This window comes from Neoarius graeffei, chromosome 1 (genome assembly GCF_027579695.1).
Source record: "Neoarius graeffei isolate fNeoGra1 chromosome 1, fNeoGra1.pri, whole genome shotgun sequence".
NCBI lineage: Eukaryota > Metazoa > Chordata > Actinopteri > Siluriformes > Ariidae > Neoarius > Neoarius graeffei.
The window spans coordinates 103,088,701-103,332,493 of record NC_083569.1 but is presented as its reverse complement, the minus strand read 5'-3'; the positions used below and the strand labels follow the sequence as shown (position 1 = coordinate 103,332,493).

General features: G+C 43.2%; 1 protein-coding gene and 1 pseudogene across 1 annotated transcript; both read right to left on the bottom strand.

Moving 5' to 3' along the window:
- Positions 1 to 6,470: 6,470 nt before the first annotated feature.
- On the bottom strand, positions 6,471 to 123,262 carry LOC132879620 (desmoglein-2-like protein). Its single transcript, XM_060913731.1, has 14 exons — positions 123,184 to 123,262; positions 122,751 to 122,876; positions 102,170 to 102,316; positions 87,561 to 87,702; positions 85,854 to 86,020; positions 83,631 to 83,780; positions 75,939 to 76,133; positions 67,894 to 68,159; positions 66,553 to 66,695; positions 15,639 to 15,860; positions 15,295 to 15,525; positions 10,361 to 10,488; positions 8,399 to 8,656; positions 6,471 to 7,355 (listed from the first exon to the last, which is right to left on the bottom strand). The coding sequence occupies exons 1-14, from the start codon at positions 123,229 to 123,231 to the stop codon at positions 6,489 to 6,491; spliced, it is 3,090 nt and encodes a 1,029-aa protein (XP_060769714.1). The 5' UTR covers positions 123,232 to 123,262; the 3' UTR covers positions 6,471 to 6,488.
- A 29,315-nt stretch (positions 123,263 to 152,577) lies between these two features.
- Positions 152,578 to 243,793, bottom strand: part of LOC132885731 (desmoglein-2-like protein) — a 119,462-nt pseudogene continuing 28,246 nt past the window's right edge.

Below are 243,793 nucleotides of genomic sequence, written 5' to 3'. Positions count from 1 at the left end.
AAATCATCGATATCCTCAAGAGTGAAGATGTTGGAAAATATGTTACTCAGGTCTGGGATGTATTTTGTATGAAAAATACAAGTTTTTCAATATGACACGATAAACTTCATATCTTCAAGCCAACATGTGATTTTCTTTTAATTACATAGACGCATTCACAAACAAAAAGTACCCAAATTTATCAAAACAATTAATCAATTTCCTCATGAGTGAGGATATTGGAAAATATGTGACTCCAGTCCCAGATGTAGTTCATATGAAAAATACGAGTGTCTATATCCCAGTAAATCACTCTTCTCTGGATGATAAAAACTAATCTGACATAAACTTGTTCTGATACCATCGCACTGTTGAATTCCTAAATCTGATTATTCAAAAGGTGATTAATTTTCTCAATCAACAATGCTTGCTGAAATAATAAATTGATTAAATTTGTCATTATTTGACAAAGAAAACCATATACTCATTGATATGGTGAAGGAAGCTTTTGTTTAACATTTGATAATATGAAAAGCTGTTTGTGTTTTACTAACTTCAAGAAAGGATGCTAAATGGAACAGCTGTATATAGCTGCTATAACATGAGTGATAACAGGAACTAACTTTGTCCCAAGGATGTTCTACTCGGGTTGACCTGATGCATAAGCAAGCGATGTGCCTGTTTAGGACCCCTGTGGCCACCAGAGGGCCCCAAGAGCACTTGAAATGTCTCACAAGAGAACATGAAATGTTTTTGTGTGTGTGACATATGATGTCAATGGTAATCATACAACACGCAATATTATATTAACAGGCTGGCTAGCTAATACTTCTGGTTTAATTGACTCCTGCTGCCTCAGTTAGAGCTGGTGTCATGTTCATGTGCATGCACACTGGAATGGACATTGCATTTTGATGCAAGCACAGTCAGTCAGACTTATGTCAGGTAACAGTCCTCTCCTCTGAATTGATGGAAAAAGCAGTAAAAAAGTAATATTGTAAAAAACGACATATACATGTCGAGAAGCGAAAAGAAGGAAGAAGAATGTTCAGCTATCATTCATTTTAAGCTAATTTTTAATTAGTTAGCAAAATATAACAGTAGCGAGATTCTCCCTCATTTCTCTGGCTAGCTAGTTAAAATTAACTTGTTGCTGGGTATATATTTCTGTAATGAAAATAACCTTCTGTTCCAGACACGTGTGAATGATCAAGCATTGACAATAATCGATATTATTAGCAGCACCAAGGCAGTGGGGGATTGATCGGTTTTGATGTGTCTGTACTGAAGGAGGTTGAATTGACAAAGTATGATTTAGGAATGTAGACATCTGCCACCCAGGCGATTCTTCCTTATGGATCCAGGAACAACAGTCACTGACGCAGACACAGCTGTTCAGAGATGTTTCTCAGTTTATTGTAGGACAAACATGAGTATATATCCAAATTCAAGAGTGTTGTAGCTAAATGATTGGAAGATGGGATTTATGAAGCCAGGTTATCTGTGTATGACAAAGTAAGATCAATGGATGATGGAACATTACATCACTGGCCAGAATAACCTCATGGAAACAGAGAGCAGATGTGTGAGCGAAGTTCAATCTCAAGGATTTAACTAGCCAAAACAAGTACCAATCAGAACAGCCTGTACCAGTTTCAAGCATGCCAAACATGTTTCTCTGTCAGGGGCCCCCAATTCAAACTCTGCTTTGGACCCTAGCTTGGGCTGGTACTGCATTGTGCAACATTTAGATGTAACTATAAACAGATAAATGTTAACTTAAAAGGTGTAATCATTGGAAATAGGATAGTAAGAATAACTCTACTTTGCATCAGGCTGCATCATATCATAGCTGGATACAGTGGTGCTTGAAAGTATGCGAACCCTTTAGAATTTTCTACATTTCTGCATAAATATGAGCTAAAACATCATGAGATTTTCACACAAGTCCTAAAAGTAGATAAAGAGAACCCAGTTAAACAAATGAGACAAAAATATTATACTCGGTCATTTATTTATTGAGGAAAATGATCCAATATTACATATCTGTGAGTGGCAAAAGTATGTGAACCTTTGCTTTCAGTATCTGGTGTGACCCCCTTATGCAGCAATAATTGCAACTAAACGTTTCCGGTAACTGTTGATCAGTCCTGCACACCGGCTTGGAGGAATTTTAGCCCGTTCCTCCGTACAGAACAGCTTCAACTCTGGGATGTTGGTGGGTTTCCTCACATGAACTGCTCGCTTCAGGTCCTTCCACAACATTTCGATTGGGTTAAAGTCAGGACTTTGACTTGGCCATTCCAAAACATTAATTTTATTCTTCTTTAACCATTCTTAGGTAAAACGACTTGTGTACTGAGGGTCGTTGTCTTCCTGAATGACCCACCTTCTCTTGAGATTCAGTTCATGGACAGATGTCCTGACATTTTCCTTTAGAATTTGCTGGTATAATTCAGAATTCATTGTTCCATCAATCATGGCAAGCCGTCCTGGCCTAGTTCCAGCAAAACAGGCCTGAACCATGATACTACCACCACCATGTCTCACAGGTGGGATAAGGTTCTTATGCTGGAATGCAATGCTTTCCTTTCTCCAAACATAACGCTTCTCCTTTAAATCAAAAAGTTCTATTTTGTTCTCATCCGTCCACAAAACATTTTTCCAATAGCCTTCTGGCTTGCACATGTGATCTTTAGCAAACTGCAGATGAGCAGCAATGTTCTTTTTGTAGAGCAGTGGCTTTCTCCTTGCAACCCTGCCATGCACACCATTGTTGTTCTGTGTGTTCTCCTGATGGTGAACTCATGAACATTAACATTAGCCAATGTGAGAGAGGCCTTCAGTTGCTTAGAAGTTACCCTGGGGTCCTTTGTGACCTTGCTGACTACTGTATTACATGCCTTGCTCTTGGAGTGATCTTTGTTGGTTGACCACTCCTTGGGAGGGTAACAATGGTCTTGAATTTCCTCCATTTGTACACAATCTGTCGCACTGTGGATTGGTGGAGTCCACACTCTTTCGAGATGGTTTTGTAACCTTTTCCAGCCTGATGAGCATCAGCAATGCTTTTTCTGAGGTCCTCAGCAATCTCCTTTGTTCGTCAGCTGGATGAGCTAAAAATTCTAGCACATTTCCAGTTCTCAGGTTAAAATGGTTCAGAAATTTAATAATTTAACACAATTATGAAGTCATACGTGACACGAACAATGCTTTCATATGTTCAACAAGTCACATATATCTGTCACCATCACACACCTTCATACCTTGGAATTCTTTAAAATGACTGTGGTGTTTTCATATGCCGTGATGAAAGCTAAGGCAACTATCCATCCATCCATTATCTGTAGCCGCTCATCCTGTTCTACAGGGTTGCAGGCAAGCTGGAGCCTATCCCAGATGACTATGGGCGAGAGGGAGGGTACACCCTGGACAAGTCGCCAGGTCATCGCAGGGCTGACACACAGACACAAACAACCATTCACATTCAAACCTATGGTCAATTTAGAGCCACCAGTTAGCCTAACCTGCGTGCCTTTGGACTGTGGGGAAAACCGGAGCACCCAGTGGAAACCCACACAGACACGAGGAGAGCATGCCAACTCCACACAGAAAGGCCCTTCTCAGCCGCTGGGCTCGAACCCAGGACCTTCTTGCCGTGAGGTGACAGTGCTAACCACTACACCACCGTGCTAAAGCAACTACTGTGTCTCGCTACTTGTGTTGCTTGACCTTAGTGCAGCATTTGATACCATTGATCATTCCATTCTTCTGGATAGACTAGAAAATGTTGTGGGAGTTAAGGGAATGGCCCTCTCCTGGCTCAGGTCTTATCTAACTGATCGTTATCAGTATGTTGATATAAATGGTGATATTTCTAGACGTACCGAGGTAAAGTTTGGTGTTCCACAAGGTTCTGTCTTGGGTCCACTGCTTTTTTCTCTATATATGTTACCTCTGGGCGATATTATTCGTAAACATTGTATTAGTTTCCACTGCTATGCTGATGACACACAGTTGTATGTCTCTGCAAAACCTGATGAGAGACACCAGCTTAATAGAATTGAGGAATGTGTTAAGGACATTAGACACTGGATGCTTATTAATTTCCTTCTGCTTAACTCTGACAAGACTGAAGTACTTGTACTAGGACCACATACAGCTAGAAGTAAGTTTTCTGATTACACAGTAACTCTGGATGGCCTTTCTGTTTCTTCACGTGCAGCAGTAAAAGACCTCGGAGTGATTATTGACCCCAGTCTTTCATTAGAAACTCACATTGATAACATCACCCAGATAGCTTTCTTTCATCTCAGAAATATTGCAAAGATAAGAAATTTAATGTCATTGCATGATGCAGAAAAACTAGTCCATGCTTTCGTTACCTCCAGGTTGGATTATTGTAATGCCTTACTGTCTGGATGTTCCAATAAGTGCATAAACAAGCTCCAGTTAGTTCAAAATGCAGCAGCAAGAGTCCTTACTAGAACTAGAAAATATGACCACATCACGCCTGTCTTATCCACACTGCATTGGCTCCCAATCAAATTTCGTATTGATTATAAAATACTACTATTGACCTTTAAAGCACTAAATGGTCTCGCACCACAGTACCTGAGTGAACTTCTGCTCCTCTATGACCCGCCACGCCTACTTAGATCAAAAGGTGCAGGCTATCTGCTGGTACCTCGTATAGTGAAGGCTACATCAGGGGGCAGAGCCTTTTCTTACAAAGCCCCACTGTTATGGAACAGCCTTCCAAGTAATGTTCGGGAATCAGACACAGTCTCAGCATTTAAGTCTAGGCTGAAAACATATCTGTTTAGTCAAGCCTTTTGTTAATGGTGTTTATGAGGTAAAGGAGTAGATCTGGAGGGTCCTCAGACATAGAGTGTTTTGGTAAACTGGGATGTATGGATGCTGTCAGTCCCCACTCGCTTGCTCACTCGAGTTTGTTGACGGTGTAGTGGCTGGCTGCTTTATGTCCCGGGGCTCCCTCATGCCTGTGTTACCTTCTGGCTCTCTCCTTTTAGTTATGCTGTCATAGTTAGTTGCCGGAGTCCCTGCTTGTACTCGGTGCAATATGTATACTGTTCCTACTTATTCAGGTGACATTGGGCATACCTAACCACCTGTGTTTTCTTTCCCTCCCCCCCACCCCAAATCTGTCCCTCTGAGTTACAGGGAGTCAACAGGAAATCTTTTGGTGGAGAGGGTGGAGACCTCGACTGGCTATCGTAGCCTGCAGGGAATCGGCCATCAGACATTCTGTCGCATGTCCCAGACCCGGTGAAATGTAACTGAATTGTCTTGGCCAGCCCTAAGGGTCCCATCTGCATCTCATCATTGCTGAGGAGTGTGCTCCCATCACCCAATCAAGCATCCAGCCAGAGCAGGTCATGATATATTTATCATATTAACATGCCATTGTTGTGTGTTATGCCTGATGTAAAGACTCTCGTCTCTGCGAGCCTACCACACAGATTTAATACTTGTCATTTTTAGGGCATACCTAACAACGTGTTTTCTTTCTCTCTCTCTCTCCCCCCCCCCCCCCCCCCCAATCTGTCCCTCTGAGTTACATGTTGATCCTGGGATTGAGATGCTGGCCTCTTCTGCCCCTCGGACCTGCTTGATCCATCCTGGTGCCCTGTGTCTGGTCGGAGTTTTATCGCACCGCTCCTGTGAAAGACGGCCCCATGAGGACAGTTGAGGGTTATACCTGTTAAAACTGTTAATATTATAGTCAGGCTGTCTTGAACATTCTTATCTTTCGTAGAAAAACTGTTTTCAAATTCGAAAGAAGACACAGAGCATGGCTTCCTGTTTATTCTGGCACATGAAGAGATATTTAGCACGCTTACAGCACAAATTTACCCAGGTCAGATACAAAAGCACACAATCTTGCAATCTATTTTCATTACTGGGTAAGAAATATAAAAGTAACAGAGAAACAATCAATCAAATAATCAAAACTCACTATCTGTTATCTGAAGTGAGAAATAAACTGATGATACATGTAATGGTTGATACACATCTAAGTTACAGGAAATACACATCAGGATATCAAAACCTCCTAAAAAGCCTGTCCTGATCATTATTAGTGATGGATATTCAAGCTGAATACTCGAACACACTGCCACTACAAACAATTTCCCAATTACTCAATCCTGATTAAACTTTTATAACAAACAGCCTCACAGATATGTGACATTATTTGACTAATTATGCCCATCTCTCTCAATTAAATCATGGATCTTGAAAAATTGTTCATGTTTCTCTTTATTAAGTGTAAATTTGATCTTCTGGTTAATCAGGTTTGTGGGATGTTCTTCACAGAACAAACGGCTGAATCATGAAAATATGGGTCTGCACGTAGAATGTTGAGCATCTTTGTCAAGGCATTAGGAGGTGGAGCTTGACTGGAAACTTTTCTCGACAACTGAAACCCTTTCCTCTGTCATCTATTTGTGAGTGCTACCATTTGACACAATAAACAGGGACACATCTTACTGTGACATTGAAAGGGCACTTGGGATAACTGATGCATTTCCAAAAGCCATGATCCCTCCACTTTCCCCTTGGGCCTTCATACTCTGTTTCTTGTTGATGCTGGAGTGCGAGAAGCTCTGCACCACATGTAGAGGCTCCATGCTGTCTATAACCTGAAGGGTACCAGAAATAGTGCCCTGAGGCTCAGGGTGGCCTGAGAACCCATGCACCACTGTGCCTCCAATACCTGGATCCACCAGCACTTTAGTATGTGCTTGCTGCAATCCCAGCCTGGGAAGGGTGTACTGGGCAGCCATTACCATGTTGGTACCCTCTTTCTCCACCAGCACCACATTGCTTTCTTGAACACCTGGTACTGGACCAGAAGCCAAAAAAAGGGTGGGATGTTGTTGTTCCACCACATACATAGGGGTAAGGGAAACATAGACAGGTGGCTGCTGTACGAGCAGCGTTTGGCCTATGGTGGTTGCTGATGTGGTGCCTCCACTGATAATACTCTCTCTATAATTTGTAGTTTGGGCATTTTGCATAGTAGAGGAGTAGCTGGATGCAGAGACAGAGGGTGCCTTACTGTGGACACCACCAACAGCTTCTTCTACTTTGAAACCCACTTGTGAACTGGATGAGACCATTTTGGGAGGCATGGAAGTGGAGCTGGCCTTGAATTCAATGGCTGAGCCACAGCAAATCTCAGCAAGCCTTTTGAACTGAGGTCCGAGGTCATCAAGGAAATCCAGATCATCTTCATCATCTATATAGTCACAGAGGTCCTCTAAGGAGCCTGTGACTGAGTTGCAGGTTTCATCATGAAACCTCAGCAGCTGGTATTCAGTAGCATCCTGCTTCACTATATCCAGTGTTTTCTGCAACAACACACAGGACATCAGAACTCAACACTGCTAAACTATGTCTCATTCACACAGCAGATAACAACTACATTTACACTCGAAATAAGATCAGATTGGTCCAGCTGGAGAGTAAAAAAGAAAATACAACACAACACCAACTTCATCAGTCAACCTGTCAGACCAAACAAATTCTTTGTAGGCTTCAATCAAATATCAGGATATGAAAAGAAACCCTTAAAAAGTTTTTGGAGGTTCTTTTCATGGAATTTAATTCTTTTTTTGCATCTTTTGTAGATGTAAAAAGACACCTTCAGAGAATTTTTTTTTAATGTATTCACAGCGTTTGTGTATATGTGAAAACTAATATTCCACCTAAATCCTTTGCCATAAAGTGAAATTAAATGTTATGAAGGCATAGTCTTATCTCTAAAAGAACACATTTCGAGAGACAACCTTTCAAAAACTTGGCAGTGAATTATGGTGAGATTGAGCACAAACAGCGTAGCACTGTAATAGAGTAGGTAGCATTGGGCCCTCACAGCTCCTGAGATTCCCACTGAGTTTTCCATGTTCTTGCCCATGTAGCTGTCCTGCTGGTTCTCTCTTTTTTTTCCCTCCTACCTCTTTAAACACATGCTGGTAGGTGGAATGTCTATTCTAAATTGTTCCTAGGTGTGAATAAGTATGTGATTTGAGTGTGTGCATGGTGGCCTCAGATGGAATGGTGTTCCGTTCAGGGTGTATTTACGCCTCACACCCAGGCTCCAAATCCACTGTGATCCATACCAGGATGGAGTGCTGATTGAAGATGAATGAATGAATGAATGAATGAATGAGTGTGAACAACACACTGTGCCAACAGGCACTCTCTAAATCTCAACTCAATTTCCAATCAAGACACAATTTCTCAGCCATCTTGGATTACAGTGTGTATGTTTGTGGTTATACACTGCCACTACTTTGAGATCATGTCTGCACCGTGAGACTAATTAATGCATAACATGCAGTTATTCTGTATTAAGGTTCTGTTCTCTTTTGGGTTGTGAAAAAATACTAACCTTTCCAAAGTAGTTGCCTAAGAAGGTCTCGGTTAAAGCCATGCTTTCAAGGGTGTCCACTGTAACATTTTCAGAATGTCTTCCATTTACAATTGCATTTTCAACATAGGCACCCTCAGACTTGTTGACATGCCACTGGTGATTTATGTATTGCTCTTCAGATTCCCGTCTATACTTTCTCCAGTTTTCAGTTGTTTGCCATTGAGCTTTGAATTTCCCGCTGCTGTCAATGGGTATCTGAGATAGCAGTGGTAGTTCCTGAGGAAAGAGGGAGATAGAACACTGCAGTTTACCATGTAATTTTGGTTGGATTTCAACAACACTTACACAGCTAGAATTAAAACATAATAATAATCTACATTGTAAACATAGTCAGTTCTTTCAAGAGCAATTACACTCTCCTGGACTCCCAGTGATGGATGTCTTTGGCACGGTTGATATCCAAAAACTTTTAACCATGAGGCAAGTTGCATCACTTACAGCACTTTGCCCCTGGGTGGTGTGGTCTGTGAATTAGCAATAATCCTCCAGACAAGCTTCTTGTCCTGAATTTGGTTACTTTGTTTGTCTAGATCCCATGTGAGTCGAGCATGGATATGTGGGTGGTGCTAAAGATAGTATACAACATCAAACTGTCTAATGCAGCCACAGACATATTGATTAATGTCTCTGTCTGAAAATCACATATCTACCATCACAAAAAAAAGTAGAAAGCTACTGTAGTAGTGACTGAAACTTTCTTCCTCTTTTCAACAGTCTTTTTTTCTGGTTAAGTCAAGAAGCAACATCTTAGTTTTAAGAAGCCATTTAATGTTTTGTTTTTATCGCTTGACACATAGTAATGTTTACCTTTTGCTATGTAGCTTGAACATATTGATCTTCCTTGTGATCCAAATAAAATCTGCCATCTTCAAGGGCAAATACTGTTTGGCTTCCTATTCATTGTTTGTGATCTTAAAGAATGCCCACAGCAAAAAATAAACATTTTACACAAATGCATTTTGACTACCCTGTATTGTCACAGTGCGTTGCATAAAGCAGTGCTTTAAAATTCTTTTGTGTTCCTGCGCACTCAAGGGTGCAGCCATATTGCCAGTGTCAAAGGTCAGCTTGACGTAGTACTGTTGATCAGTTTCTTGTATCTTAGTTGGATTGCTGCTTCTGACACCGCAATATAGCCGGATGTACAAAACATTTTTAAAAAACAGCAGAGTGTAAAGCTTCTGGTTGCAAAAATAACAAACATCATAAGGGAAAGCATTTTTTCTGTCTTCTCTTGCTGACAACCGAGCAACATTGTCGACTTGCTAAACAGTGGCGACACAATTTGGGAACAGGCCACACTTTAGAAACCCTCTTCTTTGGGAGAAATTCTGTTGGTTGCGAGGAGCATTTTGAGCCTGATCGCTTTGAAAAGAATCTACAGGCCGAGTTCTTGGGCTACGCAGGACGTGCTAGACTCAAACCTGATGCTGTGCCAACAATATTCTGACACTATCCACAGAAAAAGGGTTCAGGCCATGCAAGCCAATAAACTAGAATAGTATAGACATTCAATGTATGTATGTATGTATGTATGTATGTATGTATGTATGTATTTATTTATTTAGGCACTGGCTAAAAGTGGAGCTCCCAGTATGGACCCCAGGAATGTAAAATGTGTTAATAATAATTAACAATTAGTTCAACTTATATAGCACCGTTCTCACACCCAAGGTCTCTTAACAATTACAAAAAAAAAAAAGTCCACCAAAAAAGGGTCAGGGTGCAGTTCCAATGGTGTAGCTACCCACAGTCCCACCAGAAGGTGCAACAAAAGTAAATCCCACATGGCCTGCATAGCCGCTGCGACGCTACCAGGCAACATTGCCCGGAACACCATGCCATGGATCCACAAAGTGAGCACAGAAGCACCGCCACACAGAGCACTTAAAAAACCTGAAAATGCATAACATACACTACCTTAAGCTCTCCTTTGCCTTCAATGCAATCAACGACAAGTTGCTGGCTTTGCTCATAGGGGAAGGCCTTGAAACCATCAAGAATTGTAGCATCTCCACACTCACAAAACAGCAAAAGCACTGGAATCACTGCAAACACATTTTACAATTTTCACTGCTTCAGGCAGCTCAAGCCATTACCCAACTTCTCTTACTCTCATAGTATTCAGAATATGACAGCAAATTATAAGACAGTAAATTTAATAATTTTTATGTCTAATACATTAAACATGCAATAGATCATAAATGTTCCATTACCTTCCCTATTTCAGTTTAACTCATTGTAACTAGATATAATTTTTAAATGCCCAACTTCTCTTGGATAGCTCATTCCAATGACACAGACTGGTGTTTAGTTCAAATATGTAAAAATTCCCATTTTTAAATTTAAAACAGAGACCGTAGTATTGTTTAAAAAAAAGAAGATTGATTTTAAAAATCTTGGTTCTTAAAGTACATTTTGACTACTGTTACATAAATAAAATGAGAACTCAGCAACTGATATACCATTTGTTTCACCTTGTGACAAATATGGGCAAGTTTAGAGATCTGCTAAATGGTTAGCGACCTAATGAGAGAGATGAACTTTAATTGTTAGAGTCTAAAAATCCTAGTTGTTGTGGTATATTAAAAAAATCAAAATCAAATAAACAAACACAAAAAAAATCCAATGAGAATATGAGACACATCCACATTCAGATACTGAAAATTAAATGCATGCTTTTTTCTCTATATATGTTACCTCTGAGCGATATTATTCGTAAACATTGTATTAGTTTCCACTGCTATGCTGATGACACACAGTTGTATGTCTCTGCAAAACCTGATGAGAGACACCAGCTTAATAGAATTGAGGAATGTGTTGAGGACATTAGACACTGGATGCTTATTAATTTCCTTCTGCTTAACTCTGACAAGACTGAAGTACTTGTACTAGGACCACATACAGCTAGAAGTAAGTTTTCTGATTACACAGTAACTCTGGATGGCCTTTCTGTTTCTTCACGTGCAGCAGTAAAAGACCTTGGAGTGATTATTGACCCCAGTCTTTCATTCGAAACTCACATTGATAACATCACCCAGATAGCTTTCTTTCATCTCAGAAATATTGCAAAGATAAGAAATTTAATGTCATTGCATGATGCAGAAAAACTAGTCCATGCTTTTGTTACCTCCAGGTTGGATTATTGTAATGCCTTACTGTCTGGATGTTCCAATAAGTGCATAAACAAGCTCCAGTTAGTTCAAAATGCAGCAGCAAGAGTCCTTACTAGAACTAGAAAATATGACCACATCACGCCTGTCTTATCCACACTGCATTGGCTCCCAATCAAATTTCGTATTGATTATAAAATACTACTATTGACCTTTAAAGCACTAAATGGTCTCGCACCACAGTACCTGAGTGAACTTCTGCTCCTCTATGACCCGCCACACCTACTTAGATCAAAAGGTGCAGGCTATCTGCTGGTACCTCGTATAGTGAAGGCTACATCAGGGGGCAGAGCCTTTTCTTACAAAGCCCCACTGTTATGGAACAGTCTTCCAAGTAATGTTCGGGAATCAGACACAGTCTCAGCATTTAAGTCTAGGCTGAAAACATATCTGTTTAGTCAAGCCTTTTGTTAATGGTGTTTATGAGGTAAAGGAGTAGATCTGGAGGGTCCTCAGACATAGAGTGTTTTGGTAAACTGGGATGTATGGATGCTGTCAGTCCCCACTCGCTTGCTCACTCGAGTTTGTTGACAGTGTAGTGGCTGGCTGCTTTATGTCCCGGGGCTCCCTCATGCCTGTGTTACCTTCTGGCTCTCTCCTTTTAGTTATGCTGTCATAGTTAGTTGCCGGAGTCCCTGCTTGTACTCGGTGCAATATGTATACTGTTCCTACTTATTCAGGTGACATTGGGCATACCTAACCACCTGTGTTTTCTTTCCCTCCCCCCCACCCCAAATCTGTCCCTCTGAGTTACATGGAGTCAACAGAAAATCTTTTGGTGGAGAGGGTGGAGACCTCAACTGGCTATCGTAGCCTGCAGGGAATCGGCCGTCAGACATTCTGTCGCATGTCCCAGACCCGGTGAAATGTAACTGAATTGTCTTGGCCAGCCCTAAGGGTCCCATCTGCATCTCATCATTGCTGAGGAGTGTGCTCCCATCACCCAATCAAGCATCCAGCCAGAGCAGGTCATGATATATTTTACCATATTAACATGCCATTGTTGTGTGTTATGCCTGATGTAAAGACTCTCGTCTCTGCGAGCCTACCACACAGATTTAATACTTGTCATTTTTAGGGCATACCTAACAACGTGTTTTCTTTCTCTCTCTCTCCCCCCCCCAATCTGTCCCTCTGAGTTACATGTTGATCCTGGGATTGAGATGCTGGCCTCTTCTGCCCCTCGGACCTGCTTGATCCATCCTGGTGCCCTGTGTCTGGTCGGAGTTTTATCGCACCGCTCCTGTGAAGGACGGCCCCATGAGGACAGTTGAGGGTTATACCTGTTAAAACTGTTAATATTATAGTCAGGCTGTCTGTTGTTGCCCAAATGAGGATGGGTTCCCTTTTGAGTCTGGTTCCTCTCGAGGTTTCTTCCTCATGTCGTCTGAGGGAGTTTTTCCTTGCCACCGTCGCCACAGGCTTGCTCATTGGGGATAGATTTGGGATAAAATTAGCTCATGTTTTAAGTCGTTCAAATTCTGTAAAGCTGCTTTGCGACAATGTTTATTGTTAAAAGCGCTATACAAATAAACTTGATTTGATTTGATTTTGAAATGCAACCTAGTTTACGAGCAGTTAAGTCGCTGGTTAGCTGGAGCTTGTTTCCATTCATGCATATTTGCAGATTCTTCCATTTTATTTTAAACAAGGGTAAAGGTGAAAACAGGGCAGAATGCTGGTGTGGCTCTCAGTGTGGTGCACTGATGCCACTAGGTGTGCCATGAAAATGTTGAGAATGCCTTCTGAGTCAAATACGTTCTTCCAACAAGTAACATGCAACAACCTCCACATGGTGACCCTGGTAACAAAGAGTAGCAGTAGGAAAGAGTGGCCAGCCAGTGCCTTTGATAATTTGAATCTGTGGCTTGGAGAAGATAATGCAAACAGCAAATTCATGCTATCTGTCAGGCATTGGTTGGAAAAGATGCCAGTCATGTCTTGCTTGAAGAATACCACTACAACAAGTGACACCACTCAGAGATGTGAATATGTGATCTGCAGAATCCCAGATGATGAATACTTCCACTGGGAAATGAAGGCACCTGGGGAAAGTCTACAAGAAGCCAGAGGACACAAGGAGTCACAAAAAGCATTCTTGAGCACACCAAAAACACTGTAATAAGATGCTGGAACGTGAAGACAATGTCCCAGGTGGGAAAGACCACAAATGTTGTGAAACAATTTAGCTGATACAGGTTAAGCATTCTGGGGCTGAGTGAGATCAGAGGGATAGGGTTCAGAAAGGCTTTGGACATGAGAGAGAACACCACAGAGGTTTTGGACTAGTCCTGGATGATGAAGTGAGACTACTGAAGTAGAACCCAGTAGGCAATAGAACCATCAGTACCAGTTTCTACAGGGTATGTCTTGACTAATGAGGCAGAGAATGAAGGGAAGGATGATTTCTATAAGCAGCTGCAACCAAAGACTGAGGAAACACAACAGTACGACATCCTCATCCCAGAGGGCCAGCAAATCTACATGTGCAACCATGGTGTTAACATACAGATGAGCATAAAGGTGGAAAAATCCTTCAAGAAACTGAAGAGCAGGAATCAACAATTTCACACCCTAGATGTTTAAAGTGAGCCTAGAGAAAGCTCTACCTGAACTCCATACATTGTTCAGTGACATCCTGAAAGAGCAGAAAGTGCTTGATGATTGGAAGAGATCCCTCATTGTTAAGATGCCAAAGAAAGGACATCTAAACATCCAAAGGAGACTGACAATACCAGGTACTGCTTTCTATGCCCTACAGGCAGCATGGAGCTCAAGCTCTTTAGCATCAATCTAGTATCCATTTAACTTTCTGGTGCTGAAACATGGAGGGTTACTGTAGCAGATAGCAAAAGGCTGGGTGTGTTCCACAGGAAGTGCCTTAGGAGGATCCTGAGAATCCACTGGCCAGACAATGGAGGCACACAGGACACATCTTCAGGAGCAATAACAACAAAACAAAGGTCACACTCACATGGACACCGGAGGGGCAAAGGAGAATAGAAAGACCACCTGAAAGAGGAGTGTTGAGAAAGAGAGGCAAGGACTCAAGTAGGTCTTTTGTAAAAGCCTGAGGTGGCAGCTAAAGACAGAAGGGATGGAAGAGGGCACTTAATGGCCTTATGCAGCTGAAAGGGCCTAAAGAGAATAAGGGAAAAATAAAGGTGTAAAGATTTTCCAAGGCATTTGTAATAATTTATTTGGCATTAAAATGTCATATTAAATAATTATTAGTTCTATCCAGGTTGTTTTTCTGGTTCAGAGAAATCTATCCAAAGGTGACAGCTACTGAAAGTAAATATTCAGCATGCGTGCTGTCACATATTCCCCCTTTGTGCTCCAGTTGTCATGGTGCCAAGCATCATGTGCTTGTTTTTGCACATGTCCTTTCATTGGTTTGCTATCCAGCTGTGTCTACCTGTTTTGTGTTAGTTCTTGATTAGTTTGTCTATGTATACCCTAATGTTTCTTTGTTTTGTCACAAAGGCTTATCATGGATATTTCTAACTTTATGTCCAAGCTTCATTTTCTTGCTTTATTACACATTTACATCCTGCCTCTTATTGCATGTTACTCGGACTCAGAACATTATTTCCATCTGAACATCAGAATCAGTAGATACATTAAGAGAAAAACACAGAACAGTGGTGAACATGAAAATACTGAGGTGATGGTACTCACACAAAAGAAGTAGGATTCCTAGCAGTGCTACCAGAATTCCACCTGTTCCCAGTCTATTGCCTGATCTGGTCTGTGCCCTATGTTGGCACACTTGTGCCTCAGTGCAAGTGCACACGGCTACCTGAAGCTTTTGAACCTCACAGGACTTTCCCTCCTGGTCTTGGACATCCAGTGCCACTGTGTAATGTCCTGGCCACAGGATCTCCTGACTGCGCAGAGTGACTGTTGTTTCTGGAAAAGGAATTCATCAGAAAAACAAGTATGAGTTATTAAATTGATCATTTACATAATGAAAGTGTTACAGCATTAACATTAAACTGCTTTAAAAGAGCTTTAAACTTAACCGTTGAGACGCTCAATGCTCCAGTTCTCTTTTGTGCCCTTGGTAACCAAACTGAATTGGAAACGTTCAGCATTGGAGTGTTTATCCTTATCCATGGCTGTGACTTTCAGTTCCCTATTGCTGTAACACAGCGTTTCAACTGAGCTGATCAGAACTGGACAGTGGTCATTGAAATCCTCCACCTGAATTGCAAGAGTACCTGTCGCAGTTTTGGGTGGAAAATCTATGGAAAAAATTTGAGACATTAGAATATTTAGGACATTATATTTTTACAACTGCTACATCAATACATGGTTTTACAGTTGTATAATATAACTCAGTATATATATATATATATATATATATATATATATATATATATATATATAGTGGGATAGGTGATGAATGGGCTGTCACATCCCAGCTGTTGGAGTGTAATGGAAGAATTGCAGACTTATTCCAATTGATTGAGTATTCAGAAATATTAGAGAATGTAATGGTTTCTTTTACTGATACTGTGGGGTCTTGAAGAAAAAGTAGGATGTCGTCGGCATAGAGGCTGATTTTATGATGCATATTTAGAGTCTGAACTCCCTTAATGTGGGGGTTCTGATGGATGGCAGCAGCTAGAGGTTCAATGAAGATGGTAAATTATAAAGAGGAGAGTGGGCATCCCTGTCTAGTTCCCCGGTCCAGAGTGAAACTGTGTGATGTTAGTCCATTGGTGATCACTGTGGCTGAGGGTGAAGTGTAGAGAATCTTAATCCAATTAATGAACGATTCCCAGAAAACAAACCGCCCTAATGTGGAAAACAGGAAATTCCAGTTGACCCTATCAAAAGCTTTTTCCACATCAAGAGTTGCTATAATGTTTTTTTCTTGTAAAGTTGAGGAGTGATACATTATGTTAAACAATCTGCGGGTGTTGGAGGGAGAAATTCTGCCTTAGATGAAGCCAGTCTGATCTGGGTGGATAATGGATGGGGAGACCTCTTCTAATCTGTGCGCTAACGTTTTGGTGATTATTTTATTGTCAACACTGACTACGTTTACATGCACATCCAAATCGAGCTGCTGTCGGTAATCGAGCGGAAGGTCCCAGCAGGGTGCCAGAGAAATCCAATCCTACATGCACAGTGTTTAAATCGAGCTATTGTTATGAGGTGCATTGTGCACCCGAGCCACAGGTGGCGCTACATGCCCCATCGTGTTGGTACACTTCCGGTTGTCGTCATGAAGAAGAGCTATTCAAGAGTATAAACAAAGTGACTACAGGCGGAAATTAGCATGCACTGCTATAATCTGGGACAGACATCTGTCCTTACCACAAGGATAATGTTTAATTTGTACACTGTCCCTTTTAAAAATAAAATAAACTCTAAGAAGAGTGTTTGTAGTTTGTATGTACGAACAGAAGTGTTCCTAATAAAGTGGGCGGCTAAGGTGAAGTGTCATGCCGACCGAGGCTGTTTTTTCGACACAATTCACAGCTATGCAACAGCTGTACAGATGTATTTGGTGATACAGCAAGTGAGCTAAATTTTAACAGTGCAAACAATGCCACAAAAAGAAAAGATTCATGCCGTTGTCATGATTCGTTGTCATGCCGACCGAGGCTGTTGTGTTTCCCTTGTGGTCTTGTCACTTCCGGAAGGGGCAGTGCTGAAGTAAGTAGCTCGAATACGTAGCTCAATAGGGTATACATGCACTAACTAGCTCGGCAGAAATCGCATAATCTAGGTCGTGTAGCTCGATTCTAAGAAATCAAGTTCGGTTCAATTTCAGCCGAATTAAGGTGTATACATGGCATTTTGAACTTCGATTTCAGTCGAGCAACGGCAGAAATTCGATTCTCTCTATGTGCATGTAAACGTAGTGATTGAGTAGGGAGATTGGCCGGTAGCTGGATGGCATTGTTGGTTCCTTATTGGGCTTAAGGAGAAGTGACATTGAAGCTGTGGTGATACTAGCTGGAAGTCTTTTTGTTTGTTTGTTTTGATTCATTGATCATCCTGATAAAAAGTGGAGCCAAAATGGACCAAAATTGTTTGTGGAACTCAGCAGGGAAGCCATCCGGACCTGGTGCTTTGTTATTAGGCATACGTTTAAGAGCCTCAAACAGTTCTTGTTGAGTTATAGGTGACTAGTTTATTTGTTTGGTTTTCATTAAGTTGTGGTAAGTTGATGCTGTTAAGAAATGAGTCAATGGCGTCCTGGTTGGGGTTTATTTCTGAAGAGTATAGTTTATTGTAAAAATTGTAGAAAAACTGATTTATTTCTTCAGGTAAGCTGGTTAGCTTCCCTGCTGAGTTCTTTATGACTGGGATTGTTGCTTTTTCTATGTTCCGTTTGATTTGATTTTTTTTTATTTTTTTCCTCTCCTTTCCTCCTTTCTCTTTCTCTCTGTCTCTCGCTACTTCACTCATCCCTGTTCTGCCTGGGCCCCATGGGTGGCTCGGGCAGCCCGGTCCTGTCCGGTTGCCACGTGGGACCGGTGTTGGTCGGTGCCGTGGGGTATTCGTGGGTTCTGGGCCCCCGCCGCGCACTCGCCCTTTGCGCGTACACACATACCTCTTCCTGGCAATACGCAACACACCTTATTCTCTTTTAAATGCACTACATATTAGTTTGCATACATCATACATCTACCAATAACAAGATCAACAAATAGACTAGGGCAAGTGAGGCATGCATGCAGATGCCTCTGCAGGTGTTTCACTGCATGCCTTGCTTCTTTTAATGCTTACACAATTTAGAGGAGGCATATATCCATGAGTACACAGGGTTGTTGTGGCGTGCAGGGCGAAATCTGGGCAGAGACTCGCCCTGAGCGCACACTTCTTTTAATGCAATACATTAGAGAAAGCCCACAATATAGCCATTTACATTCTTATATAGGACAAATACGGCATGTTGCGTGATGGTCTGGAGTTGAGGTGTGGTGGGTCGTGGGACGGAGGGGCTGGGGGCCCTGGGCCAAGGGCCGTGGGCTGGTTAGCATGCAGGGCCTTCCCTCTGCTGTCTCATTGTGGTATATCTTGTGCGGGGGCGGGACGACACCGTGGTCATACTTGGGTGCCCAGGAAATCCTTATAATCAGTCAGTTAATCAAATTTTTTCTTATTCTTATCCCTATTCTTATTTCTCTTATTATTATCCTACATAAAGATAATATTACTCATTTCCTTTGTAACCCTCCTTCTCTGCGATCTAGCTTCCATCTCCCCGGTCCAACAGTAAGTCAGTACTACTCCTTATATACACTCACACACACACACACGGACATCTCCATATACCGTACACATTATTCCTCACTGTAAATTTTGTTTTTTCACTCAACTTTAAATTTGGTGTTGTGTTTGAATTCTGTTTTCTGTTATCAGACTGTCGTACTGATAAGCTGACAGTAATAAAGCCCATTTCTGTAGGCGGGCAGCAGCTAACGCTGGCACTCACATATTTGGCCCCAAAATCTTCACCAGTGGCTTATGGTCTGTTACCAATACAAATTTCCTGCCATAGAGATAATCCCTAAATTTCTGTACACCAAAAATGATGCCTAATGCTTCCTTCTCAATTTGTGAGTAATTTACCTCAGTCTTGCTCAAAGTGCGTGAAGCGTATGCTATAGGTCTTTCACTACTATCAGTCATTTGGTGGGATATCACAGTTCCAAGACCATATGCACAAGCATCACAAGCCAACAAAATTGGCAATTCAGGATCAAAATGAGTTAGAACGGTTGAAGACGACAACTGTGCTTTAGCCTTCTCAAAAGCTGCTTGACAATTGGTGGACCAGTTCCATGGACTGTCTTTCTGTAGCAACACTGTCATTGGCTTAATGACTGTTAAAAGGCTCTCAAGGAACTTCCCATAGTATGCCAATAATGCTAAAAATGCCCTAAGCTCTGTGACATTCTTAGGAACTGGCGTGTTGGCTATCTCTTCCACATTCTCGGGTACTGGATGTAATCCTTCACTGTCAATTTTGTGTCCCAAGTAGGTTACACTTAGTTGACAGAAGCTACATTTGTCTCGATTTACCCTAATGCCTCTATCTTGTAGTCGTTTTAACACCTGTTCAACATTTTCCCAGTGTTTGATTTCTGTTTTGCCCATTATTAAAATGTTGTCAAGGTAGCACACAACACTTGGTAAGCCTTGAAGTATCTGATCCATAATACATTGGAATATTGCCGGTGAACTAGCTATTCCATCGGGTAACCTATTCATTTGGTAGAGCCACTTTTGTGTATTGATTGTCAAGTACTGCTGAGATTCATCATCTAGCTCCACCTGTTGGTAAGCCTGTGTGAGATCTAGCTTTGTGAAGTATTTGCCCCCAACTAACTTGGCAAAAAGATCCTGTGTTTTAGGAAGAGGGTATTTGTCCACCTCTAACCAGGGATTTATGGTTACTTTATAGTCACCACAAATTCTGACCTCACCATTGTTTTTTGGTATGCATACAACTGGAGTTGCCCATTCACTATATTCCACTGGAGTGCAAACTCCTATTTTTTGCAACTTTGCTAACTGCTTGTCAATGGCTGAGCTCAAGGCATAAGGCACTGATCTAGCCTTGCAGAATATTGGGATTGCATTCTCCATTACCCTTAGCTTTGCTTTTACCCCAGAAATGACTCCACGATCTGCATTGAACACATGAGAGTATTTCTTGTATATCTCTGAAAGAGGATCTGCTACTGGTACATGATTCACTCTAGACCAGTCTAAGCGCAGGTACTGAATCCAATTCCTACCCATTAGTGTTGGACCACTTCCCTTTCACACTAATAAAGTCAGCTGTTCTGTCTGATCTCCACACTGCACCTTCACTTGGATTTTACCCATCAGTACAATTGGCTCTGCAGAGTATGTTTGAAGATGCACATCACATGGCTGCAGTTTACACTTCTTAAAACTCTGTTCGTACAGTTTCTCTGAAATTATGCTCATAGCTGCACCTGTGTCTACTTCAATTTTTATCTTAATACCATCACATCTCACCATGACCACGGAGGGCTTTACATACTCATTGTCACCTTTCACTGTAAACAGTTCAAAGTCCTTTGTGACCCCTGGCAATTCCATGTCCGCACAGTTCTCAGGCCCTGGAGGCTGTCCTAGTGTGTTCACCATTCCACCCAAGGGCAATGCTGACCGTTGACTCAGCGTCACAGTACTTGGTCCCTGGTCTGGTGGTTCCCTCATGACATAGTGGGTGTCTCGCTCTGTTTGGGCGCTTCTCATGGCTGCTCATGGGCTGCCGCCCTGGTTGACGAATTCTTTGGTCAATGCATTTCTACATGCTCGCTCAAGATGTCCTTTCTTGTTGCACGCTCGGCACCGAAAGTCTTTGTATTTGCACTTTGCAGGTGGCTGTCCTCCTCTTTGGCATCGGTAGCACACGCTCTCACCGCTGGCATTTGGCTTTTGTTTCCTATCCGGCTCCTTTTGGCATGCATGAGCCTTTCCTTTGTAGCTGCTCACACTATCTGTTCTTAGCAGGGTTTGTTGAAACGTTTTCAGACTGCTAGTGGTGGACTTGAAATTATTCACAATGTCCGTTACTTTAGCCCATTTCAACTGTTCTCCATAAGCAGCACTTAACAGCTTAGTTCATAGCTCTTTACTGCTAATTCCATAAACTAACTGGTCCCTTAGCTGCTCTTCCTGCTTTTCGCCGAACTCACATGTAGTCGACAGTCCTTTTAGCGCGGCAACATATTCCGTCAGTGACTCTCCACTTTGCTGCTTTCGTGCACAGAATGCGTAACGTTCACTTACGATGTTTTTCTCTGGCACATAAAATTCTCTCAGTGCTTTTAGAATATCCTCTAATGTGCAATCAGACAGCTTTTTCGGTGCTAGCAAGTCTGTGAGCAATGAGAAAGTCTTTGCACCTACCACAGATAAGAAAACAGCCCTTTGTTTCTCATGCTGTATTCCGTTGGCTTCCACAAACTGCAAAATGTTGCTCATAGGTCTTGAAACTTTCACTGCCTTCATTGAAGCACAAGCCCATCTCACTGCTGAAAACTGCCATCTTTATGCTAGTGTCTTGCTAGCTTCAATACAGTTCTAGCATCTTCATTCCACTTCCAAAAAAATTTCGTGGTTAACAAATCCCATCCTCAATGCCAGTTTTGTAGTATCCAAGTGGAGCACGCATCCTACAAAACATTAATGGAGGCGGAGGCAGAAGTGCTATAAAACATTTAACTTTATTTATCACTAGGCTACTACATAACATAACATGTAGACTTTCTACAATCCCCTTGCAGTATTGAAGAGAACGAAAGTGGGGAGCTTTGTCTTCTTTTATAGCCCCCCCACGACTCTAAGTATCATGGGAGGTGAAGTTGAAATACCCATACACAACAAAAAGGGTTGAAGAAAATCGGCATGCAAGTTCACTGCAATTATCTAAAGAACTAGAAAGCCAAACTGGGGTGACTATTTTCCGTGACACAATACGGCGTACACTGCAGAGGAATGGCATGCATGGATGCCGTCCACGAAAGAAGCCTCTCCTAAAGCCCAGGCACAAAAAAGCCCACCTAGAGTTTGCCAGGGCCCATGCTGACACAGATGAAGTCTACTGGGACTCTATACTCTGGAGTGATGAGACCAAGATTAATGTTTTTGGAACTGATGGCTTCAAAACTGTATGGCATCGCAAAGGTGAGGAATGCAAAGAAAAATGCATACTAAATGTACTGCCCTCGCAATGCATGTGCTTATACAAAGCTAGACAGTCAGATAACGGGTAGAAGTCTTTCAAAAAAACCCACAAGGCTTGACTTTTCTTGTCCTTTAATGAAGTCTTCTATTTTTCCAATTTCTCCCCCCGTAAAACTGAAATTATTACAGAGATAGAAACACAATTTAAAACACTGTACAAGTAACATTGTATAAGTACATTTCAATTAGCATCCATTGATCCACAAAATGAAAAAGCTAGCATTTACTGAAAGCTAGCAAAGTATATTCACCAAAAACATAACTAATCAAATCTTAATCACAAAAATACACAATCATATAACCCTGTTCACACATAATACTTACAGATAAATATTCTCCAAGGCAAAAGCGTAGGAAAACTCCAACAATATGATTTCAGCAGTCTATTTAGCTGTCTGTGCTCACTTTTCTCACCTGAGCATGAGTACTGAGCATGCAACAGAAAAAACACAGCACAGCCGGACTTACCGAGCCGAACGCTCACTCCGACGCAGTTTCTCTGAACCAAAGAAAAGACCACTCACTCTGACGCGTTTTCTCTGGACCAATGAAAAGACCACTCACTCTGACATGGTTTCTCTGGACCAATGAAAAGACCACTCAGTCTGACGCGGTTTCTCTGGACCAATGAAAATATACTTTTTTTAAGCCTACTTAATTATTAACTTATGAACTTTAACTTAACATTTTAACTTTTTAACCCTTAGACAGTACACTCCCTGCTTGATAAGATTACATTATATCACTCCAAATACACACAAATTTAAAGAGGAATGCCTTCTGGAAACAATACACATTAAGTCTCTGAAAGAAGGACTACGATCTCTGTGACCGGCCTTAAGAACACTTTAGCTGTCCCATCCTTTACAATCCGCACCTCTACTTTGCGGACTCTGTTGTCACTGCTTGGGAAAGTTTGAACAACCAGTCCCATTGGCCACTCATGCCTGTGGGCTTGGCTGTCTTTCAGCAAGATGACATCTCCTTCTTTGACATTCGGCTTGTCTTTTGTCCACTTCCTGTGGCTCTGTAGTGTAGATAGATACTCTCCCTTCCATCTCTTCAAAAATGTGTCAGCAAGACACTGAACTTGCTTCAACTGCTTGCCATACAATTGAGCCGTGTCAAATTTTCCACAAGGGGCTGAAACTGCACTCATCTTTTGAGTAAGGAGCATCGCTGGGGTGAGCACCATAGTCATATCTGGGTCAGTGGTTATGGTCACAAGAGGTCTCGCGTTCATGATCACCATGACTTCCGCCATGAAAGTGCTCAAGACTTCATGTGTGAGACATGTTGGTACCGTCTGAAGCAACATTGCATCCAGGATGCGCCTGGCAACTCTGATGAGCCTTTCCCAGGAACCACCCATGTGGGAAGCATGAGGGGGATTAAACACCCAGGAGCAGCCTTTCTCCTGGAGGTACTTCCTGACTGTTGTGTCTTCTGTGTTCATATTCAATTCTTTACAAGCTCCCACAAAATTGGTCCCTCTGTCAGACTGCAGAAGTTTGGCTGGACCACAAAGTGCAAAAAACCTCCGGAGAGCGTTGATAAAGCTGTCTGTTGACATAGTTTCTATCAGCTCGATATGCACTGCTCTGGTTGACATGCACGTAAACACAGCCCAGCGTTTGCTGTCCGCAAATCCTTCTCTTGTCTGACGTGTCATGACAGACCATGGCCCAAAGACATCAAGGCCAACAGTGGTAAACGGAGGCTCAGGTGTGAGTCGGTCGTCAGGAAGGTCAGCCATCTTCTGGTCCTCCAAACTTCCTCGCAGTCTGCGGCAGGTAACACACTTGTGAATGACAGAAGACACCAGACGCTTGCTCCCAATTATCCAGTATCCAGTTGATCTAATGGCTCCTTCTGTAATGTGTCACCCTTGGTGAGCTACTTGTTCATGAAAGTGTCTCACAAGTAGTGTAGCAATGTGATGTGTGTGTGTGGAATGATCAGTGGGTATTTTTCTTCTTTTGTCAGATCAACACAAGAAAGACGTCCTTCGATATGAAGCAGACCATCTTCATCCACAATCGGATTGAGCTTTTTGAGTGTGCTTTGCTTAGGGAAGGTCTGTCCGCCTTCAAGACATTTAAATTCCTCCTTAAAGGCACTGCGCTGCACAGAGCGGATGATCACAGCTTTGGCTTTTAAAAGCTCACTTATGCTGGATGCACCTCAAAAACACTTCCAACCTTTCCTTTCAGCCTTATCTGACTTTCCTTTGAAGGATGCCGCAACGTGAATGAGTTTGGCTATGGTGTGATAGAGCGTTCTCCAGCTTGAGCATCGCACGAAGTGTTGGGAGCCCAACTGAGACTCCGATGCCTTGGTTGCCAGAGTAGTAACCTCTGGACGAATCTCATCATCAACTTCAGGTTCAATAAGGGCGAAAATATTAGATTCAGATATCTCCGCTACATTGTCCTGATGGAGAAAAGCTGGACCTGACAACCAGCTGCTGTGTTGGAGTTGGCATGCTGGCATAAATCTGGTCACACAATCAGTGGGATTCAGATCTGTCGGCACGTAGTACCACTGGTTGGGGTGTGTAGATCATCTAATCCGAGTTACCCGGTTGGAGACATAGAGGTAAAACCTTCTTGTAGAGTTATGAATGTAGCCAAGAACGATCTTACTGTCAGTGAAGAAATTGACAGTGGCTATCTCGATGTCCATCTCATCGCTTATCAGCTCGTATAGCTCAACAACCAACACTGCTGCACAGAGCTCCAAATGCGGAATGGTGTGAGCGGGGCGAGGAGCTAATTTTGACTTCCCCATGACAAATCCAACATGATACTGTCCCTCAGTGTCTACAGCTCTCAGATAGGCCACCGCTCCTATCGCTACTGTGGAAGCATCTGAGAAAATACACAGTTCTTTTGTCTGTGTTGAGGACAGCGAAACTGGTATGTAGCACCTCTTTATATGCAAGTCTTCCAAAGCCTTTAAAGCAGGGGTGTCAAACCTGATCCATAAAGGGCCTTGTGGCTGCAGGTTTTCATTCCAGCCATGCAGCAGCACACCTGACTTGGCTCATTCAATCAACTGAACTGTCTTCACACAGTCAAATACTTGCAGCCACACCCACCCTTGATTAAAGGGTGGGTGTGTCAGTTGATTGAATAAGCCAAATCAGGGTGCTGCTGCATGGCTGGAATGAAAACCTGCAGCCACACGGCCCTTTATGGATCAGGTTTGACACCCCTGCTTTAAAGAGTCTCTCCATGAATTCCATTCTGCCTCCTTTTGTGGGAGGAGAGGAGCATCCCACTCGCTCTGTTCAGATGACAACTCCAAGAGAAGTGCTTTCCCTTGCATTGTTATAGGAGCTACAAAGCCCAAAGGGTTGTACAAACTGTTGACCGTTGACAACACGCTTCTCTGTGTGTACGATTTTTCTTCACAGGACACCAAGTAGGTAAAGCTGTCTGTTTCCAAATTCCAGGAGAGACCCAGGCTCCTCTGAAGGGGGAGAGGATCCACTCCAAGGTCCAGATCCTTCAGATCCTTGGCACGGTCCTCTACTGGAAATGCTTCCATTACCTGACTACTGTTTGATGCCACTTTGTGCAGTCACAGGTTAGATTCTGCCAACATTTCTCTGGTTCATGAGAGGAGATCTATTGCCTCTTCAGGTGTGGCAACTGAAGTGAGACCGTCGTCTACCTAAAACTGCCTCTAAACAAACTGTCTTGCATCCGAACCATGTTCCTGTTCACCTTTTTGTGCTGCTCGTCTCATGCAGTAGATGGCCACAGAAGGTGAAGGACTGTTTCCAAACACATGGACCTTCATCCTGTACTCGGTCACATTCACTGTCACATATCATTATCCTCATACCAGAGGTACCGAAGATAATCCCTGTCCTCTTCTCGGACAACAAAGCAATAAAACATTTGCTCCATGTCTGCTGTAAGAGTGACGGGTTCTTTACGGAACCGCAAAAGAACTCCCAGCAGAGTGTTATTCAAGTCTGGTCCACTAAGGAGGACATCATTAAGTGAAGTTCCATCACATTCAGCAATTGAGTCAAAAACAACACATACCTGTTTGGGCTTTTTTGGGTGATACACACCAAAGGTTGGCAAATACCAGTGCTCTTTCCCTTTGTCCAAAGACGGAGCAAGCTCGGCTTGGTCACTGTCCACCATCTTCTGCATGAACTTGATATAATGTTCTCTCATTTCAGGCTTTTTCTCCAGGGTTCTCTGAAGTGAGCAGAGGTGTTTCAAAGCTTGCTCCCTGTTGCTTGAAAGGTGTCATCTAGGAACCCGAAAAGGTAAAGGAGCCACCCAGCTATTCTCCTCATTTTGGTAGACTTCTGAATCCATGAGAGCTAGGAAGGCTTTATCTTCTATGGACAGTGCTAGTTTGTTATCATCCTTGGACCTGTCAAACACAGAACACCCTAGGTTGTCTGTACTCACATCGAGACTTGTATTCACGTCGCATGCAGGGAAGATTACACTGTGATGCTGTGTCATACCACCATAGTCTTCCTTCACGTGGATGTTGTTTGGACATGGCCTAAGGAAGGATATGCGGCCATTGTTCAGAACATTTGCTTTGTAAACATTCACCTCTGATGGCTTATGAACTGTGCCCAAGCACACATCTCTCACAATGACCCAACCTAGGTCTAACCACTGTGCATAAGGCATGCTGTGGGGCCCATTGATTTGCTCACGTACTTTATGTACCCTTAGGATGTCCCTCCCTAAGAGCAGGAGGATTGATGTATCTTGGTCCACAGGTGGAATTTTACTAGCAACTGACCGTAGATGAGGGTGATGGTATGCAACCTCTGGGGAGGGGATTTCTGTCCTATCATCTGGCACCATGTTGCACTCTATCAAGGGGGGTAAGGCAAGCTTTACTTTCCCATCCACGGACTCAATGGTGAAATTAGCAGCTCTCCTACCGGAAGTCTCCAATTTCCCACCACAGGTTTTCAGGGTGTAAGTAAGTAAGTAAGTAAGTTTAATTTGTATAGCACATTTAAACACAGCATACACTGACCAAAGTGCTGTACAGAGTCAGTATTAAAAGACAAATGATCAAAAAGAAAATAAAAAAGAAATAAATAAAATAAAATATAATAATAACAACAATAACAATAAGCTGATGATTAGGGAAAGGCCAAGGAGTAGAGGTGGGTTTTTAGCCTAGATTTAAAGGCAGAGATGGAGGGAGCAGATCTGATATCCGGTGGGAGCTGATTCCAGAGACGTGGCGCAGCAACAGAAAAAGCTCTGTCACCTCTCTGCTTCAGCCGCAAGCGAGGTACATGAAGAAGCCCTGTGTTAGAGGATCTTAGAGACCTTTGGACTGAGTGGGGCTGTAAAAGGTCATTGATGTAGGCTGGGGCCAGCCCACTGAGTGCTTTAAAAACAAATAATAAGACTTTAAATTGTATTCTGAAAAAGACTGGGAGCCAGTGCAAGGAGGCCAGAATGGGAGTGATGCGCTCACGTCTCCTGGTGCCAGTTAAAAGACGTGCAGCTGCGTTTTGGACCAGGTGTAAACGTCTAAGTGAGGTTTGAGGGAGGCCAAGATAAAGGGAATTGCAGTAATCCAATCGTGATGTGATAAAAGCATGGATGACTATTTCAAGATCGTTATGAGATAGGAAGGATTTGAGGTGGGAAATCACTCTGAGTTGGTAAAAACTATTTTTGACCACAGTGCTAATCTGTTTGTCAAAACAGAGATCGGAGTCAAGGAAGACACCCAGGTTTCTGGCAGAGGGTGTGACATGAGGAGTGAGGTGACCTAAATCGTTCACTGTAGTGCATCTTGCCTTGAGGGACCAAAAATAATGACTTCAGTCTTGTCACCATTTAGCTGGAGGAAGTTCTTAGCCATCCAATTTCTGATGTCTTCAAGACAGACAAGGAGAGATTGGATGGAGTCCCTAGATTTTAAGGGCAAATACAATTGAGAGTCATCTGCATAAAGGTGAAAGGAAATGTTGTGCTTTCTAATGATGTCACCAAGTGGGAGCATGTAGAGACTGAAAAGCATGGGACCCAAGATGGACCCCATAGGAGACAGAGGCAGTTGATGAGGAGAAATGGCCAATGGAAACAGAGAAGGTCCTATGTTTAAGGTACGACCTGAACCAGAGAAGAGCAGTGTCCCTGATGGTGTAAGGTGTAAGGGGCGGAGCTAGTTTTTACTTCAAAAAGAGTGAAAAACTCTGTATTGGCGAGAGACTTATTACTTTGTTCATCTAACACAGCATACATCTTGATTGCCTTCTCCTTTATCCCTTCAGGATATACTTTCACCAAGCAGATCTTGGAACAAGACCATGCACCGTCTGCACTTCCACAAACCTCTGTACATTTGGAGGTGACTGAAGATGGTGGGCTTTCATTTTGCTCCCCGCTCTCATCACTGTCATCCACCACACTCTGTGTGGTCAGAAGAGGAGGACCCGGGTGCAGAGCTGCAATGTGTTGGTCACTGTTACACTCAAAACATTTGACAGTCATTTTACAATCTTTTGCCATGTGTTGAGTAGACCCACAACATCTATAACAGATGTGATTCTCTCTGAGGTATGATTTATGCTCTTCTAGAGTTTTGTTTCTAAAGAGCTTGCACTTTTTCAGCGGGTGAGGCTTTTTATGTATCGGACACTGACGGTCCGGTTCTTCCATTTTCTTCAGCGCAGAACTGGCTTGGATGCCTGATGACTCTGAAGGGATGTCAGTTTTATGTACAGCCACAAACCCTTTACCACTGTACCTTGTAGGCTTTTTGATCCTGGAAATGACATGACTGCTGTTGGGAGTTATTGTGAAGCTTGGATCATTTTTTTATCTTTGCCTGTTGTTCAATGAACCTTGAGAAGACAGAGAAGGGAGGAAAAGCCACTCTATAATCCTCCTTAAACTTGCTTCCAAAGCTGATCCATTTCTCTTGGAGGTTAAAAGGGAGCTTTTCCACTATTTGTTTCACCCCACGAGCTGTATCCAAATATGAGAGCCCAGACAGTGTGCCATCTTGCTTAGCGCACTCCAATTCATGGAGAATGTCACTTAACTCTCTCAGCTTAACAGTATCTCTATTGGTCAGCCTCGGAAAGTTCTCACTCTTTTTGAGCAATACGTCTTCGATGACCTCGGGAGTCCCATAACACTCTTCAAGACGTTGCCAAACCATGGCAACACCTGCAGCGGAATTGAGGACGTGCACTGCACAAATTCTCTTTGCCTGTTCTGACGATTCAGCTCCCAGCCATTTGGTTAACAGGTCTAATTCTTCCCTGGCTGAAAGGTTCAAGTCTTTCGTGGAACTCAGAAAAGAGGCCTTCCATGCCCAGTAATTTTCTGGTTTGTCATCAAATTGCAGAAGACCAGCACTAACCATCTCTCTTCTGATAAGATATCTCGCGAAGTCTTGTGCACCTTTAGACTCAGGTAAGTACTCTCTTTCATGGTTAGCTGTGTGCTGAGTACCATAAGGGTAAGTGTCACTCAGACCTATACTCCTTGTTGGTTCTTTTTTCATATCTCTGTAAACTGGCTGTGTGTTTCTTTGGATTTCATGAGAAACTCTATGCTTAGTGTCCAGTATTTCCTGTTTATCCATTTTTCTTTCATGTGTCTCCACGACTACAGGTTCCAAAGGCTGTTCCTGGATGAACATATTAGAATGTTGTTGGATGTATTCACTAATATGTTGAATTGTGCTGAAGGGCTCTTCTTTGACATCTGGAAGTTGGCTGCATGCCCCGCTTTCAACCTCTGCCTCCTGAAAGGCTGTAGCCTCAGCTTCAGCAGCAGCAGCAGCTCTTTGACACCGTAGGAGATGTAGATCAGCGTCAAAGCTAGCCTTTTGCTTCAGCAGGTTTGCTTCCAGCTCAGCTTTCTGCCTCGTCATCTCAGCCTCTCGTTCAGCGAAAGCTAATTCAGCCTTCACAGCTTTCGCCTTAGCATAGACTTTTGTAGCTGAAGAGGATGATGATGAGTATCTAGGAGATGGTTTGGATGACTGGGACTTAGCATCACATGCTTTATGAGTCACCTTCTTCTTTGTTGCTTGATCTACAACCTTTGTTTGCTGTTCTCCACCAGCTTTTTCTAGCTGTGTAGTGGTATCTTCTTTAAGATAATTTTTTCCTGAGTGTAGACTCATGTTTGCTGAATATTGTGTTTTAATGCTTGAGCCCGCCGTGTAGTATCTTTTTACTGTACTGCCCTCGCAATGCGTGTGCTTATACAAAGCTAGAGGTCATTGTTGAAGAATGGAAAAAGATTGATGTTGCAAATGTCACCAACTTGTTCATTCCATGCCTAGAAGTATGTAGTAGTTTTAGTAGTCGTTTTTGTAGTAGTTTTAGTAGTGGTTTTTGTTGTGGGGTGTACTCATTTTTGCACCACCCTAATTTGAGTAAAACTGAAAAATGTGTAATCTACGTAAGTTTATATTATTAACCTTACTTTCACGTTATAAGTTAAACAGATGCTATATTAAACTTTGTCTTTTCAACATTTTGGAAATTGTTTGCGTTCATTGAGATATTGTTTAAAATGTTACTTTTCAAAGGGGGTGTACTCATTTATGCTGAGCACTGTATAAGTGTATATAATGGACAGCATATAGACATTACATGATATTAAGATATATGCAAGCTACAATATCGACAATGTAGGCCATAAAAGATATGCAGACAATATGCAGGTTATTTTCAGATTAGACACAATATGCAAAAATATACAGTACACATACTGCTCCTATGTCTGGAAGCTTTGCTGTGCAATGCTCTATGGCACCTGCTGGAGGGGAGGAGTTGGAAAAGGTTATGTCCTGCAGTCTGTTCCTCTCCTGTTTTGTAACTGCTCCGAACCAGAATGTGATGGATGTGCACAGGACCGATTCAGTGACTGTGGTGTAGAACTGTTAGCAGCTCCTGTGGTAGACTATACTTTGAGTTACCACAAATAATACATCCTGTGCTGGGTTTTTTTTGAGAATTTTTTTCTCCTCCTAGAACTGCCACCTTATTGTGGTGGAGGGGTTTGTGTGCTTGAATGATCCTAGGAGCTATGTTGTCGGGGGCATTACGCCCCTGTAAGGGGTTCCCAAGGCAGACAGGTCCTAGGTGACAGGCCAGACTAAGGGCAGTTCACCAAACCCCTTATGGAAATAAAAAGAACAAGGACCGTGATGTCGCCCGGTATGGCACAGCTGGGGCCCCACCCTGGAGCCAAGCCCAGGGTTGGGGCTCGTATGTGAGTGCCTGCTGGCTGGGCCTTTGCCCATGGGGCCTGGCTGGGTTTAGCCTGAAGTGGTGACGTGGGCCCAACCTCCTGTGGGTTCACCACCCACAAAGGGAGCCGTAGGGGGCCAGTGCAGTGTGGATTGGCCGACAGTCGAAGGCAGGGGCCTCGACGACCTGATCCCCAACCACAGCGGCTAGCTGTTGGGACATGGAATATCACTTCGCTGGGGGGCAAAGAGCCTGAGCTTGTGTGGGAGGTTGAGAGGTACTGGCTAGAGATAGTCGGGCTCACCTCCACGCACAGCTTGGGCTCCAGAACCCAGCTCCTCGAGAGGGGCTGGACTCTCCACTTCTCTGGAGTCACCCACTGTGAGCAGCGGCTGGCTGGTGTGGGCTTGCTTATAGCTCCCCAGCTCAGCCACAATGTGTTGGAGTTTACCCCAGTGAACGAGAGGGTTGCCTCTCTGTGCCTTCGGGTCGGGGAGAGGGCTCTTGCTGTTGTTTGTGCCTATGAGCCGAATAGCAGTATAGAGTGTCCGGCCTTCTTGGAGTCCCTGGGAGAGGTACTGAGAGGTGCTCAGACTGGCAGGGATGAAAGTCTTCTGGATTTACCTGGAAATCCGGATATTTGACAAAACTCTTGAAAATCTCTGGTTTTCCGAATGGAGAAATTTATTTTTTGGATTTTTCACGTTCCTAGATGCAGCGTAATACTTTGCATCGTCCTTGCATGGGCGCGGTCCTTAAATAGCCCAAACATAGTTCATTGATTAAAGACAGGTGTTCTTTGTTAACGGCACGCATGCCGGAGCTCATTAGGCACGTGCGCCCAAGGCGCGCCTTCAGGTGCACGTGCTAAGGCGCGCAGGACTGACACCGTTCTGCACAAGCACAACACAATTGCACTAGAAAGCATGTTCAAGCTGCCAGTGAAGCTGCAGTCTTTTTAGTTGCAAATTACAAGTATTTCCTCGTGTTAATAATTCGCCATGTCAAAACAAGCAAAACTTTCCTCCTTCTTTCAACGTGAAGAGAGGTAAGCAATTTTATTATATATTGTTTTTCCATCAAAGTTGCATTTTGTCAGGGCTGCCAACTTTTCAAAATTCCTTGGAGTGAGATTATTTTTTTTTGGGGGGGGGGTCGACGGCAAAATTTTTCCGCACACCACGCAATAAGTGGGAATTTTGTATTCAGTTTGATATTCATTTGTCCCCCTGCATTCTGGTGTTTTGTTTGTGGGTCGTCCAGCTGGAGATGGACAATGGGGGGAGGGTTGAGATTTTGGATTTAGTAGATGTTCCTGCATTCTGGTGGATTTTTGGAGTGGCCTGCTGTGCCATACCTACATTCTTACACACCCTGACTTGCCAGGCCTTCAGCTTGTGGCCAACAAAAGCACCAAGTTTTGGCTTAAAAGCCCCCACACTAGAAAACTACAGATGACTGCCAATGTTCCTGTAGCCCTATAGACCTGTGTTTCAGATTTAAAGTTAAGTTCATGTTTGAAAATATTACATCAGCTAAGCCTAAAACACCTTCTGAATTGAAACTAAATGTTAAGTTTTTAATAACTGTTGCAAAAATAAGATTGTCTCTCACTGACTATTCATTATGCATTTAAGGGCTTTCCCCACCACTGGGTTCAGCAGAAGATTGGCATGGGGAAAAATATCAACAGCAAAAAAACAAATAAAATGCTTTAACAGTAAGCAAAATGTGCATGTGCTACAAGAAACATTAAAATGATTAAGTTTGAACAGTATTGAAACACAAAAAGCTGAACCTTGGCCATAGGTGGGAATGTGCATACAAAGTTGGGCTTAAAAATTCTGGTCCTACTTAAATAAGCTATATTAATATATTTCTTATTAATTTATTTCTTATCTATGTTTCTTATTAGTAATAGAACATTCATCAGGGCCTGTTATCTGACAAATATTCTCTACCTGTCTTGCCCTCTTTGAAACCCTGTTTCCTCAGTATATTGTTCTCTCTTTTTTTTTAATTATTCACAACAAGTTCAAGTTCTTTGATATTACAGGTGACCATGCTTTATTTACTTTAACTGAGCAATTACATACATCATAAATAATTAAAAATAAATACCCTGTAAATAAACAATAGGTATGGTGGCTAATGGCTCTTCTTGCATTTGTAATATTATCTCTTACTTGCTTTATTTTACAACAGGGGTTTTCAAAGTGTGGGAGAGTCAGCCCCCCCTCAGAGAGCAAATAAACAACAGTGCACCCCCCCTTACAATTTTTGTTGTTGCTTTTTGTTGTTACTATAATTAATGTTCCATTCGTATTTAAAAAAATGGTTGATGTACACATTTTTATGTTTTTCTTTGACACATTTTAAACATATGGGCTTTTTTAAAACATCTTTTTTTTTACACATTTTAAACAAATGTGCTTTTTAAAACCTCTTTTTTACACATTTTAAACATCTGTGCTTTTTAAAACCTCTTTTTTATACATTTTAAACATCTGTGCTTTTTAAAACCTCTTTTTTACACATTTTAAACATCTGTGCTTTTTAAAACCTCTTTTTTACACATTTTAAACATCTGTGCTTTTTAAAACCTCTTTTTTACACATTTTAAACATCTGTCCTTTTTTAAAACATCTTTTTTACACATTTTAAACATCTGTGCTTTTTAAAACCTCTTTTTTTTGTCATAGTCCTACCTGTGGGCTTCTCTCTTCAGGTAACATCTCCACTCAGCATTACCGGCCACACCCGCACTCACTTCCTCTTATTATCTTTCAGTGCCTGTCTACTCGATCGATTTCTGGACCTTGGCCTGGTGCAGCAAGTGGAACATGCAGGCGCTGGTGGACGCCTTTCTGCACAGCCTGGCCGACAACATGAAGGACGAATTGGTCTCGTACGAGCAACCGTTGACACTCGACAAGGCCATCGCCCTGGCCGTCCGCATTGACCACCGGGTCCAGACCCGTCGACGAGAGAGGGCCCGCCGGACTCAGCCAGTCATCACCGCACGGAGAAGCCAGAGCTTACCGGACATAGGAGGGGCCCGGTTGGGTTCAATGATCCTCCAATCCTCCACCAGCCAGAAACCTATGCTCCAAGTTTACCTTCGTCTGTCGGATTCCACCCACACCCTGGCTGCCCTGGTTGACTCTGGTACTGAGGCTAACTATGGACACTGAGCTTGCACGCCAGTTGGGCCTGCGAAGCCACCACCTATCCTCTCCCGTTCCAGCCAGGGCGCTGGATGGCCATCTCCTTGGCACCGTCACCCGCCTCACTGCCCCTGTTCCAATAACTCTGTCAGGCAACCACCATGAAACCATCCAATTTCACCTGCTCCGTTCCCCCGGCCAACCTCTCATCCTGGGCTATCCATGGCTCCGCCAGCACAGTCCTCACCTCGACTGGGCCACTGGAGAGATAAGAGAATGGGGCAAGGACTGCCATCGGACCTGCTTACGAGCCGCCATCCTAAACACCCGTACTCCATCTGCCAGCTCTGCCCCCGACCTCACTAATGTCCCAGCGTGTTATCACAGCCTTCGGGAGGTATTCAGTAAAACCAAGGCCACTTCCTTGCCTCCTCACCGGCCCTACGACTGCGCCATTGATCTCCTCCCAGGCACTGCACCACCCAAGGGTCGTCTCTACTCTCTGTCCGCCCCGGAAAGGAAGGCTATGGAGACCTACATCAGTGACTCTCTGGCTGCCGGCCTTATCTGTCCATCCTCTTCTCCTGCCGGCACTGGGTTCTTCTTCGTGGAAAAGAAGGATGGATCCCTGTGCCCCTGCATCGATTACAGGGGTCTCAACGACATCACCGTCAAGAACCGATACCCTCTCCCACTGCTTACCTCCGCCTTCGAGCTGCTCCAGGGAGCCACGGTCTTCACCAAACTCGATCTCTGGAATGCCTACCACCTGGTTCGGATAAGGGAGGGAGACGAGTGGAAGACCACGTTCAACACCCCCACCGGTCACTACGAATACCGGGTGATGCCGTTTGGCCTTACCAACGCACCAGCGGTATTCCAGGCTCTGGTGAATGATGTCCTGCGAGATATGTTGAACAAGTTCGTGTTCGTTTACCTCGACGACATCCTGATCTTTTCTAAAACCCTGTCCGAACACACCCAGCATGTCCAGCAAGTGGTCCGTCATCTCCTGGAAACCTCCCTCTTTGTCAAGGCAGAGAAGTGTGAGTTTCACGCCAAGTCTGTGGGGTTCCTGGGGTACATCGTAGCAGAAGGGAGCATCCAGATGGACCCTGCCAAAGTCTCTGCAGTTACTTCACGGCCAGTACCAGAGAGCAGGAAGCAGCCTCAGCAGTTCCTGGGCTTCGCAAATTTCTACAGGAAATTCATTCGTAATTACAGCACCATTGCGTCACCCCTCACCACCTTTACCAGCACCAAATAGTCCTTCACCTGGACTTCGGCCACCAACGAAGCCTTTGCCACCCTCAAGGCTCGGTTCACCACTGCTCCCGTCCTCCTGCTGCCTGATGAGGAGCGGCAATTCATCGTTGAGGTGGACGCCTCGGATGTGGGAGTTGGGGCAGTGCTCTCACAGAGGTCTGTGGATGACAACAAGCTCCACCCTTGTGCGTTCTTCTCCCGCTGGCTGTTGCCGGCCGAACGCAATTATGATGTAGGCAATCGGGAACTGCTGGCGGTCAAGCTCGCCCTGGAGGAATGGCGCCACTGGCTGGAGGGATGCGTAGTCCCATTCCTGGTCTGGACAGACCATAAGAATCTTGAATACATCCGGACCGCCAAACGACTCAACCCCAGACAGGCCCGCTGGGCTCTCTTTTTCACTCGATTCAATTTCACCCTTTCGTACTGGCCTGGATCTCGCAACACCAAGCCTGACGCGCTCTCCCACCAGTTCCAGAAGGGTGATGCCCCCTCCAAGGACCTGGCTCCCATCCTGCCTGACCCCTGTATTGTTGCTGCGCTGACCTGGGACATCGAAGAACGAGTGTGGGAAGCCCTCCGTGACCAACCCAGCCCCAGTGCATGCCCCGCAAGTCATCTCTTCGTTCCTGCAGACCTGCGATCCCAGGTTATACAATGGGGACACGACTCCCATCTAGCCTGCCACCCTGGTTCCACTCGCACCTACCACCTGCTCACCCAATGGTTCTAGTGGCCTACTATGGGCAGGGATGTGCAAGACTTCATCCAAGCCTGCCCTACCTGTAACCAAAATAAGTCCTCCAGCCAGCCTCCTGCCGGTTTGCTCCAGCCTCTGCCCGTGCCAATGCGACCCTGGTCCCACATCTCCCTGGATTTTGTTATGGGTCTACCCCCTTCTAACGGGATGATGGTCATACTCACCATCATGGACCGCTTTAGCAAAATGGCTCACTTTGTTCCCCTCCCTAAACTACCGTCAGCCAAGGAGACTGCCCAGATCATCTTGCAACATGTCTTTCGCATCCATGGGCTGCCCAAGGACATCGTTTCGGACCGGGGGCCGCAATTTGCCTCTTCTTTTTGGAAGGAGTTCTGTCACCTACTCGGGGCCACCGCCAGCCTCACCTCCGGATTCCGACCCCAGTCCAACGGCCAGTCAGAATGGATGAACCAGGAGTTGGAGAAGGCACTTTGGTGCATGGCGTCATGCAACCCTAGGGCCTGGTGCGAGCACCTGCTGTGGGTGAAATACTCCCACAACTCCCTCACCAGCTCAGCCACCGGGCTGTCCCCATTCCACTGCGTGTATGGCTACCAACCACCCCTATTCCCCAGCCAGGAGGGAGAGGTCACCTGCCCAGCTGCCCTCACCTATGCACGCTGATGCTGCCGCACCTGGTCTCAAGCCCGCGCTGCACTCCTCAGGTCAGTCACCAGCTACTCTACTGGCGCCAACCGGCGGAGGACGCCTGCGCCCACCTACCGGGTGGGCCAGAAGGTGTGGCTATCTGCCAAGGACTTGTCCCTCCAGGTGGAGTCTCGTAAGCTAGAACCTTGGTTCGTCAGACCATTCCCTATCCAGAGGATAATCAGCCAGTCTGCTGTCCGGCTTCAACTGCCCAAGTCCATGAGAGTGCACCCCACCTTCCACGTCTCTAAGATCAAGCCAGTACATGAGATCCCGCTGGTCCCAGCTGCTCCTCCTCCTCCTCCTCATCTCATCGATGGTGGCCCGGTCTACTCCATCCGGCGACTGCTGAAGTCATGACGCAGGGGCAGGGGCCTCCAATACCCGGTGGATTGGGAGGGCTATGGCCCTGAGGAGAGGATGTGGGTTCCCGCTGGAAGGATTCTGGATCCAGCCCTCATCGCCGACTTCCATCGGCTACACCCCGACCAGCCCTTCATCCGACGGGGCCGATGTAGGGGTTCTCACCATGCGGATCCACTTCCGGACCCTGCTCCAGCACCTGAGCCTGACACCGAACCGAATCCTGGGCGGGGGTCCTTGGATGACGATTCTTCTGATGGTGAAGAGGGTGCGGAGGCTATGGACACTGACCGGTCTGAGGAGTTCTAACCCTCCACCGGTATTCCCCCTCCTCCCGCCCATCTTTGGTGATCTGTGGCTAGGGACTTCTGGAGTCATCCCTTAAGGGGGGGGGGGGTTCTGTCACGGTCCTACCTGTGGGCTTCTCTCTTCAGGTAACATCTCCACTCAGCATTACCGGCCACACCCGCACTCACTTCCTCTTATTATCTTTCAGTGACTGTCATTGGCTTTTGCCGATCACCTGCTCTCCCCCTGTGTGTATTTAAGCTGCAGTTCTCCCTAGCCCCTGTGTCAGATCGTCTGCAACTCTCAGCCTGATAATCTGCTCTGTGTTCCTACTACTCTGACTCCTGAAGATTTCCTGTTCTGTCTGACTCCGTCTGCTCTCCAGCCCCGGTAAACTGATCTGCCTTCTGTTCTGTCGACTCTGCCTCTTGCCTGCCTCTCCTGTACCTTCACCTGATGTCCAGTTCGCTCAGCCCTACAGCCACACCTCTCTGACTATGCCTGGTCCTGTCTCATCTCTGAAGCTAAGCAGGGTCGGGCCTGGTCGGTACTTGGATGGGAGACCTCAGATGTCACCACGAGCCATCCCTGCCTCTCAGTTCTCCTGCCACTGGACTTCATCCACACTCATCGTTCCTACTCCCCTTTCCCCTATTATTAATAAACTGTGGTTTGAGCGCATTTGATCTCCTCTCCTGTTTGGTCCCTGACATTTTAAACATCTGTGCTTTTTTAAAACCTCTTTTTTTTTACACATTTTAAACATCTATGCTTTTTAAAACCTCTTTTTTACACATTTTAAACATCTGTGCTTTTTTAAAACCTCTTTTTTACACATTTTAAACATCTGTGCTTTTAAAAAACATCTTTTTCTTTTGCACATTTTAAACATGAGCTTTTTTAAAACATCTTTTTTACACATTTTAAACATCTGTGCTTTTTAAAACCCCTTTTAACACATTTTAAACATCTGTGCTGTTTTAAAACGTCTTTTTTTTTACACATTTTAAACATCTGTGCTTTTATAAAACCTCTTTTTTTTTACACATTTTAAACATCTGTGCTTTTTAAAACCTCTTTTTTTACACATTTTAAACATCTGTGCTTTTTAAAAACATCTTTTTCTACACATTTTAAACATCTGTGCTTTTAAAAAAAAGCTTCTTGTTTTACACATTTTAAACATCTCATAGCATCGTTAGCTAGCACCTCTTGGCAGACAACGCACTGTGGCAGTGGAGCATCATCAGATCCAGTCCATGAAAATCCAAACTTTAAATAATCGTGGTCATACTTCCTTCTTTTTTTGCTTGGCCCAGACTCTGTCTCCTCACTCAGCTTTAGGTAGCTTTAGGTACTAAAAATTGATCCATTTTGTCTCTGGCAAAGGCTAGCTGAAGTTTGCTAAATGTCCGCAATAGTAACTTCTCATCTCATTATCTCTAGCCGCTTTATCCTTCTACAGGGTCACAGGCAAGCTGGAGCCTATCCCAGCTGACTACGGGCGAAAGGCGGGGTACACCCTGGACAAGTCGCCAGGTCATCACAGGGCTGACACATAGACACAGACAACCATTCACACTCACATCTATGGTCAATTTAGAGTCACCAGTTAACCTAACCTGCATGTCTTTGGACTGTGGGGGAAACCGGAGCACCCGGAGGAAACCCACACAGACACGGGGAGAACATGCAAACTCCGCACAGAAAAGCCCTCGCCGGCCACGGGGATCAAACCCAGGACCTTCTTGCTGTGAGGCGACAGCGCTAACCACTACACCACCGTGCCACCCGCAATAGTAACTTATTCTGGTTTATTTTTCCTCACGTTGCGCCCCCCCTGAAGAACTCTGGCACCCCCTAGCACTAGAAGTCCCAGAGAGGGGCCATTTGGCCTTTTTACCTAGAAAACCCACAAGAGGGCCAATTGGCCCCAAGTCCTCCCTGTAGACATTCATTTTGTTATGGAAATGTGGCTGTTAGTTACCTTACAGCTTAGAAATGAAATCTTACAATGCCTGTTGAATGTTGAATCTCTGCATCTTCGTTCCTTGGAGAGGAGCTTCTTTCACCACAAAATTCTTGAGGGAACTTAAGCGATAGTCCATGTGCACTGAGGTATTTATCCATCAAACAATTGTCTGGTTGAAGTCACATGAGTTGTTATGGTCACATGGGACATTCACATGTTCACATTTTAGAATAGAATGTGTTTTTATTCCTCATTCTCACATTCACACAGAAGTAGCCAACATGACTTCACCACTGAAGTGTGAAGTGTGTGAAATGTGACCCCCTCACCCCACACACTGCCACTAACAGCCTCATTACCAGAACAAAATGAGTGATTAGTGTATTGGGGAAAAGCGGTCGGGCCAAATGGCCCCTATGTGGGTCTTCTAGGTAGACAGAAAAATGCTGGGACTGCTAGTGCTAGGGGAGGCGCGCCCCACACTTTGAAAAGCCCTGTTTTACAACATTTCCAGTATGGCTTCAAATAAAGTCATAAAGTATGATAATATACAGTAAACAAACTAAAAATGCGCTTAATAAACGTGTGCTAAGGAGGTGCTCTCCCGTGCTGCTTGTTGGGGAAGATAGAGGCTTTGGCACGGCAGTAGGCCTATAATGATTTAGCATGCCTAGTACACAGCTCTTGATATGGCATTAAATATTCTCACAACACCAATTAAGAAACTTTATATAAGTTCATAATTATGCCAGTAACGCCACACATCGGCATACATATGTACAAACCTGTCTGAGACACCCGTCTTCAACTCGGATACCTTCTTCTCCCTCCTCTTCCTCTAAATTGACAGTAGGCAATTATCCAACTTCCGGCGAGTGCAGCATCATTAGGTGCACCACCTACCATAGGGGAGTGTGTACCGATGGAACACCTCTCTGCCTGTTTAGCCATGCGTAAGGCATAATTAATCAATCGCAAGTGGTTGGCACGATGCAATGGGTAGCCTAGATCAGATAGATAAACTAGATTTTTTTTCTAGTGTGAGAAATTGGAGGTATGGCGTGTGAGCGTGTGAAGACAGTCAAATGCGTGTGTCTCACGCTCATTGCGTGAGAGTTGGCAGCCCAGATTTTGTGGTTTCGAAGCTAAGTTTTAGTGCCATTTCTAGAACACAACATCAAGAAAACGTGGAAGAAACAGCAATAATGGAAGAGCCGGTTTCTAAGCTACCTAAAACTAGCAATGGTAATTATTTTTTGTTACATAATGTACTCAGGCTGCCAGTCAGTGTGTGACCCCCCCCTTGAAAAATCCTAGCTACGCCCCTGATTTACATGAGCAATTTGGTATTCAGTGGTGTGTTTAAATTTACAGACAATATGAACTAATGTAAACAATTTGCTTCAACTCGCATAAATATGAATTGGAAAATTTTAGTTCACTTTAGCTTATGGAAATGCACAACTCTACTAAAAGACTGATAAACGAGGCTCAATGTCCCCAACATTGAAACCTGAAAGCTTTAGAAACTCTAACAGGCCTTTACTTTTTAACAGTACTGTTTTTGGGATTTTGCTGAGTTTACCTTCAACTTTATGATTTTTTACAAAGTTATTAACTGTGTAGCCAGGAAAATCACCATGTTTTCTAAATGCACTGCTGAAAAGTACTCATTAACTAGGGGAATTAAATTTGATATTTTTGACATGTTAATCATTAATGTACATGATAGAAAAAGGCTTAAAAGTTATAACTTGTTTTAGTGAAAATAAGTACTAAAATGCACTAGAATGCAGGGTTTTGCATGTTATGTTATTAAAATATTTTCGGGGGAAGTTGCCCCCCCAATCTTAGTTTGACTTTCAAAAGTTCAAGGTTTTTTTCTTTGCTCCACTTTCATCTCTAGACCGGGGACTCCACTGTTCTACTGGGGGACTTCAATGCTCATGTGGGCGACGACAGTGACACCTGGAGGGGCGTGATTGGGAGGAACGGCCTCCCCGATCTGAACCTGAGTGGTGCTTTGTTATTGGACTTCTGTGCTAGTCACGGTTTGTCCAAAACAAACACCATGTTCGAGCATAGGGGTGTCCATAATTGCACGTGACACCAGGACACCTTAGATTGGAGGTCGATGATCGATTTTGTTGTCGTTTCATCTGATCTCCGGCCCTATGTCTTGGACACTCGGGTGAAGAGAGGGGCTGAGCTGTCAATTGATCACCACCTGGTGGTGAGTTGGATCCACTGGCAGAGGAGGAAGCCGGACAGACCTGGCAGGCCCAAACGTATGGTGAGGGTCTGCTGGGAATGTCTGGCTGAGCACTCTGTCGGGGAGGTCTTTAACTCCCACCTCTGGGAGAGCTTCTCTCAGCTTCTGAGGGAGGCAGGGGACATTGAGTCTGAGTGGACCATGTTCTCTGCCTCCATTGTCGATGCGGCTGTTCGGAGCTGTGGCCGCAAGGTCTCTGGTGCCTGTCGTGGTGGCAATCCCCAAACCCGGTGGTGGACGCTGGAAGTAAGGGATGCTGTCAAGCTGAAGAAGAAGTCCTATTGGGCCATGTTGGCCTCTGGGACTCCTGAGGCAGCTGACAGGTATCGGCAGGCCAGGCGTGCCGCAGCTCGGGCAGTTGCGGAGGCAAAAACTCGGAATTAGGAGGAGTTCGGTGAGGCCATGGAGGAGGACTATCGGTCGGCCTCGAAGAAATTCTGGCAAACCATCCGGCACCTCAGGAGGGGGAAGCAGTACTCTGCCAACACTGTTTACAGTGCGCGTGGGGAGCTGTTGACCTCAACTGGGGATATTGTCGGGTGGTGGACGGAATACTTCAAGGATCTCCTCAATCCCACCATCACGTCTTCCATTGAGGTAGTGGAGGCTGATGACTCAGAGGTGGACTCATCCATTACACAAGCTGAAGTCATTGAGGTGGTTTGCAAGCTCCTCGGTGGCAAGGCACCGGGGGTGGATGAGATTCACCCTGAGTATCTCAAGTCTCTGGATGTTGTGGGGCTGTCTTGGCTGACATGCCTCTGCATCATCACGTGGCAGTTGGGGATAGTGCCCATGGAGTGGCAGACCGGGGTGGTAGTCCCTCTTTTTAAAAAAGGGGACAGAGAGTGTGGTCCAATTATAGGGGAATCACACTTCTCAGCCTCCCCGGGAAGGTTTACTCCAGGATACTGGAGAGGAGAATTCGGCCAATAGTCAAACCTCGGATCCGGGAGGAACAATATGGTTTTTGTCCTGGTCGTGGAACACGGGACCAGCTCTATACCCTTCATAGGGTGCTTGAGGGTTCATGGGAGTTTGCCCAACCAGTCCACATGTGTTTTGTGGATCTGGAGAAGGCATTCGACCGTGTCCCTCATGGTATTCTGTGGGGGGGTGCTTCAGGAGTATGGGGTTCGGGGCTCTTTGCTAAGGGCTGTCCAGTCCCTGTATGAACAGAGCAGGAGTCTGGTTCGCATTGCCGGCAGTAAGTCAGACCTGTTCCCAGTGCATGTTGGACTCCGGCAGGGCTGCCCTTTGTCACCGGTTCTGTTCATAATTTTTATGGACAGAATTTCTAGGCGCAGCAAGGGGCCAGAGGGAATCCTGTTTGGGAACCACAGGATTTCATCTCTGCTTTTTGCGGATGATGTTGTCCTGTTGGCTTCTTCAAACCAGGACCTTCAGCATGCACTGGGGCAGTTTGCAGTCAAGTGTGAAGAGGCTGGGATGAGAATCAGCACCTCCAAGTCCGAGGCCATGGTTCTCGACCGGAAAAGGGTGGCTTGCCCTCTCCAGGTTGATGGAGAAGTCCTGCCTCAAGTGGAGGAGTTTAAGTATCTCGGGGTCTTGTTCACAAGTAAGGGAAGGATGGAGCGTGAGATCAACTGGTGGATCAATGCAGCCTTCACAGTGATGCGGTCACTTTACCGGTCTGTCGTGGTGAAGAAGGAGCTGAGCCAAAAGGAAAAGCTCTCAATTTACCAGTCGATCTAGATTCCGACTCTCACCTATGGTCATGAGCTTTGGGTAATGACCAAAAGAACAAGATCACGGATACAAGCAGCCAAAATGAGTTTCCGTCGCAGGGTGGCTGGGCACTCCCTTAGAGATAGGGTAAGAAGCACAGTCACTCGGGAGGAGCTTGGAGTAGAGCTGCTGCTCCTCCACATCGAGAGGAATCAGCTGAGGTGGCTTGGGCATCTTTTTCAGATGCCTCCTGGATGCCACCCTGGGGAGGTGTTCCAGGTATGTCCCCCCGGGAGGAGGCCCCAGGGAAGACCCAGGACACGCTGGAGGGACTATGTCTCTTGGCTGGCCTGGGAACGCCTCGGTGTTCTTCCCGAGGAGCTGGCCGAGGTGTCTGGGGAGAGGGAAGTTTGGGCTTCCATGCTCAGACTGCTTCCTCCTCGACCCGGCCCCGGATAAGCAGATGAAGACGAGACGAGACGAGAATGGAGTTGATGTTTGATTCCCATTTCAAGTCTTGTGAAATGGCAGTTCCCAGGAGCTTAAAGATTTCCACCTTCCAGGTATCATGCCTGAAACCTGCCGTCCCTGGTCTCTTAGCCACCAGTGTTTCCTCCACTTCACCTTCTGCACTCCTCACCCTTGACAGTCAACCGGCTTATATTGTTCATGACATCCTCAACTCTCACTGCAAAGGAGGCAACCTAGAATACCTGGTTGAGTGGCAGGGCTATGGCCCCAAGGAGCACTGCTGGGTCCCAGCCAAGGACGTCTTAGACCCATACCTTTGCCAAGAATTCCAGGCCAAGCACCCTGATAAATCAGGCCCTCATCACTCAAGAAAAAGTATTATTCCCAGAATGAACTGGGATGGCTGTGTGTGTTACTGTATCATGATGTCACCTTGCACCCCAATAATTAAGGTATTAATGTTAATGGGGTGCTACGTGACATCATGTCATTAAAATATTTACTGGATAATTTCTCTAAAACTATTTGAGCACTTTTTTTTTTATTTTGCATGCATGTGAAAGAAAGAAAGGGCAACTTTATTCATCACACACTTGTGAAATTTCCTCTCTGCATTTAACCCATCTGAAGCAGTGAACACACACACACACACGTGAGCAATGAGCACACACACATACCCAGAGCAGTGAGCAGCCATGCTAACAGCACCCGGGGAGCAGTTGGGAGTTAGGTGCCTCACTCAAGGGCACCTCAGCCCAAGGATCTCCCATATTAACCTAACCACATGTCTTTGGACTGTGGGGGAAACCGGAGCACCCAGAGGAAACCCACGCAGACACGGGGAGAACATGCAAATGCCACACAGAAAGGCCCTCGCCAGCTGCTGGGCTCAAACCCAGAACCTTCTTGCTGTGAGGCGACCGTGCTAACCACTTACACCACCCTGCCGCCCCAGTGAGCATGTGTGGAGTGAGTGTAATCACTGTAGCTTGTTTCTGATTGGAGGACAATCACAATTATTACAGTTGGAAAATTTTATAACTCTCCTGTCATGTTGTAACCTGCTTGCACTCAAAACTCCACTTCCCAGAATTCACAGTGGCCTTCAAATATAGCTGTCACAGACTACAATACCCATACTTTACCTCACCACTCACAGTCTCCTGAGTTCTTATCATCATCTCCCACTTGGCTCAGTAGTGGCCTTGGGGCACTCCTGTCTGAATCGCTGATCCAGCAGTCGCAAGTAGTCCGTTCTCCTGAACATCGTCCTCCTGGCCCGCTGGACATCAATATCCAGCAACCTCTCAATTCTATGCCAAATCTTTTTAGGAGTTCTCAGTTCAAATAAAACCTGTTTCTGAAGTTCACAATTGTCAAGCCTACATATGTGACCTACATGATTTAGATGTTGTAAGTAACAGAAGTCATGAATTGGGAAAGTGTTTGTTATGCAATGTAGCTGTTTGTTAAAAATCTTAAAGCTCCAGTCCAGGTCACCCTCAACTTGTGTTTTAGGGTCCATATTCTTTCTTTAATCTCTCCAAATGGGAGCATTCTTATGTTCAAATCCTCAGACCATTTTCCTTAGGAAACCATGCCGTGTCACTTCAAATTTAAGTTCATATTCTGAAAGTTCCCATGCTTGAACACTATATAGAAGGTGTGACCATACACACACACAAATTTCACTTGAGTCACGAGTCATATACACTTATCGGTCAGGACTTGTTTTAACTCCTTCCATTTCTGGAATGCAGCACCAATTCTTGTGTGAGGGGGAGATAAAGTGTTTTCAAAATTAGTGATGGTATATCCAAGGTACTTGAAGGTTCTGATGTTTACTCTAAGAGTTATTATACTCACCTGTTTCATTAATCTTTCATCAACATTGAATACCATTGTTTCAGTCTTATCATATGACATCTGCACTCCAAATTATTTAAATGTATCATCATAAATTGTAAGTACACTCTGCAGTTCTTGTAATGAGTTAGCAAATACAACTTGATCGGCATAAAGTTCAGTGATTTGATTGTGACCAGATGCTGGCACTTGATGACAGAGTTCCCTGGGAGATACTTCATTGGGGATACAGTACTCCAATCTGAATCCTGACTCAGGGAACCTTTTCAGTATTTCATGTTGGGCCACTCTCACAACAAATTCCATATAGATGTGAAAAAGAAGAGGGCCTTGAGAAGAGGGCAAAGCACATTGACGGCATCCCTCCAGGGTTTCAAAGAAACTAGGCATTCCTTTAAGATAAGCCTTCAGACCAGTGTACAGAGCACACAGTATAGCTATCAAGTGTGGACATCTGAGTCGAATGTTGAGACAGCGGAATAAGGCATCTCGTGGGACCCAGTCATATGCAGCTTTAAGGTTGATGAAGGTGAGGAAAATTGGGGTTCTTTATTTTTCTCAAGTTTCAAGTATCCGGCATAAGATGAATATCACATTACTTGTCATCTATTTGCCCAAAATCCAAACTGCATTGAGAGTAAAATTTGTTCATGTGTTTCTCAGAACCTATCTGTAATAATCCCTTATATTTTGGGCTATGCAGTTTCCCCACTATCCCCGCATTTCCGGTTGAGTGAACGCTGTGCGTGTCTGGCTGCCGCTACTCTCCGGTGTTTTTCGCAACTGTTTTTCATTTTGGGGAACTCCTAGAACACTATTGGATTACTTTCACCTTTACTATCTGGTGTTTTGTGGAAACTTTGGACTAAATTGCTGCTATTGCTGATGCTTGCTGAACTGTACACTCGCTTTGCCAGTTTACTAGTTTCTGTCTCCTAGCACACCTGCTTCTCACCTGTATGAGCCTTCTTCCTTCTGCTTCACAGTGACTACATCTGTGGTGAGTGTGTCTTTACCCTCTTGCCTCGTTGTTGTCGCCAGTGTGTTTCTGTGGTAAGTGTATTAAACTTGCATTGATCATAGTTCTTGCTGGGTTGTGTTGGGAGTTTGGTTGGCTAACATGCAGCATTAGCATAGTGGTATTATGTATGTGACAGTTCTACTGTCTGGTGTTTGCTGGTGTTTGGATTAAAGCCTTCTCAGTCCACCTTTTCATGCTCTAGTGTTGTGCTGTGCATGTGTACTTTTTTACCGTCTGGCAATGCAGCCTTTATACACCTCGGCAGATCTCAAACTACTCCATCGTCATGCCCCTCTGGACTCGGCATCTTATAACCTATGCTACTCACTTGGAATAACTCGTCGCCCACGTTATATACACTACTCCAAAAGAGGACTGTCGCTTATCTACAGATGTGATGCCCAAATTCCAACTGTATGTACTTATGCTTGTCGACTCCTGAAAAAATCCAGTAGAGGAAGAAATCATGACCATCTTCGTCATATTCCTATACTGACTGCTCTTTCCTCTCCAATTCGTTGTTACTTTAACATCGCCTACTTGAATGCACGATCCATTGCCAATAAAACCTCATTAAATCAATGACCTCATCCTCCAGAAGAAAATGGACATATTTTGTGCCTCTGAAACCTGACAACATCCTGGTGAATGCATGCACTTAAACTTGCTGACTCCCCCTGGTTATTCCTACTTATCTAAATCCAGATCAGTAGGGAGCGGGGGTGGGTTGGCTATTGTGTATCGCTCGAATCTGACTGTTAATGAACTAACACTATTCAGTATGACATCTTTTGAAAACATTGCTTGAAAGATTGTTTCAACATCTCCACTAATGCTGTTGTTAGTTTATTGGCCCCCTAAGCCATCTGCCAATTTTTTGTCTGAATTGAATGAACTCCTTACAGTTATCTCACCTTTCTGTCCTGCTGTAATTATGCTTGGTGACTTTAACATCCATGTTGATACCAAATGTTCTTACACCTCTGAGCTCATTTCTGTTTTGGATTGTTTTAACTTGACACAGCATGTTGACTTCCCCACCCACAATCAAGGTCACACTCTTGACCTGCTTTGTTCCACTGGTCTAAATGACATCTCTGTCTCTGGTGACTCCGATCACAAGCTCATTGTTTGCAGCTTCCATACTACCATTCCTCCTCCCACCTTTAAGAAAACATCTGTCACCTACCAGAATATGAGGTCTATTAACCACAACCTCTTTGCTGCTTCTATACAAGCATCACCCTTGTTTGATCTACATGATGAGCTCTCCTCCCCTGACAATTTGGTTATCATTTACAATGACACTCTTTCGAGCTTGTTGGATGACTTAGCCCCTGTAAAGAATAGGCTTGTCCCTGCCCACCCGCACCTGTCCCTGGTTCACCCCTGAGCTCAGAGTAATGAAGGCCACTGGCTGACGTTTTGAGCACTTACATAAGAAAACTGGTCTTACTGTCCACTCATTGCTCTACACTGAGCACATTTATAAGTATAGGGATGCCTTAAATGCTGCCCGTTCTAACTACTACTCATTAATCATAAGTGGTTCTAAGTTTAGGCCAAAAACACTGTTTAGGACTGCTGATAAACTTCTCAAACAACCTGTGGCAGCCTGCCCCAAGACAGCTGAACAGTGTCAGGCTTTCTTAAATTTTGAAGACAAAATTAATCAAATTTATCAGTGCTTTCAACTTACTGCTCTATTTTTCTCACCCTATTCTCTTCCTCTGGGCCCTAAACTCACCCATTTCACAACTGTTGACTCCCTTTCTGTCTCTAATATCATTGCTAAGTCTGACTCCTCCTCATGTCAGCTTGACCCTGCCCCAGTTGCTGTACTCAAGGCATGCTCCACAATCATTGTAAACCAATTGCATTGTTGGTAAATTCGTGCCTCAGCTCTGGTGTTGTTCCCACTGCCCTCAAAATGGCTGTAGTTACTCCCATTTTATAGAAGCCTGATTCAGATCCAACCTCTCTGTCTAATTATCAACTGATCTCCAACCTCCCCTTCTCATCTCATCTCATTATCTCTAGCTGCTTTATCCTGTTCTACAGGGTCGCAGGCAAGCTGGAGCCTATCCCAGCTGACTACGGGCAAAAGGCAGGGTAAACCCTGGACAAGTCACCAGGTCATCACAGGGCTGACACATAGACACAGACAACCATTCACACTCACATTCACACCTACGGTCAATTTAGAGTCATCAGTTAACCTAACCTGCATGTCTTTGAACTGTGGGGGAAACCGGAGCACCCGGAGGAAACCCATGTGGACACGGGGAGAACATGCAAACTCCACACAGAAAGGCCCTCATCGACCACAGGGCTCGAACCTGGACCTTCCTGCTGTGAGGCGACAGCACTAACCACTACACCACCATGCCACCCTTTCTAAAACTTAACACAGATAAAACAGAAATCATGCTTATCAGCCCCAAATCTTCATTGTCCAAATTCTCCAGTTTCAGTCTTAACTTCGACAGTGCACTTGTTAAATCTTCACCTTTTGTTAGAAACCTTGGAATATTGCTTGACCCTTCACTCAACTTTGATCCCCACATTAAATCCCTCACCAAGACTGCTTTCTTCCACCTCCAGAACATTGCCCGCCTTCGCCCCTTTCTTTCCATTATTGATGTTCAAATGTTGGTCCACTCCTTCATTATGTCCCGCCAAGATTATTGTAATTTTCTTCTCATTGGCCTCCCTACTAAATCCCTTCAAAGATGACAATACATTCAGAACTCTGCAGTGAGACTTCTCACCCATACCAAACCATCTGCTCATATCACCCCCATTCTTTCTCAGCTTCACTGGCTACCTGTTTTGTCCAGAATTAAATATAAAATCATACTATTCACCTTCAAAGCTCTCCATAACCTTGCTCCTTCTTACATCTGTGATCTCCTGACCCCTTATACTCCATCCCGCTCGCTCAGATCTTCTAGCTATAAACTCCTTGCTGTTCCTCACACTAGACTCTCTACCCTGCCTGGGTGGCAGGCCCTTCATTGCCCTGGCCCCCAAGCTCTGGGATTCCCTTCCTCAACCCCTCCGTGACTGCTCTTCTCTTCCTTTCTTGTAATCTCCTCTAAAAACCTTTCTGTTTCATGAATATTTCTCCACCAGTGTATAAACTCACCACTCTTTAGCAACTCTTTTTTTTTGTGGTGTTTTCTCTGACCTATGTAAAGCGACCTTGAGTTTGAGAAAGGTGCAATATAAATGTAACTTATTAGGGCCCGAGCCCTATGGGCGAAGGCCCTATTGTTCTTGTAAGAGTTCACTATTATTATTCTTCCGTCTTCTTCTTCTTCTTCTTCTTTATTTTTCTCCGCTGTTGGGCCATTTTCGGGGCGCTTGCCATGGGCGAAAACGCACGAAATTTGGCACCAGTTCCGAGAATTGCCACCGCTACTCAGAACCAGAAGCCCAAACTTGGCCGGGGCTCAGGGCCTCCATAGCGCCCCCTAAGTTGTTGTGATTTTGGCCTCCCGCATTAAGGTGCCTGGTTGCCATATAGTTTGTAGTAGTGGCATGCAATTTGGTACGCCTATGTATCTCACTAAGCCGGACAAAAATGTAATGCCAATGCATTAGCCACGCCCAACAGGAAGTGAGGTAATTTCACTTTTGTGCGAAATGCATGGCCACGAAGACGGCGCAACTCCTCCTAGACCGTTCATAGGAATGTCACCAAAATTGATACACATCGTCTACAGACATGGCTGACAAAAGTTACTAAATAGGTTTCACGTAGGATTAACCGTTCAGAAGTTATACGTCAGTCAATTTTCGATGCAAAATTTTACATGCTTAAAAATTCATAACAAATCTTCTGATTGCTCAAAACTGCTCATACTTCACACGCAAATCACTCATTGGGCTTCTGACATGTTACCCAATTTCTGTGATATTTCGCCACTGGGGGCGCTATTTTTGGGCAAAAATTCCAATCTTTCCTCAATTTTGGTCAAACTTCACGGCCACCCTCTTACTACCTCCCATGTCATGTACACCACGTTTTGGAAATTTTCGTCCATGGGGGGCGCTGTTTTTGGCCGACGCAATTGCTCCAAAACGGGTTTTTGGTAAATAATTCCATAATGCTTTTCCTTCACACCACTTCCTTGTGATAGTACGTTGCTGTTGTAGACACTTATTTTTCCAACTCATAATCGCTCATGTACAGCATAGCGCCACCTATTGACATGGGAAAAACCAAAAAATTTATTCTTCAAAAATCTATATCTCATCTTCTATTTACTCAATTGTCATCAAACTTCATACGCAAACTCTTCATAGCTCACCTGACGTCTAAGCCAAATTTTGTGCACTTTCACCCCTAGGGGTGCTGGTTATGGCAAAAATGATATTGCAGCTTCTGATTTGTCAGACTTGCCAAGCAAACTCTTTACAAGACCCTTATTGGGGCGCTTGCCATGGTCGACAACGCACGAAATTTGGCTCCTTTTTCTTAGACTGCCACCGCTACTGAGAACCAGAAGCCCAGATCCAGGCGGGCCTCAGGGCCTCTATAGCGCCCCCTAACTCGTTGTGATTTTGGCCTCCCGCATTAAGGTGCCTGGTTGCCATATAGTTTGTAGTAGTGGCATGCCATTTGGTACGCATATGTTTCTCACTAAGCCGGACAAAAATGTAATGCCAATGCATTAGCCACGCCCAACAGGAAGTGAGGTAATTTCACTTTTGTGCGAAATGCATGGCCACGAAGATGGCGCAACTCCTCCTAGACCGTTCATAGGAATGTCCCCAAAATTGATACACATCATCTACAGACATGGCTGACAAAAGTTACTAAATGGGTTTCACGTTGCATAAACCGTTCAGAAGTTATACGTCAATCAATTTTCAATGCATCATTTTACATGCTTAAAAATTCATAACAAATCTTCTACTTGCTCAAAACTGCTCATACTTCACACGCAGATCACTCATTGGGCTTCTGACATGTTACCCACTTTCTGTGATATTTCGCCACTGGGGGCGCTATTTTTGGGCAAAAATTCCAGTCTTTCCTCAAATTTGGTCAAACTTCACGGCCACCCTCTTCCTACCTCCCATGTCATGTATACCACATTTTGGGAATTTTTGTCCATGGGGGGCGCTGTTTTTGGCCGACGCAATTGCTCCAAAACGGGTTTTTGGTAAATAATTCCATAATGCTTTTCCTTCACACCACTACCTTGTGATAGTGCGTTGCTGTTGTAGACACTTATTTTTCCAACTCATAATCGCTCATGTACAGCATAGCGCCACCTACTGACATGGGAAAAACCAAAAATTTTATTCTTCAGAAATCTATATCTCATCTTCTATTTACTCAATTGTCATCAAACTTCATACGCAAACTCTTCATAGCTCACCTGACATGTTCGCCTAATTTTGTGCACTTTCGCCCCTGGGGGTGCTGGTTATGGCAAAAATGATATTGCAGCTTCTGATTTGTCAAACTTGGCAAGCAAACTCTTTACAAGACCCTTATTAGGGCGCTATTATTATTAGGGCCCGAGCACCGTACAGTGCGAGACCCTATCGTTGCCATGTGTCCAATTCTGTTCTTTGTCGCCATTGCGGGAGTAATGTCTCTTGCCGAAGAAGCTGTGGAAGGTTTTTCGCGGGGACGCATGCCCCTGCCCCCGTTGGCCGCTGGCGCGAGGGCCCGTCGAGGCCGCTTGCGGCTTTAATTATTATTATAATTATTATTATTATCATCTCATCTCTCATCTCATTATATCTAGCTACTTTATCCTGTTCTACAGGGTCACAGGCAAGCTGGAGCCTATCCCAGCTGACTAAGGGCGAGAGGCGGGGTACACCCTGGAGAAGTTGCCAGGTCAATTATTATTATTATTATTATTATGGGCCGGACGTCCCGCACACTCAAGGGAGGTAGCGCATCTCAAATAGCCTCTTCCTCCAGGTGTCGTGATCACCACTGAGCCACTGTGCAGAACTTCTGTGCAGCTGGTTACTTGCACATGGCCTCTCCTACATTACTGTGCCCATAGCAACACCTACAGTACTCATGGTGTCCCTGTTCTCACAATGTTTGCTATGTTCTGGAGTGACTGAGTGTCCAGTGGTATAACTGGGTTGGGCAGACTGGGCTCGTCAGCCTTGGATGGCAGCCAGTCTAGGAGAAGGAAAACTCTGACTCCAAACCCTTGAAGTGCCTAGGCATGCATGACAGTTTTGGCACGTGAAGACCCTGGGTATAAGGATGTGCCTCGAGCTTCCTGGAGTCATGTCCCACCACAGGTCATGGCCCTCTGCCTTGAGGGACATCTCCAGGAGGAGAAAAGGCTATGGGAGTAAACCCAGACAGAAAATCCGCAGTGGAGCCCCTAAAGCAGCTGGTGGTCAACACTGACTTCCCTCTGGCAGCTCCTACAGCCAACCTGGTGCCAAATGTACTGCTCTGCTTTCCTTTGGACCTCACCAGTGAGGCCAAGAGAGGGATCCTGATGTTTGGGCAGCCCAGGTTCTCCATACATCCCGCCCAGGCTTGCACCCTGGAGAGGTCACTCCAGTGCTGCTGACCACAGTGACAGAACAACACGGGAGTCAGCAGTTACAAGTGATAAGCCCCACATCGACTGGTGTAGGAAGGGGTGCGATGGGCTGACTCCGATGGTGGGAGGGATAATCATGTCCCACTGCTTCACTGGGTGCATGGAGCTAAGAGGCAACTGGACAAGCAGACTGTAAAACACTGCACCAGGCAAACAACAAAAGAAAAACTACAAGGGGATGCCACACTCCCAAGCCCTATGGCTAGCAACATGGAATGTCAGGACCATGTGCTCTGGCCTTTCCGACAATCTGCTCCAGGTCTCCGACATGGAAGATGGCAATCATCGACCATGAGCTGAACAAGCTGAATGTCAACATAGCTGCACTGCAAGAGACGAGGCTGTCATCACAGAGTAGCCTCAGGGAGCAGAATTACACCTTCTTCTGGCAAGGAAAGGAGCCCAAGGAACCTCAACAACATGGCATCAGGTTTGCAGTGCGCAGCAACTTGCTATCTGCCACAGAACCTCCATCCGGTGGATCAAAGCGAATCCTCTCCCTCAGGCTATCAACCAACTCAGGGACCGTCAACATACTGAGTGTATATGCCCCAACTCTCTGCTCCAGTATGGAGACCAAGGATCAGTTTTATGAAATCCTTGACGCAACCATAAGAGGTACTCCCACAGCTGAACACCTGTGACTAAACCTCTTATTTAACTGATCGCTATCAGTACGTTGATATAAGTGGTGATATTTCTAGACATACTGAGGTAAAGTTTGGTGTTCCACAAGGTTCTGTCTTGGGTCCACTGCTTTTTTCTTTATATGTTCCCTCTGGGTGATATTATTTGTAAACATTGTATTCATTTCCACTGTTATGCTGATGACACACAGCTGTATGTTTCTGCAAAACCTGATGACAGACACCGGCTTAATAGAATTGAGGAATGTGTAAAGGACATTAGACACTGGATGCTTATTAATTTCCTTCTGCTTAACTCTGACAAGACTGAAGTACTTGTACTAGGACCACATGCAGCTAGAAGTAAGTTTTCTGATTGCACAGTAACTCTGGATGGCCTTTCTGTTTCTTCACATGCAGCAGTAAAAGACCTCGGAGTGATTATTGACCCCAGTCTTTCATTCAAAACTCACATTGATAACATTACCCGGACAGCTTTCTTTCATCTCAGAAATATTGCTAAGATAAGCAATTTAATGTCACTACGTGATGTGGAAAAACTAGTTCATGCTTTTGTTACCTCCAGGTTGGATTATTGCAATGCATTACTCTGGATGTTCCAATAAGTGCATAAACAAGCTCCAGTTAGTTCAAAATGCAGCAGCAAGAGTCCTTACTAGAACTAGAAAATATGACCACATCATGCCTGTCTTATCCACACTGCATTGGCTCCCAATCAAATTTCGTATTGATTATAAAGTACTACTATTGACCTTTAAAGCACTCAATGGTCTCGCACCACAGTACCTGAGTGAACTTCTGCTCCTCTATGACCCGTCACGCCTACTTAGATCTTAAGGTGCAGGCTATCTGCTGGTACATCATATAGTGAAGGCTACATCAGGGGGCAGAGCCTTTTCTTACAAAGCCCCACAGTTATGGAACAGCCTTCCAAGTAGTGTTCAGGAATCAGACACAGTCTCAGTGTTTAAGTCTAGGCTGAAAACATCTGTTTAGTCAAGCCTTTTGTGAATGGTGTTTCTGAGGTAAAGGTGTAGATCTGGAGGGTCCTCAGACATAGTGTTTTGGTAAACTGGGATGTATGGATGCTGTCAGTCCCCACTCGCTTGCTCACTCGAGTTTGTTGATGGTGTAGTGGCTGGCTGCTTTATGTCCTGGGGCTCCCTCATGCCTGTGTTACTTTCTGGCTCTCCCCTTTTAGTTATGCTGTCATGGTTAGTTGCCGGAGTCCCTGCTTGTACTCAGTGCAATATGTATACTGTTCCTACTTATTCAGGTGACATTGGGCATACCTAACAACCTGTGTTTTCTGTCCTTCTCTCTCTCCCCCTCCTCCCCCCAAATCTGTCCCTCTGATTTACAACCCCGATTCCAAAAAAGTTGGGACAAAGTACAAATAGTAAATAAAAACGGAATGCAATAATTTACAAATCTCAAAAACTGATATTGTATTCTCAATAGAAGATAGACAACATATCAAATGTCGAAAGTGAGACATTTTGAAATTTCATGCCAAATATTGGCTCATTTGAAATTTCATGACAGCAACACAACTCAAAAAAAGTTGGGACAGGGGCAATAAGAGGCTGGAAAAGTTAAAGGTACAAAATAGGAACAGCTGGAGGACCAAATTGCAACTCATTAGGTCAATTGGCAATAGGTCATTAACATGACTGGGTATAAAAAGAGCATCTTGGAGTGGCAGCGGCTCTCAGAAGTAAAGATGGGAAGAGGATCATCAATCCCCCTAATTCTGCGCCGACAAATAGTGGAGCAATATCAGAAAGGAGTTCGACAGTGTAAAATTGCAAAGAGTTTGAACATATCATCATCTAGAGTGTATCACATCATCAAAAGATTCAGAGAATCTGAAAGAATCTCTGTGTGTAAAGGTCAAGGCCAGAATACCATACTGGGTGCCCGTGATCTTTGGGCCCTTAGACGGCACTGCATCACATACAGGCATGCTTCTGTATTGGAAATCACAAAATGGGCTCAGGAATATTTCCAGAGAACATTATCTGTGAACACAATTCACCGTGCCATCTGCCGTTGCCAGCTAAAACTCTATAGTTCAAAGAAGAAGCCGTATCTAAACACGATCCAGAAGCGCAGACGTCTTCTCTGGGCCAAGGCTCATTTAAAATGGACTGTGGCAAAGTGGAAAACTGTTCTGTGGTCAGATGAATCAAAATTTGAAGTTCTTTATGGAAATCAGGGACGCCGTGTCATTCGGACTAAAGAGGAGAAGGACGACCCAAGTTGTTATCAGTGCTCAGTTCAGAAGCCTGCATCTCTGATGGTATGGGGTTGCATTAGTGTGTGTGGCATGGGCAGCTTACACATCTGGAAAGACACCATCAATGCTGAAAGGTATATCCAGGTTCTAGAGCAACATGTGCTCCCATCCAGATGACGTCTCTTTCAGGGAAGACCTTGCATTTGCCAACATGACAATGCCAAACCACATACTGCATCAATTACAGCATCATGGCTGCGTAGAAGAAGGGTCCAGGTACTGAACTGGCCAACCTGCAGTCCAGATCTTTCACCCATAGAAAACATTTGGCGCATCATAAAACAGACAAAAAAGACCTAAGACAGTTGAGCAACTAGAATCCTACATTAGACATGAATGGGTTAACATTCCTGTGTTGTATTGTAGTTGTAGTTTATCTCCTTACCTGTTGGTGGTGTCTTTGTTAGTTTGAACCTAAGTCAACTACAACAGAACTACACAATATGTAATGTGTTGAAGACCCAAGTAAACATATTGGTCAGGCAAAATCGGTCTCCTTGATTTATTAATGTTTTCATCCCTTGGTACAATACCAAAATATCACATGGTGTCAGAAGTGAACAAGAAGTGAACTATGGAGCAACTGAAACCTCCGAATAGTCTCAGCTTCGAGGGAAATGTTGCGGAAAACTGGCGAACATGGGTTCAGAAGTTCGACCTCTATCTCCTCGCATCTGGTTTGGTGGAGAAGAGTGAAGAAAGACGGTGTGCAACGTTTCTACATGTGGCGGGAGATGAAGCCTTGAAGGTATATAATACTATGGAATTTGGTGAGGGAGAACTGGACTTGAATGTGCTGAAAGAAAGCTTTAGGAAATACTGTGAGCCACGAAAGAATGTAACTTACCTGAGACATATCTTTTTCACGAGAGTGCAAGGACAAAACGAAACCATTGACGCATACGTGACTGATCTGAAAAATAAGGCTAAGGATTGTGGATTTGGAACCTTAACTGATGAACTGATAAAAGATCGCGTAGTGTGTGGAGTTAACAATGACGTAGTGAGGGCAAGACTCTTAAGAGAAGAGGATTTGGATTTGAAAAGGGCATTAGACATTTGTTGAGCTAATGAAGTTACACAAAGCCACATGAAAGCTTTGCTAGAGGAATCAGACATTGTAGTGAATAAAATAACGAAAACAAAGCCCAGAGCTAAGCAAGATAACACGAATGCTAAAAGTGCAAGGAAAGAAAGTGAGGAATGCACAAGATGTGGATACACACGAGCCAAAGAAATGTCCAGCATACGGAAAAGTTTGCAACGAGTGTTCAAGAAAGAATCACTTCGGCCATATGTGCAAAACACCGAAACAAAAAGGCAATGCAAAGAAAACAGAGAGAAAAGTTAATGAATTAGAACAGGAAGAAAATGCTGAAATGTTTCTAGGTTGCATTGAAATGAAAGAAAATGTGCCAATCAAGCGTCTGGATGTAGTCTCTGCAAATGAAAAGGAAAATCAGAAATGGGCACAAGCACTGAAAATAAATAACCATGCATTGGCATTTAAACTAGACACTGGAGCAGAGTGCAATGTATTGCCGTTCAAAGAATTTGAGAAAGTAGCGAACAAGAAAGCACTACTGAAATCCAATTGCAGGCTTGTTACATATTCTGGCCAAACGATGGTGCCAAAGGGCAAGGCAAAGCTCAAGTGCTACCACAAAGACAAGGAATATGAGCTTGAATTCCAAGTTGTTGATAGTAATTCACCAGCAATTATTGGCAGAGATGCATGCACAGAGATAGGTCTGATCAAAAGAGTGTTCAAAATAGGAAATGAAGACGATGTCTTGGGTGAATATGAAGATTTATTCACAGGCTTAGGATGTGTTCCAGGATTACACCATATTCAGCTGGACAAAGATGTTCCACCAGTCATTCATCCACCGCGCAAAGTACCTGTAGCATTGAAAAACAGAGTTAAAGAAGAACTAAACAGAATGGAAGACATTGGAGTCATTGCGAGACAAACAGAGCCTACAGACTGGGTGAATAGCATGGCGACTGTAGTCAAACCGAACAAACTTAGGATTTGTATTGACCCACAAGATCTGAACAAAGCAATATGCCGAGAGCATTATCCACTACGCACAGTTGAAGAGATAGTCGCTGAAATGCCAAATGCCAAAGTGTTCTCTGTACTGGATGCCAACCATGGCTTCTGGCAAGTGCAACTCGACGATGAAAGCTCCAAGCTGTGTACTTTCAACACTCCGTTTGGAAGGTATCGGTTCCTGAGATTACCTTTCGGTATCTCATCCGCTCCAGAGGTGTTTCAAAAGTGCCAAGATCCTTCGTCATCAAAACACCTGATGGAAACACCTACAGAAGAAACAGGCGACACCTGCTGAAAACCAGAGAAAAGACTTTCACAACACAGAGTCCTCCACATCTGGAAGACTATGATCCAGGAGAAAGACAACCTGCAGAAAGTGACGCATCATTCCAGACACCTGCATCGTCACCTGTGAAAACATCTGCAACACCTACCGTGAATGAAGACGTGGTCAAGAGGTCACGAGTGGGCAGAGTGATCAAACCACCATCACGTTACTCTCCAAGAACTTGAGTATTGAAGAAAAAAAAAGTTTTTGCAATTTTCTGTTTCTGTAAGGCATTGTTTAAGTTGTGAATTTTAAGTAATAGAAAAAAGTAATACTGCCAAGGAACATTTAGTTGTAAGGTTAAACAGTGAAGTAAGAGAGTTTTATTTAGTACAAGAAATAATATGTTTTGGTTTGCAAAGACAAGTCATTAATTAACAGAAGTTACAGGATAGAACTGTTAAGGGAATATCTATCTTAAGGAGAGAGATGTGATGTATTGTAGTTGTAGTTTACCTCTTTACCTGTTGGTGGCATCCTTGTTAGTTTGGACCTAAGTCAAGTACAACAGAACTACACAATATGTAATGTGTTGAAGGCCCAAGTAAACATATTGGTCATGCGAAATCGGTCTCCTTGATTTATTAATGTTTTCATCCCTTGGTACAATACCAAAATATCACAATTCCTATCCCTAAACTTGAGCAACTTGTCTCCTCAGTCCCCAGATGTTTACAGACTGTTGTAAAGAGAAAAGGGGATGTCTCACAGTGGTAAACATGGCCTTGTCCCAACGTTTTTGAGATGTGTTGTTGTCATGAAATTTAAAATCACCTAATTTTTCTCTTTAAATGATACATTTTCTCAGTTTAAACATTTGATACGTCATCTATGTTCTATTCTGAATAAAATATGGAAATTTGAAACTTCCAGATAATTGCATTCCATTTTTATTTACAATTTGGACTTTGTCCCAACTTTTTTGGACTTGGGGTTGTACATGTTGGTCCTGGGATCGAGATGCTGACCTCTTCTGCTCCTCAGACCTGCCTAATCCATCCTGGTGCCCTGCGTCTGGTTGGAGTCTCATTGCATCGCTCCTGTGGAGGACGGCCCCATGAGGACAGTTGAAAGTCACACCTGGAGGACACTCTGGACTCTTACAGTAATGCTTTTATGGCTGAGGACTACAGTTGACTTGCTAACTTTAGGACTGCAGTTGTCATGAACAGTTTTACACTCAAGCTTCCATCAATGAAGAGCTTATAACATCAACGAAACTGACTTCATGTTAAAACTGTTAATATTATAGTCATGCTGTCTGTTGTTGCCCAAATGAGGATGGGTTCCCTTTTGAGTCTGGTTCCTCTCGAGGTTTCTTCCTTATGTCGTCTGAGGGAGTTTTTCCTTGCCACCGTTGCCACAGGCTTGCTCATTGGGGATAGATTAGGGATAAAATTAGCTCATGTTTTAAGTCGTTCAAATTCTGTAAAGCTGCTTTGCGACAATGTTTATTGTTAAAAGCGCTATACAAATAAGCTTGACTTGACTTGACTTGACTTGACTTGACTTGACTGTTCCTCCTGGGTGATTCAATGCAAGAGTAGGAACTGACCATGAATCCTGGCCGATCTGCTTCGGGCACTCAGGTGTTGGCAAACTCAACGAGAATGGGCAGAGACTTCTGGAACTTTGCTCCTACCACAATCTCTGCATCACCAACACATTCTTCATCACCAAGCCCCAACACAGAGTCTCCTGGCATCACCCCAGATCTAGGCACTGGCACCAGCTGGACCTTGCCATCAACAGATGGCCTGCGTTGAACAACGTGCTTGTCACCCACAGCTATCACAGTACAGACTGTGATACTGACCACTCCTTGGTCATGAGTATAGTGCATATCCAGCCCAAGAGGATCCATCGCTCCAACCAGAAAGGCCACCCACGCATCAACACCACCAGAACCTTTAACCCTGACCTGCTTGGCTGCTTTGCCAACTTAGTCAGCCAGGCTCTCCAGGACTGCCCTACAGAAAATGCTGAAAAGAGATGGGAACATATTCACAAAGCCATCTACACCTCAGCAATGGACACTTTTGGCAAGAAAGAAGAGAAGAACACTGACTGGTTTGAAGCCAGCTTGACCCAACTTGAACCTGCGATTAAGGCCAAAAGAACAGTTCTCATCCCTCATAAGAGGGACCCATTGGAAAAGACCCTAGCTGCCCGCCATAGAGCCAGAAGTGATGCCCAGCAGATTGCTCAACACTGCGCCAACGAGTACTGTCTGAACCTGTGTCAGAGCATTCAACTGTCTGCTGATGTCAGCAATATATAAGGCCTGTACGATGGCATGAAGAAGGCGTTTGGGCCTGCCATTTCCAAGATTGGGCCACTAAAATCTTCCACAGGAAACATCATCACAGACCACAGCAAGCAGATGGAAAGATGGGCAGAGCACTACCAGGAACTCTATGCCAGGGAAAACGTTGTCACCGTGGCTGCCTTGGACAGCATCGAGGACCTTCCTGTGCTGGTGGAACTTGTCACCCCTCCTACCAAAGCTGAAGTCATCAAGGCCATCGACTCACCTGTGGCAAAGCTCCAAGAAAAGCCGGCATCCCACCTGAAGTCATCAAGGCTGGCAAGCAGACTGCCATGCTTCAACACGTGGATCAACTTCTCTGCCAGTGCTGGGAGGAGGAATCAGTACCTCAGGAGATGTGGGACACAAACATCGTCACCCTGTTTAAGAATAAAGGAGACTGCAGCAACTGCAACATCTACAGAGGCATCTCTCTCCTCAGCAATTTTGTGAAAGCCTTCGCCCAGGTGGTGCTCAACAGACATCAGACCCTCGCTGACAGAGTCTACCCTGAAGCTAAGTGCGGATTCTGGGCTGGGAGATCTACTGTCAACATGATCTTCTCATTGCGTCAGCTGCAGGAGAAGTGCAGAGAGCAGCAACAGCCCCTCTACATTGCCTTCATAGACCTGACGAAGGCATTTGACCTGGTCAGCAGGAAAGGACTGTTTGCTCTTCTCCAAAAGATTGAGTGCCCACCCAAGCTCCTCTGGATAATTACATCCTTCCATGAAGACATGACAGACACAGTCCTCTTCAACGGGTCCACATCTGACCCCTTCCCAATCAGCAGTGGAGTCAAACATGGCTGTGTCCTAGCACCCACCCTCTTTGGCATCTTCTTCTCCCTGCTTCTGTCCCACCCCTTTGCTGTGTCTGAGGACGGCATCTTCATCCACACAAGGAGCGATGGCAGCATGTACAACCTGGCCTGACTACGTGCAAAGACCAAGACACGCCAAGCCCTGATCAGGGAGATGTTGTTTGCTGCTGCTGCTGCTGCTCTGACTGCACAGACTGACACAGCCCTCCAGAGACTCATCAACTGCTTTGCAGCTGCCTACAATGCCTTCAGTCTGACCATCAGTCTGAAAAAGGCCAACATCATGGGCCAAGACGTCAGCACTGCCCTGAACATCTGCAGAAGTGACTACACACTGGAGGTGGTCAAAGAATTCACTTACTTGGGCTCCACCATCTCCATCAACCTCTCCCTCAAATCAGAGCTCAACAAGTGCATTGGCAAGGCAGCCACAGCAATGGCCCACTTGTCCAAGAGAATGTGGGAGAACACCAAGCTGACCACCAACACCAAGACGAAGGTATCCCAGGTCTGTGTGCTCAGCATGTTGCTCTACAGCAGCAAGTCCTGGACACTCTACGCCCTCCAGGAAAGACGGCTCAACACCTTCCATCTCTGCTGCCTTAGAAGACTCCTGGGAATCATCTGGCATGACCACATCTCCAACACAGCTGTCCTGCAGCAGGCAAACATGCCAAGCATGTTTGCTTTGTTCTCCCAGTGCTGCATGTGCTGGCTGGGCCATGTGAGCCATATGGAGGATGGCCGCATCCCCAAGGACCTGTTGTACGGTGAGCTGGCCAGCAGTATGAGACCCATGGGCAGGCCAACTCTGCACTATAAAGACGTCTGCAAGCGGGACATGAAAGCCTGCAACATCAACCCATCAACCTGGGAGAAGCTGGAAGCTGACTGCAATGGCTGGAGGATGACAGTCAAGCTCGGCATCCAACAGAGCGAACACAGGAGAGAGGAGCAGTGGACCCAGAGATGACAACAGAAGAAACAAAGAGTGGACTCACTGCCCTCTGAGGCCTTTACATGCAGCAACTGCAGCAAGACCTGCCACTCCAGAATTGGACTGTTCAGCCACAGCAGGCGCTGCGCCTCTACCACTGACTGACCCAAGGCGCAAAATTCCATTGTCTCCCGAGACAGATGGATGCCATTATTATTATTATTATTATTATTATTATTAACACTTTAGAAATTGTCACACTTCTATTTAAGCCTCTATAATTTTCAGCTAGTGATTTCAACTCTCTCTTATGCAAACAGGTTATATATGCTGTTAATGTAATGTTTAGGACTCTGGACTTTGAATCCAGTGATCCGAGTTCAAATCTCAGTGGGACCTCATCCTTTTGGCAGCACTATTCTGGGTTCGAGCCCAGCAGAAGCAGGGACCTTTCTGTGTGGAGTTTGCATGTTCTCCTGTGTCTGTGTGGATTTCCTCTGGGTGCTCTGGTTTCCCCCACAGTTCAAAGACATGCAGTTAGGTTAACCTGGGGTGACCTTGGGCTGAAGTGCCCTTGAGCAAGGCATCTAACGCCCAACTGCTCCCTGGGTGCTACAGCATAGCTGCCCACTGCTCTGGGTATGTGTGTGTGCTCATTGTTCACATGTGTGCACATGTGTGTTCACTGCTTCAGATGGGTTAAATGCAGAGAGGAATTTCACTGTGCTTAAATGTACGTGTGATAAATAAAGCTGTTCTTTTTCTTGATTACTTGGTGGGGACTTCCAGGCAGGACCATATCATACCTACAGATAGTATGATATACTTTATCAAGACTTCTGATCTTGAGTATTTCATTTGTTTTGAATATACTTTATTGGTGCCCTGACATCTGCAATTTTATAGCCTCCTCATGCTCATTTCAACTTCCCCATGACTGGGTGTAGATATTTCAATAGTAGGTAGGTCATCTGGTGGTAGCAGATGTGGATAATTCTTAGGGTCTCTAGTTCAGGCTGTGGATCATAGGGACGTCCAGAAAAGTGTTTTGAGAAATGTTCTTCCAGTTTCCTTGGCTGAATCAGTGGCCTAGTCACACGTGACAGTGACGTGTGTTTCTTCATCAATCTGAACTCCTCTTTGGTATTGCATTGTTCATGCATGAGATTCAGCTCATTTGCCTTAGATTCAAAATTGGTGGTTCTTTTTTTAATTTTGTGCAAAGTTTCCTGACCTCATAGGCTGTCTTCTTTTTTTACTGGGTCTTTTTCATCATGGTATTGCACTAAGAGTGCTTGATAATCATTACTTGTCCATGGTTTTCCAATTTCATCCTTAATTTGCTTAGCAATTGTCTCTGTAGAAGCCTATTGTATGGCATTTGTGACTAACTCTTCAATTTCTTTAACCATTTATGCTGATAACTCAGTTGCTAGCAGATAATCAAGATCAGCACTTTATGCATCTTGAATGGAAGCATCATCTCTTAGGTGATGAAGATCTGGATGTACTGCACTGGAGACCCACTTTTTGTAAAAGATTTTTCTGACCATTTCTTTCTCAGGAAGTGGGCATCCAAAACTACGATCTGGTGGTCTGAATCAAAAGGCTGGCTTTGCATAGGGTATGCTCTGCAGTTCTTTGTAACACATTTGACATACCATTCTGCCATTATATAATCCAGTCTTCACTTATGCCCAATATTTGAATGGAAGGACCATTTGTGCTCATCTGATCTTGTTGCGAACATTGTGCTGACATTATGTTCACAATCACCCCAATTCACTATTTAAGGACTTCAACTCTCACTCTTTATTGCGATGTATATGCACAGTTCCTTGCATTTGACTTTACCCAGACTTTTGTTATTGCTCTGCTGATTCTGTTTTTTGATTTTATTTGTACTGTGGACTGCATTGGAATGATATCCTGCCCTTTTTTTTGGTGGACTCCCCCCCTTATAATAGTAAAGTGACCTTGGGTATGAGCAAGGTGCTGTATAAATGTAACCTACTACTACTGCTTCTACTACTAATAATAATTGCTTCTGATATTCTGTTTGTGCCTCACCTGACCTTTGCCTGTTTTTTTTATACTGCCTTTTGTCTCATGATTTGGATCTGTTTACCAGTGCCCTCTTAAACATTGTTCTCTCTCTCTCTCCCTCTCTCTCTCACACACACACACACACACACACACACACACACACACACACACACACACACACACACGTGATTTCCCTATCACATTTTAACATCCACTTGCCCCTACACTGTAACACTGGCTATAGCTTATTACTTCTGATCACCATTTGTGCCTTAATTATCATACACACTACTGATTCTTATTTGTATATATTGTATCACTATTTATATTGAATTATTCCTTGGCTGCTATTGTTGCTATATCTGACCAGTATTAGTTCGCTAATTCCTGTCAGCTATTTCAATAAATGGTATCTTTGAAATAAACTGTGTCCTGTTTATTGTTACAATATTCACTGAAGTGCCAACCTCTGCCAAGGAAAGTATTCTCATTGCCTTCACCCATTTGGTTGTATGAATGTTATAGCTCGAGAGTAAATGTATTACATTAGAGCTACAATACTCATTAAACTATAGCAACATCACCACCAAGTTATTCCATTGATTTTAATAGTTTAGCTATAAACTATTAGATACTTGAATTAATGATTAATGACTTTATGAGACTGATCCCTTTTTACATGAGACTGATTTGATTCATTTTAAGTTTAGCTGTAAACTATTAGGTGCTTGAATTAATGTTTAATGAATTTATGAGACTGGTTTGATGAGACTGATTTGATAAGCCTATTGCACCTACACTGCTATAACATACAGTATGTAAGTGATAAAAGGAACTATGTAACTTTTTTTGGTGGACATTCCACAATATAAAATGTATATAAAGGGATTAAAATGTATATAAAGGAATAAAAAGCATGAAAAGGAATACAACATTAAAGGATGTGTTCTCATATGAAAATAATCAACTCTTCCTGTCATTAATTATTATCCTCTGTACAGCATAGGTAATTCCTGACCTTGTCACAGTTGCCTAATCCTATCATCTGTATCACTGGGTTGTATATTGCACATTCTTGAAAGAACAGCCACATGGCTGCTCCCATCTTTGGCTAACTTACCATTGGTGATGCCTAAGATTGTCATGTAGTAAACCCCATTGATCAGGAACTTGGACTCATAGTCTGGATATTTGTTGAGTTTGATCTCAGCTGTTTTCTCATTAATGCTCACCCAGTTGTCAACATCTTTTCCTTTTAGATACCTACAGCAATAAAATAATGATAATGTTTAGCTCTGACAACAGTTTCAGCCTTAAGCCATAACTTTAAACAAAGATCCAGTATAAAGTCCAATGTTAATTACAGCAAGAGAACAATTGCACAATATCAAAACTTCTTCCGTGAGGTGAGTGTGAGGTGGCTGCAAGAATTAACACTACTTAAAATGAACAAACTAGGTTTATATGATTCAGGATAAAACAGAAAGAATAAGAGAAATACCTTGCCAAAAGCTATTTTAATAAATTATTTAATATGTAGACCACTCCAGTATGCAAAGTTTTCGAATTCTCTTCTCTCATCTGTTAAAATATTAATGAATTCTATTCTTCACCTTAGCCACAGTTTTAAAAATGAACTAAATCCATGGTGCACAGTTCAGGCCAACATTACCTTCTTTCATATGAATGCTTTAATAAAGATGGTCCAAAAACATGCTTGGAGGTGGACTGGCTATTCTAAATTGTGAATGAATGTGTGAATGTTTGTGTGCATAGTGCCTTGCAATGGACTGCCATCCCATCCAAGGACAGGTTCTGGATCCTTTGCAACCATGACTAGGATAAAGTGCTTTCTGAAGGTTAATAAAGTAATTAATTTGTGCAGCAATAACTAAATTTGACATGCTATAATGTCTAAATAGATATTCAGGCTTAGCCATACATCTATTGATAAGTAATGAAGCATTAATAAAGAGAAAGTCAGCTCCCACATAATCATCTGAGTGGGAATTTATAAGTTGGAATTTTTTTGATAGCCTCGATTTTTCTGGCCAAACCCAGAATTGAGACAAGTGACTATGTAAACATGTCGTGTTAAAGAGAAGAAGAAGAAGAAGAAGAAGAAGAAGAAGAAGAAGAAGAGGACTTTATTTCTCACACATAAAGTACATTACTGGACAGTAATGTAAAATACAGAAATACTGATTAGTTACTCAGAGCCTTTAACCATTGAACCACCACTGTCCATAAATAAATCGACCTTGTTCCCACAAGGAAATTAACTCTTTAAATTTTCAACAATAAATTCAAACACTCACTTCAGTTCTATTGGAGATCAGTAATGTATACACTAATATTTAACACAATGCTTATGGTAGCTTATGTTAGATTTTTTTAAAAAAATCTCCATTTTGATATCTGAAACACTTTCACATCTGGAATTTTAGTTCATATTTCTCACCTGATGTTAGTGGCCGTTGATTGTGTATCAGTGTCATTGGCTGTGAAGATGGTGATGACCTTATTCAGGTCAATGGTGGTACTGTCTTCAGAGATGGAGACAGTTTTGACAGCGGGGACGAACTGAGGGGCTTCAGGCACATTTAGCACTCTGATCTTAATGCGGTATTTTCTGCGCTCGCCAATCACCACTGACTTGTGATAAGGCGCCTTGTTGTCGACCACCACTTCCAGATCGATCTCTTTCAACTCTTCATAGTTCAGCTCCTTTAAAAGATAATTAAAAAGAAATCAGAGAATAAAATAAGAGAATAGAATAGAATGCCTTTATTGTCACTATAAACATGTACAATGAGATTAAAGTGGATTTTTTTTTAAATAAGGGTTTATGGAGAAAGAGTAGAAAGTAAATAAATGTTATAGGCTTTGGTTGACAGTATGATTCTTAAGTTTAGTCATAATTCAGGCTGTTACAGTTTGTATACAGTTTAAAGTATGCTAATAAGAAGGTAGTGAGAATTCAAGGATTTTTATTTTTATGAAATATGGTCAACATCACTCATATGCGTATACATTTTGATATATTTCTCTGGTCTTATCCTTTGTACATAATGTTTCCACACATCATTAATGTTTTAAGTGTAGGTGTTGCACAAAATTGCAAATAGTAGAGGACCTTGGTGAGAATGTATGCACATAATTTAGGAGAGGATAATTCAACTGTTATAGGGTAATTTGAACCCAAGGAACAACTTGGGATGTGTGCCAAAATCGCTATCTGGGGCGAACAGGCCGAAAATTACCAATCCAAGATGGTTGCCGGTAGCCATATTGAAAATATCAATTTTTGAACCACTCACCACAGAAGTATGTGCAATACCTCATTTTATTGGTTTTTGGGTATGGGGAATCCATTAGTGACATCTTTTTCATGATTGAAGGACAAGGGAACAAGCTATGGTAAAGGGTAAGGTAAAAAAAAAAAGAAAAAAAAACACCAAAAATTGGCCAAAATTGCAGTTTCACAGAAAACATTAGAAAAACAGAATAATTCTACCTCAAACATGAAACCATGGAATTGGGAGACCTACAGTATGCATATAATTTAGGAGAGTATAAGAAAGCAAGCATTTGCTGCTTTGCGACAATGTTTATTGTTAAAAGCGCTGTACAAATAAACTTGATTTGATTTGATTTGATTAATATAAAGAAATTGTATTTTCAATCATACTATTATGCTCAATGGAATGTTAATTTAAAATGAAAAATACAAAACAAAACTTATTACTTTAGTAGGCAGCAATATCTTGAGAGCCTAAATGTTTAACAGCCAACAATACAACTTTTAACATCACATTATTACTGTTTATGTGTCACATAAACCAGGGTCAGGAACATGAAGAGTAACACAATAATAATACCGTAATACCAGTGGCCATCTTGGATCGGTAATTTTCAGGCTGTTCGCCCCGGATAGCGATTTTGGCACACATCCCAAGTTATTCCTTGGGGTCAAATTAGCCTGTAACAGTTGAGTAATCCTCTCCTAAATCGTGTGCAAGACTAAAAAGGTCCTAGACTAAAAAGTCGACATTCTAAAACCAAAAATTCTGATGAAATTCTTTATTTTTCAATGTAGTGATGCAGAATTTTCTAAGTATGTTCGATGAGCACCAGGGATAAAAAAAAAAAAGCACAGGGATGATGAGATTGATGGGGAAAAGAGGACTGGCATCATCTTTTAGACATCAAAAATCCTCCCTCATAAACAGTTTCATCACAGTTGTCTGCTTCTTCCATTTTGCTACTAATATACAGTTTTTGGGTAATATTAATATCACAGGAAGTGATAATAATGCAGGCTAAAATTTGTCATGAAGGCAGAGATTACATTTTATTTTCCTTCATGAGCATGCAAAAACAACTGCAAATCAACAAAAATATTGGAGGTTTTGGCTAATTCATACCAAATCACAACATGAACAGGACTAGACCCATCCATCCACTATCTGTAACCGCTTATCCTGTGCAGGGCTGCGGGCAAGCTGGAGCCTATACCAGCTGACTATGGGCGAGAGGCGGGGTACTCCGTGGACAAATTGCCAGGTCATCACAGGGCTGACACATAGAGACAAACAACGATTCACATTCACACTCATACCTACAGTCAATTTAGAGTCACAAATTAACCTAACCTGCATGCACAGCAAAATTCCCAGTGTTGAATTAACACCCAGAGTGTTTATATAGGTCCAATTCACGGGCGATTGCTCTAAGACAACGAGGGAGGCTCAGCCTCCTCTAAAAATGACGAACATCGGTGTAGGATGAATTGCGCTAGGCTTATGTTATAGCCGACCTTATAACATTGCCATTTCAGATCCGGAATCATAGAAATATATGTGCTCAATCCAACTACAGTGCGAAATCATTCCGTTATAACTTTCCCCAGTTCGCCTAATGTGTGCATGAGTTTTTCCCCCTCATGACAGCGCGATGCAGCCCAGCCTCAGTGGACTTCAATGGCATTTGGGAGCTATGCGCTTTTCAATCTCAAAATGCAAGACGGTTATTGGACAAATACTGCGAAAATGCCGGCCCCACGGACTCCCAGCCTCACAGTGGGAGGAACATGGCAGTTTCCGCGAGGAGACTGGTGATTGGTGAAAGCGGTCGGATATTTTCTTTGATTGACAGCTCGTTTCAACTATAGACAGGCAGCGGTGAATTTCAGTTCAGTCCCATGCAGATTCGCAAGTGCTATGGTGTATTGTAAGAGATCAGCTTACATTTCGATTTCATTCATTACATACGGTTTCTACCAGCTATTTTAGTTTGTATATATTTTCATTGTAAATAAAGTGTAAATATAGTGTTGTCAAGTTTGCTATCTTAGTTCCAGAAATTTTGTATATTTGAGTGACTGAACTTGAACTTGAGGGGGCTAGTCAGCTAGCAAGAAAGCTGCGCATGGATGCCAAGCATTGCTGATTTAATTTTGGCGAAGCCATTTGCCAGTCTTCCTTTCGAGGAAAAAATTAAAATTAAAAAGCAGGGTAGACCAACGCCTCAAATTGACTTGGTGAAAAAGGTAGGGAATAATACTCGTTCCTTTCAGCTCTCCTGGTACGAGAAAGTGAATTGGCTAACAGCAAGTGACCCACATCAACAACAGTAAATAGGCTACTTTAGTAATATGTCATGGATGGACCAAAAATATAGAATCTATTTAAAATGTTTATGCTGAATATATTATATTGGAATATATATTTTTCTGGATATGAATTAAACACAGCTATAATTTGGAAAACATTTTTAAACAAAAACACAGCTGAGAACATTTCACACTACAGACCTGGATTAAAAGTGAAGGGTTATCAAAATTGTCAATAAAACATTTCTCAGTCAAAATAAGTAAAATATAGGGAAAGTGTCATTGAATGAAATGTGTGGCACCCAGCTCTATGTTTGGCTCCCCAAGGTCAGTGCTTGTGCCTATTCCAGAACACTCTGCTGCTACTGCTGAGGTTGCTGACAAAGAGCTGCTTTCAATAATGATCAATTTTTAAACAACATGCCACAATTTAAAAATATCTCGTCTCGTCTCGTCTCGTCTTCTTCCGCTTTATCTGGGACCGGGTCGCGGAGGCAGCAGTCTAAGCAGGGAAGCCCAAACTTCCCTTTCCCCAGACACCTCGGCCAGCTCCTCGGGAAGAACACCGAGGCGTTCCCAGGCCAGCCGAGAGACATAGTCCCTCCAGCGTGTCCTGGGTCTTCCCCGGGGCCTCCTCCCGGGGGGACATGCCTGGAACACCTCCCCAGGGAGGCGTCCAGGAGGCATCCGAAAAAGATGCCCGAGCCACCTCAGCTGATTCCTCTCGATGTGGAGCAGCAGCGGCTCTACTCCGAGCTCCTCCCGAGTGACTGTGCTTCTCACCCTATCTCTAAGGGAGCGCCCAGCCACCCTGCGAAGGAAACTCATTTCGGCCGCTTGTATCCGCGATCTTGTCCTTTCGGTCATTACCCAAAGCTCATGACCATAGGTGAGAGTCGGAACGTAGATCGACCGGTAAATTGAGAGCTTCGCCTTTTGGCTCAGCTCCTTCTTCACCACAACGGACCGGTAAAGCGACCGCATCACTGCGGAGGCTGCACCGATCCGCCTGTCGATCTCACGCTCCATCCTTCCCTCACTCGTGAACAAGATCCCGAGATACTTAAACTCCTCCACTTGAGGCAGAACTTCTCCACCAACCTGGAGAGGGCAAGCCACCCTTTTCCGGTCGAGAACCATGGCCTCGGACTTGGAGGTGCTGATTCTCATCCCAGCCGCTTCACACTCGACTGCAAACCGCCCCAGTGCATGCTGAAGGTCCTGGTTTGAAGAAGCCAACAGGACAACATCATCCGCAAAAAGCAGAGATGAAATCCTGTGGTTCCCAAACAGGATTCCTTCTGGCCCCTGGCTGCGCCTAGGAATTCTGTCCATAAAAATTATGAACAGAACCGGTGACAAAGGGCAGCCCTGCCGGAGTCCAACATGCACTGGGAACAGGTCTGACTTACTGCCGGCAATGCGAACCAGACTCCTGCTCCGTTCGTACAGGGACCGGACAGCCCTTAGCAAAGAGCCCCGAACCCCATACTCCCGAAGCACCCCCCACAGAATACTACGGGGGACACGGTCGAATGCCTTCTCCAGATCCACAAAGCACATGTGGACTGGTTGGGCAAACTCCCATGAACCCTCGGGCACCCTATGAAGGGTATAGAGCTGGTCCAGTGTTCCGCGACCAGGACGAAAACCGCATTGTTCCTCCTGGATCTGAGGTTCGACTATTGGTCGAATTCTCCTCTCCAGTACCCTGGAGTAAACCTTCCCTGGGAGGCTGAGAAGTGTGATTCCCCTATAATTGGGGCACACTCTCCGGTCCCCTTTCTTAAAAAGAGGGACCACCACCCCAGTCTGCCACTCCAGAGGCACTGTCCCTGACCGCCACGCGATGTTGCAGAGGCGTGTCAACCAAGACAGCCCCACAACATCCAGAGACTTGAGATACTCAGGGCGGATCTCATCCACCCCCGGTGCCTTGCCACCGAGGAGCTTGCAAACCACCTCAGTGACTTCGGCTTGGGTAATGGACGAGTCCACCTCTGAGTCATCAGCCTCAGTCTCCTCAGTGGAAGACATGACGGTGGGATTGAGGAGATCCTCAAAGTATTCCTTCCACCGCCCGACAATGTCCCCAGTCGAGGTCAACAGCTCCCCACCCGCACTGTAAACAGTGTTGGCAGAGTACTGCTTCCCCCTCCTGAGGCACCGGACGGTTTGCCAGAATTTCTTCGAGGCCGACCGATAGTCCTTCTCCATGGCCTCCCCGAACTCCTCCCAGTTCCGAGTTTTTGCCTCCGCAACTGCCCGAGCTGCAGCACGCCTGGCCTGCCGATACCCGTCAGCTGCCTCGGGAGTCCTGGAGGTTAACATGGCCCGATAGGACTCCTTCTTCAGCTTGACGGCATCCCTTACTTCTGGTGTCCACCACCGGGTTCGGGGATTGCCGCCACGACAGGCACCGGAGACCTTGCGGCCACAGCTCTGAACAGCTGCGTCCACAATGGAGGTAGAGAACATGGTCCACTCAGACTCAATGTCCCCTGCCTCCCTCGGAAGCTGGGAAAAGCTCTCCCGGAGGTGGGAGTTAAAGACCTCCCCGACAGAGTGCTCGGCCAGACGTTCCCAGCAGACCCTCACCATACGTTTGGGCCTGCCAGGTCTGTCCAGCTTCCTCCTCCGCCAGCGGATCCAACTCACCACCAGGTGGTGATCAGTTGACAGCTCAGCCCCTCTCTTCACCCGAGTGTCCAAGACATAGGGCCAGAGATCAGATGAAACGACTACAAAGTCTATCATTGACCTCCGACCTAAGGTGTCCTGGTGCCACGTGCACTTATGGACACCCCTATGCTCGAACATGGTGTTCGTTATGGACAAACCGTGACTAGCACAGAAGTCCAATAACAAAACACCACTCGGGTTCAGATCGGGGAGGCCGTTCCTCCCAACCACACCCCTCCAGGTGTCACTGTCATCTCCCACGTGAGCATTGAAGTCCCCCAGTAACACAATGGAGTCCCCAGTCTGAGCACTCCTCAGTACCTCTCCCAGGGACTCCAAGAAGGCCGGATACTCTATACTGCTATTTGGGCCATAGGCACAAACAACAGCAAGAGCCCTCTCCCCAATCCGAAGGCGCAGCGAGGCGACCCTCTCGTTCACTGGGGTAAACTCCAACACATGGCGGCTGAGCTGGGGAGCTATAAGCAAGCCCACACCAGCCCGCCGCCGCTCACCACGGGCGACTCCAGAGAAGTGGAGAGTCCAGCCCCTCTCGAGGAGCTGGGTTCCAGAGCCCAAGCTGTGCGTGGAGGTGAGCCCGACTATCTCTAGCCGGTACCTCTCAACCTCCCGCACAAGCTCAGGCTCTTTCCCCCCCAGCGAAGTGACATTCCATGTCCCAACAGCCAGCCGCTGTGTCCGGGGATCAGGTCGTCGAGGCCCCTGCCTTCGACTGCCACCCAATCCACATTGCACCAGTCCCCTACTGCTACCTCTGTGGGTGGTGAACCCACAGGAGGTCGGGCCCACGTCAGCTCTTCGGGCTGAGCCCGGCCGGGCCCCATGGGCAAAGGCCCGGCCACCAAGCGCTCGCATACGAGCCCCAACCCCGGGCCTGGCTCCAGGGTGGGGCCCCGGCTGCGTCATCCCGGGCGACGTCACGGTCCTCGGATTTTTCTCCATAGGGGTTTTGGTGAACTGCTCTTAGTCTGGCCTGTCACCTAGGACCTGTCTGCCTTGGGAAACCCTGACAGGGGCATAATGCCCCCGACAACATAGCTCCTAGGATCATTCAAGCACACAAACCCCTCCACCACAATAAGGTGGCAGTTCAAGGAGGGGTTTTAAAATATAAAATGTTAAAATATACCCCTCCCCCCCAACACCACCATCATGTATATTGGACAGTAGGCTAATGGGCCAAAAGAACCTGTTATTTCACAGTTTGTGACCCTGCCAACAATCAGCCAGATCAGAGGCAAGAGTATGGGCAAAATTTATGTGTTTTTTTCTTTTTTCTTTTAAATCTGGAAATATCGTAACCGACCAGCCTCCCCTGTTTGAAGGACTACCAGCTGCCACTGGTCCAATTGGACCTATATAAACACTCTGGGTGTTAATTCAACACTGAGGAATTTGCTGTGTGTCTTTGGACTGTGGGGGAAACTGAAGCACCCGGAGGAAACCCACACAGACATGTGGAGAACATGCAAACTCCACACAGAAAGGCCCCCGTCGGCCACTGGGCTCGAACCCAGAACCTTCTTGCTGTGAGGTGACAGTGCTAACCACTGCACTACCATGCCGCCCCCAGGACTAGACCCATGGTTTTTAAAATGGAGTCCATGAGGAAGAGCCAAGGGAGTTGTAATTTCTTTGCTTTTTGAAATTTAGTGACAGTGGTGGAACTCTCAACCCACCATTCTTGAATTATTTATATTTATTACTGAATTGTTCTAGTTATTAACCTCTTTTAAGGGTCATTTGAATATATTTAATGCTGAATTATCTGGATTAAGCAAGTAAGTTTGATAAATAGAAAAAAAGAGGCAACACATCATTGTAAATAATGAGCCTAATATTTGGAACATGTTCAATAAATAAGTCTATCAACAGATTTTATTGTATTTTGATTATCTTTAAAGAGGTTCCATGACTGCAAAACATCCAAGATAACCTGACCAATACTCTGTTCATCAATTGTAGTGGAAATCACAAAACATTTGGCTTGTGCAAAAAAGGTGATTATTACTTTCAGTTTCAGCCAATGATATTTTAGACGATTTATTTAGACTAATAAATAGACATTTAATTTATTTGAATGTACACAATAAAGACCTCCACTATTTCCAGAGTCATGTGAAATAAAGCTTTCCATGATGTTCAATGTTTTCATCTGTTGTGTCACCTGTGTAAATTATCTATCTTACCTTCTTGACTGTTACGATGCCCTCGTTAGTTTTGGGGTCCGTGCTGATATCGAAGTAACCAGCCTCATTTCCAGAAATGATGGTGTACACAGCCTCCCAGTTTTCCGTGTGAATCTTATCCTTGTCTGTGGCCTTAATTTGGACTTCCATTTCCACTTTCGTATTCATTCTATTCTCCTCCACAGTCCCCTCATACTGCAAACATCACACACACATGGTGAGAATAAGCATTCAGCCATGAGTCGGATATTTTGTGTTCTGTTTTGAGAGTCTGATTGCAGAGTTTGATTGGTGCTATTTGCAGCCCAGTCCCACAGGAGGAAAAAAAGTTGTATGCAAGATATTTGCAGCACCTTCTATACACTGAATTTCAACATTATGGCACAACCGTACACTATATAGCAACATATCAAACTTTCACTCAAATGCCATGTATGTAACAGCATATTTTAACCAAGCTAGCAATCACCATCAAGCCATTTGAATAAGATCAATATGCACTAAATAATCCACTGCAATATGCACTAAATAATGCACTGCAAACATCACACACACATGGTGAGAAGAAGCATTCAGCCATGAGCTGGATGTTTTGTGTTCTGTTTTGAGAGTCTGATTACAGAGTTTGATTGGTGCTGTTTGTATCCCAGTCCCACAGGAGGAAAAACAGTTGTATGCAAGATATTTGCAGCACCTTCTATACACTGAATTTCAACATTATGGCACAAGCGTACACTATATAGCAGGGGCGATTTCTCAGAGACAACAAGGGAAGCCGAGCTTCCCCTAAAATTCTCTCCCCAAACTGTGGCATCTACGACGTTGAATTCTCATTAAAACAATAACTTGCATAACATAATATATGCCCAAGATTGTATTTACATTCATAACTATCCTGTAACTTATTTGAGTGATGTCTGATGAACTTGCAGTTCGCTACGAGAATCACCTTTGCTGCCAGGCTGTAACCAGCGTTGCCAGATACTGCTGATGTTTTCCAGCCAAAATATGTTCAAAACCCGCCAAAATGCACTTAAAACCGCCCAATCTGGCAACACTGGCTGTAACCTTTCTTATTTCAATGGGCTCTATGGACTGGCAGCCGGGTATCCGTTGCAGTCTATGAGAGGGCTCTGAACAGCCAATTTCGGCTAGTTGTTATTGGTTAAAATCGACAAAATCGTCACTTCCAGGGAAGCCGGGCTTCTCTGGGACTAAACGAGACAGTGGGAGGGACTGTTAGGGTTTTGCTGGGATTCGAACCTGGTTCGTTGGTGTGATAATCCAGCAAACCCCCACTAGGCCACCAGGGGGATGACTCAAATGCAGAGGCGTGAGGCGGAAGTAGAAAAAGAATCAAAAGGTTTATTTAAACTATATACACTATATACAGGGCAAAACAAAAGACAAAAAAAAACCAAAGAGTATAATCCAAAAGAAAAGCAAAGTGCAAAAATACAAAAGCTAAGAAGATCAAAAAACACAGTACAAAGGAAACTGGAGATAAACATAACAGCACAAAGACTCCGTGACAAGAGGACTGAACTCAGGGGTATAAATAGACAAACTAATTAAGGACACAGGTGAAGATAATTAGGCAATTAACACAAACACAAAACACAGGAACAGTGGCGGCCTCTAGAGGCCAAAATAAACACGACATGAAAAGGAAATAACAGCGGCCTCTAGAGGCCAAAACAGTCCTAGTCCTAACAGGACCCCCCCCTCTAGGAGCGTCTCCTGACGTTCCCAGGGCGATCCGGATGGGCCGAATGGAAGTCCCGACATAGTTCTTTATCAAGGACATCCCGAGCAGGAACCCAGCAGCGCTCCTCAGGACCATAGCCCTCCCAGTCCACCAGATATTGCAACCCGCCGCGGACCCGGCGGGAGTCAAGCAGGCGATTCACAGTGAACACAGTCTGCCCCTGGAAGATGCGGGGGGGTGGGGGGTTCCTAGGGGCAGGGGCATACGTAGACGTCAGTACGGGCCGTAACAGGGAAACATGGAAAGTGGGGTTGATCCTCAGAGTCCGGGGCAACTGGAGCCGGTAGGAGACAGGGTTCACCCTGCGCACCACCTTGAAGGGGCCAATGTAGCGAGGAGCAAGCTTGCGGTTCTCCACCCGCAGTGGAAGGTCCTTAGTGGACAGCCAAACACGCTGCCCAGGGCGGAAAGCGTGTGCAGGTCTTCTATGGCGGTTGGCCTGAGTCTGGTTGGTTCTGGAGGTCTGTATGAGGGTCTTCCTGACCTTGCTCCAGGTCTTGCGACACCGTCTCACATATTGGTTGACCGAGGGCACCCCCGCGTCCTCCTCCTGGTCCGGGAACAGAGGTGGCTGGAACCCGAATTGGCACTGGAATGGCGACAGCTTGGTGGCCGATGACTGCAGGGTGTTGTGGGCGTACTCCGCCCATGGCAGCCAGGTGCTCCACGATGTCGGGTTATCCATAGCCAGGCCTCGCAGGGTGGTTTCCAGGTCCTGGTTGAGCCTCTCCGTCTGACCATTGGACTGTGGGTGAAACCCAGAGGAGAGGCTGGCAGTGGCTCCGATGACCTTGCAGAACCCGTGCCACACTCGGGAGGAGAACTGGGGCCCTCGGTCTGAGACGATGTCCTGTGGAAGACCAAAGACTCGGAAGACATGATTAAACAAAAGTTTCGCAGTTTCAAGAGCAGAGGGGAGTTTGCACAGTGGTATGAAGCGGCAGGCCTTGGAGAATCTGTCAACTAAGACCAAAATGACCGTGTTACCTTGTGACTCAGGGAGACCCGTGATAAAGTCGACTGCCACGTGGGACCAGGGACGCCGGGGAATGGTCAGAGGATGCAGGAGACCCTGGGGACGCTGTCGTGGGTTCTTGGTTCTGGTGCAAACCTCACAGGACAGGACAAATGACCTTACTTCCTTCTCCATGTTAGGCCACCAGAAGCGTCTTTTCAGGAAGTCCAGGGTCCTCCGAGCTCCCGGGTGGGCGGTGAGAGGGGAAGAGTGACCCCACTGGAGAACCTTGGCCCGGGCTTGATGTGGGACGTACAAGAGGCCTGGTGGCCCCGTCCCAGGACCGGGGTCCTGGCGTTGGGCTCGTCGGACAGCCTCCTCAATACCCCAGCGGACAGGGGCCACAATCCGGGACACAGGGATAATAGGCCCGACTTCATTCTCCCTGTTAGTGGCAGAGAACAGTCTGGACAGTGCGTCAGGTTTGGTGTTCTTGGAGCCGGGGCGGTATGAGAGGGTGAAGTCAAACCGACTGAAAAACAGGGCCCACCTAGCCTGTCGAGGGTTCAGTCTCTTGGCTTGCTGGAGGTACTCCAGGTTCTTGTGGTCAGTCCAAACCAGGAATGGATGTTGTGCTCCCTCCAGCCAGTGCCTCCACTCCTCAAGGGCCAGTTTGACCGCTAGCAGTTCTCGATCCCCCACATCGTACCGGGACTCAGCAGGACTCAGGCGGTGGGAGAAGTAAGCGCAGGGGTGCAGCTTTCCTTCCGAACGTTGAGAGAGCACCGCGCCGACACCACTGTCCGAGGCGTCCACCTCCACGATGAATGGTTGGGAGGTGTCCGGGAGAACCAGAATGGGTGCCGTGCAGAAGCGGTCCTTGAGGTCTTTGAACGCCTTTTCTGCCTGAGGAGACCAGCCATAAGATCCACCTGTCCCTTTGGTGAGGTCTGACATGGGTGCTACCACAGAACTGAAGTTCCTGATGAACTTGCGGTAGAAGTTAGCGAATCCTAAGAACCGCTGAACCTCCTTAACGGACTTGGGAGTAGGCCAATCCCGGACGGCCAGGGTCTTGGCAGGGTCCATTTGGAGTTGGCCTGTCCGTACAATAAATCCCAGAAAGGAGACCTCGGGAACATGAAATTCGCATTTCTGGGCCTTGGCGAACAGATTGTTCTGTAGCAGCCTCTGGAGAACCTGGCGGACATGGTGGCGGTGCTCCTGCACGGTCTTGGAAAAGATAAGGATGTCGTCGAGGTAGACAAAAACGTATAGGTTAATCATGTCCCTTAAGACGTCGTTGATTAGGGCCTGAAAAACAGCTGGTGCGTTGGTGAGTCCGAAGGGCATCACCTGGTATTCGTAGTGCCCAGACGGGGTGTTAAAGGCAGTCTTCCACTCGTCTCCCTGTCGGATACGGATGAGGTGGTATGCGTTCCGTAGGTCCAACTTGGTGAAGACGGTGGCGCCTTGGAGCAGGTCGAAAGCTGTGGACATCAGCGGAAGGGGATATCGGTTGCGCACAGTGATCTTATTCAGGCCCCTGTAATCAATACATGGTCGGAGCCCCCCATCCTTCTTGCCGACAAAGAAGAAGCCGGCTCCAGCAGGTGAAGTGGAGGGTCGAATAAACCCAGAGACCAGGGCATCTTTGAGGTATTCCTCCATGGCCTTGCGTTCTGGCTGAGAGAGTGAAAACAGTCTGCCACGAGGAGGGGTAGTCCCAGGGAGCAAGTCGATGGCACAGTCGTAGGCCCGGTGCGGAGGAAGAACGGCGGCCCTGCTCTTGCTGAATACCTCCTTGAGATCCCAGTACTCTGTGGGAACTTGAGATAACTCGGTGAGATCAGGGGGCTCGGCAGGAGACACAGGAGAGCTAGAGAGCAGACAAGAGGCATGGCATGCAGGGCCCCATTCCACAACCTGGCTTGTTACCCAGTCTATGCGAGGGTTGTGGCGAGTAAGCCAAGGAAGGCCTAGAATAACTGGGAACTCAGGTGAAGGAATCAGGTGCAGGGATATTTCTTCCTTGTGACCTTGAGACTGGAGGAAAACTGGAGAAGTAACTTGGGTGACTCTTCCATCACCTAACGCTTGGCCATCGAGGGCAGACACAGACAGTGGGACTTCAAGAGGTGCAGTCGGAATATTGATGCTTTGGGCGAAGTGAATATCCATAAAGTTCCCAGCCGCCCCTGAGTCTATCAAAGCTTGACAAGAGTGGACAGACTCACCCCAGGAGATGGAGACCGGGATGTAGATTCCTTGGCCAGGGAGTCCGGGAGAGAGGGTAGGCCCCGTCACAACCCTCCCTCGGCTGGACGGGGCGGTCCTTTTCCCAAGAGTTCGGGACATGATGCTCGGAAGTGACCAGGCTTGCCACAGTAGATGCAGCACTTGTCCCTCCTTCTGCGCTCCCTCTCAGATGCGGAGAGGCGAGTACGACCCACTTGCATGGGTTCTGGACAGTCACTGAAGGAGGTAGACGGTCTCCAGGTAGAGGTAGGGAGGCTGGGGGGGCTCAAGGCTTGGTGGCGTTCTCTCATCCTGTTGTCCAGACGAATAGCATGTGAGATGAGGGTTTCGAGGTCACTTGGGCATCCAATAGAGGCCAGACCGTCCTTGATGGGGTCAGACAGACCATGGTGGAAGGCTGACACCAGGGCAGTCTCGTTCCATCCACTTACTGCTGCGAGTGTTCGGAACGAGATGGCGTAATCTGCGACGCTTCCTCCTTGCCGGATGGACATGAGCTTTCGGGCTGCGTCGGTACTGATGTCTGTCTGATCGAAGACCCGAAGCATCTCTTCAGAAAACAGCTGGAAATCAAAGCACTCAGGTCCCTGTCTTTGCCAGATAGCAGTAGCCCAGGCTCGCGCCTTACCAGCTAATAAGGTGATCACAAAGGCAATCTTGCGGCGATCCGTAGTGTAGGTGGTAGGCTGAAGCTCAAAGGTGAGTTGACACTGAGTAAGGAACTCTCGGCACTCACTGTGCTTGCCGTCATACCTCTGTGGTGCAGGAAGGCTGGGTTCGCGAGGTGAAGAAGGCAGCACTGCAGGAGGCACTGGAGCAGGAGTGGGAGCTGGATCAGGAGCAGGAACTGGATCAGGAGCAGGAGATGCAGGCAGAGATGTCAGCTGTGCCAGGGTTTTCCCAATTTGCTGAAGCAGTTCCTCGTGGCGAGCGAGGGCCTCACGTTGGCTGGTGAGCGTACGTCCATGAGCGTCCATGGTCGCTCCGAAGCGTGTCAAAGCTGCCATAATTCCCTGAAGGTTGGCCGGGTAGACAGTTGAAGCAGCCTCTGCTGAGTCGGTCATGACGGAGTCTTTCTGTTAGGGTTTTGCTGGGATTCGAACCTGGTTCGTTGGTGTGATAATCCAGCAAACCCCCACTAGGCCACCAGGGGGATGACTCAAATGCAGAGGCGTGAGGCGGAAGTAGAAAAAGAATCAAAAGGTTTATTTAAACTATATACACTATATACAGGGCAAAACAAAAGACAAAAAAAAACCAAAGAGTATAATCCAAAAGAAAAGCAAAGTGCAAAAATACAAAAGCTAAGAAGATCAAAAAACACAGTACAAAGGAAACTGGAGATAAACATAACAGCACAAAGACTCCGTGACAAGAGGACTGAACTCAGGGGTATAAATAGACAAACTAATTAAGGACACAGGTGAAGATAATTAGGCAATTAACACAAACACAAAACACAGGAACAGTGGCGGCCTCTAGAGGCCAAAATAAACACGACATGAAAAGGAAATAACAGCGGCCTCTAGAGGCCAAAACAGTCCTAGTCCTAACAGGGACAAGAAACCGGGCTGATGAAGGATTATTGGAGGTAGTGTTTGAAAGACATGAGGAGGGCGGGCTCTGTACTTCGGCGTCGGCGAGGAACACGGAAGTATGATCAGTCAGTCCCCAGCGGATGTCGAGAAAGTGTAGTCGTGTGCCAAAGTGCTGTCCGACTTTCTTTTCATATAAATGTTTCTTCTCATTGATGTCTCTGTACATTACTCTGTAAATAAATGTAAATATTACTCGTTGTGCTCCGTTAACTTTCATCCATTCTATCAGTTTGATCATTCGCGAATTCACTCGTTTATTTCATTTGTCGTTCAATCTGGTTGTAGGCTAGCTTGAGCCTTATTGGGATCTGCAGTGCTAGCTGCTAACAGAAATTGGTGAAGTCTCTGGAAAGCACAACCAGCTAGTATGACAGGGTCACAGACCATTTTCTGGAAAAGGAGCGGAGGGCAGAATTTGTGTATAAATAGTGTGCATCATATAATGTTCATGAATCTGAAGTGTGTATATTGTTCAGTAATGTTAAGAGAATTGTGGGCTCTGTGTTATAGGTTATACCTGGGTATAATATTCAAGGTTCTGTGTGTTGCATAGCCTACCTGGTTATGAATTTCCAGACTGTGTTGCAGAAGATGTTCAAGGATGTGTTGCACAGCTGGGTGTTGCGTTAAAGACTCTGTGTTGCATATCAGGGTATGACGTTCAAGGCTCTTCGTTGAATAGCCAGTGATTTTTGGATGTTTGATATTTTTGATTAAGGATATGAGGCACTAGCCTGGCAAGCCAGACTATAACATGAAATGTACAAGCAAAAATACTTTCTGCCACTAGGTAGGGTTGTAGTTCACTATGCTAATGGGGCACACCTTTCCATGCTTTGATATCCGGCCTACAGGTTTTACGATGAATGCGTAAAATGGGCTTCACAATTTTAAAAACCAGCAGCCGCCACTGCTATATAGCAACATATCAAACTTTCACTCAAATGCCATGTATGTAACAACATATTTTAACCAAGCTAGCAATCACCATCAAGCCATTTGAATAAGATCAATATGCACTAAATAATTTATTAGAGATTTATATAATTATGAGACAATTAACATTAGCTATTCATTATAAGAAAAAAATCCAGAGAAAAAAACCCACTCACAGAGCCGTCCTCTAATATGGGGATGTTATCATTGACATCAAGTATGTTGATGGTCACAGTCCCTGTTCCTGTCCGTGGTTTGTTTTGAGGATCAGTATAGCGTCCATCCATGTCTGTGCCTGTGATTATCAGTTTGTACATTTCTTGTGTCTGTGTAAGAAAAAGTTGAAAATAGTTTTGACCCATAAATGTTAACAATTTAAAAATTATTGTTTTGAATTCTGTCTTGCATTAAAAGAGCATGCAATAGAAAAATATCAGTAGCTCAGGAGAATGTCTCATATTGCCATGAGGCAGGATTCCCCAGTTTGAATGCCATGAAAACACCCTGGTAACATAAATTAAGGATTACAACTCATTTAGGAGAGAGCACAGACTACTCCAGCAGATTGTATCATTTTAAAGTTACTATAGTTTATAGATTGTCTAAAGTATTTTCAGTGGTTGTGTGACATATTTGAGTAATGCACATTGGGTATTTTTAGTGCTAAGTGTAAACACAATAATTAGAAAATCTGTCAAAGTTAAAAAAGAGGCCATTTTTGTCAACCTGGAACGGCCATCACTGAACAGAGGTGAGGGTCTAAGACATCATTTATCAGCCACCTACAATGCAGTCCTTGGCACACTTCCCAGACAACTGAGGCTACATCCACACGACAACGGCAACGAGATGTTATTCAAAAAAATATCGCGTCCACATGGGCAACGATCAGTAAAATATCAGGTCCATATGGCAACGCAATGCTTGCTGAAAACGATGCAATATACATGCCACACCTCTAGGGGCACTGTAAGACGGTCCCTTTGGAGACACCAGAACAATAAAAGAAGTAAGGATGCATGCGCATAAACTATTATGCGCGAGACTTCATATTAGCCACAAAGTCAGAAAAATCTGTTCGTAAAATTACATTATAATGACCAAATACAATGAAAAGTATTTTTCCAGTCTCACCTGTGAAAGGTAATCCCATGTGATCTCGTTTGGACGGCAAACCTGTTGGTACAGTTAAACGCAGCACATGAATGAGGCATCTTTATTCTCCACTTTGCCCCATCCAATATGGCGGCGAGGATGACGTATGATTCTACGCAGAAGGCGGCGTCTTTAATGGTCGGGAATAAATTGAATGCTACACGTTGATGGATTAATTTGTTATTCTACGCCCTTTTTGAGGAATGTATTGTAGGACTTAAACCAACATCTGAAGAGGTGAGATCGCTCCTTTTTTTCCCTATTTTTGCTGGCAGGATTGACTCTGCCCTAAGGGCTATTCTCTCTCTCTCTCTCTCTCTCTCTCTCTCTCTCTCTCACTTTGCACCATTACACAATAAATATTCACAGTGAAAATATTTTGTAAGTGCGTTTCATGAACCAAGTTATAGGATTTGTTGACAACTCGCATCGAGTTCGTTACACTTCTACCCGGCGTGAAGCACTGACAGTCATGTGGTTGTGACGTCATCGTAAACAAATCCGTTCTACTCATCCAGATGACTTCGCAACGGCAACGTTGCCAGATCTTTCCACTCTGGGACCCGTTCTCAAAAGATTGCGTTTTGGGGCACCAAAAACGCCGGTGCCGTGTGGATGCCAGGCCTAAACGATAAACAATTGTATCGGATTCACCTGAATCCGTTGCCGTGTGGACAGGGCCTGAATGCACACCAAAACCCAGCTGTTTTCAGTGACTCACAGGAGGACAGAGAGAACCAGCAATCCATTGATCACCCTAACGACTCTCGAGGCTGTTCACACCCAGCCCCCAGTGACCCACACCAGCAGGATGGCTCAACGACACCTTAGGATTGCTTTTCATCCATGAGAGGATAAATACCTGATACTCCCTATTAGTCAGATAGAACTGAAGAAGCCTTTCGGATGAGAGGTGAAACCTCTTCAAGAATCTTCAAACAAGTCCAGTTGCTCTCTTTTACCACCCACAGTATGAGATTAAGCTAATTAACCACAGAGACATTTTTTTTACCCATCTTTACCAAGGATGTCAATAATTCTGACACTGCATAAGAAAGCCTTGGATAATAAAACTCAGATTGTATGAAGCTCAGATTCTAATCTTCTCTAACTAAATATTGTCTAATATTTAATGTCTTTGACAGGGTTCTCTTCCTGGAATTGCTCACTTTCAACAAGGCTGTTGATGAACTTACTGCACAATAGTGATTGTGATGTCTGCTTTTTATGACTGAGGTGCTCACCTCTCTGTCCAGAGTGTTCATTTTGACTTTGATTTCACCAGACGATCGCTCAATTTTGAACATTGACTCTCTCGCCGGCTCCTGCTGAATAATCCTGTATGCAATTTTTGAATTTGGTGTTCCTGGCTCGTCTGCATCATAAGCTGTGACTGTAATTACAGAGGTGTCTAGGAGAAAAAGTATTAACATTGAAACAGAACCATATGAGATACATTTATAAAGGACCATATTCCCCTTTTCCCAACAAAAATCAGAATGTCAAATATGATGTTGCAAAATTGATATTGTGACAAATTACATCAAAATATTTTCCTGAGACATCACAGATATGGCCATTTATGAAACAACTTATTATTAATGACACTCTTATGTGCAGCTGATTGGACATTAAAATATAGCAAAGCACTGTTGATTTCTTGATTCTGATTGGTCAGAAAATGTTTATTAATTTTCCAGAAGAACAGCTCTGACAGGAGTGCACCTGCAATGCACAGTATTATATTAAAGCTAGATGGCCTTTAGATTTCATAAAATCGGTGAAATTTAGTTTCCTTCAGAAATTTGGTCATTGTGATATGTTTATTTCTGTAATATCTACTGTAAAAATAAATAAATAAAAAAACGCAGGCCATTCTGTGGCTGGGAAGTTATTTAATTTGAAGGGATTCCCTAGCAAATATTGTGCATGAAATTGCTCACAGTCGAACAGACAGAGGAAGTCCGGTGTGCGCATTCTCTGGAGCCCTGCTTCTTCTTCTTCTTCTTTTACTTCTTCTGTTGGGTTTTCCCACATGCGGCATCCAGTGTTGCATTACTGTCGTCTACAAGTTTATCTTGACTGTGCACTGACAGTTACATCATTCTTTTGCTAAACAAACAGCTGATCGCACCGAGGTGCTCGCTGACCACCGATATTTATTAGTTTGGTCCAGCGTTTCCTTTCCTTCGCAACATAACATCTTTTCTTCTCGCATTCCGTTACTGTAGTCAGTCTTTCCCGTTTCATTTGCATCCTCCATTTTCCTCTTCCGTTTCAAATTTGTATCCCACAATGTCTTGCGCGAACAGGGAAAGCCCACCATGTGATGCATGACGATTTGTATCTTGTATTGTGTCCTGGTGAAGCAAGAAAAAATAGCAGAGGCCATGTGGCTCTAAATTCATTAATTCTTCTATTTAAAGAAAAAAAAAACCTAATAAAATTGGAAGTCTGTGATTTCAATTCAGTAGCTTTCAGTCCACTAAACAAAAATAATTGTGTGTCAGGGGGAAAAAAAAACATAATTGTTGATCTGGTGAAGTTTTTTGTGAGGACTTTTTAAAAAACATTTAAGGCAGGAGTTTCCAGTGTCAGTGTTTTGTAAAAGTCAGGAAGTTTGCTAATCCTGGAAAAACATTCAGGGCTTTATTTTTAATTTTTTTTGTAAAATGACATCTGCATTTTTTTGTGTTATTAATTTCAAAAGAGAAAAAAATAGGCTGATGAGGGAAGCTTGATGTTTATCGGTTTTATAATGCACACGATTCAGGAACAGGATGTCTTGTGGATATTCTACAACCTTAAATGTAAATATAAAATGTTTAAAACTATGACATGGTGAATAAAAAAATGTTGGCAAATTGCTATGGAGTAAAATACTATTGGATTTGCTGTTATCGGGAACAAGAAACCCCACATTATAAGAATAAAAAAAAAAGTCCATGTACCTTTGTCACTGAGCTCATTAACAGAACCAGTGAATGAAATATTAAAATAAGGGTCTTCATCATTCTGGTCTTCAACTATGATTCTCAAATTGAGGTCCTTTTTAGCGAGTTTTCCTTCTGGTAGTATCACTCTCCCTTTTAACTAAATGAAAATACACACACACACACACACACACACACACACACACACACACACACACACACACACCATTCATGTAAATGCTTAAGAGTTCTTGGAATTCTTGCATTTACTGAACATAGCATTCTATACAGCATGTGATCCAGATGTTTCTTTAGGGTTTTAAAGGGTTAGGGTTTTGTTTAAAATTAGGGTTTTGTGAGCACTATTCATTTTGTAGTAGTTTGGTTCAGTTGAACAAATTAATTTATTTAAATTATACTTCAACAAATTTGACCAAATCTGAAATGAACAATGGGCAGCACGGTGGTGTCGTGGTGTTAGCACTGTCGCCTCACAGCAAGAAAGTTCTGGATCTAAGCCCAGTGGCTGACGGGGACCTTTCTGTGTGGAGTTTGCATGTTCTCCCTGTGTCTGTGTGGGTTTCCTCTGGGTGCTCCAGTTCCCCCACAGTTCAAAGACATGCAGGTTAGGTTAACTGGTGACTCTCAATTGACCGTAGGTGTGACTGTGAGTGTGAATGGCTGTATGTCTCTATGTGTCAGCCCTGTGATGACCTGGTGACTTGTCCAGGGTGTATCCCACCTCTCGCCCATAGTCAGCTGGGATAGGCTCCAGCTTGCCCGCGACTCTGCACAGGATAAGTGGTTATAGATAATGGATGGATGACATGACTCAATTTAAAAATTTGCCACAACTGCACCACATGAAATTCTAGCTTAGGTATGTGTTTCTACACTCTTACAGTAGTCATGCACAGCTAATTTGCATTCATGGTTTGTACAAATGGGTTGTTGAATCATTTTTAAGGCCCATCGATCAACAGTGAAGCTAAAAACATCTGATGCACAGCCTCAATTTTTTTATTAACTTTCTTTGTTGGAAGCAATTTCACAGGCAACAAAATGACAGTGCAATATGACAGAGAGGACTTCCAGTCTATCATTTTTTCCCGGTCTTTTTATCCCTCCCACAATCCCACCCCACCCAGAAGAGAACAGTTCTCAATGTAAATCAGTGTCAACATGTAAACAATACAGAATACATACAACAAATACATAAATAAGGAAAATTATGAATTAAATAAATCAATGAAATAAAATGTTTAAAAATAACAATGAAAAAAGAATAAATAAATAAATAAATAAATAAATTTAAACAAAAGTGGGGCCTCAATTGTCACAGTCAGGCAGATATGTCAAGGATTCAATATAATTTAAGAGAGATCTCCAAGTCATTTCAAATGAGTTTAAGGAGCCATTGAGGGAAAATCTAAGCTCTTCAAGTCTAATGGACAGTCATACCTCTTTCACTCACCTTCTATGAGATGGAAGATGAGGGTGTTTCCAATTGAGGAGTATAAGTTGCCTGGCCAACAGAGTGGCAAAGGCAAGAACAGTCTGCACGACTTTAGAGGTAAAAGGCTGCAGGGGGACACCAAACAAAGCCAAGAGAGGTTCAGGAGAGATAGTAGTGTTATATGCTGTGCTAAGAGTTTTGAAGATTTCAGACCAGAATGTGGCAAGCCTGGGACAGAACCAAAACATATGGGAATGGTCAGCTGGAGATTGTTTGCACCTATTACATGAGTCAGTTACATTGGGGTAAATCCGAGATAGCCTCAAATTAGTGTAGTGAGCTTTGTGTACAACTTTACACTGTAGGAGGCCGTGCCTCGCACAGATTGAAGAGGAGTGAACCAACCGTAAAACTTGTTGCCAATAATCATCAAGCAGTGTGGTTCCAAGCTCTTGCTCCCAAGAATCCTTGGGACCAGATGCTGGGGTGTCAGTAGTAGAATTGATAAGGCTGTAAATGCTAGAAATTAGTCACTTTTGTTCAGGATCAAGAGAGTGAGTCAACCAGAGTTTCCGGGGGATGACTAAGGAATTTGGGATTCTGATTCTGAATAAAATGCCTTATCTGAAAAAAAAAAAAAAAGAAATAGGTGGGATTTAGGCAAATCAAATTTCTTTGAGAGCTCAGAAAAGGACATAAAAGTCCTTTGGTTGTAAAGGTCCTTAAATTTAGTTATCCCTTTGTCAAACCAAGACTGAAAGGTCAATGCAAGAGGGCAGAAATAGGTGATTGTTTACAATGGGGGAGAGGTCTGAGGCCCTATGGAGGCCTAGGTTTTTCCTAATTTGAATCCAGATTCTAACAGAGTTAGTTACCACTGGGTTTGAGGTAAAGTTGGAGGCCATCAAAGGGAGCTGGGAGCAAACCAGGGAATGAAGAGAGAGTTTAGAGGATGCATGTTCCATCTCCACCCATGCAGGGCGCTCTTCGTCTGCTGTGTTAGTAATCCAGTATAAAAGTTGATGAATATTACAGGACCAGTAATAGTGTAAGAAATTGGGCATTGTTAAGCCACTAAGAGCCTTTGGGAGCTGTAGCACTGGTTTTCTGATGCATGGATTTTTATTTCCCCAAAGGAAGGAACTTATTAATTGATTGAGTGATCTAAAAAAAGACTTTTTAATAAGGATGGAGATATGTGAAAAAAGATATAAAAACTTGGGTAAAACAACCATTTTAACTAAACTAACATGACCTACTAGGGATAGTGGGAGACCAGACCAGCTACCAAAGTCTAGTTTACACCTCTCAAGGAGAGGAGGGAAATTTTTGGAGAAAAGTTGATTGATTGAATTTGTAATATGCACCCCCAAATATTTAAATCCGTCTGTAGCATTTTTGAAAGGGAAAAAAGATGGGGCTATATTTTTGGCCAGAGAATTGATGGGAAGAAGTTTGCTCTTGTGGGGGTTAAGTTTATAGCCTGAATCGGACCCAAATTTGTTGAAGATACTTAGAACCATGGGGAGAGAGGCAGCTGGATTAGACATGTATAAAAGGAGGTCGTCGGCATACAACGATAATTTATTAAAGGACATGGGACATGGATTTTTTTCTGGGTATAATTATGTATAAAGGACATAAGAAATGCCATCTAAATCACTGCAGGGCATCAAAAATGTGAAAATCATCACATTATTCAACTTTTTTATACATCAACGTAAAACAATGATTCGTTAATTAGCTAGGTGGTCACGTGACCCGTGACGTCACAAAAACTTTCCAAGGAGCCAGCGCTTGGGAATCTAATGTAAACAGGTTACCGAAATGGACACCATCGACAGTGACATTCCCGATTTTTCACAGAGATGTGAAGTTAGACCCTATCAATTCGAACCGATAGCTGGAAATTCACATGAACATGGATCTTGTCTTTACTCTGACAGGTCAGATGATTCTGAGAGTGAGAGTTCATTCAATCCCCATGAAACTGAAAGCGGTCAGCTCGATAACACTTCCTGGTAAGTTAAAAACAATTCTGCTCAAAGGCTAATGATCTGTTGAAAGAAGTATTATTTTTGTATCATACATTGAAAGTTCATCATAGATCTAGCTAAAGTCCGTTGCAAGCTAGTTTTTTTTTTTGCTGATATTTTTCGAGATTGATTGAGATACAATGCTTCCAGAGTCCGAGATGAAAACATTCAAAATGGCGAAACGAGTCAGAATTATGATAATCAATAATTGATACACCCAAAATTATAATACTAATCCTTACTTCGGCTTTCAGTTGCTTAGCGAATGCACCTCGGCATTTTTCCGCATGAGGCCCATGGTAAAACCACACTTCCAGGAGGGGCTGCCGTCTGCCTCCCAAGCCGGCCGAGAGCGCTCCTCGTCGGGCACGGCCAGGCGGGCGAATGCCCTGGTCCGTCCGCCCTGTCTAAAAAATAATGGTACAACTCCGAGTGAAGGTATCAATGCGCTGTCGAAGCGCACAGAAGGTGTTAGTACGCCTGTCATTATAGTGCGGACTTTCCATAGCATAGAAAATCGCTATGTTTCAATTTGTGTAACTGAACTTGTTTCATGTCACTGGTCATATAAACCTATGTAAACAGGAAAAACGTGGAAGAGTTTGGTCGCATCTAACTACAGCCCCAAAAAATACCATTGGCCATACTGAGCCTAGCTACATTGCTAACAGGAGTGACAGTGCGTCTGACTGCGTCTGACTGACTGGGAGGTCGCGCAAAGCTCGGAGAGGTACAGAGCAGCTCGTCTCAATTCAGATAAGAGCATATTTCATTATGGAAGTACGGTGGACTGTTCCTATTTAAATGTCCATTAATGTTACAGGATTTCTTGACTGTCTCTACAGTTGTAGGAATGTTAGGCCCTGTATATTATGGCGCTATCACTGCCTCCATGAACCCGGCTATACGGCCTCTTAAATTTGGCTTGGCAATTAATATCGCTCAGTACCTGAGTATTAATGTTGAAAGAATCCTCAGTGAAATGGTCCGAACACAGTTTGTGGGAAACAGTAGGTGCAAAGTTTTTTCTACGGCAGTAGTGAGCCCACACTTTCCTCAGCTTCGGGTCCTTGAGGAATGCAAAAAAACTTACTCCAGGGCATTTCCCATTGGAATTATTGCAACCATAAGCAGCACAATACACCATGATGTTCAATGTACGTTAAAGACTATAAAAACAATTTTCTTGTCATTCACTTCTCCATTCATCTACCCGCTTGTGCTGTGCCCGAAAGTTTTTGTGACGTATGATCACGTGACAGCGGCTCTTCCGGTTGTAAAATATGCAAATCGGAGCTTGAGCAGAAATGCCATATAATCATCACGAATATAACGATTTTGCTGAATTTAATAGATGATTTTGTATTTGTTGATGCAATTAATTCATATTTTTAATGGAAAGAAACTGATATAGCGTGCATTTATGTTTCATGTCCCATGTCCTTTAACTTTCCCAGCTCTGGTGATGCCCTCAAACCCACCCTCCTGGTGCAGCCAGATGGCTAGAGGCTCAATAGCTATGGCAAATAAGAGGGGGGAAAGAGGGCAGCCCTGTCTGGTTCCATGATAGAGGGGAAATGTGGCAGACTGGAGTCTGTTTGTGTGGACTGAGGCGACTGGGCTGGCATAAAGCAATTTGATCCAAGATATAAATTCTGGATTGAAAATGAATTTCTGCAAAACAAAAAAAAAGGAAGCTCCACTCTACCCTGTCGAAGGCCTTCTTCACATCTAGTGAGATAATCACTTCTGGAGTGTTCGAACTAGGAGCATTAATGATATTTAGGTGCCTCCTTGTGTTATGAAATGAGTGCCTTCCAAGCATGATACCCATTTGATCAATTGATATTATACTTGATAGGACCCGCTGTAGGTGTTGGGCTAGGATCTTTGACAGGATCTTTAGGTCAACATTTAAGAGGGAAATGGGTCTATAGCTACCGCACATGAGGGGGTCTTTATCATTCTTAAGCAGGAGAGAAATAGAGGCATCCGACAGGGTAGGAGGCCGGTGGCCCTCAACAAAGGATTCATTATGCATTCTCTGGAGGGCTGGTGCAATGGTGGCAGAGAATAGCTTAAACTCAACAGTGAACCCATCAGGGCCTGGAGTTTTACTGTTCTGAAGTGACATAATTGCCTCCTGTACTTCCTTGATAGAAATTGGACTTCCCAGCTCCCTACACAAATCCTCGTTTAGTTTAGGAAAAACAATCTTATCTAGAGGGTTATCTCCATCCCAAACATCTAAAGGACATTGTGAGGAGTAGAGGTTAGAGTAGAAAGAACAAAATATCTTATTAATCTCAATAGGATCTGAGGTAATTTCACCTGACACAGATTTGATCTTGGGGATCAATCTGGATAGTGTGGCTGCATGCGCCTGATGTGCTAATAATCTTCCTGTTCTGCCCTGAATATGTTTAATATGTTTAAAAGACGGGCGGCACGGTGGTGTAGTGGTTAGCGCTGTCGCCTCACAGCAAGAAGGCCCGGGTTCGAGCCCCGTGGCCGGTGAGGGCCTTTCTGTGTGGAGTTTGCATGTTCTCCCCGTGTCCACGTGGGTTTCCTCCGGGTGCTCCGGTTTCCCCCACAGTCCAAAGACATGCAGGTTAGGTTAACTGGTGACTCTAAATTAACCGTAGGTGTGAATGTGAGTGTGAATGGTTGTCTGTGTCTATGGCTACGTTTACATTAGACCGTATCTGTCTCGTTTTCTTCGCGGCTGCACTGTCCGTTTACATTAAACCCCCTGGAAACGCCTGGAAACGGGAATCCGCCAGCGTCCACGTATTCAATCTAGATCGTGTCAGCTCCGGTGCTGTGTAAACATTCAGAATACGCGAATACGCTGTGCTGAGCTCTAGCTGGCGTCTCATTGGACAACGTCACTGTGACATCCACCTTCCTGATTTGCTGGTGTTGGTCATGTGACGCGACTGCTGAAAAACGGCGCGGACTTCCGCCTTGTATCACCTTTCATTAAAGAGTATAAAAGTATGAAAATACTGCAAATACTGATGCAAATACTGCCCATTGTGTAGTTATGATTGTCTTTAGGCTTGCCATCAGTAAGTGATATGCGCTGGGATCACACACACAGCGGCTCAGTCCCGAATCGTGGCTTGTTCACTTCACTCGCGCGCTGTGTGAGCTGCGCAGGGCCGGAGTGCGCACCCTCCAGAGGGCACTCGCTGTTCAGGGCGGAGTGATTTGGAGCGCAGGATGCCTGCGGAGCCGAGCGTATCCGTGTATTAGGCTTGCCATCCTTCTACTTGCAAGTGGTGAGCCTTGCGCGGCTTGCCATCCTTCTACTTGCAAGTGGTGAGCCTTGCGCGGCTTGCCATCCTTCTACTTGCAAGTGGTGAGCCTTGCGCATGCCCTAAATGCACTGGGATCATGTTACGCGCCGTCTGAAATGCACTGGGATCATGTTATGCGCCGTCTAAAGTCATGTGATTAGCGTATCCGCGTATTGGCGTTGCTGTGTGCACGGCTAACGGTTTTAGTGTAAACGCGAATCGTTTTAAGAACGTTAATCTGATGATCCGCTGATTCGACGTAATGTAAACGTAGCCTATGTGTCAGCCCTGTGATGACCTGGTGACTTGTCCAGGGTGTACCCCGCCTTTCGCCCGTAGTCAGCTGGGATAGGCTCCAGCTTGCCTGCGACCCTGTAGAAGGATAAAGCGGCTAGAGATAATGAGATGAGATGTTTAAAAGACACTCAAAATGACTTTGAAATGTTGATTTACTGTTTTTTACCTTTTTATGTATTTGCGGCGCTTTTATTTTTAAAATCTCCCGACTAACCGGAAGTAGGAAGTAAAAACCTAAACGAGAGGGAAAATGTGTGCGCATCATCTCACGGCCGCGTCAATGCAGTTAATCTCTCAGAAAGCAATGGTTGTAAGTGTTACATACCTGCTAATTTGCCTTGTTTTCTAGCCTGCTGTGCTAATAACTGTTGAGTTAATATCAAGCAGTCGATACGTTGATACTGATATTTACATGGTTGTTTATGAAGACTTTTTTTTTTTATTTTTCTTTTCTAGTTTTACACCAAATTCAATGCAGTCAGAAATGTTGACTTAAGTGTGAGAAGATATTAAAGGAGCAAGCCGCTCACTTCCTGGCTCTTGAATAAGGAGTTTGGCTGGCTATCTGTGTTCACGCAAGAGCAAAACACATAGAGAGAACAGTACACTTCCCGCTTTATCCCCAGTCTCAGGCCAAGTTTACATTAGACCGTATCTGTCTCGTTTTCTTTGCGGATGCACTGTCCGTTCACATTAAAACGCCGGGAAACGGGAATCCGCCAGAGCCCACGTATTCAATCCAGTTCGTGTCTGATCCGGTGCTGTGTAAACATTGAGAAACGAGGATACGCTGTGTTGAGCTCTAGCTGACGTCGTCATTGGACAACGTCACTGTGACATCCACCTTCCTGATTCGCTGGCGTTGGGATCACACACACAGCGGCTCAGTCCTGAATCACTGCTCGTGCGCTTCACTTGCGCGCTCTGTGAGCTGCGCAGGGCCGGAGTGCGCACCCTCCAGAGGGCATTCGCTGTTTAGGGCGGAGTGATTTGGAGTGCAGGAGGAAGCGCTGAGCTGCACTGAGGTTTATTTACACATTTCAACCTCCTTCAGGCGCTTAAACTCAGTGAGAACATGAACATCACAGCCAGGTGTGTTTATCTGCTGGAGAAGGTGTTCGCTTGCCATCCTTCCACTTGCAAGTGGTGAGTGACTTGCGCATGCCCGATATGCACTGGGATCATGTGACGTGCCGTCTAATTAGTCATGTGATTAGCGTATCCGTGTATTGGCGTTGCTGTGTGCATGGGAATCGTGCATTGGCGTTTCTGTGTGCACGCGAATCGTTTTAAAAACGTTAATCTGATGATCCGCTGATTCGAAATAATGTAAACAGGGCCTCAAAGAAAAGTTGTTTAGCAAGGAATAACTGCGTCTGTGTTTTACTTGTGGATACCAAGTCAAATTTGGACTGAAGCTGAAGGCGTTCTTATAAAGAGCAGGGGTAGGAGCTGAAGCATACAAATTGTCGATTCTATTATCCTTAACTTTTGAAGTTTATTGCAGTATCTTTTTCAAGTGGTTATTATTCCCACATTACAGCTGCAGGGTCTGTTTTGATTCTGAGTTCAGAACCCTGTCTGTGTGTTCTCCCTGTGTCAGTGTGGGTTTCCTTCAGGTTCTCAATATCTTCCCTCCTGCTGCATAGTTTTTTTTTTTCTTGGTAAAATGGCAGAAAGAAATTTCTGCAAATAGAATATGTTCTGTTCAGCTGTATTAATTTGTGCATGTATTCACTGTTGCAGAAGTGACATTTCTGGTTGTAGTAAATCACTGTGCAAATAGAGATTGAATGCAGAAAAGAAACGAAACCCAGAGTCCTCCTTCTGTTCAAATTGCGCCACAGACACATGGTTATGGTCACACATGCTTTTCTTAAATAATTAAAGACCACTTAAGTTTGGTTGGAAACAAATTATTTTTATTAAATCATGAGATCATCATCATAGTGGAACTCCCCATGCACAAAGCAGACCCTCCATACTTCAGAGAATATGGGAATGCATTGACCTGATTTTTAATGGCTTTTGCGACCATATGACATCCGTACATGTATATGAACGACATAAGTGTGCCACCACAGGGTACCTGATTGTAAGTGCAAGGTAATGCATTTTATTTAGGCTAGTGGGAAATCCTTATTTATTGTGAATGTCAAGCCATTATTAATAACTTGCATGAATGCTGAAGCGGGATAAACGGGATAATGCAATAAGGCCAGTGTCACGGTCTGAATTTACCACCAGTCTAGACTTCCTGGAAGTTGACCGGGAAAAAAAAAATCGGTCTGCGCATGCGCATGGTAAATTTATACCAGCGCACGATCAGACCGTGGCACCGGGTGTATGCGCAACAGCAGACCTGTGTACACACCTCTCCGTGGCTCTGTGTGTGTGTGTGTGTGTGTGTGTGTGTGTGTGTGTGTGTGTGTGTGTGCGCGCGCGCGCGCATGTGAACGAGACGAAAGAGCACTATGAATGAACGGAACGATATGCAACGGAATTTTTTTTTTTCAAAATCGCAAGTCTGATAATGTGGTGATAGGAATCCATTGTGTGGCGCTGCGCCACACAATGGTCTATGTATGGGAAACCCTGTCAGAGAGTCTTGCTGCAGTTGCAGGGCACGGTGCTCAGGGGTGAAAGAAAGCCGGTCCTGGCTGGTCCGGCGTACCACTAAAAGATTTGGCCGTACCGGAAAGAAAAATATACTGTCTCTGAAAAAAAAATGTAAAAACTAAAAAAAAAAATTAAGCCGTATGCGTGCTGGTTACAGCGCGCATATGGCTTAACCAGATCTTGTGCTATAACGTGGTAATAGCTGGTAATCAAAGTGTTTTAGCAGACAGACGTTAGTTGCAAAGTCTCCCAAATAAAAAGGCATATAAAGAAACATGTTAATGTTTCATGATAGACTATTTAAAAATTACTTTGATCAGAATTCGTAAATCGAGTGGAAGTCGGGGCAAAGATTCTAGATTACTGTCTGGTTGGAGCGAGCAGAGTAACTAGGCTACCAATGCATGGCACGCGCACTGAGAACACACGCACTTGCTGTAGAATGCATGCACTTTCTCAAACGTTCAAGCCTGTTTGGAATTTATTTTAAGTGTTTTACCTAAAAACTTTCACTTTTCTGTTCTGTTACACTGTTCTGTGTCCAATGTCCAAAATGAAAAGTTAGTTTTCAACTGTTCAGCTAAAAAAAAGTTATTAAATTGTGTTGTTGAAATGATGTTTGCAATTTATTTATAATCAAAAACTGATACAGGTGGATGAAAGAGTGATAGTGTGATAAAGTACTATACTAGTACTACTGAGTGATAAGAAGTCTTAGTGAATGCTTGATAAGTAGACAATAATAAATAATTAGGTGTATTTTCCGGCGCTCGCTGTGCGCGTGCACTATGACTCAAAATAATAGTACCGGCAAGAAATAAAAGTTACTTTTACCCCTGACAGTGCTGTAATAACATAGCATGATGCAGAGCGATTGGGTCCATGTTGTCCCTTTGGAGGCTGGTCAAAAACTGATGGTCGGCCACCGATCGCCGGGCCTTTTTATACGGTTGCAGTGGGTCGCATGCAAATCCGGGCGACCGTGACAAATTTGCGTGTAGCTCAGGCGAGAATCTGTCTAGAAAAGATCGAGAATTGAGCGTACAGAGCGAGGCTGGAACGTTTATATCGCAGGTTAAATCGTATTGATTGAGGGTACGTTGCAACTCGTACGTAGCTAGATCGCCCAAGATTGAGCCTTGATCGGCCGAGGTCGCGCGCTTGCGAGGATAGATCGCCGAGAGATCAACGCTGTGTCGCAGATTGGTCAAACAGAATGAGCCTTGGTCGTGTTAAGATCGCATCAGATCGAGTGGATAGACGCAAGTAGAGTGTATGTAAAGCATCTACAGAGCGTATAGGATGCAGGTAGAGCGTACACATCGAAGGTCGAACGAGATAACATAGAGCGTACACAGAAAATAATGGGTTTAGGTTGCACGGATTTTGCCCGCGACTACGGGAAAACAGCTGCGATCATAGTCGCGCGTGGTTTTTTCCAGATCGTACTCTGTGAAATGAGCCCCTAAGCCAGCAAACATCGTTATGTAGCAGAAGGTCTGTGTGTTCTGCTGACATTTCCTCCAACAATGCTCTGAAAATGCAGTGTTGCAGACTTGAATTCTCCCAAACAAAATTTGCCAGTTTTGTCACCGAATCCATGTCACTTTCATTTCCTTGTCAAGTTTAGCGCACAGCACTGATTGGTGAATAATACAATGAAATGTCAAAAGCCCTGGGTTAATTGCGGAAAGCCTGCTCATCAAGCCCTTGCGATGTCCCACCATAGATGGAGCTCCATCGGTAACGACAGCGATGATTTTGTTCACATCCAAGCCAGTCTTCGCAAAGATCTGTGTCAGCTCATTAAAAAGGATCTCCCCAGTTGTGTGCCCAGGCAGAGGCAGCAAACAAAGTAGCTCTTCCCGAAATATATTTCCATCAAAAAAATCTGACGAATACCAATAGCTGTTCTATATCGGTTCGGTCGCAAGAAGAGTCTATTGCCAGTGACATGGCCTCTGTTTTAATCAGATCAGTGTTTAGTCTGGATGAACATTCCTTGGCTAAAACTTCCACTCTTCTTGTTGTGGTGTTGGCTGACAATGGCACCTGCTTTGGTAGGTCCACAATATTTTGCTTGTTTTCCTCGTCGTGACATAAAACCTTTTCAACCATATCAGTTGCACACAGTTTTACCAATACAGTGTAGGTGGAATTGGGATTAATTAAATTATAAATTATGTAATAATTGATAATTTAATTAATCAATTTATAAATAAAGATCAGTCTCATAAAATCTTAAATTATTAATCTTAATATTCACCGTGAATGGTTACATTCAAGATTAATGGTAGCTCTGCATTAGATGGAAAACCCAGTTGTATACAAAAGCTAAATTTGAAGGAAAAAGGAGTTCTAAATAGTTGACCTTGTGAATAAACAACAGGAACAAGTAAAATGTAATTCAATTTGATTAGCTTTTATTTGTCTACTACTCACTAATAATAATCTCACAAAATACATTCAATGTCGGGCAAAGGTAATAACAAGACAAAACAATGGAACAATTACAGCTGGACCATAGATTTGAGGGGAAGAGAGAGAGAAAGAGATAGGAAAAGAGAATCCCTTGTGTGTGCGTGTGTGTAAGTGTGTGTGTGTGACTAGGGCAAGCCGATGCGTGCGTGTGTAGGTGTGTGTGTGTGTGTGTGTGTGTGTGTGTATCTGTGGGCAGATGCTAATGACTAGCCACTCTAGCAATGCTTAAGCAAAATGGCGGTCAATGCCTAGGTGTCGTAAACTAGGTGACATATCACAGGTAACTCAGGGAGGAATCAAAATGGCGTCGGGGAATATGGCGCCTGCAGGCCTAGTCGAGAACACAAGCTTACCAGCTAGCGTATCACCCTGAGGTAGCTAGCAATGAGTTGCTAATGAGAATCTGGCCACGTTACAGCTGGATCTAAACACTGTACTTAACAATTTCCAACAGACTATCTAGGCAAAGAACTCAACGCGAGGGAGAGAGAGAGAGAGAGAGAGAGAGAGAGAGAGAGTGTGTGTAATAGGTGTTGGATGGAGAGAACTAGGCCTTGTAGCGGTCCAGCCTCGGAGCTTAAAATAAACTTGTCGCTGCACTGCTAATCAGATAGGGAAGCTAGCAATGGAGTTAAGGAAAGATATCATGCAAGATACCCTGTCTAACAAGTTCAAAGAAAAAAACAAAACCAAAACAAACAATAAAAAAAACAGAAACACCTTCCGTGTCTGAGCGGGTATGCTAAACAGCTCAAAGTTTAAACATGACCCTAACAACCATCTGAATAAGCTACAAATTATTAAAATTTGCCCAAGTGCCTACTTAATGCGATGGAAGTTCGTTCTCCGATGTCCGCGCTGAGGGTCGCGGTCCGAGGAGAGGTGGTTAGCGGCGAGTTGCGTCCAACCGCAGCTAACGAAGCAGGGAGATGGAGGCCTAGTTGGCCCACGGTACTTCGGGAGAAACCTCCAGTGATGCGTCGACGAGAAAAAGGCTGAGAGGAGTGAAGCTGTCCGCAAATGCCTCTTAGCGTGGAAAACTACTTAACTGTAGTTAAACTTTGCAAAGGTTTAGAATCAAAACCACTATATCACTGAAACCTAGCGGGTCGTTCAAAAGTTCGGCCGAAACTAATTTGAACAGGCTGTTCTCAGACAATAGCGGTTAGTCTCACACTGTAGCTTGCGTGCCTACAGTCCGTCTGACCACTCCAGTAGCCAGAACATGAGAGAACGAATCGAGGCGCTCTCGATACAGTTAAAGCAGTTCTACTTTACGTCACATCTGGGTGGAGCGCGCATGGAATTGTGGGATCGTTATGGGGCGCTGGCAACTTACCAACAACAGCATCAGTTTCTTTGCTCTCCCAAGATTCCAGGAAACACGTAAAGAGGCTGCGCTAGCCCTTTGTTGTGCTGTGGTAGATTTCTCCATGGTAAAAACGGAGCGCCTGAATGAGGAATGCATGTTGGCTATTTTTTGTCTGCGGTTACCTGAGTTTTCAGGATAATTTGAATTAAAAATAGCGGCATGCATAGTAGTGAAGTACCTCTTGATATTGTCAGCCTTGCAGACGGCTACAGTCTGCATGCATATCAGGCATGTTGGCTTTGCATTTGGATGCTCAGGTAAAATAAAACAAAACTGATCCGTCCAGTCGGGTTTAAACTGACGATTTTCGCTATCGACTTTACGTTTTTTTGTACTTGCCATGGTCTGTTGTCACGACTGTCATAAGCTTAGATAAGATTTCACTCACTCTTGATGACTAGCAGAGATGTCTCCCACTGAAGTGGGGAGATCGCTAATCATGCATGGCCATAGATGGCGCTGTTTACCTTTGTTCAGATGTGACGTGGCGGGCCAAAAATTTGCCGTGCCCGGGCCGGATCTGGCCCGCGGGCCGCCATTTGGGGACCACTGATGTAGAGATTTGCAGAAATGTATTTTGTCTTGGTTTTGCTCTATAAGGTTCCTGATAGTGAATACAAATGTTTATTTGTTTTAATGTTAAGCTGCTGATGAGTTAATTCATTCATTCATTCATTCATTCATTTATCTTCAGTAATTGCTTTGTCCTGGTGAGAGCGCAAGGTGTGAATGCACATATAGCACATATCTTATTTACGGGAATAGCCAATCCACAGCAAGTTTTTGGATCGTGTGAGGAAGCCTGGGGTCCTGGAAGGAACATGGACATGTGGAAAACATGTGAAACTCCACACAGACAGTAACCCAAGCTCAGGATTAAATCGTGGACCCTGGAGCTGTGAAGCGGCCATGCTAACCACTGCACCACTGTGCTACATTATTCTTACTATAAATTAATAAATAGCTTTTTACTTAACATTTGAATAATTCAAATAAATCACTACCTTCACTATCATTAAAAAAAAATGTGATGTTGCTCACGGCTATGCAGAGGATACACTCACTTCATAAGTCGCGGTTTTCTCTCTGTCCAAGATGCCATGGATCCTGACACAGCCATTCTTTGGGTTGATGGTGAATAATCCTTCATCCACCGCAGATCCTAGGAGAGAATATGTAAGATTGCCCCTGGTCTCTTCACCCCATTGGATCTGAAATCAAACACATACAATTTCATATATACAGTAGATGAATGCAACATAATTTAATTTCTACCTGTTACAGGCATCAAAGCATTTTACCGACTTGTGAGTCTTCTTCATAAATGTATTTATAATACAGTGCTGTTCCATTCTCAATTCTGACTGGTCAGAAGGTATTGGTTAATTTTGTTTAGCAACAGAATTGCAGGCTGCAAAAGAAATCACAAGTTTATATTATCACGCTCGTTGTAGATATTATAGTTTCTGTAGCAACAGCACAATTAAAAAAAACCCCTAATAATTAACATATTTTTGAAAATTGTTTTGTTGAACAAAGAAACATGTTCTTATATTCCTGTTTCCTGGTGTGAAATTGACATTTATGGAGTCTCTAGTCTCACTCTGTAACAGTTAGGGGATAATGCTTTAACGATCTCTGTAAATAATCTTGAAGTTTTCTGAAAGCCTTCAAGACAGAAGAGTTTGCTCATTGTTTATGTGTATCATAAAGTGCTGCATTTTTTCTAATTGTAAAAAGAAAAACTAATGCTGAACTGACTGTTTATAGCTTTTAAAGTATAAGTGATGACAGTTATTAACTTGTTATAAACTATACATAATTTGCCATTCTTTAATAAATAAAAAAATATATACAACGCCAAACCAGAAAAAAATGTGACGGTATGGAAAATGCAAATAAACAAAGGAAAACAACGATTTTAAATTAACTTTGACTGATATTTCATCGCAGATAGGATGACCCCAAGATATTTCATGTTTTGTCTGGTCAACTTCATGTCGTTTGTTAATATACATCCATTCTTGTGTTTCATAAATGCAACACATTCCAAAAAAAGTTGGGACGGAGGCGATTTAGGGCTAGTAATGAAGCAAACAATTAAGTAATGATTTGATTTGAAACAGGTGATTGTAGTCATGATTTGGTACAAAATCAGTATCCAAGAAAGGCCTAGTCTTTGAGGAGCAAAGATTCGATGAGGATCTCCAGTTAGTCAACAAATGTATGAGAAGATTATTGAAATGTTGAAAAACAATGTTCCTCAAAGAAAGATAGGAAGGGATTTGGATATTTCACCCTCTACAGTGCATAATACCATTTAACGATTCAAGGAATCTGGAAGAATTTTGATGTGTAATGGGGAAGGGTACAAGTTCAATCTGAACACCAGTGATCTCCGATCCCTCAGACAACACTGCATCAAGAACCGTCATTCATCTATAGCTGATAGAACCACATGGGCTAAGGATTACTTTGGCAAGCCTTTGTTAAGCTCTGCAATACAAAGTTACATCCAGAAATGACAGTTAAAGCTTTACTGAGCAAAAAGGAAGCCTTATGTTAACTGTGTCCAGAAGCACCATCAACTTCTCTGGGCTCGGAGGCATCTGGAATGGACCATCACACAGTGGAAATGTATATTGTGGTCAGATGAATCAGTATTCCAGGTCTTTTTTGGAAGAAATGGATGCTGTGTGCTCCGGACTAAAGTCAAAAGGACCGTCCAGACTGTTACCAGCAACAAGTTCAAAAGCCAGGGTGTGTCATGGTATGGCATCATGTCAGTACCCTTGGCAAAGGCAACTTACACTTCTGTGATGGAGCATTAATGCAGAAAAGTCCATTGAGATTTTGGAGCAACATATTCTGCCTTCAAGACAACATCATTTACAGGGATATTTCGACAAGACAATGCAAAACCACATTATGGACACAACAAAAAGGCATGGCTGTGGAAGAAGAGGGTGTGTCCCCTCTGTCCCCAATAGAGAATGTATGGCAAATTTTGAAAAGAAAAATATGACAACAATGACCCCGTACTTTGTTTGCAGGAAGAATGGGACAAAATAACACCAGCACTTGGTGTTCAGTCCCTAAACATCTTAGTGTCATGAGAAGGAAGGCAACATTATAAAATGGGAAATGCTTTCCTGTCCCAACTCTTTTGAAAAAAATGTATTGTCAGAATCAAAATTGGCAGCATGGTGGTGTAATGGTTAGTGCTGTCACCTCACAGCAAGAAGGTCTGGGTTCGAGCCTCGTGGCCGGCGAGGGCCTTTCTGTGTGGAGTTTGCATGTTCTCCCCGTGTCCGTGTGGGTTTCCTCCGGGTGCTCCGGTTTCCCCCACAGTCCAAAGACATGCAGGTTAGGTTAACTGGTGACTCTAAATTGACCGCAGGTGTGAATGTGAGTGTGAATGGTTGTCTGTGTCTATGCCCTGTGATGACCTGGCGACTTGTCCAGGGTGTACCCCGCCTTTCGCCCGTAGTCAGCTGGGATAGGCTCCAGCTTGCCTGTGACCCTGTAGAACAGGATAAAGCAGCTAGAGATAATGAGATGAGATGAAAATCAAAATTGAAACAAGTGCTTATTTTTAAAAAATAAAATTCATGAGGTAAAACATCAATAATGTGCTGTTTTTTGAGTGCAAGACAGGTCAAATATTGTTTACAAAACACCGTTTTCAGTTTTAATTTCAATGTACCGTTCCAACTTTTTCTGAGGTGAGGTTGTAATTGTTGGCAAATTGCTGTGGTATAAAAGGAATAAAATACTTCAATACATACGGTTATGGGAAAATCATCAAATACCATGTGGTAACAAATGTCCACCACCTTTTTGTTGATTATTTTCCAATAGTCATGGAAAAAAAGAGAGTCCCCTCAATTCTATGATTTTACAGTTGAGGTCAGAAGTTTCCATACAGGGACATGAATGTCTTTTCTGTGGCAGAATAATTGTACAACATACAGCTTAAAAAAAAGAATTTGATGCACAAATTTTAATTTATTTTGGGTTTTCTAAAATAAACACAAGGTCAAAATTATACATACAGAGTCAAAAATATGCACACCTATTTAGATTATGAATTCAATGGTGCTGAAAGTTCCAAAATGTCTTAATTTGCCACAGCCAAGGCCTCTTAACTTACTTTTTGTGATATTGATTGACTACAGCTGGTAGCTTCTCAGTGCCAACATAAAAAGGGTTTGTTTGACAGCACTCATTGGATTGACCAACACACAGTACAATGGGAAAGTTGAAGGATCTCAGTGCAAATGTTCGAAAGAGGATCATAGATTTTCACAAATGAATATTGTTGGAGCTACAGTATTTCTAAACAACTGCAGACTCTAAGACCATCAGTTCAAAGAATTGTATGTAAGTACAAGTTATTGGGAGGTGTAAGTAAGTAAGTTTAATTTGTATAGCACATTTAAACACAGCATACACTGACCAAAGTGCTGTACAGAGTCAGTATTAAAAGACAAATGATCAAAAAATAAATAAATAAATAAAAAATAAAACTATAGTAAGAACAATAACAATAAGCTGATGGTTAGGGAAAGGCCAAGGAGTAGAGATGGGTTTTTAGCCTAGATCTAAAGGCAGAGATGGAGGGAGCAGATCTGATATCCGGTGGGAGCTGATTCCAGAGGCATGGAGCAGCAACAGAAAAAGCTCTGTCACCTCTCTGCTTCAGCCGCGAGCGAGGTACATGAAGAAGCCCTGTGTTAGAGGATTTTAGAGACCTTTGGACTGAGTGAGGCTGTAAAAGGTTGTTAATGTAGGCTGGGGCCAGCCCACTGAGTGCTTTAAAAACAAATAATAAGACTTTAAATTGTATTCTGAAAAAGACTGGGAGCCAGTGCAAGGAGGCCAGAATGGGAGTGATGTGCTCACGTCTCCTGGTGCCAGTTAACAGACGTGCAGCTGCGTTTTGGACCAGCTGTAAACGTCTAAGTGAGGTTTGAGGGAGGCCAAGATAAAGAGAATTGCAGTAATCCAGTCGTGATGTGATAAAAGCATGGATGACTATTTCAAGATCGTTATGAGATAGGAAGGATTTGAGACGGGAAATCACTCTGAGTTGGTAAAAACTATTTTTGACCACAGTGCTAATCTGTTTGTCAAGACAGAGATCGGAATCAAGGAAGACACCCAGGTTTCTAGCAGAGGGTGTGACATGAGGAGTGAGGTGACCTAAATCGTTCACTGTAGTGCATCTTGCCTTGGAGGGACCAAAAATAATGACTTCAGTCTTGTCACCATTTAGCTGGAGAAAGTTGTTAGCCATCCAATTTCTGATGTCTTCGAGACAGACAAGGAGAGATTGGATGGAGTCCCTAGATTTTAAGGGCAAATACAATTGAGAATCATCTGCATAAAGGTGAAAGGAAATGTTGTGCTTTCTAGTAATGTCACCAAGTGAGAGCATGTAGAGACTGAAAAGCATGGGACACAAGATGGACCCCTGGGGGACCCCATAGGAGACAGAGGCAGTTGATGAAGAGAAATGGCCAATGGAAACAGAGAAGGTCCTATGTTTAAGGTAGGACCTGAACCAGAGAAGAGCAGTGTCCCTGATGCCCACCTGCTGGTCTAGACGGCTGAGAAGGATGTTGTGGTCAACAGTGTCAAACGCAGCGCTAAGGTCGAGTAAAACCAAAATGGCATTATCACCAGAATCTAAAGTGAGGAGCAGATCATTAGTTACTTTAAGCAAGGCTGTTTCAGTGCTGTGAAGGGATCTGAATCTTGACTGAAAAGGTTCAAATATTTTACGTGTGGACAGAAACGGAATCAGCTGTAACAGTATAGCTTTTTCTAAAACTTTTGAAAAAAAAGGGAGCTTGGAGATGGGGCGATAATTTTGCAAACATTGGGCATCGAGGTTGGGTTTTTTAAGCAGGGGTTGGACGACTGCATGCTTAAAAAAGGTAGGGACAGTGCCTGATGTGAGACATGAATTTAGAATTATTTGAATCGATGGCCCAACAGCATCAAAAACATCCTTAATAATACAGGAAGGAATGGCATCATAGGGGGATCCAGTGGGTTTCATATGTAAAACTAGTTCCTGCAATTCACTGAGAGAGATGGGCTGAAATTGGTTAAAAGTAGAAATAGCTAGTGCACGAGAGTGAACAGGTAGAGCAGTTGATAAGGAGGGTGTAAACACTGATCTGATGTTCTCTATTTTATCAGTGAAAAACTTGAGGAATTTTTCACAGGTCTCAGTAGATACGCCAGCAACTGGAGAGTTAGGAGGGTTAAGAAAAGAGTTAATAGTGCTAAACAGAATATTGGGTCTGTTGGAGTGTGTACTAATTAAGTCAGAGAGGTGCTTAGTTCTGGCTTTTTTAGCCGCCGTCTGGAAGGAAGCTAAAGTCGATTGGAAAATGTCATAGGAAACAGTGAGATGGTCCTTTTTCCATTTCCTTTCAGCTTTACGGCAGGCTTGCCTGAGCGAGCGGGTGGCCTCGTCCAACCAATATTGAGACTTTAGCTTAGGGCGGGTGAACGTGAGAGGAGCTACAGAGTTAAGTATGGAAGAGCAAGAAGATTGAAAAAGACTGACTAATTCGTCTGGCCCAGAAGAGGATGATGCCGCTGTTGCAATGATAGCTGCAACAGAGTTACTGATGAAACTATCTGAGAACTGGGATGCAGTTTGAGTGTTAATGTGGCGAGAGTGACGACCTTGAGTTTTGACAGTTTGCAGAGCATTTGATAGACTAAAATTAAACATAATAGGTTTATGATCAGAGAAAATGGCATCCTCAATCACAATGTTATCCACAGAAAAACCATAGGATAGAACAAGGTCGAGTGTATGTCCCAAGATATGAGTAGCTTTGATTATATGTTGAGTAAGACCAAAGGCATCTATTACACCACAGAATTCGTTAACCATGGGTCTGTCAGGACAGCAGACATGGATATTAAAGTCACCAAGTATAAGAAGGCGATCGTGCGATGACAGGAGGTGGGAGAGAAGGTCGGAGAATTCTGTTATAAAGTTTTTGTTGTGCTTAGGAGGCCTGTAGACGAGTACACTTACCAGCGGTGACATAGCACATTCTACAATTACGCATTGCAGTTCAAATGTGACAAAACTCCCCACAGAGAGTGTCCGTAAATTATGACTGTTTTTAAAAATGAGCGCTACCCCGCCTCCTCTTCCAGCACACCTGGGTGTGCTAATGAACGAGCACTGAGGCGGGCAGAGTTCACTAAAGACAGAAGACTGGCCAATTCCAGCGCTAATCCATGTCTCAGTTAAAAACAGGAAATCCAGGTTGTAACGGGAGAAAAAGTCATTTAGAACAAAAGTTTTGTTAGACGCAGACCTGCTGTTGACCAGGGCGACTTTTGCAGTGAAGTGGACCGTAGCCTGAGGACAAGGGGAATATTCCAGAGGGCGGATGTTCAAGGAATTCACCCCACCGCTACGTATCCGCAGTCTCGGGCGGGCAGAGCAGACAGGTGTTTGAGGTTGGTCCTCCAGAGTGATGAGAACATGGCAGGAGTACCAGCGGTCCCACTAACGACGGGCCAGGAAGAGATCTGTCTGGCCTAGATGGACTGCAGAGAGCCGACGAGGCCCAGGCTGGGCGAGAGAAACACTCGCGATTTTCCTCATTGCCACTCGGACGCCTCCACGCTTGCCTCGGTGCCTGCGGCGCTTCTTCCGTAGAGAACTACAACAAGGTAGGTGAAGGACACAATCCAGGGTGGGGTAGACAGACGGAGGATGACATTTGATGTATGGAATAAGAGACCCATCGGTGGTCACCAGTGCGCTTCTAAGATGTAGCAGAGTCTGACGATCATAAATCCAGGTAGGGCCAGCAGAGCAGTGGCAGCATAGCATGAGTAGCAGCATAAACAGACATAGCGCATATCGGACAGGTAGCAGCTCATGGAGCTGACGGCAGGTCGACAGACACACTGGCGCCATCTTGCTTCTGCTTCAGTGGGGGGAACCGGAGCACCCGGAGGAAACCCAAGCGGACACGGGGAGAACATGCAAACTCCACACAGAAAGGCCCTCGTCGGCCACTGGGCTTGAACCCAGGGCCTTCTTGCTGTGAGGCGACAGTGCTAACCACTACACCACCGTGCAAGGTGTAGCCACCTTGCCAAGCCACTTTGCTGGAAGAAGACTCAAACTGTTACACTCAGCTGAGAGGAAGGTGGTTCAGATAGTCAGGATCAATCCAGGAACCACCAAGGCACAGGCCTGCCATGAATTGGAAGATGCTGTAACACTGTTCACAGTCAAGTGAGTTTTACATTGCCATGGACTGAAAGGTTCACCTCCAAGAAAGAAGCCACCAACTAAAGTTTGAGTTTGAGAGTGGTCCTCATCAACTTCAATAAACAAATACATAACCACAAAATGCACAACAGATTTCAATATGTTACCTTTTCCCCCAAAAAAGTAAACCAACAATCAGAACCCAGGTGAGAAAAAAATAAGTCCACCCTTCCTACTTTTGCAATCATTTAGAGAGTAATTCGCAGCCAGATGTTACCAATGAAATGCATAAGAGTAAGTTAATTCTTAAGAAGTGTGACTACCTCTATAAAAGTGGAATTTCTGATAGTTTGGTGTTCTGGAGTACACAGCTGTGTGTCTACTTCATGCCAAAAAGAAAAGACATCAGCTATGGCCTCAGAGAAGCAATTGATGAAGCTCATCAATCTGGGAAGGGATACAAGGCCGTCTTCTTCAGACAATTCGAAATTGACCACTCTTCAGCGAGAAGGATCATTTACAAATGTAAAGCCTTCAAGACAGTTGTCAATCTTCCCAGGAGTGGGCATCCCAACAAATTCAGTCCAACATCAGACTGTTTAATGCTCAAAGATATAAATAAAAGCCCAAGAGCTGCATCATGTGACCTACAGGCCACTGTAAGCACATTAAATGTTTGTGTTTGACAGTACAAACAGAAAAAGACTGAACAATATGACGCTCATGAAAGGTGTGTTGGAAAAAGCTCCTTCTCTCCAAAAAGGATACAAAGCATGACTTAGGTTTTCAAAATTGCGCCTGAACAAACCACAAAAGTTATGAAACAATATTCTTTCGACTAATGAGACCAAGATGGAGATGTTTGGTCATCATGCACTGTCATGCTCCACCCCGGACATCCACTCTGGAGATTACGGATCTTTCAGGCCAGCGCCGATCCAGATCCGGGACAGGAATTCCTTCTCTCCTGAACTCACTTCCTGGTTTTTACTGCTGCTTATTTAAAGGCTGTTCTCAGACTCATACTTTGCCAGAATGTCTCGTTTTGCTACTCTCGCCGTTTCTGTGCCTCTCTTACTTCTCATGGATTTTCTCTCTAGCGGTTTTCTCTTGTTCATGGTTTTTGCACTAGTGTTTTTCTGGTTCATGGTTTTTTGCACTAAGGGTTATTTCTGGTTTGTTTTTTTGCACTAAGGGTCTTTTCTTGTTCAGGGTTTTTTGCGCTAGCGTTTTTGTCTTTGCCTGACTGATGTTTTTGTCAAGTTGTTTGTTCTCATTTTGCCCAGACTATTTTTGCCATTTGTTTTTTGTCATGTTAAGTCAAGTTTATTTGTATAGCGCTTTTAAAAATAAACATTGTCGCAAAGCAGCTTTACAGAATTTGAACGACTTAAAACATGAGATAATTTTATCCCTAATCTATCCCCAATGAGCAAGCCTGTGGCGATGGCGGCAAGGAAAAACTCCCTCAGACGACATGAGGAAGAAACCTCGAGAGGAACCAGACTCAAAAGGGAACCCATCCTCATTTGGGCAACAACAGACAGCATGACTATAATATTAACAGTTTTAACATGAAGTCAGTTTCGTTGATGTTATAAACTCTTCATTGATGGAAACTTGAGTGCAAAACTGTTCATGACAACTGCAGTCCTAAAGTTAGCAAGTCAACTGCAGTCCTCAGCCATAAAAGCATTACTGTAAGAGTCCAGCGTGTCCTCCAGGTGTGACTTTCAACTGTCCTCATGGGGCCGTCCTCCACAGGAGCGATGCGATGAGACTCCAACCAGGCACAGGGCACCAGGATGGATCAAGCAGGTCTGAGGAGCAGAAGAGGTCAGCATCTCGATCCCAGGACCAACATGTAACTCAGAGGGACAGATTTGGAGGGGGGAAGAGAGAGAGAGAGAGAAGACACAGGTTGTTAGGTATGCCCAATGTCACCTCAATAAGTAGGAACAGTATACAGTACATATTGCACTGAGTACAAGCAGGGACTCCGGCAACCAACTATGACAGCATAACTAAAAGGGGAGAGCCAGAAGGTAACACAGGCATGAGGGAGCCCCGGGACATAAAGCAGCCAGCCACTACACCGTCAACAAACTCGAGTGAGCAAGCGAGTGGGGACTGACAGCATCCATACATCCCAGTTTACCAAAACACACTATGTCTGAGGACCCTCCAGATCTACACCTTTACCTCATAAACACCATGAACAAAAGGCTTGACGAAACAGATATGTTTCCATATCATTTAAGGCTGTTCAATAACTGTGGGGCTTTGTAAGAAAAGGCTCTGCCCCCTGATGTAGCCTTCACTATATGAGGTGCCAGCAGATAGCCTGCACCTTTTGATCTAAGTAGGCATGGCGGGTCATAGAGGAGCAGAAGTTCACTCAGGTACTGTGGTGCGAGACCATTCAGTGCTTTAAAGGTCAACAGTAGTACTTTATAATCAATACGAAATTTGATTGGGAGCCAATGCAGTGTGGATAAGACAGGGGTGATGTGGTCATATTTTCTAGTTCTAGTAAGTACTCTAGTTGCTGCATTTTGAACTAACTGGAGCTTGTTTATGCACTTATTGGAACATCCAGACAGTAAGGCATTACAATAATCCAACCTGGAGGTAACAAAAGCATGAACTAGTTTTTCCGCGTCACGTAGTGACATTAAATTTCTTATCTTAGCAATATTTCTGAGATGAAAGTAAGCTATCTGGGTAATGTTATCAATATGAGATTCAAATTAAAGACTGGGGTCAATAATCACTCCGAGGTCTTTTACTGCTGCACGTGAAGAAAGAGAAAGGCCATCCAGAGTTACTGTGTAATCAGAAAACTTACTTCTAGCTGCATGTGGTCCTAGTACAAATACTTCAATCTTGTCAAAGTTAAGCAGAAGGAGTCCTGTTTGTTTACCTTTTGCCACGCCCTTTCTTCCCTGTATTAAATCGTCTTATTTATTGGATTACTGTCTGTGTTCTGCTTTTGGATCCGAACTTCACCATACCTCCAACCACCCTAACAGTACGTTCTGGCCAACATGGATCCAGCGGAACTCGCTCATCTGAGAATGGCCATCCAGCAGCAAGGGACTCTCCTCGGGACCCACCAACAAGACCTACAACAAATTACCCAGAACCTTGCCACCCTGTCCAACGCACTCCACCTTCTCACCATGCAGATGCAGCACTGTCAAGCCGTGCCTACCCCTGCTCAGCCGTCTCCTACTTCAGCTCCTGCCACTGCCTTTCTCCACGAACCGAGACTTCCAGCGCCTCAGCCCTACAAGGGAGAACCAGGTACCTGCAGATCGTTTCTGTCTCAATGTTCATTGATCCTAGAACTACAACCTCTGGCCTTCCCCACAGAGCACTCCCGGGTAGCATATACAATAACGCTCCTCACCGGCAAGGCCAGAGAGTGGCGAACAGCAGTCTGGGATGCCAATGCACCCTTTTGTTCCAGTTTCAAGGATTTCTCCGAGGAGATGAGGCGAACTTTGAACTGCCCTCTGTCTGGCCGGGAGGCGGCCAGAGAGCTCATGGAGCTGCGGCAGGGGTCCCGGTCTACCTCGGATTATGCCATCGAGTTCCGGATGTTGGCGGCTTCATGCAGTTGGAACGAGAACGCCTACATTGACGCGTTCCTGCACGGCTTGTCCGACGCCATCAAGGAAAATTGGTATCGCAGGAACTGCCATCAGACCTCTCCAGCCTTCTGGACCTTGCCAACTGCATTGACGCGCGGATCCAGCAACAGAGGAGAGAGAAGAACCGCTCCAGCTTCACCTCCTCCCCACCGCCCGCCTCGTCCGTCAAACCCATGCAGGTAGACCAGATTCGGGTGTCAGCGGAGGAACGACATCGTCGGCGGAGCACGGGAGCCTGCTTCTACTGCAGTCAGCTGGGACACATATACCGAGCCTGCCCACTAAAAGGTTGAGCCCACCAATGAATCAAGGGGCCCTGGTGGGCAATGCTCAGAACCAGTCCCCTGCTAATCGTCCATTAGTGCCTGTCATCATTATCTGTGACAACCAGCATCACCACTTCCAGGCCCTCATCAACTCAGGGGCGGACAGGAACCTGATTTGCTCTGCCACTGCCAAGCATCTGGGAATCCCGCTACTTGCTCTTGACGTCCCTTTCACTGTCCTGACGCTCAATGGCACTGGCTTGACAAGCATCACCCACCTTTCCGCCACACTCACCCTAAGGATTTCCGGTAACCACTCAGAAACCATCCAGCTTCACGTCATGAACAACCCCCACGTACCCATCGTCCTAGGATTACCATGGTTAATGCAGCACAACCCCCACCTTAACTGGGCTGACAACACCATCCTAGGCTGGAGCCAGTCCTGCCTAGCTTCCTGTCTGAACTCTGCTCTGCCTCCCACCAAACCACCGCAGCCTTCAGCCGGCGATTTCCCCGACCTTTCTCACATGCCTTTGGAATATCTGGATCTCAAACTCATTTTCAGTAAGACCTGAGCAGTGTCCCTCCCTCCTCACAGACCCTATGACTGTGGAATCGACCTCCTACCCAGGACAGCGCCACCCAAAGGATGACTCTACTCTCTCTCCCGTCAAAAGGCAAGCCATGGAGAAGTACATCCCCGAATCTTTGGCAGCTGGGATCATCCACCCTTCCTCATCCCCAGCAGGGGCGGGATTCTTCTTCGTGGAAAAGGACAAGTCGCTCCACCCTTGCATTGACTAGCAGGGTCTCAACGCCATCATGGTCAAGAACTGCTACCCACTACCGCTCATGACCACGGCCTTTGAACTACTCCAGGGAGCCAAGGTATTCACTAAGCTAGACTTGCGCAATGCATACCATCTCGTCAGGATCAGGGAGGGGGACGAGTGGAAGACAGCCTTTAACACCACCACTGGTCACTACGAGTACCTTGTGGTCCCTTTCGGCCTGACCAACGCGACCGCAGTCTTCCAGGCACTCGTTACTGACGTCTTAAGGGACTTCTTAAACATCTTCATTTTCGTGTACCTAGATGACATCCTGATTTTCTCCCGCTCCCTGGAGGAACATCAGGGTCAGGTCCTCCAGCGCCTGCTTGAGAACAAGTTGTTCATCAAGGCAGAAAAGAAGGAGTTCCACCAAGGCTCTGTCTCATTCCTGGGGTTCATCATCTCTCCAGCAAAGATCCAGATGGACCCCCTCACTGTCTGGCCCACCCCATCTTCAAGATGAGCGCTCCAGCACTTCCTGGGGTTCGTCAACTTCTACAGGCGCTTCATCCGCGACTTCAGCATGGTGGCCAGACCTCTCTCAGCCCTGACCTCGATCAACACCAAGTTCAAGTGGGGGGAGGAAGCAGATAAAGTCTTTTCCAGTCTCAAGCGCAGGTTTACCACAGCACCCATTCTCACCATACCCGATTCAACCAAGCGGTTTATCGTCAAGGTTGACACCTCTGAGTCAGGGGTCGGAGCCATCCTATCCCAGAGGGCCAACGACAACAAGGTCCACCGATGCTCCTTCTCCCGCTGGCTATCCCCAGCCAAACGGAACTACGACATCAGCGACTGAGAACTACTGGCCTTGAAACTAGCCTTGGAAGAGTGGAGGCACTGGCTTGAGGGGTCTGAGCTCCTTTTCCTAGTCTGGACTGACCATAAAAACCTGGAGTACCTCAAGTCCACCAAACATCTCAATTCCTGTCAAGCCCATTGGTCTCTCTTTTTCTCCTGGTTCAACTTCACGCTCTCCTACCGCCCAGGCTCCAAGAATCGCAAACCCGATGCCCTGTCCAGGATGTTCTCTTCCCACCAAGAAGAGTCCAAGCCACCCGAGACCATCCTTCCTCCAAGCTGCCTGGTGGGAGCCGCTATTCTAGAGGTTGAGACGCTCATGCAGAAGGCCCTGGAGCAGGACCCAGGTGAAGGTAACTCCAACAACATTCCTCGTAACCATCTGTTTGTTCCCTGTCCTGTGCGAAATCATGTGCTGCAGTGGGGTCATGGCTCCAAGCTGGCCTGTCATCTGGGAGCCACCCGAACCCTGGCTCTCATCCAGCAGCGCTTTTGGTGGCCATCCATCAAGGAGGACGTCCAGGAGTTCGTGGCAGCCTGCGACACGTGCTCCCGGAATAAGAGAGCCAATCGACCCCCTGCCAGCTTATTAAGACCCCTTCCAACTCCTCATCGACCTTGGTCTCACATCGCCCTGGACTTCATCACAGGACTCCCCAGCTCAGGTGGCAACACATGTATCCTGACTGTTATTGACTGCTTTTCTAAGACTGTCCATTTCATCCCTCTGCCCAAGCTCCCCTCAGCCAAAGAGACCGCAGAACTACTCAACGTTTTCTGCTGACGTGGTCTGCCTGCCAACATTGTTTCTGACCGGGGTCCTCAATTCACTGCATAGTTCTGGAGAGCCTTCTGCAAACTCATTGGAGCCACCTGTAGTCTCTCCTCAGGCTTCCACCCACAGGCCAATGGCCAGGCAGAAAGGGTGAACCAGGCTTTGGAGGTTGCACTCAGGTCCATGGTGTTCAGGGATGCCAGTTCTTGGAGCAAGTACCTACCCTGGATTGAATATGCACATAACACTCTCCCTTCCTCTGCCACAGGTCTCTCTCTGTTCCCATGCTCACTAGGCTACCAACCACCACTGTTCCCCAGCCAAGAGGAGGAGGTCACTGTACCTTCAGCCCAGCTCTTTACACTGCTGCAGGAGGACGTGGGCATTGGCCCGGAGAAGACTCATTCGCTCCGCACTTGCATCCAAGAGGCAGGCAGACAAACGTTGCTCCAAGGCACCCACCTACCGAGTAGGTCAACAAGTTATGCTCTTCACGCGCCACCTGCCACTTAGGACCATCTCTCGCAAGCTAGCACCCAGGTTCCTTGGACCCTTCCTCATCAAGAAGGTAATCAACCCATGTTCTGTTAGACTGGCATTACCACTCACCATGCGACGCGTTCACCCTACCTTTCATGTATCTCAGCTTAAACCTCTGGTCTCTAGTTCTTTGCTCCCACCCTCCAAACCCCCTCCTCTAGTTCTAGACCAAACGTTAAGTATGGTGAACAGATAACAGTTTATTTCCTGCCACACACTGGTAAATAAAAAAAACAAAGAAACTTTACATATGTTAGGTACAATGCCACCTAGAAAATGACTACCAAGCTAATATAGCTATGTGGCATGGCCATGCAATACAATAATAACAAGCCATTGTAGAGTGGGAGGCACAAATATAAAGTGAAGACACACATGCGTATAAAAAGGGGTCAAGGAGTGGGCTATATTAGGCAGCAAGAGAACAGTCAGTTCTTGAAGTTGATGTGTTGGAAGCAGGAAAAATGGGCAATCATAAGGATCTGAGTGTTTTTGACAAGGGTCAAATTATGATGGCTTGATGACTGGGTCTGAACATCTCCAAAATGGCACATCTTGTGGGGTGTTCCCAGTATGCAGTGGTTAGTACCTACCAAAAGTGGTCCAAGGAAGGACAACTGGTGAACCGGCGACAAGGTCATGGGTGTCAAAGGCTCATTGATTCACATGCGGCATAAAGGCTAGCCCAGATGGTCCAATCCCACAGAAAAGCGACTGTAGCACAAACTGCTGAAAAAGGTAATGCTGGCTAAAACAGAAAGGTGTCTTTGATGATCTCTGGAATCCCACGAAATTCGAGGCGTTTGTGGCAGCCATATTGTTCAGTTCATTTTGCCACGTTTTCTGGTCATTCAAAGCCTTTTTCATGTTTCAGAACACTCTTCTCTGCAGTAACTGCCTTAAGCTTAGTATCCTGCTCTGCAACTTGTTTCAGAAGGTTCTCATATTTTGCATTGAGAAAGTTCAGAGACATTGGTTCAGAGACCACCCAATTGTTATTTAGGTCCTGATAAATAAAAACCTTGAGTTGAAAGAGGGCATAATTTCTTTTCCCATGACTGTATAACAGCACATCCTGTCATGTTTTATTCCTTACATAGTGGCTACAGCACTTACAACTTAATGATCTGACTCTTTCGCATAGCCACTGATGCCAACTTCTTTTTACTCTCGATCTATAAGCAGACCCAATATACATGATAAAAGGGAATCTTTTGTTTATGCCATGCAGTGTTTGGTGGTTTGGTAAAGACAATGTCTTCTGGAGTGTAATATCAGTACTATTACCCATTGTTTTGCCCGTTTTCATTCCTTCATACTTTTGTTATCCTTTCAAACAGCCAGATTCTATTGGTTTTCAACAACAGCCAGCAATTTAAAGTTTGCGTCCTAAACAGCATCACACTAAATAGTATTACATAAGGCTATGTCATTTATAGTACCAGATAATTTACAGTGTGCAATTTTGCCCTGCTCTTTAGTGCACTGGTATGATTTTTGGGACTCAAATTTAGGCCAAATAAGCAATATTTGTTCTCCAGATAGAAATTGCAGTGCTTTCATCACAAATAGACAGCTCTTTTTTTTTTTTGGTACATTCTGATGCTATCAGACAATCACATGAGATCGAGGCCATTTGTGCACAAGCAATTACTGCCAGAATTTTTTTTTTTGCATTAAAACACTTGATTTATGGACAAAGTCGGCTAGACATATTATTTTTGTGGCGAGACAGCCTGTATTTGACAGTTATATGCACTCCCACTGAACTTCATCTGAATTTCCATCTACATATTTATCAAGTATGTCTGAACCCAAGTTTTCATAAAACCAAGAAAACTTTTTAGTAGAAAACAAGCAACAATAACACAATACCGTTCCTATCACCCAAATTTTTTTTTTCAATTATTTTTTTTTTGCTTGTTCTGACCCCTTTTCCTCATGGAATTCTCCAAAAAGGCTCCACTGAAACAGTTTCTGTTCACGTCTTTAACGTTTGCCAAAATATGCAAAAGTTATACGTTCTGTGACAAGAAGGTCTGCAAAACAAAGGATGGCAAATTAAATACTAAAACACCATAACTGATCTTTCATAAAGCCACTACTGAATGTCCAAATTCTTTTTTGTCTAATTGAACAATATAGCTTTTTTTTTTTACACATTTTCTCCATAGGGGCGGCACGGTGGTGTAGTGGTTAGCGCTGTCGCCTCACAGCAAGAAGGTCCGGGTTCGAGCCCCAGGGCCGGCAAAGGCCTTTCTGTGTGGAGTTTGCATGTTCTCCCCGTGTCCGCGTGGGTTTCCTCCGGGTGCTCCGGTTTCCCCCACAGTCCAAAGACATGCAGGTTAGGTTAACTGGTGACTCTAAATTGACCGTAGGTGTGAATGGTTGTCTGTGTCTATGTGTCAGCCCTGTGATGACCTGGCGACTTGTCCAGGGTGTACCCCGCCTTTCGCCCGTAGTCAGCTGGGATAGGCTCCAGCTTGCCTGCGACCCTGTAGAAGGATAAAGTGGCTAGAGATAATGAGATGAGATGAGATTTTCTCCATAACACATATTAAATGATGACCATCCCAGATTATCCTGTGGTGTTAAATTCTGTCTTAACCCTTCTGATTTACAATACTACATCTATAAGTCATGACATGAAACATGGTGGCAGTTTCATTGGAAAACACAAGCTTAACATCATGCCTGAATGATAGATAACCAAAGACAGACATGCCAACATGTCGTCCCTGATGCTTGTTTGATTCCTTAGAAACTCGTATACAATGCTCAGGACTCCTGATATAATCTGTTTTATTCTTGTACTATGGGTCATTTGATAAGTAAGAGATGATTCAGGACAAAAAAAATTCTGTGAAAATTAGGCCCTGTCCACACGGCAACGGATTCAGGTGAATCTGATAAAAATGTTTATCGTTTCGGCCTGGCGTCCACACGGCACCGGCGTTTTGGGTGTCCCAAAACGAAATCTTTTGAGAACGGGTTCCAGAGTGGAAAGATCTGGCAACGGCGCCGTTGCGAAGTCGTCTGGATGAGTAGAACGGATTTGTTTACGATGACGTCACAACCACATGACTGTAAGTGCTTCACGCCGGGCATAGACATATAAACATAGACGCCGCCTTCCGCGTAGAATCATACGTCATCCTCGCCGCCATATTAGATGGGGCAAAGCGGAGAATAAAGATGCCTCATTCATGTGCTGCGTTTAACTGTACCAACAGGTTTACCGTCCAAACGAGATCACATGGGATTACCTTTCACAGGTGAGACTGGAAAAATACTTTTCATTGTATTTGGTCATTATAACGTAATTTTACGAACAGATTTTTCTGACTTTGTGGCTAATATGAAGTCTCGTGCATAATAGCCGCTCAGTGAAACCTGTCTCCAAACAATTTATAATTTATAAATAAATTTATAATTTTTCATAGCCCACCCAACCAATTTCACCACCAGCTGTCAGATGGTGATGGCACACTCAAAAATAGAAGCGATTGCTTCACAGTCTGATATGCTTCCAATCACATGGAGCAATCCCATTGTAATATGGTTTAATTGAATTTTTTCCATATAGCACTGTATATTGCAAAAATTGTTTTTGGAGACATTTTATAGCCTATCTACACGGCATTTAATGAAAGTGATGCGGAGACGGCACGGCTTCAGCAGCGTAAGCACAACACATTATTCTACACGATCCCCGCTGAGCTCCAAAACATGCCTTGATGTGTAGATATCGTTAGTAGCCTATGATAGTAGCAGTGGAATAAAAAAAAAAAGTTTCCGATAGCCTGATTCCTGCTGCATGTTGAGGAAATTTAGGTCACGCCTCCCACGGAATATTGACGGGTATTTCGCACACTATTTATAACCATCACATTAAAAGTTATATATGTTGTTTTGATGCCTGTTTGTTTCCCAAATGTATACGTGTGTGTCTTAATGGGTGAATAAAAGGCATCGAGTTAAACATTATTGTAGAAAGGGGCTTTATGAAATTCAGTCCATTTACTTTCATTGGTTTACGGGGAAGATTTGCCACATCCAATACGGCGGACACCCTGACGTATCCCAGCAACGGGCCACCAGGCTCAATGCGGCGTCTATGTTTATATGTCTATGACGCCGGGTAGAAGAAGGGGTTTATGCGCATGCGCCGTACTTCTATTGTTCTGGTGTCTCCGATGGGACCGTCTTACAGCGCACGTAGAGGTGTGGCATGTGTATTGCATCGTTTTCAGCAAGCGTTGCGTTGCCAAATGTACCTGATATTTTACTGATCCGTTGCCCATGTGGACACGATATATATATTTTTTAAATCTCGTTGCCGTTGTCGTGTGGATGTAGCCTTATTTTTGTTTTGTTTTTTGCAGTGTGTCCCATGCATTATCTGTTATTTTTGGCCTGATCTAATGTGATGCAGTGATGCATTCACACAGGACTGAAAACACTGCATAGTGAAACTCATCTATTTTGTTTGATCTTCTTTCAGGAATGCTTCAACTGTTTTTTTTTCTGTTTTTTTTCCCCCCTCCAAATCCTCAGGTTGTAAGACATCTTTAGCTTTTGGGCTTAGTAACTGGTAACAGACATGGTTAGGTTAGATATGTACTTGAAGGGAAATTAATTTACTTGTTGAGAGTTAATCATACTATGTTTTATGAATAAAAATGGTCCACATTATACTTCTTATTTCTTATACAGTGTGCCTCATTTAGTGATCACTTACTAAATGTTTTAATAAGCTAAATCAAACTGAAACTGGATTTATATAAATGCCATATTTCTTGTGTGAATGTCTCTGTGAACGATTTCCAAATAACTGAATTCATGTCCAGATCAATGAGGCTCAATGATTTCGAAAGGAACTAGGTGCTCATGACATCTGTGACAAACTAATATGGTGCAGTACTGTCTTGAAAATAAATCAGTGCAGCAAACTTTCAATACTCAAACCTTATATTAAATGAGCTCTGCAACACATTGTTGTTAAAAGCAGTTACTATAAACAGAGACATACCCGATAGTATAAAATTATGTAATGATGTTATTTAAGGAAAAAAAAAAAACGTCCTCGCCAACAAACATCACCAGTATCATGATATCTAGTTAAAACTATTTTTGTAAATAAAATCCTAGAAATATTTTGTCATTTGCCATCAACCATTTTAATACTAAACTTGCTGTCGGTGTCAAAGTCAAAACAATTATATCGTGATGAACCTGAATCCAACTTCCTTGATGTCTGTGTATTTGGCGATTTTTCACAGCAAGTCGACTAAATATAAATAAACTATAATTAAACTTGTAGACAATGATTTGATCAGCTCTAGACATTTGGACCAGTGCTGAGCACAAATAACAACAAAACAGAAGTAACCAGATGATTATCGTGTACATAAACAAAAGGCCAACTCCTTGTTTGAGGCTCTTAATATTTGGTAACTTAAACAATTACCACAAATTCTAAAAAATGGGTAAAATTCCCCACTTTAAATTCATTCATGACCAGCTCACTTTTTATATTTAAATCTTACTTTGAAAATCCAAACTCTGATCTAAAGTCTAAACTGAGCCTGTGAGTACAAAAGGAGGAACTCCATTATTCATAGCAGCATAAAAAAAAGTAATTGAAGTTACTCTAATTTTCTTGTACCTGTAAACAATTTATTGTCAGAATTGCAGTACAACCTGGATGCACTTTAATGTTTCACTTCATGTACAATTAATTTGTGCTTGCAGCGCAGGCACAAACTATTACTCTCACTGAGGATCTTTGTAAATTACTCCTTCTTCTTCTTCTTCCTCTTCTTATTATTATTCTTATTATTATTATTCTTATTATTATCGTATTATTTTTCGGACACTATTTCTCCCTCAGTTTTCAATCAGTCATCACCAAATTTCACATGAAGAATAGCTCTGGGCTGAATTATGTTGCTATAACTTTTGGTGGAGATCTGGATCGCCAAACCAGAGTGATCCATGCAAAATGGGATTTTTTTTTTCCAATCACGACTAACTATCAATTTTCATGATTTTTTAAAAAAATTTTTGTTCAGGGTGGCAGGATGCAACTTTGTCACTAAGCGTCATGTCTCTTACCATTCCGGATCTATAGGGCACGGTGACCTGACATCCCAGTTTGTAACAGCTAGCACAAATTACTGTGACTTTAGTCACAGTCTGTATCTAGTTTTACCTTTACTTTATCTTCATGATAAGTAAAAATGTGATGTCATGTATTAACTAGAAGTGCACTCGGTAGAGTGCATACTTCTGTCAAGCCACAGATCTGAATTTGCATCAAAATTTAATCAGTTGTTCCTTTGCCCATGGCCCACCTTTCCTCAAAATTTCATCAAAATCTATTTTGAAATACCACTACTATTTGAGGTATGTTGGAAACAGACAAAGAAACAAACAAGCAAACAAACTGAGGCAAAAACATAACCTCCAAGAAAGTTGTCTTATTAATATAAATGCTCACTTTCATAATGAATTCTTGATTGGTATAATCCACATTCTCCATCAGCTTCTTTGGAGGGATGAACCATTCTCTTTTCTGTCGACGGAGCATTTGCAGTTCTCCTTTATCAGCTTGAACCCAGATTACCTATTTATGCACAAATATAAATCACACATTCATAATTATATCCATAAAAAATTAAGAACATCAAAATGATCAAATAATCAAACAAACAAACAATGAAAAATTAATATTTTAATGGAAAAATTAAATATAATAAATAATTTAAAAAAGGGAAAATCAATGTAATGTTGTGGTTGCTGGGGAATTCCAGCCAAGCATTTACCAAAAAGGAAATCTCCGAAGAGTTTTACATGACTAACATTATAACACTAATGATAATGAGAGAGACATAAAATCCCTTTTCATCCCCAGAATGATGTGAAATACTTACAGTAGTACAAAATGTGGTTATTAAAAAGTAGGTCAGAAACATTGCCATAAAAACAGTAATCCACAAAAGTAGCAGGATATGCGCGTGTGTGTGTGTATGAGAGTGTGTCAGTGTGAGTGCTGCACCTGGCACTCCCTGCTTTACACACTGAAAATGGGTGGCACCTGAGCGCAGTCCTGCTGCGTTTCTCAGTCCTGCTGCTACAATACTCTACAATGCACAAGAGTGTCTTTCCTTACAGAAAAATCATGTACATTTTTCGTTTATATTTATAACATGATTATGTAAGTAACATGAGCTCATGTAAAAAAAAAAAAAAAAACATGTGAAAGCACATTTTTTAGTAACATGCTCCCTGGCCAGAAATTGAACAGTGGGGTGGGCTTGGGGAAAACTGAGTGGGTAAAGATTTGAAAAGAAATGCCAAATGCCAGCAGTCACTGTAAAGAGCTTAAATGGTTGCAGAAAGTGTTCAATGTCAGCCTGATTTTGACAATTTTGTTCCTTTTCTGTTACATGTTCCTTCATGGCCATGATCGAGAATTTCTTGACCCTCCTTTCCGACGTCACTCAAGGATATGAATGACGATTGGACAGGGTCCAACTTGTAATTTATTGAAGGAATGATGACTGTGATTGCTGAAACTGACATGATGGCTAATATGAGAGATGATAATGGCTGAAACTGACATGGTGACTAACATGAAAAGACAAAAATATCATGTAATCTGATCCTGGCATAAGCCTACTTGTGTCCCATTCACAACACATTGTATTGTCATCACAAATGTCAGTTGTTTCCTGTAGTTACAACTCGAGCAGATAAAATCAACACATTTCAGGACCTTCACCAAACTATAGGCTTAACATGTACACAACAAAGAAGCTTTCACAAAATGCACTGAGTTGTGCAGAATAATAAATTTCAACGAAATCACACCAATGAAATTAAATCCTGCTGTTTTATAATGCTGTTAAGCTAACTCAAATGGATTGGCTTTTTTTTTTTTGCAACTTTTCTTATTAAATCTTACTAGTGGCAGCTTAACTGTTAATATTTGCAGGCCTATCATGTCAAACCTAACTTTTTTTATGAATTCAAAACATAATGCTACCCATAGTTATATAGGATTAGGATGTTAAACTGTGAGGGAACATCTACAAATCACAATTTTTTATTTATTTTTATTTATTTATTATTATTTTAGCTAAGTTTAATTTCAGCGAAGATTTCTTATCTGTAAGGAGAACCATTATAATAGTCTGTCTGATTAAATTCATGTTTATTCATGTTTAACAGAAGATATAGCCAGAACAGCTCTGTGCCGCATCAGATTTATTAAATCATCTAATTTACACATAACTCTACAGCAAAACAACAACACTGACAGGTTATCAAGTGAACATAACTTGATACTTATTTTCCGATTATTTCCTATCATAATTACAATAAATCAAAAGTAAAATTAAACTTATTTCTAGATTTTTTTACTCATTTCAAGCAGTTAATTTGTCTTGTTCTTTTAGCATAAAAAATTGGTAATTTTAAACATTTAGTTCTTGCAAACATATCTACCAAAAAAGTAAGAAAACATATAGCTTGAAATTAATTAAATGCCTAGAAATATCACAAGTTTAATAATCTTATATTTGGTTTATTGTAATCTAGTAATAGAAAGTACAAGATAAAAGTGTCTATATTCAAAATATTTTTATTGGTAAGATTTGCAGGGAAGCCCTCGTATTCTGACTGACTGAAAAGGAAACCAGGCCTATTTTAATTCCTATGATAAAAGATACACAACCACAATGTTTAAAGTGTTTTATTGCGATTAAAAAAAAAATGACTGTTTTGAATTCCAACATGTATTCCTAAATGAACTGCAGTTTTGCTCTTCAAATTTCAGATGAGTGTGATTTCCACTCTGACAGTGCAAGAGACAGAAACTGGATAACGTTTCATTTTATTATATCCCCTGACAACAGTGTATATGAGTGACAGGTGGGAAAAGTATGGTGTGGCTGAGAGGTAAATGAACGCTTTATTGAACTAGCCTGCTACACAGCTGCACATTGCACAGAAAAGTTTACACTGGTTGCTGAGCAAGGTCAATCATAATGATTCTTAAATTTACTACTCTGGGAGAGCTCTTTTTTGATTATGCCCCCTGGCCTGACTTTAGTCGGCAGGAGCATCATGATTTCACTATGTCCGTCCATCTGTCCATCCAGAACGCTCACACAAATTTTTAACAGTTAAAATTGACCTACATGCACCAAATTTAATTTTGGGGTCTATCTGGGGATGACGTAGCATGAGTTCGAACGGCGGCGAGATTGACCTACATTTGACCTACTTTTTACTGGGTCAGAAGTCGGGAAATATGAACTCACATAACTTTTTGGGTGTTGATATTGATGCTCAGCCACCAAATACGGTTTGTAGGTTTGCCTAGGGAACTTTTGGGGTGTTGTTATCCATCCACACCCACCAAAGGTGATTCAAGATTCATGCAACTTTAAACTGGGTCATAGATTTGAAAATATGAACTTGCATAACTTTTTAGTGAATCAAACTGGATGTGACCCACAGACATTCAGGAAATTTTCCAAAAGCAACAATTACATTCTCTATCAAACTGCTCAGCCAGGGGCATCTTTGCTCCATTGGACACACATCTAGTTTTGTGATGAATGAAGAAAACTGCAGTGTAATATACCTCACTAAAATGTGCTTTTTTTGATGGGCCAGCCCTCCAATTGTGTGGGCTTCCCCTGTACACTGTAAAAACTGGGATATGGGTTAATTAATATTCTCATCTCATCTCATTATCTCTAGCCACTTTAACCTGTTCTACAGGGTCGCAGGCAAGCTGGAGCCTATCCCAGCTGACTATGGGTGAAAGGCGGGGTACACCCTGGACAAGTTGCCAGGTCATCACAGGGCTTAATTAATATTTAATTAATAAATAATAGTAATAATAAAAAAGACTTCATGCAGTTTGGAATCACATTCAGCTGAATTCAACCAACTTGAATGATTTAATAATTGGATTTTACTCAGTTTTTGCTTGAATAAAATCAGCTGTGAAGAAATGTGTAGAATTTAATTGCATTTTAATGTGAAAGTCAAAGATACAGGAAATCAATCAATTTTATTCATTGAAAGGTATTTACTTTTAATCACTTTACACTTTTGGTCAAGGCAATTGATGTCAAGTCGCCAGGTCATCACAGGGCTGACACATAGACACAGACAACCATTCACACTCACATTCACACCTACGGTCAATTTAGTCACCAGTTAACCGAACCTCCGTGTCTTTGGACTGTGGGGGAAACCAGAGCACCCGGAGGAAACCCACGTGGACACGGTGAGAACATACAAACTCTGCACAGAAAGGCCCCCGTCGGCCACGGGGCTCGAACCCGAACCTTCTTGCTGTGAGATGAGAGCGCTAACCACTACACCACCATGCCGCCCACATTGTTTTGTGTTACTGTTCATTTAATGTGCTAACTTTACTGTGCTGTCAATCAAAATTAAGCTCTGTTGTGATTCGAGCCCAGTCTGTGTTGTTTTTTTATTCAGCTACAAGCATGGGAAAGACTGAAGAGGTGGTTGGCTTGGTGTCACAGTTTGATGTGACTTTCAGAAGTATAATGTTGTAGACCGTATCTGATGCTCTTTTATCATACAATCTAATCTACTCTTACCAGCTTTCCTGCCCCCCATCCCCCTAACAAGCTACCGCAGAGTGAGGTGAGTAATTCAGTGGTGTTTGAAAGTTTGTGAACCCTTTAGAATTTTCTATATTTCTGCATAAATATGACCTAGAACATCAAATTTTCACACAAGTCTTAAAAGTAGATAAAGAGAACCCAGTTAAACAAATGAGACAAAAATATTATACTTGGTCATTTATTTATTGAGGAAAATGATCCAATATTACATATCTGGGAGTGGCAAAAGTATGTGAACCTCTCGGATTAACAGTTAATTTGAAGGTGAAATTAGAGTCAGATGTTTTCAATCAATGGGATGACAATCAGGTGTGAGTGGGCACCCTGTTTTATTTAAAGAACAGGGATCTATCAAAGTCTGATCTTAACAACACATGTTTGTGGAAGTGTATCATGGCACAAACAAAGGAGATTTCTGAGGACCTCAGAAAAAGCACTGTCGATGCTCCTCAGGCTGGAAAAGGTTGCAAAACCATCTGTACAGAGGTTGGAATCCACCAATCCACAGTCAGACAGATTGTCTACAAATGGAGGAAATTCAAGACCATTGTTAGCCTCCCCAGGAGTGGTCGACCAACAAAGATCACTCCAAGAGCAAGGCAGTGCAATAGTCGGCGGGGTCACAAAGGACCCCAGGGTAATTTCTAAGCAACTGAAGGCCTCTCTCACATTGGCTAATGTTAAATGTTCATGAGTTCACCATCAGGAGAACATTGAACAATAATGGTGTGCATGGCAGGGTTGCAAGGAGACAGTCACTGCTCTCCAAAAAGAACATTGCTGCTCGTCTGCAGTTTGCTAAAGATCACGTGGACAAGCCAGGAGGCTATTGGAAAAATGTTTTGTGGACAGATGAGACTAAAATAGAACTTTTTGGTTTAAATGAGAAGCGTAATGTTCGGAGAAAGGAAAACACTGCATTCCAGCATAAGAACCTTATCCCATCTGTGAAACATGGTGGTGGTAGTATCATGGTTTGAAGCTAACTCATCCCCCACCACAATTAGCACCTGAACTTCTCTCAGTTAATAAATGCAATGAGTTTGCATCCTTCTTCAAAGGTAAAATTGATAAAATACGGCAGAATATTGCTCATAGTATATCTCAGTTGCAAATAACTGAAAAGCTGCAATCACCAGTGACATAGACAGACAATTTCAACACAATGTCAGAATTGTGTTTGATTGATTACGAGACTCTTGAAAAAACTGTACAAAATCTCAGTTCCTCAACATCTGAATTAGACATTCTGCCCACCAACTTTTTTAAGTCTGTTTTTCACCTCATAATTATCAATGTGCTTCAGATCATAAATACATCCCTAGAGACTGGCATTTTTCCTGTGTCCCTGAAAAAAGCCGTTGTAAAGCCCCTACTTAAAAAGAATAACCTGGATGCTTCAGTATTGAACAACTACAGGCCAATATCAAATCTACCATTCATCGGGAAAATCCTTGAAAAAATTGTCTTCAATCAATTAACTGCTTTCTTGATATCAAATAGCTGCTTTGATAACTTTCAGTCAGGATTTCGTGCCAATCACAGCACCGAAACAGCGCTGATTAAAGTTATAAATGACATACGTTTTAATACTGATGCAGGCAAAACATTGGTCCTGGTGTTACTGGACCTCAGTGCAGCTTTTGATACTGTTGATCACAACATACTGCTATATCGACTTGAACACTGGGTTGGGTTGACTGGTAAAGTTATCAATTGGTTAAAATCATACTTAAAAGATAGAAGCTTCTTTGTTACCATGGGAAATTGTATCTCAACATCAATGTCCTTGACCTGTGGTGTCCCCCAGGGGTCTATCCTTGGACCATTATTATTCAACCTTTATATGCTCCCACTTGGACAAATTATCAAGAACAACTCAATCTTGTATCGCTGCTATGCAGATGACACCCAAATTTACTTTTCTCTATCACCTAATGATTATGCCCCCCTTGAATGTCTCTACCAGTGTATTGACCAAATCAACAACTGGATGTCACAAAATTTTCTTCAGCTGAACACACATAAAACAGAAGTAATTCTATTTGGGAAAAAAAAGATGAAAGACTCAGGATTACCACTATTCTTGATACAAAGGGGATTAAAACAAAAGATATGGTTAAAAATCTTGTTTTCATTGACAGTGAGTTAAACTTTGACAGTCATATGAAAGCAATCACTAAATCGGCATTTTATCACCTAAAAAACATTTCCAAATTAAGAGGACTTGTGTCAAAAAATGATCTGGAAAAACTTATACATGCCTTCATCTCTAGTAGGGTTGACTACTGCAATGGCCTTTTTACAGGCCTGCCAAAAAAGACCATCAAATGACTTCAGCTGATTCAAAATGCAGCGGCTAGGGTTCTCACATGAACAAAAAGAACAGAGCACATTACTCCAATTCTAAGGTCCCTTCACTGGCTTCCAGTAAGCTACAGAATTGACTTTAAAGCATTGCTGCTGGTGTACAAATCTCTAAATGGTCTCATCTCATCTCATTATCTCTAGCCGCTTTATCCTGTTCTACAGGGTCGCAGGCAAGCTGGAGCCTATCCCAGCTGACTACGGGCGAAAGGCGGGGTACACCCTGGACAAGTCGCCAGGTCATCACAAGGTCTCTAAATGGTACAGGGCCCAATTACCTCTCTGATATGTTGCAGCGGCTTAACCCAGTCAGATCTACCAGATTGCAGCAGCAAAATTTACTGGTAAAACCTGTTGTTAAAACAAAGGTGTGGTGAAGCAGCTTTTAGCTACTATGTAGTACAGCTATGGAACCAACTTCCAGAGGACATCAAAAATGCTCCTGCTGTTGGCAGCTTTAAATCTAGACTAAAGACCAAGCTGTTCTCAGATGCTTTCTGCTAACTGATAAATGTCATCATCTTTACATGTTTTAAACTTTACTCAACTTTTACTTCATTTTATTTTGCTGTTTTTTTTTTACTGAACTTTTACTTCATTTTATTATTTTATTTCTCTTATTGCTTAATTCTCATATTATTTTTATTTTTCTCTCTCTTCTTCCCTTTTTATTTTATGGAATTTTATTTTTTTGTTCACTGTTTTGTCTTTACTTCTGTAAAATCACATTGAACTGCCACTGTGTATGAAATGTGCTATATAAATAAACTTGCCTTGCCTGTTTTGCTGCATCTGGGCCAGGATGGCTTGCCATGATTGCTGGAACAATGAATCCTGAGTTATACCAGCGAATTCTAAAGGAAAATGTCAGGACATCTGTCCATGAACTGAATCTCAAGAGAAGGTGGGTCATGCAGCAAGACAACGACCCTAAGCACACAAGTCATTCTACCAAAGAATGGTTAAAGAAGAATAAAGTTAATGTTTTGGAATGGCCAAGTCAAAGTCCTGACCTTAATCCAATGGAAATGTTGTGGAAGGACCTGAAGCGAGCAGTTCATGTGAGGAAACCCACCAACATCCCAGAGTTGAAGCTGTTCTGTACGGAGGAATGGGCTAAAATTCCTCCAAGCCGGTGTGCAGGACTGATCAACAGTTACCGGAAACGTTTAGTTGCAGTTATTGCTGCACAAGGGGGTCACACCAGATACTGAAAGCAAAGGTTCACATACTTTTGCCAGTCACAGATATGTACGGTAATATTGGATCATTTCCCTCAACAAATAAATGACCAAATATAATATTTTGTCTCATTTGTTTAACTGGGTTCTCTTTATCTACTTTTAGGACTTGTGTGAAAATCTGATGATGTTTTAGGTCATATTTATGCAGAAATATAGAACATTCTAAAGGGTTGACAAATTTTCAAGCACCATTGTATGAGATACAATACTGCACATCGTGTTCTCAAGTAAACTGTACCCAAGTAACGTTTTATTACTCAAGTAACATGCCGTTAAAAGCAGTGTATGTTTTTAGCTTTTATAAACTGGGAGGGGGGCAGTATGATTTGTCTCGTTACACTTAAAAACTGAGTGTCTTATTCCCTTTCTCTCTCTCTCTTATTTTAAATTCGTCATTGTTTCCATCGATAGTCTGTTAGTGTGTTTTGTGCCCGCTCTGAGTTTCTCTGAAGAAGTTGCTGTTGGGCTTAACCACAGTTCATGCTGCTCTCGGTTTCTTTCAACGTGATGTAGTTTCATGTTTCTGTTCACGTGACACTGAGGCCACAGCAAGAGATTCAGATGGCATAACCGGCCTTTTTCACTGTTTCTCTGTCTGAGTAAACTGTGAAACAGTGGTTGTAGCTCCTGCTGTCAGATTATATCGTATTGGGTTTGTGAGTGCTGGGTTGAGGTCAGTAAATTAGTGCAAAGTGCAGACTGTGAGCTGCCAGAGATTTTGTTAGTCCGTGTTTTTGCGATGACCCATCTAACACTGGACATATTATGTAGCATGTCACACTGTATATCTGTATAGCCAATATTTATCCTTACTTAATAATTTGCCTGATAATATTTCAACCACTAAGAGTCTTCCTCAGGTGTAAATTAAAAGGAGAACACAATAATCTTAAAGTAAAGGATCTACATAGATTCATGTTAAATGGGTAATTTGCCATATTTTATGGGAACAAATTTAGGCCAGCCTTAATAAATTCTTTGTTGGTCGTAACATGCTATGAAAAATTCCAGTAGGTAGGCAGCAAAAAAAATTTTTTTTTTTTGCCCGTTCAAGATCACCAGGTAGGGCGGCACGGTGGTGTAGTGGTTAGTGCTGTTGCCTCACAGCAAGAAGGTCCTGGGTTTGAGCCCCGGGGCCGGCGAGGGCCTTTCTGTGCGGAATTTGCATGTTCTCCCCATGTCCGCGTGGGTTTCCTCCGGGTGCTCCGGTTTCCCCCACAGTCCAAAGACATGCAGGTTAGGTTAACTGGTGACTCTAAATTGACCGTAGGTGTGAGTGTGAATGGTTGTCTGTGTCTGTGTGTCGGCCCTGTGATGACCTGGCGACTTGTCCAGGGTGTACCCCGCCTTTCGCCCGTAGTCAGCTGGGATAAGCTCCAGCTCGCCTGCGACCCTGTAGAAGGATAAAGCGGCTAGAGATAATGAGATGAGATTAGAGATGAGAGAAGATCACCAGGTATTTGTGGAGAATTTTTTTTTCAGACAGGCCACATAAAAACCCATACATTACATACATGACAAGCCTTTCAACAGTCTAATTCATTTTACAGCAAATAATTTTATGACATGCAAATAATCTGATAATGCTTTAGAAAAATTTTATATCGGACACAGAACAAGTTCATAACTTTGTTGAGTATCAAACTGTCACTTACATGTGACACACAACACAGTTCGATATCTAAATCAAACCCTCCATTTAATATAATGTCACAAACTATAGTTCTGCACTGAATAACTTCAATAATCTTTCTAACACTCCATAGGGCCAGAAAAAAAATCAATGTCTGACACAGAAATACATCACTTTAAAGTATCAAATGTCACAAACCTATAACATACAACATGACATTGTAATATCTGCAAAAAGTAAAACTGAAGCAGTTATTGCATCTCAACTACAGAGTTAAATGTGAAACTTAAGAAGTCAAGTCAATCTCAAGTTCATCAGCACTGGCAGTAGGTCTTGCATTCCCCCTTGTACCATTTGTTTGAATGAAAACATGTACGTGACTTAGATCAGCATCCTCGTCTATACAAATATCTGATATTTGTCTACATTTTCTATGAACACACTTTTGAAAGTTTTAGAACAATCAATTTAGACTATTTGGCTAATAGTCGAACCTCGGATCCAGGAGGAACAATGCAGTTTTTGTCCTGGTTGTGGAACACTGGACCAGCTCTATACCCTTCATAGGGTGCTCGAGGGTTCATGGGAGTTTGCCCAACCAGTCCACATGTGCTTTGTGGATCTGGAGAAGGCATTCGACCGTGCCCCTCGTGGTATTCTGTGGGGGTGCTTCGGGAGTATGGGGTTCGGGGCTCTTTGCTAAGGGCTGTCCGGTCCCTGTACGAACGGAGCAGGAGTCTGGTTCGCATTGCCGGCAGTAAGTCAGACCTGTTCCCAGTGCATGTTGGACTCCGTCAGGGCTGCCCTTTGTCACCGGTTCTGTTCATAATTTTTATGGACAGAATTTCTAGGCGCAGCCAGGGGCCGGAAGGAATCCTGTTTGGGAACCACAGGATTTCATCTCTGCTTTTTGTGGATGATGATGTCCTGTTGGCTTCTTCAAACCAGGACCTTCAGCATGCACTGTGGCAGTTTGCAGTCGAGTGTGAAGTGGCTGGGATGAGAATCATCACCTCCAAGTCCGAGGCCATGGTTCTCGACCGGAAAAGGGTGGCTTGCCCTCTCCAGGTTGGTGGAGAAGTCCTGCCTCAAGTGGAGGAGTTTAAGTTTCTCGGGATCTTGTTCACGCATGAGGGAAGGATAGAGCATGAGATTGACAGGCGGATTGGTGCAGCCTCCGCAGTGATGCAGTCACTTTATCACACATCATGGTGAAGAAGGAGCGGAGTCAAAAGGTGAAGCTCTCGATTTACCAGTCGATCTACGTTCCGACTCTCACCTATGGTCATGAGCTTTGGGTAATGACCGAAAGAACAAGATCGCGGATACAAGCGGCCAAAATGAGTTTCCTTTGCAGGGTGGCTGGGCGCTCCCTTAGAGATAGGGTGAGAAGCACAGTCACTTGGGAGGAGCTCAGAGTAGAGCCACTGCTCCTCCACATCGAGAGGAATCTGCTGAGGTGCCTTGGGCATCTCTTTCGGATGCCTCCTGGACGCCTCCCTGGGGAGGTGTTCCAGGCATGTCCCCCTGGGAGGAGGCCCCGGCGAAGACCCAGGACACGCTGGAGGGACTATGTCTCTCGGCTGGCCTGGGAATGCCTCGGTGTTCTTCCCGAGGAGCTGGCCAAGGTGTCTGGGGAAAGGGAAGTTTGGTCTTCCATGCTGAGACTGCTGCCTCCGCGACCCGGCCCCGGATAAAGCGGATGAAGATGAGACGAGACAAGAACAATCAATGTGCACCACTTTATTGCATATTTTAGTGTCATTATTCACTGCTATGGATATTAAAAACAACTTGCAGTTGGCATGGTCGTTGGACAGCATTTTAGCAAACACACTGAACAACCAATGAGACAGCAGCTTTCTTTTCACTGTGTCAAATGGACCAGTCACTAGGCGTGACACGTATTTGTTTTGGCAACAGTCAATACAGGTACGGTGAACGATAGGGGCCGTTCGGCAGGCCTAAAAGTTTTTTTTTCTTTTTTCTTTTTACAACAAATGTTTCACCCACAATTTTTATTTTTTTATTTATTTATTTTTAACACCCAACTGGGTTACCACCAACAAAGAATTTTTTAAGGCTGGCCCTACTGTAATGATGTCTGACAAGTTTGACTCTTCTCTCAGAGGTAACTGGGTTATTTAAATGCAGATCCAGAATGAGTTTCATAGAATCACAATGGTTCACCTGGAATCAAAGTTCATGTCCAAGCTGGATGAATACACTCCCAGGCTTCTGAACTTCTTCCAATCCAAAGGAAGAATTCCATGGGGTTGAATTTGTAGGCCATCCTACTCAAGGTATCCTTCAATGAGTACAACGTTTACTCTTTTTTATTTTTGGGATTTTGTGATCAAACTGTTGTAATATCATTCTGTTATTACTTAAATCTACTGGTGGTAATGTTAGCCTGTGATGCTCTCTAGACACAGTATGAAATAATTATATACCTTTTTAAATAATTTATATCCACTCAAGGGCTTCTTAAAGGTAGACTGCCTTTCAGATTTTTCAGGTGTAGGTCATAAAAAGAATCTTCCCTGACACCCAATTATTTTTGTTCAGTGGACCAAAAGCTACTGAATTCGAATCACAGACTTCTAATTTTAATAGTTTTTTAAAAAAAAATAGAACAATTAATGAATTTAAGGCCACATGGCCCTAAATTCTCAGCTATTTTTTCCTGCTTCACCATGACCCAATTCAAGATACTATGTCATGCATCATGTGGTGGGCTTTCTCCATTTGCACAAGGCAAATTTGAAACAGGAGAGAAAAAATGGAAGATACAAATGAAATGTGAAAGGCCGACTACAGTAACGGAAAGTGAGAAGAAAAGACATTATATTGCGAAGAAAAGGAAATACAGGACCAAACTAAGAAAGATCGGCGGTCAGCGAGCACCTTGGTGTGATCAGTTGTTTGTTGAGCAAGAGAATGATGTAACTGTCAGTGCACATCTCATCTCATTATCTCTAGCCGCTTTATCCTTCTACAGGGTCGCAGGCAAGCTGGAGCCTATCCCAGCTGACTATGGGCGAAAGGCGGGGTACACCCTGGACAAGTTGCCAGGTCATCACAGGGCTGACACATAGACACAGACAACCATTCACACTCACATTCACACCTACGGTCAATTTAGAGTCACCAGTTAACCTAACCTGCATGTCTTTGGACTGTGGGGGAAACCGGAGCACCCGGAGGAAACCCACGTGGACACGGGGAGAACATGCAAACTCCGCACAGAAAGGCCCTCACCGGCCCCGGGGCTCGAACCCAGGACCTTCTTGCTGTGAGGCGACAGCGCTAACCACTACACCACCGTGCCGCCCCTGTCAGTGCACAGTCAAAGGTAAACCTATAGATGGCAGTAATGCAACACTGTGGATGCCAACTGCCATAAAACCCAAAAGAAGATAAACCTGCATATGTGCACACAGACTTCCTCTGTCTACCTAACTGCATGAAGTGAGCGATTTCATGCACATTATTTGCTCGGGAGTCCCCTGAAATTAAATAACTTCCCAGCCACAGAATAGCCTGTTTTTTTTTGTTTTTTTTTGCGATATTGCAGAATTAAACGAACATCACAATGACCAAATTTCAGAGGGAACTAAATTTGACCAGTTTTCTGAAATTGAAAGGCCATCTCGCTTTAATCATTTAAGGTTATAATGTTCAGTTTTTGTTGATATTGTCAGAAATTTGTACATTCCACTATATGTTGATTACTGTGGTAATAGTAAAACCTGGTGTTGTACTGAACTGCATTATACTGAAGGGTCTTTCTAATTCTTTGTACTTCATATATACATACATGTGGGGGTCAGTATATTAGAAACGCCTCCAAATATAGGGTAGTCTAGTACAATATCTTCAAGAGTTATGACCTCAATGCCAAGTCAAGTCAAGTTTATTTGTTTAGCGCTTTTAACAATAAATATTGTCGCAAAGCAGCTTTACAGAATTTGAACAACTTAAAATATGAGCTAATTTTATCCCTAATCTATCCCCAATGAGCACGCCTGTGGTGACGGTGGCAAGGAAAAACTCCCTCAGATGACATGAGGAAGAAAGGGAACCCATCCTCATTTGGGCAACAACAGACATTGTACTGGACCAAGTATAATATTTGTATCATTGTATAAATTACCAAGTATAATATTTTGTCTCATTTGTTTAACTGGGTTCTCTTTATCTACTTTTAGGACCTGTGTGAAAATTTGATGATGTTTTAGGTCATATTTATGCAGAAATATAGAAAATTCCAAAGGGTTCACAAACTTTCAAGCACCACTGTATGAAATTTCCCTCCAGATGTGTGTGTGCTTGGCTTTCTCAGTTACCCTCTGTAGTATGCTGCCTGGCTCTGTAACATAACTACATACACTACAGCATGGCCATGTGGTCTGGCTCAGTCAATCAGAGCGCGAGAATCGATCAACAAATATGGCGGCCGCTTCCGGTCATGCAAGACCTGAATCGAAGACTATATCATGGTGGAATAATTGGCTTTGCAGCAAATTATGGGCAGCGGAAATTATATAAATCACTTGAATATTGAAAGGCATTTATTTTTTTTCTGGGATCAAGTAGCCGGTGCAGACCGTCTGTGTAGGCAGAGAAAACTGCCGGTCACCGGCATTTGTGGACACCTCTGGACTGTATTGTACTTTTCAGCAAGGTGGACAATTCTTGAATCTCTTGAACTTTGTCATATGAACAAGCTTTCTTCTTTCATCCAAAGTAAGTGCTTTATCCTGGTCCTGGATCCAGAACCTGTCCTGGCAACACTGAGCGCAAGGCATGAGAAGGCCAGTCCATCACAGGACACCATGCACACAGTCATTCACACACTCATTCACAGCTATGTGTAATTTAGCTTAACCAGTCCACCTACATGCATGTTTTGGACGGTAGGAGGAAACCAGAGAACCCAGAGGAAACCCACACAAACATGGGGAGTACATGTAAAACTACACACGTATTAACCCAAGCTCAGGACTGAAAGCTGTATCTGTGAGGTGGCAATATTACGTATAAGCGCTGTAGTCGATTTTAGATCTCATCTCATCTCATTATCTGTTCTACAGGGTCGCAGGCAAGCTGGAGCCTATCCCAGCTGACTACGGGCGAAAGGCGGGGTACACCCTGGACAAGTCGCCAGGTCATCACAGGGCTGACACATAGACAGAGACAACCATTCACACTCACATTCACACCTACGGTCAATTTAGAGTCACCAGTTAACCTAACCTGCATGTCTTTAGTCAGGGGGCCAAAACTGACATTGTAACCAATGCGGCCATCTCAGGGTACAAGCTGACAACCTCGTCTCGTCTTCTTCCGCTTTATCCGGGACCGGGTCGCGGAGGCAGCAGTCTAAGCAGGGAAGCCCAAACTTCCCTTTCCCCAGACACCTCGGCCAGCTCCTCGGGAAGAACACCGAGGCGTTCCCAGGCCAGCCGAGAGACATAGTCCCTCCAGCGTGTCCTGGGTCTTCCCCGGGGCCTCCTCCCGGGGGGACATGCCTGGAACACCTCCCCAGGGAGGCGTCCAGGAGGCATCCGAAAAAGATGCCCGAGCCACCTCAGCTGATTCCTCTCGATGTGGAGCAGCAGCGGCTCTACTCCGAGCTCCTCCCGAGTGACTGTGCTTCTCACCCTATCTCTAAGGGAGCGCCCAGCCACCCTGCGAAGGAAACTCATTTCGGCCGCTTGTATCCGCGATCTTGTCCTTTCGGTCATTACCCAAAGCTCATGACCATAGGTGAGAGTCGGAACGTAGATCGACCGGTAAATTGAGAGCTTCGCCTTTTGGCTCAGCTCCTTCTTCACCACAACGGACCGGTAAAGCGACCGCATCACTGCGGAGGCTGCACCAATCCGCCTGTCGATCTCACGCTCCATCCTTCCCTCACTCGTGAACAAGATCCCGAGATACTTAAACTCCTCCACTTGAGGCAGAACTTCTCCACCAACCTGGAGAGGGCAAGCCACCCTTTTCCGGTCGAGAACCATGGCCTCGGACTTGGAGGTGCTGATTCTCATCCCAGCCGCTTCACACTCGACTGCAAACCGCCCCAGTGCATGCTGAAGGTCCTGGTTTGAAGAAGCCAACAGGACAACATCATCCGCAAAAAGCAGAGATGAAATCCTGTGGTTCCCAAACAGGATTCCTTCTGGCCCCTGGCTGCACCTAGAAATTCTGTCCATAAAAATTATGAACAGAACCGGTGACAAAGGGCAGCCCTGACGGAGTCCAACATGCACTGCGAACAGGTCTGACTTACTGCCGGCAATGCGAACCAGACTCCTGCTCCGTTCGTACAGGGACCGGACAGCCCTTAGCAAAGAGCCCCGAACCCCATACTCCCGAAGCACCCCCCACAGAATACTACGGGGGACACGGTCGAATGCCTTCTCCAGATCCACAAAGCACATGTGGACTGGTTGGGCAAACTCCCATGAACCCTCGAGCACCCTATGAAGGGTATAGAGCTGGTCCAGTGTTCCGCGACCAGGACGAAAACCGCATTGTTCCTCCTGGATCCGAGGTTCGACTATTGGTCGAATTCTCCTCTCCAGTACCCTGGAGTAAACCTTCCCTGGGAGGCTGAGAAGTGTGATTCCCCTATAATTGGGGCACACTCTCCGGTCCCCTTTCTTAAAAAGAGGGACCACCACCCCAGTCTGCCACTCCAGAGGCACTGTCCCTGACCGCCACGCGATGTTGCAGAGGCGTGTCAACCAAGACAGCCCCACAACATCCAGAGACTTGAGATACTCAGGGCGGATCTCATCCACCCCCAGTGCCTTGCCACCGAGGAGCTTGCAAACCACCTCAGTGACTTCGGCTTGGGTAATGGACGAGTCCACCTCTGAGTCATCAGCCTCAGTCTCCTCAGTGGAAGACATGATGGTGGGATTGAGGAGATCCTCAAAGTATTCCTTCCACCGCCCGACAATGTCCCCAGTCGAGGTCAACAGCTCCCCACCCGCACTGTAAACAGTGTTGGCAGAGTACTGCTTCCCCCTCCTGAGGCGCCGGACGGTTTGCCAGAATTTCTTCGAGGCCGACCGATAGTCCTTCTCCATGGCCTCCCCGAACTCCTCCCAGTTCCGAGTTTTTGCCTCCGCAACTGCCCGAGCTGCAGCACACCTGGCCTGCCGATACCCGTCAGCTGCCTCGGGAGTCCTGGAGGTTAACATGGCCCGATAGGACTCCTTCTTCAGCTTGACGGCATCCCTTACTTCCGGTGTCCACCACCGGGTTCGGGGATTGCCGCCACGACAGGCACCGGAGACCTTGCGGCCACAGCTCCGAACAGCTGCGTCCACAATGGAGGTAGAGAACATGGTCCACTCAGACTCAATGTCCCCCGCCTCCCTCGGAAGCTGGGAAAAGCTCTCCCGGAGGCGGGAGTTAAAGACCTCCCTGACAGAGTGCTCGGCCAGACGTTCCCAGCAGACCCTCACCATACGTTTGGGCCTGCCAGGTCTGTCCAGCTTCCTCCTCCGCCAGCGGATCCAACTCACCACCAGGTGGTGATCAGTTGACAGCTCAGCCCCTCTCTTCACCCGAGTGTCCAAGACATAGGGCCGGAGATCAGATGAAACGACTACAAAGTCTATCATTGACCTCCGACCTAAGGTGTCCTGGTGCCACGTGCACTTATGGACACCCCTATGCTCGAACATGGTGTTCGTTATGGACAAACCGTGACTAGCACAGAAGTCCAATAACAAAACACCACTCAGGTTCAGATCGGGGAGGCCGTTCCTCCCAACCACGCCCCTCCAGGTGTCACTGTCATCTCCCACGTGAGCATTGAAGTCCCCCAGTAACACAATGGAGTCCCCAGTCTGAGCACTCCTCAGTACCTCTCCCAGGGACTCCAAGAAGGCCGGATACTCTATACTGCTATTTGGGCCATAGGCACAAACAACAGCAAGAGCCCTCTCCCCAATCCGAAGGCGCAGCGAGGCGACCCTCTCGTTCACTGGGGTAAACTCCAACACATGGCGGCTGAGCTGGGGAGCTATAAGCAAGCCCATACCAGCCCGCCGCCGCTCACCACGGGCGACTCCAGAGAAGTAGAAAGTCCAGCCCCTCTCGAGGAGCTGGGTTCCAGAGCCCAAGCTGTGCGTGGAGGTGAGCCCGACTATCTCTAGCCGGTACCTCTCAACCTCCCGCACAAGCTCAGGCTCTTTCCCCCCCAGCGAAGTGACATTCCATGTCCCAACAGCCAGCCGCTGTGTCCGGGGATCAGGTCGTCGAGGCCCCTGCCTTCGACGGCCACCCAATCCACATTGCACCAGTCCCCTACTGCTACCTCTGTGGGTGGTGAACCCACAGGAGGTCGGGCCCACGTCACCTCTTCGGGCTGAGCCCGGCCGGGCCCCATGGGCAAAGGCCCGGCCACCAAGCGCTCGCATACGAGCCCCAACCCCGGGCCTGGCTCCAGGGTGGGGCCCCGGCTGCGTCATCCCGGGCGACGTCACGGTCCTCGGATTTTTCTCCATAGGGGTTTTGGTGAACTGCTCTTAGTCTGGCCTGTCACCTAGGACCTGTCTGCCTTGGGAAACCCTGACAGGGGCATAATGCCCCCGACAACATAGCTCCTAGGATCATTCAAGCACACAAACCCCTCCACCACAATAAGGTGGCAGTTCAAGAAGGTTGTCAGTTTTTAGGTTGTCAGTTTTTAGCTGACAACCTATAAAATATTAATATTTGACCCCTAGGGATGTAATCTAGACTGGTTGTCAGCTTGGAAAATGAGATTTTGTCCATTTTATGACTATATCTTTAAAAGTGGCAAAATCGGAATTTACCTCTAAGTGTTTCCTTATTCTTATTCTTATTCCCCTACAGTACTCTTGAAAATGCTTCCAATAGAATCCATCTTATGTGCAAATATAACCTTTAATAAAGTGAATAACACACATACCAAAGGAGTATTGCGCCACAGGTGCACTGTTTTGTTACCACAGATGTGCTAGGCCTGAAGAAAGAGGTTCAGTGGAGATAATCACAGATGGTGTTTTCACAGGAATTCATTAATAACATCTCACTCATTTCTAATAGTCTACTACAACAATTCAGATTCCACCACAACATGTCAGAAAAGGTAAGAAGCTAAACTTCACAGCTAGGTAATTAAGCTAATGTACCTTGGTAATAACTATATGTTTATGTGTACACATGTTCTGGAAATTTTTATTTCTGCACAATGCTCATTTCTACATTCTTCTAGATAAGTGTTGGCAACCTTTTAAACTAGCATAGCATATTACTCAGCTCAAATGATCAATAGTTTTTGAGATATAAAAGATCTAACAGAAATATAAAGAGATACAAGCAGGCTAAAGAAGGTTGAATGATTTCCTCGCTTTTCAGATAAGTTAACATGGAAACAGAGGGAGCAGTAAACTTAGAACCCAGAGAAGATCCAATAGCAAGAGGTATAAATTGGCAGAAATGTTTCATTTGTCAAAAAGACCATGGAAAGTACATGAAAGAGAAGCAGCTAACAAAACCATCTGAGGAAGGCCTGAATCGTATCAGAGTCAGAGCAAGTGAAAGAGCAAAATACAAAGATGTGGAATATGCTGATGCTCTGGATCGAATCCAAGCATTCCTAGACACAGAAAAAGACAAAATCAAATGGCACAAAACATGCTATGCTGCTTTTACCAATGTTACTTACATTTCTCGCCTTAAGAAGAGTTTTGAAAAAGCAAGTACACCACAGGAAATGACAAGCACCTTCTGCCCCCACTCCACTAGACAATCAGTATCTCCAGTCACTTGGGAAAAATGTATATTTTGTCAGAAGGATAAGCACAGAGAGGAACTGCGCAACATCCAAGTCTTGAGTACATCGGAAAAGATTCTTCACCTAGCTCAGCAAGACACAGAATTACGACCAAGGCTAGCAGGAGTCAATGACTTGATTGCCGCAGAGGGCAAGTACCATCTTATCTGCTACAGGGCATTCTTAAGGAAGTACCAGAGTACATCGTCAGGAGAAAATGATCCATATTCCATTTGTTTACAAAATGCAGCAGATGAGCTTAGAGCAGGACTTGCCAGAGGTCAAATATACTCAATGAAGACAGTTTGGGAAAGATATTGTAAGCTGCTTGCAGACTTTGACTTGGATCCAGGATGTTACAGACGTCAGCGTTTTAAAGAAAAGCTCGACCGGTTGCTTGATGGAAAAGCACTATTTGTGCATTCAAGAAAGCCAACCGATTCCATAATGATATTCCCTGAAATGACGGCTGAGGCTGCCATACTTAACATGAAGAAATCAACAGATAATGTACTGGATGACACCCAAGAGGCAACCATGACTAGCTGTGGAACTGACAAGGATGCTCAGATATTGAGTTGGCTGTACTGGGTAGCATTGAAGATCAGGGCAGACATCAGGGAGTGTCCAGGACATGATATTATGTGTTAACAAAATTAACCCCAAACTCTTCTATTAAATTCCTGTTTAGGACTTTGACTGAAAATGTGGACATGGCTTAAACAGTAGGTGTCTTCTGATATCAGCATCTTCTTCAACATACAATTTCCATTGTCTTCGGAGTACAACAGACCAATCTTCTACCAGCAGGCTTTGATGAACATTACCATGCTGCTAATGAAAGTTCTGATGTCCTAAATAAGTCCAAGTTCCTTTAAGTTTGTAAAGTGTGTTTATTTTTATTAAACAATCTTTTTGGTTAAAACATAAAATTAGTTGACTTATTGTTTTCTATTCCACACACACACTATATATCACTAGTTTGATACAGTACAGTAGTTGCGTATTGAGATCATTTATAATTGTTATAATCATTATTAATATAATTGGATTTACAGTCAGGTATATGAATTAAGTCAAATAGGACCTAATGGTATAGGCTTAATTGGAAGTCTAGATTTCCGCCTGGTCAATAAATGCTAAAAACCTGTGCAGTGTTGTCCCATTTCACAATACATGCCTGACATTTGGCACACCTCTTTCCCCTAGATGGGAATACTGATTGGTAGAGGTTTTGAGTTTGTATCTTGTGTTTCCAAGCTGATATTAACTTTATAAAGTGGTACACTTTAGGCGGAGATTGATTTTTTACATGTTCAAGCTCCATTTTCCCCCTATTGTGTAATAGGTATGTACATGCTGACACTTCTACAGACATCCCAGAAGTGTCAGCTTTCATTTGATACCAAGTTTTTGTCTGTGGCCCTTGCGGTTCCCGAGATAATCACCATTTTCTGTAGTTTGGCGTGTTACACAAAATAACGTTTTTTTACCCCTGAAATAGCTCCTAAAAGTCACAAAATCATTTTTTCAGCCTGACAACCACTGCAGAATTTCACCTGAGGGTCCCTTCTTACAAAAAAAATAGGTTGTCATCTTGTACCCTGACATGGCAGCAAAAGTCTGAACGGAAGCCCTTTTCAGAAATGGCCCCCTGACTACTTTGGACTGTGGGGGAAACCGGAGCACCCGGAGGAAACCCACGCAGACACGGGGAGAACATGTAAACTCCACACAGAAGGCCCTCGCTGGCCACGGGGCTCGAACCCGGACCTTCTTGCTGTGAGGCAACAGCGCTAACCACTACACCACCATGCCGCCCCACAATTTTAGATAAAATGTAAATGATAACAAATTAGAATAACTAATGAAATAACAAGTGTAAATAGTTGTCATGGTCATAGTTAACATAATCCTACAGAGAGACTTTAGAGACCTGTGTGAGGTATTTGTGCAACGACAGGAATAAAATTAGTATATGGCACTGAAACAGGAAACATAAAAACAAAATGCAACAGTGCATGTGCAGGTCTTGGTCACATGGTGCAACATGCAAATTAAAGTGTTGATCAAGTTGCAAACATTTTGAAAATATTTTTATTGAAGTTGTAATTAAAACACCAAATATTTTAATCAGATTCTTTGAACATTTTGTAACATGACTTACAAAATGTGACCTTTTCATTTTGAATGAAAAATACATTGACGATATAACACAGTGGTGCGAAGATTTGAAGTTTATCTTCAAGTGGTGAAAATATTTTTCAACACGAGAAGATAAACTTCATATCTTTGCGCCACCGTGTAATATTCTTTTTATTATGTAGACATGTCCACACAAAAAAATATGCAAGTTAATCAAAAGCATTTTAATTCTGAATTGGTTTGCCATTTAGACAACGTGCGTCAAGTCAGAGGGAAAACACCGAGATGAAATCATCGATATCCTCAAGAGTGAAGATGTTGGAAAATATGTTACTCAGGTCTGGGATGTATTTTGTATGAAAAATACAAGTTTTTCAATACGAGACGATAAACTTCATATCTTCAAGTCAACATGTGATTTTCTTTTAATTACATAGACGCATTCACAAACAAAAAGTACCCAAATTTATCAAAACAATTAATCAATTTCCTCATGAGTGAGGATATTGGAAAATATGTGACTCCAGTCCCAGATGTAGTTCATATGAAAAATACGAGTGTCTATATCCCAGTAAATCACTCGTGTCTGGATGATAAAAACTAATCTGACATAAACTTGTTCTGATACCACAGCACTGTTGAATTCCTAAATCTGATTATTCAAAAGGTGATTAATTTTCTCTATCAACAATGCTTGCTGAAATAATAAATTGATTAAATTTGTCATTATTTGACAAAGAAAACCATATACTCATTGATATGGTGAAGGAAGCTTTTGTTTAACATTTGATAATATGAAAAGCTGTTTGTGTTTTACTAACTTCAAGAAAGGATGCTAAATGGAACAGCTGTATATAGCTGCTATAACATGAGTGATAACAGGAACTAACTTTGTCCCAAGGATGTTCTACTCGGGTTGACCTGATGCATAAGCAAGCGATGTGCCTGTTTAGGACCCCTGTGGCCACCAGAGGGCCCCAAGAGCACTTGAAATGTCTCACAAGAGAACATGAAATGTTTTTGTGTGTGTGACATATGATGTCAATGGTAATCATTGAACACGCAATATTATATTAACAGGCTGGCTAGCTAATACTTCTGGTTTAATTGACTCCTGCTGCCTCAGTTAGAGCTGGTGTCATGTTCATGCGCATGCACACTGTAATGGACATTGCATTTTGATGCAAGCACAGTCAGTCAGACTTATGTCAGGTAACAGTCCTCTCCTCTGAATTGATGGAAAAAGCAGTAAAAAAGTAATGTTGTAAAAAAGGACATATACATGAGGAGAAGCGAAAAGAAGGAAGAAGAATGTTCAGCTATCATTTTAAGCTAATTTTTAATTAGTTAGCAAAATATAACAGTAGTGAGATTCTCCCTCATTTCTCTGGCTAGCTAGTTAAAATTAACTTGTTGCTGGGTATATATTTCTGTAATGAAAATAACCTTCTGTTCCAGACACGTGTGAATGATCAAGCATTGACAATAGTCGATATTATTAGCAGCACCAAGGCAGTGGGGGATTGATCGGTTTTGATGTGTCTGTACTGAAGGAGGTTGAATTGACAAAGTATGATTTAGGAATGTAGACATCTGCCACCCAGGCAATTCTTTCTTATGGATCCAGGAACAACAGTCACTGACGCAGACACAGCTGTTCAGAGATGTTTCTCAGTTTATTGTAGGACAAACATGAGTAGATATCCAAATTCAAGAGTGTTGTAGCTGAATGATTGGAAGATGGGATTTATGAAGCCAGGTTATCTGTGTATGACAAAGTAAGATCAATGGGTGATGGAACATTACATCACTGGTCAGAATAACCTTATGGAAACAGAGAGCAGATGTGTGAGCGAAGTTAAATCTCAAGGATTTAACTAGCCAAAACAAGTACCAATCAGAACAGCCTGTACCAGTTTCAAGCATGCCAAACATGTATCTCTGTCAGGGGCCCCCAATTCAAACTCTGCTTTGGACCCTAGCTTGGGCTGGCACTGCATTGTGCAACATTATATGGAACTATAAACAGATAAATGTTAACTTAAAAGGTGTAATCATTGGAAATAGGATAGTAAGAATAACTCTACTTTGCATCAGGCTGCATCATATCATAGCTGGATACAGTGGTGCTTGAAAGTTTGTGGACCCTTTAGAATTTTCTACATTTCTGCATAAATATGAGCTAAAACATCATGAGATTTTCACACAAGTCCTAAAAGTAGATAAAGAGAACCCAGTTAAACAAATGAGACAAAAATATTATACTTGGTCAGTTATTTATTGAGGAAAATGATCCAATATTACATATCTGTGAGTGGCAAAAGTATATGAACCTTTGCTTTCAGTATCTGGTGTGACCCCCTTGTGCAGCAATAACTGAAACTGAACATTTCCGGTAACTGTTGATCAGTTCTGCACACCGGCTTGGAGGAATTTTGGGATGTTGGTGGGTTTCCTCACATGAACTGCTCGGTTCATGTCCTTCCACAACATTTCCATTGGGTTAAAGTCAGGACTTTGACTTGGCCATTCCAAAACATTAACTTTATTCTTCTTTAACCATTCTTAGGTAGAACGACTTGCGTGCTTAGGGTCGTTGTCTTGCTGAATGACCCACCTTCTCTTGAGATTCAGTTCATGGACAGATGTCCTGACATTTTCCTTTAAAATTAGCTGGTATAATTCAGAATTCATTGTTCCATCAATCATGGCAAGCCGTCCTGGCCTAGTTCCAGAAAACAGGCCCGAACTATGATACTACCACCACCATGTCTCACAGGTGGGATAAGGTTCTTATGCTGGAATGCAGTGTTTTCCTTTCTCCAAACATAACGCTTCTCCTTTAAATCAAAAAGTTCTATTTTGTTCTCATCCGTCCACAAAACATTTTTCCAATAGCCTTCTGGCTTGTTCACGTGATCTTTAGCAAACTGCAGATGAGCAGCAGTGTTCTTTTTGGAGAGCAGTGGCTTTCTCCTTGCAACCCTGCCATGCACACCATTGTTGTTCTGTGTTCTCTCCTGATGGTGGACTCATGAACATTAACATTAGCCAATGTGAGAGAGGCCTTCAGTTGCTTAGAACTTACCCTGGGGTCCTTTGTGACCTCGCTGACTATTACATGCCTTGCTCTTGGAGTGATCTTTGTTGGTCGACCACTCCTGGGGAGGGTAACAATGGTCTTGAATTTCCTCCATTTGTACACAATCTGTCAGACTGTGGATTGGTGGAGTCCAAACTCTTTCGAGATGGTTTTGTAACCTTTTCCAGCCTGATGAGCATCAGCAATGCTTTTTCTGAGGTCCTCAGCAATCTCCTTTATTCGTGCCATGATACACTTCCACAACCATGTGTTGTGAAGATCATACTTTGATAGATCCCTGTTCTTTCAATAAAACAGGGTGCCCACTCACACCTGACTGTCATCCCATTGATTGAAAACAACTAAGTTCACCTTCAAATTAACTGCTAATCCTAGAGGTTCACATGCTTTTGCCACTCACCGATATGTAATATCGGATCATTTTCCTCAACAAATAAATGACCAAGTATAATATTTTTGTCTCATTTGTTTAACTGGGTTCTCTTTATCTACTTTTAGGACTTGTGTGAAAATCTGATGATGTTTTAGGTCATATTTATGCAGAAATAGAGAAAATTCTAAAGGGTTCACAAACTTTCAAGCACCACTGTGTGCAACGAGACTGTCAATGATGGTATAGCTCAATCCGGCCCCATCTAGTCCAGAAGGAATGATCTAAAGTGGGTCACCTTGCACAATTCTACTTTCAACCAGTCCAGCTCAAATATTTTTAAAATTTCTGACATCAGTCTTGTCCATAAATTTACACCAAAATGTCCCTATATATCCAAAGGGTATAGTCTGGTAGTACTTGGCACAAAAGGTCACTGTATTAGCGTTATATATAGACTCAGTACTGCATTTTAAACTGCAGGTGCCCTCCACTGTTCATGTCCATGCCTAGTTGATTGTTTTGCTTCAGAGATTTCTGGAGCTCAGTGTTTACACACCAGTAAACACTAGAGTAGTCCTGATGTCACATGCATGGTAGACGACGTGGCAAGCGTTGCCAGTTGAAAAATCCACACATTTTCAGTAGCCAATAACAGGAGTGTTGGGGAGTAGGTCCGATGTACAGACCACCTGACGTGAAAGAGGCTATTGCATTGCCTTGGTACAGTAGCAAGTACTGTAGGTTCCTCCTGTTGTCGGAGCACCTCCAATCTGCCGCATGTGGGATTGTTTTTGTGTGGAAATTGCTTGTTAGGGATTAATTAGTCTCTAACTTTGTTAATAATTGTAATGAAGCAAATCTGGGTAGAAGCTACATACACACACCATAGGAATACCTACCTGTTTGCCAGAAAGAATCCAAAACAGTGAGGAATTAACCCAGAAGAAGCGATTTTTGTTGAACTGCTCGTTAAGGCTTAACTAGTCCATAACCTCATTAATAATTGTAATTCAACAAATCTGGGTATAAGTTATATGCACCCGAGGTACCCCTACCTACTTTCATGCCAGAAAGAATACAAATCGGTGAAGATTTGAGGGAGAACAAGCGATTTGTGTGGAAACTGCTCATTAGGGCTTAATTACTCTGTATCTTCATTATTGATTTCAATTATGCAAATTTGGGTAGAAGCGATATGCACCCCAGGCAGACCTACCTTCCTGCCAAAAAGAATAAAGATCAGTGAAGAACTGAGAAAGAAGAAGCAATTTTCATGAAATGCGGACAATGCCAGACGGACGGACAACATATAATGGCATAAGCTCATCGGCCTGTCAGCCGGATGAGCTAAAAATTCTAGCACATTTCCAGTTCTCAGGTTAAAATGGTTCAGAAATTTAATAATTTAACACAATTATGAAGTCATACTTGACACGAACAATGCTTTCATATGTTCAACAAGTCACATAAATCTGTCACCATCACACACCTTCTTCATACCTTGAAATTCTTTAAAATGACTGTGGTGTTTTCATAAGCCGTGATGAAAGCTAAGGCAACTATCCATCCATCCATCCATCCATCCATCCATCCATCCATCCATCCATTATCTGTAGCCGCTTATCCTGTTCTACAGGGTTGCAGGCAAGCTGGAGCCTATCCCAGCTGACTATGGGTGAGAGGCAGGGTACACCCTGGACAAGTCGCCAGGTCATCGCAGGGCTGACACACAGACACAAACAACCATTCACATTCAAACCTATGGTCAATTTAGAGCCACCAATTAGCCTAACCTGCATGCCTTTGGACTGTGGGGGAAACCGGAGCACCCAGTGGAAACCCACGCAGACATGAGGAGAGCATGCCAACTCCACACAGAAAGGCCCTTGTCAGCCGCTGGGCTTGAGCCCAGGACCTTCTTGCCGTGAGGTGACAGTGCTAACCACTACACCACCGTGCTAAAGCAACTACTGTGATATTAAAACATGACATCAGCACATGCACATACTGCATTCTAAAGGGACAAAATACAAGAATGAACTGTGATCATAATATTAAACACATTGTCTACAGCGGGGGTCTCCAACGCGTCGCTCGCGAGCTACCAGTCGCTCGCCGCCCCCTATGGAGTAGCTCGCCAAAGGCTGAGCAAATAAATAATTATTAAACACAGATTTTCACAAAAAACACATTTCACATTTATTCCGCCCCCTGCTGGAATAAAACAATTGTTTGCCGATCAGTTTTACCAATACGCTGTTGTCTAATTTGATTGGTTGTTGACAAAGTAATTCAGTGACGTTGGTTAGGGCGTTACCAGAGTCTCTAGCAGAGTCATTATTAGCCAGACGCAAGCTTTGCATGTTAGCAAGCTAGTGGAAAGTCATGGCTACTGAAAAAAACAAGAGGCAGAAAACCTACTTTTTTCATGATAGCTGGGAAACAGAGTTTTGTTTCACAAGTGTGAAGGATAAGTGTGTCTGCTTGATCTGTGGAGTAAGTGTGGCGGTTGGTAAAAAATGCAACGTTGAGCGCCATTTCACCACAATCCACAGCACCTTTTTCACAGGACTTTCCAGCCGGTAGCAGTAAACGAAAAGAAAAGATCAAGGAGTTAAAAACACTGCTGCAACGACAACAGTCTCTTTTTACCAGACCAGTACAGAAGGCTAATGCTTGCACAGAGGCTTCATTTAAAGTGGCACACATCCTGACAAAACACAAAGAAGGCCTTCACTGATGGCTGCATCATAAAGGAGGCAATGACAGCGGTGGCTGAAACGTTATTCAAGGACCATAAATGTAAGACAGAGATTTTGTCTGCTTTTGCCGATGTACAACTTGCTGCTAATACAATAGCAAGGAGAGTGTCTGCACTGTCTTCGGACGCTGCAAGACAGTTGGAAATTGACATTAATCGCTGTAAATGGTTTTCAATCCAGTGTGATGAGTCTGTTGACGCGAGTGATACAGCTCAACTGGGGCTTTTCATTCGGATGGCTTTTGATGATTTCACTGTGAAAGAAGAGTTTTTGACTTTACTTCCACTTAAAACTACTACGAGGGGAGTCGATATCTACAATGCCGTGAAGAACTACTTCACAGAACACAAGATACCTCTTGAAAAACTGGTGTCCATAACCACTGACGGAGCACCCGCAATGACTGGTCGTCACGCTGGATTTATTGCTCAATGCAAATTGGACCCAGATTTTCCTACATTTCTGGACTATCATTGTATAATTCACCAACAGGCCATCTGTGCAAAGGTCATGGGGTTTGAACATGTCATGAAGCCGGTTGTTAAGATTGTCAACTCCATTAGAGCAAAGGCTAAGCAACACAGGACATTCAAACAACTCCTGGAGGAATGCGATGCGGCGTATGGAGATCTCCTGCTCCACACTGACGTCCGATGGCTCAGCAAGGGTAAGGTACTGCAACGATTTTTTTCCTTGCTGGATGAAATCAAGGTTTTCTTGGAAGAGAGGCAGGAAGATGCCACACTGTTAGCTGATACAGAGTGGGTTCTTGATCTTGCGTTTTTGACAGATGTAACAGAGAAAATGAATAATTTGAACTTAGAGTTGCAAGGAAAAGACAAAGACGTGCTTAACATGATCAGCGCTGTTAATGCATTCAGCGCAAAACTGGCCTTTTTCGTCCAGCAGTTAAATGCCAAAAGATTCCAACACTTCCCCTCCATCTCAAAGGTTCTGGAAACCCATGAAGATGCACAAAGTGTTTTGAACACAGGAAAGTACTGTGACCTCTTGATTAGGCTTGGACAGGAGTTTGCAGACAGATTCAGAGACTTTGAGAGACTTGAGCCTTGTGTGACATTTATCGCCAACCCATTCATGGATGTGGACATAAGTGAGATTTCTGGAAAGATGGCAGAATTTTTCTGTGTCAATCCAGTTGAAATTGAAATTGAACTTTTAAACCTCCAGAATGACATCCAGTTGAAATCTCATCAATATGCAAAGCATTTCTGGACCTTGGCTGAGCCAGAAAAATATAGGAATATGTGTCAAGCAGCTCTGAAGATAGCTGCTTTGTTTGGGTCTACCTACCTTTGTGAATCTGCCTTTTCTGACATGAATGTCATGAAGTCTAAACTCAGAACAAGACTCACTGATGAACATTTGAAAGACTCCTTAAGAGTGAACCTAAGTGGGTACATTCCAGCATATAGCTCTCTTGTTGGCTCCATGCAGTGTCAAGTGTCTCACTAAAACAGTGCTTGTTTAAGCCTAAGCTAGTGGATAAATGATGGAAAGAGTGGTGTGGGCAAACTAAAGGAATGAGACTGGAGTATTGGATGTTAGTGTTTTGTTTTAATGCAAAAAATGATTCATAGTGGGTGTGTGATAGTTGAACAGATAAAGAAATGCATTAATGCTACACATGCTGATGTTCAAATTTAAATTTAGCATATGTTAATGCACAAAGTGAGTGTTAGAGGCCTGTGTTTAAGTGACTTTATTAGTAGGTTTCCAGTTAAAAAAAAAGATAAAGAAATGCAGACATGCATACTGATATTGAGTAACATTTTCTATATTTTGAGTGTGAGAGTGTTGGCAGTATTTTGCAAATGTTCATGCAAACACATTTAAGACAGCCAGGTTGAAGTGTGTGATAGTTGTATGAATAAATGTCTCGCATAATATATAAAAAAAAAACATGAGTAGCTCTCCGTCATTTTTATTTTCTAAAAGTAGCTCTCTGTGGGAAAAAGGTTGGAGACCCCTGGTCTACAGTGTATTGTTTGGGATACAGTCGATCTGATTGCTGATAAACTGAGATGAACATGACGGACAGGGTCATAGTCTTGGACAACACCCAGCTTGACACCATAATTTGCTTAAAAAAACCCACAGGTGAATATTTCCATCTACAGATAACATCTTCAAATACAGGTTAGGGAGGGAACGTTCTTGTCTTTCATAGAAAAACTGGTTTCAAATTCGAAAGAAGACACAGAGCATGGCTTCCTGTTTATTCTGGCACATGAAGAGATATTTAGCATGCTTACAGCACAAATTTACCCAGGTCAGATACCAAAAGCACACAATCTTGCAATCTATTTCCATTACTGGGTTAGAAATATAAAAGTAACAGAGAAACAATCAATCAATCAAACAAACAAAACTCACTATCTGTTATCTGAAGTGAGAAATAAACTGATGATACATGTAATGGTTGATACCCATCTAAGTTACAGGAAATACACATCAGGATATCAAAACCTCCTAAAAAGCCTGTCCTGATCATTATTAGTGATGGATATTCAAGCTGAATACTCGAACACACTGCCACTACAAACAATTTCCCAATTACTCAATCCTGATTAAACTTTTATAACAAACAGCCTCACAGATATGTGACATTATTTGACTAATTATGCCCATCTCTCTCAATTAATTCATGGATCTTGAAAAATTGTTCATGTTTCTCTTTATTAAGTGTAAATTTGATGATCTGGTTAATCAGGTTTGTGGGATGTTCTTCACAGAACAAACGGCTGAATCATGAAAATAAGGGTCTGCACGTAGAATGTTGAGTATCTTTGTCAAGGCATTAGGAGGTGGAGCTTGACTGGAAACTTTTCTCGACAACTGAAACCCTTTCCTCTGTCATCTCTTTGTGAGTGCTACCATTTGACACAATAAACAGGGACACATCTTACTGTGACATTGAAAGGGCACTTGGGATAACTGATGCATTTCCAAAAGCCATGAGCCCTCCACTTTCCCCTTGGGCCTTCATACTCTGATTCTTGTTGATGCTGGAGTGCGAGAAGCTCTGCACCACATGTAGAGGCTCCATGCTGTCTACAACCTGAAAGGTACCAGAAATAGTGCCCTGAGGCTCAGGGTGGCCTGAGAACCCATGCACCACTGTGCCTCCAATACCTGGATCCACCAGCACTTTAGTATGTGCTTGCTGCAACCCCAGCCTGGGAAGGGTGTACTGGGCAGCCATTACCATGTTGGTACCCTCTTTCTCCACCAGCACCACATTGCTTTCTTGAACACCTGGTACTGGACCAGAAGCCAAAAAAAGGGTGGGATGTTGTTGTTCCACCACATACATAGGGGTAGGGGAAACGTAGACAGGTGGCTGCTGTACGAGCAGCGTTTGGCCTATGGTGGTTGCTGATGTGGTGCCTCCACTGATAATACTCTCTCTATAATTTGTAGTTTGGGCGTTTTGCATAGTGGAGGAGTAGCTGGATGCAGAAACAGGGGTCGCCTTACTGTGGACACCACCAACAGCTTCTTCTACTTTGACACCCACTTGTGAACTGGATGAGACCATTTTGGGAGGCATGGAAGTGGAGCTGGCCTCGAATTCAATGGCTGAGCCACAGCAAATCTCAGCAAGCCTTTTGAACTGAGGCCCGAGGTCATCAAGGAAATCCAGATCATCTTTATCATCTATATAGTCACAGAGGTCCTCTAAGGAGCATGTGACTGAGTTGCAGGTTTCATCATCAAACCTCAGCAGCTCGTTTGCAGTAGCCTCCTGCTTCACTATATCCAGTGCTTTCTGCAACAACACACAGGACATCAGAACTCAACACTGCTAAACTATGTCTCATTCACACAGCAGATAACAACTACATTTACACTCAAAATAAGATCAGATTGGTCCAGCTAGAGAGTAAAAAAGAAAACACAACACCAACTTCATCAGTCAACCTGTCAGACCAAACAAATTCTTTGTAGGCTTCAATCAAATAGCAGGATATGAAAAAAAAAAAAAACCTTAAACAGTTTTTGGAGGTTCTTTTCATGGAATTTAATTCTTTTTTTGCATCTTTTGTAGATGTAAAAAGACACCTTCAGAAACTTTTTATTTTTGAAATGTATTCGCAGCGTTTGTGTATATGTGAAAACTAATATTCCACCTAAATCCTTTGCAATAAAGTGAAATTAAATGTTATGAAGGCATAGTCTTCTCTCTAAAAGAACACATTTCAAGGGACAGCCTTTCAAAAACTTGGCAGTGAATTATGGTGAGATTGAGCACAAACAGGGTAGCACTGTAATAGAGTAGGTAGCATTGGGCCCTCACAGCTCCTGAGATTCCCACTGAGTTTTCCATGTTCTTGCCCATGTAGCTGTCCCGCTGGTTCTCTCTTTTTTTCCCTCCTACCTCTTTAAACACATGCTGGTAGGTGGAATGTCTATTCTAAATTGTTCCTAGGTGTGAATAAGTATGTGATTTGAGTGTGTGCATGGTGGCCTCGGATGGACTGGTGTTCCATTCAGGGAGTATTTACGCCTCACACCCAGGCTCCAAATCCACTGTGATCCATACCAGGATGGAGTGCTTATTGAAGATGAATGAATGAATGAATGAATGAATGAATGGGTGTGAACAACACACTGTGCCAACAGGCACTCTCTAAATCTCAACTCAATTTCCAATCAAGACACAATTTCTCAGCCATCTTGGATTACAGTGTGTATGTTTGTGGTTATACACTGCCACTACTTTGAGATCATGTCTGCACCGTGAGACTAATTAATGCATAACATGCAGTTATTCTGTATTAAGGTTCTGTTCTCTTTTGGGTTGTGAAAAAATACTAACCTTTACAAAGTAGTTGCCTAACAAGGTCTCGGTTAAAGCCATGCTTTCAAGGGTGTCCACTGTAACATTTTCAGAATGTCTTCCATTTACAATTGCATTTTCAACATAGGCACCCTCATACTGGTTGACATGCCACTGGTGATTTATGTATTGCTCTTCAGATTCCCGTCTATACTTTCTCCAGTTTTCAGTTGTTTGCCATTGAGCTTCGAATTTCCCGCTGCTGTCAATGGGTATCTGAGATAGCAGTGGTAGTTCCTGAGGAAAGAGGGAGATAGAACACTGCAGTTTACCATGTAATTTTGGTCGGATTTCAACAACACTTACACAGCTAGAATTAAAAAATAATAATAATCTACATTGTAAACATAGTCAGTTCTTTCAAGAGCAATTACACTCTCCTGGACTCCCAGTGATGGATGTCTTTGGCACGGTTGATATCCAAAAATTTTAACCATGAGGCAAGTTGCATCACTTACAGCACTTTGCCCCTGGGTGGTGTGGTCTGTGAATTAGCAATAATCCTCCAGACAAGCTTCTCGTCCTGAATTTGGTTACTTTGTTTGTCTAGATCCCATGTGAGTCGATCATGGATATGTGGGTGGTGCTAAAGATAGTGTACAACATCAAACTGTCTAATGCAGCCACAGACATAATGATTAATGTCTCTGTCTGAAAATCACATATACCATCACAAAAAAAGTAGAAAGCTAGTAGTGACTGAAACTTTCTTCCTCTTTTCAACAGTCTTTTTTCTGGTTAACTCAAGAAACAACATCTTAGTTTTAAGCAGCCATTTAATGTTTGGTTTTTATTGCTTTACACATAGTAATGTTTACCTTTTGCTATGTAGCTTGAACATATTGATCCTTGTGATCCAAATAAAATCTGCCATCTTCAAGGGCAAATCCTGTTTGGCTTCCTATTCATTGTTTGTGATCTTAAAGAATGCCCACAGCAAAAAATAAACATTTTACACAAATGCATTTTGACTACCCTGTATTGTCACACTGCGTTGCATAAAGCAGTGCTTTAAAATTCTTTTGTGTTCCTGCACACTCAAGGTTTCTTGTATCTTAGTTGGGTTGCTGCTCCCGACAACGCAATATAGCCGGATGTACAAAACATTTTTGAAAAACAGCAGTGTAAAGCTTCTGGTTGCAAAAATAACAAACATCATAAGGGAAAGCATTTTTTCTGTCTTCTACTGCTGACAACCGAGCAACATTGTCGACTTGCTAAACAGTGGCGACACAATTTGGGAACAGGCCACACTTTAGAAACCCTCTTCTTTGGGAGAAATTCTGTTGGTTGCGAGGAGCATTTTGAGCCTGATCGCTTTGAAAAGAATCTACAGGCCGAGTTCTTGGGCTACGCAGGTCGTGCTAGACTCAAACCTGATGCTGTGCCAACAATATTCCGACACTATCCACAGAAAAAGGATTCAGGCCATGGAAGCCAATAAACTAGAATAGTATAGACATTCAATGTATGTATGTATGTATGTATGTATGTATGTATGTATGTATGTATTTAGGCACTGGCTAAAAGTGGAGCTCCCAAGGAATGTAAAATGTGTTAATAATAATTAACAATTAGTTCAACTTATATAACGCCTTTCTCACACCCAAGGTCACTTAACAATTACAAAAAAAAAAAAGTCCACCAAAAAAGGGTCAGGGTGCAATTCCAATGGTGTAGCTACCCACAGTCCCACCAGAAGGTGCAACGAAAGTAAATCCCACATGGCCTGCATAGCCGCTGCGACGCCACCAGGCAACATTGCCCGGAACACCATGCCATAGATCCACAAAGTGAGCACAGAAGCACTGCCACACAGAGCACTTATATGTCCCAAACCATCTGCACAGCTACCACAACGCCACTGGGAAACATTGCTCGGAACACCATACCAAGCACAGAAGCATTGCCACACAGAGTGCTGGACAACCCTGATGTTAAAAGAGCAATGAGCTCACTACAGTCCACAGCAAGTAGCACAGGCATCACCCATAGCAGACCAAGACCTGAAGGAAACCGACACCCAAAACTAGGTCCGGAGCTACATCCCAACCGGCAGACAAACCATTCAAACAAAGAACATTCAAACAAACATCAAACTATAGTGTTAGAAAATAATTCTTATTATTTTGTAAAATGCAGATTTAAAAATAAGCACTGGATAAAAAAAAAAAAAACATCTATCTTACATAAATAAAGATCTAAATTTCATTGTCTGGTGCCCCACGCTTTATTCCGCTCTGCTATAAACTCGCACTCGGCTTCAAGCTGTCATTAGCCTATATTTAGACCAAATAAACAAACAATTGTGGCACATTGCATGTCTATACCTGTATTCACACAGTAAGTAAGTAAGTAGATAGATATATCACTAGTATGAGATGAAAGAATTCAATGACTGTGCCTGTATTGTATCACATAAAAGGTCGTGGTCTTTACAACAAACACATTCAATATCAGTTTTCTGCTTGGCACACTTTCCACATCATCACCAGATAGCTGCTGAACCCTTTTTCCTGCCTTCCCAACTTTGCACTTGCAAAGCACCACGGATTTCATCATGAGAATCATCTGATGATTTGCTGCTGAAATCATTTACCATATGCTGTTTGTTCTTTTTCTGAGGTTCATACAGATATCCGGTTTCTCCACTGTCCATACTGACTTGAAGAATACTCTTTTTCAACTGACTAAATCCAGGCTTACAAGTATGTTTACATTGGCTACACTTCACTTCTGGTACCTGGCTATCAACAAATTTATCACATCCTGGAAGCTATATTGGTTGCCCATGTACAATAAAACTTAACCTTTTTTTTTTTGGACTTTTAAGCTTATGATAGCTAATCAGGTGGCTGCACTTGTGTACATTATTAATAACCCCATTTCCAGAAAAGTTGGGATATTTTCCAAAATGCACTAAAAACAAAGATCTGTGATTTGTTATTTCACAATGCACAAAATGCTTACCACGATCCTTTCCTCTCTCCCAACTTTTTTTTTTTGAGTGTGTTGCAAGCATCAAATTCTAACTTCATTTATATTTACAAAATACAATTAAGTTGGTCAATAAAACTATTGAAAATATTTTCTTTGTACTTTTGTCAGTTAAATAAAGTAGGGCGGCACAGGGAACTAGCTACCAAATCTGCAATTAAGAGTCAACTACAGCTGACATACCAGAAGTTAAATAAATGTTGGCTTGTGAAGTAAATTTTCTGTTATCCCTTTGAATAAAGATGCAAGCAGGCACAAACTTGGAGGAGGGAAGAGGAAGATTTGATTGAAACTTCAGGTTCATACCCAGGTGTTACCCCATGAGCACTTGTTCAATGCTCACACTCTCTCCCTACTTACAGGCTTCTGAGAGGCGGACTGGCAATCTGTGCATTCTGGAAAAGTCCAGAATGGCTGTCCGGTCTACAGCCGTCGGCCCTGTTCAATAACCAAAATTTTCAGTCTATCAACTAACAACAGGTGGTGCTAAGACAATAATTTATCCATCAATCATTATTCCATAGGCCTAAAAGCCAACAAAGAAGAGTAACGTTAGTGTCTGTCAACAGAAAGATGGCAAGCAGAAAACGTAAGGAGAAAGGTGGGTGGGAAAAGTTAAAACAAAAGAAAGTGAAGTCACTTGAAGAAGATGCTTCAAAATGTAGAAAGCTTACAGAGCTTTTTGGCAGCAGTGCAACTGCAAGCAGCAGCAGTAACGTTCATGTCACGTTATCACTGAGCGAGACTGAGAACCAGGTGGACATCCAACATGCTGATGATGATAGTCATGATGAGGGGCAGGCAGCTGAGGGAATTTCACCGGAGGAGGAGGTACCGGTAAGTGACAATGACATAAAACCATAGCATAAAACAGGTTACGTAAAGGCCACTCATAGACCCCTCTTATAGTAGGCCAATCTTCTATTGACTGGATTTACGGTGTGATGATGAGAAATATGTGGTTTATTGCTGTCAAAACAAACACGTAACTACCAAGCAAGCCAATTATAAATAGATAGGCAAGCACAAATGGCCACGATTTCATATGTTCACCTCTGCATAATTCATGCAGATTAGGCTCTTTATGTTCAAGAGAGGGGCGGCACGGTGGTGTAGTGGTTAGCGCTGTCGCCTCACAGCAAGAAGGTCCTGGGTTCGAGCCCCGGGGCCGGCGAGGGCCTTTCTGTGTGGAGTTTGCATGTTCTCCCCGTGTCCGCGTGGGTTTCCTCCGGGGGCTCCGGTTTCCCCCACAGTCCAAAGACATGCAGGTTAGGTTAACTGGTGACTCTAAATTGACCGTAGGTGTGAATGTGAGTGTGAATGGTTGTCTGTGTCTATGTGTCAGCCCTGTGATGACCTGGCGACTTGTCCAGGTTGTACCCCGCCTTTCGCCCGTAGTCAGCTGGGATAGGCTCCAGCTTGCCTGCGACCCTGTAGAAGGATAAAGCGGCTAGAGATAATGAGATGAGATGAGAGATGTTGACAAAACTGATGAAGAACTGTTCAGAGAATGTCATGTGCTGTGGTTTAAAAATGTACATCGTAAGGACTTAACTGAGGAAAAAGCTAATGACACCCATGTGCATGGTGACCATTTTATAACTGGTAAGAGTTCATTACTAATTAAAGCTATGTTTTCTGCTAATTAAATTGAATTACTGAACTTTAACCTGAACACTCTGCTTCTCACCTTGCAGGAGCACCGGCAAACCTACACGATAAAACAAATCCAGATTGGGCACCAACACTCAAATTAGGACATGATAAGATCAAGACAAAAACTCGTCTCACAGTATCAAGAAGCAACAGGATAGATGAAAGATCTGCCAAGAAAGCCAGATTAGAAGCAGTGCAAACCTTAGCGAGTTTGGATACACAAGGAGAACAATGTGGGTCAAGTTAGCCAGGTGAGATATTAGCAGTGCCATTCCAGTAACCCGGTAACTTTGTTTTACTTATGCACTTTTTTTTTTTTGAATGAGATCGTTCACAATATCAGAGTATTCAATCAGTGGTAATGAGGCTAAATCCTCTGTATAATTGGATGGCTTTAACATATACAGCTTAAAACCACAAATTTCAACTTTTTCCCTTCATCTTGACTTGGCAGAGGACTCCAGAGAATTATAATATTTCGAGAAAGTCGAAGATGCATCACAGTTATTGTTCACACAAGACGGCATTTTGGATTTGTATATCATCCAACATAGTGGGTAGGTTTACAGTCCAAACATCTAGAGTACAAACATTGCTTGACTTACAGATGTAAATATGTTCTGCTGCCTTTTGATTATATAAGCTTAAGCAGTTAAACAAAATAACATGAACTAGCAAATTAAAGCCTAGTTGCAGAAGGATATTAGTACTGAACCCTTGAGTACACATTACCTTTAAAGTGGTAGGGATATATATATATATATATCCCTACCACTTTAAAGGTGCACTTTTTATTTTTAATTTTTTATTGTGACACAAACAATAAGATGAAAAAAACAGAAATCTAAAGCTAAAGGAATAACTTCCCAACATGGCCACATCCTGTCCTCTGAGTTCACGGTGATGCCTTCAGGCCGCTGTTTTATAGCACCTATCAGGAAGACAAATAGATACGCCAAATCTTTCATCCCATCTGCCATTAGGCTCTTAAACCTGGCTAGCGGTAGTCGTATTTTGTAACTTTTGTATTTATGTATGTGCAGTGCATCTCTGTGAGCAGAGGCGATTTTTCTCACCAGGCAAGCCAATCAGCTGCTTGGGGCCCCCACCAGGTGGCGACAGAGAGTCGAAATTTGCACAGCAGTTGATAGAGAAATTTGCGAGTCGAGAGTGAAGAAGAACACAAAGGTTAAAAGCTAAAAGTTTAAAGGCTTTTCGTTTGTTTGTTTGTTTTAATATAATATTGAAATAATACATTTAATATAATATTATATTTAATATTGCACTCTCTGTTAAAATAAACAGAAACTTCACAATGTTCATGTTTGTTTATGTAATATTTCTAACTTGTGAAATAAAACAAAACTATACTTGCTACAATTTGTTGGTTATTTATTAAAATTACAAAGGTCCAGAGTTTGTCCTAGTGAAATTCTGTTGTGTGTGTGCGTGTGTGGTGGTGGTGGTGGGGGGGGGGGGGGTCGGGCGGGCGGTGGTGGGGCCCCCCAATGAATTTCTGATTGGGGCCCCACTAGACCCTAGAATCGCCACTGTCTGTGTGCCCACTTATTTATCATTATTTATTTATTTATTTATTTATTTATTTTGTTACTTTACTGTGCCACTCCATACAATTATGTACTGGCCTGCTGTTTCTGACACATTGTACTCCTGTCTGCTATCTGCTGCTTGTTGCCATGGTTGTTGCTGTTGGTGTTTTTTACGTTCAGGAACTGCTTGAACTGAATTGCCCCCTTGGGGACTAATAAAGTTGTCTGAATTTGAATCTGGAGTGTGCATAGGTATTCACCCCCTTTCGTATGAAACCCCTAAATAAGAGCTGGTCCAATCAATTCACTTCATAAATCACATAATTAGTTGATTAAGATCCACCTGTGTGCAATCAAAGTGTCACATGATCTGTCACATGATGTCTGTATAAATCAACCTGTTCTGGAATGACCCTGACTCTGCAACACTACTAAGCAAACAACATGAAAACCAAGGAGCATTCCAAACAGGTCAGAGACAAAGTTGTGGAGAAGTATAGATCAGGGTTGGGTTATAAAAAAATATTTTTGTAACCCAACACCCTGAGAACACCATCCCTGCAATGAAGCATGGTGGTGGCAGCATCATGCTGTGGGGATGTTTTTCATCTGCAGGGACAGGAAAGCTGGTCAGGACTGAAGGAAAGATGGATAGGGCAATTCTGGAGGAAAACCTGTTTGAGTCAGCCAGAGGTTTGAGACTGGGATGAAGGTTCACGGTCCAGCAGGACAATGACCCTAAACATACTGCTAAAGTGACACTGGAGTGTCACTTTAGCAGTGGGGAACATTTAAATGTCTTGGAATGGCCTAATCAAATCCCAGACCTCAATCCAATTGAGAATCTGTGGTCAGACTTGAGGATTGCTGTTCACCAGCAGAACCCATCCAACTTGAAGGAGTTGGAGCAGTTTTGCATTGAGGAATGGACAAAAATCCCAGTGGCTAGATATGGCAAGCTCATAGAGACACACCCCAAGAGCTGTAATTGTAGCAAAAGGTGGCTCTACAAAGTATTGACTTTGAGGGGGGTGAATACCTATGCACACTCCAGATTTCTGTTTTTTCATCTTAATTATTGTTTGTGTCACAATAACAAACCAATGTGCACCTTTAAAGTGGTAGGCATGTTGTGTAAATCAAAATGGTGCTAACTCCTCAAAAATCCATTTTAATACCAGCTTGTAATGCGAAAAAACAGGACAAACACTAAGGGGGATGTATACTTTTGCAAGACACTGTAGATTGTCATTAACCCTTTTTTACCAGAGGCCGAAAAAAGAAAAAACAAGGAATTCCTGCCTGTTTTGTTGCCACCCATGTTCAGTATTGCATTTTTTTTATGTCATACTCCAGAGTAGTAGTTAATGGCTCATTTGAAAGTAAACACTACGGTGTCAATAACAGCGCTGAAAATATGAGTTCGGAGCAGCATCCGAACATGGCCACTTTGGACTACATTTCCCAAGAGCCACAGCACCCCTCCTCTCCGGAATATTAGGAGTGCACCTGTTTCCCATCTTCCCAGTAATCACCCCTCTATATAAGCTCAGCTGACATTCACTCAGGTTGAGAAATATTGTTTTGTATCCTTGTGCCTGATTGTACCAAGCCTTTGATTACAGTTCCTGACTTCGACCCTACTTTCTGTTGATTTTATGACTTTGAACCTCTGATATACCGTTTGTATTTTATGACTTTGACCTCTGACATACTGTTTGTACATTGACTGACCCTTGCTCAACCCTGACTATGTCTTCTAGCTATTGATTTAGATTTGGCTTCCAGTTTGTGAAGCACCCACTCTCTCCTGCACCTATATCTGTAAGTACCTGCACCCTGATATACAGGCTTGAGGAATCTCCAGTTTTTCCATAAGAACTGATGTTTTTACCTAGCTTACTAAGGGCAACAGTTTTAGAGAAAGTTTCAATCAATAATTTTTTTTTTTTTTTTGTCAGACAAACATTTCTTCAGAGTAAATGAGATCAATCCCATTTCTGCTCACTGAGTTACCCCAAGTGCTGGTCCATAAGCATCCACAATTTGAAGAAGTTATCCTCAATCACTATAATTCTGTGTAAGGTTATCCAAATCTGAAAAATGTCTAAAAAGCACCAAACCTCTTCCATTGCCATACTACCTCTAGAAATGACAGTCTTAAATAGCAGACTTCTTCTAGAAATAGTAAACATTACTAAAAATGACAAAAGGACATGTCCAAATGGCACAAAACGCCAACAAACATCGTGTCACAAATCTCTCTAAATGACACAACTTCTTATTGGCACAATGTCTCTGTAAATGGCACAAAGCTCTTAAAATGGCAAAAAACTTCAAAAAATAGACAAAAAGAAACTGCAAGCACTGCTAAAAATGACAAAATAACATGTCCAAATGGCATAAACCATCAACAAATGACAAAAAAAATCTTCAAATGGCACAAAATGAAACAGCATGAAACTCTGTTACAAAATGTGTACTTTCACAAAGTCCAAAACTTGCTAATCTCATTTAGGCGTTCATGAAATTAACACCAGAACCCTGTTAACAATACAATATAGGCATGCAGAAGGCGCCGTTTCCACCTCTGACATGTATGTGGGGGTTGGCTTTTAGGAGGCAAAAATAACTATTTACCAAAAGTATAAAAGTGTAAAATATAAACTAGCATATGCAAAACGTGAACAAAAGTGTAAAGAAAGAATAAAAAAAAAACCCCTCAATTCAGAATATAGTAGTCATCACTGAGCTTGACTATCCTTGACATCACCACTCGGTGAAACAAAGATGGTCCACTATAATACACATGGACACAAGATATATACAAGTACTTGTAAATAGTCTTGCCATATTTCCTTTGAAGGCAGAATACCCAGTGTTTTCTCCCAGTTGAGGCTTTGTTTTTCTTAGCAGAACTTGGTGTCCACAATTTGTCACTAGATATCATGGCCTCTTTTCTGCCATCTGTGACACTTCAGTGATTGCTGCAGCCTCCATTGGCTCAGACACTCTAAACATTGGCTTAATTACTCTCAAAATTCACAGTTCTAGACCTTGTGGCTACCATTCTTTCATTGATGGCCAGGTTTTGGTAAGACTGGTAATATATCCTCCATGTCACTAAGAGCTAAGGATAATAACTACTCAATCACCAATAGTAAATGCAAAATTGGCTATTATATTTTGTGGCAATGAGGATGTGGTCAAGCACCAATTTGTGAATGGAGGGTGAGGCTGAGGAAGGTGAGTGGCAAAGTGATGACACCTGTGTCTCATTAATGATGTGTGTCTTGCAGTGACATCTGAGGGCTTACATGGAAGGAGGAAGCAGAGATGAGGGAAGCTTCCCTGTGTGTGTGAACAGTTGAAGTTTCAAGCTGAAAACCTTAAATAAAAGCTTCTCCAAATGACCTGCCTGTCCAAGTGCTTCAGTGTCTCACCTCTCCTGACTGAGTGCTACACTGGTGCTGAAATAGTTGAGGCACTATTTAAAATCATCTTGTGTGTTGGGACTCTGAAAGAAATCCTGACTGATTTAAGGCACTGTTTGTTACGCACCCTTCACAAACTGAGTTACAGCAGGTTAAATCAATCTGCACAAGTGTTTACCACCCACCGACAGATGGCTTGTTTGAGTGATTTAACGGAACCCTTTAAGACTTAAGAATGAAATTTATGAGCAAAGACACGCAACTGGGATAAATGGCTCAAGCCCCTGTTATTTGCAGTACAAGAGGTTCCACAAGTGTCCACAGGGTTTTCTCTGTTTGAATTATTGTACGGGCATAAGCCACATGGCATCCTGGATGTCATGCACAAAAATTGGGAGGAGGGACCTTCTACTAGTAAAAATGAAATTTAATATGTTCTCAACCTGCATGCAAAACTCTACACACACAGTCATCTAACCTATGAGAATTTGCAGCAGGCACAGGAATGTCCATCCTGGCTGTACAACAGGGGTGTGCGCCTGCAGGAGTTTGCACCAGGAGATAAAATACTCGTGCTATTGCCCACATGAAGCTCTAAATTGCTTGCCAAGTGGCAAAGGCCCTTTAAGGTCATATGGTGAATTGGGGATGTTGACTATGAGGTGAAGTGAACAGAGTTGGGGCACTGCAAATATACCACCTCAATCTGCTTAACCTATGGAATGAGGGGATTCCCATGGCATTGGCGATGGTAGTTCCAGAGATGGAGGAGCTGGGGCCAGAGATAAAAATGAATGTAGCTGCTCAACCCACCCTGGTCCCCTGTGGAGATCACCACTTGCTGTCCCAACTCGCAGAGGTTGCCAAGTTGCATTTTCTGATGTGTTCTCGCCCATTCCCGGTCACACCCACCTCATAGACCACCACACACTGAGATGCCCCTGGGTGGTGGTGTGTAGCTGCCCATACTGCTTCCCCGAACACAAGAAAACTGTAGTTCGGAACAAACTCGAGGCCATGGGTGAAATGGGAATAATCGAGGAGTTGCACAGCAACCGGAGCAGCCTGATGGTCTTGGTCCCCAATGCTGATGGGTTGGTCCAGTTCTGTGTGGACTAAAGAAAGGTCAATGCGGTGGCTAAATTTGATGTGTACCCAATGCCTCGCAATGACGAGTTGCTCAATTGGTTAGGTATGACTAATTTTTATATGACTTTGGATTTAATAAAGGGATATTGGCAGATTCCCTTGACTCATGTCTGTGAAGATTCTCAATCATCTAGGTCATAGTAAACTGTGGGTGGTAGAAATGGGCAACTGGACTTGCTTGAAGATTCTTGAAAACGTTTCACCTCTCGTCCAAAAGGCTTCCTCAGTTCTGTCTGACTAATAGGGAGTATCAGATATTTATCCTCTCCTGGATCAGAATCAGAATTCTGATGACCAGCTCATCTAAGGTGTCATTGAGGCATCATGTTGGTGTGGGTCACTGGAGGCTGGGTGTGAACGGCGAGTCATTAGGGTGATCAAAGGATTGTCCGTTAGGGTGATCAATGGCAATCTGACTCGCTCTGTCCTCCTGTGAGTGACTGAAAACAGCTGGGTCCTGGCGTACACCCAGCCGTCTGGGAAGAGTGTCCAATACTGCCTTGTAGATGGTTGACAAATGATGTCTTAGACCCCCACCTCTGTTCAGTGATGGCTGTTCCAGGTTGACAAAAATGGCTTCTTTAACTCCTCGCTCATACCAACGATCCTCTCTGGCTAAAATGCGTACATTACAATCCTGAAATGAGTGTCCTTTGATGTTAAGATGAATGTAGACAGCCGAGTCCTGGCCTGAGGAGCTGGCTCTCCTGTGTTGGGCCAAGCGCCTGTATAGTGGTTGTTTGGTCTCACCAATATACGAATCTGTGCAATTCTCACTGCACTGAATTGCATACACTACGTTGTCCTGTTTGTGTCTGGGTATTCTGTCCTTAGGGTGGACCAGTTTCTGCTTCAGGGTGTTACTGGGTCTGAAATGTACCGGAATGTTGTGTTTGTAGAAGATCCTCCTGAGTTTCTCAGATAGACCAGAAATGTAGGGAATGACAATGTTCTTGCATTTGTTCCTGTTATCATCCTTGTCAGTTATGTTCCTTTTTATGCTCTTTAGGAAAGCCCAGTTGGGATAACGGCAATTCTGAAGTGCTTTCTTGATATGATTCTGCTCCTTCTCTTTTCCCTCTAATGTTGTAGGAATGTTCTGAGCCCTGTGTTGCAAGGTCCTAATGACCCCCAATTTATGTTCCAGTGGGTGGTGAGAGTCAAAAAGTAGGTACTGGTCTGTGTGTGTGGGTTTCCGGTAGACCTCGATACTAAGGCTTCTGTCTTGTCTAATGTGTACATCACAATCCAAGAAGGCTAGATTATTCCCACGGACATCCTCCCGAGTGAAGTTAATGTTGCTATCCACTGCATTGATGTGTTTCGAGAAAGCTTCCACCTCCTGGATTTTGATTTAAACCCAGGTATCATCCACGTATCTAAACCAATGGCTGGGAGCAACTCCTGCAAAAGTGGTCAAAGCTATATGTTCCACTTCCTCCATGTATAAATTGGCCACAATAGGGGACACTGGTGATCCCATGGTGCATCCATGCTTCTGTCTGTAGGAACTTTCATTAAACTGGAAATAAGTGGTAGTCAGGCAGAGGTCAAGCAGGGTGCAAATCTGATCCGTGGTGAGTTTCGTTCTATCCAGTAAGGAGCTATCCTGAAGGAGTCGTTGGTATGAACCTGGGTATGAACCTGAAGTTTCAATCAAACCTTCCTCTTCCCTCCTCCAAGTTTGTGCCTGCTTGCATCTTTATTCAAAGGGATAACAGAAAATTTACTTCACAAGCCAACATTTATTTAACTTCTGGTATGTCAGCTGTAGTTGACTCTTAATTGCAGATTTGGTAGCTAGTTCCCTGTGCCGCCCTACTTTATTTAACTGACAAAAGTACAAAGAAAATATTTTCAATAGTTTTATTGACCAACTTAATTGTATTTTGGAAATATAAATGAAGTTAGAATTTGATGCTTGCAACACACTCAAAAAAAAAAGTTGGGAGAGAGGAAAGGATCGTGGTAAGCATTTTGTGCATTGTGAAATAACAAATCACAGATCTTTGTTTTTAGTGCATTTTGGAAAATATCCCAACTTTTCTGGAAATGGGGTTATTAATAATGTACACAAGTGCAGCCACCTGATTAGCTATCATAAGCTTAAAAGTCAAAAAAAAAAAAGGTTAAGTTTTATTGTACATGGGCAGCCAATATAGCTTCCAGGATGTGATAAATTTGTTGATAGCCAGGTACCAGAAGTGAAGTGTAGCCAATGTAAACATACTTGTAAGCCTGGATTTAGTCAGTTGAAAAAGAGTATTCTTCAAGTCAGTATGGACAGTGGAGAAACCGGATATCTGTATGAACCTCAGAAAAAGAACAAACAGCATCTGGTAAATGATTTCAGCAGCAAATCATCAGATGATTCTCATGATGAAATCCATGGTGCTTTGCAAGTGCAAAGTTGGGAAGGCAGGAAAAAGGGTTCAGCAGCTATCTGGTGATGATGTGGAAAGTGTGCCAAGCAGAAAACTGATATTGAATGTGTTTGTTGTAAAGACCACGACCTTTTATGTGATACAATACAGGCACAGTCATTGAATTCTTTCATCTCATACTAGTGATATATCTATCTACTTACTTACTGTGTGAATACAGGTATAGACATGCAATGTGCCACAATTGTTTGTTTATTTGGTCTAAATATAGGCTAATGACAGCTTGAAGCCGAGTGCGAGTTTATAGCAGAGCGGAATAAAGCGTGGAGCACCAGACAATGAAATTTAGATCTTTATTTATGTAAGATAGATTTTTTTTTTTTTTTATCCAGTGCTTATTTTTAAATCTGCATTTTACAAAATAATAAGAATTATTTTCTGACACTATAGTTTGATGTTTGTTTGAATGTTCTTTGTTTGAATGGTTTGTCTGCCGGTTGGGATGTAGCTCCGGACCTAGTTTTGGGTGTCGGTTTCCTTCAGGTCTTGGTCCGCTATGGGTGATGCCTGTGCTACTTGCTGTGGACTGTAGTGAGCTCATTGCTCTTTTAACATCAGGGTTGTCCAGCACTCTGTGTGGCAATGCTTCTGTGCTTGGTACGGTGTTCCGAGCAATGTTTCCCAGTGGCGTTGTGGTAGCTGTGCAGATGGTTTGGGACATATAAGTGCTCTGTGTGGCGGTGCTTCTGTGCTCACTTTGTGGATCTATGGCATGGTGTTCCAGGCAATGTTGCCTGGTGGCGTCGCAGCGGCTATGCAGGCTATGTGGAATTTACTTTCGTTGCACCTTCTGGTGGGACTGTGGGTAGCTACACCATTGGAATTGCACCCTGACCCTTTTTTGGTGGACTTTTTTTTTTGTAATTGTTAAGTGACCTTGGGTGTGAGAAAGGCGTTATATAAGTTGAACTAATTGTTAATTATTATTAACACATTTTACATTCCTTGGGAGCTCCACTTTTAGCCAGTGCCTAAATACATACATACATACATACATACATACATTGAATGTCTATACTATTCTAGTTTATTGGCTTGCATGGCCTGAATCCTTTTTCTGTGGATAGCATCGGAATATTGTTGGCACAGCATCAGGTTTGAGTCTAGCACGACCTGCGTAGCCCAAGAACTCGGCCTGTAGATTCTTTTCAAAGCGATCAGGCTCAAAATGCTCCTCGCAACCAACAGAATTTCTCCCAAAGAAGAGGGTTTCTAAAGTGTGGCCTGTTCCCAAATTGTGTCGCCACTGTTTAGCAAGTCGACAATGTTGCTCGGTTGTCAACAATAGAAGACAGAAAAAATGCTTTCCCTTATGATGTTTGTTTTTCGTTCTATCCAGTAAGGAGCTATCCTGAAGGAGTCGTTTTCTTACAGATCTGTAGATCTCTTTACTACAGATTGTACCCTGGGGAAGCCGTGCCTCTCATATACAGACTCCCCAAGATTCACAAAGAAGGAGCTCCTCTCGGACCTATCAGCAGCAGTATAAACTTGGTCACATATAACATTGCTAAACACCTAGCCACCATCTTGGCTCCTCTGGTTGGGAATACACCATATCATGTCAAAAATTCCCAAGATTTTGCTTCTAAAGTTGCAGACCTCAAACTAGATTCAGATGAAACCATGGTTTCCTACGATGTCACTTCTCTGTTCACCTGCATTCCCACCACAGAAGCAGTCGAATCTGTAAGAAAACGACTCCTTCAGGATAGCTCCTTACTGGATAGAACGAAACTCACCACGGATCAGATTTGCACCCTGCTTGACCTCTGCCTGACTACCACTTATTTCCAGTTTAATGAAAGTTCCTACAGACAGAAGCATGGATGCACCATGGGATCACCAGTGTCCCCTATTGTGGCCAATTTATACATGGAGGAAGTGGAACATATAGCTTTGACCACTTTTGCAGGAGTTGCTCCCAGCCATTGGTTTAGATACGTGGATGATACCTGGGTTTAAATCAAAATCCAGGAGGTGGAAGCTTTCTCGAAACACATCAATGCAGTGGATAGCAACATTAACTTCACTCGGGAGGATGTCCGTGGGAATAATCTAGCCTTCTTGGATTGTGATGTACACATTAGACAAGACAGAAGCCTTAGTATCGAGGTCTACTGGAAACCCACACACACAGACCAGTACCTACTTTTCGACTCTCACCACCCACTGGAACATAAATTGGGGGTCATTAGGACCTTGCAACACAGGGCTCAGAACATTCCTACAACATTAGAGGGAAAAGAGAAGGAGCAGAATCATATCAAGAAAGCACTTCAGAATTGCCGTTATCCCAACTGGGCTTTCCTAAAGAGCATAAAAAGGAACATAACTGACAAGGATGATAACAGGAACAAACGCAAGAACATTGTCATTCCCTACATTTCTGGTCTATCTGAGAAACTCAGGAGGATCTTCTACAAACACAACATTCCGGTACATTTCAGACCCAGTAACACCCTGAAGCAGAAACTGGTCCACCCTAAGGACAGAATACCCAGACACAAACAGGACAACGTAGTGTATGCAATTCAGTGCAGTGAGAATTGCATGGATTCGTATATTGGTGAGACCAAAAAACCGCTATACAGGCGCTTGGCCCAACACAGGAGAGCCAGCTCCTCAGGCCAGGACTCGGCTGTCTACATTCATCTTAACAACAAAGGACACTCATTTCAGGATTGTAATGTACGCATTTTAGCCAGAGAGGATCGTTGGTATGAGCAAGGAGTTAAAGAAGCCATTTTTGTCAACCTGGAACAGCCATCACTGAACAGAGGTGGGGGTCTAAGACATCATTTGTCAACCATCTACAAGGCGGTATTGGACACTCTTCCCAGACGGCTGGGTGTATGCCAGGACCCAGCTGTTTTCAGTCACTCACAGGAGGACAGAGAGAGTCAGATTGCCATTGATCACCCTAATGGACAATCCTTTGATCACCCTAATGACTCGCCGTTCACACCCAGCCTCCAGTGACCCACACCAACATGATGCCTCAATGACACCTTAGATGAGCTGGTCATCAGAATTCTGATACTGATCCAGGAGAGGATAAATATCTGATACTCCCTATTAGTCAGACAGAACTGAGGAAGCCTTTTGGACGAGAGGTGAAACATTTTCAAGAATCTTCAAGCAAGTCCAGTTGCCCATTTCTACCACCCACAATTCCCTTGACTCCCCTTTCCCATGGAAAAAAACAGCCTTTTCCACCCCTTTGTTACCCTTCTGTTCAGGTTATTCGGGGGCCCAGCAACATTCCAACGTCTCATGCACTATCTCGAGGACAGAATTGTGTGTGTGTGTGTGTGTGTGTATATATATATATATATATATATATATATATATATATATATGAGAGAGAGCAATGATTGGCCACGGCATGTAAAACACCTCAGGGCTGTTCTGGAGTCATTGAGGCACATGGGGCTCACAGCTAACTCGTAGGCGTGTGCAATTGGGTGGGTGGAAGTATGGTTTCTGGGTTTCCACTTGGGTCAAGGGTAGGTGCATCCCCAAATTTACAAGATTGAAGCAATTGTGACTTGTCTGAGGCCCAAGACCTAAAAGGGGTGAGACAGTTCCTGGGGCTGGCTGGCTATTATTGTAGATTTATCATAGGGTGTGTGTTCACTGCTTCAGATGGGTTAAATGCAGAGGAGGAATTTCACTGTGTGCTAAGTCTCTGCTTGAGAGTATGTGTGATAAATAAAGGCCTCTTGTTGTTGCTCTCAAAAGGGGCACCAGATCCAGTCCAATGGACAGAGCCGTGCCAATGGGCTTTCACCTAGGTAAAGGCTGCACTTTTGTTGTGGGCCACTATTACACTCCCTTGACATCTATCTCCCCTTTTTTTTGTAGACTGATGCATTGGACAGAGGGCTGGGGGTCATTTTGATCCAGATGGTGCAGGGGGGGGGAGCGCCCAGTGCTGTAGATTAGTCGGAAACTCTCTGGGTGAGAGACTAAGGCTACATCCACACGACAACGAGATTTTTTTTTTTAGCAGGTAAAAAAAATATCGCGTCCACATGGGCAACGGATCAGTAAAATATCAGATACATATAGCAACGCAACGCTTGCTGAAAACGATGCAATACACATGCCACACCTCTACGTGCGCTGTAAGACGGTCCCATCGGAGACACCAGAACAATAGAAGTAGGACGCATGTGCATGTAACGGGTTTATTTTTTTCCACTTGCCATTGTGTGTAGTGGTGGGGAAATTCCGCGCTGGCCCTTTAAAAGCGCAGGTAGTTATGGGAACGAGGCGCTGGCCTCTTTCAGTTCATTTTGGAAATGTAAGCGCCAATGCCACTGGACATTTGCAGCCCATCCTCAGCAGTGTATTTGTGTCTCATTTCTTCAGAATAAAAAGACTGGTGAACAACACAACGCAATGTCTGTTACACGCATAAACCCCTTCTTCTACCCGGCATGAAGCACTCACAGGAACAAACACACAACAACAAGATGGCGGCTGTGACTACGCGAGGAAATCGTGCCTTCTGTGTGTACAAATTAGTTTTATTAGTGTGCATAGTTTTATATAACAATTTTCTTATTGTGTGAACATTTTGAAAATCATTTTTATATAATTTATATAACTTTTTATATTGTGTGTGAACATTTTGAAAAGCAGTCTTCTCATCTCATTATCTCTAGCCGCTTTATCCTTCTACAGGGTTGCAGGCAAGCTGGAGCCTATCCCAGCTGACTACGGACGAAAGGCGGGGTCCACCCTGGACAAGTTGCCAGGTCATCACAGGGCTGACACAGACAACCATTCACATTCACACCTATGGTCAATTTAGAGTCACCAGTTAACCTAACCTGCATGTCTTTGGACTGTGGGGGAAACCGGAGCACCCGGAGGAAACCCACGCGGACACGGGGAGGACATGCAAACTCCACACAGAAAGGCCCTCGCTGGACACGGGGCTCGAACCCGGACCGTCTTGCTGTGAGGCGACAGCGCTAACCACTACACCACCGTGCCACCCAAAAGCAGTCTTATCCAATAAAAAAAAGAAATTCAAGAAATGGTTCAGTTACTTGTTTATTTAAAAGAAAAGCTGTATACAAAAGTGAATGCAATGCAGTGGTTCATACAAAACAGTCTGTTGAAGGGTCTTCTGACCCTTTTCCCCCTGCCTCCATTATAGTTCGGTAACTGTTGCTTTGTGTGGAAGGCTGTACTTTCTGTTCATCAAAGCAGGTGTAAATTGTCTGTCTGGCAGGTCAGTCAGGTTAATGTGTAAACAATTTCAATTTCTGTTGTTATGAATGATGCGCGCGAGAGTGCTGCTTGTTCTAGTCGTGTGGTTGTGATGTCATCGTAAACAAATCCATTCTACTCATCCAGACAACTTCGCAATGGCGCCGTTGCCAGATTTTTCCACTCTGGAACCCGTTCTCAAAAGATTTCATTTTGGGGCACCCAAAACGCCGGTGCCGTGTGGACGCCAGGCCGAAACTATAAATTTTATCAGATTCACCTGAATCCGTTGCCATGTGGACAGGGCCCAAGTACAGCGCCATTGAAAAGGAGTGTTTGGCCATCAAGTGGGCGGTCCTCAGCCTCCGGTGCTACCCACTGAGGCACTCCTTTATCCTCTGTTCAGACCATGCCAACACATGGATCAGCTCTTATCTACCTCTGCAACCCTTTAGGTTTAGGGTGGTCCACAGGCTGGGGGCGCAGATGGTGGTGATGGATTACCTCTCCCACCGGGGAGGAAGTCAGCTGCAGGCTGAAAAGCTTATTGACATTGCCCCTGTCCCAACTTTTTTGACGTGTTTCTGACATCAAATTCAAAATGAGCATATATTTTTCAAAAAACAGTAAAAATTTCTCACTTTCAACATTTGCCATGTTGTCTTTGTATGATTTTCAATGAAACATAGGATTTCCATGATTTGCAGATTATCACATTCTGTTTTTATTTACAGTTTACACAGCATCCCAACTTTTTTGGAATTGGGGTTGTAGAAGTGCTATTAAATAGCTGTACCAATTGAGAACCTGAAAATGCATAACACACTACCTTAAGCTCTCCTTTGCCCTCAGTGCAATAGATGACAAGTTGCTGGCTTTGTTCATAGGGGAAGGCCTTGAAACCATCAAGAGTTGTAGCATCTCCACACTCACAAAACAGCAAAAGCACTGGAATCACTGCAAACACATTTAACAATTTTCACTGCTTCAGGCAGCTCAAGCCATTACCCAACTTCTCTTACTCTCATAGTATTCAGAATATGACAGCAAATTATAAGACAGTAAATTTAATAATTTGTATGTCCAATATATTAAACATGCAATAGATCATAAATGTTCCATTACTTTCCCTATTTCAATTTAACTCATTGTAACTAGATATAATTTTTAAATGCCCAACTTCTCTTGGATAGCTCATTCCAATGACACAGACTGGTGTTTAGTTCAAATATGTAAAAATTCCCATTTTTAAATTTAAAACAGAGACCGTAGTATTGTTTAAAAAAAAAGAAGATTGATTTTAAAAATCTTGGTTCTTAAAGTACATTTTGACTACTGTTACATAAATAAAATGAGAACTCAGCAACTGATATACCATTTGTTTCACCTTGTGACAAATATGGGCAAGTTTAGAGATCTGCTAAATGGTTAGCTACCTAATGAGAGAGATGAACTTTAATTGTTAGTCTAAAAATCCTAGTTGTTGTGGTATATTAAAATAAAAATCAAATAAACACACAAAAAATCCAATGAGAATATGACACACATCCACATTCAGATACTGAAAATTAAATGCAACCTAGTTTACTAGCAGTTAAGTAGCTGGTTAGCTGGAGCTTGTTTCCATTCATGCATATTTGCAGATTCTTCCATTTTATTTTAAACAAGGGTAAAGGTGAAAACAGGGCAGAATGCTGGTGTGGCTCTCAGTGTGGTGCACTGATGCCACTAGGTGTGCCATGAAAACATTGAGAATGCCTTCTGAGTCAAATACGTTCTTCCAACAAGTAACATGCAACAACCTCCACATGGTGACCCTGGTAACAAAGAATAGCAGTAGGAAAGAGTGGCCAGCCAGTGCCTTTGATAATTTGAACCTGTGGCTTGGAGAAGGTAATGCAAACAGCAAATCCATGCTATCTGCCAGGCATTGGTTGGAAAAGATGCCAGTCATGTCTTGCTTTACAACAAGTGACACCACTCAGAGATGTGAATATGTGATCTGCAGAATCCCAGGTGATGAATACTTCCACTGGGAAATGAAGGCACCTGGGGAAAGTCTACAAGAAGCCAGAGGCCACAAGGAGTCACAAAAAGCATCCTTGAGCACACCAAAAACACTGTAAGATGCTGGAACATGAAGACAATGTCCCAGGTGGGAAAGACCACAAATGTTGTGAAACAATTTAGCTGATACAGGTTAAGCATTCTGGGGCTGAGTGAGATCAGAGGGATAGGGTTCAGAAAGGCTTTGGACATGAGAGAGAACACCACAGAGGTGTTGGACTAGTCCTGGACGATGAAGTGAGACTACTGAAGTAGAACCCAGTAGGCAATAGAACCATCAGTACCAGTTTCTACAGGGTATGTCTTGACTAATGAGGCAGAGGATGAAGGGAAGGATGATTTCTATAAGCAGCTGCAAACAAAGGCTGAGGAAACACAACAGTACGACATCCTCATCCCAGAGGACCAGCAAATCTACATGTGCAACCATGGTGTCAACATACTGTACAGATGAGCATAAAGGTGGAAAAATCCTTCAAGAAACTGAAGAGCAGGAATCAACAACTTCACACCCTAGATGTTTAAAGTGAGCCTAGAGAAAGCTCTACCTGAACTCTTTACATTGTTCAGTGACATACTGAAAGAGCAGAAAGTGCCTGATGATTGGAAGAGATCCCTCATTGTTAACATGCCAAAGAAAGGACATCTAAACATCCAAAGGAGACTGACAATACCAGGTACTGCTTTCTATGCCCTACAGGCAGCATGGAGCTCAAGCTCTTTAGCATCAATCTAGTATCCATTTAACTTTCTGGTGCTGAAACATGGAGGGTTACTGTAGCAGATAGCAAAAGGCTGGGTGTGTTCCACAGGAAGTGCCTTAGGAGGATCCTGAGAATCCACTGGCCAGACAATGGAGGTACACAGGACACATCTTCAGGAGGAATAACAACAAAACAAAGGTCACACTCACATGCACACCGGAGGGGCAAAGGAGAATAGACAGACCACCTGAAAGAGGAGTGTTGAGAAAGAGAGGCAAGGACTCAAGTAGGTCTTTTGTAAAAGCCTGAGGTGGCAGCTAAAGACAGAAGGGGATGGAAGAGGGCACTTAAAGGAACAGTCCACCGTACTTCCATAATGAAATATGCTCTTATCTGAATTGAGACGAGCTGCTCCGTGCCTGTCCGAGCTTTGCGCGACCTCCCAGTCAGTCAGACGCATTCAGACGCGCTGTTACTCCTGTTAGCAATGTAGCTAGGCTCAGTATGGCCAATGGTATTTTTTGGGGCTGTAGTTAGATGCGACCAAACTCTTCCACGTTTTTCCTGTTTACATAGGTTTATATGACCAGTGATATGAAACAAGTTCAGTTACACAAATTGAAACGTGGCGATTTTCTATGCTATGGAAAGTCCGCACTATAATGACAGGCGTACTAACACCTTCTGCGCGCTTCGGCAGCACATTGATACGGAGCTCAGATATCAATGCGTTGCCAAAGCGCGCAGAAGGTGTTAGTACGCCTGTCATTATAGTGCGGACTTTCCATAGCATAGAAAATCGCCACGTTTCAATTTGTGTAACTGAACTTGTTTCATATCACTGGTCATATAAACCTATGTAAACAGGAAAAACGCGGAAGAGTTTGGTCGCATCTAACTACAGCCCCAAAAAATACCATTGGCCATACTGAGCCTAGCTACATTGCTAACAGGAGTGACAGCGCGTCTGACTGCATCTGACTGACTGGGAGGTCGCGCAAAGCTTGGAGAGGTACGGAGCAGCTCGTCTCAATTCAGATAAGAGCATATTTCATTATGGAAGTAAGGTGGACTGTTCCTTTAATGGCCTTATGCATCCTAAAGGGCCTAAAGAGGATAAGGGAAAACTAAAGGTGTAAAGATTTTCCAAGGCATTTGTAATAATTTATTTGGCATTAAAATGTCATATTAAATAATTATTAGTTCTATCCAGGTTGTTTTTCTGGTTCAGAGAAATATATCCAAAGGTGACAGCTACTGAAAGTAAATATTCAGCATACGTGCTGTCACATATTCCCCCTTTGTGCTGCAGTTGTCATGGTGCCAAGGATCATGTGCTTGTTTTTGCACGTCCTTTCATTGGTTTGCTATCCAGCTGTGTCTACCTGTTTTGTGTTAAGGGGCGGGCACACAGCACTCCGCGTCTATATCGCGTACAAAAAGATACAAAAATCTGGTGGACGTGGTCGTAAGTGCTAATTTTTGGTCAATTTTGGCTTTGCCGTGCTTTGTACGGGGTATGGCCGTCGGCGGCTGTTTCACTGCTGCAGCACTGCCTAAGCACAGCTAACCAAGTCCAGCCACGCACCCAGATGTTCCGTACCACCCTCCTCCTCCTTCTTCTTCTTCTCTCAGCAAGGATATGTTGAGCCTGTATCAGTTGGTTCTGTTGGTGCTGGAGCATTAAGATGAGGACATCACAGCGTTGAGGGTTCATGTTCACCCCTTGACATCTAGACTGCAAGTGCCGAGGTCTCAGAAAATTACGGTATTTATACATGCCGCAAATCAGAAGTGATGCAGAAGTGATTAGACAGTGATCAATCGAATTTAGAACTTGTTTGAGACGTCGTTTAACGGGCTTAGACAGTGCTATGTACGCGGAAAAATCCATTTCTCAGTGATAAACTGCTAAACACACGCTATATCCCGTGATACCAACGCGTAACACCCGTCCGATGACCGTGTTCTGCCCGTGATAGACCGCCAAACTTTCGCGTCTTACCACGTCTCCCCAAGTTTTAATAACGGCCGGGACACTGATTATCACGTGTTTTTCACGTGTGTTGCACGTCTTTACCACGTGTGCCGGCTGTGGTTGTCCGCGGTCTAAAGTTTTGAGCAGTCCAAAACTTTTTGCCGCGTCCGACGCCGTTCCGATTTTCCCCTGCGTCCTGTCACGTCTGTATATCGACTGTAACACGTCTTAACTTCGACATCAACACGAACAACATCGTCTGCTTCACGGGAGAGCACTTTTTGACGGGTTTTGGCCGTGATAAAGCCGTAAAGCGCTGTGTGACCGGGCCTTTAGTTCTTGATTAGTTTGTCTATGTATACCCTAATGTTTCTTTGTTTTGTCACAAAGGCTTATCATGGATATTTCTAACTTTGTGTCCAAGCTTCATTTTCTTGCTTTATTACACTTTACATCCTGCCTCTTCTTGCATGCTACTCGGACTCAGAACATTATTTCCATCTGAACATCAGAATCAGTAGATACATTAAGAGAAAAACACAGAACAGTGGTGAACATGAAAATACTGAGGTGATGGTACTCACACAAAAGAAGTAGGATTCCTAGCAGTGCTACCAGAATTCCACCTGTTCCCAGTCTACTGCCTGATCTGGTCTGTGCCCTATGTTGACACACTTGTGCCTCAGTGCAAGTGCACACGGCTACCTGAAGCTTTTGAACCTCACAGGACTTTCCCTCCTGGTCTTGGACATCCAGTGCCACTGTGTAATGTCCTGGCCACAGGATCTCCTGACTGCGCAGAGTGACTGTTGTTTCTGGAAAAGGAATTCATCAGAAAAACAAGTATGAGTTATTAAATTGAGCATTTACATAATGAAAGTGTTACAGCATTAATGTTAAACTGCTTTAAAAGAGCTTTAAACTTAACCGTTGAGACGCTCAGTGCTCCAGTTCTCTTTTGTAACCAAACTGAATTCGAAAGCTTCAGCATTGGGGTGTTTATCCTTATCCATGGCTGTGACTTTCAGTTCCCTGTTGCCGTAACACAGCGTTTCGACTGAGCTGGTCAGAACTGGACAGTGGTCATTGAAATTCTGCACCTGAATTGCAAGAGTTCCTGTCGCAGTTTTGGGTGGAAAATCTATGGAAAAATTTGAGACATTAGAATATTTAGGACATTATATTTTTACAACTGATACATCTATACATGGTTTTACAGTTGTATAATATAACTCAGTGTGTGTGTGTGTATATATATATATATATATATATATATAGGGCGGCACGGTGGTGTAGTGGTTAGCGCTGTCGCCTCACAGCAAGAAGGTCCTGGGTTCGAGCCCCGGGGCCGGCGAGGGCCTTTCTGTGTGGAGTTTGCATGTTCTCCCCGTGTCCGCGTGGGTTTCCTCCGGGTGCTCCGGTTTCCCCCACAGTCCAAAGACATGCAGGTTAGGTTGACTGGTGACTCTAAATTGACCGTAGGTGTGAATGTGAGTGTGAATGGTTGTCTGTGTCTATGTGTCGGCCCTGTGATGACCTGGCGACTTGTCCAGGGTGTACCCCGCCTTTCGCCCGTAGTCAGCTGGGATAGGCTCCAGCTTGCCTGCGACCCTGTAGAAGAATAAAGCGGCTAGAGATAATGAGATGAGATGAGATATATATATATATATATAAAATTTGATTATGGCAGTTGGTGTCTCTCTAGTGATACAGAAAAAGAATAAAATGTACAGTGTTCAGCGTAAATGAGTACACCCCCTTTGAAAAGTAACATTTTAAACAATATCTCAATGAACACAAACAATTTCAAAAATGTTGAAAAGACAAAGTTTAATATAACATCAGTTTAACTTATAACATGAAAGTAAGGTTAATAATATAACTTAGATTACACATTTTTCAATTTTACTCAAATTAGGGTGGTGCAAAAATGAGTACACCCCACAACAAAAACTACTACATCTAGTACTTTGTATGCCCTCCATGATTTTTAATGACAGCACCAAGTCTTCTAGGCATGGAATGAACAAGTTGGTGACATTTTGCAACATCAGTCTTTTTCCATTCTTCAACAATGACCTCTTTTAGTGACTGGATGCTGGATGGAGTGTGATGCTCAACTTGTCTCTTCAGAATTCCCCAAAGAAAATAATTTCTTTACACCACAAAGGTGAAGGCTACAAGAAGATCAGCCAACCTTTACTTATCAGTCAGAATACTGTAGCAAAGGTGGTACAAAAATTTAAGAAAGCTGGAACTGCAACCATCTCACAGAGGCGTCCAGGTTGTCCATGGAAGTTAACACCTCGACAGGAGCGTCTTCTGATGAGAAGTGTAGTGTCGAAGTGGAGCACGCATCTTACAAAACATTAATGGAGGTGGAGGCAGAAGTGTTATAAAACATTTAACTTAAAAAAGGAGGGGGGAAGAGAGATTATATAGGCTAGAGATAATGAGATGAGATGATATATAAAAAAATAATAATAGTAAAAATAATTGTTCCAGCTACCATCCGCCGCCCTATTTTATATAGCTATTTACATGTGGATGTAAAGTTGTGAGTTGGATCTCAGGCGCAGAGGGTCAGGTCATAACTGTAAGAAGGTGATGAAGGGTGTCCAAGGGGAGGGTGTATCCTGAGTGTTGTTTAAGTTTGGAGTGGATATATTGTCCAATGATATATAATCCGATAACAAATTTTTCCAATGAGTGATGTGTACAGTATTCCTTGATTTCCAGTTCATGAGAATTGTTTTCTTGGCAATAGTCAGCGCTACTAGCAGTATTTTATTGCATGAGGTGCTTAGATTGATTGCGGTTGTATCACCAAGTACACATAGGGAAGGGGTTGCTGGCATGTGACAGCCAAGAATGGTAGAGAGTGATTCTGTGACACTTATCCAAAACCTGTTGATTGGAGTGCAATGCCAGACAACATGAATGTATGTGTCTGGGTTATTTTGCATGCAGTGAGAACACAAATCAGAGTCAAAGCCCATTTTATGTAGTTTCTGTGCAGTGAAGTGAAATCTGTGAAGAACCTTGTACTGTATTAATTGTAGATTGCTATTTTTTGTCATGAGATAGATGTTTTTTACAGATTTGGGTCCAGAAGTCGGCACCGGGAGTAATGGACAAATCTGATTCCCATTTGTGATATGGTAGGCTTAAAGTTTTTCTAAACGAGATATAATTTTGTATATTTTGGAAATATTTTTTTGGGGGGAGGGAATGTTGATCAACTCCATGATTGATGAGGGGATGTCTAGGTTAGCTGTCTGGATATTAATTTTAGCTTGGATAGATGATTTAATTTGTAGGTATTCTAAAAAGTGTTTACTCTCAATGCTGTGCTTCTGGACCAAACAAGGGAATGAAGCCAGATTTTTGTCTTGAATAATGTGATGAAGTTGAGTGATGCCCTTGCCTATCCATGTGAGAAAACTGAGTGTTTTTTTGTTGACAGTGAAATCGGGGTTATTCCAATTCGGGGTGCGATTTGACGGTGTTACAGGTGAATCAGTGATGTGATAGAATTTCCACCAAGCTGTCAGACTAGATGATATTGTTAGTGCTTTGAAGGATGGATGTTTTTTAACTGACTGACTACAGAAAGGAAGGTCTGAGATCTGAATATCCTTGAAAATGGTTTGTTCTATGTCTAACCAGGTGTTGTCTGAGGGGGTGGGAAGTAACCATTTGTATATGTAACGAAGCTGGTTGGCCAGGGCATAATGTTGGAAGTGTGGAGCCTGTAGTCCTCTGAGTATTTTAGGTTTTTGTAGAGTGGTCAGTTTGATTCTTGGTGTCTTATTTTTCCAGTAGAATTTAATAATTGTTGAGTCAAGTGATTTAAACCAGGAAGGGGAGGGCTGTGTTGGAATCATTGAGAATAAATAATTTATTTTGGGTAATATTGACATTTTGACAACTGATATCCTGCCCATGATGGATAGTGGAAGGTTCATCCATCGCTGGAGGTCATCTATTGAATTGAGCAGGGGGGTAAAATTTAGACTAAATAAATCTGACAGCCTGGGGGAAACCTTTATCCCTAAATATGTAATATAATTAATACATAGTGGGAAAGGTGATGAATGGGCTGTCACATCCCAGCTGTTGGAGTGTAATGGAAGAATTGCAGACTTATTCCAATTGATTGAGTATTCAGGAATATTAGAGAATGTAATGGTTTCTTTAACTGATACTATGGGGTCTTGAAAAAGAAGTAGGATGTCATCGGCATAGAGGCCGATTTTATGATGCATATTTAGAGTCTGAACTCCCTTAATGTGGGGGTTCTGACAGATGGCAGCAGCTAGAGGTTCACTGAAGATGGTAAGTAATAAAGGGGAGAGTGGGCATCCCTGTCTAGTTCCCCGGTGCAGAGTGAAACTGTGTGATGTTAGTCCATTGGTGATCACTGTGGCTGAGGGTGAAGTGTAAGGCAAGGCAAGTTTATTTATATAGCACATTTCATACACAATGGCAGTTCAATGTGCTTTACAGAAGTAAAAACAAAAACAGTAAACAATAGAGAAATAAAATTACATACAATAATTTTATTTTTAATCTAAAAACAATTAATTAAAATAATTAAAAGAATTAAAAGAAAATAATAAGAATTAAACAATAGTAGAAATAAAATAATAAAATGCCAAAAAAAAAGGAGAAAAAGAAACCAGCGGAATAAAATAGAATAAAATTAAAGTAAATTTAAAACATGCAGAGAAAGTAAAGATTATAAAATATGTAAAAATATTCATTATTTAACAGAAAGCATCTGAAAACAGCTTGGTCTTTAACCTAGATTTGAAGCTGCCAACAGCAGGAGCATTTTTAATGTCCTCTGGCAGTTGGTTCCATAGCTGTACTGCATAGTAGCTAAAAGCTGCTTCACCACACTTTGTTTTAACAACTGGTTTTAATAGTAAATTTTTCTGTTGCGATCTGGTAGATCTGATTGGGTTAGGCTGCTGCAACATATCAGAGAGGTAATTGGGCCCTGTACCCTTTAGAGATTTGTACACCAGCAGCAATTCTGTAGCTTACTGGAAGCCAGTGAAGGGACCTTAGAATTGGGGTAATGTGCTCTGTTCTTTTTGTTCGTGTGAGAACCCTAGCCGCTGCATTTTGAACCAGCTGAAGTCGTTTGATGGTCTTTTTTGGCAAGCCTGTGAAAAGGCCATTGCACTAATCAACCCTACTAGAGATGAAGGCATGTATTAGTTTTTCCAGATCATTTTTTGACATAAGTCCTCTTAGTTTGGAAATGTTTTTTAGGTGATAAAATGCCGTTTTAGTGATTGCTTTCATGTGACTGTCAAAGTTTAGCTCGCTGTCAATGAAAACACCAAGATTTTTAACCATTTCTTTAGTTTTAATCCCTTTTGTGCCAAGAATAGTGGTAATCCTGAGTCTTTCATCTTTTTTTCCAAATAGAATTACTTCTGTTTTATCTGTGTTCAGCTGAAGAAAATTTTGTGACATCCAGCTATTGATTTGATCGATACACTGGTAGAGACATTCAAGGGGGGCATAGTCATTAGGTGATAGAGCAAAATAAATTTGGGTATCATCTGCATAGCAGTGATACAAAATTGAATTTTTATTGATAATTTGCCCAAGTGGGAGCATATAAAGGTTGAAAAGTAATGGTCCAAGAATCGACCCCTGGGGGACACCACAGGTCAAGGGCATTGACGTTGAGGAACAATTTCCCAGGGTAACAAAGAAGCTTCTATCTTTTAAGTATGATTTTAACCAATTGATAACTTTACCAGTCAATCCAACCCAGTGTTCAAGTCGATATAGCAGTATGTTGTGATCAACAGTATCAAAAGCTGCACTGAGGTCCAGTAATACCAGGACCGATGTTTTGCCTGCATCAGTATTAAGACGTATGTCATTTATAACTTTAATCAGCGCTGTTTCAGTGCTATGATTGGCACGAAATCCTGACTGAAAATTATCAAAACGGCTGTTTGATATCAAGAAGGCAGTTAATTGATTGAAGACAATTTTTTCCAGGATTTTCCCGATGAATGGTAGATTTGATATTGGCCTGTAGTTATTTAACACTGAAGGATCCAGATTATTTTTTTTAAGAAGGGGCTTTACAACAGCTTTTTTTAGGGACACAGGAACAACGCCAGTCTCCAAGGATGTATTTATAATTTGAAGCACATCTGTAATTATAAGATGAAGAACAGACTTAAAGAAGTTGGTGGGCAGAATGTCCAGTTCAGATGTTGAAGAACTGAGATTTTGTACAGTTTTTTCAAGAGTCTCATAATCAATTAAACAAAATTCTGACATTGTGTTAAAGTTATCTATCTGTGTCATTGGTGATTGCAGTTTTTCAATTTTTTGCAACTGAGATATATTATGAGAAATATTCTGCCTTATTTTATCAATTTTACCTTTGAAAAAGGATGCAAACTCATTGCATTTATTAACTGAGAGAAGTTCAGGTGCTAATTGTGGTGGGGGATTAGTTAGCTTCTCTACTGTTGAAAATAGCACACGGGCATTGTTCATATTCCTGCTGATGATGTTGGAGAAGAAAGACTGTCTTGCTTTACGAATTTCATAATTATAATTACAAAGCATCTCTTTATGGATTTGATAATGGATGTGAAGTTTAGATTTGCGCCATTTTCTTTCAGTCTTTCTACATTCTCTCTTTAGCAGTTTAACAGCCGGGTACTGCTTCCATGGTGCTTTCTGCTTATCATTGACTCTTTTTATTTTGAATGGAGCAATATCATCCATAATTTGGGTCATATTTAAATTAAAAAATTCCAGTAAATCATCTACAGAGTCTGACATTTTGGTTGAGTTCTTTGAGAGAGCTTGCTCAAAAAGAACACGTGTTGTCGTTTATGACTCTCCTACCTATAGTCGTTGAGCTATTCTGGATGTGAGGAGACATAGAAACTTCAAAGAAAACACAGAAATGATCAGATAAGGCCAGGTCAACAACAGTAGTAGAAACAGTAAGACCCTTTGTGATGACGAGGTCAAGAGTATGACCACGAGAGTGGGTCGGTCCCTGTACATGTTGTACTAGGTTAAAGTTATCAATAATTGCAAATAGTTCTTTGGCATAAATGTTATCAGTATTATCTATATGCAAGTTAAAATCCCCAGATATAATAAGACAATCAAACTCTAAGCAAATGACTGATAACAGTTCACCAAACTCTTCAAGAAAGACTTTGGCTGAATGTCTCAGAGGCCTATAAATAGTTAATAATAATATGTTAGGAGAGCATGTAACAAGTGCACATAAGTGTTCAAAGGACGTAAAATCACCAAGTGAGGATTGTTTACATTGAAAAGAGACTTTGAATATATTTGTGATCCCTCCACCTTTCCCTTGTCGGGTAACATTCAAAAAATTAAAATTTGGGGGAGCTGCTTCGATAAGGGTGGTAGCACTATTTGCTTGATCCAGCCAGGTTTCAGTTAGAAGCAAAAAATCAAGATTGTGTTTACAAATAAGATGATTAATTAAAAATGACTTGTTTAAAAGTGATCTAATATTCAGAAGAGCTAGCTTTACAGAAATTTTAGAAGCAATATTTAGTTGTGCACTCTGATGCTGTTTTAAAACAGGAAGGATATTAGATTGGTTCACCCCTAGGGTTAAATGTGCTCTATGTTTTCTGATTCTTATCAACACAGGAATAGGGTCAACATCATCATCGGGTCCCAGCTTTTTTTCAACATTACATCCATTTGCAGGGACCCAGACTACATCAAACAAGACTTTCTAAATGTTCCATTTGGTTTGAGGGTGAAAGGACTGGAGATGACATGTATCTTTTGGATGGTGAAAAAGATTTGTAGCCAGCTGAAAGTCCTGGACGAACACAATTTTGATGTACTGGATACACTGCTTGTCGCGACAGATTTGGGCTGGAAAAGGAAAGTGTAGCCGTTGGGAGCAATTTTTTCATGCTATTTGGGAAATCCATCCGAGGAGAAGTGGAGTCGTCTATCCTTGAATGTTGGGAGGCCTGTAGAGAATCTTAATCCAATTAATGAACGATTCCCCGAAACCAAACTGCCCTAATGTGGAAAACAGGAAATTCCAGTTGACCCTATCAAAAGCTTTTTCCACATCAAGAGTTGCTATAATGTTTTTTTCTTGTAAAGCTGAGGAGTGATACATTATGTTAAACAATCTGCGGGTGTTGGAGGGAGAAATTCTGCCTTTGATGAAGCCAGTCTGATCTGGGTGGATAATGGATGGGGAGACCTCTTCTAATCTGTGTGCTAACATTTTGGTGATTATTTTATTGTCAACATTGAGTAGGGAGATTGGCCGGTAGCTGGATGGCATTGTTGGATCCTTATTGGGCTTAAGGAGAAGTGAAATTGAAGCTGTGGTGATACTAGCTGGTAGTCTTTTTTTTTGATTCATTGATCATCCTGATAAAAAGTGGAGCCAAAATGGACCAAAATTGTTTGTAGAACTCAGCAGGGAAGCCAACCGGACCTGGTGCTTTGTTATTAGGCATACGTTTAAGAGCCTCGAACAGTTATTGTTGAGTTATAGGTGACTCTAATTTATTTGTTTGGTTTTCATTAAGTTGTGGTAAGGTGAACGTAGACAGGTGGCTGCTGTACGAGCAGCGTTTGGCCTATGGTGGTTGCTGATGTGGTGCCTCCACTGATAATACTCTCTCTCTATAATTTGTAGTTTGGGCGTTTTGCATAGTGGAGGAGTAGCTGGATGCAGAAACAGAGGTTGCCTTGCTGTGGACACCACCAACAGCTTCTTCTACTTTGACACCCACTTGTGAACTGGATGAGACCATTTTGGGAGGCATGGAAGTGGAGCTGGCCTCGAATTCAATGGCTGAGCCACAGCAAATCTCAGCAAGCCTTTTGAACTGAGGCCCGAGGTCATCAAGGAAATCCAGATCATCTTTATCATCTATATAGTCACAGAGGTCCTCTAAGGAGCCTGTGACTGAGTTGCAGGTTTCATCATCAAACCTCAGCAGCTCGTTTGCAGTAGCCTCCTGCTTCACTATATCCAGTGCTTTCTGCAACAACACACAGGACATCAGAACTCAACACTGCTAAACTATGTCTCATTCACACAGCAGATAACAACTACATTTACATTCAAAATAAGATCAGATTGGTCCAGCTAGAGAGTAAAAAAGAAAACACAACACCAACTTCATCAGTCAACCTGTCAGACCAAACAAATTCTTTGTAGGCTTCAATCAAATAGCAGGATATGAAAAAAAAAAAAAAACCTTAAACAGTTTTTGGAGGTTCTTTTCATGGAATTTAATTCTTTTTTTGCATCTTTTGTAGATGTAAAAAGACACCTTCAGAAACTTTTTATTTTTGAAATGTATTCGCAGCGTTTGTGTATATGTGAAAACTAATATTCCACCTAAATCCTTTGCCATAAAGTGAAATTAAATGTTATGAAGGCATAGTCTTCTCTCTAAAAGAACACATTTCAAGGGACAGCCTTTCAAAAACTTGGCAGTGAATTATGGTGAGATTGAGCACAAACAGGGTAGCACTGTAATAGAGTAGGTAGCATTGGGCCCTCACAGCTCCTGAGATTCCCACTGAGTTTTCCATGTTCTTGCCCATGTAGCTGTCCCGCTGGTTCTCTCTTTTTTTCCCTCCTACCTCTTTAAACACATGCTGGTAGGTGGAATGTCTATTCTAAATTGCTCCTACTTGTGAATAAGTATGTGATTTGAGTGTGTGCATGGTGGCCTCGGATGGACTGGTGTTCCATTCAGGGAGTATTTACGCCTCACACCCAGGCTCCAAATCCAGTGTGATCCATACCAGGATGGAGTGCTTATTGAAGATGAATGAATGAATGAGTGTGAACAACACACTGTGCCAACAGGCACTCTCTAAATCTCAACTCAATTTCCAATCAAGACACAATTTCTCAGCCATCTTGGATTACAGTGTGTATGTTTGTGGTTATACACTGCCACTACTTTGAGATCATGTCTGCACCGTGAGACTAATTAATGCATAACATGCAGTTATTCTGTATTAAGGTTCTGTTCTCTTTTGGGTTGTGAAAAAATACTAACCTTTACAAAGTAGTTGCCTAACAAGGTCTCGGTTAAAGCCATGCTTTCAAGGGTGTCCACTGTAACATTTTCAGAATGTCTTCCATTTACAATTGCATTTTCAACATAGGCACCCTCATACTGGTTGACATGCCACTGGTGATTTATGTATTGCTCTTCAGATTCCCGTCTATACTTTCTCCAGTTTTCAGTTGTTTGCCATTGAGCTTCGAATTTCCCGCTGCTGTCAATGGGTATCTGAGATAGCAGTGGTAGTTCCTGAGGAAAGAGGGAGATAGAACACTGCAGTTTACCATGTAATTTTGGTCGGATTTCAACAACACTTACACAGCTAGAATTAAAAAATAATAATAATCTACATTGTAAACATAGTCAGTTCTTTCAAGAGCAATTACACTCTCCTGGACTCCCAGTGATGGATGTCTTTGGCACGGTTGATATCCAAAAATTTTAACCATGAGGCAAGTTGCATCACTTACAGCACTTTGCCCCTGGGTGGTGTGGTCTGTGAATTAGCAATAATCCTCCAGACAAGCTTCTCATCCTGAATTTGGTTACTTTGTTTGTCTAGATCCCATGTGAGTCGATCATGGATATGTGGGTGGTGCTAAAGATAGTGTACAACATCAAACTGTCTAATGCAGCCACAGACATAATGATTAATGTCTCTGTCTGAAAATCACATATCTACCATCACAAAAAAAGTAGAAAGCTAGTAGTGACTGAAACTTTCTTCCTCTTTTCAACAGTCTTTTTTCTGGTTAACTTAAGAAACAACATCTTAGTTTTAAGCAGCATTTAATGTTTTGTTTTTATTGCTTTACACATACAGTGCTGCTTGAAAGTTTGTGAACCCTTTAGAATTTTCTATATTTCTGCATAAATATGACCTAAAACATCATTGGATTTTCACACAAGTCCTAAAAGTAGAGAAAGAGAACCCAGTGAAACAAATGAGACAGAAATATTATACTTGCTCATTTATTTATTGAAGAAAATGATCCAATATTACATATCTGTGAGTGGCAAAAGTATGTGAACCTTTGCTTTCAGTATCTGGTGTGACCCCCTTGTGCAGCAATAACTGTAACTAAATGTTTGCAGTAACTGTTGATCAGTCCTGCACACCAGCTTGGAGGAATTTTAGCCCATTCCTCCATACAGAACAGCTTCAACTCTGGGATGTTGGTGGGTTTCCTCACATGAACTACTCACTTCAGGTCCTTCCACAACATTTTGATTGGATTAAAGTCAGGACTTTGACTTGGCCATTCCAAAACATTAACTTTATTCTTCTTTAACCATTCTTTGGTAGAACGACTTGTGTGCTTAGGGCCGTTGTCTTGCTGCATGGCCCACCTTCTCTTGAGATTCAGTTCATGGACAGATGTCCTGACATTTTCCTTTAGAATTCGCTGGTATAATTCAGAATTCATTGTTCCATCAATGATGGCAAGCCATCCTGGCCCAGATGCAGCAAAACAGGCCCAAACCATGAAACTGCCACCACCATGTTTCACAGATGGGATAAGGTTCTTATGCTGGAATGCAGTGTTTTCCTTTCTCCAAACATAACGCTTCTCATTTAAACCAAAAAGTTCTATTTTGGTCTCATCCGTCCACAAAACATTTGTCCAATAGCCTTCTGGCTTGTCCACATGATCTTTAGCAGACTGTAGACAAGCAGCAATGTTCTTTTTGGAGAGCAGTGGCTTTCTCCTTGCAGCCCTGCCATGCACACCATTGTTGTTCAGTGTTTTCCTGATGGTGGACTCATGAACATTAACATTAGCCAATGTGAGAGAGGCCTTCAGTTGCTTAGAAGTTACCCTGGGGTCCTTTGTGACCTCGCCGACTATTACACGCCTTGCTCTTGGAGTGATCTTTGTTGGTCGCCCACTCCTGGGGAGGGTAACAATGGTCTTGAGTTTCCTCCATTTGTACACAGTCTGTCTGTCTGTGGATTGGTGGAGTCCAAACTCTTTAGAGATGGTTTTGTAATGTTTTCCAGCCTGATGAGCATCAGCAACACTTTTTCTGAGGTCCTCAGAAATCTCCTTTGTTCGTGCCATGATACACTTCCACAAACATGTGTTGTGAAGATGAGACTTTGATAGATCCTTGTTCTTTAAATAAAACAGGGTGCCCACTCACACCTGATTGTCATCCCATTGATTGAAAACACCTGACTCTAATTTCACCTTCAAATTAACTGCTAATCCTAGAGGTTCACATACTTTTGCCACTCACAGATATGTAATATTGGATCATTTTCCTCAGTAAATAAATGACCAAGTATAATATTTTTGTCTCATTTGATTAACTGGGTTCTCTTTATCTACCTTTAGGACTTGTGTGAAAATCCGATGATGTTTTAGGTCATATTTATGCAGAAATATAGAAAATTCTAAAGGGTTCACAAACTTTCAAGCACCACTGTAGTAATGTTTACCTTTTGCTATGTAGCTTGAACATATTGATCCTTGTGATCCAAATAAAATCTGCCATCTTCAAGGGCAAATCCTGTTTGGCTTCCTATTCATTGTTTGTGATCTTAAAGAATGCCCACAGCAAAAAATAAACATTTTACACAAATGCATTTTGACTACCCTGTATTGTCACACTGCGTTGCATTAAGCAGTGCTTTAAAATTCTTTTGTGTTCCTGCACACTCAAGGTTTCTTGTATCTTAGTTGGGTTGCTGCTCCCAACACCGGAATATAGCCGGATGTACAAAACATTTTTGAAAAACAGCAGTGTAAAGCTTCTGGTTGCAAAAATAACAAACATCATAAGAGAAAGCATTTTTTCTGTCTTCTACTGCTGACAACCGAGCAACATTGTCGACTTGCTAAACAGTGGCGACACAATTTGGGAACAGGCCACACTTTAGAAACCCTCTTCTTTGGGAGAAATTCTGTTGGTTGCGAGGAGCATTTTGAGCCTGATCGCTTTGAAAAGAATCTACAGGCCGAGTTCTTGGGCTACGCAGGTCGTGCTAGACTCAAACCTGATGCTGAGCCAACAATATTCCGACACTATCCACAGAAAAAGGATTCAGGCCATGCAAGCCAATAAACTAGAATAGTATAGACATTCAATGTATGTATGTATGTATGTATGTATGTATGTATGTATGTATGTATGTATGTATTTAGGCACTGGCTAAAAGTGGAGCTCCCAAGGAATGTAAAATGTGTTAATAATAATTAACAATTAGTTCAACTTATATAACGCCTTTCTCACACCCAAGGTCACTTAACAATTACAAAAAAAAAAAAAAGTCCACCAAAAAAGGGTCAGGGTGCAATTCCAATGGTGTAGCTACCCACAGTCCCACCAGAAGGTGCAACGAAAGTAAATCCCACATGGCCTGCATAGCCGCTGCGACGCCACCAGGCAACATTGCCCGGAACACCATGCCATAGATCCACAAAGTGAGCACAGAAGCACTGCCACACAGAGCACTTATATGTCCCAAAACATCTGCACAGCTACCACAACGCCACTGGAAAACATTGCTCGGAACACCATACCAAGCACAGAAGCATTGCCACACAGAGTGCTGGACAACCCTGATGTTAAAAGAGCAATGAGCTCACTACAGTCCACAGCAAGTAGCACAGGCATCACCCATAGCAGACCAAGACCTGAAGGAAACCGACACCCAAAACTAGGTCCGGAGCTACATCCCAACCGGCAGGCAAACCATTCAAACAAAGAACATTCAAACAAACATCAAACTATAGTGTTAGAAAATAATTCTTATTATTTTGTAAAATGCAGATTTAAAAATAAGCACTGGATAAAAAAAAAAAAAACATCTATCTTACATAAATAAAGATCTAAATTTCATTGTCTGGTGCCCCACGCTTTATTCCGCTCTGCCATAAACTCGCACTCGGCTTCAAGCTGTCATTAGCCTATATTTAGACCAAATAAACAAACAATTGTGGCACATTGCATGTCTATACCTAAGTAAGTAGATAGATATATCACTAGTATGAGATGAAAGAATTCAATGACTGTGCCTGTATTGTATCACATAAAAGGTCGTGGTCTTTACAACAAACACATTCAATATCAGTTTTCTGCTTGGCACACTTTCCACATCATCACCAGATAGCTGCTGAACCCTTTTCCTGCCTTCCCAACTTTGCACTTGCAAAGCACCACGGATTTCATCATGAGAATCATATGATGATTTGCTGCTGAAATCATTTACCAGATGCTGTTTGTTCTTTTTCTGAGGTTCATACAGATATCCGGTTTCTCCACTGTCCATACTGACTTGAAGAATACTCTTTTTCAACTGACTAAATCCAGGCTTACAAGTATGTTTACATTGGCTACACTTCACTTCTGGTACCTGGCTATCAACAAATTTATCACATCCTGGAAGCTATATTGGTTGCCCATGTACAATAAAACTTAACCTTTTTTTTTTTTTTTTGGACTTTTAAGCTTATGATAGCTAATCAGGTGGCTGCACTTGTGTACATTATTAATAACCCCATTTCCAGAAAAGTTGGGATATTTTCCAAAATGCACTAAAAACAAAGATCTGTGATTTGTTATTTCACAATGCACAAAATGCTTACCACGATCCTTTCCTCTCTCCCAACTTTTTTTTTTTGAGTGTGTTGCAAGCATCAAATTCTAACTTCATTTATATTTACAAAATACAATTAAGTTGGTCAGTAAAACTATTGAAAATATTTTCTTTGTACTTTTGTCAGTTAAATAAAGTAGGGCGGCACAGGGAACTAGCTACCAAATCTGCAATTAAGAGTCAACTACAGCTGACATACCAGAAGTTAAATAAATGTTGGCTTGTGAAGTAAATTTTCTGTTATCCCTTTGAATAAAGATGCAAGCAGGCACAAACTTGGAGGAGGGAAGAGGAAGATTTGATTGAAACTTCAGGTTCATACCCAGGTGTTACCCCATGAGCACTTGTTCAATGCTCACACTCTCTCCCTACTTACAGGCTTCTGAGAGGCGGACTGGCAATCTGTGCATTCTGGAAAAGTCCAGAATGGCTGTCCGGTCTACAGCCGTCGGCCCTGTTCAATAACCAAAATTTTCAGTCTATCAACTAACAACAGGTGGTGCTAAGACAATAATTTATCCATCAATCATTATTCCATAGGCCTAAAAGCCAACAAAGAAGAGTAACGTTAGTGTCTGTCAACAGAAAGATGGCAAGCAGAAAACGTAAGGAGAAAGGTGGGTGGGAAAAGTTAAAACAAAAGAAAGTGAAGTCACTTGAAGAAGATGCTTCAAAATGTAGAAAGCTTACAGAGCTTTTTGGCAGCAGTGCAACTGCAAGCAGCAGCAGTAACGTTCATGTCACGTTATCACTGAGCGAGACTGAGAACCAGGTGGACATCCAACATGCTGATGATGATAGTCATGATGAGGGGCAGGCAGCTGAGGGAATTTCACCGGAGGAGGAGGTACCGGTAAGTGACAATGACATAAAACCATAGCATAAAACAGGTTACGTAAAGGCCACTCATAGACCCCTCTTATAGTAGGCCAATCTTCTATTGACTGGATTTACGGTGTGATGATGAGAAATATGTGGTTTATTGCTGTCAAAACAAACACGTAACTACCAAGCAAGCCAATTATAAATAGATAGGCAAGCACAAATGGCCACGATTTCATATGTTCACCTCTGCATAATTCATGCAGATTAGGCTCTTTATGTTCAAGAGAGGGGCGGCACGGTGGTGTAGTGGTTAGCGCTGTCGCCTCACAGCAAGAAGGTCCTGGGTTTGAGCCCCGGGGCCGGCGAGGGCCTTTCTGTGTGGAGTTTGCATGTTCTCCCCGTGTCCGCGTGGGTTTCCTCCGGGTGCTCCGGTTTCCCCCACAGTCCAAAGACATGCAGGTCAGGTTAACTGGTGACTCTAAATTGACCGTAGGTGTGAATGTGAGTGTGAATGGTTGTCTGTGTCTATGTGTCAGCCCTGTGATGACCTGGCGACTTGTCCAGGGTGTACCCCGCCTTTCACCCGTAGTCAGCTGGGATAGGCTCCAGCTTGCCTGCGACCCTGTAGAAGGATAAAGCGGCTAGAGATAATGAGATGAGATGAGATGAGATGAGATGTTCAAGAGAACCAAAGCTCTACCCTATCATTATCCAAAAGTTTGAGGGGGAGAAGTGTTTTCCATTTTGGCACTATTTATCTTTGTCTTCTCTTTCGTGGTGCGTGGTGGAATAGGCTACAAATGCTGTTTGAAGGATGATTGGTTGAATGGTATCATAACTAATCACAGCAGCATTGCATTGTGCAATTTGTTAATAGCCTAATTTTAGATCTGTTTGTCAGGCTTACCTACCAAAAAATCAGCATAATATTAAAACTATAAAATGTGTCAAGCAGGCTAATGCTTACACAGAATAGGCCTAAAAGGCTAAAAATGTAATTGGGATTTAGGAAAAACCTCCAAATCTGTTTTATTCTTCTTGTCTGTAGCCTAAGTATCAAATGCTACGTTTATCCAAAGTTTTGACTGGTTTTTAAAAATAGAATTTTGAGGTATAAGTACAGGTTTAAAGGCTGTCATTCCGAATAATACTATTCAACAAATGTTAATCAAGCATATGTCAGTGCACAGTGTGAAGGGTTTTCCTAGATGCCATTGCATAGTTTAGATAAAATCAACAATAGCATAAGCATCCAACTTCATCTTTTCATTTGTTTGTTTATTGAGGTTGAAGATAGTGACAGCTCAAAAGATGACAGGGAGAGTCCAGGAAAGTGCCAGAATGAGGGATCAGTGCCCCAATATTTCAGCCGCCCCAGTTCAGACAGTTACAGCCTGGAGCCGTTTTTCAGTTACCACCCCCAGCAAAATCCCAAAAACCTGTCTCTACAAAGATTGTTCAGCTATAGAGATGGTACTAACCATAAATGGCTTACAAACTGTGAGGAGAATCACACACTGTATTGTCTGTAACATATTTCTCTTTAAAATGCAAGCATAGAAGTGACTGTAAAATAGCAGTATAAAAGACAATGTCTATGTTCATTTTTGTTTAGGAGATGCAAGTGATGTTTAGTCATTCTTGAATATTAGGTGTTCTTGAGTTCTTGAATAAACAATCATAAATAGTTCATCTGTGTGGGTTTTGTTATGACAGACAATATGCCACTATAGCACTTTACTATAGCACTATAGTATAGTATACTATAGTATAGTGGGCCTATTTGGGGGGAAAGTCCTAGGCCGTTTTTTGGTCCCAGTCTGTCCCTGCTTACAAAAAACCCCTTATACTAAAGTTCTTCACCCCAAAGTTGTAACCAAGTTAAGGATGTTACTGTGGGCCTTTGAAGCCACAAACACACATACACACACCATCTTTTACAACTCGTACCATCCTGTCTGTTCTATGCTATTCTTCGTGTGCTTGTGACATCATGCTTATTTTCCAAACCGGAAGTCCGCCATGTTGGGTGATAACAATAACCAAGATAGCGGCGCTTCACATGTGAGTTGCTGTGATGCTTTGTGATTTTCTTTTGATTTCTTTGCCTTTGAAGAAAGACAATGCCTACTTTGTGTGCAGGATACAATTGCGGTAATAATGCTACTCGTGACAAAGAGAAACGGTTCTTCAGAAAGAATTCCCAAAATAATTAAAAATGTTGACAAAACTGGGGCGGCACGGTGGTGTAGTGGTTAGCGCTGTCGCCTCACAGCAAGAAGGTCCTGGGTTCGAGCCCCGGGGCCGGCGAGGGCCTTTCTGTGTGGAGTTTGCATGTTCTCCCCGTGTCCGCGTGGGTTTCCTCCGGGTGCTCCGGTTTCCCCCACAGTCCAAAGACATGCAGGTTAGGTTAACTGGTGACTCTAAATTGACCGTAGGTGTGAGTGTGAATGGTTGTCTGTGTCTATGTGTCAGCCCTGTGATGACCTGGCGACTTGTCCAGGGTGTACCCCGCCTTTCGCCCGTAGTCAGCTGGGATAGGCTCCAGCTTGCCTGCGACCCTGTAGAAGGATAAAGCGGCTACAGATAATGAGATGAGATGAGATGAAGAGTTCATTACTAATTAAAGCTATGTTTTCTGCTAATTAAATTGAATTACTGAACTTTAACCTGAACACTCTGCTTCTCACCTTGCAGGAGCACCGGCAAACCTACACGATAAAACAAATCCAGATTGGGCACCAACACTCAAATTAGGACATGATAAGATCAAGACAAAAACTCGTCTCACAGTATCAAGAAGCAACAGGATAGATGAAAGATCTGCCAAGAAAGCCAGATTAGAAGCAGTGCAAACCTTAGCGAGTTTGGATACACAAGGAGAACAATGTGGGTCAAGTTAGCCAGGTGAGATATTAGCAGTGCCATTCCAGTAACCCGGTAACTTTGTTTTACTTATGCACTTTTTTTTTTTTTGAATGAGATCGTTCACAATATCAGAGTATTCAATCAGTGGTAATGAGGCTAAATCCTCTGTATAATTGGATGGCTTTAACATATACAGCTTAAAACCACAAATTTCAACTTTTTCCCTTCATCTTGACTTGGCAGAGGACTCCAGAGAATTATAATATTTCGAGAAAGTCGAAGATGCATCACAGTTATTGTTCACACAAGACGGCATTTTGGATTTGTATATCATCCAACATAGTGGGTAGGTTTACAGTCCAAACATCTAGAGTACAAACATTGCTTGACTTACAGATGTAAATATGTTCTGCTGCCTTTTGATTATATAAGCTTAAGCAGTTAAACAAAATAACATGAACTAGCAAATTAAAGCCTAGTTGCAGAAGGATATTAGTACTGAACCCTTGAGTACACATTACCTTTAAAGTGGTAGGGATATATATATATATATCCCTACCACTTTAAAGGTGCACTTTTTATTTTTAATTTTTTATTGTGACACAAACAATAAGATGAAAAAAACAGAAATCTAAAGCTAAAGGAATAACTTCCCAGCATGGCCACATCCTGTCCTCTGAGTTCACGGTGATGCCTTCAGGCTGCTGTTTTATAGCACCTATCAGGAAGACAAATAGATACGCTAAATCTTTCATCCCATCTGCCATTAGGCTCTTAAACCTGGCTAGCGGTAGTCGTATTTTGTAACTTTTGTATTTATGTATGTGCAGTGCATCTCTGTGTGCAGAGGCGATTTTTCTCACCAGGCAAGCCAATCAGCTGCTTGGGGCCCCCACCAGGTGGCGACAGAGAGTCAAAATTTGCACAGCAGTTGATAGAGAAATTTGCGAGTCGAGAGTGAAGAAGAACACAAAGGTTAAAAGCTAAAAGTTTAAAGGCTTTTCGTTTGTTTGTTTGTTTTAATATAATATTGAAATAATACATTTAATATAATATTATATTTAATATTGCACTCTCTGTTAAAATAAACAGAAACTTCACAATGTTCATGTTTGTTTATGTAATATTTCTAACTTGTGAAATAAAACAAAACTATACTTGCTACAATTTGTTGGTTATTTATTAAACTTACAAAGGTCCAGAGTTTGTCCTACTGAAATTCTGTTGTGTGTGTGCGTGTGTGGTGGTGGTGGTGGGGGGGGGGTCGGGCGGGCGGTGGTGGGGCCCCCCAATGAATTTCTGATTGGGGCCCCACTAGACCCTAGAATCGCCACTGTCTGTGTGCCCACTTATTTATCATTATTTATTTATTTATTTTTTTTTTTTTTTTGTTACTTTACTGTGCCACTCCATACAATTATGTACTGGCCTGCTGTTTCTGACACATTGTACTCCTGTCTGCTATCTGCTGCTTGTTGCCATGGTTGTTGCTGTTGGTGTTTTTTACGTTCAGGAACTGCTTGAACTGAATTGCCCCCTTGGGGACTAATAAAGTTGTCTGAATTTGAATCTGGAGTGTGCATAGGTATTCACCCCCTTTCGTATGAAACCCCTAAATAAGAGCTGGTCCAATCAATTCACTTCATAAATCACATAATTAGTTGATTAAGATCCACCTGTGTGCAATCAAAGTGTCACATGATCTGTCACATGATGTCTGTATAAATCAACCTGTTCTGGAATGACCCTGACTCTGCAACACTACTAAGCAAACAACATGAAAACCAAGGAGCATTCCAAACAGGTCAGAGACAAAGTTGTGGAGAAGTATAGATCAGGGTTGGGTTATAAAAAAATATTTTTGTTACCCAACACCCTGAGAACACCATCCCTGCAATGAAGCATGGTGGTGGCAGCATCATGCTGTGGGGATGTTTTTCATCTGCAGGGACAGGAAAGCTGGTCAGGACTGAAGGAAAGATGGATAGGGCAATTCTGGAGGAAAACCTGTTTGAGTCAGCCAGAGGTTTGAGACTGGGATGAAGGTTCACGGTCCAGCAGGACAATGACCCTAAACATACTGCTAAAGTGACACTGGAGTGTCACTTTAGCAGTGGGGAACATTTAAATGTCTTGGAATGGCCTAATCAAATCCCAGACCTCAATCCAATTGAGAATCTGTGGTCAGACTTGAGGATTGCTGTTCACCAGCAGAACCCATCCAACTTGAAGGAGTTGGAGCAGTTTTGCATTGAGGAATGGACAAAAATCCCAGTGGCTAGATATGGCAAGCTCATAGAGACATACCCCAAGAGCTGTAATTGTAGCAAAAGGTGGCTCTACAAAGTATTGACTTTGAGGGGGGTGAATACCTATGCACACTCCAGATTTCTGTTTTTTCATCTTAATTATTGTTTGTGTCACAATAACAAACCAATGTGCACCTTTAAAGTGGTAGGCATGTTGTGTAAATCAAAATGGTGCTAACTCCTCAAAAATCCATTTTAATACCAGCTTGTAATGCGAAAAAACAGGACAAACACTAAGGGGGATGTATACTTTTGCAAGACACTGTAGATTGTCATTAACCCTTTTTTACCAGAGGCCGAAAAAAGAAAAAACAAGGAATTCCTGCCTGTTTTGTTGCCACCCATGTTCAGTATTGAATTTTTTTTATGTCATACTCCAGAGTAGTAGTTAATGGCTCATTTGAAAGTAAACACTACGGTGTCAATAACAGCGCTGAAAATATGAGTTCGGAGCAGCATCCGAACATGGCCACTTTGGACTACATTTCCCAAGAGCCACAGCACCCCTCCTCTCCGGAATATTAGGAGTGCACCTGTTTCCCATCTTCCCAGTAATCACCCCTCTATATAAGCTCAGCTGACATTCACTCAGGTTGAGAAATATTGTTTTGTATCCTTGTGCCTGATTGTACCAAGCCTTTGATTACAGTTCCTGACTTCGACCCTACTTTCTGTTGATTTTATGACTTTGAACCTCTGATATACCGTTTGTATTTTATGACTTTGACCTCTGACATACTGTTTGTACGTTGACTGACCCTTGCTCAATCCTGACTGTCTTCTAGCTATTGATTTGGATTTGGCTTCCAGTTTGTGAAACACCCACTCTCTCCTGCACCTATATCTGTAAGTACCTGCACCCTGATATACAGGCTTGAGGAATCTCCAGTTTTTCCATAAGAACTGATGTTTTTACCTAGCTTACTAAGGGCAACAGTTTTAGAGAAAGTTTCAATCAATAATTTTTTTTTTTTGTCAGACAAACATATCTTCAGAGTAAATGAGATCAATCCCATTTCTGCTCACTGAGTTACCCCAAGTGCTGGTCCATAAGCATCCAGAATTTGAAGAAGTTATCCTCAATCACTATAATTCTGTGTAAGGTTATCCAAATCTGAAAAATGTCTAAAAAGCACCAAACCTCTTCCATTGCCATACTACCTCTAGAAATGACAGTCTTAAATAGCAGACTTCTTCTAGAAATAGTAAACATTACTAAAAATGACAAAAGGACATGTCCAAATGGCACAAAACGCCAACAAACATCGTGTCACAAATCTCTCTAAATGACACAAAACTTCTTATTGGCACAATGTCTCTGTAAATGGCACAAAGCTCTTAAAATGGCAAAAAAACTTCAAAAAATAGACAAAAAGAAACTGCAAGCACTGCTAAAAATGACAAAATAACATGTCCAAATGGCATAAACCATCAACAAATGACAAAAAAAAATCTCCAAATGGCACAAAATGAAACATCATGAAACTCTCAGTTACAAAATGTGTACTTTCACAAAGTCTAAAACTTGCTAATCTCATTTAGGCGTTCATGAAATTAACACCAGAACCCTGTTAACAATACAATATAGGCATGCAGAAGGCGCCGTTTCCACCTCTGACATGTATGTGGGGGTTGGCTTTTAGGAGGCAAAAATAACTATTTACCAAAAGTATAAAAGTGTAAAATATAAACTAGCATATGCAAAACGTGAACAAAAGTGTAAAGAAAGAATTAAAAAAAACCTCAAGTCAGAATATAGTGGTCATCACTGAGCTTGACTATCCTTGACATCACCACTCGGTGAAACAAAGATGGTCCACTATAATACACATGGACACAAGATATATACAAATACTTGTAAATAGTCTTGCCATATTTCCTTTGAAGGCAGAATACCCAGTGTTTTCTCCCAGTTGGGGCTTTGTTTTTCTTAGCAGAACTTGGTGTCCACAATTTGTCACTAGATATCATGGCCTCTTTTCTGCCATCTGTGACACTTCAGTGATTGCTGCAGCCTCCATTGGCTCAGACACTCTAAACATTGGCTTAATTACTCTCAAAATTCACAGTTCTAGACCTTGTGGCTACCATTCTTTCATTGATGGCCAGGTTTTGGTAAGACTGGTAATATATCCTCCATGTCACTAAGAGCTAAGGATAATAACTACCCAAAATCACCAATAGTAAATGCAAAATTGGCTATTATATTTTGTGGCAATGAGGATGTGGTCAAGCACCAATTTGTGAATGGAGGGTGAGGCTGAGGAAGGTGAGTGGCAAAGTGATGACACCTGTGTCTCATTAATGATGTGTGTCTTGCAGTGACATCTGAGGGCTTACATGGAAGGAGGAAGCAGAGATGAGGGAAGCTTCCCTGTGTGTGTGAACAGTTGAAGTTTCAAGCTGAAAACCTTAAATAAAAGCTTCTCCAAATGACCTGCCTGTCCAAGTGCTTCAGTGTCTCACCTCTCCTGACTGAGTGCTACACTGGTGTTGAAATAGTTGAGGCACTATTTAAAATCATCTTGTGTGTTGGGACTCTGAAAGAAATCCTGACTGATTTAAGGCACTGTTTGTTACGCACCCTTCACAAACTGAGTTACAGCAGGTTAAATCAATCTGCACAAGTGTTTACCACCCACCGACAGATGGCTTGTTTGAGTGATTTAACGGAACCCTTTAAGACTTAAGAATGAAATTTATGAGCAAAGACACGCAACTGGGATAAATGGCTCAAGCCCCTGTTATTCGCAGTACGAGAGGTTCCACAAGTGTCCACAGGGTTTTCTCTGTTTGAATTATTGTATGGGCATAAGCCACATGGCATCCTGGATGTCATGCACAAAAATTGGGAGGAGGGACCTTCTACTAGTAAAAATGAAATTTAATATGTTCTCAACCTGCATGCAAAACTCTACACACACAGTCATCTAACCTATGAGAATTTGCAGCAGGCACAGGAATGTCCATCCTGGCTGTACAACAGGGGTGTGCGCCTGCAGGAGTTTGCACCAGGAGATAAAATACTCGTGCTATTGCCCACATGAAGCTCTAAATTGCTTGCCAAGTGGCAAAGGCCCTTTAAGGTCATATGGTGAATTGGGGATGTTGACTATGAGGTGAAGTGAACAGAGTTGGGGCGCTGCAAATATACCACCTCAATCTGCTTAACCTATGGAACGAGGGGATTCCCATGGCATTGGCGATGGTAGTTCCAGAGATGGAGGAGCTGGGGCCAGAGATAAAAATGAATGTAGCTGCTCAACCCACCCTGGTCCCCTGTGGAGATCACCACTTGCTGTCCCAACTTGCAGAGGTTGCCAAGTTGCATTTTCTGATGTGTTCTCGCCCATTCCCGGTCACACCCACCTCATAGACCACCACACACTGAGATGCCCCTGGGTGGTGGTGTGTAGCTGCCCATACTGCTTCCCCGAACACAAGAAAACTGTAGTTCGGAACAAACTCGAGGCCATGGGTGAAATGGGAATAATCGAGGAGTTGCACAGCAACCGGAGCAGCCTGATGGTCTTGGTCCCCAATGCTGATGGGTTGGTCCAGTTCTGTGTGGACTACAGAAAGGTCAATGCGGTGGCTAAATTTGATGTGTACCCAATGCCTCGCAATGACGAGTTGCTCAATTGGTTAGGTATGACTAATTTTTATATGACTTTGGATTTAATAAAGGGATATTGGCAGATTCCCTTGACTCATGTCTGTGAAGATTCTCAATCATCTAGGTCATAGTAAACTGTGGGTGGTAGAAATGGGCAACTGGACTTGCTTGAAGATTCTTGAAAACGTTTCACCTCTCGTCCAAAAGGCTTCCTCAGTTCTGTCTGACTAATAGGGAGTATCAGATATTTATCCTCTCCTGGATCAGTATCAGAATTCTGATGACCAGCTCATCTAAGGTGTCATTGAGGCATCATGTTGGTGTGGGTCACTGGAGGCTGGGTGTGAACGGCGAGTCATTAGGGTGATCAAAGGATTGTCCGTTAGGGTGATCAATGGCAATCTGACTCGCTCTGTCCTCCTGTGAGTGACTGAAAACAGCTGGGTCCTGGCGTACACCCAGCCATCTGGAAAGAGTGTCCAATACTGCCTTGTAGATGGTTGACAAATGATGTCTTAGACCCCCACCTCTGTTCAGTGATGGCTGTTCCAGGTTGACAAAAATGGCTTCTTTAACTCCTCGCTCATACCAACGATCCTCTCTGGCTAAAATGCGTACATTACAATCCTGAAATGAGTGTCCTTTGATGTTAAGATGAATGTAGACAGCCGAGTCCTGGCCTGAGGAGCTGGCTCTCCTGTGTTGGGCCAAGCGCCTGTATAGTGGTTGTTTGGTCTCACCAATATACGAATCTGTGCAATTCTCACTGCACTGAATTGCATACACTACGTTGTCCTGTTTGTGTCTGGGTATTCTGTCCTTAGGGTGGACCAGTTTCTGCTTCAGGGTGTTACTGGGTCTGAAATGTACCGGAATGTTGTGTTTGTAGAAGATCCTCCTGAGTTTCTCAGATAGACCAGAAATGTAGGGAATGACAATGTTCTTGCGTTTGTTCCTGTTATCATCCTTGTCAGTTATGTTCCTTTTTATGCTCTTTAGGAAAGCCCAGTTGGGATAACGGCAATTCTGAAGTGCTTTCTTGATATGATTCTGCTCCTTCTCTTTTCCCTCTAATGTTGTAGGAATGTTCTGAGCCCTGTGTTGCAAGGTCCTAATGACCCCCAATTTATGTTCCAGTGGGTGGTGAGAGTCAAAAAGTAGGTACTGGTCTGTGTGTGTGGGTTTCCGGTAGACCTCGATACTAAGGCTTCTGTCTTGTCTAATGTGTACATCACAATCCAAGAAGGCTAGATTATTCCCACGGACATCCTCCCGAGTGAAGTTAATGTTGCTATCCACTGCATTGATGTGTTTCGAGAAAGCTTCCACCTCCTGGATTTTGATTTAAACCCAGGTATCATCCACGTATCTAAACCAATGGCTGGGAGCAACTCCTGCAAAAGTGGTCAAAGCTATATGTTCCACTTCCTCCATGTATAAATTGGCCACAATAGGGGACACTGGTGATCCCATGGTGCATCCATGCTTCTGTCTGTAGGAACTTTCATTAAACTGGAAATAAGTGGTAGTCAGGCAGAGGTCAAGCAGGGTGCAAATCTGATCCGTGGTGAGTTTCGTTCTATCCAGTAAGGAGCTATCCTGAAGGAGTCGTTGGTATGAACCTGGGTATGAACCTGAAGTTTCAATCAAACCTTCCTCTTCCCTCCTCCAAGTTTGTGCCTGCTTGCATCTTTATTCAAAGGGATAACAGAAAATTTACTTCACAAGCCAACATTTATTTAACTTCTGGTATGTCAGCTGTAGTTGACTCTTAATTGCAGATTTGGTAGCTAGTTCCCTGTGCCGCCCTACTTTATTTAACTGACAAAAGTACAAAGAAAATATTTTCAATAGTTTTATTGACCAACTTAATTGTATTTTGTAAATATAAATGAAGTTAGAATTTGATGCTTGCAACACACTCAAAAAAAAAAAAAAAAGTTGGGAGAGAGGAAAGGATCGTGGTAAGCATTTTGTGCATTGTGAAATAACAAATCACAGATCTTTGTTTTTAGTGCATTTTGGAAAATATCCCAACTTTTCTGGAAATGGGGTTATTAATAATGTACACAAGTGCAGCCACCTGATTAGCTATCATAAGCTTAAAAGTCCAAAAAAAAAAAAGGTTAAGTTTTATTGTACATGGGCAACCAATATAGCTTCCAGGATGTGATAAATTTGTTGATAGCCAGGTACCAGAAGTGAAGTGTAGCCAATGTAAACATACTTGTAAGCCTGGATTTAGTCAGTTGAAAAAAGAGTATTCTTCAAGTCAGTATGGACAGTGGAGAAACCGGATATCTGTATGAACCTCAGAAAAAGAACAAACAGCATCTGGTAAATGATTTCAGCAGCAAATCATCAGATGATTCTCATGATGAAATCCATGGTGCTTTGCAAGTGCAAAGTTGGGAAGGCAGGAAAAAGGGTTCAGCAGCTATCTGGTGATGTGGAAAGTGTGCCAAGCAGAAAACTGATATTGAATGTGTTTGTTGTAAAGACCACGACCTTTTATGTGATACAATACAGGCACAGTCATTGAATTCTTTCATCTCATACTAGTGATATATCTATCTACTTACTTACTGTGTGAATACAGGTATAGACATGCAATGTGCCACAATTGTTTGTTTATTTGGTCTAAATATAGGCTAATGACAGCTTGAAGCTGAGTGCGAGTTTATAGCAGAGCGGAATAAAGCGTGGAGCACCAGAAAATGAAATTTAGATCTTTATTTATGTAAGATAGATGTTTTTTTTTTTTATCCAGTGCTTATTTTTAAATCTGCATTTTACAAAATAATAAGAATTATTTTCTGACACTATAGTTTGATGTTTGTTTGAATGTTCTTTGTTTGAATGGTTTGTCTGCTGGTTGGGATGTAGCTCCAGACCTAGTTTTGGGTGTCGGTTTCCTTCAGGTCTTGGTCCGCTATGGGTGATGCCTGTGCTACTTGCTGTGGACTGTAGTGAGCTCATTGCTCTTTTAACATCAGGGTTGTCCAGCACTCTGTGTGGCAATGCTTCTGTGCTTGGTACGGTGTTCCGAGCAATGTTTCCCAGTGGCGTTGTGGTAGCTGTGCAGATGGTTTGGGACATATAAGTGCTCTGTGTGGCGGTGCTTCTGTGCTCACTTTGTGGATCTATGGCATGGTGTTCCAGGCAATGTTGCCTGGTGGCGTCGCAGCGGCTATGCAGGCTATGTGGGATTTACTTTCGTTGCACCTTCTGGTGGGACTGTGGGTAGCTACACCATTGGAATTGCACCCTGACCCTTTTTTGGTGGACTTTTTTTTTTGTAATTGTTAAGTGACCTTGGGTGTGAGAAAGGCGTTATATAAGTTGAACTAATTGTTAATTATTATTAACACATTTTACATTCCTTGGGAGCTCCACTTTTAGCCAGTGCCTAAATACATACATACATACATACATACATACATACATACATTGAATGTCTATACTATTCTAGTTTATTGGCTTGCATGGCCTGAATCCTTTTTCTGTGGATAGCATCGGAATATTGTTGGCACAGCATCAGGTTTGAGTCTAGCACGACCTGCGTAGCCCAAGAACTCGGCCTGTAGATTCTTTTCAAAGCGATCAGGCTCAAAATGCTCCTCGCAACCAACAGAATTTCTCCCAAAGAAGAGGGTTTCTAAAGTGTGGCCTGTTCCCAAATTGTGTCGCCACTGTTTAGCAAGTCGACAATGTTGCTCGGTTGTCAACAATAGAAGACAGAAAAAATGCTTTCCCTTATGATGTTTGTTTTTCGTTCTATCCAGTAAGGAGCTATCCTGAAGGAGTCGTTTTCTTACAGATCTGTAGATCTCTTTACTACAGATTGTACCCTGGGGAAGCCGTGCCTCTCATATACAGACTCCCCAAGATTCACAAAGAAGGAGCTCCTCTCGGACCTATCAGCAGCAGTATAAACTTGGTCACATATAACATTGCTAAACACCTAGCCACCATCTTGGCTCCTCTGGTTGGGAATACACCATATCATGTCAAAAATTCCCAAGATTTTGCTTCTAAAGTTGCAGACCTCAAACTAGATTCAGATGAAACCATGGTTTCCTACGATGTCACTTCTCTGTTCACCTGCATTCCCACCACAGAAGCAGTCGAATCTGTAAGAAAACGACTCCTTCAGGATAGCTCCTTACTGGATAGAACGAAACTCACCACGGATCAGATTTGCACCCTGCTTGACCTCTGCCTGACTACCACTTATTTCCAGTTTAATGAAAGTTCCTACAGACAGAAGCATGGATGCACCATGGGATCACCAGTGTCCCCTATTGTGGCCAATTTATACATGGAGGAAGTGGAACATATAGCTTTGACCACTTTTGCAGGAGTTGCTCCCAGCCATTGGTTTAGATACGTGGATGATACCTGGGTTTAAATCAAAATCCAGGAGGTGGAAGCTTTCTCGAAACACATCAATGCAGTGGATAGCAACATTAACTTCACGCGGGAGGATGTCCGTGGGAATAATCTAGCCTTCTTGGATTGTGATGTACACATTAGACAAGACAGAAGCCTTAGTATCGAGGTCTACCGGAAACCCACACACACAGACCAGTACCTACTTTTCGACTCTCACCACCCACTGGAACATAAATTGGGGGTCATTAGGACCTTGCAACACAGGGCTCAGAACATTCCTACAACATTAGAGGGAAAAGAGAAGGAGCAGAATCATATCAAGAAAGCACTTCAGAATTGCGGTTATCCCAACTGGGCTTTCCTAAAGAGCATAAAAAGGAACATAACTGACAAGGATGATAACAGGAACAAACGCAAGAACATTGTCATTCCCTACATTTCTGGTCTATCTGAGAAACTCAGAGGATCTTCTACAAACACAACATTCCGGTACATTTCAGACCCAGTAACACCCTGAAGCAGAAACTGGTCCACCCTAAGGACAGAATACCCAGACACAAACAGGACATGTGTATGCAATTCAGTGCAGTGAGAATTGCACGGTTTCGTATATTGGTGAGACCAAACAACCGCTATACAGGCGCTTGGCCCAACACAGGAGAGCCAGCTCCTCAGGCCAGGACTCGGCTGTCTACATTCATCTTAACAACAAAGGACACTCATTTCAGGATTGTAATGTATGCATTTTAGCCAGAGAGGATCGTTGGTATGAGCAAGGAGTTAAAGAAGCCATTTTTGTCAACCTGGAACAGCCATCACTGAACAGAGGTGGGGGTCTAAGACATCATTTGTCAACCATCTACAAGGCGGTATTGGACACTCTTCCCAGACGGCTGGGTGTATGCCAGGACCCAGCTGTTTTCAGTCACTCACAGGAGGACAGAGAGAGTCAGATTGCCATTGATCACCCTAATGGACAATCCTTTGATCACCCTAATGACTCGCCGTTCACACCCAGCCTCCAGTGACCCACACCAACATGATGCCTCAATGACACCTTAGATGAGCTGGTCATCAGAATTCTGATACTGATCCAGGAGAGGATAAATATCTGATACTCCCTATTAGTCAGACAGAACTGAGGAAGCCTTTTGGACGAGAGGTGAAACATTTTCAAGAATCTTCAAGCAAGTCCAGTTGCCCATTTCTACCACCCACAATTCCCTTGACTCCACTTTCCCATGAAAAAAACAGCCTTTTCCACCCCTTTGTTACCCTTCTGTTCAGGTTATTCGGGGGCCCAGCAACATTCCAACGTCTCATGCGCTATCTCGAGGACAGAATTGTGTGTGTGTGTGTGTGTGTGTGTGTGTGTATATATATATATATATATATAATGAGAGAGAGCAATGATTGGCCACGGCATGTCAAACACCTCAGGGCTGTTCTGGAGTCATTGAGGCACATGGGGCTCACAGCTAACTCGTAGGCGTGTGCAATTGGGTGGGTGGAAGTATGGTTTCTGGGTTTCCACTTGGGTCAGGGGTAAGTGCATTGCCAAATTTACAAGATTGAAGCAATTGTGACTTGTCTGAGGCCCAAGACCTAAAAGGGGTGAGACAGTTCCTGGGGCTGGCTGGCTATTATTGTAGATTTATCATAGGGTGTGTGTTCACTGCTTCAGATGGGTTAAATGCAGAGGAGGAATTTCACTGTGTGCTAAGTCTCTGCTTGAGAGTATGTGTGATAAATAAAGGCCTCTTGTTGTTGCTCTCAAAAGGGGCACCAGATCCAGTCCAATGGACAGAGCCGTGCCAATGGGCTTTCACCTAGCTAAAGGCTGCACTTTTGTTGTGGGCCACTATTACACTCCCTTGACATCTATCTCCCCTTTTTTTTGTAGACTGATGCATTGGACAGAGGGCTGGGGGTCGTTTTGATCCAGATGGTGCAGGGGGAGGAGCGCCCAGTGCTGTAGATTAGTCGGAAACTCTCTGGGTGAGAGACTAAGGCTACATCCACACGACAACGAGATTTTTTTTTTAGCAGGTAAAAAAAATATCGTGTCCACATGGGCAACGGATCAGTAAAATATCAGATACATATAGCAACGCAACGCTTGCTGAAAACGATGCAATACACATGCCACACCTCTACGTGCGCTGTAAGACGGTCCCATCGGAGACACCAGAACAATAGAAGTAGGACGCATGTGCATGTAACGGGTTTATTATTTTCCACTTGCCATTGTGTGTAGTGGTGGGGAAATTCCGCGCTGGCCCTTTAAAAGCGCAGGTAGTTATGGGAACGAGGCGCTGGCCTCTTTCAGTTCATTTTGGAAATGTAAGCGCCAATGCCACTGGACATTTGCAGCCCATCCTCAGCAGTGTATTTGTGTCTCATTTCTTCAGAATAAAAAGACTGGTGAACAACACAACGCAATGTCTGTTACACGCATAAACCCCTTCTTCTACCTGGCATGAAGCACTCACAGGAACAAACACACAACAACAAGATGGCGGCTGTGACTACGCGAGGAAATCGTGCCTTCTGTGTGTACAAATTAGTTTTATTAGTGTGCATAGTTTTTATATAACAATTTTCTTATTGTGTGAACATTTTGAAAAGCATTTTTATTTAATTTATATAACTTTTTATATTGTGTGTGAACATTTTGAAAAGCAGTCTTCTCATCTCATTATCTCTAGCCGCTTTATCCTTCTACAGGGTTGCAGGCAAGCTGGAGCCTATCCCAGCTGACAACGGACGAAAGGCGGGGTCCACCCTGGACAAGTTGCCAGGTCATCGCAGGGCTGACACAGACAACCATTCACACCTATGGTCAATTTAGAGTCACCAGTTAACCTAACCTGCATGTCTTTGGACTGTGGGGGAAACCGGAGCACCCGGAGGAAACCCACGCGGAGGACATGCAAACTCCACACAGAAAGGCCCTCGCTGGACACGGGGCTCGAACCCGGACCGTCTTGCTGTGAGGCGACAGCGCTAACCACTACACCACCGTGCCGCCCAAAAGCAGTCTTATCCAATAAAAAAAAGAAATTCAAGAAATGGTTCAGTTACTTGTTTATTTAAAAGAAAAGCTGTATACAAAAGTGAATGCAATGCAGTGGTTCATACAAAACAGTCTGTTGAAGGGTCTTCTGACCCTTTTCCCCCTGCCTCCATTATAGTTCGGTAACTGTTGCTTTGTGTGGAAGGCTGTACTTTCTGTTCATCAAAGCAGGTGTAAATTGTCTGTCTGGCAGGTCAGTCAGGTTAATGTGTAAACAATTTCAATTTCTGTTGTTATGAATGATGCGCGCGAGAGTGCTGCTTGTTCTAGTCGTGTGGTTATGATGTCATCGTAAACAAATCCATTCTACTCATCCAGACAACTTCGCAATGGCGCCGTTGCCAGATTTTTCCACTCTGGAACCCGTTCTCAAAAGATTTCATTTTGGGGCACCCAAAACGCCGGTGCCGTGTGGACGCCAGGCCGAAACTATAAATTTTATCAGATTCACCTGAATCCGTTGCCGTGTGGACAGGGCCCAAGTACAGCGCCATTGAAAAGGAGTGTTTGGCCATCAAGTGGGCGGTCCTCAGCCTCCGGTGCTACCCACTGAGGCACTCCTTTATCCTCTGTTCAGACCATGCCAACACATGGATCAGCTCTTATCTACCTCTGCAACCCTTTAGGTTTAGGGTGGTCCACAGGCTGGGGGCGCAGATGGTGGTGATGGATTACCTCTCCCACCGGGGAGGAAGTCAGATGCAGGCTGAAAAGCTTATTGACATTGACCCTGTCCCAACTTTTTTGACGTGTTTCTGACATCAAATTCAAAATGAGCATATATTTTTCAAAAAACAGTAAAAATTTCTCACTTTCAACATTTGCCATGTTGTCTTTGTATGATTTTCAATGAAAGATAGGATTTCCATGATTTGCAGATTATCACATTCTGTTTTTATTTACAGTTTACACAGCATCCCAACTTTTTTGGAATTGGGGTTGTAGAAGTGCTATTAAATAGCTGTACCAATTGAGAACCTGAAAATGCATAACACACACTACCTTAAGCTCTCCTTTGCCCTCAGTGCAATAGATGACAAGTTGCTGGCTTTGTTCATAGGGGAAGGCCTTGAAACCATCAAGAGTTGTAGCATCTCCACACTCACAAAACAGCAAAAGCACTGGAATCACTGCAAACACATTTAACAATTTTCACTGCTTCAGGCAGCTCAAGCCATTACCCAACTTCTCTTACTCTCATAGTATTCAGAATATGACAGCAAATTATAAGACAGTAAATTTAATAATTTGTATGTCCAATATATTAAACATGCAATAGATCATAAATGTTCCATTACTTTCCCTATTTCAATTTAACTCATTGTAACTAGATATAATTTTTAAATGCCCAACTTCTCTTGGATAGCTCATTCCAATGACACAGACTGGTGTTTAGTTCAAATATGTAAAAATTCCCATTTTTAAATTTAAAACAGAGACCGTAGTATTGTTTAAAAAAAAAAGTAGATTGATTTTAAAAATCTTGGTTCTTAAAGTACATTTTGACTACTGTTACATAAATAAAATGAGAACTCAGCAACTGATATACCATTTGTTTCACCTTGTGACAAATATGGGCAAGTTTAGAGATCTGCTAAATGGTTAGCTACCTAATGAGAGAGATGAACTTTAATTGTTAGTCTAAAAATCCTAGTTGTTGTGGTATATTAAAAAAAATCAAATAAACACACAAAAAATCCAATGAGAATATGAGACACATCCACATTCAGATACTGAAAATTAAATGCAACCTAGTTTACTAGCAGTTAAGTAGCTGGTTAGCTGGAGCTTGTTTCCATTCATGCATATTTGCAGATTCTTCCATTTTATTTTAAACAAGGGTAAAGGTGAAAACAGGGCAGAATGCTGGTGTGGCTCTCAGTGTGGTGCACTGATGCCACTAGGTGTGCCATGAAAACATCGAGAATGCCTTCTGAGTCAAATATGTTCTTCCAACAAGTAACATGGAACAACCTCCACATGGTGACCCTGGTAACAAAGAGTAGCAGTAGGAAAGAGTGGCCAGCCAGTGCCTTTGATAATTTGAACCTGTGGCTTGGAGAAGGTAATGCAAACAGCAAATCCATGCTATCTGCCAGGCATTGGTTGGAAAAGATGCCAGTCATGTCTTGCTTTACAACAAGTGACACCACTCAGAGATGTGAATATGTGATCTGCAGAATCCCAGGTGATGAATACTTCCACTGGGAAATGAAGGCACCTGGGGAAAGTCTACAAGAAGCCAGAGGCCACAAGGAGTCACAAAAAGCATCCTTGAGCACACCAAAAACACTGTAAGATGCTGGAACATGAAGACAATGTCCCAGGTGGGAAAGACCACAAATGTTGTGAAACAATTTAGCTGATACAGGTTAAGCATTCTGGGGCTGAGTGAGATCAGAGGGATAGGGTTCAGAAAGGCTTTGGACATGAGAGAGAACACCACAGAGGTGTTGGACTAGTCCTAGACGATGAAGTGAGACTACTGAAGTAGAACCCAGTAGGCAATAGAACCATCAGTACCAGTTTCTACAGGGTATGTCTTGACTAATGAGGCAGAGGATGAAGGGAAGGATGATTTCTATAAGCAGCTGCAAACAAAGGCTGAGGAAACACAACAGTACGACATCCTCATCCCAGAGGACCTGCAAATCTACATGTGCAACCATGGTGTCAACATACTGTACAGATGAGCATAAAGGTGGAAAAATCCTTCAAGAAACTGAAGAGCAGGAATCAACAACTTCACACCCTAGATGTTTAAAGTGAGCCTAGAGAAAGCTCTACCTGAACTCTTTACATTGTTCAGTGACATACTGAAAGAGCAGAAAGTGCCTGATGATTGGAAGAGATCCCTCATTGTTAAGATGCCAAAGAAAGGACATCTAAACATCCAAAGGAGACTGACAATACCAGGTACTGCTTTCTATGCCCTACAGGCAGCATGGAGCTCAAGCTCTTTAGCATCAATCTAGTATCCATTTAACTTTCTGGTGCTGAAACATGGAGGGTTACTGTAGCAGACAGCAAAAGGCTGGGTGTGTTCCACAGGAAGTGCCTTAGGAGGTGCCTTAGGAGGTGTTAGTACGCCTGTCATTATAGTGCGGACTTTCCATAGCATAGAAAATCGCCACATTTCAATTTGTGTAACTGAACTTGTTTCATATCACTGGTCATATAAACCTATGTAAACAGGAAAAACGCGGAAGAGTTTGGTCGCATCTAACTACAGCCCCCAAAAATACCATTGGCCATACTGAGCCTAGCTACATTGCTAACAGGAGTGACAGTGCGTCTGACTGCGTCTGACTGACTGGGAGGTCGCGCAAAGCTCGGAGAGGTACGGAGCAGCTCGTCTCAATTCAGATAAGAGCATATTTCATTATGGAAGTACGGTGGACTGTTCCTTTAATGGCCTTATGCATCCTAAAGGGCCTAAAGAGGATAAGGGAAAACTAAAGGTGTAAAGATTTTCCAAGGCATTTGTAATAATTTATTTGGCATTAAAATGTCATATTAAATAATTATTAGTTCTATCCAGGTTGTTTTTCTGGTTCAGAGAAATATATCCAAAGGTGACAGCTACTGAAAGTAAATATTCAGCATACGTGCTGTCACATATTCCCCCTTTGTGCTGCAGTTGTCATGGTGCCAAGGATCATGTGGTTGTTTTTGCACGTCCTTTCATTGGTTTGCTATCCAGCTGTGTCTACCTGTTTTGTGTTAGTTCTTGATTAGTTTGTCTATGTATACCCTAATGTTTCTTTGTTTTGTCACAAAGGCTTATCATGGATATTTCTAACTTTGTGTCCAAGCTTCATTTTCTTGCTTTATTACACTTTACATCCTGCCTCTTCTTGCATGCTACTCGGACTCAGAACATTATTTCCATCTGAACATCAGAATCAGTAGATACATTAAGAGAAAAACACAGAACAGTGGTGAACATGAAAATACTGAGGTGATGGTACTCACACAAAAGAAGTAGGATTCCTAGCAGTGCTACCAGAATTCCACCTGTTCCCAGTCTACTGCCTGATCTGGTCTGTGCCCTATGTTGACACACTTGTGCCTCAGTGCAAGTGCACACGGCTACCTGAAGCTTTTGAACCTCACAGGACTTTCCCTCCTGGTCTTGGACATCCAGTGCCACTGTGTAATGTCCTGGCCACAGGATCTCCTGACTGCGCAGAGTGACTGTTGTTTCTGGAAAAGGAATTCATCAGAAAAACAAGTATGAGTTATTAAATTGAGCATTTACATAATGAAAGTGTTACAGCATTAATGTTAAACTGCTTTAAAAGAGCTTTAAACTTAACCGTTGAGACGCTCAATGCTCCAGTTCTCTTTTGTAACCAAACTGAATTCGAAAGCTTCAGCATTGGGGTGTTTATCCTTATCCATGGCTGTGACTTTCAGTTCCCTGTTGCCGTAACACAGCGTTTCGACTGAGCTGGTCAGAACTGGACAGTGGTCATTGAAATTCTGCACCTGAATTGCAAGAGTTCCTGTCGCAGTTTTAGGTGGAAAATCTATGGAAAAATTTGAGACATTAGAATATTTAGGACATTATATTTTTACAACTGATACATCTATACATGGTTTTACAGTTGTATAATATAACTCAGTGTGTGTGTATATATATATATATATATATATATATATATATATATATATATATATATATAAAATTTGATTATGGCAGTTGGTGTCTCTCTAGTGATACAGAAAAAGAATAAAATGTACAGTGTTCAGCGTAAATGAGTACACCCCCTTCGAAAAGTAACATTTTAAACAATATCTCAATGAACACAAACAATTTCAAAAATGTTGAAAAGACAAAGTTTAATATAACATCAGTTTAACTTATAACATGAAAGTAAGGTTAATAATATAACTTAGATTACACATTTTTCAATTTTACTCAGATTAGGGTGGTGCAAAAATGAGTACACCCCACAACAAAAACTACTACATCTTGTACTTTGTATGGCCTCCATGATTTTTAATGACAGCACCAAGTCTTCTAGGCATGGAATGAACAAGTTGGTGACATTTTGCAACATCAGTCTTTTTCCATTCTTCAACAATGACCTCTTTTAGTGACTGGATGCTGGATGGAGTGTGATGCTCAACTTGTCTTTTCAGAATTCCCCAAAGAAAATAATTTCTTTACACCACAAAGGTGAAGGCTACAAGAAGATCAGCCAACCTTTACTTATCAGTCAGAATACTGTAGCAAAGGTGGTACAAAAATTTAAGAAAGCTGGAACTGCAACCATCTCACAGAGGCGTCCAGGTTGTCCATGGAAGTTAACACCTCGACAGGAGCGTCTTCTGATGAGAAGTGTAGTGTCGAAGTGGGGCACGCATCTTACAAAACATTAATGGAGGTGGAGGCAGAAGTGTTATAAAACATTTAACTTAAAAAAGGAGGGGGGAAGAGAGATTATATAGGCTAGAGATAATGAGATGAGATGATATATAAAAAAATAATAATAGTAAAAATAATTGTTCCAGCTACCATCCGCCGCCCTATTTTATATAGCTATTTACATGTGGATGTAAAGTTGTGAGTTGGATCTCAGGCGCAGAGGGTCAGGTCATAACTGTAAGAAGGTGATGAAGGGTGTCCAAGGGGAGGGTGTATCCTGAGTGTTGTTTAAGTTTGGAGTGGATATATTGTCCAATGATATATAATCCGATAACAAATTTTTCCAATGAGTGATGTGTACAGTATTCCTTGATTTCCAGTTCATGAGAATTGTTTTCTTGGCAATAGTCAGCGCTACTAGCAGTATTTTATTGCATGAGGTGCTTAGATTGATTGCGGTTGTATCACCAAGTACACATAGGGAAGGGGTTGCTGGCATGTGACAGCCAAGAATGGTAGAGAGTGATTCTGTGACACTTATCCAAAACCTGTTGATTGGAGTGCAATGCCAGACAACATGAATGTATGTGTCTGGGTTATTTTGCATGCAGTGAGAACACAAATCAGAGTCAAAGCCCATTTTATGTAGTTTCTGTGCAGTGAAGTGAAATCTGTGAAGAACCTTGTACTGTATTAATTGTAGATTGCTATTTTTTGTCATGAGATAGATGTTTTTTACAGATTTGGGTCCAGAAGTCGGCACCGGGAGTAATGGACAAATCTGATTCCCATTTGTGATATGGTAGGCTTAAAGTTTTTCTAAACGAGATATAATTTTGTATATTTTGGAAATATTTTTTTGGGGGGAGGGAATGTTGATCAACTCCATGATTGATGAGGGGATGTCTAGGTTAGCTGTCTGGATATTAATTTTAGCTTGGATAGATGATTTAATTTGTAGGTATTCTAAAAAGTGTTTACTCTCAATGCTGTGCTTCTGGACCAAACAAGGGAATGAAGCCAGATTTTTGTCTTGAATAATGTGATGAAGTTGAGTGATGCCCTTGCCTATCCATGTGAGAAAACTGAGTGTTTTTTTGTTGACAGTGAAATCGGGGTTATTCCAATTCGGGGTGCGATTTGACGGTGTTACAGGTGAATCAGTGATGTGATAGAATTTCCACCAAGCTGTCAGACTAGATGATATTGTTAGTGCTTTGAAGGATGGATGTTTTTTAACTGACTGACTACAGAAAGGAAGGTCTGAGATCTGAATATCCTTGAAAATGGTTTGTTCTATGTCTAACCAGGTGTTGTCTGAGGGGGTGGGAAGTAACCATTTGTATATGTAACGAAGCTGGTTGGCCAGGGCATAATGTTGGAAGTGTGGAGCCTCTAGTCCTCTGAGTAATTTAGGTTTTTGTAGAGTGGTCAGTTTGATTCTTGGTGTCTTATTTTTCCAGTAGAATTTAATAATTGTTGAGTCAAGTGATTTAAACCAGGAAGGGGAGGGCTGTGTTGGAATCATTGAGAATAAATAATTTATTTTGGGTAATATTGACATTTTGACAACTGATATCCTGCCCATGATGGATAGTGGAAGGTTCATCTATCGCTGGAGGTCATCTATTGAATTGAGCAGGGGGGTAAAATTTAGACTAAATAAATCTGACAGCCTGGGGGAAACCTTTATCCCTAAATATGTAATATAATTAATACATAGTGGGAAAGGTGATGAATGGGCTGTCACATCCCAGCTGTTGGAGTGTAATGGAAGAATTGCAGACTTATTCCAATTGATTGAGTATTCAGGAATATTAGAGAATGTAATGGTTTCTTTAACTGATACTATGGGGTCTTGAAAAAGAAGTAGGATGTCGTCGGCATAGAGGCCGATTTTATGATGCATATTTAGAGTCTGAACTCCCTTAATGTGGGGGTTCTGACAGATGGCAGCAGCTAGAGGTTCACTGAAGATGGTAAATAATAAAGGGGAGAGTGGGCATCCCTGTCTAGTTCCCCGGTGCAGAGTGAAACTGTGTGATGTTAGTCCATTGGTGATCACTGTGGCTGAGGGTGAAGTGTAAGGCAAGGCAAGTTTATTTATATAGCACATTTCATACACAATGGCAGTTCAATGTGCTTTACAGAAGTAAAAACAAAAACAGTAAACAATAGAGAAATAAAATTACATACAATAATTTTATTTTTAATCTAAAAACAATTAATTAAAAGAATTAAAAGAAAATAATAAGAATTAAACAATAGTAGAAATAAAATAATAAAATGCCAAAAAAAAGGAGAAAAAGAAACCAGCGGAATAAAATAGAATAAAATTAAAGTAAATTTAAAACATGCAGAGAAAGTAAAGATTATAAAAAATGTAAAAATATTCATTATTTAACAGAAAGCATCTGAAAACAGCTTGGTCTTTAACCTAGATTTGAAGCTGCCAACAGCAGGAGCATTTTTAATGTCCTCTGGCAGTTGGTTCCATAGCTGTACTGCATAGTAGCTAAAAGCTGCTTCACCACACTTTGTTTTAACAACTGGTTTTAATAGTAAATTTTTCTGTTGCGATCTGGTAGATCTGATTGGGTTAGGCCGCTGCAACATATCAGAGAGGTAATTGGGCCCTGTACCCTTTAGAGATTTGTACACCAGCAGCAATTCTGTAGCTTACTGGAAGCCAGTGAAGGGACCTTAGAATTGGGGTAATGTGCTCTGTTCTTTTTGTTCGTGTGAGAACCCTAGCCGCTGCATTTTGAACCAGCTGAAGTCGTTTGATGGTCTTTTTTGGCAAGCCTGTGAAAAGGCCATTGCACTAATCAACCCTACTAGAGATGAAGGCATGTATTAGTTTTTCCAGATCATTTTTTGACATAAGTCCTCTTAGTTTGGAAATGTTTTTTAGGTGATAAAATGCCGTTTTAGTGATTGCTTTCATGTGACTGTCAAAGTTTAGCTCGCTGTCAATGAAAACACCAAGATTTTTAACCATTTCTTTAGTTTTAATCCCCTTTGTGTCAAGAATAGTGGTAATCCTGAGTCTTTCATCTTTTTTTCCAAATAGAATTACTTCTGTTTTATCTGTGTTCAGCTGAAGAAAATTTTGTGACATCCAGCTATTGATTTGATCGATACACTGGTAGAGACATTCAAGGGGGGCATAGTCATTAGGTGATAGAGCAAAATAAATTTGGGTATCATCTGCATAGCAGTGATACAAAATTGAATTTTTATTGATAATTTGCCCAAGTGGGAGCATATAAAGGTTGAAAAGTAATGGTCCAAGAATCGACCCCTGGGGGACACCACAGGTCAAGGGCATTGACGTTGAGGAACAATTTCCCAGGGTAACAAAGAAGCTTCTATCTTTTAAGTATGATTTTAACCAATTGATAACTTTACCAGTCAATCCAACCCAGTGTTCAAGTCGATATAGCAGTATGTTGTGATCAACAGTATCAAAAGCTGCACTGAGGTCCAGTAATACCAGGACCGATGTTTTGCCTGCATCAGTATTAAGACGTATGTCATTTATAACTTTAATCAGCGCTGTTTCAGTGCTATGATTGGCACGAAATCCTGACTGAAAATTATCAAAACGGCTGTTTGATATCAAGAAGGCAGTTAATTGATTGAAGACAATTTTTTCCAGGATTTTCCCGATGAATGGTAGATTTGATATTGGCCTGTAGTTATTTAACACTGAAGGATCCAGATTATTTTTTTTAAGAAGGGGCTTTACAACAGCTTTTTTTAGGGACACAGGAACAACGCCAGTCTCCAAGGATGTATTTATAATTTGAAGCACATCTGTAATTATAAGATGAAGAACAGACTTAAAGAAGTTGGTGGGCAGAATGTCCAGTTCAGATGTTGAAGAACTGAGATTTTGTACAGTTTTTTCAAGAGTCTCATAATCAATTAAACAAAATTCTGACATTGTGTTAAAGTTATCTATCTGTGTCATTGGTGATTGCAGTTTTTCAATTTTTTGCAACTGAGATATATTATGAGAAATATTCTGCCTTATTTTATCAATTTTACCTTTGAAAAAGGATGCAAACTCATTGCATTAATTAACTGAGAGAAGTTCAGGTGCTAATTGTGGTGGGGGATTAGTTAGCTTCTCTACTGTTGAAAATAGCACACGGGCATTGTTCATATTCCTGCTGATGATGTTGGAGAAGAAAGACTGTCTTGCTTTACGAATTTCATAATTATAATTACAAAGCATCTCTTTATGGATTTGATAATGGATGTGAAGTTTAGATTTGCGCCATTTTCTTTCAGTCTTTCTACATTCTCTCTTTAGCAGTTTAACAGCCGGGTACTGCTTCCATGGTGCTTTCTGCTTATCATTGACTCTTTTTATTTTGAATGGAGCAATATCATCCATAATTTGGGTCATATTTAAATTAAAAAATTCCAGTAAATCATCTACAGAGTCTGACATTTTGGTTGAGTTCTGTGAGAGAGCTTGCTCAAAAAGAACACATGTGTTGTCGTTTATGACTCTCCTACCTATAGTCGTTGAGCTATTCTGGATGTGAGGAGACATAGAAACTTCAAAGAAAACACAGAAATGATCAGATAAGGCCAGGTCAACAACAGTAGTAGAAACAGTAAGACCCTTTGTGATGACGAGGTCAAGAGTATGACCACGAGAGTGGGTCGGTCCCTGTACATGTTGTACTAGGTTAAAGTTATCAATAATTGCAAATAGTTCTTTGGCATAAATGTTATCAGTATTATCTATATGCAAGTTAAAATCCCCAGATATAATAAGACAATCAAACTCTAAGCAAATGACTGATAACAGTTCAAGAAACTCTTCAAGAAAGACTTTGGCTGAATGTCTCCGAGATTGAAAAGAGACTTTGAATATATTTGCAATCCCTCCACCTTTCCCTTGTCGGGTAACATTCAAAAAATTAAAATTTGGGGGAGCTGCTTCGATAAGGGTGGTAGCACTATTTGCTTGATCCAGCCAGGTTTCAGTTAGAAGCAAAAAATCAAGATTGTGTTTACAAATGAGATCATTAATTAAAAATGACTTGTTTAAAAGTGATCTAATATTCAGAAGAGCTAGCTTTACAGAAATTTTAGAAGCAATATTTAGTTGTGCACTCTGATGCTGTTTTAAAACAGGAAGGAGATTAGATTGGTTCACCCCTAGGGTTAAATGTGCTCTATGTTTTCTGATTCTTATCAACACAGGAATAGGGTCAACATCATCATTGGGTCCCAGCTTTTTTTCAACATTACATCCATTTGCAGGGACCCAGACTACATCAAACAAGACTTTCTAAATGTTCCATTTGGTTTGAGGGTGAAAGGACTGGAGATGACATGTATCTTTTGGATGGTGAAAAAGATTTGTAGCCAGCTGAAAGTCCTGGACGAACAAAATTTTGATGTACTGGATACACTGCTTGTCGCGACAGATTTGGGCTGGAAAAGGAAAGTGTAGCCATTGGGAGCAATTTTTTCATGCTATTTGGGAAATCCATCCGAGGAGAAGTGGAGTCATCTATCCTTGAATGTTGGGAGGCCTGTAGAGAATCTTAATCCAATTAATGAACGATTCCCCGAAACCAAACTGCCCTAATGTGGAAAACAGGAAATTCCAGTTGACCCTATCAAAAGCTTTTTCCACATCAAGAGTTGCTATAATGTTTTTTTCTTGTAAAGTTGAGGAGTGATACATTATGTTAAACAATCTGCGGGTGCTGGAGGGAGAAATTCTGCCTTTGATGAAGCCAGTCTGATCTGGGTGGATAATGGATGGGGAGACCTCTTCTAATCTGTGTGCTAACGTTTTGGTGATTATTTTATTGTCAACATTGAGTAGGGAGATTGGCCGGTAGCTGGATGGCATTGTTGGATCCTTATTGGGCTTAAGGAGAAGTGACATTGAAGCTGTGGTGATACTAGCTGGTAGTCTTTTTTTTTTGATTCATTGATCATCCTGATAAAAAGTGGAGCCAAAATGGACCAAAATTGTTTGTAGAACTCAGCAGGGAAGCCAACCGGACCTGGTGCTTTGTTATTAGGCATACGTTTAAGAGCCTCGAACAGTTCTTGTTGAGTTATAGGTGACTCTAATTTATTTGTTTGGTTTTCATTAAGTTGTGTTAAGGTGATGCTGTTAAGAAATGAGTCAATGGCATCCTGGTTGGGGTTTATTTCTGAAGAGTATAATTTATTATAAAAATTGTAGAAAACCGGATTTATTTCTTCAGGTAAGCTGGTTAGCTTCCCTGCTGAGTTCTTTATGACTGGGATTGTTGCTTTTTCTATGTTCCGTTTGATTTGATTTTTTTTAAATTTTCCTCTCCTTTCCTCCTTTCTCTCTGTCTCTCTCTACTTCACTCATCCCTGTTCTGCCTGGGCCCCATGGGTGGCTCGGGCAGCCCAGTCCTGTCAGGTTGCCACGTGGGACCGGTGTTGATCAGTCCTGTGGGGTATTCGTGGGTTCTGGGCCCCTGCCGTGCACTCGCCCTTTGCATGTACACACATACCTCTTCCTGGCAATATGCAACACGCCTTATTCTCTTTTAAATGCACTACATATTAGTTTGCATACATCATACATCTACCAATAACAAGATCAACAAATAGACTAGGGCAAGCGAGGCGTGCAGTGAAACACCTGCAGAGGCATCTGCATGCACGCCTCCCTTGCCCTAGTCTATCCCTCTGCAGGTGTTTCACTGCACGCCTCGCTTCTTTTAATGCTTACACAATTTAGAGGAGGCATATATCCATGAGTACGCAGGGTTGTTCTGGCGTGCAGGGCGAAATCTGGGCAGAGACTCACCCTGAGCGCACACTTCTTTTAATGCAATACATTAGAGAAAGCCCACAATATAGCCATTTACATTCTTATATAGGACAAATACGGCGTGTTGTGTGATGGTCTGGAGTTGAGGTGTGGTGGGTCGTGGGTGCTGGGGGCCCTGGGCCAAGGGCCGTGGGCTGGTTAGCACGCAGGGCCTTCCCTCTGCTGTCTCATTGTGGTATATCTTGTGCGGGGGCGGGACGACACTGTGGTCATACTTGGGTGCCCAGGCAATCCTTATAATCAGTCAGTTAATCAAATTTTTTCTTATTCTTATCCCTATTCTTATTTCTCTTATTATTATCCTACATAAAGATAATATTACTCATTTCCTTTGTAACCCTCCTTCTCTGCGATCTAGCCTCCATCTCCCCAGTCCAACAGTAAGTCAGTACTACTCCTTATATACACACACACACGGACATCTCCATATACACATTATTCCTCACTGTTAATTTTGTTTTTTTGTAGTGTCATTGTTTTGTATAATTGTATTGTATATGAATAAAAAAAACAAAAAAAACATTTAACTTTATTTATCACTAGGCTACTACATAACATGTAGGCTTTCTACAATCCCCTTGCGGTACGGAAGAGAACGAAAGTGGGGAGCTTTGTCTTCTTTTATAGCCCCCCCCCATGACTCTAAGCATCATGGGAGCTGAAGTTGAAATACCCATACACAACATTCCTCCCCGGGAACCTTTAACCTCACTCATTTCATGTAACTCAAAACAACAATGTTTACCTTCACACTTACAAATCATTTTCATTCCAGTGTACGAACACACACACACACACACACACACACACACACACACACACACACACACACACACACACACAAAAAATCATCTGCATCTTTTCCTCAAGGATAACTTCCTTAGATATCTTTACATTTCAATTCCTAGTTATAAATTCAAACGTTCAGGAGCTCGCCTGACTCTCTGTGGTCGGGTGCTCACTTGTCCGTCCACACACTCATTTAATTCATCTTCTTCCAGTTCAAGACTGGGTACAATCTCAGTTTCTGGAGTGTCATACAAATGTTCTGCAATCTCAACATTCTCAGTGTTTGTGCATTGACCAGAAATCTTGGTAGTAATCAGCTGGTCTATGTGCTTTTTGCTTGTTTGTCCTTCTACATTTACCAAATAAGTCACATGACCTAGCACTCGCTCTATTACCCGATTTCCATTTCTTTCTTTCCCCTCCACAGAAATTCTTAACCAGCACTGCTTGATTTGGTTGTAAGACTCTCACACGGGTCTGGTTGTTTTTGACATTTGCTTGTTTTTCTTGCATCTGCACAGAGAATTTTGGTGTAACTTGTGATAACCTGGTCCTGACACTTCTCTTCAGGAAAAGCTGAGAAGGCGCTTTCTCTGTAGATGAGGACGGTGTGTTTCTGTAACTAAACAGGAAACTATCTATGCAATGTTGTAAGGAACGTCCAGAATCTTTCTGTTTGTCCAATGACTGCTTAAAAGTCTGAACCAACCTCTCAGCCAATCCATTAGAGGCTGGACTGTATGGGGCAGACTTGATATGTTTAACCCCATTAGCTTCCAAAAATGTTTCAAACTCTTTTGAGACCAACTGTGGGCCGTTATCTGAAACGACCACTTGAGGGAGCCCATAAGCTGCAAACAGACCCCTCATAGCTTCGACAGTAGCTGTAGCGGTGGTACTAGTCATCACTTTAATTTCTGGCCAGTGTGAATAGGCATCACTAACCAACAGAAACTGATGTTTTCCCTTTTCCGCAAAGTCTACAGTATATGAATTCGCTCCCACGGCAGCTCTGGCCACTTCCATGAATGCACTGGTGCTTTGTTAGGTGCATGTCTGTTCTTTTGACAGATCAGACAGCTATTCACCATGTCTTCAATTTCTATATCCTGACTGGGCCACCAAAAATGGCTTCTAGCTTATGACTTTGTCCTAACAATGCCCAAATGCTCTTCATGTAGCTCTTTTAACATCTGAGGTCTCAGTGCCCTAGGTATTATTACTCTTAAACCCTACAAGACACAATCTGCTTCTATAGTGAGTTCCTCACATCTGTTCCAGTCTGATTTCAATTCATCATCCAGCACATGTTTTGGCCATCCATTCTGTGTTAAATGTCTCACTTTGGTAAGTATTATGTCTTTGTCTGTCTCTTTCTTTATATCTTTGGCTGATACAGGAATTAATTCCAACCAAGACACTCTAAATTCTCTAAATTCTCAATTACAGTTGCTTTGTGGCGCCTCTTTCTGTAAGGGTAATCTTGATAACCCATCTGCATTGGCATGTTCTAAGGAGGCTTTGTAGACTGTCATACTGATAAGCTGACAGTAATAAAGCCCATCTCTGTAGGCAGGCAGCTGCTAATGCTGGCACCCACGTCTTTGGCCCCAAAATCTTCACCAGTGGCTTATGGTCTGTTACCAATACAAATTTCCTGCCATAGAGATAATCCCTAAATTTCTGTACACCAAAAATGATGCCTAATGCTTTCTTCTCAATTTGTGAGTAATTTACTTCAGTCTTGCTCAAAGTGCGTGAAGCGTATGCTATAGGTCTTTCACTACTATCAGTCATTTGGTGGGATATCACAGCTCCAAGACCATATGCACGAGCATCACAAGCCAACAAAATTGGCAATTCAGGATCAAAATGAGTTAGAACGGTTGAAGACGACAACCGTGCTTTAGCCTTCTCAAAAGCTGCTTGACAATTGGTGGACCAGTTCCACGGACTGTCTTTCTGTAGCAACACTGTCATTGGCTTAATGACTGTTATAAGGTTCTCAAGGAACTTCCCATAGTATGCCAATAACGCTAAAAATACCCTAAGCTCTGTGACATTCTTAGGAACTGGCGTGTTGGCTATCGCTTCCACATTCTCGGGTACTGGATGTAATCCTTCACTGTCAATTTTGTGTCCCAAGTAGGTTACACTTAGTTGACAGAAGCTACATTTGTCTCGATTTACCCTAATGCCTCTATCTTGTAGTCGTTTTAACACCTGTTCAACATTTTCCTAGTGTTTGATTTCTGTTTTGCCCATTATTAAAATGTTGTCAAGGTAGCACACAACACTTGGTAAGCCTTGAAGTATTTGATCCATAATACATTGGAATATTGCCGGTGAACTAGCTATTCCATCGGGTAACCTATTCATTTGGTAGAGCCCCTTTTGTGTATTGATTGTCAAGTACTGCTGAGATTCATCATCTAGCTCCCCCTGTTGGTAAGCCTGTGTGAGATCTAGCTTTGTGAAGTATTTGCCCCCAACTAACTTGGCAAAAAGATCCTGTGTTTTAGGAAGAGGGTATTTGTCCACCTCTAACCAGGGATTTATGGTTACTTTATAGTCACCACAAATTCTGACCTCACCATTGTTTTTTGGTATGCATACAACTGGAGTTGCCCATTCACTATATTCCACTGGAGTGCAAACTCCCATTTTTTGCAACTTTGCTAACTGCTTGTCAACGGCTGAGCTCAAGGCATAAGGCACTGATCTAGCCTTGCAGAATATTGGGATTGCATTCTCCATTACCCTTAGCTTTGCTTTTACCCCAGAAATGACTCCACGATCTGCATTGAACACATGAGAGTATTTCTTGTACATCTCTGAAAGAGGATCTGCTACTGGTACATGATTCACTCTAGACCAGTCTAAGCGCAGGTACTGAATCCAGTTCCTTCCCATTAGTGTTGGACCACTTCCCTTTGACACTAATAAAGTCAGCTGTTCTGTCTGATCTCCACACTGCACCTTCACTTGGATTTTACCCATCAGTACAACTGGCTCTGCAGAGTATGTTTTAAGATGCACATCACATGGCTACAGTTTACACTTCTTAAAACTCTGTTTGTACAGTTTCTCTGAAATTATGCTCATAGCTGCACCTGTGTCTAGTTCCATTTTTATCTTAATACCATTGCATCTCACCATGACCACGTAGGGCTTTACATACTCACTGTCACCTTTCACTGCAAACAGTTCAAAGTCCTTTGTGACCCCTGGCAATTCCATGTCCGCACAGTTCTCAGGCCCTGGAGGCTGTCCTAGCGTGTTCGCCATTCCATCCAAGGGCAATGCTGACTGTTGACTCAGCGTCACAGTACTTGGTCCCTGGTCTGGTGGTTCCCTCATGACATAGTGGGTGTCTCTCTCTCTGTTTGGGCGCTTCTCATTGCTGCTCATGGGCTGCCGCCCTGGTTGACGAATTCTTTGGTCAATGCGTTTCTACATGTTCGCTCAAGATGTCCTTTCTTGTTGCACGCTCGGCATTGAAAGTCTTTGTATTTGCACTTAGCAGGTGGCTGTCCTCCTCTTTGGCATCGGTAGCACATGCTCTCACCGCTGGCGTTTGGCTTTTGTTTCCTATCCGGCTCCTTTTGGCACGCATGAGCCTTTCCTTTGTAGCTGCTCACACTATCTGTTCTTAGCGGGGTTTGTTGAAACATTTTCAGACTGCTAGTGGTGGACTCGAAATTATTCACAATGTCGGTTACTTTAGCCCATTTCAACTATTCTCCATAAGCAGCACTTTACAGCTTAGTTTGTAGCTCTTTACTGCTAATTCAATAAACTAACTGGTCCCTTAGCTGCTCTTCCAGCTTTTCACCGAACTCACATGTAGTCGACAGTCCTTTTAGTGTGGCAACATATTCCGCCAGTGACTCTCCACTTTGCTGCTTTCGTGCACAGAATGAGTAACGTTCACTTACGATGTTTTTCTCTGGCACATAAAATTTTCTCAGTGCTTTTAGAATGTCTTCTAATGTGCAATCAGACAGCTTTTTTGGTGCTAGCAAGTCTGTGAGCAATGAGAAGGTCTTTGCACCTACCACAGATAAGAAAACAGCCCTTTGTTTCTCTTGCTGAATTCCGTTGGCTTCCACAAACTGTGCAAAATGTTGCTCATAGGTCTTGAAACTTTCACTGCCTTCATTGAAGCACAAGCCCATCTCACTGCTGAAAACTGCCATCTTTATGCTAGTGTCTTGCTAGCTTCAATAAAGTTCTAGCATCTTCGTTCCACTTCCAAAAAATTTTCATGGTTAACAAATCCCATCCTCATCGCCAGTTTGTAGTGTCCAAGTGGAGCACGCATCTTACAAAACATTAATGGAGGCGGAGGCAGAAGTGCTATAAAGCATTTAACTATATTTATCACTAGGCTACTACATAACGTGTAGACTTTCTACAATCCCCTTGCAGTATGGAAGAGAACGAAAGTGGGGAGCTTTGTCTTCTTTTATAGCCCCCCATGACTCTAAGTATCATGGGAGGTGAAGTTGAAATACCCATACACAACAAAAAGGGTTGAAGAAAATCAGCATGCAAGTTCACTGCAGTTATCTAAAGAAATAGAAAGCCAAACTGGGGTGACTATTTTCCGTGACACAATACGGCGTACACTGCAGAGGGATGGCATGCATGGATGCCGTCCACAAAAGAAGCCTCTCTTAAAGCCCAGGCACAAAAAAGCCCGCCTAGAGTTTTCCAGGGCCCATGCTGACAAAGATGAAGTCTACTGGGACTCTATACTCTGGAGTGATGAGATCAAGATAAATGTTTTTGGAACCGATGGCTTCAAAACTGTATGACGTCGCAAAGGTGAGGAATACAAAGAAAAATGCATACTAAATGTACTGCCCTCGCAATGCGTGTGCTTATACAAAGCTAGACAGTCAGATAACGAGTAGAAGTCTTTCAAAAAACCACAAGGCTTGACTTTTCTTGTCCTTTAATGAAGTCTTCTATTTTTCCAATTTCTCCCCCGTAAAACTGAAATTATTACAGAGATAGAAACACAATTTAAAACACTGTACAAGTAACATTGTATAAGTACATTTCAATTAGCATCCATCGATCCACAAAATGAAAAAAAGCTAGCATTTACTGAAAGTTAGCAAAGTATATTCACCAAAAACATAACTAATCATATCTTAATCACAAAAATATACAATCATATATGATATGACCCTGTTCACACATAATACTTACAGATAAATATTCTCCAAGGCAAAAGCGTAGGAAAACTCCAACAATATGATTTCAGCAGTCTATTTAGCTGTCTGTGCTCACTTTTCTCACCTGAGCATGAGTACTGAGCATGCAACAGAAAAAACACAGCACAGCCGGACTTACCGAGCCGAACGCTCACTCCGACGCAGTTTCTCTGAACCAAAGAAAAGACCACTCACTCTGACGCGGTTTCTCTGGACCAATGAAAAAACCACTCACTCTGACATGGTTTCTCTGGACCAATGAAAAAACCACTCAGTCTGACGCGGTTTCTCTGGACCAATGAAAATATACTTTTTTTAAGCCTACTTAATTATTAACTTATGAACTTTAACTTAACATTTTAACTTTTTAACCCTTAGACAGTACACTCCCTGCTTGATAAGATTACATTATATCACTCCAAATACACACAAATTTAAAGAGGAATGCCTTCTGGAAACAATACACATTAAGTCTCTGAAAGAAGGACTACGATCTCTGTGACCGGCCTTAAGAACACTTTAGCTGTCCCATCCTTTACAACCCGCACCTCTACTTTGCGGACTCTTGTCACTGCTTGGGAAAGTTTTAACAACCAGTCCCATTGGCCACTCATGCCTGTGGGCTTGGCTGTCTTTCAGCAAGATGACATCTCCTTCTTTGACATTCGGTTTGTCTTTTGTCCACTTCCTGTGGCTCTGTAGCGTAGATAGATATTCTCCCTTCCATCTCTTCCAAAATGTGTCAGCAAGACACTGAACTTGCTTCCACTGCTTGCCATACAATTGAGCCGTGTCAAAGTTTCCACAAGGGGCTGAAACTGCACTCATCTTTTGAGTAAGGAGCATCGCTGGGGTGAGCACCATAGTCATATCTGGGTCAGTGGTTATGGTCACAAGAGGTCTCGCGTTCATGATCGCCATGACTTCCGCCATGAAAGTGCTCAAGACTTCATGTGTGAGACGTGTTGGTCCCGTCTGAAGCAACATTGCATCCAGGATGCGCCTGGCAACTCCGATGAGCCTTTCCCAGGAGCCACCCATGTGGGAAGCATGAGGGGGATTAAACACCCAGGAGCAGCCTTTCTCCTGGAGGTACTTCTTGACTGTTGTGTCTTCTGTGTTCATATTCAATTCTTTACAAGCTCCCACAAAATTGGTCCCTCTGTCAGACTGCAGAAGTTTGGCTGGACCACAAAGTGCAAAAAACCTCCGGAGAGCGTTGATAAAGCTGTCTGTTGACATAGTTTCTATCAGCTCGATATGAACTGCTCTGGTTGACATGCACGTAAACAACACAGCCCAGCGTTTGCTGTCCGCAAATCCTTCTCTTGTCTGACATGTCATGACAGACCATGGCCCAAAGACATCAAGGCCAACAGTGGTAAACGGAGGCTGAGGTGTGAGTCGGTCGTCAGGAAGGTCAGCCATCTTCTGGCCCTCCAAACTTCCTCGCAGTCTGCGGCAGGTAACACACTTGTGAATGACAGAAGACACCAGATGCTTGCTCCCAATTATCCAGTATCCAGTTGATCCAATGGCTCCTTCTGTAATGTGTCACCCTTGGTGAGCTACTTGTTCGTGAAAGTGTCTCACAAGTAGTGTTGCAATGTGATGTGTGTGTGTGGAATGATCAGTGGGTATTTTTCTTCTTTTGTCAGATCAGCACAAGAAAGACGTCCTCCGATATGAAGCAGACCATCTTCATCCACAATCGGATTGAGCTTTTTGAGTGTGCTTTGCTTAGGGAAGGTCTGTCCGCCTTCAAGACATTTAAATTCCTCCTTAAAGGCACTGTGCTGCACAGAGCGGATGATCACAGCTTTGGCTTTTAAAAGCTCACTTATGCTGGATGCACCTCCAAAACACTTCCAACCTTTCCTTTCAGCCTTATCTGACTTTCCTTTGAAGGATGCCGCAACGTGAATGAGTTTGGCTATGGTGTGATAGAGCGTTCGACAGCTTGAGCATCGCACGAAGTGTTGGGAGCCCAACTGAGACTCCGATGCGTTGGTTGCCAGAGTAGTAACCTCTGGATGAATCTCATCATCAGCTTCAGGTTCAATAAGGGTGAAAATATTAGATTCAGATATCTCCGCTACATTATCCTGATGGAGAAAAGCTGGACCTGACAACCAGCTGCTGTGTTGGAGTTGGCATGCTGGCATAAATCTGGTCACACAATCAGCGGGATTCAGCTCTGTCGGTATGTAGTACCACTGGTTGGGGTGTGTAGATCATCTAATCCGAGTTACCCGGTTGGAGACATAGAGGTAAAACCTTCTTGTAGAGTTATGAATGTAGCCAAGAACGATCTTATGGTCAGTTAAGAAATTGACAGTGGCTATCTCGATGTCCATCTCATCGCTTATCAGCTCGTATAGCTCAACAGCCAACACTGCTGCACAGAGCTCCAAACGCGGAATGGTGTGAGCGGGGCGAGGAGCTAATTTTGACTTCTCCATGACAAATCCGACATGATACTGTCCCTCAGTGTCTACAGCTCTCAGATAGGCCACCACTCCTATCGCAACTGTGGAAGCATCTGAGAAAATACACAGTTCTTTTGTCTGTGTTGAGGACAGCGAAACTGGTATGTAGCACCTCTTTATATGCAAGTCTTCCAAAGCCTTTAAAGAGTCTCTCCATGAATTCCATTCTGCCTCCTTTTGTGGGAGGAGAGGAGCATCCCACTCGCTCTGTTCAGATGACAACTCCAGGAGAAGTGCTTTCCCTTGCATTGTTATAGGAGCTACAAAGCCCAAAGGGTTGTACAAACTGTTGACCGTTGACAACACGCTTCTCTGTGTGTATGATTTTTCTTCACAGGACACCAAGTAGGTAAAGCTGTCTGTTTCCAAATTCCAGGAGAGACCCAGGCTCCTCTGAAGGGGGAGAGGATCCACTCCAAGGTCCAGATCCTTCAGATCCTTGGCACGGTCCTCTACTGGAAACACTTCCATTACCTGACTACTGTTTGATGCCACTTTGTGCAGTCACAGGTTAGATTCTGCCAACATTTCTCTGGTTCATGAGAGGAGATCTATTGCCTCTTCAGGTGTGGCAACTGAAGTGAGACCGTCGTCTACCTAAAACTGCCTCTCGACAAACTGTCTTGCATCCGAACCATGTTCCTGTTCACCTTTTTGTGCTGCTCGTCTCATGCAGTAGATGGCCACAGAAGGTGAAGGACTGTTTCCAAACACATGGACCTTCATCCTGTACTCGGTCACATTCACTGTCACATATCATTATCCTCATACCAGAGGTACCGAAGATAATCCCTGTCCTCTTCTCGGACAACAAAGCAATAAAACATTTGCTCAACTTCTGCTGTAAGAACGACGGGTTCTTTACGGAACCGCAAAAGAACTCCCAGCAGAGTGTTATTCAAGTCTGGTCCACTAAGGAGGACATCATTAAGTGAAGTTCCATCACATTCATCACTTGAGTCAAAAACAACACATACCTGTTTGGGCTTTTTCGGGTGATACACACCAAAGGTTGGCAAATACCAGTGCTCTTTCCCTTTGTCCAAAGACGGAGCAAGCTCGGCTTGGTCACTGTCCACCATCTTCTGCATGAACTTGATATAATGTTCTCTCATTCAGGCTTTTTCTCCAGGGTTCTCTGAAGTGAGCAGAGGCATTTCAAAGCTTGCTCCCTGTTGCTTGAAAGGTGTCATCTAGGAACCCGAAAAGGTAAAGGAGCCACCCAGCTATTCTCCTCATTTTGGTAGACTTCTGAATCCATGAGAGCTAGGAAGGCTTTATCTTCTATGGACAGTGCTAGTTTTTTATCATCCTTGGACCTGTCAAACACAGAACACCCTAGGTTGTCTGTACTCACATCAAGACTTGTATTCACGTCGCATGCAGGGAAGATTACACTGTGATGCTGTGTCATACCACCGTAGTCTTCTTTCACGTGGATGTTGTTTGGACATGGCCTAAGGAAGGATATGCGGCCGTTGTTCAGAACATTTGCTTTGTAAACATTCACCTCTGATGGCTTATGAACTGTGCCCAAGCACACATCTCTCACAATGACCCAACCTAGGTCTAACTGCTATGCATAAGGCATGCTGTGGGGCCCATTGATTTGCTCACGTACTTTATGTACCCTTAGGATGTCCCTCCCTAAGAGCAGGAGGATTGATGTATCTTGGTCCACAGGTGGAATTTTACTAGCAACTGACCGTAGATGGGGGTGATGGTATGCAACCTCTGGGGAGGGGATTTCTGTCCTATCATCTGGCACCATGTCGCACTCTATCAAGGGGGGGTAAGGCAAGCTTTACTTTCCCATCCACGGACTCAATGGTGAAATTAGCAGCTCTCCTACCGGAAGTCTCCAATTTCCCACCACAGGTTTTCAGGGTGTAAGTAAGTAAGTAAGTTTAATTTGTATAGCACATTTAAACACAGCATACAATGACCAAAGTGCTGTACAGAGTCAGTATTAAAAGACAAATGATCAAAAAGAAAATAAAAAAGAAATAAATAAAATAAAACTATAATAATAACAACAATAACAATAAGCTGATGATTAGGGAAAGGCCAAGGAGTAGAGATGGGTTTTTAGCCTAGATTTAAAGGCAGAGATGGAGGGAGTAGATCTGATATCCGGTGGGAGCTGATTCCAGAGACGTGGAGCAGCAACAGAAAAAGCTCTGTCACCTCTCTGCTTCAGCCGCAAGCGAGGTACATGAAGAAGCCCTGTGTTAGAGGATCTTAGAGACCTTTGGACTGAGTGGGGCTGTAAAAGGTCATTGATGTAGGCTGGGGCCAGCCCACTGAGTGCTTTAAAAACAAATAATAAGACTTTAAATTGTATTCTGAAAAAGACTGGGAGCCAGTGCAAGGAGGCCAGAATGGGAGTGATGTGCTCACGTCTCCTGGTGCCAGTTAAAAGACGTGCAGCTGCATTTTGGACCAGGTGTAAACGTCTAAGTGAGGTTTGAGGGAGGCCAAGATAAAGGGAATTGCAGTAATCCAATCGTGATGTGATAAAAGCATGGATGACTATTTCAAGATCGTTATGAGATAGGAAGGATTTGAGGTGGGAAATCACTCTGAGTTGGTAAAAACTATTTTTGACCACAGTGCTAATCTGTTTGTCAAAACAGAGATCGGAGTCAAGGAAGACACCCAGGTTTCTGGCAGAGGGTGTGACATGAGGAGTGAGGTGACCCAAATCGTTCACTGTAGTGCATCTTGCCTTGGAGGGACCAAAAATAATGACTTCAGTCTTGTCACCATTTAGCTGGAGGAAGTTGTTAGCCATCCAATTTCTGATGTCTTCAAGACAGACAAGGAGAGATTGGATGGAGTCCCTAGATTTTAAGGGCAAATACAATTGAGAGTCATCTGCATAAAGGTGAAAGGAAATGTTGTGCTTTCTAATGATGTCACCAAGTGGGAGCATGTAGAGACTGAAAAGCATGGGACCCAAGATGGACCCCTGGGGGACCCCGTAGGAGACAGAGGCAGTTGATGAGGAGAAATGGCCAATGGAAACAGAGAAGGTCCTATGTTTAAGGTAGGACCTGAACCAGAGAAGAGCAGTGTCCCTGATGGTGTAAAGTGCAAGGGGCGGAGCTAGTTTTTACTTCAAAAAGAGTGAAAAACTCTGTATTGGCGAGAGACTTATTACTTTGTTCGTCTAACACAGCATACATCTTGATTGCCTTCTCCTTTCTCCCTTCAGGATATACTTTCACCAAGCAGATCTTGGAACAAGACCATGCACTGTCTGCACTTCCACAAACCTCTGTACATTTGGAGGTGACTGAAGATGGTGGGCTTTCATTTTGCTCCCCGCTCTCATCTCTGTCATCCACCACACTCTGTGTGGTCAGAAGAGGAGGACCCGGGTGCAGAGCTGCAATGTGTTGGTCACTGTTACACTCAAAACATTTGACAGTCATTTTACAATCTTTTGCCATGTGTTGAGTAGACCCACAACATCTATAACAGATGTGATTCTCTCTGAGGTATGATTTATGCTCTTCTAGAGTTTTGTTTCTAAAGAGCTTGCACTTTTTCAGCAGGTGAGGCTTTTTATGTATCGGACACTGACGGTCCGGTTCTTCCATTTTCTTCAGCGCAGAACTGGCTTGGATGCCTGATGACTCTGAAGGGATGTCAGTTTTATGTACAGCCACAAACCCTTTACCACTGTACCTTGTAGGCTTTTTGATCCTGGAAATGACATGACTGCTGTTGGGAGTTATCGTGAAGCTTGGATCATTTTTTTTTTATCTTTGCCTGTTGTTCAACGAACCTTGAGAAGACAGAGAAGGGAGGAAAAGCCACTCTATAATCCTCCTTAAACTTGCTTCCAAAGCTGATCCATTTCTCTTGGAGGTTATAAGGGAGCTTTTCCACTATTTGTTTCACCCCATGAGCTGTATCCAAATATGAGAGCCCAGACAGTGCACCATCTTGCTTAGCGCACTCCAATTCACGGAGAATGTCACTTAGCTCTCTCAGCTTAACAGTATCTCTATTGGTCAGCCTCAGAAAGTTCTCAGTCTTTTTGAGCAATATGTCTTCGATGACCTCGGGAGTCCCATAACACTCTTCAAGACGTTGCTAAACCATGGCAACACCTGCAGTGGAATTGAGGACGTGCACTGCACAAATTCTCTTTGCCTGTTCTGACGATTCAGCTCCCAGCCATTTGGTTAACAGGTCTAATTCTTCCCTGGCTGAAAGGTTCAAGTCTTTCGTGGAACTCAGAAAAGAGGCCTTCCATGCCCAGTAATTTTCTGGTTTGTCATCAAATTGCAGAAGACCAGCACTAACCATCTCTCTTCTGATAAGATATCTCGCGAAGTTTTGTGCACCTTTAGACTCAGGTAATTACTCTCTTTCATGGTTAGCTGTGTGCTGAGTACCATAAGGGTAAGTGTCACTCAGACCTATACTCCTTGTTGGTTCTTTTTTCATATCTCTGTAAACTGGCTGTGTGTTTCTTTGGATGTCATGAGAAACTCTATGCTTAGTGTCCAGTATTTCCTGTTTATCCATTTTTCTTTCATGTGTCTCCACGACTACAGGTTCCAAAGGCTGTTCCTGGATGAACATATTAGAATGTTGTTGGACGTACTCACTAGTATGTTGAATTCTGCTGAAGGGCTCTTCTTTGACATCTGGAAGCTGGCTGCATGCCCCGCTTTCAACCTCTGCCTCCTGAAAGGCTGTAGCCTCAGCTTCAGCTGCAGCAGCAGCTCTTTGACACTGTAGGAGATGTAGATCAGTGTCGAAGCTAGCCTTTTGCTTCAGCAGGTTTGCTTCCAGCTCAGCTTTCTGCCTCATCATCTCAGCCTCTCGTTCAGTGAAAGCTAATTCATCCTTCGCAGCTTTCGCCTTAGCATAGACTTTTGTAGCTGAAGAGGATGATGATGAGTATCTAGTAGATGCTTTGGATGACTGGGACTTAGCATCACATGCTTTATGAGTCACCTTCTTCTTTGTTGCTTGATCTACAGCCTTTGTTTGCTGTTCTCCACCAGCTTTTTCTAGCTGTGTAGTGGTATCTTCTTTAAGATAATTTTTTCCTGAGTGTAGACTCATGTTTGCTGAATATTGTGTTTTAATGCTTGAGCCCGCCGTGTAGTATCTTTTTATTGTACTGCCCTCGCAATGCGTGTGCTTATACAAAGCTAGAGGTCATTGTTGAAGAATGGAAAAAGATTGATGTTGCAAATATCACCAACTTGTTCATTCCATGCCTAGAAGACTTGGTGCTGTCATTAAAAATCATGGAGGCCTTACAAAGTATTAGATGTAGTAGTTTTTGTTGTGGGGTGTACTCATTTTTGCACCACCCTAATTTGAGTAAAACTGAAAAATGTGTCATCTCCGTAAGTTTATATTATTAACCTTACTTTCACGTTATAAGTTAAACAGATGCTATATTAAACTTTGTCTTTTCAACATTTTGGAAATTGTTTGCGTTCATTGAGATATTGTTTAAAATGTTACTTTTCAAAGGGGGTGTACTCATTTATGTTGAGCACTGTATATGTGTATGTAATGGACAGCATATAGACATTACATGATATTAAGATATATGCAAGCTACAATATCGACAATGTAGGCCATAAAAGATATGCAGACAATATGCAGGTTATTTTCAGATTAGACACAATATACAAAAATATACAGTACACATACTGCTCCTATGTCTGGAAGCTTTGCTGTGCAATGCTCTATGGCACCTGCTGGAGGGGAGGAGTTGGAAAAGGTTATGTCCTGCAGTCTGTTCCTCTCCTGTTTTGTAACTGCTCCGAACCAGAATGTGATGGATGTGCACAGGACCGATTCAGTGACTGTGGTGTAGAACTGTTAGCAGCTCCTGTGGTAGACTATACTTTGAGTTACCACAAATAATACATCCTGTGCTGGGTTTTTTTTAGAAATTTTTTCTCCTCCTAGAACTGGCACCTTATTGTGGTGGAGGGGTTTGTGTGCTTGAATGATCCTAGGAGCTATGTTGTCGGGGGCATTACGCCCCTGTTAGGGGTTCCCAAGGCAGACAGGTCCTAGGTGACAGGCCAGACTAAGGGCAGTTCACCAAACCCCTTATGGAAATAAAAAAAACAGGGACCGTGATGTCGCCCAGTATGGCACAGCTGGGGCCCCACCCTGGAGCCAAGCCCGGGGTTGGGGCTCGTATGTGAGCACCTGGTGGCTGGGCCTTTGCCCATGGGGCCCGGCCGGGTTTAGCCTGAAGCGGTGACATAGGCCCAACCTCCTGTGGGTTCACCACCCACAAAGGGAGCCGTAGGGGGCCAGTGCAGTGTGGATTGGCCGACAGTCGAAGGCAGGGGCCTCGACGACCTGATCCCCAAACACAGCGGATAGCTGTTGGGACATGGAATATCACTTCGCTGGGGGGCAAAGAGCCTGAGCTTGTGCGGGAGGTTGAGAGGTACTGGCTAGAGATAGTCGGGCTCACCTCCACGCACAGCTTGGGCTCCAGAACCCAGCTCCTCGAGAGGGGCTGGACTCTCCACTTCTCTGGAGTCGCCCACTGTGAGCGGCGGCTGGCTGGTGTGGGCTTGCTTATAGCTCCCCAGCTCAGCCACAATGTGTTGGAGTTTACCCCAGTGAACGAGAGGGTTGCCTCTCTGTGCCTTCGGGTCGGGGAGAGGGCTCTTGCTGTTGTTTGTGCCTATGAGCCGAATAGCAGTATAGAGTGTCCGGCCTTCTTGGAGTCCCTGGGAGAGGTACTGAGAGGTGCTCAGATTGGCAGGGATGAAAGTCTTCCAGATTTACTTGGAAATCCAGATATTTGACAAAACTCTTGAAAATCTCTGGTTTTCCGAATGGAGAAATTTATTTTTTGGATTTTTCACGTTCCTAGATGCAGCGTAATACTTTGCATTGTCCTTGCATGGGCGCGGTCCTTAAATAGCCCAAACATAGTTCATTGATTAAAGACAGGTGTTCTTTGTTAACGGCACGTGTGCCGGAGCTCGTTAGGCACGTGCACCCAAGGCGCGCCTTCAGGTGCACGTGCTAAGGCGCGCAGGACTGACACCGTTCTGCACAAGCACAACACAATCGCACTAGAAAGCATGTTCAAGCTGCCAGTGAAGCTGCAGTCTTTTTAGTTGCAAATTACAAGTATTTCCTCATGTTAATAATTCGCCATGTCAAAACAAGCAAAACATTCCTCCTTCTTTCGACGTGAAGAGAGGTAAGCAATTTTATTATATATTGTTTTTCCATCAAAGTTGCATTTTGTCAGGGCTGCCAACTTTTCAAAATTCCTTGGAGTGAGATTATTTTTTTTTTTGGGGGGGGGGGGGTCGACGGCAAAATTTTTCCGCACACCACGCAATAAGTGGGAATTTTGTATTCAGTTTGATATTCATTTGTCCCCCTGCATTCTGGTGTTTTGTTTGTGGGTCGTCCAGCTGGAGATGGACAATGGGGGGAGGGTTGAGATTTTGGATTTAGTAGATGTTCCTGCATTCTGGTGGATTTTTGGAGTGGCCTGCTGTGCCATACCTACATTCTTACACACCCTGACTTGCCAGGCCTTCAGCTTGTGGCCAACAAAAGCACCAAGTTTTGGCTTAAAAGCCCCCACACTAGAAAACTACAGATGACTGCCAATGTTCCTGTGGCCCTATAGACCTGTGTTTCAGATTTAAAGGCAAGTTCATGTTTGAAAATATTACATCAGCTAAGCCTAAACACCTTCTGAATTGAAACTAAATGTTAAGTTTTTAATAACTGTTGCAAAAATAAGATTGTCTCTCACTGACTATTCATTATGCATTTAAGGGCTTTCCCCACCACTGGGTTCAGCAGAAGATTGGCATGGGGAAAAATATCAACAGCAAAAGAACAAATAAAATGCTTAAACAGTAAGCAAAATGTGCATGTGCTACAAGAAACATTAAAATGATTAAGTTTGAACAGTATTGAAACACAAAAAGGCTGAACCTTGGCCATAGGTGGGAATGTGCATACAAAGTTGGGCTTAAAAATTCTGGTCCTACTTAAATAAGCTATATTAATATATTTCTTATTAATTTATTTCTTATCTATGTTTCTTATTATTAATAGAGCATTCATCAGGGCCTGTTATCTGACAAATATTCTCTACCTGTCTTGCCCTCATTGAAACCCTGTTTCCTCAGTATATTGTTCTCTCTTTTTTTTTTAATTATTCACAACAAGTTCAAGTTCTTTGATATTACAGGTGACCATGCTTTATTTACTTTAACTGAGCAATTACATACATCATAAATAATTAAAAATAAATACCCTGTAAATAAACAATAGGTATGGTGGCTAATGGCTCTTCTTGCATTTGTAATATTATCTCTTACTTGCTTTATTTTACAAAAGGGGTTTTCAAAGTGTGGGAGAGTCAGCCCCCCCTCAGAGAGCAAATAAACAACAGTGCACCCCCCTTACAATTTTTGTTGTTGCTATACTTAATGTTCCATTCGTATTTAAAAAAAAACGGTTGTTGCACACATTTTTATTTTTTTCTTTGACACATTTTAAACATATGGGCTTTTTTAAAACATCTTTTTTTTTTTACACGTTTTTAAACATCTGTCCTTTTTTAAAGCATCTTTTTTTACACATTTTAAACATCTGTGCTTTTTAAAACATGTTTTTTATACATTTTAAACATCTGTGCTTTTTAAAACCTCTTTTTTTGTCATGGTCCTACCTGTGGGCTTCTCTCTTCAGGTAACATCTCCACTCAGCATTACCGGCCACACCCGCACTCACTTCCTCTTATTATCTTTCAGTGACTGTCATTGGCTGTTGCCGATCACCTGCTCTCCCCCTGTGTGTATTTAAGCTGCAGTTCTCCCTAGCCCCTGTGTCAGTTCGTCTGCAACTCTCAGCCTGATAACCTGCTCTGTGTTCCTACTACTCTGACTCCTGAAGATTTCCTGTTCTGTCTGACTCTGTCTGCTCTCCAGTCCTGGTAACCTGATCTGCCTTCTGTTCTGTCGACTCTGCCCCTCCTGTACCTTAGCCTGATCTCCAGCTTGCTCAGCCCTACAGCCCCACCTCTCTGACTACACCTGGTACTGTCTCATTTTTGAAGCTAAGCAGGGTTGGGCCTGGTCAGTACTTGGATGGGAGACCTCAGATGTCACCACCAGCCATCCCTGCCTCTCAGTTCTCCTGCCACTGGACTTCATCCACACACATTTTTCCTATTCCCCTTTCCCCTATTATTAATAAACTGTGGTTTGAGCGCATTTGATCTCCTCTCCTGTTTGGTCCCTGACAGAACGATCTGACCAGCATGAAGTCAGCGCCCAAACCCTCTGCCCTTGACCGGCTGCAGCGCACCGAAGGGGATGTCTGCCGACGTTACAGCCCTGATCCAGCATGGCCATCAGCTCCAGCAACAACAACTGGACCAAGCACTCCAGCTGCTCACTGCCCTAGCACCCCCTGGGCCTCCGGGAGGTGCTCCTGCTGCACTCGATGCCCCGGAACCCAAGGTCGGCAGTCCGGAGCGCTTTGACAGTGACCCCTCCCAAGTCCGTGCTTTCCTGACCAGCTGCCGGTTGATCTTCGACCTACAGCCCAGAACCTTCGCGTCGGAGGCAGCGAAGGTGGCCTTCGTCATCACTCATCTGACTGGCTGCGCCCGCCTGTGGGGGACTGCTAAGTATGAACGCCGGACACCGGCATGTGCCTCTTTCTCCCTGTTTGTTGTGGAGATGATTAAGGTCTTCGACCCGGGCTCGTCATCAGTAGAGGCATCCGGAGGACTGATAAGTATTCGCCAAGGCGGACGTACAGTGGCTGACTACTCGATCGATTTCCGGACCTTGGCCCGGCGCAGCAAGTGGAACATGCAGGCGCTGGTGGACGCTTTTCTGCACAGCCTGGCCAACTACATGAAGGACGAATTGGTCTCGTACGAGCAACCGTCGACACTCGATGAGGCCATCACCCTGGCCGACCGCATTGACCACCAGGTCCAGACCCGTCGACGAGAGAGGGCCCGCCGGACTCAGCCAGTCATCACCGCACTGAGAAGCCAGAGCTTACCGGACATAGGAGGGGCCCGGTTGGGTTCAATGATCCTCCAATCCTCCACCAGCCAGAAACCTATGCTCCAAGTTTACCTTCGTCTGTCAGATTCCACCCACACCCTGGCCGCCCTGGTTGACTCTGGCGCTGAGGCTAACATCATGGACACTGAGCTTGCATGCCAGTTGGGCATGCGAAGCCACCACCTATCCTCTCCAGTTCCAGCCAGGGTGCTGGATGGCCATCTCCTTGGCACCGTCACCCGCCTCACTGCCCCTGTTCCGATAACTCTGTCAGGCAACCACCATGAAACCATCCAATTTCACCTGCTCCGTTCCCCCGGCCAACCTCTCATCCTGGGCTATCCATGGCTCCGCCAGCACAGTCCTCACCTCGACTGGGCCACTGGAGAGATAAGAGAATGGGGCAAGGACTGCCATCGGACCTGCTTACGAGCCGCCATCCTAAACACCCATACTCCATCTGCCAGCTCTGCCCCCGACCTCACTAATGTCCCAGCATGTTATCACAGCCTTCGGGAGGTATTCAGTAAAACCAAGGCCACTTCCTTGCCTCCTCACCGGCCCTACGACTGCGCCATTGATCTCCTCCCAGGCACTGCACCACCCAAGGGTCATCTCTACTCTCTGTCCGCCCCGGAAAGGAAGGCCATGGAGACCTACATCAGTGACTCTCTGGCTGCCGGCCTTATCTGTCCATCCTCTTCTCCCGCCGGCACTGGGTTCTTCTTCGTGGAAAAGAAGGATGGATCCCTGCGCCCCTGCATCGATTACAGGGGTCTCAACGACATCACTGTCAAGAACCGATACCCTCTCCCACTGCTTACCTCCGCCTTCGAGCTGCTCCAGGGAGCCACGGTCTTCACCAAACTCAATCTCCAGAATGCCTACCACCTGGTTCAGATAAGGGAGGGAGACGAGTGGAAGACCGCGTTCAACACCCCCACCGGTCACTACGAATACCGGGTGATGCCGTTTGGCCTTACCAACGCGCCAGCGGTATTCCAGGCTCTGGTGAATGATGTCCTGCGAGATATGTTGAACAAGTTCGTGTTCGTTTACCTCGACGACATCCTGATCTTTTCTAAAACCCTGTCCGAACAAACCCAGCATGTCCAGCGAGTGCTCCGTCGTCTCCTGGAAAACTCCCTCTTTGTCAAGGCAGAGAAGTGTGAGTTTCACGCCAAGTCTGTGGGGTTCCTGGGGTACATCGTGGCAGAAGGGAGCATCCAGATGGACCCTGCCAAAGTCTCTGCAGTTACTTCACGGCCAGTACCAGAGAGCAGGAAGCAGCCTCAGCAGTTCCTGGGCTTCGCAAATTTCTACAGGAAATTCATTCGTAATTACAGCACCATTGCGTCACCTCTCACCGCCTTGACCAGCACCAAACAGTCCTTCACCTGGACTTCGGCCACCAATGAAGCCTTTGCCACCCTCAAGGCTCGGTTCACCACTGCTCCCGTCCTCCTGCTGCCTGATGAGGAGCAGCAATTCATCGTTGAGTTGGACGCCTCGGATGTGGGAGTCGGGGCAGTGCTCTCAGAGGTCTGTGGATGACAACAAGCTCCACCCTTGTGCATTCTTCTCCTGCTGGCTGTTGCCGGCCGAATGCAATTACGACGTAGGCAATCGGGAACTGCTGGCGGTCAAGCTCGCCCTGGAGGAATGGCGCCACTGGCTGGAGGGATGCGTAGTCCCATTCCTGGTCTGGACAGACCATAAGAATCTTGAATACATCCACACCGCCAAACGACTCAACCCCAGACAGGCCCGCTGGGCTCTCTTTTTCACTCGATTCAATTTCACCCTTTCGTACTGGCCTGGATCTCGCAACACCAAGCCTGACGCGCTCTCCTGCCAGTTCCAGAAGGGTGATGCCCCCTCCAAGGACCTGGCTCCCATCCTGCCTGACCCCTGTATTGTTGCTGCGCTGACCTGGGACATCGAAGAACGAGTGCGGGAAGCCCTCTGTGACCAACCCAGCCCCAGTGCATGTCCCGCAAGTCGCCTCTTCGTTCCTGCAGACCTGCGATCCCAGGTTATACAATGGGGACATGACTCCCGTCTAGCCTGCCACCCTGGTTCCACTCGCACCTACCACCTGCTCACCCAACGGTTCTGGTGGCCTACTATGGGCAGGGATGTGCAAGACTTCATCCAAGCCTGCCCTACCTGTAACCAAAATAAGTCCTCCAGCCAGCCTCCTGCCGGTTTGCTCCAGCCTCTGCCCGTGCCAATGCGACCCTGGTCCCACATCTCCCTGGATTTTGTTACGGGTCATCCCCCTTCTAACGGGATGACGGTCATACTCACCATCATGGACCGCTTTAACAAAATGGCTCACTTTGTTCCCCTCCCTAAACTACCATCAGCCAAGGAGACTGCCCAGATCGTCTTGCAACATGTCTTTCGCATCCATGGGCTGCCCAAGGACATCGTTTCGGACCGGGGGCCGCAATTTGCCTCTTCTTTTTGGAAGGAGTTCTGTCACCTACTCAGGGCCACCGCCAGCCTCACCTCCGGATTCCGACCCCAGTCCAACGGCCAGTCAGAACGGACGAACCAGGAGTTGGAGAAGGCACTTCGTTGCATGGCGTCACGCAACCCTAGGGCCTGGTGCGAGCTCCTGCTGTGGGTGGAATACTCCCACAACTCCCTCACCAGCTCAGCCACCGGGCTGTCCCCATTCCACTGCGTGTATGGCTACCAACCACCCCTATTCCCCAGCCAGGAGGGAGAGGTCACCTGCCCGGCT

Excerpts from the sequence above, each read along its gene's own strand:
- LOC132879620 (XM_060913731.1), bottom strand. The coding sequence starts at position 123,231 with ATGGCAATGTTTCTGACCTACTTTTTAATAACCACATTTTGTACTACT. Across the intron at positions 122,877-123,183 it reads TAACCACATTTTGTACTACT|GTAATCTGGGTTCAAGCTGA; the intron begins GTAAGTATTTCA and ends GTGCATAAATAG. Across the intron at positions 15,861-66,552 it reads AATCTTAGGCATCACCAATG|ATTTTCCACCCAAAACTGCG; the intron begins GTAAGTTAGCCA and ends TTTTTTCCATAG.